The 277,741-nt window shown below is 40.5% G+C and overlaps 5 protein-coding genes and 1 long non-coding RNA gene across 13 annotated transcripts; 3 read left to right on the top strand and 3 right to left on the bottom strand.

Annotated features, from left to right (window-relative positions):
* The first annotated feature begins 2,935 nt into the window (after positions 1 to 2,935).
* Positions 2,936 to 39,195, top strand: LOC148049565 (interferon regulatory factor 3-like). Its single transcript, XM_087704079.1, has 8 exons — positions 2,936 to 2,984; positions 7,185 to 7,296; positions 9,576 to 9,741; positions 12,125 to 12,320; positions 29,063 to 29,226; positions 30,365 to 30,659; positions 32,393 to 32,511; positions 34,393 to 39,195. Exons 2-8 carry the CDS (start codon positions 7,274 to 7,276, stop codon positions 34,549 to 34,551), a joined length of 1,122 nt encoding a protein of 373 aa, XP_087560205.1. The 5' UTR covers positions 2,936 to 2,984; positions 7,185 to 7,273; the 3' UTR covers positions 34,552 to 39,195.
* A 3,295-nt stretch (positions 39,196 to 42,490) lies between these two features.
* Positions 42,491 to 80,126, top strand: LOC148049564 (uncharacterized). The gene is made up of 12 exons (XM_087704069.1): positions 42,491 to 42,562; positions 45,688 to 45,799; positions 47,998 to 48,163; positions 50,592 to 50,787; positions 52,610 to 53,934; positions 58,163 to 59,251; positions 61,125 to 61,216; positions 70,674 to 70,695; positions 70,954 to 71,178; positions 71,322 to 71,616; positions 73,350 to 73,468; positions 75,350 to 80,126. The coding sequence occupies exons 2-12, from the start codon at positions 45,777 to 45,779 to the stop codon at positions 75,506 to 75,508; spliced, it is 3,711 nt and encodes a 1,236-aa protein (XP_087560195.1). The 5' UTR covers positions 42,491 to 42,562; positions 45,688 to 45,776; the 3' UTR covers positions 75,509 to 80,126.
* A 2-nt stretch (positions 80,127 to 80,128) lies between these two features.
* Positions 80,129 to 95,243, bottom strand: LOC106546426 (malignant fibrous histiocytoma-amplified sequence 1 homolog). Its single transcript, XM_087704055.1, has 10 exons — positions 94,345 to 95,243; positions 91,892 to 92,183; positions 91,360 to 91,549; positions 90,132 to 90,313; positions 87,913 to 88,397; positions 86,691 to 86,848; positions 84,131 to 84,290; positions 82,789 to 82,859; positions 81,406 to 81,506; positions 80,129 to 80,238 (listed from the first exon to the last, which is right to left on the bottom strand). The coding sequence occupies exons 1-10, from the start codon at positions 95,241 to 95,243 to the stop codon at positions 80,221 to 80,223; spliced, it is 2,556 nt and encodes an 851-aa protein (XP_087560181.1). The 3' UTR covers positions 80,129 to 80,220.
* Positions 95,244 to 99,536: 4,293 nt separating this feature from the next.
* On the bottom strand, positions 99,537 to 137,901 carry PHRF1 (PHD and ring finger domains 1). Its single transcript, XM_087716120.1, is given in 19 exon segments — positions 99,537 to 99,708; positions 99,710 to 99,802; positions 100,039 to 100,167; positions 102,827 to 103,090; positions 103,587 to 103,663; positions 108,803 to 111,484; positions 113,435 to 113,589; positions 120,439 to 120,561; positions 122,393 to 122,580; positions 122,773 to 122,900; positions 124,148 to 124,277; positions 126,300 to 126,472; positions 126,837 to 126,937; positions 128,875 to 128,996; positions 129,950 to 130,033; positions 130,511 to 130,734; positions 131,336 to 131,449; positions 135,055 to 135,169; positions 137,832 to 137,901. Coding segments are annotated over 18 exon segments (4,926 nt in total). The 5' UTR covers positions 135,146 to 135,169; positions 137,832 to 137,901; the 3' UTR covers positions 99,537 to 99,660.
* A 12,967-nt stretch (positions 137,902 to 150,868) lies between these two features.
* Positions 150,869 to 164,504, top strand: LOC148049563 (uncharacterized). Of its 4 annotated transcripts, none has more exons than XR_015696741.1 (4): positions 150,869 to 153,498; positions 154,507 to 154,600; positions 155,621 to 155,682; positions 159,970 to 164,504. It is a non-coding gene; the product is annotated as an uncharacterized LOC148049563 (long non-coding RNA). The 4 variants fall into 4 exon arrangements; XR_015696740.1 differs by having other exon boundaries at positions 155,618 to 155,682; XR_015696739.1 differs by having other exon boundaries at positions 154,507 to 155,682; positions 159,970 to 160,074; positions 163,349 to 164,504.
* A 16,812-nt stretch (positions 164,505 to 181,316) lies between these two features.
* On the bottom strand, positions 181,317 to 272,336 carry RASSF7 (Ras association domain family member 7). 5 transcript variants are annotated; one of them, XM_087716094.1, is made up of 6 exons: positions 272,318 to 272,336; positions 191,365 to 191,519; positions 188,372 to 189,279; positions 186,086 to 186,254; positions 184,023 to 184,130; positions 181,317 to 182,000 (listed from the first exon to the last, which is right to left on the bottom strand). In XM_087716094.1, exons 2-6 carry the CDS (start codon positions 191,465 to 191,467, stop codon positions 181,969 to 181,971), a joined length of 1,320 nt encoding a protein of 439 aa, XP_087572220.1. In that variant the 5' UTR covers positions 191,468 to 191,519; positions 272,318 to 272,336; the 3' UTR covers positions 181,317 to 181,968. The 5 variants fall into 5 exon arrangements, with proteins under 5 accessions (XP_087572220.1, XP_013918825.2, XP_087572207.1 ...); XM_014063350.2 differs by lacking the exon at positions 272,318 to 272,336 and adding an exon at positions 237,983 to 238,312; XM_087716081.1 differs by lacking the exon at positions 272,318 to 272,336 and adding an exon at positions 201,582 to 201,698.
* Between the last annotated feature and the right edge of the window lie 5,405 nt (positions 272,337 to 277,741).

Genomic DNA, 277,741 nt, shown 5'->3' with positions numbered 1-277,741 from the left:
CTGCACTCTAACCACTGCGCCACCTTGGCTCTTCTAGAATGATAGAATAAAGTTCTCTATTGCTTTTGAGGAAATAAGAAGCCCCAATGTGGAACCTCTTAACAAGAACGGTTTACAAATCTTTTGCAACTTTTTAAAGTAGCGCAAAGAGTTATATGCGCTCATGCATCGTCCAAAGCAGCTTTTGGAGATCCAGTCTCAAATCCTGCAGAATTCTAGTTTTTACAGCGCATCCACACATCCATTTTACCATACATTGTTTCTACCCTGGGTGGTAGGAGAAAATCATGTTGGCAAAAATCATAATGTGTCCACATCTTGCTATTAATGTATCACTGGAATAGGGCCATGCCCGGCTGCTACGTATACAACTTCACATGTCCCTGTAAGAACAATAATTGGCAATTTTCCCTGGTTCAACATCATCAGCCAGGGTTAAGCCATCACCAATTGCCATGTGGAATGTGCGCCAGGATGATGGTTTAAGATCTCAGCACATTGCATATATGATCTTGGAGCAAGAGTTCAAGGAACAGGATTCACTAATGTTCAGCTATGGGGGTGTACATAATAGATACACATAATTTCTCCCAAAATCTTACGGACTGGTCAATTAACCACTGTCATCTCCCTATCAGATGAGAGGTTCTCTTCTGTTTTCCCAGAGAAATCTTTATGTACCTTATTTTTCAGAGTAGAAGACACACTGGAGTAGAAGATGCACAAAGGTTTTGAAGAGGAAATTTTTAAAAAAAAGTTTTTGCACTCTGCAAACTTCCCAAAAATGGCCCGTTTTTCACGAAAATGGGCCTGTTTTTTTTCTCAAAAGAGGGGCATGAATAGCCCTTAGGAGGCTTGTAGAGTGCTCCTGTGGGGTGGGGGATAAAAATGAGCAAAAAACGGCCCGTTTTACATCAAAAAAGGCATGGATAGCCTTTATTTAGGAAGCTTATAGAGTGCTGCTGGGGGCTGGGGGGGCAAAAAGCGGGCTGTTTTTCGCTCATTTCTGTCCTTCCCAGCCCACAGGTGCTCTTTGAAAGCCTTCTAAAAGCTATGCAAGGCCATTTTGTTGAAGGAGCGGAGTTTTAGGAGGCAAAAAAATACTGTGTTCAGTGTATAAGACGCACCCAGATTTTCTTTTCTTTTTTTTTTTTAGGTAAAAAGGTGTGTCTTATAGTCTAAAAAATATGGTAGTTCCAGGCTGTTACTCCTTGAACCTTCCCCTTACTTGATGTCCCTCCAGGTATGTTGGGCTAGAATTCATAATTCCAGACTAGTTTAAGAAAGGCTGCTTTAGACTGCCACTTTAACAAACCTGTCTTTCCACATGGACAGTGCTGGTTCCAAAGGTAGCATTCCCATAGCTGGTGATATAATATTGGCTAGGAACCTCGGTTCTGCTTGGTTTGTTTGGAACTGTGAAAAAAATGAAATGCTTAGTAATATTAGGCCTTTGCAATAATGTTGTGGCATGCTAGGGCAGTCACATGTGGCAGGCTGCCCCCCTATCATCCAAGTTTATGGTGAACTCAAGAGAAGTATCAAGTCACTAGGCTATGCATAGAAAATAAAAGGCAGCGACTCTCTTTCCCATTATCCAGTTCAGATAACCTTACCTTGGCAAGATCATTAGCTCGGTCTCCTAAGAGTTTTTAGTGTGAAGTACAATCTCCAACATTGGAATAATGCAAGATTATTCTGTTTTAACCCCCCAAATCCAATGGGCTATAGCCCAGTGGTGGGCTGCTGCAAGTTCGGACCAGTTGGAGCGAACCAGTAGTTCTGGTGAGTAGTTGGCCCCGCCCACTTGCCCCTGCCCTATCCTGTCCTATATTTCTGTGTTTTTCAGTTCAGCTGATTCGCGCGGCACAGCGGATCGCTGCACCACAGCTGTTTTACTCACCAGCACTGCAGTCAAAGGTACGTTTTAGGGCTTAAAATGGGCAGTTTTTGAATGCTAAGCGTGCATTAGGCAAGCAAGTGCCTGAAGTGTGAGTGCGCATAGCCCATGCCTTTTATATGAAAACACAAAAAAGAGATTAAAATGTAAATACAAAAGATAGCTCTCCATTCAATAAAAAGTCAGGTCCCACAATGTGTGTGGGGGATGCATGTGCAGGGGACACTCACATTGCATTTTGGGGGTTTGTGCAGATGCATGCACGCCCCCTCAACTCCTGGGCCTGGAAAGCCGCCTGCACCAACCTGGAAGCCAAAAATGGGTGAGGGGGGAGGCGGGGTGCATATACAGTGTGTGTGTGCATGGATGGGGAGGGGCGCTCACATTGCAATTTGGGGTTGGGTACTCAGCACCAAAAAAGTTAGCCATCACTGCTGTAAAGGATACTTGTGTGAAAAACGATCACGTCACTTTTTTTTAGTGCCGTCACTTCGAACGGTCACTAAACGAACTGTTGTAAGTGGAAAGACCAAGTTTAATCTAACACAGTTGCAGGGCACTCGTTTGGGGAAGGTCAGACAGCTGGAAAGCCTCGAACTTTCTCTTCTCACGCAAACTGCTTTAAACAAAGCAATTCTAACTGCAGTTTCGCTTCCCGGAAAAAAAAATTGTAGCTACTTCTTCTCCAGAGGAAACCCAGCTGGCGAATGAAAGCTTAGCTTCTTGGAAAGCCAGGCCGTGTAACGGGATCGCTCTCGACTGCGCAGGACCGCTCAGACGGGAAAAGAAACTTAAACTTTCACGAGGGTCACGTGGTTTACAGGAAGAGCGCAGACCAGAGCCAAAGGCAGCCCGAGGTCCTGCTCGCGACTGTGCAGTGCCTCTTGGAACCGATGGAGGCGAGCGAGAGCCCCGAGCATGCCTCCCCCCCCCCCGAAAGTGCCAATGAGAAAGATGGTTCTCGCTGATTGGCTGTCATTGGCCAATCAACTTGCCCTCCGATTCGTAATATAAACATCATGCAGAGGACCGAAGTTCGTTGTTGTTTCTTCTGTCGTAAGAGATCTCTGCTAGTGAAAAAAAGGTAAGGATTTGTCATTTTCATGCAGTGGCTTTACGTGGTAGCTGAGCCGTAGTTGAAGAAGAAGAAGAAAAACACCACTTCTTCTAGGCGGGTATTTTCCCTTTTTCTGTGTCTTGCTGGAACAAGAGGTTTTTGCAGATGCTTTTCTGATACAGCGTCCAATTGTGAGAATTTGTTCATTCAACTAAATTCAAACTACCAAATTAAATTATTTTTTAAAAGTTTCTTGAAAATGCATTTGCAAATATGAGCCGAAAAGAGTGCAACACCGAGGCGACATCTTAATTCACCTGACCCACCACGCCCCCCCCCATCCCAGATCGCAGGTGTAGAGATTTGACCTGTCTGCGATCAGGAAATACTGGGTGCGATTTGCTCGTCGGTGGCTCCCGGCAATAGTTACTCAATAGATTTATGCAGGATTTTCCCCTGTTGCAGTTCCCTCAGTCCAGGAGAAGAATTTAAGATGCAAGTGGTGATAGCAAACGACTATATGGTGCAGAGAGAATCCTGCAGTATATCGCTTTATATAGTTCTGCAGATTGCATGCAACAAAAATTCTTGCATGCTGGTAGGAGACCTACTTAATGTTATCTCTTAATGTGTTCTCTGGTAATGTGCATATGGATGGGGTATTAAGCAAGTTGGCAACCAATATAGGAGGGGACACAGAATTTTGGAGCCTTTGCTTGCTAAGTTTATTTTCACCAGCATTTGAGCTGATGGAAAGCTATTTCTGTGCTACTAAAACACTTGAGTCTGTTTTGTAGCCTTCAATTGGTTGTTTCAATTGTTGCCATATGATGCACTGAAATGATGCAACAGTTTTTGAATTGACATACTTCAGATGGGCTAACTGCAGAGGGACTAACTTACAGAATGCATCCAAAATCCAGAACCTATGATTATTGTGGGGTTAAAATTTGGCAGTTGTGGCCACTTCATTGCTGCTGCAGCAGCCAGCTGTCATCATATAATCATTATTTCCAATACTCTGTCAGCTTCTTACAAGGAAAATCAGTGAGTAAGTTACTCCTGCTGACACTACTCTTTTGCCTGCCAGTAATCCAGGGACCTGCCTCAGGTCCTGCCCCCGCCCTGTTTAATGAAGAGGGAAAATGTCCCCATACGTCACATGATGACGTAAGTTTGACATCCCATTCTGTTTCTCTAAGTATGGAAATACCTTTGAAACACAAGGTGAAATTTCCTGCTTTCATTGTCAACCTTTGTTTTCTTTCTGTAATTTCTGATGTTGAGTGAGGGAGATGATGAAATATGATGACAACATGCAAATGAAGTTATGTATGATAGTTATTTTTCCTGAAACAATGACTCTGTATTGGGGGTTGGGCTGAGGGAGAATGTGACTGGCCCAAAGTCACCCAACCAGTTTGTATATCCAGGGCTGGACTAGGACTCTCAGTTTCCTGGTTTCAAGCACTGTGTGTGTTTTGGCACTATTATAATATGCTGGAGATGATGTCTGCGTTCACAGTTTGAATAAGTGTAGCAAGGTGTTTTTTTTTTTGCTGGATTCCTAATTTTATTTTTTTTCCCTTTCCCCTAAACATCAGCAGTTGGAGGTGATTAATCTCCTTAGCAGATAATAGCATAGGAAGGGAGAGAAGAATAAGCAGATTGTGACAAATGGGTAGACCTTTAGCTGCAAAACCTGTTCCCAACTTTATGAAATATTTTGTATGGCTAAGTTCAAAGGAGCTCAACTAGCTGCTGACCTCTTCTTTGGGGTACACAGTGCAAACCTTTGCCTACCTCCTGGTCAGCTTAGCTTTTTGATCCCGACCAAGTCACAGGTGATTGATACTAACAACAACTCTGATCTGGACCAGAAGGGGTGGCAGGTGAAGTAGAACTGTTTGTTCTTCAAAAGACTTTTGGGATTTTTGTAACATAGTTTTTTTTCAAAATGTACCCCTTGCATATCACACCTTGTGATGGTGAAGTTTCCTTAACTGACTGTGACCACTCTTAAGTGCCACACAGTTGTTTTAGGGCAAAAGACCTGTTGTCATTTTCAAGTGCACAATATAATCAGCTGAACATTGGTGCACAAATTTGTTGTGGAATACAGTAAAATGATAAAGTATGTGTGGGTAATGATTTAGAAATGTTGTAAGGAGTTGCAAAATCTTTTAAAAACTCTTGTGGGTCTGTTACATAGAGACTACAATATCTTTTCACTATGGGTTTCTATCATATCAAATAGGAATTTTCATCTATTTGAGGCAAGTTTTGTACATTTATTGCTTTAAATATTTATATTCTTCCCTCCTGCAGTTCCTTCGAGATTTGAGAAAATCAAACTTGCAATATAGTCAGAACAGTCAAAATCTAAAAATAGTGTGAAATTGTCCTAATTAACATTTCACCATTTAAAAAGCAGGGATTTTTTTAAACAAAAATCTTTACAACATATTACTATGTCATCAAAGTAAGTTTCAAGCAAGTCTACCCCACAAAATGAGATGTTTGAATCCTTATCACCTGCTATCTCCACCCCTGAAAATCTGAAAGAGAACACACAGCAGTGATTATTTTGGTGGTCAGGCAGATCTATTTAGCTAAAGGGAGACATGTTTTGACTGATGCGCCCTTAAGTACATCTCAGTTTTTGCAAAGCACTTGAAGCATGTATTCATGTACGTTGTGTGAGGTCCCTCTTTGAAACACCCCAATTTAGTACCTATCATTTGAAAACTCTGTTTCATGATATAGGCTGGCTTAGAAATCTGGGAATTGGGGGCTCAATGGGTGAATGGTTGGAGAAGGTAGGAATTGTCACCACTACTGGCAAGGACAGCAAGTTTAATTTCCCTACTCCATCTGGAGGTGGTGCATAATTGCTTTTCTTCAGGAAGTGTGGCCAAGCTATGGTGTGCTTCTTGAAATTGTGATAGAGCACTTTCTGGGAGGAATGTGATAACTGAATGAGTTCAATCTGCCATATTGATTAGTTCACTGAGCTAACTATTACAGTATGATGTATCCCAGGTTTTATTTATCTGTCTAATGAATATGGCTGCCATATCTCCATTCTGGGCGTGCCAGGTTTTATTTATCTGTCCAATGAATATGGCTGCCATATCTCCATTCTGGGCATCCCAGGTTTTATTTATCTGTCCAATGAATATGGCTGCCATATCTCCATTCTGGGCGTGCCAGGTTTTATTTATCTGTCCAATGAATATGTCTGCCATATCTCCATTCTGGGCACTGCGGACAGTAAACAAAATGAAAACAGAAATTCATTAAAAGCCAAAACCCAATTAAAGGCCTGCATCAAGGCTCAATAAACACACAAAACCACCACAGGAAGATTATTATATAGTAGCATCAGGAACTATTTCATGACAATTTATTTCACATAAGTAAAGGTTCCCCTCACACATATGTGCTAGTCGTTCCCGACTCTAGGGGGTGGTGCTCATCTACGTTTCAAAGCCGAAGAGCCAGCGATGTCCAAATACGTCTCTGTGGTCATGTGTCTGGCATGACTAAATGCTGAAGGTGGTGCATGGAACGTTGTTACCTTCCCACCAAAGGTGGTTCCTATTTTTTCTACTTGCATTTTTACATGCTTTCAAACTGCTAGGTTGGCAGAAGCTGGGACAAGCAACGAGAACTCACTCCATTACATGGTGCTAAGGATTCAAATCGCTGATCGACAAGCTCAGCGTCTTAGGCCATGAGCCATCGCATCCCCTTTTATTTCACATACATGTGCACCAATGGGGAGAATGCTTAAGAGTGCTCTACCTAAATGAGATTAGAGGTATGCAAACCCACAGACAATCTTTCTCTGGGGAAAGCCCAAGTTTTGTAGCATCCTGCATTTATAGCTAAATATTGCAATCTCTTCTTGGTATTTCATATTGCTTAGTTATTAATTAATCATGATTGATAATTAATCAATTGATATTGCAGTTTTTGTGGGCTTATTTTGAATGGACTACCATGATAGTATGACAAACATTTATTGCTGAATTCTGGTCTGAAATAATTGACTTCTCTATTTCTAAAACTGCCCAGGGTATTATAAAAGTTGAGAACATGATATGGGAGCTGAATTTGAAGCCTACTTGGCTATGAAGTAATGAAGTAATATTATGATGCAATAAAAGTTCATAAACCTGAAATTAATATGGGTTACATCATCTGGTTGTTGTTTTGGAACAGGTTCTCCTCGGAGGGTTCTTCCATTAATCCATAAGTTACTCAGTGTAAGAAATAGAAACTTCTTTCATATTTCACCTGACAGCTACACAATGGCAACATCAGCAAATAAGGGGTGAGTGCTCCTGAGGTAGAATTGTAAAACAAACAATAATAAAAATGTATGTTTGTGCAGAGGAAAAGTAGGTTTGGGTATCCTTACTTTTATTCATACATTCTGCTTTTCAGCTAGTGAATAGTATGATAAATCTGTCAGTGAAGCCGAGCACTTTTCTTTTCTGCAAATAAGAGCTTTTGACCTAAATTACATTGAGAGGGATGGAAAAAAGCACCAAAGCAAGAAGAAATTGGGACTTCTTTATTCAAGCATTTGGAAGTAAATTCAATAGCATTTTCTTCCCTGTACATCTGCTTAGAATTTCAACTTTACACATCAAACCCTATAAATAAAATAACAAAAACCAAAATAATAGTTTTTACAATTCCATGCTGACCTTAAGATGCTGGCAGAAAGTGAACACAATATATCATAAACTTGTGAGCCAGCTTAATATTTCAGCATAGCATCTAACACATTCTGACATTTTGCATTTACACTCCTGGGTTGGTGGCAAGTCACATCACTTGTACTGGGATGTATTTTTAATATTTTGCCCTCCCTCTACAGATACAGTTGATTGTGTCTGTTCTATTTTAGATGAATCAGAGAGTCATACACATTATTACAACCTTGGTTAACCCAGTACTTTCCATGTATCTTGGACTAGAGCTCCCACAATGGTATTACTTTCCTGTCAGGTTAGTGGGTGTTGTAATCTAGTAATATCACTAGATAAACTTACACCTTGTGCTTCTATGTAGCAGCTGGAAATGTTGGGTTTCAGAACAAAAAGAAGAGTAAACAATGAGCATTACACTGTAAAGGGTGGGGGATTTACAACAGCCATAATTCTGCACTGATGTAATAGTGTAGTATAGGTACTTATTAGCCATTAAGAAAACTCTTGAGTTACTACCTCATCATACTCTTTCAAATTCTTTAAACTTAGAGAGAAAACTCTTATATTTATTTTAAAACTAAATGTTTTTTAAGAAAGTTTATCTGTATAACTAAAACAATTTTAATGGATCTTTTTAAACTTTTTTTTAAGATACATATCTTCAATAATATTTTGTAAACTTAGGAATTATTCAAGCATTATGTAGAAGAAAAATGACAGATTAAAAACTTCCTTTTCTGTCCCTCTTCCTCTTAAACATAAAAGGTTTCCAAGTTTAATTTCAATAAGATTGTACAAATTTAAGAGTAACCCATTCATCCCAGTTTCAAATCCACTTTATAAGCACAAAGCAGTGCATTGGAATTTGCTTTTAATTATATATATCAAATCAATAGAAAATCCATTTCTACTAATAAGCTTAACTAAATAGTGTAGTATAGGTTACTTATTAGTCATTAAGAAAACTCTTGAGTTACTACCTGTGTTATTTCTGGAGGAGTTACTCATATAAAAAATATTTTCCATCTATCTAAATATGATAACATTGCTGGGTATGTACTATAGCTCTATAGCTATTTGGCTTTGAAGGGGAGAAAAGGATTGTACACAACAGGTAGTAGAGTATCAGACAGATTAGGTTAGGAAAAAACACAGTTCCTTCCGAATTGTTGGCAGTTGCTTAGGGAACATCCCTCTCACAATTGTACAACTCTAATGTGTCAAATTAATGATTTGTTCTTCTTTTGTCTGCAAATTCACACTCTCACTGCCGTCAAGCAATAGATAAATGTTGCAGAACAGGCAAATTAACATCCACAAGGTAAACAAGTTCAAGTACAAGTTCAAAATAAGCACATCTAACAGCTATTGTCTGCCATGTTTGCCTGTTGACATTTTTCAACTTTGGAATAAGGATCAAGTGAGAAAACCAGGAAAGTCCAGACTAGATAAGAAAGTTGAAAAACATTCCAGAGTGGTGACAAACCATATTTGTATTGTTACCAAGAGAAGAATGGATGTTGTCTGTTGCATCATCACGTATTAAGCTTGGTTTGAGGGAGAAAAAGTACTAAGTTACACAAGGTTGCTATACTGTATATTGTGATGCTCAGATTCACCTGAAATGGAAAGGAATGATCCAAATCAAGCTATACCATGAAAAAAATGCATTTTTGTGAGGTTCAGGGGGAAAGGATTTGATTCTGGCTTCTTTATTTGAAAACTCTATTATGAAAACTGCACTTCTTTTTCTTAATTAGAGGTTTTATTGTTTTGTATAAGGTCTGTAATGAGATTTTGGAGATCATCCTGCATGTGGACTTAAGTCATTTTACTTGTGGGGAATCTGGGCTATAATTTTCAAGAAGTAACGTTCTTCTCTTTGTTCACTCAGGGATCCTAAAAAAGTTGGGTTTTTTGACTGGTTGATTGAACAGATCGACAGTGGAAGATACAAGGGTTTTTTGGACTGGACAGACGAGAACCACACAACCTTTCGTATCGGATGGAAGCATTTTGCAAAGAAGTCTCTTGTGGCAGATGATTGTCAGATTTTCATGGTATGAACATCATCTGCTCAAAATGATTATATGTATGTGTTTGTCCTGCCAAACTGAGTACTATCTTCTGTAACTGTTGCAAGCTTCTAATATTTTGAATAGATCATGATGTAAGCTTTCACAGGCCTACTCATTGATGCTGAAAGAAACTAACATAGCATTTTTCTGAAAGCTTGAAGAATTCATAAGGGATCCTAAAGTGACACTTCCATTGTAGGTTGGTCTTCCAGACTTTCGATTGTGGCTGCATATTTCTTCCTTTTTATTTTTGATAAAGGAGAAAGGGTGGCGGTAATAATATCTGATAGTTTAATGAAAACCATCTCTGAATTAAAAAGTATTTTAATCTTTGTTCTCATTGTAGTTGCATTCAGAAACTGCCCGTAAGCAAACACCTATTATTTATAATGGGTGGAGATTGACATCAGTTCTCCCATTCTGAGTAGCAGATGCCTCTCTCAGTATATGTGATTACTTTTATTTAAATAAAGTTTTATTAAGGTTTATTAGAAGATAAAATACAATGCAAATCAAGATTAAAAACTAGGGAGTGCGGGATAAAAAAGGAGAAAAATAAAAGATTCTGATTTCCATTTCTTTTCAACACAGTAAAATATTAATACATTTATGACCTCAACTTTTTACATTACCTATAATTATTACAAGCCAGTTCCATAACTATAATTATTAAATGTTCAAACCAAATCCTAGATTTCAGGCTTTTCTGTTTCAACCCCCCCCCCCCAAAGTAATAGTCCAATACAAACAAACCAAATCTCCTTGTTTAAAACAGTTTACATCACCATCTAACCAAATCCATTTTCCCCGTTGTAAGAAATGATATATATCTGTTTACATTTACTAATCTTTCTAAACTATGATCATCTGTATTAACAAAAATCATCATACTCTTTCAAATTCTTTAAACTTAGAGAGAAAACTCTTATATTTATTTTAAAACTAAATGTTTCTTAAGAAAGTTCATCTGTATAACTAAAACAATTCTAATGCATCTTTTTAAACTTTCTTTTAAGATACATATGTTCAATAGTATTTTGTAAACTTAGGAATTATTCAAGCATTATGTAGAAAAAAAATGACAGACTTCCTTTTCTGTCCCTCTTCCTCTTAAACATAAAAGGTTTCCAAGTTTAATTTCAATAAGATTGTACAAACTTAACAGTAACCTATTCATCCCATTTTCAAATCTACTTTATAAGCACAAAGCAGTGCATTGGAATTTTCTTTTAATTATATATCAAACCAACAGAAAATCCATCTTGACTAATAAGCTTAGCTAAATTTAAGTCATTCCCTCCAACTTGTCAACATAAAATAAAATATTTTGCTTCTTTGGAATATATATCAAATAAATAGAAACTTCCCTTTTTCTCAAGAGAGTCTCAAATATGATTTTTAAAACAAATGCGTTAATGTTTTCAATTTCCAATTCAATTTTGAAGTGGAGATCCCAAACTTGTACCTTTGTGGATTGTAGATTTACTTGCAGTTCTTTCAACTGCACTGGGAGGCTTGTAATTTAACCCATCATTTTGTGGGAACTGGTAATGTCAGATTTACGTTACAAAACTATTGTTGTCGTTTGTATTGGCAAACACTTGTGCTGTAGCCTCAATAGTTTGATAACTTTCTGCTTTTGGTTGCATCTCTGGATTACCTTTCTTCTTTGAGTAATTTGTGTATCTTGCTTCTCATTTGTGACATCTTTTGAATATGGTTCTATAAAGTGAATTATTTTGTTTAAATAATCCTCCAAAATAATTTTTGCAACCTCTTAAGTGGCTTCGATGTTGCATCATCTTCTGTTTTTTAACTGCCTCTTGTTGTAAAGAATAACTTTTTTTAAACAAAAAACTTTTTGTAATCAGTATCTCCTGACCAATCAGAATCCATTAAGTTGGAAGATTTCAGCCTCCCACAACAAGCTATCCAAAATTGCAAATTATAACTACCAATGTTAAATAAAGGTCACAAATTCATGTAAATGACAAAATAAAAACCTTTTATTAAGAGTAACAGGTTGTGACTAAAAAGAACCTCTTTTAGCTTAGCAAAGGTAATAAGAGTAGACTTCCCCATGTGGCATTCTCCAGATGCTGGATACTTGCATTTTTGAAAACTTGCATCTCTAACACACATTAGAAAGGGCACAAAATTTGAAGAAGCTCTACATGAAAAACTACACAATGAAATAACATCTCTAGTTACCTGTTCAGTACATCTTTACCTTTCATAAAGTTTTGGACTATTTGCTTTTTTATTAGGTTCTGATTACCCTATTCCTGATTAGTTGAATCAGGAATTAGACAAGCTATCTTTTGTGTTTACATTTTAATCTCTTTTTTGTGTTTTCATATAAAAGGCATGGGCTATATATAGCAACAAATATTTTGAAGATATAACAACTCTCAGTAAATGGAAACGCAACTTCCACTATGCCCTGAACAAAACAAAGAGATTTAAAGTACTGGTGTCAAATGAACCTGACTTTCGCGAATACAGAATCATCCCCCTGAAACCAAAAACTGATTCAACAGCTAATACCTCTTCTGGTACAAGTAAGAGTTCTTATGTTATATTTTTAGCGTAGAGATAGAGAGGGATGCATTTCCTGTGTATAGGAAATGATGAGAAAAGTTAAAAGTCTGAGGTTTTGAAAGGATATCATTTAAAAATAAATGGTGGATATCCATACAGGTAATCCTTAAACTTATGACAGTTATTGAGCCTATCCATTTTAATTGTAAAGCGAGAGGAAGTTAATTGAAACTCTTAAATGAATGAGTCCCCATCCTGGATCAGCCCAATGTATACATTAAACAATGTAGGAGTGAATGCAGGAGTGGTTAAATGTGTATGGAGTGCCTCAGGGATGCTTGCCTTGGGTCTTCCAGGGCCTCCACTACCCCCTGAGATACCCCCATGCTCTGCTTCATTTCCTTGGGGTTCCCACAGCCATCTCCATCCCTCACAATCCCTTGCTTACACTTTCAGAGATCTGGAGAACTCTTACTGGCCCCATAGAGTCTTACTGGCCCCATGGAGCAGACATTTGCAAACTGACCTCAGCAAAGCAGCATTTTTTCTGCCTTTCTGCATGGCCTCTTTAACTCAAAACAGGATAATGAGCCAGAGTTTTTGCTTCACAGTTTCTGTATTTCCTGGTGAAAAAGTTTTAAAAGGAAGGGGGCAATGAAAGGTTAAGTGTTAGAAGGAGGGGGAAGAGCAGCTTTGCCTTCAAGGTCAGGTTGCAAAGAAGGCAAAGCAGCTCCCTCTGTATTGCGCTTTAACAATTAACTCTTCACTGTCTGCCTCTGTCTCACTGCACCATGCTCCTGTTCCCCCCCCTTTCCTTTTAAAACTTTTTTCACCAGGAAATATACAAACTGCAAAACACAAACTGTAGCTCATAATTCTGTTTTGAATTAAAGAGGCCATGCAGAAAGGCAAAAGGCAGGGGAAATGCTGCTTTGCTTAGGTTAGTTTGCCATAACACTGAATTCTGCAGATCTCCAGAAGGTGAGGCATTGTTAGGGGTTTAATGGGGAGAAAGCAGTCCTGGCAGGGCAAGGATGGGTGGGGAAGATAGGTGTGCATGCTGCCGCATCTCTACAAAATTAGAAGCCACCCAGTCGTTCATAAGTGCTAAAGATGAGATAACTTGTAAAATTCTTGTCTTCAAATCATGGTCATAGGTGGCTTTTGGGAAGTCTGTTTTAACTTTGAACAGGCACTAAATGATCTGCCATATCTTGAGGATTACCTGTATTATTCCAAGCTAACTTTGCCAAGCCTTATTTTAGGGAATTTAATTGCAATAGCAACATCTGCATACATCATAGACCAGCAACTGCATCTTAAAGTACTTCACATTTCTAGAATCATTTCATATATGAAAAAATTGCAGTGGTACAGCATTGGATTTTTGAACAAGGATTACCAATTATTAGGCAATGTGCAATAAGTACATTTCAGTTTAGTAAGTGTTAATTAAGATAGTATGTTTCGGGCTGGAATGAACTAAGAGAGTGAACCAACTGGATCTGGATACTTGAGAGACCGCCTTCTGCCGATTACCTCCCTCCGACCGATTAGATCACACAGGCTGGGCCTCCTCCGGATTCCATCCGCCAGTCAATGTCGACTGGCGACTACACGGAGGAGAGCCTTTTCTGTTGCAGCTCCGACCCTGTGGAACGATCTCCCCGTTGAGATTCGTACCCTCACCACCATCCAGACCTTCCGCACAGCCCTCAAGACCTGGCTCTCCCAGCAGGCCTGGGGATAGGTTTCCAATTTACCCGCCCGAGTGTTGACTGTTGAATGCATGTTGTGGTTTTACTATTTTATTTTTGGTCACTTATTGTTTGTCCCTTGTTGCTGCACACCCTTCCCTTATGATTGTAAGCCGCCCTGAGTCCCCTCAGGGAGAAGGGCGGCCTATAAGTCTTAATAAAATGACTAAAAAAAAATGACTGAAAAAAAAAATGACTAAAAACTTCATAGCTTGCTTGTCTTTGTCACACTGTCAGCCTCTGCTTTGCTGTTGCTTCGGCTGCCATGAAACGGGGAGGGAGGGCATGGTATTTGGGAGGGGTTACTCATTGTGCTGGAGGAAGGTTCTGGAGTTCAGCTGCTGATCGGACTACGCATGCGTGAGAGTTTCCCGCCAGGACTAATGGCACCGACATTCCATCTTCGTGATTCCTTTTGAAGTTATCTCGCACCTGACACTTGGGAGAATTATGATTGGACTGTAACTGTGATGCCAAGGGGAGGGGAATGGGCTATTCTATATATCAATTGCTTTCGTGCCTAAATATTCAGATTTCGCTGCGCTATGCCTTTAATCATTTATAATTAGTAAAAGTACACTTGCTTTCCACACATGGAGACTTGTGGTCTTTCTTTCCTAATTATCTAATGGAGAGGTGCTGACAGTAAGCGAAATCTCACTTGCACCCCACCAGGAGATTTCAAACTTTCAGGGGAGGTGCCCTTTCAAGAAGAAACGAAGACAACGTCTTTGCACGCAAGCGATGAAGACATTGAAAAGGAAACCGCTGATTCATCATTAACTGAGGGAATGGCTGAGTTGAAAATAGCGGCCCCTGCGATCCCCCCCCGTTCGTCCTTGTCTGTGGGACAAAAGGAGGACAGCGCAAGTTGGGATGCTGGAGATCTTGCCCGAACGAAGGCCCCGAGAAAGAGTTCAAACGGAGGACTTTGAACAAAGGTACTCTATGCAAAGATTCGGGGAGGGTGAAGAGGCCGTGGGGGGATGGGAGCAAACTAACCCAGAAACCGCTTCTCCCCCCCCCCCCAGCCAGAGCAGTTGCCAGAGCTGGGGGCCCCCCTAGAAGACGGAGAATGGCAAAAATCCCTCCCTTAACTGTGAAATTTGACGGGAATCCGAAAAAACTGGGCCTCTTCATTATGCAAGTTTATAACTTTATGGAAATTTATGGCCCCGAATTAGAATCGGATGACCTAAAAGTCCAAATGGTGTTGCTTGCATTGGAAGAGGAGGCGGCCGAATGGTGCTTAAGTCTACACCAAAGCAACTCCCCCCTCCTGAGAGATTTTGATGCGTTTATGACTGCGTTTAAGAGAAGATTTGATGACCCCCTGAAGTTTATGACCCTCAGACAGGGGGATAGACCGGTCTCTCAGTATATTCAGGAGTTTCAACACCTGTCTGCTTATATGAAAGGGTGGTCTCAAGAGTGATTTTAGTGATATTTTTTTTTAGTGATTTTATTAATATTTATAGGCCGCCCTTTTCCCTGAGGGGACTCAGGGCGGCTTACATAAAATGGGGAAGGGAGGGTACAGACAATAAACACAAAACAATACATAGAAGTAAAATAGTAAACAACATTCATTCATCATTCGGGTGGGGACAGATTATCTTTATCCCCAGAAAAGGAGCTTCTAGACAAATTCGCATTAGGATTGAATGAAGACATTTATCAACAATGTGTGAATCGACACCTCCCCAAGCGCGTTACCGCTTGGTATGAAACTGCAGCAGACATTGAGCTTGATTTGATTAGACTGCAACGTGCAAAAGAGGAGAGAGAGAGAGAGGGAGAGAGAGCAGAAAAATCACCCCGCCAACTCAAAGGGCCCCTCCCCGCATCAGGGGTGAAAGAAAGGGAAGCTCCGCAGGCACATCCAAACCGCTCACTTGTTTCCGTTATGGAAGGGGGGGGCCACCGCACTCCGGAGTGCCGCACTAAACTCCCCGCAACCGCCCCACCCCCTGCCAAGAGGGAAGGGAAGACAAGCAAGGCCCCGGACAAGAAAAAGAAAGAAGCTGCTTTCGCTGCGGACGCCATCTCCCCCCCACGGTTCATGCAAAACGTGGAGGGAGAAGCTGAAGCTTCCACCAGCTCCTCTGATGACTCCGAGGACGACGCCTTGTCTCGCTGGGTGAGTTCAAACAAAGGCCCCATGCTGATCCCGATAGAATTAAGGGTTCCACCCGATGGGGTGTCAGAGCAGCTTCCCGTCCTCCTTGACTCGGGTTGTTCCCGATGTATGATCAATCCTGCAATGGTGGAGAAACTAGGCCTCAAGTTAAAAACTTTGAAAACCCCTATTGTCTTTTGCCAAATAGATGGGTCCATAGCAGGGGGTGGCCCAGCCCACTTCTATACTGAACCTCTTGAGATGAAAATGGGCACCCACATAGAATTAATTTCTTTTATTGTGGCTCCTGGAATGGACAGGCCCCTCATTTTAGGCCTCCCCTGGCTTCGAAAATGGAACCCTCACATAAATTGGAGGGAGGGATGGTTGCGCATTCGCACAAGCACGCCTCCAGAAGGGGAGGGCGTTTCCCCGGAGCCTGTTAGCTGCAGCTCCGCTTTGGCCGCCAGAGGGCAGGAGAGAATTGAAGGAGAGGAAAAGATTCCTAAAGTGTATTGGGACCTGAGAGGAGTTTTTAGTGAAGAATCTTCCGATAAACTTCCGCCCCACAGACCTACTGATTGCTCCATCGACATTTTGCCCGGTGTCAAGCTTCCAAAGCCCCAAATATATTCCATGTCCCCTAGAGAGATGGAGGAAATGAGAAAATTCATTGATAAAAATTTGGAAAGGGGTTTCATCGAGCCAGCACGACCCAAAGTAGCTGCACCCGTATTATTCAGGGAAAAGAAGGATGGCTCCCTGAGACTGTGTGTTAATTTCAAGAATCTGAATGGGATCTCGGCCCAAAACCTCTACCCGTTGCCGTTAATGAAGGACATGTTAGCCCAATTGGGGAAGGGTCGCATTTTCACTAAACTGGACCTCAGAGAAGCATACTATAGAGTCCGCATAAAGGAGGGGGATGAGTGGAAGACTGCTTTCAACTGCCCCCTCGGCTGCTTCCAGTTCCGAGTGATGCCCTTTGGCCTGCAGGGGGCGCCTGCAGTTTTCATGCAATTAATTAATGAGATCTTGCATGACCACCTTTACAAAAGCGTTATCGTATATTTGGACGATATCCTTATTTACACTCAGACTTATGACGAACACGTCGCTTTGGTCTGCACTGTCTTGAAAAAACTCAGGGCCACTGAACTGTATGCCAAACTGTCCAAGTGTGAATTTCATCAGGCGAAGATTGACTACTTAGGGTATCGTATCTCCCCCGCTGGCATTGAGATGGACCCTGGAAAGGTGAAGGCGGTCACTGAGTGGGAGGCACCCCGGACACGCAGGCAACTGCAAAACTGGGTTTTGCTAATTTTACCATCAGTTCATTCCTTCTTTTGCTAAAATTGCGCTTCCTATCACTAATTTGTTGAAGTCCAAGGGTGGGCCTAAACCTAAGCCTAGCAAGCCACTGGATTGGACTATGGAGTGTCAAACTGCTTTCGAGAAGTTGAAGCGCCTCTTTGCTGCGGAACTGGTTCTGAAGCATCCCGACATGGACAAGCCTTTCGTCGTCCAAGCTGATGCCAATGACGTGGCTGTTGGGGCCGTCTTGCTTCAATCCAACGACCAAGGTAATTTGCAACCTTGCGCTTACACCTCCCGCAAGCTCACAGACACTGAAAGATGTTGGGCCGTTTGGGAAAAGGAAGCATTTGCAGTGCGCTGGGCCCTGGCCACGTGGCGCCACTTTCTAGAGGGCGCTAAACACCCTTTTGAGGTGTGGACTGACCACAAAAATTTGGAAGCTTTGAGGACTCCACGCCGCCTGTCCCCTAAGCAGATGCGCTGGGCCCAACATTTCAACCGTTTCAACTTCACACTCAAGTACATCCCTGGGGGGAAGAATTTCATGGCTGATGCTTTGTCCAGACTCCCTCAATACAACCGCTCTAAACTGAGTATTGTTCAGCCTGTCGTTCCCACATCCAGTGGTCACTTGCCAGCAGGCACGCTCGAAAGTGGAGGTGCCTCAGGATTTTCTTTCTGATCTCAAACGGGCCCTTCCCCAGGATGACTGGTTCCAGCAGCATCAGGATGAGTGCACCATGAGGGACGATTTACCGTGGATTGGAGCCAAGTTTTACGTCCCAGCCTCTCTTCGTCTCGTCGTCCTCCAACGAGCTCACGATTCTAAGTTAGCGGGTCACTTTGGATTCGTAAAAACATTACACCTGGTGAAGAGACAGTTTTGGTGGCCCTCTTTGAAAAAGGACATTGAACTTTATGTTGCCAGTTGTTCGGTCTGTGCAGCCGCTAAACGGCCACCTGGAAAGCCACAAGGCCTACTTCAATCCGTGGCCCGCCCTGTCACCCCTTGGAAGGAGATTTCGATGGACTTCATTGTCGAACTTCCTGAGAGCCAGGGGCACACCGTCATTTGGGTGGTTACGGACTTATTTTCAAAACAAGTTCATTTTATTCCACAAGATTCCTTCTGCAAAGGCACTGGCTAAACTTTTCATTTCCCACATTTACCGTTTGCATGGGGTGCCTGATCGCATCATTTCCGATAGGGGTGTCCAGTTCATTTCTGCTTTCTGGAAGGAATTTCTTAAACGCATTGGCTCCGCCCAGGGACTAAGCTCCGCCCACCATCCTCAGACTAATGGGGCTTGTGAGAGGACTAATTCTGTTTTGGAACAATATTGACGTTGTTTCATCAATTATCAGCAAGATGATTGGGTGGACTTGCTACCGTACGCTGAGGTGGCCTACAATAATTCTGTCCATAGCAGCACTGGTTTCACTCCTTTTCATGTTGTTTTTGGTCAGGATTTTGTTCCTATTCCTGAACTTCCTCGTGAACAACCACAAGTTTCTTCCGTCGCTGATTGGAGCGAACGTCTGAGCCATGTTTGGCCTTTGACTCTTGCTACTTTGGATGCTGCACATCGTGCTCATAAGAAACAAGCAGATAAGAGGCCTGCACAACCTTATCAGTACAGGGAGGGTGACCTGGTTTATTTGTCCACAAAGTTCCTTCAAACTACGCAAAAGTCGAAGAAATTGGGACCTAAGTACGTGGGTCCGTTTCCCATCATCAAGATCATCAATCCTGTTTCGGTTCGTTTGCAGCTGCCCAAGCATCTCAACCGTGTTCATCCCGTGTTCCACATTAACCTCATTAACCCTGTTCATGTTTCTGCTTTACGTCCGCCTGTCGACCCTCCGCCTGCCCCCCTGTTGGTTGACGGTGAACGTCATTTTGAAGTTCGTGAGATACTGGACTCTCGACGGCGGCGTAATCGAATCCAGTACTTAGTGGCTTGGAAGCATTTTCCTCCATCTCATACTGAATGGGTTGACAAGTCCCATGTTCATGCCCCCCGGCTGCTTCGGCAGTTTTATTCTGCTTATCCTGACAAGCCTTGACTTTTTCTCCCCCCCCCCCTTCTTTTCTCTTCTGTGTTTTGTTCTTTGTCTGTTTGTGTTTTCTCGTTCTCCAGGCCTGACTGCCTTTTTCCGGGGGACAGCCGGATGTCAGCCTCTGCTTTGCTGTTGCTTCGCCTGCCATGAAACGGGGAGGGAGGGCATGGTATTTGGGAGGGGTTACTCATTGTGCTGGAGGAAGGTTCTGGAGTTCAGCTGCTGATCAGACTACGCATGCGTGGGAGTTTCCCGCCAGGATTAACGGCACCGACATTCCATCTTCGTGATGCCTTTTGAAGTTATCTCACACCTGACACTTGGGAGAATTATGATTGGACTGTAACTGTGATGCCAAGGGGAGGGGAATGGGCTATTCTATATATCAATCGCTTTCGCGCCTAAATATTCAGATTTCGCTGCGCTATGCCTTTAATCATTTATAATTAGTAAAAGTACACTTGCTTTCCACACATGGAGACTCGTGGTCTTTCTTTCCTTATTATCTAATGGAGAGGTTCTGACACACACAAAGATTCTTCTTGATGGGATAGGGACTGTGATGTGTCAAGATTGTGGAATCCAAATAAATGAGCTTGGAGATGATCCTCCTGAGGGGGAGTATGGTATTTTCAAATACACATAGTAATGTGCAATTTGGGTATCAGCTTCTAAAACCATCTTAAACACTACAGAGTGAGGCTAACAATCAACATATTGGGAAAATAGTTCTGCTGATGTGAATCCAACTGCAAGACAGAAATTAGAATTGTACAACATGCTTTCTTGACTCAAAAAACAGTAACAAATTACCCAAACTGAATAAAAGTTGTACATAGACTACAAAGTGGTATTACTTGTGACTCAGTATATGTAGCTTATGCTGGACAACCAAGTATTTGAATTTAATTCTTAACAAGGAAAACATAACATTCTCAATATCTCAATAACCATAGATCTGCATTGGGCTGCCTCGTGCCAGAAACCGGGCCATGCAAACAAACAAAGCCCCATCCACGGGATGCATGGGAAACCACGCTCATGCCAATTCACAGAAAAGCCTCTGTTCATGGATCTGGTCCCTAGTGCCCAAAAGGTTGGAGGGCCCTGATCTAGACAATCGGCTTATTTATAAATAAAGTATTTTGCATTAGCTGCAAATCTACTTCTGATTCAGAGGTTATTTTGTAAATTGTATTTAAAATGGAATGCAACAAAAGAATACAGGAAACAGGTGAAATCGTGAAGTCATACCAGTTCCTGATTTATCTTTCTGTTTAACCTATGGATCTAGTATTTTTCAGCACTCCACCATATAAAGTTTTAGCAGGGCCAATCATGCATAGCTTTTTAAGATCATTCAAATTTAGAGAGATGCTTCTGTCTGTTTTATCATATACGTGAGGCCTATTTCAAGGGAAATAAAGCAGGTGCAACTTCTCCCAGAACCATTCAAGGCCTTGTGAAGTGCTCTTCCTTTGCCTTCTCTTGCTGCCATTGTTTGATAGGTTAAAATATGAATGTCTGAAGAATTTTTTCTTCATTGTAAAACACTAGCAAAGTATATTAGTATCTTGTTATTGGAAGGCTTTACGTAACTCGCTAAATATGAACATCTAAGTACCTTTTTAGGCATATCGTTTGGAAGCATCCTTCATTCTATGGTGTTTAGGAAACTTTTATCCAAGAATTTTCCAGTTGACTCCCATCTACTGGTGCTTAGACTATGATAATTTTCAGATGTGAGACCAAAAGTTCTTGTTTTGATCAAGTTTGTACTAAGAATGTAGGTCCTAAGTTGCCCAGAAGCATTCTTTTCTATGGAAGATATACTATATTTTGGTACTAGAATATGCTACTGAAGACACATAATACAACCATTTTGTTGATTTGGATTATCTGTTTTAATGTGCTGAAAGTTTGCTAGAATAGCTGCCAATCCATTTTAATTAACTAATCTCGAGATGTTCAATGCCTAGGTAGAAAGAATTTCTAGAAACCTGGTAATCTAGAAGTTGCCTTATGCTAAGCCAATAATCCTTTGGATCAAGTATTGACATGGCTTGTCACCATCTATGTAGTAATTTAGACTGGAATCTTTGCTCACTCTTCCTGGACATTGTAAGGGTAAAATTTGAGACTCTCTACTTGCCAAGTGTACGTTTACTATTGAGTTGTCATATCAGGATCTGTCGTCTTAAATTCATAACTGACTAAACATTTTAAAGGAGGGCCTATATTGCTTTTGCTGTCCCTTTTACTTGTTCATGGGGGGGGAAATACATACTGTATTTTTCGGAGTATAAGATGCACCTTTTTCCCTCTAAAAAGAGGGTGAAAATCTGGGTGTGTCTTATACACTGAATACAGCATTTTTGGCCTACCGAAACCCCACCCCCTTTGCAAAAATAGACATGCAGAGAGTTTGGGAGGCTTGCAAAGTGCTCCTGGGGGCTGGGTAAAAATGAGCAAAAAATGGGCCGTTTTTGCTCGTTTCTGCCCCCCTTAGCCCCTAGGAGTACTCTACAAGCCTCCCAAAGCCTCTGCATGCCCCCCTTTTTTTTTGCAAAGAAAGGGCTGTTTTTGAAAAAAACGGACCACTTTTTGCCTGCTTTTGCCCCCCAGTCCCAGGAACACACTACAAGCCTCCCAAAGCTCTGAATGCCCTTTTCTTTTTGCAAAAAACAAGGCGTGCAGAGGGTTTGAGAGGCCTGCAGAGTGGAAAAACTTTTTTTTTTAATTTACCTCTTCAAAATCATGGTACGTCTTATACTCCAGTGCATCTTATAGTCTGAAAAATACGGTAGCTGTTTACTGCCTAGTAGAAGTGAACAATCTGATTCATATAGATTTAAATGGGAGACATGAACTACAAACCTTTAAGTCTGTGGCTTTGACAGCAATGACTCTTGCATAATATGCATGTAACTTAATTTGGAAGGCCTGAGGTAGCTTTTGTGCTACTTTAAGTTGTGCGTGAATGGATTACTGAACAATGCGGCAGTGTCTTGAGGTAAGCTTTAAATGTACTATCAAGAAAGGTTGATCATGTTGTACATGGTATAAGGAACATTTTCACATTGTATTTCTCAGTATTTGCAACAAAGCGCTTCGTCTGGTTCACAGCTGGAAATTGATGCTGCTTTTCAAACTTTGACACTGGAAAATGGAATGGCAGGTAAAGTTGTGGGTGCGCATTTATTTCTCTAAGAGTTGGCTGGGATTGAGGCTTCAGTTGTCTTACTTGGCCGGGATGAAACATGCTTCATAATGACAAGTATAAATGTGTCCATTTTCACTACCATGCTTCAACTGGAACCACAGCTGCAGGCAACTTTATGCCTATGAAATAGTAAAACCATATTCCATTTTTTTTAATTATTAAAACTTACACTGTTTTTTTTTTAATTAGGATTTTGGGCTGCCACTTATGTCTCATAATGCCTATTGCTGCATGACAGAATTACTGCTGTGTCAATGAAAGGGAGTGGGGACTTTATAATTTGTAGTATACTTCTTAGGTTTAATCCACTGTCCTACTGATGAGCACTGTTTGGCCAAGATGAGAACCTGATCAATGTACTTTATTGATAACTCCTGAAGCGGCTATATTGGTCCGGCTCCGTTGGATCACTTGTTAGCAAATGTTTTTGAGAAAGGGTTTAGATGCAGCTGCAAAGTAATCTTGGACGAGCAAATTTAGATAAAATCCCCTTTTTAGTCAGAGTTCAGATTTGGGGTTGTCGGACTGAAACTGCCCTGATCACTCTGGTGAATGATTTTCATTTGGACCTGGATGGCCTGAGTGAATCCCTCCTAGTCCTATTTATTTTCTTAGAAGCACTCATTACCATGAATTATGGTGTTTGTTCTTTTGCAACCCTTGCAATGTGTGGAAATTGAAGACATTATTCTGCACCATTGTTACTTTTCCTGTGCACTGCTTGTAAAGTCCAAGCGACGGGTTAAATCAGTCTGGTTGCCCTGGGACTGAGGAATCTTTTTCCTTGGCCATACCTCCTGGTGATACTTGGTGCCAGAATTTTTCCTCAGTCTCCCCATTCATGACTTATATTTGTGAGCTAAGGGTAATTTATCTAGGCTTGGACTCTCCTTCTAGTTTTTTTCCCTTTCTTTTCCCGTAATTTGTTCTTTCCCATAACTAACAGTTTAATTGTCTCCCCTTTTTGCTTCACGTCGTTTGAATTCTCCTAGAGACTCAGAGGTAGGCGTGGTGGGTGGGGTATTCCGCTTACTGCGCCGCCTTTGGATGGCAGCGAAGAGCTGCCGCATTTGCTTTAAAGCACGGCAGTAGCGGCTGACAGCGTTCCCCTTTTAGCTTGAATTTGTTATTTTTGCGATTTTCTCGTTCTTCAGAAGGCGCAGCCTGCCGCGGAGGGGTGTGCAACCGTTTTAAATCGTGCGGCCACCATCTTTACCTCCTCCTTTCTCGCACTAGAGCGGCGGCCTATTGGGAGGGCCTAAATTCGCGCCTTTTTCTCCCATTGGTGTTCCCGCTCAGCCATGCTTGTGCAGATAGCCGCAGGGTGGTTAGCTGGCCTTGGTCGGGTCTCTGGCTGGGTCACTTCCACCCACAGCATTTCCCCAAGCGGTGCTGGCGTTTTGGCCACCTGGTGGTCATACACCGGCACAGGGAGGATTTTTAAGTGGGGTTTTTTTTGTTTTTTTTTTGCCTTTTATCCACTGATTCTCCCTGATCTATCTGCCTGATGTTGCAGCCTCGGCTGCTTTTCCACCTTCTCACCTTCTGTCGAGTGGCTGGATTCATTGGACTCATTGCAGAGCCCCAGTTTTACTCCTCTGGATTTTTTTCCCCACAACTGTTCCTGCTTCCACAATACTTGCATGTCATCTGATCCAGCACCAGCCACCAGAGTCTTCTTCATCTCCTGACCTCCACCTGTATTGGCCTCTTGTCTAAAGTCTGTGCCATCAGGCCATGGAGCATCCTGGCCCATCTGACTCCCCTGATGGTAGACCAGGCCCCTTTCAAGCCCCAACAAGGGAACCTCTGCAGGCAGGGGCAAGGGGGTAAGGAAGGGCAGGGTGGCCAGTCAGGATAGCCACCCCTATAAGGTGCCTTCTGCGGCGGCGAATAGAGATGCAGAGAGGTGGCAGTGAGCTCTCGACAAACAATTAGAGAAGGCCCAATGCCAGGCTGTGAGGGAGTACCCTCAGCCTACTCCTCCTGTTGGGACAGTCATTCCACAGCTCCCAAGGGGGGATCACCTGTCTGTAATTGATGAGGAAGTGGACTCCCAGGACCTCTCCCCGGATAGCTCTCTGGCTGAACCGGGCTCTCCTGCCTTTTTGTGTGTTTCTGAGTCAGGGCCTGCCCCCGAAGGCCCTAACCCCGGGAGCCTCACTGATCCCATCCTTGCCTGGCATGTTCCTCCTCCTTCCAGGGACCTCGTTGGTTCGGACTCTGCCATAGCTCAGGAACCTGAGTTATCCGCCCACAGGCAGGTGGTGGTCGCCCATGCCATCTCTCAGGACATTGCCCAGGGGATGCAGAGGTGTGACCAAACACCCATCACTACCAGCTCCTCTCAGCCCAGGCAGGAGGCTCTCTCCACCACCAGGCGGGTCCGTCACCCATCTCTGGAGTCCTCGGCGCTAAGTGAGGCTTCCATTTTGGAGGACCCGGATCAGGAGGAGCAGGAGCTCTCGGAGGACGAGGACCTTCCTCCGGATGCTCCTGCCTTCTCGGGGCTTTTTAAGCCTAGCCTATTTAAGTCCATCTTGCACAAGGCTAAGAACACCACCCAAGTGGGTACTAAACCTAAGACCATGCAGGGAACCTCGGATTCCGCTCCGGTTAACCCCAATGCTAGCATGTTTAATGTTCAGGCACCTCAGCAAGAGCTGGTGCCGGTCCCTGATCTCTTTATGGATGTCATTCAAAGTCAATGGGCCCAGCCTGGCTCCCAGGCTGCACCCAGTGGCAGGACAAGAAACTACTCAGTTGACCCCACATTGGAAAACATCCTGGTCCTGCCATCTGTAGACCCTCCTATAGCGGCTCTCACTTCTAATTTGGTCCTTCTGGCTCACTTGTTGGAGGGCGTCAAGGAAGAGGACAAAAAAGCGGAGAAGGCCTTCCACAAGACTCATCAAGCGGCGGCCTGGGCCATTAAGGCTTCTTCATCTGGGTCATTCTTTAACAGAGCCTCTGTCATTTGGCTGCGTGAGCTTCAAGCTAAACTGCCGGCAGGAGACACTCGTCTTCGCCAGGACATAACAAAGATTATTGGAGCATCCCATTATTCAGCTGATGCCTCCCTTAATGCAGCAAAATTAGCCTCTAGGGCATTAGCGTCTAACGTGACCACCCATTGTCTCGTCTGGCTCTGTCACTGGCAGGCAGACCCAAAAGAACAAGTGGAAATTGGTGTCTGCCCCGTTTAAGGGGTCCAAATTATTTGGGGAGGTCTTAGACCCCTTCTTGATTGAATCCAAAGATAAACGAAAAATCCTGCCCACCCTGAACAAGAAACAGGATCGTAAATCCTCTCCCTATTTCAAGAGGCAGTCCTTTCATTCCAGTGAGTTCACAGGATCCTCTTCCGCTCCCTCGAACAGACCAACTGATCAGTCGGGAGATAGGTTCCAGGACAGGCAGTCCTTTCGGGACACGGGTAGGCAGCAGTTCAACTACCGCAGGTACAACTGCAGCGGGGCCTCCAACAGGCCCTTCCGCAAGTCCAAATGACCATCAACGCTCCCCTTCCATTGGGAGGTGGCTCCAGCTGTTCGTTCCCCAATGGACACTGACCATGGAGGACGCCTGGGTCCTCCAGACAGTCAGGAGGGGACTTTCCTTGGAGTTTCTCTCCCAACCCCCTCAGAACTTCATCCGGTGTCCAACCCCCTCTTGCCCTCTCAAGAGGGAACTCATGACCCAGGAAATTCACCGTCTCCTGGAGATCAATGCTGTGGAACAAGTTCCACCCAACCAGGAAGGGAGGGAATGTTATTCCATTCTCTTCTTGGTGCCCAAGAACTCAGGGGGGTGGAAAGCCATCTTGGATCTCAAGAACCTCAATCGTCATATTGCATACAGGAGGTTCAAGATGCAATCCCTGCAGACTATCCTAGTGGGGATTTGCCAGGGGGACCTCCTCACATCCATCGACTTGAAGGAGGCTTATCTACACATTCCCTTCCATTCGGCCTGTCATCAGCACCCAGAACCTTCACAAAAGTTCTCTCAGTGGTTGCAGCGCAAGTCAGGCGCAGGCCCGTAAGGCTTCAATGTTACCTGGACGACCTTCTCATCCAATCGTCGTCCAGGAAACAGGCCTTGCGGGACCTCCACATTACAATGAGGTCCCTCGGGAGTCACGGGTTCTCCCTGAACCTGGAAAAGAGTCATCTCATGCCAACCACCAAACTCATCCATCTGGGGGGGGGGGTGATAGATACCTCAGCTTGCAGGGTTCCTTTCCCAGGACAGGATAGACAGTTTAGTATCCCTGACCCGCAAAGTTCTGGGGTTGAGGCAGGTCTCCGTGCTACTCCTATCACAACTGTTGGGGAAGATGATCTCCTGCATCTCGGTCGTTCCCTGGGCATGACTTCACTCCAGAGAGTTGCAGTGGCTTCTCCTGCCCCATCAAAGAGCTAACAGGAGCAACTCATCCATGAGGATGTGGATTCCCCCGACCGTGAAGCGGTCTCTCAAATGGTGGCAATCGGCGGCTCTACTGAAGGGACACCTGTACAAGGAGCCCACGAGAATAGTCATCACAACAGACGTCAGCCTTGCCAGTTGGGGGGCGCACATGGGACATCACATAACTCAAGGCAAGTGGTCTCTAGCTGAGGCAGCCTGCAACATCAACTTCTTAGAGCTGTGAGTGGCCAGCCTCGCCCTGCAACATTTTCATCGGAACATTCTTCATCAATACGTCCTTCTGATGACGGACAATGTGACCACCAAGGCCCATATAAATTGCCAGGGCGGCACCAGGTCCAGGAAGCTCATGGCGGAGGCGGAGGCCCTGGGAAGGTGGGTGGAGCATCACGTAACATCCATTCGCTCCAACCACATCTCGGGAGTGGACAATACGCAGGCGGACTAGTTGAGCAGGACCACCATAGACAGTGCAGAGTAGCGTCTGGATCCGACCCTGTTCAACCAGTTGTCTCACAGATTCGGCACCCCAGTGATCGACACGCAGCTCCAGTGCTTCTTCTCCCGCTTCCACTTGCCAGGGGCGGAGGGGACAGACGCCCTTCGATGCAGATGGCCTCAGGGTCTTCTGTACGCTTTCCCACTGCTTCCGCTTCTACCACAGGTAATCTGCAAGATCATCGTAGCCCCCCACTGGCCTCGCTGGTCATGGTATGCTGACCTCGTCAGCCTGTCAATGTCATCCCCATGGCGGATTCCTCGGGACCAGGTCTCCCTCAGCCAGGGGGCCATAATACACCCGGACCCCCAGTGGCTCCAGCTGACCGTCTGGTACTTGAGGGGGATCTCCTGAGGAGCGAAGACCTGTCAGAGGAGGTTGTGCGTACCATCCAGGCGTCAAGACGACCATCAACGACCAGGATATATGATTCCAACTGGTCCACTTTCGCCAAGTGGTGTGACAACTACCGTCTCGATCCAGTCACTGCACCTGTTTCCTGCGTACTGGACTTTCTACAATCTACATGAAACACCTGGCTGTGGTCCTTCTATTTGGAGTAAGCAAATATTATGCTGATGATATCCAGTAATGTATCTCTACCAGTGACATGCGGTGAGGTTTATGGCTGGTGAGGCAGTCTTCTCCCCCGACATCCCACTGTCTAAAGTGCTTTCTTTCTTTCGCCCGCCTGAATTCTGACAGGCGGGCGAAAGAAATCACCAGCCCGCCAGCTCGCTTTCTTTTGCCCGCCTCTATGTCCGCCGCAAATGATTATGATTGATACTAAAACTGTATAAGGAGATATTGAAAAATGGAAGAATGAAGGATGGAACTTTAACTTAACTATGGAAATATGAACAACAAAATAGATGGAAAATACGTCTTTGAATATTATAGCAATATGAAAGGGGGGGAGTTAAAATAGTGATAGAAAATAGTGGGGGGGAATAATAATTATATATTAATATGTTAAGAGATACAAAAGGACAGAAAGATGGTTCAGAAAGGAAAGGTGTTAATAAAAGAGATGTATAAATAATATGAAACAATGGAAATGAAATGTAATATTTAGGAATAATAAGTCTATGTATGTGTAATGAAATGTATGTTACCCTACCACACCATTCATGCATTGATATGTATAAAGAATATAAAAAATTAAAAAATGATTGGAAAAAACAACAACCATTGCAATCCAATGGTGTAGATTGCAGAGATTCCCCAAGTATTTGTGCATAATTGATGCTGAGTTTTACATTTAATGTTGATAAAGTGAGTTTATCCCATACATGCCATTGCAAAAATCTTGTTAATGATGGATATTAATGTGTGTGTAGGTTCTGCAGTGCCAAATGAGAATGCAGCAGACAATTTTTACCAAACCAATGATGACACACTCCATTGGATTATTCAGCAGTCCCAACTAAATCTGACTGAAATGCAACATTTCTCATGGGCCCCAACAGTAATTACAGGTTCCAATAATCTTATAGGTAAGTCTAAACATGGGCTTTAAACAATGAATCACAAAATTATGGAAATGGAAGGGATCTTGGAATTTATTTAGTCCATCTCCCTTCTTAGTACCGGATGCAGTAGAGTATCTCTGACAGGTGTCTCTCCAGCCTCTGGATGAAGACCTATCATGAAGGAGAACTCATCCAGTCATGTAGCAACCTATTCTAGTGGCTGATAGTTCAATTAGGAAATTCCTCCTAATAGTCTAGCTTTAACCATGTTTCTTCTAATTTTACTTGTTAGTTCTAGTCAAAACTTCTAGTCAGTCTAGTACTCTGGAATAACAGAAAATAAATCCTGCCTCTTCCAGATGTTAATCTTCAGATGTCGAAGACTTGTATCATATTAAGTATTTTTTCTTGAGTTGTAAACTCTCCCATGTTCTTTAATAATTTCTGTTTGCTCACTCACTGAAATGTTTCTCGGGCCTATCTTTTAAACTCTTGATTTCTGGGCTGTCTTTTTGACTCCATTAAATTAGGCATGTAATGCCTTTATGCCAGGTTTGTATCCAAAAGAAACAAAGGGAGTCCTATGGAGAAGACCAATGGCTGGAGAATATATATTAAGAGGGGCTACCTACAAAACTTTTTTTAATCATCTTTTTTCCTATCTTATAAAGGCTGTAGGTTCTTTCTGCTAATTACCTTGTTTTATTTTTCTAAATACAGAAGGAAATGCTATTACGTATGAGCAAAGAAGTTCCCGTGAAGCCCCTCAGGTCACCCAAAATGGCTGCTCACCCATAGGGAATGGAGTAGCAGTTGAACCTGTGGCAAGTAACTGTTACCAAGAAGGACCCCACTGGCCACCTGCAAATCCAACAAAAGAGATTTCCCAGTCAACCATTGCTTTTTCACATGTGCAACAAAATTACATTTAACATAAAAGTCTCTATCTACTATCACAACAAGATAGTGTGTGACGAAGCAGAAGTAAATAGCTGCCTGCTCACCTACAACCAGGAGAACTGCCACCAATCACACATTTAGACTTTTTTTTTTTTAGACATTTTATTAGGATTTATAGGCCGCCCTTTTCCCTGAGGGGACTCAGGGCGGCTAACAATCGTAGGGAAGGGGGTGCAATACAAAAACAAACAATATGTGAACAAAATAAAATGATAAGACACAACTTGCATTCAACAGTCAACACTCGGGCGGGTAAATTGGGAACCTATCCCACACAATGCACAGGTCATACAGTTTCCAAATCCAGACATGCTGACGGATCAGAAGCGAGTTCAAAAGACCTTGTCTGTCTTAGAGCCTGCATGTTTATTATTATATCAGAGAAACGGGAGGATCTGGGCCAAGCGACTTGGAATGTGTCAGGTCTTCCATGCATTCTCCAAGGACCCTCCATGTAAATTATTGCCAAGAAATGTTGAAACTGAAATCTTCAACTATGAACAGTTCTATCAAGGTGAGGATCTAGAAATGAGGCAAAGAGTCTTATTCATTGAAAGGACTGTGTGCAGTCTTGAGTGTTCAGATCAGGTGCTGTGACATCCGGGTTGAAATAATTAAAAGGAAGCTAATTGCAGGCAGTCCCCTCTTACAGCCATTTGTTTAATGACTGTTGGAAGTTACAGTGGCACTGAAAAAATTACCTTACAGCTGGTCCTTGAATTTATGACTGCAGCATCCCCATGTCCCATGATCAAAATTTGGGCGCTTGGCAACTGACAGTTGCAGCATCCTGGGGTCAGGTGATTGCTATTGGTGACTTTCCCTGGGGGGTTCCAAATTAAAGGGGGATGTTACATTTGCCTAGTGATTGCAGCAAAAAAGATTGCAAAATCACTCAGTTAACAATCGCGTTGCTTAGTGACAGAAATTCCAGCCCCGTTTGTGCTTCTAAATCGAGGACTAATTGTAAAATCTTTCCCTGCCATCTTTTGTTTAATACTGTTACAGCTATGCTATCACTGTTTTATCTCTTTAAAAACTGTTGTCTTGGAAGACTCAGTGAAGACCTCTAAGGATAGAAGCCAAGGTGCCAAACAGCTTCTTCTCAAAGACTGCACTGGCTGGCATTTTCATGGGGTTCCACCACAAAACCGCGCTCAACTAAACCGCGTCCGACTAAACCATGTAGCTGATGTCATCAACAGGGTGACAACAGCGTGCAGACAGAACCCTAAACCTAAAATTAACCCCTAAACCTAACCCCCCTAAACCTAATCCTAAACCTAACCCTAAACCTAACCCTTAACCTAACCCTAAACCTAATCCTAACCCTAACCCTTAACCTAACCCTAAACCAAACCCTTACCTTAAGTTGAATCAGCTTGCTTTCAAAGCGCTATATAAAGCGCTCTTCTTTCTCCGCGCTGGCTGTTGTCGCCCTGTTGATGACGTCAGCGACGCGGTTTAATCGGGCGCGGCTTAGTCGAGCGCGGTTTTGACAGGTCACGTTTTCAGGCAAGGTCCGTAGCAGTTATAATAGCAGCAGGAGAGATGGTTGGAAGAAGCTTTACTCCAGTGATCATGATGCAGCTGAACTCAGGCAGGGGCAGCAAATGTGCAGCTATGCAAGTCTACTCAACGTAGTTTGACAAAAGCTCTCCAGGATTTCGTTCAGGCATTTTTTTCACGCCTAATTTGTAGATGACAGCAATTGAATGCAACATTTTATATGAAATGTACTTGATCTGGCCCTAGTTACCATCTTATAGTTCAAGAAAAATGGAACGTCTTTTAGGCTTTGTAAATAAATAGAATCTGGCATCGTACAACATGCTAAACTATAATGAATTGGCTGGTTTTGGCTTAAATGATGCCAGATTGAAATATTAAATTGATATTTGCATAGCTATTATCCTTTGGTATAGAGGTGTTATATGGGGAAATTGTTTCCTTGCATTCTTTCCTGCTCTGCTAAAATATGTTTGTATCTGGGAGAAATGCTTGAAATATGGATTGGGCCAGAAGATTTTATAGTGGCATCTTGAGAGATCAGAAGGTCCCAATAACCTGTTATCACATTCTGGAAGTCTTGGTTAATGGGTTATTGATGATCAATCGATTCGAGGTTTCTTCTTACTGACGCAAAATAACCTTAGATTTTATTGTATTTATTTGCCCTGTTTTTCTGTTTATCAATCCATATATTGGTTTAAATAGCTATGAATCCTGGATTTTTCTCTTTAATAGAACTGGTTGAGTTCCGTGATGGTCAAAGACGCTCGTCTCCTGACTATACCATTTATCTGTGCTTTGGACAGCGGTTTACTGCTTCCAAACCCAAGGAGTCCAAGCTGATCTTGGTGAAGGTAAGGATATCGGTGTCAGGAAACTTACTGAAGATTGTTCAAGGTGATTTCAAAGGGATCACAGTAGTGGACTTCAGTCTGTTGCCACCCCAGCATGATTTCCTCTTGATGTCTGGATGGAAGGAAAGCTTAGCCAAGTGGTTGTGTGGATGAGCCCTAAGAACTAAAACTTTGCAGTGTTTGAGACTCTGTCTCCAAAAGCTGCTTTGGAGGGTGCAAGATCACAAATACAATCCCCTCCAGACCAGATTTCTTCAGCCAGAAAGTCCAGCTTCATTCAGATCTGAGCTTGCTACAGCTGCATGTCTGGATTTTGAACATCAAGATTGCTCCGGGGGCAGAAGGTATACCAGGTAAAGAAGGGAAATCTTGCCATGAGGGATTCAGTTCAGAAACCCAACATATTAAAATGTGAGGTTGTCTATATTTTCAGGTTTCAGGAGACACTCAATTTACCTACATCAAACCTCACTCTTTCTTCTTTCCTGTTCCTGTTTTTTTTTCCTAAAAATCTTGGGGTGCCACCCTTTTGACCCTTCCATTCAGTGCATACCAGATTGTTCTCTGGGGGGAAGAGGGGGCTTTCTATAATATTGATCACAGGCAGGTTTATTTAATAGGGAAATATTCATTAAGCGCCCTGTAAATATTTCATATCTCTGTCAATATTTTGTACAGGTTGTTTATCTTTATTACAATCTTTGACCAGCCTTTACCATAAAAGAGTGCCATCCAAAGAGAAATTGCTTAATACAGCAATGAGTTATTGGGGAAGAGAAAAAATAGTAATAGGGCAATAAACAGCATATCTACTTAAAAAGTTTTGCACAGCTGTATAACATGGTGAAAATATTTTGCCGCCCGATCAGTGAGTGTAGGGTTAGCATCCTTTAAACGATAATAAATATAAAATGTATTTGTGTAGCCCTAGTATTTGGAAATGATTAGAGCAATTAAAGAGTGTCTTGGGGCATCATAGGGCACCTTATGAGATGGGTGCGAGTTTTCTTCCTCCCTGGATCCACAGGAGCAAAGTCTCTCTGAATAGGAAGCCCTTTGAAATCTTCCCTCTAGTAGTGTATGTTTCGTTGTTACAGCAATACCAGTTACATATAACCTGGCTTTCCCTAAAGCCACCGGATTCTGCTTAGGAAAATAAGGCTAGTCTCTTTTAATCCCTTTATTCCCTTTCCACAAAGTTCTGCCCTCTGCAAGGTCTCAATCACTAGGTGGATGCCTGCTTGTTTAGCCCATGCTGGAAGGTCGCAGCTGCTGCTACCCTGTGGATATTTCTGCCCCTTCACAGCAATAAGCCACCGTGAGCATCTTCATCAATATTGTGGCATTTGCAGAGCAGGAATATGGTCCTTGGTCTCTTTCTTAATTCCCACCACCTTACAGGACTAGCTAAGAACATTTAGGTCTGGCTGCCGGAGTGAGTGGGAGAGACAACCCAAGTAAGGCTACCTTCCCTGTTCTTCCAATCACACTTGCTGATGAGCATTTTTTTGTTTAGTTGTGCATCACTCATTTCTGTATTTGTCCTTTGTGGAAGTAGAGATTATTCAACTATATTTATGTAGTCATTCATTCTGGAGCATGTAAGCTGTTGTCTTGCATTCTTGGACTCTCCACTCTTTCGCCTTAATCCCAGAATATCTAACGTTAATCTGTTGCTAATTGGGAAAACTGATCTTTTTTTTCCTGAGCTCTCCCATTTCTAAGCAAGAAAGCCACAGTCAGTGTGAAACCATTTGTTTGCTTTTTGCAATTCTCCTAAATTAGAGAGTCAGTCTCATCCCTAATCACCTTTTTTGTTTTTTAGTGAAATGTATCTTTGCACAAGCTAATAATGTTTATTGTCTTCTGTGTATCTTACAGCTGGTTCCAAATTTTTGTAAAAATTCGCATGAATTCGTGCAGAGGGAAGGCTGCTCATCCCTGAACAGCGAAAGTCTGAGCCTCCAAATCTCCAACAGCCTTTTTGATATGATAGAACAGCTTTCTACTATATTCATGCAGACTGAGACAGCGTATTGAGTGTTTTGTTTTGTGTGCCAATTAATAGGTTTTGCAGAGGGTGAGGCTGGTTCTCTCCATTTGTTTCACAGGCCAAAGTACTACAATCTCTAGATTGCATCTCAGCCTTGTTATTAGGGCAGATGATCTTCTAATTGGACTATTATTTATTGAGATAATCACACCCTGGGGATACAGATACTCTGCCCTGTGAAATTCTTTCCAAGAACTTATTGGAATATATATCTTGCTATGGGGCATTATGACAAGGATTCTTCTTTGCAGTAATAATCGTGGTACAAAGTTGAGGAAATTCTTTTCAAGAACATATTTTTATGTGATAAGAATTTCCAGATGCTACGGGAATGAATTTAGTTTCTGGAATGCACTTTTTACCTCCTATGTTTTGTAAGTGAAAGGACATTAAATATACATTCTAACCTGAAACTCAGCAGAAACTTCCATGTTTCTCCAAACAAGACTATTCTCAAATGCTATGGGACAGTGTTAGAAGCAAGGTTTTGTATTTTCGGTCCTAAAAAGAAAGGGACAAACTTACAAAGGACTTCTGTTCCTCTGTAAAAATTGAGTTTATTGTCCACACAGATGTTGCAGTTTGTAAATATTTGAAAAAGAAAAAAGAAAACGTCCCTAGTCGGCTGGAAAGGAGATGGGAGAGAGATTTAATTTCAGACTTGCAAGATTGAAGTCAGCCTTTCAAGATAGATCAGATAGGAAAGATGAGCTGTATGTCTATGGAAATTCTCAGTCATCCAGGTCATGGTTGCCCAAGAGGTGCTTTTTCAAGAGGCAACTGGACTTTCTGTTTTTTCTTTGAAGATGTTTTGCTTCTCAAAGTTGGATGAGAATTGAAACATCTTCAAAGAAAAACCAGAAAATCCAGTTGCCTCTTAAAAAAAAGCACCTCTAGAGTGACCCAGTGAACTTATTCTACTTCATTGCAAAGCTACATTAATAGAATTTTGCAACTCTGAAATTACATTTCTTTCCTATCTTTTTTAGAGCCCAAGAAACGGGCTCTCTTCTGAGGCTGCCCTGTGACATTCCTAGGTGGATTCTGATCGTTCCCTTGGGATGTGTCTCTGTGCGTTATCTCCCAAGATAATTCCCAAAATCACTCCCAAGATCATTCCCATCCGTACAGGACCCTGTTCTCTAGCCTAATTCATGTTCAACACCCCCACAAAAAACGTAGAGGAGAAAAATTGCATTTTGATTGCAGAGTTTTGGAGGGGACGGGACAATCAGACTAGTGGATTATATCTAGCTAGTAGGCTGCCTATCCCCAGTTCAGAGGTGGTATTCAGCCGGTTCGGACTGGTTCTGGTGAAATGGTGGTGGAGTGTTTCACCAAGGGATACTTGCCCCCTGGTGCTTCACTGCATGGGACAATTAAATGTGCCTTGAATAATTTCAAAGCAACTTCTCTGTGTGAAATCAAGTACCATATATGCACCCCATTAATAGAAATGAACTTGGTGGGTAAGGGTGACCACGTTTGCCTTCACCTGCAGCTGGAGTAGAACAAGATAAACAATTATTAACGTAACAAGTAGTTACAGGCATACTATCCACAAAATTCCAAGAAACATTTAGCAAAAACCTATGAAGATAATAAGAGTATGAAATATTAAGATTTCTTATTTTGTACCACTGCTGAATTACTTTATACGTATTAGAATTTGTTAATGCTATTTAGTATTTACTATGTGTAGAATTGAAACCATGGTGCATTTTTGTAATATATATATATATATATGATGCGGTTCTGGAAGAATTCCCAGTGCATAAGAAATTGGAGTTTTTGTTTGTTTTATAGTGATGCAATGGTGAATGAATACCAAAATACATCCTCTGTTGCACACTGCACCCATCTCTTTTCTCTTCTCTTTCAACAGCTCCATGCATGTCACCCAAATCTGTTCAGGCAGGTAGGCAGGCAGGCATGGAGGAAGGCTGCAGAGGAGAATTGAAATCCATTTGCCAACAGTCTCTGTTCCTCAGGCAGATGGATGGTTGGACATCCCAGGACCAAATCCCACCTGGTTTCATTGCTCAGATGATAACCCAATGCCTTTCTTTCTCTGCTTAGCATGATTGGCTACAAATTGGGTAATTTAAGAGGAGGGGATCTAATACAGGTAGTCCTCGACTTACAACCATTTGTTTAGTGACCGTTTTAAGTTACAATGGCACTGAAAAAAGTGACCTTATGACCGTTTTTCACACTTGCAACTATTGCAGCATCCCCATGACCATGCAATCAAAATTCAGGCGCTTGGCAACTGGTATGTATTTATGACAGTCTCACTGTCCCAGAGTAACATGATCCCCATTTGTAACCTTCCTAGATGGCTTCCGACAAGCAAAGTCAATGGGGGAAGCCAGATTCTCATAAGGACCACACAATTCGCTTAATAACTGGCAAAAAAAGATCGTAAAATGGGGCGCACTTAACTCCCTTGCTTAGCAGTAGAAATGTTGGGTTTGATTGTCATAAGTCAAGGACTACCTGTATTTAAACCATCAGAAGCAGCATCATGTCCATATGCAAGCAGGTCAGAGGAAATGAAGAAACTTGTAAATATCTCTTATCCTTCCAAGATCCAAGGCTGGAAAGAGCCAGGATGGGGTTAATGGTAGTGGATGGTCAGTTAAGTAAGGGTAGTCTGTCTCAAAAGCAAAACCTGCCCTTTTTAGTAAGAGACCTACAAGTCAGATTGCATTCAGCTTTGGTACAGTTTTCCTTGTTTAAGAAAACAGAAGCTTAAATGTTCGTTTTTTTTTTTTTTTAAATCAGTGCTTTCAGGCCACGAACAGCTATAAGCATAGAGTACATTTTCCAGTTGCTGAATGATTGGGAGGGGGGCGAGGGGCAGCAGCAGCAGCAGGGGACACAGGACAGGGGGTCGCAGTGGTGGAAGCAGCCCTCCACCACAGTCCCAGGTTCTTATGTGGCCCCTTGGGAAAATTAATTGCCCAGCCCTGCATTGCAGGAAGATGAACTCTAGTCCCCAGTATTGTCTGTTGCATCTAAAGTCCATTTTAAGTGGAGGCTTGTTAAACTGATATTGTAAAACCCATGGGCCACACGGCCCACTATTGTGCCATGTGCCAATTGGAACCAGGCCACGGAAGCAGCACGAGCAATGAGCGAGGGTGTGCACACGCGCTCCATTTGCATAAATGGCATGCAAGCACTTGCACAAATGAAGCTGCAAATGCACACTTGCCAGCCTCTCCGGTGCCTCCCACCCAAAGGCCCACAGAGCCAGAAAATTTGGGGAACTCTGGTGTACGAGTATTGGAAGTTTATTTTCTACTGTTTGCTAGATAATAATACTTTAAAGCAGGGTAGTGGGGACCTGGGTCTGGTTATAGCTGAAGTTTAGCTCCCGTTATCCCTCATTCCGCCAAGGTGTCTAGGGCTGTGTTTATAACACCTCTTGTAATAAAATATCCAGGAACTACTCATATCTTCTATGTACAACTACTATTATCAAAGCCTTATGAAGTAGCTTCTCTGTGGCCAAATTGTGTTACGCTGTATGCAAAATTAGGCAGACTTTAACTTGCCCACTCATAATCCACCTCCAATCGTAATATATTATTTTGTCTGCCATTTATATTTATTTATTATTGTTGTTTTTAATGCCAGTCTGTGACCATAATCAAAATTGATTGTCTTAAGACTCCTGGGAACGCTTGCAATAGTTGCAGGGCTCCCAAAGGCTAATCTTCAGCAAACCTGACCTAGCCTTGCTCCATTAACTCCAACTGATTATCTATAAAAGAAGATTGGCTCACTCAGACAAAATACCTACATTGTGATACACTGATCGGACTTCTAGGGAAGCTGCTTTGAATCCTTTATTGGTTTCACAGTTTGACTTTTGTAATGGCTGTGAGTTTTATTGTACATTTCCCCCCCCCCCCAATTTTTTTTTTCTTCTGTTAGTCACTATTTCTAGACATGAAGCCACTTACTGTGCTTTTGGATCTCAAGAATATGTTTGGACTATGAATGCCTGAAAATCTTACTTGTACTGAACTGAATTAAAGGTAGTTCTCGACTTACTGCATTTCGTTTAATGCCCATTCAAAGTTACAACGGCACTGAAAAAAGTAACGTGACCATCTTTCACACTTACAACTGTTGAAGCATCCCTGTGGTCATGTGATCAAAATTCAGATGCTTGGCAACCGGTTCAGATTTATGACGGTTGCAGTGTCCTGGGGTCATGTGATCCCCGTTTGCAACTTTCTGACGAGCAAAGTCAACAGGGATGTCAGATTCGCTGAACAACCATGTTACAAATTTAACAACTGCAATGATTCGCTTAAGGACTGTAGCTAGAAAGATCGTAAATTGGAGCAAAATTCACTTAACGAACGAACGACAAAAATTTTGGGTTCGATTGTGGTCGTAAGTAGAGGACTACCTGCATGTTGTAACGTTGAAATTTAATATTAAGTCTTAATATGTTTTGTTTGGGTTTCCCACAGAAATATTTATTTCATAAAATGTGAAAAGTAATGAGAACTTGTAATGAGAAATCAAGTCTTTCTGTAACTTGTGTAAGCTCGTTAAAGTACAACTTCTGTCAATAATACCGTACGGAAATAAATTGACATTGCATTAAATCTAAGAAGTATGTCTTTTTTTTATTTAAAATGATCCATGAAATAACATTGACAGAAATGATGTTGCCTAGTGATTTATCCTTTGTGGTTGTTGTCATTTATCCAAGATGTTCTACAACAAAAAATACCAGGAAATGAATTATAGATTTTGTTTAACAGATTAAACAGATTTAAAGCCAAGTATTACAATAGCAATAGCAGTTAGATTTATATACCGCTTCATAGGGCTTTCAGCCCTCTCTAAGCGGTTTACAGAGTCAGCATATCGCCCCCACAGTCTGGGTCCTCATTTCACCCACCTCGGAAGGATGGAAGGCTGAGTCAACCTTGAGCCGGTGAGATTTGAACCGCTGAACTGCAGATAACAGTCAGCTGAAGTGGCCTGCAGTACTGCACTCTAACCACTGCGCCACCTTGGCTCTTCTAGAATGATAGAATAAAGTTCTCTATTGCTTTTGAGGAAATAAGAAGCCCCAATGTGGAACCTCTTAACAAGAACGGTTTACAAATCTTTTGCAACTTTTTAAAGTAGCGCAAAGAGTTATATGCGCTCATGCATCGTCCAAAGCAGCTTTTGGAGATCCAGTCTCAAATCCTGCAGAATTCTAGTTTTTACAGCGCATCCACACATCCATTTTACCATACATTGTTTCTACCCTGGGTGGTAGGAGAAAATCATGTTGGCAAAAATCATAATGTGTCCACATCTTGCTATTAATGTATCACTGGAATAGGGCCATGCCCGGCTGCTACGTATACAACTTCACATGTCCCTGTAAGAACAATAATTGGCAATTTTCCCTGGTTCAACATCATCAGCCAGGGTGAAGCCATCACCAATTGCCATGTGGAATGTGCGCCGGGATGATGGTTTAAGATCTCAGCACATTGCATATATGATCTTGGAGCAAGAGTTCAAGGAACAGGATTCACTAATGTTCAGCTATGGGGGTGTACATAATAGATACACATAATTTCTCCCAAAATCTTACGGACTGGTCAATTAACCACTGTCATCTCCCTATCAGATGAGAGGTTCTCTTCTGTTTTCCCAGAGAAATCTTTATGTATCTTATTTTTCAGAGTAGAAGACACACCGGAGTAGAAGATGCACAAAGGTTTTGAAGAGGAAATTTTTTTAAAAAAGTTTTTGCACTCTGCAAACTTCCCAAAAATGGCCCGTTTTTCACGAAAATGGGCCTGTTTTTTTTCTCAAAAGAGGGGCATGAATAGCCCCATAGGAGGCTTGTAGAGTGCTCCTGTGGGGTGGGGGGTAAAAATGAGCAAAAAACGGCCCGTTTTACATCAAAAAAGGCATGGATAGCCTTTATTTAGGAAGCTTATAGAGTGCTGCTGGGGGCTGGGGGGGCAAAAAGCGGGCTGTTTTTCGCTCATTTCTGTCCTTCCCAGCCCACAGGTGCTCTTTGAAAGCCTTCTAAAAGCTATGCAAGGCCATTTTGTTGAAGGAGCGGAGTTTTAGGAGGCAAAAAAATGCTGTGTTCAGTGTATAAGACGCACCCAGATTTTCTTTTCTTTTTTTTTTTAGGTAAAAAGGTGTGTCTTATAGTCTAAAAAATATGGTAGTTCCAGGCTGTTACTCCTTGAACCTTCCCCTTACTTGATGTCCCTCCAGGTATGTTGGGCTAGAATTCATAATTCCAGACTAGTTTAAGAAAGGCTGCTTTAGACTGCCACTTTAACAAACCTGTCTTTCCACATGGACAGTGCTGGTTCCAAAGGTAGCATTCCCATAGCTGGTGATATAATATTGGCTAGGAACCTCGGTTCTGCTTGGTTTGTTTGGAACTGTGAAAAAAATGAAATGCTTAGTAATATTAGGCCTTTGCAATAATGCTGTGGCATGCTAGGGCAGTCACATGTGGCAGGCTGCCCCCCTATCATCCAAGTTTATGGTGAACTCAAGAGAAGTATCAAGTCACTAGGCTATGCATAGAAAATAAAAGGCAGCGACTCTCTTTCCCATTATCCAGTTCAGATAACCTTACCTTGGCAAGATCATTAGCTCGGTCTCCTAAGAGTTTTTAGTGTGAAGTGCAATCTCCAACATTGGAATAATGCAAGATTATTCTGTTTTAACCCCCCAAATCCAATGGGCTATAGCCCAGTGGTGGGCTGCTGCAAGTTCGGACCAGTTCCAGCGAACCAGTAGTTCTGGTGAGTAGTTGGCCCCGCCCACTTGCCCCTGCCCTATCCTGTCCTATATTTCTGTGTTTTTCAGTTCAGCTGATTCGCGCGGCACAGCGGATCGCTGCACCACAGCTGTTTTACTCACCAGCACTGCAGTCAAAGGTACGTTTTAGGGCTTAAAATGGGCAGTTTTTGAATGCTAAGCGTGCATTAGGCAAGCAAGTGCCTGAAGTGTGAGTGCGCATAGCCCATGCCTTTTATATGAAAACACAAAAAAGAGATTAAAATGTAAATACAAAAGATAGCTCTCCATTCAATAAAAAGTCAGGTCCCACAATGTGTGTGGGGGGTGCATGTGCAGGGGACACTCACATTGCATTTTGGGGGTTTGTGCAGATGCATGCACGCCCCCTCAACTCCTGGGCCTGGAAAGCCGCCTGCACCAACCTGGAAGCCAAAAATGGGTGGGGGGGAGGCGGGGTGCATATACAGTGTGTGTGTGCATGGATGGGGAGGGGCGCTCACATTGCAATTTGGGGTTGGGTACTCAGCACCAAAAAAGTTAGCCATCACTGCTGTAAAGGATACTTGTGTGAAAAACGATCACGTCACTTTTTTTTAGTGCCGTCACTTCGAACGGTCACTAAACGAACTGTTGTAAGTGGAAAGACCAAGTTTAATCTAACACAGTTGCAGGGCACTCGTTTGGGGAAGGTCAGACAGCTGGAAAGCCTCGAACTTTCTCTTCTCACGCAAACTGCTTTAAACAAAGCAATTCTAACTGCAGTTTCGCTTCCCGGAAAAAAAAATTGTAGCTACTTCTTCTCCAGAGGAAACCCAGCTGGCGAATGAAAGCTTAGCTTCTTGGAAAGCCAGATAACGGGATCGCTCTCGACTGCGCAGGACCGCTCAGACGGGAAAAGAAACTTAAACTTTCACGAGAGTCACGTGGTTTACAGGAAAAGCGCAGACGAGAGCCAAAGGCAGCCCGAGGTCGTGCTCGCGACTGTGCAGTGCCTCTTGGAACCGATGGAGGCGAGCGAGAGCCCCGAGCATGCCTCCCCCCCCCCGAAAGTGCCAATGCGAAAGATGGTTCTCGCTGATTGGCTGTCATTGGCCAATCAACTTGCCCTCCGATTCGTAATATAAACATCATGCAGAGGACCGAAGTTCGTTGTTGTTTCTTCTGTCGTAGGAGATCTCTGCTAGTGAAAAAAAGGTAAGGATTTGTCATTTTCATGCAGTGGCTTTACGTGGTAGCTGAGCCGTAGTTGAAGAAGAAGAAGAAAAACACCACTTCTTCTAGGCGGGTATTTTCCCTTTTTCTGTGTCTTGCTGGAACAAGAGGTTTTTGCAGATGCTTTTCTGATACAGCGTCCAATTGTGACAATTTGTTCATTCAACTAAATTCAAACTACCAAATTAAATTATTTTTTAAAAGTTTCTTGAAAATGCATTTGCAAATATGAGCCGAAAAGAGTGCAACACCGAGGCGACATCTTAATTCACCTGACCCACCACGCCCCCTCCCCCCATCCCAGATCGCAGGTGTAGAGATTTGACCTGTCTGCGATCAGGAAATACTGGGTGCGATTTGCTCGTCGGTGGCTCCCGGCAATAGTTACTCAATAGATTTATGCAGGATTTTCCCCTGTTGCAGTTACCTCAGTCCAGGAGAAGAATTTAGATGCACGTTGTGATAGCAAACGACTATATGGTGCAGAGAGAATCCTGCAGTATATCGCTTTATATAGTTCTGCAGATTGCATGCAACAAAAATTCTTGCATGCTGGTAGGAGACCTACTTAATGTTATCTCTTAATGTGTTCTCTGGTAATGTGCATATGGATGGGGTATTAAGCAAGTTGGCAACCAATATAGGAGGGGACACAGAATTTTGGAACCTTTGCTTGCTAAGTTTATTTTCACCAGCATTTGAGCTGATGGAAAGCTATTTCTGTGCTACTAAAACACTTGAGTCTGTTTTGTAGCCTTCAATTGGTTGTTTCAATTGTTGCCATATGATGCACAAATTTGTTGTGGAATACAGTAAAATGATACAGTACGTGTGGGTAATGATTTAGAAATGTTGTAAGGAGTTGCAAAATCTTTTAAAAACTCTTGTGGGTCTGTTACATAGAGACTACAAATATCTTTTCACTATGGGTTTCTATCATATCAAATAGGAATTTTCATCTATTTGAGGCAAGTTTTGTACATTTATTGCTTTAAATATTTATATTCTTCCCTCCTGCAGTTCCTTCGAGATAAACTTTCAGTTTGAGAAAATCAAACTTGCAATATAGTTAGAACAGTCAAAATCTAAAAATAGTGTGAAATTGTCCTAATTAACATTTCACCATTTAAAAAGCAGGGATTTTTTTAAACAAAAATCTTTACAACATATTACTATGTCATCAAAGTAAGTTTCAAGCAAGTCTACCCCACAAAATGAGATGTTTGAATCCTTATCACCTGCTATCCCCACCCCTGAAAATCTGAAAGAGAACACACAGCAGTGATTATTTTGGTGGTCAGGCAGATCTATTTAGCTAAAGGGAGACATGTTTTGACTGATGCGCCCTTAAGTACATCTCAGTTTTTGCAAAGCACTTGAAGCATGTATTCATGTACGTTGTGTGAGGTGGGAATATTTGGCCTCAGGGCTAATCACATGTTAGATGAAGACTGCATAGATCTGATCAATAGTGTTGGACCCTTATCTGATGCCAAGCCCAATTACCTCAATGTAATTTGGAGACTCCCTAATTTGATTTTTGGTCCCTCTTTGAAACACCCCAATTTAGTACCCATCATTTGAAAACTCTGTTTCATGATATAGGCTGGCTTAGAAATCTGGGAATTGGGGGCTCAATGGGTGAATGGTTGGAGAAGGTAGGAATTTTCACCACTACTGGCAAGGACAGCAAGTTTAATTTCCCTACTCCATCTGGAGGCGGTGCATAATTGCTTTTCTTCAGGAAGTGTGGCCAAGCTATGGTGTGCTTCTTGAAATTGTGATAGAGCACTTTCTGGGAGGAATGTGATAACTGAATGAGTTCAATCTGCCATATTGATTAGTTCACTGAGCTAACTATTACAGTATGATGCGTGCCAGGTTTTATTTATCTGTCCAATGAATATGGCTGCCATATCTCCATTCTGGGCGTGCCAGGTTTTATTTATCTGTCCAATGAATATGGCTGCCATATCTCCATTCTGGGCGTGCCAGGTTTTATTTATCTGTCCAATGAATATGGCTGCCATATCTCCATTCTGGGCGTGCCAGGTTTTATTTATCTGTCCAATGAATATGGCTGCCATATCTCCATTCTGGGCACTGCGGACAGTAAACAAAATGAAAACAGAAATTCATTAAAAGCCAAAACCCAAATAAGGCCTGCATCAAGGCTCAATAAACACACAAAACCACCACAGGAAGATTATTATATAGTAGCATCAGGAACTATTTCATGACAATTTATTTCACATAAGTAAAGGTTCCCCTCACACATATGTGCTAGTCGTTCCCGACTCTAGGGGGCGGTGCTCATCTATATTTCAAAGCCGAAGAGCCAGCGATGTCCAAGTACGTCTCTGTGGTCATGTGTCTGGCATGACTAAATGCTGAAGGTGGTGCATGGAACGTTGTTACTTTCCCACCAAAGGTGGTTCCTATTTTTTCTACTTGCATTTTTACATGCTTTCAAACTGCTAGGTTGGCAGAAGCTGGGACAAGCAACGAGAACTCACTCCATTACATGGTGCTAGGGATTCAAATCGCTGATCGACAAGCTCAGCGTCTTAGGCCATGAGCCATCGCATCCCCTTTTATTTCACATACATGTGCACCAATGGGGAGAATGCTTAAGAGTGCTCTACCTACATGTGCACCAATGGGGAGAATGCTTAAGAGTGCTCTACCTAAATGAGATTAGAGGTATGCAAACCCACAGACAATCTTTCTCTGGGGAAAGCCCAAGTTTTGTAGCATCCTGCATTTATAGCTAAATATTGCAATCTCTTCTTGGTATTTCATATTGCTTAGTTATTAATTAATCATGATTGATAATTAATCAATTGATATTGCAGTTTTTGTGGGCTTATTTTGAATGGACTACCATGATAGTATGACAAACATTTATTGCTGAATTCTGGTCTGAAATGATTGACTTCTCTATTTCTAAAACTGCCCAGGGTATTATAAAAGTTGAGAACATGATATGGGAGCTGAATTTGAAGCCTACTTGGCTATGAAGTAATGAAGTAATACTATGATGCAATAAAAGTTCATAAACCTGAAATTAACATGGGTTACATCATCTGGTTGTTGTTTTGGAACAGGTTCTCCTCGGAGGGTTCTTCCATTAATCCATAAGTTACTCAGTGTAAGAAATAGAAAATTCTTTCATATTTCACCTGACAGCTACACAATGGCAACATCAGCAAATAAGGGGTGAGTGCTCCTGAGGTAGAATTGTAAAACAAACAATAATAAAAATGTATGTTTATGCAGAGGAAAAGTAGGTTTGGGTATCCTTACTTTTATTCATACACTGCTTTTCAGCTAGTGAATAGTATGATAAATCTGTCAGTGAAGCCGAGCACTTTTCTTTTCTGCAAATAAGAGCTTTTGACCTAAATTACATTGAAAGGGATGGAAAAAAGCACCAAAGCAAGAAGAAATTGAGACTTCTTTATTCAAGCATTTGGAAGTAAATTCAATAGCATTTTCTTCCCTGTACATCTGCTTAGAATTTCAACTTTACACATCAAACCCTATAAATAAAATAACAAAAAACAAAATAATAGTTTTTACAATTCCATGCTGACCTTAAGATGCTGGCAGAAAGTGAACACAATATATCATAAACTTGTGAGCCAGCTTAATATTTCAGCATAGCATCTAACACATTCTGACATTTTGCATTTACACTCCTGGGTTGGTGGTAAGTCACATCACTTGTACTCGGATGTATTTTTAATATTTTGCCCTCCCTCTACAGATACAGTTGATTGTGTCTGTTCTATTTTAGATGAATCAGAGAGTCATACACATTATTACAACCTTGGTTAACCCAGTACTTTCCATGTATCTTGGACTAGAGCTCCCACAATGGTATTACTTTCCTGTCAGGTTAGTGGGTGTTGTAATCTAGTAATATCACTAGATAAACTTACACCTTGTGCTTCTATGTAGCAGCTGGAAATGTTGGGTTTCAGAACAAAAAGAAGAGTAAACAATGAACATTACACTGTAAAGGGTGGGGGATTTACAACAGCCATAATTCTGCACTGATGTAATAGTGTAGTATAGGTTACTTATTAGCCATTAAGAAAACTCTTGAGTTACTACCTCATCATACTCTTTCAAATTTTTTAAACTTAGAGAGAAAACTCTTATATTTATTTTAAAACTAAATGTTTTTTAAGAAAGTTTATCTGTATAACTAAAACAATTTTAATGGATCTTTTAAAACTTTTTTTTAAGATACATATGTTCAATAATATTTTGTAAACTTAGGAATTATTCAAGCATTATGTAGAAGAAAAATGACAGATTAAAAACTTCCTTTTCTGTCCCTCTTCCTCTTAAACATAAAAGGTTTCTAAGCACAAAGCAGTGCATTGGAATTTTCTTTTAATTATATATCTCAAATCAATAGAAAATCCATTTTTACTAATAAGCTTAACTAAATAGTGTAGCATAGGTTACTTATTAGTCATTAAGAAAACTCTTGAGTTACTACCTGTGTTATTTCTGGAGGAGTTACTCATATAAAAAACATTTTCCATCTATCTAAATATGATAACATTGCTGGGTATGTACTATAGCTATTTGGCTTTGAAGGGGAGAAAAGGATGTACACAACAGGTAGCAGAGTATCAGACAGATTAGGTTAGGAAAAAACACAGTTCCTTCCTAATTGTTGGCAGTTGCTCAGGGAACATCCCTCTCACAATTGCACAACTCTAATGTGTCAAATTAATGATTTGTTCTTCTTTTGTCTGCAAATTCACACTCTCACTGCCGTCAAGCAATAGATAAATGTTGCAGAACAGGCAAATTAACATCCACAAGGTAAACAAGTTCAAGTACAAGTTCAAAATAAGCACATCTAACAGCTATTGTCTGCCATGTTTGCCTGTTGACATTTTTCAACTTTGGAATAAGGATCAAGTGAGAAAACCAGGAAAGTCCAGACTAGATAAGAAAGTTAAAAAACATTCCAGAGTGGTGACAAACTATATTTGTATTGTTACCAAGAGAAGAATGGATGTTGTCTGTTGCATCATCACGTATTAAGCTTGGTTTGAGGGAGAAAAAGTACTAAGTTACACAAGGTTGCTATACGGTATATTGTGATGCTCAGATTCACCTGAAATGGAAAGGAATGATCCAATCAAGCTATACCATGAAAAAATTGCATTTTTGTGAAGTTCAGGGGGAAAGGATTTGATTCTGGCTTCTTTATTTGAAAACTCTATTATGAAAACTGCACTTCTTTTTCTTAATTAGAGGTTTTATTGTTTTGTATAAGGTCTGTAATGAGATTTTGGAGATCATCCTGCATGTGGACTTAAGTCATTTTACTTGTGGGGAATCTGGGCTATAATTTTCAAGAAGTAACGTTCTTCTCTTTGTTCACTCAGGGATCCTAAAAAAGTTGGGTTTTTTGACTGGTTGATTGAACAGATCAACAGTGGAAGATACAAGGGTTTTTTGGACTGGACAGACAAGAACCACACAACCTTTCGTATCGGATGGAAGCATTTTTCAAAGAAGTCTCTTGTGGCAGATGATTATGAGATTTTCAGGGTATGAACATCATCTGCTCAAAATGATTATATGTATGTGTTTGTCCTGCCAAACGGAGTACTATCTTCTGTAACTGTTGCAAGCTTCTAATATTTTGAATAGATCATGATGTAAGCTTTCACAGGCCTACTCATTGATGCTGAAAGAAACTAACATAGCATTTTTCTGAAAGCTTGAAGAATTCATAAGGGATCCTAAAGTGACACTTCCATTGTAGGTTGGTCTTCCAGACTTTCGATTGTGGCTGCATATTTCTTCCTTTTTATTTTTGATAAAGGAGAAAGGGTGGCGGTAATAATATCTGATAGTTTAATGAAAACCATCTCTGAATTAAAAAGTATTTTAATCTTTGTTCTCATTGTAGTTGCATTCAGAAACTGCCCGTAAGCAAACACCTGTTATTTATAATGGGTGGAGATTGACATCAGTTCTCCCATTCTGAGTAGCAGATGCCTCTCTCAGTATATGTGATTACTTTTATTTAAATAAAGTTTTATTAAGGTTTATTAGAAGATAAAATACAATGCAAATCAAGATTAAAAACTAGGGAGTGCGGGATAAAAAAGGAGAAAAATAAAAGATTCTGATTTCCATTTCTTTTCAACACAGTAAAATATTAATACATTTATGACCTCAACTTTTTACATTACCTATAATTATTACAAGCCAGTTCCATAACTATAATTATTAAATGTTCAAACCAAATCCTAGATTTCAGGCTTTTCTGTTTCAACCCCCCCCCCCCAGAAGTAATAGTCCAATACAAACAAACCAAATCTCCTTGTTTAAAACAGTTTACATCACCATCTAACCAAATCCAATTTCCCCCTGTTGTAAGAAATGATATATATCTGTTTACATTTACTAATCTTTCTAAACTATGATCATCTGTATTAACAAAAATCATCATACTCTTTCAAATTCTTTAAATTTAGAGAGAAAACTCTTATATTTATTTTAAAACTAAATGTTTCTTAAGAAAGTTTATCTGTATAACTAAAACAATTCTAATGCATCTTTTTAAACTTTCTTTTAACATACATATGTTCAATAATATTTTGTAAACTTAGGAATTATTCAAGCATTATGTAGAAGAAAAATGACAGATTAAAAACTTCCTTTTCTGTCCCTCTTCCTCTTAAACATAAAAGGTTTCCAAGTTTAATTTCAATAAGATTGTACAAACTTAACAGTAACCTATTCATCCCATTTTCAAATATACTTTATAAGCACAAAGCAGTGCATTGGAATTTTCTTTTAATTATATATCAAACCAATAGAAAATCCATCTTGACTAATAAGCTTAGCTAAATTTAAGTCATTCCCTCCATCTTGTCAACATAAAATAAAATATTTTGCTTCTTTGGAATATATATCAAATAAATAGAAACTTTCCTTTTTCTCAAGAGAGTCTCAAATATGATTTTTAAAACAAATGCGTTAAAGTTTTCAATTTCCAATTCAATTTTGAAGTGGATATCCCAAACTTGTACCTTTGTGGATTGTAGATTTACTTGCAGTTCTTTCAACTGCACTGGGAGGCTTGTAGTTTAACCCATCATTTTGTGGGAACTGTTAATGTCAGATTTACGTTACAAAACTATTGTTGTCGTTTGTATTGGCAAACACTTGTGCAGTAGCCTCAGTAGTTTGATAACTTTCTGCTCTTGGTTGCATCTCTGGATTACTCACCTTTCTTCTTTGAGTAACTTGTTTATCTTGCTTCTCATTTGTGACATCTTTTGAATATGGTTCTATAAAGTGAATTATTTTGTTTAAATAATCCTCCAAAATAATTTTTGCAACCTCTTAAGTGGCTTCAATGTTGCATCATCTTCTGTTTTTTAACTGCCTCTTGTTGTAAAGAATAACTTTTTTTAAACAAAAAACTTTTTGTAATCAGTATCTCCTGACCAATCAGAATCCATTAAGTTGGAAGATTTCAGCCTCCCACAACAAGCTATCCAAAATTGCAAATTATAACTCCCAATGTTAAATAAAGGTCACAAATTCATGTAAATGACAAAATAAAAACCTTTTATTAAGAGTAACAGGTTGTGACTAAAAAGAACCTCTTTTAGCTTAGCAAAGGTAATAAGAGTAGACTTCCCCAATGTGGCATTCTCCAGATGCTGGATACTTGCATTTTTGAAAACTTGCATCTCTAACACACATTAGAAAGGGCACAAAATTTGAAGAAGCTATACATGAAAAACTACACAATGAAATAACATCTCTAGTTACCTGTTCAGTACATCTTTACCTTTCATAAAGTTTTGGACTATTTGCTTTTTTATTAGATTCTGATTACCCTATTCCTGATTAGTTGAATCAGGAATTAGACAAGGTGGGACCTGACTTTTTATTGAATGGAGAGCTATCTTTTGTGTTTACATTTTAATCTCTTTTTTGTGTTTTCATATAAAAGGCATGGGCTATGTATAGCAACAAATATAGTGAATGTAAAGGAATTCCAAGTAAATGGAAAGACAAGTTCCGCCGTGCCCTGAACAGTACAAAAAGATTTGAAGAACTGGTGTCAAATGAACCTGACTTTCGCGAATACAGAATCATCCCCCTGAAACCAAAAACTGATTCAACAGCTAATACCTCTTCTGGTACAAGTAAGAGTTCTTATGTTATATTTTTAGCGTAGAGATAGAGAGGGATGCATTTCCTGTGTATAGGAAATGATGAGAAAAGTTAAAAGTCTGAGGTTTTGAAAGGATATCATTTAAAAATAAATGGTGGATATCCATACAGGTAATCCTTAAACGTATGACAGTTATTGAGCCTATCCATTTTAAGAGACCGCCTGCTGCCAATTACCTCCCAAAGACCCGTCAGATCTCACAGGGTTGGCCTCCTCCGTGTTCCGTCCACCAGCCAATGCCATCTGGCTACTACCCGGGAGAGGGCCTTCTCTGTAGCAGCTCCGGCCCTTTGGAATGAACTCCCCGCGGAGATCCAGACCCTCACCTCTCTCCAGGCCTTCCGGAAAGCCGTCAAAACCTGGCTGTGCCGGCAGGCCTGGGGTTGATGAGTTCCCCTCCCCTCTCGACTGGTATGGCTGTGTGATTTTTGTGTATTTTAATTATGTGTACTGTTGTTTATGTTCCCTTTCCCCCCTGAGTTGTTCGCCGCCCTGAGTCCCTCCTGGAGAAGGGCGGCATACAAATAAACCAAATACTAAATACTAAATGCTAATTGTAAAGCGAGAGGAAGTTAATTGAAACTCTTAAATGAATGAGTCCCCATCCTGGATCAGCCCAATGTATACATTAAACAATGTAGGGGTGAACGCAGGGGTGGTTAAATGTGCATGGGGTGCCTCAGGGATGCTTGCCTTGGGTCTTCCAGGGCCTCCACTACCCCCTGAGATACCCCCATGCTCTGCTTCATTTCCTTGGGGTTCCCACAGGCATCTCCATCCCTCACAATCCCTTGCTTACACTTTCAGAGATCTGGAGAACTCTTACTGGCCCCGTAGAGTCTTACTGGCCCCATGGAGCAGACATTTGCAAATTGACCTCAGCAAAGCAGCATTTTTTCTGCCTTTCTGCATGGCCTCTTTAACTCAAAACAGGATAATGAGCCAGAGTTTTTGCTTCACAGTTTCTGTGAAGCCAAGGTGGCGCAGTGGTTAAAAGCAGCACTGCAGGCTACTGCTAGATCAGCAGGTCAGCGGTTCAAATCTCACCGGCTCAGGGTTGACTCAGCCTTCCATCCTTCCGAGGTGGGTAAAATGAGGACCCAGATTGTTGGGGGCAATATGCTGACTCTCTGTAAACCGCTTAGAGAGGCCTGAAAGGCCTATGAAGCGGTATATAAGTCTACTGCTATTGCTATTGCTATATTGTATTTCCTGGTGAAAAAGTTTTAAAAGGAAGGGGGCAATGAAGGGTTAAGTGTTAAAAGGGCAATGCAAAGGGAGGGGGAAGAGCAGCTTTGCCTTCAAGGTCAGGTTGCAAAGAAGGCAAAGCAGCTCCCTCTGTCTTTGTCACACTGTCAGCCTCTGCTTTGCTGTTGCTTCGGCTGCCATGAAACGGGGAGGGAGGGCATGGTATTTGGGAGGGGTTACTCATTGTGCTGGAGGAAGGTTCTGGAGTTCAGCTGCTGATCGGACTAGGCATGCGTGGGAGTTTCCCGCCAGGACTAACGGCACCGACATTCCATCTTCGTGATGCCTTTTGAAGTTATCTCGCACCTGACACTTGGGAGAATTATGATTGGACTGTAACTGTGATGCCAAGGGGAGGGGAATGGGCTATTCTATATATCAATCGCTTTCGCGCCTAAATATTCAGATTTCGCTGCGCTATGCCTTTAATCATAATTAGTAAAAGTACACTTGCTTTCCACACATGGAGACTCGTGGTCTTTCTTTCCTAATTATCTAATGGAGAGGTGCTGACAGTAAGCGAAATCTCACTTGCACCCCACCAGGAGATTTCAAACTTCCGCGGCGGGTGCACTTTCAAGAAGAAACGAAGACAATGTCTTTGCACGCAAGCGATGAAGACATTGAAAAGGAAACCGCTGATCCATCATTAACTGAGAGAATGGCTGAGTTGGAAATAGCGAGCCCTGCGATCCCCCCCCATTCGTCCTTGTCTGTGGGACAAAAGGAGGACAGCGCAAGTTGGGATGCTGGAGTTACCAGGAGAAAACCTCAGGCGAAGCCACTTGAAATGGGGCAGATCTTGCCCGAACGAAGGCCCCGAGAAAGAGTTCAAACGGAGGACTTTGAACAAAGGTACTCTATGCAAAGATTCGGGGAGGGTGAAGAGGCCGTGGGGGGATGGGAGCAAACTAACCCAGAAACCGCTTCTCCCCCCCCAGCCAGAGCAGTTGCCAGAGCTGGGGGCCCCCCTAGAAGACGGAGAATGGCAAAAATCCCTCCCTTAACTGTGAAATTTGACGGGAATCCGAAAAAACTGGGCCTCTTCATTATGCAAGTTTATAACTTTATGGAAATTTATGGCCCCGAATTAGAATCGGATGACCTAAAAGTCCGAATGGTTTTGCTTGTGTTGGAAGAGGAGGCGGCCGAATGGTGCTTAAGTCTACACCAAAGCAACTCCCCCCTCCTGAGAGATTTTGATGCGTTTATGACTGCGTTTAAGAGAAGATTTGATGACCCCCTGACTGAGAAGCGGGGAAAGCTGAAGTTTATGACCTCCAGACAGGGGGATAGACCGGTCTCTCAGTATATTCAGGAGTTTCAACACCTGTCTGCTTATATGAAAGGGTGGTCTCAAGAGGAGCTTCTAGACCAATTCGCATTAGGATTGAATGAAGACATTTATCAACAATGTGTGAATCGACACCTCCCCAAGCACATTACCGCTTGGTATGAAAATGCAGCAGACATTGAGCTTGATTTGATTAGACTGCAACGTGCAAGAGAGGAGACAGAGAGAGAGGGGGAGAGAGCAGAAAAATCACCCCCCCAACTCAAAGGGCCCCTCCCCGCATCAGGGGTGAAAGAAAGGGAAGCTCCGCAGGCACATCCAAACCGCTCACTTGTTTCCGTTATGGAAGGGGGAGGCCACCGCACTCCGGAGTGCCGCACTAAACTCCCCGCAACCGCCCCACCCCCTGCCAGTAGGGAAGGGAAGACAAGCAAGGCCCCGGACAAGAAAAAGAAAGAAGCTGCTTTCGCTGCGGACGCCATCCCCCCCCCGCGGTTCATGCAAAACGTGGAGGGAGAAGCTGAAGCTTCCACCAGCTCCTCTGATGACTCCGAGGACGACGCCTCGCCTTGCTGGGTGAGTTTAAACAAAGGCCCCATGCTGATCCCGATAGAACTAAGGGTTCCACCCGATGGGGTGTCAGAGCAGCTTCCCGCCCTCCTTGACTCGGGTTGTTCCCGATGTATGATCAATCCTGCAATGGTGGAGAAACTAGGCCTCAAGTTAAAAACTTTGAAAACCCCTATTGTCTTTTGCCAAATAGATGGGTCCATAGCAGGGGGTGGCCCAGCCCACTTCTATACTGAACCTCTTGAGATGAAAATGGGCACCCACATAGAATTAATTTCTTTTATTGTGGCTCCTGGAATGGACAGGCCCCTCATTTTAGGCCTCCCCTGGCTTCGAAAATGGAACCCTCACATAAATTGGAGGGAGGGATGGTTGCGCATTCGCACAAGCACGCCTCCAGAAGGGGAGGGCGTTTCCCCGGAGCCTGTTAGCTGCAGCTCCGCTTTGGCCGCCAGAGGGCAGGAGAGAATTGAAGGAGAGGAAAAGATTCCTAAAGTGTATTGGGACCTGAGAGGAGTTTTTAGTGAAGAATCTTCCGATAAACTTCCGCCCCACAGACCTACTGATTGCTCCATCGACATTTTGCCCGGTGTCAAGCTTCCAAAGCCCCAAATATATTCCATGTCCCCTAGAGAGATGGAGGAAATGAGAAAATTCATTGATAAAAATTTGGAAAGGGGTTTCATCGAGCCAGCACGACCCAAAGTAGCTGCACCCGTATTATTCAGGGAAAAGAAGGATGGCTCCCTGAGACTGTGTGTTAATTTCAAGAATCTGAATGGGATCTCGGCCCAAAACCTCTACCCGTTGCCGTTAATGAAGGACATGTTAGCCCAATTGGGGAAGGGTCGCATTTTCACTAAACTGGACCTCAGAGAAGCCGAGAGTCCGCATAAAGGAGGGGGGTGAGTGGAAGACTGCTTTCAACTGCCCCCTCGGCTGCTTCCAGTTCCGAGTGATGCCCTTTGGCCTGCAGGGGGCGCCTGCAGTTTTCATGCAATTAATTAATGAGATCTTGCATGACCACCTTTACAAAGGCGTTATCATATATTTGGACGATATCTTTATTTACACTCAGACTTATGACGAACATGTCGCTTTGGTCTACACTGTCTTGAAAAAACTCAGGGCCGCTGAACTGTATGCCAAACTGTCCAAGTGTGAATTTCATCAGGCGAAGATTGACTACCTAGGGTATCGTATCTCCCCCGCTCGCTACGTCACAGAGATCCCTCCTTCCGGCCCTATGAGTTCCACTCCAAGGCCAGATTGCGCGAGTAATCAGGACCCTGGTCTCAGGCTGTTGTTGCTAAATGCCAGGTCTGTTGTTCACAAGGCTCCCCTCGTCCGGGACTTAATTTTAGACGAGAGGGCAGACCTGGCATGTATTACTGAAACCTGGCTGGGCCCGGAGGGAGGAGTCCCCCTCGTAGAGATGTGCCCAGAAGGATTTCAGGTGCTTCACCAGCCGAGAGCCCAGGGAAGGGGTGGGGGTGTGGCTATTGTTATCCGGGAGTCACTAGCACCTCGTAGGATCCCTGCTCCGGAGCTTGTCGGGTGTGAGTCCCTACTGGTGAAGTTGGACCTCAAGGGTCAAGTGGGTTTGCTGTTAACATACCTGCCTCCCAACAGCGTTGCAGCAGCCCTCCCCTCACTCCTCGAGTCGGTAGCCGAGCTAGCAATTGAGTTCCCCAGGCTTATGGTCCTGGGGGATTTCAATTTGCCTTCGCTCGGTGAACACTCTGATGGGGAGCGGGAGTTCATGGCTTCCATGACAGCCATGGGCTTGACCCAGGTAATTCAGGGCCCAACCCACAAAGTGGGTCACATGCTCGACCTCGTATTCCTCTCGGAGCAGTGGACTTGTGATCTTGGTCTGAGGGGTAATGAGATCATACCCCTGTCGTGGTCAGACCACCGCCTACTGAGGCTTGACTTCCGGAGACCAAACCCCCACTGTAGGGAGGAGAAACTGACCAAGTGGTTCCGCCCAGGCGACTTATGGACCCCTTGAGCACTTATGGAGGTCCGATAGATCCGAATCGAACCGAGCACTCTTAACAACTTGCACCAAGGAGTACATCAGGGCACTTAGGGCAGCGAAAAGATCGTATATTGTCACCTTGGTTGCGTCTGCTGAGTCTCGCCCAGCCGCCCTGTTTAGGATAACCCGTTCCCTCCTGAATAGGAGGGATACGGGGGAACCCTTGCAGGGTAGGGCTGAAGACTATGCCCAGTTCTTAGCAGACAAAGTTCCTCGGTTTCGGTCGGATCTGGACTCCACCTTTGCAGATCCAGCCGAGGCACAGGAGGATAATCTGGCAGACCATCGCTGGGTTGAGTTTCAGGATGTTGCCCCCGGGGACGTGGACAAGGCCATGAGAGCTGTGAGTGCCTCCACCTGTGTACTGGACCCGTGTCCCTCCTGGCTGGTTGCCAACAGCGGAGAGGTGACACGGGGCTGGATCCAGGCGGTTGTTACCGCCTCCCTTCGGGAGGGACTCTTCCCCTCCGCACTTAAAGCGGCGGAGACCCCTCCTGAAGAAACCATCCTTGGATCCAGCCGTTCTTAACAATTACCGTCCAGTCTCCAACCTCCCATTTGTTGGGAAGATTGTTGAGAAGGTGGTGGCCTCCCAGCTTCAGCGGTCCTTGAAGGAAGCCAGCTACCTTGACCCATTCCAGTCCGGCTTCAGGCCCGGTTACAGCACAGAAACCGCTTTGGTCGCATTGACCGATGATCTCTGGAGAGCCAGGGATGGAGGCCATGCCTCCATCTTGGTTCTCCTTGACCTCTCGGCAGCTTTCGATACCATCGACCATGGTATCCTTCTGCGACGACTGCGGGAGGTGGGGGTGGAAGGCACTGTTTTGCGGTGGTTCTCCTCCTACCTCTTGGACAGGGCGCAGTCGGTGTTGGTTGGGGGGCAGAGATCGACGCCTAGGCCCCTAACATATGGGGTGCCGCAGGGGTCGGTCTTATCCCCCCTACTATTTAACATCTACATGAAACCGCTGGGCGAGATCATTCGGAGGCACGGGATAAGATACCACCAATACGCGGACGATACACAATTGTATCTGTCCGCCCCGTGCCAACTCAATGAAGTGGTGGACGTGATGAACCGGGATCTCGAAGCCGTTAGGGACTGGATGAGGGCTAACAAGCTTGTACTCAACCCGGAAAAGACCGAGTGGCTGTTGTGTTTCCCTCCCAATAATTTGGCTAGTGTTCCATCACTCAGGCTGGGGGGTCAAACATTATACCCCTCAGACAGGGTTCGCAACTTGGGAGTCCTCCTGGATCCACAGCTGACCTTTGATCACCACCTGTCAGCTGTGACCAGGGGGGCATTTGCCCAGGTTCGCCTGGTGCGCCAGTTGCGACCCTACCTGAACCGGGAGGCTCTCACAACAGTCACTCGTGCCCTTGTGACCTCTAGGCTGGAATACTGCAACGTGCTCTACATGGGGCTGCCCTTGAAGAGCATCCGGCGACTTCAGCTAGTCCAGAATGCGGCCGCGCGAGTGATTGTGGGTGCACCTCAGTTTGCCCACATAACACCTATCCTCTGCGAGCTGCGCTGGCTACCTGTTGATCTCCGGGTGCGCTTCAAGGTGCTACTTACCACCTATAAAGCCCTCCATGGTAGTGGATCTGGATACTTGAGAGACCGCCTCCTGCCAATTACCTCCCTGCGACCTATTAGATCCCACAGATTAGGCCTCCTCCGAGTTCCATCTGCCAGTCAGTGCCGACTGGCAACTACGCGGAGGAGAGCCTTTTCAGTAGTAGCTCCGACCCTTTGGAACGATCTCCCCGTGGAGATTCGTACCCTCACCACCCTCCAGACCTTCCGCACAGCCCTCAAGATCTGGCTATCCCGTCAGGCCTGGGGTTAAAGATCATAATCTGTCCCCACCCGAATGATGAATGAATGTTGCTTTTTATTTTTAACTATGCGTTGTTCTCTTTTAACTGTCATTGTCTGTACTCCCTCCCTATATGTTGTAAGCCGCCCTGAGTCCCCCTAGGGAAAAGGGCGGCCTATAAATAAATCTAAAAATCTAAATCTAAATTGAGATGGACCCTGGAAAGGTGAAGGCGGTCACTGAGTGGGAGGCACCCCGGACACGCAGGCAACTGCAAAAGTTTTTGGGTTTTGCTAATTTCTACCGTCAGTTCATTCCTTCTTTTGCTAAAATTGCGCTTCCTATCACTAATTTGTTGAAGTCCAAGGGTGGGCCTAAACCTAAGCCTAGCAAGCCACTGGATTGGACCATGGAGTGTCAAGCTGCTTTCGAGAAGTTGAAGCGCCTCTTTGCTGCGGAACCGGTTCTGAAGCATCCCGACATGGACAAGCCTTTCGTCGTCCAAGCTGATGCCAGTGACGTGGCTGTTGAGGCCGTCTTGCTTCAAGCCAACGACCAAGGTAATTTGCAATCTTGCGCTTACACCTCCCGCAAGCTCACAGACACTGAAAGACGTTGGGCCGTTTGGGAAAAGGAAGCATTTGCAGTGCGCTGGGCCCTGGCCACGTGGCGCCACTTTCTAGAGGGCGCTAAACACCCTTTTGAGGTGTGGACTGACCACAAAAATTTGGAAGCTTTGAGGACTCCACGCCGCCTGTCCCCTAAGCAGATGCGCTGGGCCCAACATTTCAACCGTTTCAACTTCACACTCAAGTACATCCCTGGGGGGAAGAATTTCATGGCTGATGCTTTGTCCAGACTCCCTCAATACAACTGCTCTAAACTGAGTATTGTTCAGCCTGTCGTTCCCACATCCAGCCTTGCGGCTCCAGTGGTCACTCGCCAGCAGGCACGCTCGAAAGTGGAGGTGCCTCAGGATTTTCTTTCTGATCTCAAACGGGCCCTTCCCCAGGATGACTGGTTCCAGCAGCATCAGGATGAGTGCACCATGAGGGACGATTTACCGTGGATCGGAGCCAAGCTTTACGTCCCAGCCTCTCTTCGTCTCGTCGTCCTCCAACGAGCTCACGATTCTAAGTTAGCGGGTCATTTTGGATTCGTAAAAACATTACACCTGGTGAAGAGACAGTTTTGGTGGCCCTCTTTGGAAAAGGACATTGAACTTTATGTTGCCAGTTGTCCGGTCTGTGCAGCCGCTAAATGGCCACCTGGAAAGCCACAAGGCCTACTTCAATCCGTGGCCCGCCCTGTCACCCCTTGGAAGGAGATTTCGATGGACTTCATTGTCGAACTTCCTGAGAGCCAGGGGCACACCGTCATTTGGGTGGTTATGGACTTATTTTCAAAACAAGTTCATTTTATTCCACAAGATTCCTTCTGCAAAGGCACTGGCTAAACTCTTCATTTCCCACATTTACCGTTTGCATGGGGTGCCTGATCGCATCATTTCCGATAGGGGTGTCCAGTTCACTTCTGCTTTCTGGAAGGAATTTCTTAAACGCATTGGCTCCGCCCAGGGACTAAGCTCCGCCCACCATCCTCAGACTAATGGGGCTTGTGAGAGGACTAATTCTGTTTTGGAACAATATTTACGTTGTTTCATCAATTATCAGCAAGATGATTGGGTGGACTTGCTACCACGCGCTGAGGTGGCCTACAATAATTCTGTCCATAGCAGCACTGGTTTCACTCCTTTTCGTGTTGTTTTTGGTCAGGATTTTGTTCCCATTCCTGAAATTCCTCGTGAACAACCACAAGTTTCTTCCGTCGCTGATTGGAGCGAACGTCTGAGCCATGTTTGGCTTTTGACTCTTGCTACTTTGGATGCTGCGCATCGTGCTCATAAGAAACAAGCAGATAAGAGGCGTGCACAACCTTATCAGTACAGGGAGGGTGACCTGGTTTATTTGTCCACAAAGTTCCTTCAAACTACGCAAAAGTCGAAGAAATTGGGACCTAAGTACGTGGGTCCGTTTCCCATCATCAAGATCATCAATCCTGTTTCAGTTCGTTTGCAGCTGCCCAAGCATCTCAACTGTGTTCATCCCGTGTTCCACATTAACCTCATTAAGCCTGTTCATGTTTCTGCTTTACGTCCGCCTGTCGACCCTCCGCCTGCCCCATTTTGAAGTTCGTGAGATACTGGACTCTTGATGGCGGCGTAATCGAATCCAGTACTTAGTGGCTTGGAAGCATTTTCCTCCATCTCATACTGAATGGGTTGACAAGTCCCATGTTCATGCCCCCCGGCTGCTTCGGCAGTTTTATTCTGCTTATCCTGACAAGCCTTGACTTTTTCTCCCCCCCCCACTTTTCTCTTCTGTGTTTTGTTGTTTGTCTGTTTGTGTTTTCTCGTTCTCCAGGCCTGACTGCCTTTTTCCGGGGGACGGCCGGATGTCAGCCTCTGCTTTGCTGTTGCTTCGGCTGCCATGAAACGGGGAGGGAGGGCATGGTATTTGGGAGGGGTTACTCATTGTGCTGGAGGAAGGTTCTGGAGTTCAGCTGCTGATCGGACTACGCATGCGTGGGAGTTTCCCGCCAGGACTAACGGCACCGACATTCCATCTTCGTGATGCCTTTAAAGTTATCTCGCACCTGACACTTGGGAGAATTATGATTGGACTGTAACTGTGATGCCAAGGGGAGGGGAATGGGCTATTCTATATATCAATCGCTTTCGCGCCTAAATATTCAGATTTCGCTACGCTATGCCTTTAATCATTTATAATTAGTAAAAGTATACTTGCTTTCCACACATGGAGACTCGTGGTCTTTCTTTCCTAATTATCTAATGGAGAGGTGCTGACACACACAAAGATTCTTCTTGATGGGATAGGGACTGTGATGTGTCAAGATTGTGGAATCCAAATAAATGAGCTTGGAGGTGATCCTCCTGAGGGGGAGTATGGTATTTTCAAATACACATAGTAATGTGCAATTTGGGTATCAGCTTTTAAAAACATCTTAAACACTACGGAGTGAGGCTAACAATCAACATATTGGGAAAATAGTTCTGCTGATGTGAATCCAACTGCAAGACAGAAATTAGAATTGTACAACATGCTTTCTTGACTCAAAAAACAGTAACAAATTACCCAAACTGAATAAAAGTTGTACATAGACTACAAAGTGGTATTACTTGTGACTCAGTATATGTAGCTTATGCTGGACAAGCAAGTATTTGAATTTAATTCTTAACAAGGAAAACATAACATTCTCAATATCTCAATAACAGTATTTTTGCTGTTAATCCCCTTTTTAAGGTAATGGGAGTGACAATGAAGCTGAAGCATTGCATTTCAATCCATACAGTGAAGAATGCCCGGCTCTGCACCAATCTACTCCGCTATACCAGGTACAGATCTGTAGCACTTGCTGCAATAACTAAATTTGAAAAGGCAGAGGAGTCACATGAAGTTTTGGAATTAGTCAACACTGATAGGAAATTGTATGGAAAAATCACTGGAGGAATTCATAACAAATAATCTCAGCTGACAAAATTGAAAGGCATATGGCTACAGAGGTTATGGAGATCTTTACAGGACTGCAAAAACCCCTATCTCTAAAGAAACAGCATGTAGACCAGGGGTTCCCAACACACACACACACCCCGGACCATAGATCTGCATTGGGCTGCCTCGTGCCAGAAACCGGGCCATGCAAACAAACAAAGCCCCATCCACGGGATGCATGGGAAACCACGCTCATGCCAATTCGCAGAAAAGCCTCTGTTCATGGATCTGGTCCCTAGTGCCCAAAAGGTTGGAGGGCCCTGATCTAGACAATCGGCTTATTTATAAATAAAGTATTTTGCATTAGCTGCAAATCTACTTCTGATTCAGAGGTTATTTTGTAAATTGTATTTAAAATGGAATGCAACAAAAGAATACAGGAAACAGGTGAAATCGTGAAGTCATACCAGTTCCTGATTTATCTTTCTGTTTAACCTATGGATCTAGTATTTTTCAGCACTCCACCATATAAAGTTTTAGCAGGGCCAATCATGCATAGCTTTTTAAGATCATTCAAATTTAGAGAGATGCTTCTGTCTGTTTTATCATATACGTGAGGCCTATTTCAAGGGAAATAAAGCAGGTGCAACTTCTCCCAGAACCATTCAAGGCCTTGTGAAGTGCTCTTCCTTTGCCTTCTCTTGCTGCCATTGTTTGATAGGTTAAAATATGAATGTCTGAAGAATTTTTTCTTCATTGTAAAACACTAGCAAAGTATATTAGTATCTTGTTATTGGAAGGCTTTACGTAACTCGCTAAATATGAACATCTAAGTACCTTTTTAGGCATATCGTTTGGAAGCATCCTTCATTCTATGGTGTTTAGGAAACTTTTATCCAAGAATTTTCCAGTTGACTCCCATCTACTGGTGCTTAGACTATGATAATTTTCAGATGTGAGACCAAAAGTTCTTGTTTTGATCAAGTTTGTACTAAGAATGTAGGTCCTAAGTTGCCCAGAAGCATTTTTTTCTATGGAAGATATACTATATTTTGGTACTAGAATATGCTACTGAAGACACATAATACAACCATTTTGTTGATTTGGATTATCTGTTTTAATGTGCTGAAAGTTTGCTAGAATAGCTGCCAATCCATTTTAATTAACTAATTAATCTCGAGATGTTCAATGCCTAGGTAGAAAGAATTTCTAGAAACCTGGTAATCTAGAAGTTGCCTTATGCTAAGCCAATAATCCTTTGGATCAAGTATTGACATGGCTTGTCACCATCTATGTAGTAATTTAGACTGGAATCTTTGCTCACTCTTCCTGGACATTGTAAGGGTAAAATTTGAGACTCTCTACTTGCCAAGTGTACGTTTACTATTGAGTTGTCATATCAGGATCTGTCGTCTTAAATTCATAACTGACTAAACATTTTAAAGGAGGGCCTATATTGCTTTTGCTGTCCCTTTTACTTGTTCATGGGGGGAAAAATACATACTGTATTTTTCGGAGTATAAGATGCACCTTTTTCCCTCTAAAAAGAGGGTGAAAATCTGGGTGTGTCTTATACACTGAATACAGCATTTTTGGCCTACCGAAACCCCACCCCCTTTGCAAAAATAGACATGCAGAGAGTTTGGGAGGCTTGCAAAGTGCTCTTGGGGGCTGGGTAAAAATGAGCAAAAAATGGGCCGTTTTTGCTCGTTTCTGCCCCCCTTAGCCCCTAGGAGTACTCTACAAGCCTCCCAAAGCCTCTGCATGCCCCCCTTTTTTTTGCAAAGAAAGGGCTGTTTTTGAAAAAAAAACGGACCACTTTTTGCCTGCTTTTGCCCCCCAGTCCCAGGAACACTCTACAAGCCTCCCAAAGCTCTGAATGCCCTTTTCTTTTTGCAAAAAACAAGGCGTGCAGAGGGTTTGAGAGGCCTGCAGAGTGGAAAAACTTTTTTTTTAAATTTACCTCTTCAAAATCATGGTACGTCTTATACTCCAGTGCATCTTATAGTCTGAAAAATACGGTAGCTGTTTACTGCCTAGTAGAAGTGAACAATCTGATTCATATAGATTTAAATGGGAGACATGAACTACAAACCTTTAAGTCTGTGGCTTTGACAGCAATGACTCTTGCATAATATGCATGTAACTTAATTTGGAAGGCCTGAGGTAGCTTTTGTGCGTGAATGGATTACTGAACAATGTGGCAGTGTCTTGAGGTAAGCTTTAAATGTACTATCAAGAAAGGTTGATCATGTTGTACATGGTATAAGGAACATTTTCACATTGTATTTCTCAGTATTTGCAATAAAGCGCTTCATCTGGTTCACAGCTAGAAATTGATGCTGCTTTTCAAACTTTGACACTGGAAAATGGAATGGCAGGTAAAGTTGTGGGTGCGCATTTATTTCTCTAAGAGTTGGCTGGGATTGAGGCTTCAGTTGTCTTACTAGGCCGGGATGAAACATGCTTCATAATGACAAGTATAAATGTGTCCATTTTCACTACCATGCTTCAACTGGAACCACAGCTGCAGGCAACTTTATGCCTATGAAATAGTAAAACCATATTCCATTTTTTTAATTATTAAAACTTACACTGTTTTTTTTTAAATTAGGATTTTGGGCTGCCACTTATGTCTCATAATGCCTATTGCTGCATGACAGAATTACTGCTGTGTAAATGAAAGGGAGTGGGGACTTTATAATTTGTAGTATACTTCTTAGGTTTAATCCACTGTCCTACTGATGAGCAATGTTTGGCCAAGATGAGATCCTGATCAATGTACTTTATTGATAACTCCTGAAGCGGCTATATTGGTCCGGCTCCGTTGGATCACTTGTTAGCAAATGTTTTTGAGAAAGGGTTTAGATGCAGCTGCAAAGTAATCTTGGACGAGCAAATTTAGATAAAATCCCCTTTTTAGTCAGAGTTCAGATTTGGGGTTGTTGGACTGAAACTGCCCTGATCACTCTGGTGGATGATTTTTATTTGGACCTGGATGGCCTGAGTGAATCCCTCCTAGTCCTATTTATTTTCTTAGAAGCACTCATTACCATGAATTATGGTGTTTGTTCTTTTGCAACCCTTGCAATGTGTGGGAATTGAAGACATTATTCTGCACCATTGTTACTTTTCCTGTGCACTGCTTGGAGAGTCCAAGCGACGGGTTAAATCAGTCTGGTTGCCCTAGGACTGAGGAATCTTTTTCCTTGGCCATACCTCCTGGTGATACTTGGCGCCAGAATTTTTCCTCAGTCTCCCCATTCAGGACTTATATTTGTGAGCTAAGGGTAATTTATCTAGGCTTGGACTCTCCTTCTAGTTTTTTTCCCTTTCTTTTCCCGTAATTTGTTCTTTCCCATAACTAACAGTTTAATTGTCTCCCCTTTTTGCTTCACGTCGTTTGAATTCTCCTAGAGACTCAGAGGTAGGCGTGGTGGGTGGGGTATTCTGCTTACTGCGCCGCCTTTGGATGGCAGCGAAGAGCTGCCGCATTTGCTTTAAAGCACGGCAGTAGCGGCTGACAGCGTTCCCCTTTTAGCTTGAATTTGTTATTTTTGCGATTTTCTCGTTCTTCGGAAGGCGCAGCCTGCCGCGGAGGGGTGTGCAACCGTTTTAAATCGTGCGGCCACCATCTTTACCTCCTCCTTTCTCGCACTAGAGCGGCGGCCTATTGGGAGGGCCTAAATTCGCGCCTTTTTCTCCCATTGGTGTTCCCGCTCAGCCATGCTTGTGCAGATAGCCGCAGGGTGGTTAGCTGGCCTTGGTCGGGTCTCTGGCTGGGTCACTTCCACCCACAGCATTTCCCCAAGCGGTGCTGGCGTTTTGGCCACCTGGTGGTCATACACCGGCACAGGGAGGATTTTTAAGTGGGGTTTTTTTTGTTTTGTTTTTGCCTTTTATCCACTGATTCTCCCTGATCTATCTGCCTGATGTTGCAGCCTCGGCTGCTTTTCCACCTTCTCACCTTCTGTCGAGTGGCTGGATTCATTGGACTCATTGCAGAGCCCCAGTTTTACTCCTCTGGATTTTTTTCCCCACAACTGTTCCTGCTTCCACAATACTTGCATGTCATCTGATCCAGCACCAGCCACCAGAGTCTTCTTCATCTCCTGACCTCCACCTGTATTGGCCTCTTGTCTAAAGTCTGTGCCATCAGGCCATGGAGCATCCTGGCCCATCTGACTCCCCTGATGGTAGACCAGGCCCCTTTCAAGCCCCAACAAGGGAACCTCTGCAGGCAGGGGCAAGGGGGTAAGGAAGGGCAGGGTGGCCAGTCAGGATAGCCACCCCTATAAGGTGCCTTCTGCGGCGGCGAATAGAGATGCAGAGAGGTGGCAGTGAGCTCTCGACAAACAATTAGAGAAGGCCCAATGCCAGGCTGTGAGGGAGTACCCTCAGCCTACTCCTCCTGTTGGGACAGTCATTCCACAGCTCCCAAGGGGGGATCACCTGTCTGTAATTGATGAGGAAGTGGACTCCCAGGACCTCTCCCCGGATAGCTCTCTGGCTGAACCGGGCTCTCCTGCCTTTTTGTGTGTTTCTGAGTCAGGGCCTGCCCCCGAAGGCCCTAACCCCGGGAGCCTCACTGATCCCATCCTTGCCTGGCATGTTCCTCCTCCTTCCAGGGACCTCGTTGGTTCGGACTCTGCCATAGCTCAGGAACCTGAGTTATCCGCCCACAGGCAGGTGGTGGTCGCCCATGCCATCTCTCAGGACATTGCCCAGGGGATGCAGAGGTGTGACCAAACACCCATCACTACCAGCTCCTCTCAGCCCAGGCAGGAGGCTCTCTCCACCACCAGGCGGGTCCGTCACCCATCTCTGGAGTCCTCGGCGCTAAGTGAGGCTTCCATTTTGGAGGACCCGGATCAGGAGGAGCAGGAGCTCTCGGAGGACGAGGACCTTCCTCCGGATGCTCCTGCCTTCTCGGGGCTTTTTAAGCCTAGCCTATTTAAGTCCATCTTGCACAAGGCTAAGAACACCACCCAAGTGGGTACTAAACCTAAGACCATGCAGGGAACCTCGGATTCCGCTCCGGTTAACCCCAATGCTAGCATGTTTAATGTTCAGGCACCTCAGCAAGAGCTGGTGCCGGTCCCTGATCTCTTTATGGATGTCATTCAAAGTCAATGGGCCCAGCCTGGCTCCCAGGCTGCACCCAGTGGCAGGACAAGAAACTACTCAGTTGACCCCACATTGGAAAACATCCTGGTCCTGCCATCTGTAGACCCTCCTATAGCGGCTCTCACTTCTAATTTGGTCCTTCTGGCTCACTTGTTGGAGGGCGTCAAGGAAGAGGACAAAAAAGCGGAGAAGGCCTTCCACAAGACTCATCAAGCGGCGGCCTGGGCCATTAAGGCTTCTTCATCTGGGTCATTCTTTAACAGAGCCTCTGTCATTTGGCTGCGTGAGCTTCAAGCTAAACTGCCGGCAGGAGACACTCGTCTTCGCCAGGACATAACAAAGATTATTGGAGCATCCCATTATTCAGCTGATGCCTCCCTTAATGCAGCAAAATTAGCCTCTAGGGCATTAGCGTCTAACGTGACCACCCATTGTCTCGTCTGGCTCTGTCACTGGCAGGCAGACCCAAAAGAACAAGTGGAAATTGGTGTCTGCCCCGTTTAAGGGGTCCAAATTATTTGGGGAGGTCTTAGACCCCTTCTTGATTGAATCCAAAGATAAACGAAAAATCCTGCCCACCCTGAACAAGAAACAGGATCGTAAATCCTCTCCCTATTTCAAGAGGCAGTCCTTTCATTCCAGTGAGTTCACAGGATCCTCTTCCGCTCCCTCGAACAGACCAACTGATCAGTCGGGAGATAGGTTCCAGGACAGGCAGTCCTTTCGGGACACGGGTAGGCAGCAGTTCAACTACCGCAGGTACAACTGCAGCGGGGCCTCCAACAGGCCCTTCCGCAAGTCCAAATGACCATCAACGCTCCCCTTCCATTGGGAGGTGGCTCCAGCTGTTCGTTCCCCAATGGACACTGACCATGGAGGACGCCTGGGTCCTCCAGACAGTCAGGAGGGGACTTTCCTTGGAGTTTCTCTCCCAACCCCCTCAGAACTTCATCCGGTGTCCAACCCCCTCTTGCCCTCTCAAGAGGGAACTCATGACCCAGGAAATTCACCGTCTCCTGGAGATCAATGCTGTGGAACAAGTTCCACCCAACCAGGAAGGGAGGGAATGTTATTCCATTCTCTTCTTGGTGCCCAAGAACTCAGGGGGGTGGAAAGCCATCTTGGATCTCAAGAACCTCAATCGTCATATTGCATACAGGAGGTTCAAGATGCAATCCCTGCAGACTATCCTAGTGGGGATTTGCCAGGGGGACCTCCTCACATCCATCGACTTGAAGGAGGCTTATCTACACATTCCCTTCCATTCGGCCTGTCATCAGCACCCAGAACCTTCACAAAAGTTCTCTCAGTGGTTGCAGCGCAAGTCAGGCGCAGGCCCGTAAGGCTTCAATGTTACCTGGACGACCTTCTCATCCAATCGTCGTCCAGGAAACAGGCCTTGCGGGACCTCCACATTACAATGAGGTCCCTCGGGAGTCACGGGTTCTCCCTGAACCTGGAAAAGAGTCATCTCATGCCAACCACCAAACTCATCCATCTGGGGGGGGGGGTGATAGATACCTCAGCTTGCAGGGTTCCTTTCCCAGGACAGGATAGACAGTTTAGTATCCCTGACCCGCAAAGTTCTGGGGTTGAGGCAGGTCTCCGTGCTACTCCTATCACAACTGTTGGGGAAGATGATCTCCTGCATCTCGGTCGTTCCCTGGGCATGACTTCACTCCAGAGAGTTGCAGTGGCTTCTCCTGCCCCATCAAAGAGCTAACAGGAGCAACTCATCCATGAGGATGTGGATTCCCCCGACCGTGAAGCGGTCTCTCAAATGGTGGCAATCGGCGGCTCTACTGAAGGGACACCTGTACAAGGAGCCCACGAGAATAGTCATCACAACAGACGTCAGCCTTGCCAGTTGGGGGGCGCACATGGGACATCACATAACTCAAGGCAAGTGGTCTCTAGCTGAGGCAGCCTGCAACATCAACTTCTTAGAGCTGTGAGTGGCCAGCCTCGCCCTGCAACATTTTCATCGGAACATTCTTCATCAATACGTCCTTCTGATGACGGACAATGTGACCACCAAGGCCCATATAAATTGCCAGGGCGGCACCAGGTCCAGGAAGCTCATGGCGGAGGCGGAGGCCCTGGGAAGGTGGGTGGAGCATCACGTAACATCCATTCGCTCCAACCACATCTCGGGAGTGGACAATACGCAGGCGGACTAGTTGAGCAGGACCACCATAGACAGTGCAGAGTAGCGTCTGGATCCGACCCTGTTCAACCAGTTGTCTCACAGATTCGGCACCCCAGTGATCGACACGCAGCTCCAGTGCTTCTTCTCCCGCTTCCACTTGCCAGGGGCGGAGGGGACAGACGCCCTTCGATGCAGATGGCCTCAGGGTCTTCTGTACGCTTTCCCACTGCTTCCGCTTCTACCACAGGTAATCTGCAAGATCATCGTAGCCCCCCACTGGCCTCGCTGGTCATGGTATGCTGACCTCGTCAGCCTGTCAATGTCATCCCCATGGCGGATTCCTCGGGACCAGGTCTCCCTCAGCCAGGGGGCCATAGTACACCCGGACCCCCAGTGGCTCCAGCTGACCGTCTGGTACTTGAGGGGGATCTCCTGAGGAGCGAAGACCTGTCAGAGGAGGTTGTGCGTACCATCCAGGCGTCAAGACGACCATCAACGACCAGGATATATGATTCCAACTGGTCCACTTTCGCCAAGTGGTGTGACAACTACCGTCTCGATCCAGTCACTGCACCTGTTTCCTGCGTACTGGACTTTCTACAATCTACATGAAACACCTGGCTGTGGTCCTTCTATTTGGAGTAAGCAAATATTATGCTGATGATATCCAGTAATGTATCTCTACCAGTGACATGCGGTGAGGTTTATGGCTGGTGAGGCAGTCTTCTCCCCCGACATCCCACTGTCTAAAGTGCTTTCTTTCTTTCGCCCGCCTGAATTCTGACAGGCGGGCGAAAGAAATCACCAGCCCGCCAGCTCGCTTTCTTTTGCCCGCCTCTATGTCCGCCGCAAATGATTATGATTGATACTAAAACTGTATAAGGAGATATTGAAAAATGGAAGAATGAAGGATGGAACTTTAACTTAACTATGGAAATATGAACAACAAAATAGATGGAAAATACGTCTTTGAATATTATAGCAATATGAAAGGGGGGGAGTTAAAATAGTGATAGAAAATAGTGGGGGGGAATAATAATTATATATTAATATGTTAAGAGATACAAAAGGACAGAAAGATGGTTCAGAAAGGAAAGGTGTTAATAAAAGAGATGTATAAATAATATGAAACAATGGAAATGAAATGTAATATTTAGGAATAATAAGTCTATGTATGTGTAATGAAATGTATGTTACCCTACCACACCATTCATGCATTGATATGTATAAAGAATATAAAAAATTAAAAAATGATTGGAAAAAACAACAACCATTGCAATCCAATGGTGTAGATTGCAGAGATTCCCCAAGTATTTGTGCATAATTGATGCTGAGTTTTACATTTAATGTTGATAAAGTGAGTTTATCCCATACATGCCATTGCAAAAATCTTGTTAATGATGGATATTAATGTGTGTGTAGGTTCTGCAGTGCCAAATGAGAATGCAGCAGACAATTTTTACCAAACCAATGATGACACACTCCATTGGATTATTCAGCAGTCCCAACTAAATCTGACTGAAATGCAACATTTCTCATGGGCCCCAACAGTAATTACAGGTTCCAATAATCTTATAGGTAAGTCTAAACATGGGCTTTAAACAATGAATCACAAAATTATGGAAATGGAAGGGATCTTGGAATTTATTTAGTCCATCTCCCTTCTTAGTACCGGATGCAGTAGAGTATCTCTGACAGGTGTCTCTCCAGCCTCTGGATGAAGACCTATCATGAAGGAGAACTCATCCAGTCATGTAGCAACCTATTCTAGTGGCTGATAGTTCAATTAGGAAATTCCTCCTAATAGTCTAGCTTTAACCATGTTTCTTCTAATTTTACTTGTTAGTTCTAGTCAAAACTTCTAGTCAGTCTAGTACTCTGGAATAACAGAAAATAAATCCTGCCTCTTCCAGATGTTAATCTTCAGATGTCGAAGACTTGTATCATATTAAGTATTTTTTCTTGAGTTGTAAACTCTCCCATGTTCTTTAATAATTTCTGTTTGCTCACTCACTGAAATGTTTCTCGGGCCTATCTTTTAAACTCTTGATTTCTGGGCTGTCTTTTTGACTCCATTAAATTAGGCATGTAATGCCTTTATGCCAGGTTTGTATCCAAAAGAAACAAAGGGAGTCCTATGGAGAAGACCAATGGCTGGAGAATATATATTAAGAGGGGCTACCTACAAAACTTTTTTTAATCATCTTTTTTCCTATCTTATAAAGGCTGTAGGTTCTTTCTGCTAATTACCTTGTTTTATTTTTCTAAATACAGAAGGAAATGCTATTACGTATGAGCAAAGAAGTTCCCGTGAAGCCCCTCAGGTCACCCAAAATGGCTGCTCACCCATAGGGAATGGAGTAGCAGTTGAACCTGTGGCAAGTAACTGTTACCAAGAAGGACCCCACTGGCCACCTGCAAATCCAACAAAAGAGATTTCCCAGTCAACCATTGCTTTTTCACATGTGCAACAAAATTACATTTAACATAAAAGTCTCTATCTACTATCACAACAAGATAGTGTGTGACGAAGCAGAAGTAAATAGCTGCCTGCTCACCTACAACCAGGAGAACTGCCACCAATCACACATTTAGACTTTTTTTTTTTAGACATTTTATTAGGATTTATAGGCCGCCCTTTTCCCTGAGGGGACTCAGGGCGGCTAACAATCGTAGGGAAGGGGGTGCAATACAAAAACAAACAATATGTGAACAAAATAAAATGATAAGACACAACTTGCATTCAACAGTCAACACTCGGGCGGGTAAATTGGGAACCTATCCCACACAATGCACAGGTCATACAGTTTCCAAATCCAGACATGCTGACGGATCAGAAGCGAGTTCAAAAGACCTTGTCTGTCTTAGAGCCTGCATGTTTATTATTATATCAGAGAAACGGGAGGATCTGGGCCAAGCGACTTGGAATGTGTCAGGTCTTCCATGCATTCTCCAAGGACCCTCCATGTAAATTATTGCCAAGAAATGTTGAAACTGAAATCTTCAACTATGAACAGTTCTATCAAGGTGAGGATCTAGAAATGAGGCAAAGAGTCTTATTCATTGAAAGGACTGTGTGCAGTCTTGAGTGTTCAGATCAGGTGCTGTGACATCCGGGTTGAAATAATTAAAAGGAAGCTAATTGCAGGCAGTCCCCTCTTACAGCCATTTGTTTAATGACTGTTGGAAGTTACAGTGGCACTGAAAAAATTACCTTACAGCTGGTCCTTGAATTTATGACTGCAGCATCCCCATGTCCCATGATCAAAATTTGGGCGCTTGGCAACTGACAGTTGCAGCATCCTGGGGTCAGGTGATTGCTATTGGTGACTTTCCCTGGGGGGTTCCAAATTAAAGGGGGATGTTACATTTGCCTAGTGATTGCAGCAAAAAAGATTGCAAAATCACTCAGTTAACAATCGCGTTGCTTAGTGACAGAAATTCCAGCCCCGTTTGTGCTTCTAAATCGAGGACTAATTGTAAAATCTTTCCCTGCCATCTTTTGTTTAATACTGTTACAGCTATGCTATCACTGTTTTATCTCTTTAAAAACTGTTGTCTTGGAAGACTCAGTGAAGACCTCTAAGGATAGAAGCCAAGGTGCCAAACAGCTTCTTCTCAAAGACTGCACTGGCTGGCATTTTCATGGGGTTCCACCACAAAACCGCGCTCAACTAAACCGCGTCCGACTAAACCATGTAGCTGATGTCATCAACAGGGTGACAACAGCGTGCAGACAGAACCCTAAACCTAAAATTAACCCCTAAACCTAACCCCCCTAAACCTAATCCTAAACCTAACCCTAAACCTAACCCTTAACCTAACCCTAAACCTAATCCTAACCCTAACCCTTAACCTAACCCTAAACCAAACCCTTACCTTAAGTTGAATCAGCTTGCTTTCAAAGCGCTATATAAAGCGCTCTTCTTTCTCCGCGCTGGCTGTTGTCGCCCTGTTGATGACGTCAGCGACGCGGTTTAATCGGGCGCGGCTTAGTCGAGCGCGGTTTTGACAGGTCACGTTTTCAGGCAAGGTCCGTAGCAGTTATAATAGCAGCAGGAGAGATGGTTGGAAGAAGCTTTACTCCAGTGATCATGATGCAGCTGAACTCAGGCAGGGGCAGCAAATGTGCAGCTATGCAAGTCTACTCAACGTAGTTTGACAAAAGCTCTCCAGGATTTCGTTCAGGCATTTTTTTCACGCCTAATTTGTAGATGACAGCAATTGAATGCAACATTTTATATGAAATGTACTTGATCTGGCCCTAGTTACCATCTTATAGTTCAAGAAAAATGGAACGTCTTTTAGGCTTTGTAAATAAATAGAATCTGGCATCGTACAACATGCTAAACTATAATGAATTGGCTGGTTTTGGCTTAAATGATGCCAGATTGAAATATTAAATTGATATTTGCATAGCTATTATCCTTTGGTATAGAGGTGTTATATGGGGAAATTGTTTCCTTGCATTCTTTCCTGCTCTGCTAAAATATGTTTGTATCTGGGAGAAATGCTTGAAATATGGATTGGGCCAGAAGATTTTATAGTGGCATCTTGAGAGATCAGAAGGTCCCAATAACCTGTTATCACATTCTGGAAGTCTTGGTTAATGGGTTATTGATGATCAATCGATTCGAGGTTTCTTCTTACTGACGCAAAATAACCTTAGATTTTATTGTATTTATTTGCCCTGTTTTTCTGTTTATCAATCCATATATTGGTTTAAATAGCTATGAATCCTGGATTTTTCTCTTTAATAGAACTGGTTGAGTTCCGTGATGGTCAAAGACGCTCGTCTCCTGACTATACCATTTATCTGTGCTTTGGACAGCGGTTTACTGCTTCCAAACCCAAGGAGTCCAAGCTGATCTTGGTGAAGGTAAGGATATCGGTGTCAGGAAACTTACTGAAGATTGTTCAAGGTGATTTCAAAGGGATCACAGTAGTGGACTTCAGTCTGTTGCCACCCCAGCATGATTTCCTCTTGATGTCTGGATGGAAGGAAAGCTTAGCCAAGTGGTTGTGTGGATGAGCCCTAAGAACTAAAACTTTGCAGTGTTTGAGACTCTGTCTCCAAAAGCTGCTTTGGAGGGTGCAAGATCACAAATACAATCCCCTCCAGACCAGATTTCTTCAGCCAGAAAGTCCAGCTTCATTCAGATCTGAGCTTGCTACAGCTGCATGTCTGGATTTTGAACATCAAGATTGCTCCGGGGGCAGAAGGTATACCAGGTAAAGAAGGGAAATCTTGCCATGAGGGATTCAGTTCAGAAACCCAACATATTAAAATGTGAGGTTGTCTATATTTTCAGGTTTCAGGAGACACTCAATTTACCTACATCAAACCTCACTCTTTCTTCTTTCCTGTTCCTGTTTTTTTTTCCTAAAAATCTTGGGGTGCCACCCTTTTGACCCTTCCATTCAGTGCATACCAGATTGTTCTCTGGGGGGAAGAGGGGGCTTTCTATAATATTGATCACAGGCAGGTTTATTTAATAGGGAAATATTCATTAAGCGCCCTGTAAATATTTCATATCTCTGTCAATATTTTGTACAGGTTGTTTATCTTTATTACAATCTTTGACCAGCCTTTACCATAAAAGAGTGCCATCCAAAGAGAAATTGCTTAATACAGCAATGAGTTATTGGGGAAGAGAAAAAATAGTAATAGGGCAATAAACAGCATATCTACTTAAAAAGTTTTGCACAGCTGTATAACATGGTGAAAATATTTTGCCGCCCGATCAGTGAGTGTAGGGTTAGCATCCTTTAAACGATAATAAATATAAAATGTATTTGTGTAGCCCTAGTATTTGGAAATGATTAGAGCAATTAAAGAGTGTCTTGGGGCATCATAGGGCACCTTATGAGATGGGTGCGAGTTTTCTTCCTCCCTGGATCCACAGGAGCAAAGTCTCTCTGAATAGGAAGCCCTTTGAAATCTTCCCTCTAGTAGTGTATGTTTCGTTGTTACAGCAATACCAGTTACATATAACCTGGCTTTCCCTAAAGCCACCGGATTCTGCTTAGGAAAATAAGGCTAGTCTCTTTTAATCCCTTTATTCCCTTTCCACAAAGTTCTGCCCTCTGCAAGGTCTCAATCACTAGGTGGATGCCTGCTTGTTTAGCCCATGCTGGAAGGTCGCAGCTGCTGCTACCCTGTGGATATTTCTGCCCCTTCACAGCAATAAGCCACCGTGAGCATCTTCATCAATATTGTGGCATTTGCAGAGCAGGAATATGGTCCTTGGTCTCTTTCTTAATTCCCACCACCTTACAGGACTAGCTAAGAACATTTAGGTCTGGCTGCCGGAGTGAGTGGGAGAGACAACCCAAGTAAGGCTACCTTCCCTGTTCTTCCAATCACACTTGCTGATGAGCATTTTTTTGTTTAGTTGTGCATCACTCATTTCTGTATTTGTCCTTTGTGGAAGTAGAGATTATTCAACTATATTTATGTAGTCATTCATTCTGGAGCATGTAAGCTGTTGTCTTGCATTCTTGGACTCTCCACTCTTTCGCCTTAATCCCAGAATATCTAACGTTAATCTGTTGCTAATTGGGAAAACTGATCTTTTTTTTCCTGAGCTCTCCCATTTCTAAGCAAGAAAGCCACAGTCAGTGTGAAACCATTTGTTTGCTTTTTGCAATTCTCCTAAATTAGAGAGTCAGTCTCATCCCTAATCACCTTTTTTGTTTTTTAGTGAAATGTATCTTTGCACAAGCTAATAATGTTTATTGTCTTCTGTGTATCTTACAGCTGGTTCCAAATTTTTGTAAAAATTCGCATGAATTCGTGCAGAGGGAAGGCTGCTCATCCCTGAACAGCGAAAGTCTGAGCCTCCAAATCTCCAACAGCCTTTTTGATATGATAGAACAGCTTTCTACTATATTCATGCAGACTGAGACAGCGTATTGAGTGTTTTGTTTTGTGTGCCAATTAATAGGTTTTGCAGAGGGTGAGGCTGGTTCTCTCCATTTGTTTCACAGGCCAAAGTACTACAATCTCTAGATTGCATCTCAGCCTTGTTATTAGGGCAGATGATCTTCTAATTGGACTATTATTTATTGAGATAATCACACCCCGGGGACACAGATACTCTGCCCTGTGAAATTCTTTCCAAGAACTTATTGGAATATATATCTTGCTATGGGGCATTATGACAAGGATTCTTCTTTGCAGTAATAATCGTGGTACAAAGTTGAGGAAATTCTTTTCAAGAACATATTTTTATGTGATAAGAATTTCCAGATGCTACGGGAATGAATTTAGTTTCTGGAATGCACTTTTTACCTCCTATGTTTTGTAAGTGAAAGGACATTAAATATACATTCTAACCTGAAACTCAGCAGAAACTTCCATGTTTCTCCAAACAAGACTATTCTCAAATGCTATGGGACAGTGTTAGAAGCAAGGTTTTGTATTTTCGGTCCTAAAAAGAAAGGGACAAACTTACAAAGGACTTCTGTTCCTCTGTAAGAATTGAGTTTATTGTCCACACAGATGTTGCAGTTTGTAAATATTTGAAAAAGAAAAAAGAAAACGTCCCTAGTCGGCTGGAAAGGAGATGGGAGAGAGATTTAATTTCAGACTTGCAAGATTGAAGTCAGCCTTTCAAGATAGATCAGATAGGAAAGATGAGCTGTATGTCTATGGAAATTCTCAGTCATCCAGGTCATGGTTGCCCAAGAGGTGCTTTTTCAAAAGGCAACTGGACTTTCTGTTTTTTCTTTTGCTTCTCAAAGTTGGATGAGAATTGAAACATCTTCAAAGAAAAATCAGAAAATCCAGTTGCCTCTTGAAAAAAAGCACCTCTAGGGTGACCCAGTGAACTTATTCTACTTCATTGCAAAGCTACATTAATAGAATTCCGCAACTCTGAAATTACATTTCTTTCCTATCTTTTTTAGAGCCCAAGAAACGGGCTCTCTTCTGAGGCTGCCCTGCGACATTCCTAGGTGGATTCTGATCGTTCCCTTGGGATGTGTCTCTGTGCCTTATCTCCCAAGATAATTCCCAAAATCACTCCCAAGATCATTCCCATCCCTACAGGACCCTGTTCTCTAGCCTAATTCATGTTCAACACCCCCACAAAAAAGGTAGAGGAGAAAAATTGCATTTTGATTGCAGAGTTTTGGAGGGGACGGGGGACAATCAGACTAGTGGATTATATCTAGCTAGTAGGCTGCCTATCCCCAGTTCAGAGGTGGTATTCAGCCGGTTCGGACTGGTTCTGGCGAAATGGTGGTGGAGTGATTCACCGAGGGATACTTGCCCCCTGGTGCTTCACTGCATGGGACAATTAAATGTGCCTTGAATAATTTCAAAGCAACTTCTCTTTGTGAAATCAAGTACCATATATGCACCCCATTAATAGAAATGAACTTGGTGGGTAAGGGTGACTACGTTTGCCTTCACCTGCAGCTGGAGTAGAACAAGATAAACAATTATTAAGGTAACAAGTAGTTACAGGCATACTATCCACAAAATTCCAAGAAACATTTAGCAAAAACCTATGAAGATAATAAGAGTATGAAATATTAAGATTTCTTATTTTGTACCACTGCTGAATTACTTTATACGTATTAGAATTTGTTAATGCTATTTAGTATTTACTATGTGTAGAATTTAAACCATGGTGCATTTTTGTAATATATATATATATATGATGCGGTTCTGGAAGAATTCCCAGTGCATAAGAAATTGGAGTTTTTGTTTGTTTTATAGTGATGCAATGGTGACTGAATACCAAAATACATCCTCTGTTGCACACTGCACCCATCTCTTTTCTCTTCTCTTTCAACAGCTCCATGCATGTCACCCAAATCTGTTCAGGCAGGTAGGCAGGCAGGCATGGAGGAAGGCTGCAGAGGAGAATTGAAATCCATTTGCCAACAGTCTCTGTTCCTCAGGCAGATGGATGGTTGGACATCCCAGGACCAAATCCCACCTGGTTTCATTGCTCAGATGATAACCCAATGCCTTTCTTTCTCTGCTTAGCATGATTGGCTACAAATTGGGTAATTTAAGAGGAGGGGATCTAATACAGGTAGTCTTCGACTTACAACCATTTGTTTAGTGACCGTTTTAAGTTACAATGGCACTGAAAAAAGTGACCGTTTTTCACACTTGCAACTATTGCAGCATCCCCATGACCATGCAATCAAAATTCAGGCGCTTGGCAACTGGTATGTATTTATGACAGTCTCACTGTCCCAGAGTAACATGATCCCCATTTGTAACCTTCCTAGATGGCTTCCGACAAGCAAAGTCAATGGGGGAAGCCAGATTCTCATAAGGACCACACAATTCGCTTAATAACTGGCAAAAAAAGATCGTAAAATGGGGCGCACTTAACTCCCTTGCTTAGCAGTAGAAATGTTGGGTTTGATTGTCATAAGTCAAGGACTACCTGTATTTAAACCATCAGAAGCAGCATCATGTCCATATGCAAGCAGGTCAGAGGAAATGAAGAAACTTGTAAATATCTCTTATCCTTCCAAGATCCAAGGCTGGAAAGAGCCAGGATGGGGTTGATGGTAGTGGATGGTCAGTTAAGTAAGGGTAGTCTGTCTCAAAAGCAAAACCTGCCCTTTTTAGTAAGAGACCTACAAGTCAGATTGCATTCAGCTTTGGTACAGTTTTCCTTGTTTAAGAAAACAGAAGTTTAAATGTTCGGGTTTTTTTTTTTAAATCAGTGCTTTCAGGCCACGAAGAGCTATAAGCATAGAGTATATTTTCCAGTTGCTGAATGATTGGCGGGGGGGCGAGGGGCAGCAGCAGCAGGGGACACAGGACAGGGGGTTGCAGTGGTGGAAGCAGCCCTCCACCACAGTCCCAGGTTCTTATGTGGCCCCTTGGGAAAATTAATTGCCCAGCCCTGCATTACAGGAAGATGAACTCTAGTCCCCAGTATTGTCTGTCGCATCTAAAGTCCATTTTAAGTGGAGGCTTGTTAAACTGATATTGTAAAACCCGTGGGCCACACGGCCCACTATTGTGCCATATGCCAATTGGAACCAGGCCACGGAAGCAGCACAAGCAATGAGCGAGGGTGTGCACACGCACTCCATTTGCATAAACGGCATGCAAGCGCTTGCACAAATGAAGCTGCAAATGCACACTTGCCAGCCTCTCAGGTGCCTCCCACCCAAAGGCCCACAGAGCCAGAAAATTTGGGAAACTCTGGTGTACGAGATTGGGAGTTTATTTTCTACTGTTTGCTAGATAATAATACTTTAAAGCAGGGTAGTGGGGACCTGGGCCTGGTTATAGCTGAAGTTTAGCTCCCGTTATCCCTCATTCCGCCAAGGTGTCTAGGGCTGTGTTTATAACACCTCTTGTAATAAAATATCCAGGAACTACTCATATCTTCTATGTACAACTACTATTATCAAAGCCTTATGAAGTAGCTTCTCTGTGGCCAAATTGTGTTATGCTGTATGCAAAATTAGGCAGACTTTAACTTGCCCACTCATAATCCACCTCCAATCGTAATATATTATTTTGTCTGCCATTTATATTTATTTATTATTGTTGTTGCTTTTTTTAATGCCAGTCTGTGACCATAATCAAAATTGATTGTCTTAAGACTCCTGGGAACGCTTGCAATAGTTGCAGGTCTCCCAAAGGCTAATCTTCAGCAAACCTGACCTAGCCTTGCTCCATTAACTCCAACTGATTATCTATAAAAGAAGATTGGCTCACTCAGACAAAATACCTACATTGTAATACACTGATCTGACTTCTAGGGAAGCTGCTTTGAATCCTTTATTGGTTTCACAGTTTGACTTTTGTAATGGCTGTGAGTTTTATTGTACATTTCCCCCCCAATTTTTTTTTTCTGTTAGTCACTATTTCCAGACATGAAGCCACTTACTGTGCTTTTGGATCTCAAGAATATGTTTGGACTATGAATGCCTGAAAATCTTACTTGTACTGAACTGAATTAAAGGTAGTTCTCGACTTACTGCATTTCGTTTAGTGCCCATTCAAAGTTACAACGGCATTGAAAAAAGTGACGTGACCATCTTTCACACTTACAACTGTTGAAGCATCCCTGTGGTCATGTGATCAAAATTCAGATGCTTGGCAACCGGTTCAGATTTATGATGGTTGCAGTGTCCTGGGGTCATGTGATCCCCATTTGCAACTTTGTGACGAGCAAAGTCAACAGGGATGTCAGATTCGCTGAACAACCATGTTACAAATTTAACAACTGCAATGATTCGCTTAAGGACTGTAGCTAGAAAGATCGTAAATTAGAGCAAAATTCACTTAACAAACTAACGAAAAAATTTTTGGGTTCAATTGTGATCGTAAGTAGAGGACTACCTGCATGTTGTAACGTTGAAATTTAATATTAAGTCTTCATATTATTTGTTTGGGTTTCCCACAGAAATATTTATTTCATAAAATGTGAAAAGTAATGAGAACTTGTAATGAGAAATCAAGTCTTTCTGTAACTTGTGTAAGCTCGTTAAAGTACAACTTCTGTCAATAATACCGTACGGAAATAAATTGACATTGCATTAAATCTAAGAAGTATGTCTTTTTTTTATTTGAAATGATCCATGAAATAACATTGACAGAAATGATGTTGCCTAGTGATTTATCCTTTGTGGTTGTTGTCATTTATCCAAGATGTTCTACAACAAAAAATACCAGGAAATGAATTATAGATTTTGTTTAACAGATTAAACAGATTTAAAGCCAAGTATTACAATAGCAATAGCAGTTAGACTTATATACCGCTTCATAGGGCTTTCAGCCCTCTCTAAGCGGTTTACAGAGTCAGCATATCGCCCCCACAGTCTGGGTCCTCATTTCACCCACCTCAGAAGGATGGAAGGCTGAGTCAACCTTGAGCCGGTGAGATTTGAACCGCTGAACTGCAGATAACAGTCAGCTGAAGTGGCCTGCAGTACTGCACTCTAACCACTGCGCCACCTCAGCTCTTCTAGAATGATAGAATAAAGTTCTCTATTCCTTTTGAGGAAATAAGAAGCCCCAATGTGGAACCTCTTAACAAGAACGGTTTACAAATCTTTTGCAACTTTTTAAAGTAGTGCAAAGAGTTATTTGCACTCACGCATCGTCCAAAGCAGCTTTTGGAGATCCAGTCTCAAATCCTGCAGAATTTTAGTTTTTACAGCGCATCCACACATCCATTTTACCATACATTGTTTCTACCCTGGGTAGTAGGAGAAAATCATGTTGGCAAAAATCATAATGTGTCCACATCTTGCTATTAATGTATCACTGGAATAGGGCCATGCCCGGCTGCTACGTATACAACTTCACATGTCCCTGTAAGAACAATAATTGGCAATTTTCCCTGGTTCAACATCATCAGCCAGGGTGAAGCCATCACCAATTGCCATGTGGAATGTGTGCCGGGATGATGGTTTAAGATCTCAGCACATTGCATATATGATCTTGGAGCAAGAGTTCAAGGAACAGGATTCACTAATGTTCAGCTATGGGGGTGTACATAATAGATACACATAATTTCTCCCAAAACCTTATGGACTGGTCAATTAACCACTGTCATCTCTCTATCAGATGAGAGGTTCTCTTCTGTTTTCCCAGAGAAATCTTTATGTACCTTATTTTTCAGAGTAGAAGACACACCGGAGTAGAAGACGCACAAAGGTTTTGAAGAGAAAAAAATTTTTAAAAACGTTTTTGCACTCTGCAAACTTCCCAAAAATGGCCCGTTTTTCACGAAAATGGGCCTGTTTTTTTTTCTCAAAAAAGGGGCATGAATAGCCCTTAGGAGGCTTGTAGAGCTTTAGACTGACACTTTAACAAACCTGTCTTTCCACATGGACAGTGCTGGTTCCAAAGGTAGCATTCCCATAGCTGGTGATATAATATTGGCTAGGAACCTCGGTTCTGCTTGGTTTGTTTGGAACTGTGAAAAAAATGAAATGCTTAGTAATATTAGGCCTTTGCAATAATGTTGTGGCATCCTAGGGCAGTCACATGTGGCAGGCTGCCCCCCTATCATCCAGGTTTATGGTGAACTCAAGAGAAGTATCAAGTCACTAGGCTATGCATAGAAAATAAAAGGCAGCGACTCTCTTTCCCATTATCCAGTTCAGATAACCTTACCTTGGCAAGATCATTAGCTCGGTCTCCTAAGAGTTTTTAGTGTGAAGTGCAATCTCCAACATTGGAATAATGCAAGATTATTCTGTTTTAACCCCCCAAATCCAATGGGCTATAGCCCAGTGGTGGGCTGCTGCAAGTTCGGACCAGTTGGAGCGAACCAGTAGTTCTGGTGAGTAGTTGGCCCCGCCCACTTGCCCCTGCCCTATCCTGTCCTATATTTCTGTGTTTTTCAGCTCAGCTGATTCGCGCGGCACAGCGGATCGCTGCACCACAGCTGTTTTACTCACCGGCACTGCAGTCAAAGGTGCGTTTTAGGGCTTAAAATGGGCAGTTTTTGAATGCTAAGCATGCATTAGGCAAGCAAGTGCCTGAAGTGTGAGTGCACATGTAAAACGCGCGATCACCGAACTGGTTGTTAAAACGGTTGCAGCCCAACCCTGCTATAGCCATTATACCTGAATTGCAATAAAATACTACAAACAATGTAAACGCAGAAAAGCACCATGGGATTTTGTATCTACAAGCTTTTTGAAGAAAACGTGCCGTACTACACCTATATTTTTCTGGACATTTACCGTAAGGCTGTGATGGTGAACTTATGGCATGCGTACCAGTTGCCCCAGGTCAGATCTCCATGGCATTTCTTTCATGGGCTTCTATTTCTCTGCAAATGACGAAACAGAAGCTCATGAAAGAAAAAGATCTTACCTCTTGCCGCGCTGCTGGTGTTAGGCTGCCCCGTCTCCTGCCTTCGGGTCTCCTGTGCATGCACGCCTGTCTACGCATATGTCCCATGCATATCAGCACGTATGTCCCACACATGCATGTACATATGTCCTGCACATGCGTGCTAGCATGTCTACACATGCATGCATTCATACACATGCACCTTTCAGTTTGGGCATGCACATGGGCGCATTTTGGGCACTCACTGTCTAAAAAGCTTCGCCATCACTGCCTTAAGGGCAACTCAAAATTTCATCATGCAGCATTCATCATGTTATTGAAATAACAAGATTAACTTTGGTATTTAAATAATTAAGCCAGAACACTGACATTATTGGCAAATATTCCAACCTCACCTTTGGGTAACAGGAGCTCTGTTTCAAATCGATGGGCACAAATTCCACAAGTTTTAATGTCTTCTTTGAACCTGGAAGGAGGTTGGAGGAGAAACAGGACCAAGCATCACTAAACAGATTGGCCTCTAGTGTGGTAGGTACTACTAAGGTATCAGACTAAGGACAAGATCTAAGTTCAAATCATTATACAAGCATGGAATTTACTGATTGACTTATGCCAGTTACACCAGGTATTTCACTAAGATAAAGGATGGGATAAAATGAGAGACCCTGATGTACCTCACCTTGAACTTTAAAAAAAGGCATTAAAATAATTCTTAAAATGTGGATAGGTTTGTTTGGGGTCAAGTTTGCTTCGGTTACCAACAGTGATTTTTGCTAATGCCTTAAAGATGAACGTTTGAAAAACTATAGAAGTACAAAGGGATATTTAAAATCCCCCTGCTGTAATTGGGGGGGGGGAATGCAAAAATGCATGGAAAGGAATTGCCTTTTGAGCAATGATCCACTATTCTTTCCTATTGCTATTCCAGGATAAGTAGAAAGCCCTCAGAAATAATGTCCATTAGTCTTAATTGTAGACACCAATTTTGTGGTATGGTGATGGACAGAACAGGAAATATTTAGTTTAAATCCCCAGTGCAGCTTGAGGCTCCTGTGGACTCCTTGAGAAAGGCACAGATTTCAGGCTGACTTCTCAAGAAGATTGCTTTGGAGACCTTGTGTTAGTAATATAACATCTCCAAATTTCATTTGAATAAGAATATGAAAACATTAAGCTCTTAGCTTGACTATAAATATATTCTCTAGTTTAGGTTTAATGAGGTTAAAAAAAAGAATGATGAATCCCTCTCTATAAGCTGAAGAAAAAAACCTTACATAATAGACATCCTGCAGAACAGCTTTTTCTAATCTAGTGCCATCCACATTCCCTAATCTCCAGTCTAGTTTGGGCTGTGTTGGCTGGGAACCATGGGAGAGGAAACCTAAAACATTTCAAAGGAAGCAGATTCAGGGAGATTGATACATACACCAAATGACTATAAAAGTGGTAAAAGTGAAACCCTCAGTAACCTTATCAGAAGAAATGCTTAAATAAAAACAAGCGCCTTATTTGAAATATTTAGAGGGTACAGAGCCATCCCTCAGTTAAACTTAAGAAACAAGGATTCATAGCCAAGGATCTCAGCTAAGGATCTGCTTTGGAAAGAGAAATGTTATAGTCAGTGTATATTTTCTGGATAAAGGCCAATATAGAGGAAACAAAGTAATTTAAACTGCAAACTCTGAAAAAAAAACTTTACAGTCTTGATTTTGCTGGGGCACAGCATGAAATACGTACACAGGCATCTTATCTTCCAGATCTGGCCAGACAAATTCAGCAGGACATCCAACTGTCCGACAAGGAGCCTTTATGCAAAGATGGAGCCCAGGCCATTCCTCCAGCAGTTTTTGGTTGATGGAGATGATCGCTATAATAAAGTCCCAGGCTAACTGGAATCCTGTAAAAGGCAACAGGGAGAGTGGTCTTAAGAAACATTAGGAGCAGCCAGTCTTCTCCGACTTAGTGAATCCCAAATGGGTCTAATTTCAACTCCCATAGGCATCATCTAGTCCAGCCAAAGGCTGTGAGTTTGGGAGCGGGAGCTGATATTTCATGCTGTTGGAGAGCCCCAAACTGCAAAAGGCTATAGCAATAGCAGTTAGACTTATATACCGCTTCATAGGACTTTCATCCCTCTCTAAATGGTTTACAGAGTCAGCATATTGCCCCCAACAATCCAGGTCCTCATTTTACCCACCTCGGAAGGATGGAAGGCTGAGTCAACCCTGAGCCGGTGAGATTTGAACCGCTGAACTGCAGTCAGCTGAAATAGCCTGCAGTGCTGCATTTAACCACTGCGCCACCTCGGCTCAATAGGCTGGCCTGAACTTTAAAGGATGCTTTAAAGCAGATGCGATTTTGCTGATTAAACAACTGATGTGCACAAAGATGCTTTACAAAAGGCAAATGGACTTACTTGGGTTTTTTTTTTCCTTGAAAACATTTCTGAAGAACTGAGGAAGCTTCTTGGATGAGAAGTGAAACGTTTTCCAGGAGAAAAAAAAAACAAAACAAGAAAGTCCAGTTGCCTTTTGAAACCTTTGGGACATGACTTGGATGACTGAGAATCTCCATAGACACACTGCACATAGACTTTATCTTGGTCCCTTGTGTGGCAACAGGAGCTCTTGTTTCATCGCTGTTGAGAAGAATGACTGAAAGAAAACAATAAATCCGTTCTCTAAAGTTGGTTCTTCATTTGCACTGTTTGGTTTAGGAGAGGGATGAAGCAGGTCTCTAATCTACCACTATTTGCCAGTGGGTCCTTCTCCCATATTCAGCATCAGTGGGATTTGCCTGTATGAGAAACAGCCTTTTTTTAGGTGGCATCCAGAGGTGGGGCTGATCATTCGTCATATGCCAAGCCACTCCAAGAGTCAAGACTGTCAAACGGCTTCCTTCAACTGAGACCCCAGGAGCAATTTTATTAACAACTAGCTGATAACCTGGCGCTTTATTTATCCCAACCCTCCTTCCATGAATGTCATCGCAATTTCGAATGTTGGATTTTCTCCCTGACCAGAGAGAGCCCCCTTGTGGAGTTCTGTGAAGCCGTTACCATGGCAACTCCACAGCGCTGTACAGTAAAATCCATTTTACAGTAGTACGGTAGAAGTCATTTAAAGGCACAGCAGGCTATATCTTAACAGAACACACATCCTGAGGGATGTTAGGGCTGTCTTACCTCCACAGTATTTGTTTCCAGAGAGTAAGTCATCTGTGTACAAAGTTTGGTTGAAATTGCTAAGACGCACCTTTTTCCCTCAAAAAAGGGTGAAAATCTGGGTGCATCTTATACACTGAATACAGCATTTTTGGCCTCCCGAAACCCCGCCCTCTTCACAGAAATGGCTGTGCATAGCCTTTAGGAGGTTTCCAGAGTGCTCCTGAAGACTGGAGGGCAAAAATGAGCAGAAAAATGGGTCTTTTTTGCTCATTTTTGCCCCCCAGCCCCCAGGAGCACTCTATAAGCCTCCAGTCGCTATGCATGCCCTTTTTTGACAAACAATGGGCCCATTTTCACAAAAAAAGGACTGTTTTTGCTCATTTTTGCCCCCAGCGCCCAGGATCACCCTACAAGCCTCCTAAGGGCTTATCATGCCCTTTTTCTGACAAAAATCGGGCTGGTTTTGCCAAAAACAGGCCGGTTTTGCCCAAAATGGGCCGGTTTTGCTAAAAACAGGCCAGTTTTGGGAGGTCTGCAGAATGTAAAACCTTTTTTAAAAAATTTGCCTCTTCAAAACCTTGGTGCATCTTAGACTCTGGTGCATCTTATATTCCAAAAAATACGGTATATATAAATTACATAGATTCCAGTCTTAGATACAGGTAGTCCTTGACTTACAATATAGTTCATTTAGTGACCATTTAGTGCTGTTGAAGTTACAATAGCATGGAAAAAGTGACTTATGACTGTTTTTTACATTTACAACCATTTCAACATCCCCATGGTCATGTGACCAAAATCCAGACACCCAGCAACTGACTCATAGTTATGACATTTAGTGTCCTGGGGTCATGTTATCCCCTTTTGCAACCTTCTGACAAGCAAAGTCAACGAGGAAGCCAGATTCATTTATCAACCACGTTACTAACTTAACATCTGCAGTGATTCACTTAACAACCGTGGCAAGAAAAATCGCAAAATGGAGTAAAACTCACTTAACAAATGTTTCACTTCCCAACTTAAATTTTGGATTATTGTGGTAGTAAGTTGAGGACTACCTGTATACTGTTTTGTTCTATATCATTCACATGACATTTGAACCAAAAAAGCAATCAACGCCTCTGTACATACCAGTCCTCTCTCCTGGCTTTCTACACCTGAGCTCAATGTAGCTATAACCCTTTTGGTTATTTGCTTTGATCAGTAAAGGTGTGCCACTACATATGAGCAGGCAGATGGCTTTAGCAACCCAGTGAGTTGAAAAGAAGGAACAAGCTTTCACCATGAGTCTGGGAAGAAAGGCAGGAAGGGGGGGGAGAAACAGTCAATAATTTCAGATCCTACTTGAAGATGTTTTCTTTTTCCCCAGCATTATTTGTGCTGCAAATTGGGCCTAGGTAGTTGCAACAATAATAAATTCAAAAATGGATTAAACAGCCCATATTCTAGAGAGTCCCTAATGCTTAAAACTGGTGGGGTGCAGTTATTAATGATGGCTTAGGACTTGAGAGGTCAGATTCAAGCTCACACTCAGCATGGAAGCTCCTGGAAGAATTCTGGTGTGGTCACTAATGCCTAGTGTTGAGAAGAAAACCTAGGTAGAAATGTTCCGTAGGTGGCTTTGAGTTCTGGAAACGAAGGAGGGTTACTGTGTGATGAAGGCTATTATATCTTTCAGAAACATGCTGCAATCAATTCCCAGACTTGAGGCTTCTTACCTGCAATTGGGTTGCCGAATTAAGTAGCTTGATTACAACCATTGGTGGGATTCAGCCAATTCACACTATTTCAGGAGAATCGGTTGTTAACTTTCTGAGCAGTTTGGTGAACTGGTTGTTGGAAGAAATCATTAGGACAGAGAACCAGTCGTTAAATTATTTGCATTCCACCACTGGTTAACTGCATGCTCCACTGTTGTATTTGCAAAATCATCATAAATTTAAAGATCGGCAGTTCAGTGGTTCGAATCCCTAGTATAGGTCTCCTGTGTGAGCTGGATGGACTAGATGATCTCTAAGGTCCCTTCCAACTCTGTTACTTTTCTGCAGATTAGAGCGGCTCTCCATTTGACAGCCTGCAGAAAAATACTCTAACAGAGGATTAGGACAGATTACTTTAAAGACAACAGAGTATCAGTCAAACTATCAACCCCCAGCAAAACCCTCACAGTTTTGTAAGATAAAAGTGGCAAATTATCAAAAATTGTCCAGTAAATAGTGGTGGCCTCATCCTTATATTTGACCCCTGCTTGTGCAAATCAACTGGCCCCCATTCAAAGAGGCCCTCAGTTGTAGATATTGGCCACATGATGGCTTGTTATTATCTATGACACTTAGTAAATACTATTCAATACCTTTGGAAGAAGCCCTCTGGGATCTCAGGAGAAAAGTACAAGCGAATATGCAAGTCCTCTTTTTGATCTTCTCCCCACCTTGCTGAAACCTCCTGGCTTTGATTGAGATAGTTGGGAAATAAGTAGTGTGTGTCCTTCTCCAGGTTTGGCAGCGTTTCCCATGGCTCCCCAGGTATAAATGTTCTGGCTCTGGGATTAAGTCCTTCTACATTTCTGATCTCCAGGCAGATCTCAAAGTGCTCAAGTAGGCTGAAGAGTTTCCCCTTCTGGAATCTGCTTCCCACCATTTCCTCAAAGATGTCTACCATGTTGTCTAAAGAAAGCTGCTGTTTAAGCAAAGCTCGCATGGCTTTCTGGCATAGGATGGCTTTGGATTTAAACGTCAATGCCCAATTGGCCCGGTCTCGGATGGTGGCACGTTCTCCTATCAAGATGTCCACAGAAATGCTCTCCAGCTGTTGCATTAGACCATACCTCACAAGAGTCTACAAAAACATAAAAACATTTGCCTAAGTAGGCTCACAATTTTGCTAGTGGAGTTGACTGAAGATAAATCAAGACTCTTGATAAACCTCTTGGTGTCTTGTAGTAGATTGTTTTCTGATTCCTAAAATGTTTAATCATTCCAACAATAAAACCATTCAACTCCTGTCCTACCTCCTTTTTAAACAAGTTTATAAATTGAAATCTCAACTCAGAAACAAAAATAATTGGGCTACTCTTCCATTCTCCCTGTACTCCCACCCTCAGACCACGCTTTTGTATCTGACCCTTGGGGTTGGAACAGGACACGAACCTGTCCCACAGGTCTAACTCATGCCCTAAAATAGTCCATTGCCTTTTAATACTTGTTGGAAGTGGAAAGTAAAGGAAACATGGTGTCTAACTAAGTTAAGCTGAAACACATAAAGAATGTTCAAAAGTTCTCAGTAAGTGGTAAGGGCATATAGTTAAATTAATACATATGCTCAGCTATTCATTCTTGCAACATAATCTGGAATCATATTTTGAATTCCTGAACTGGATGGCTGCACCATTTAGCTGATGCTTCTGGATAGAATATCCACTTCTATTCTGACCAGCTGATTATTACAAACCATTGATTTTCTGCAGCAAGATACAGTCAGAATGCCAAGGGACTATCCATATTTCAAAATTATGAACCCCAAGCACTGATCTTGTTTAGATAAAGATACTGGGTAGGAACTTAATACATTGCACTTATACAACTTGACTTCCATCTGCCGCTACTACTTCACATTATATTTTATTCTGTTCTGGGAGGGGGGGTCTCTCAACCTCAGATAGCTTGTCAGAAAGCCAAGGAAGAAGAGTAGAGCAGGAAAAATAGGATCCCCCGCCTCCCGACCCCCAAATGGAAGCATTTTTCTATGTGAAAGTCACCTCATGGGCATTTTGGTTTTAATGCAGTTCTCACTTATTTTCCTTGTAAAATAATTACAGGAAAATAGGATAAAAGCATTTACCAATATACCATTGGTTTAAATACAGAAAAAAAAATGTAGAGGCTGTTCATGAATGACCCCGCCTCTTTCCCAAAATCCAGCAATTTTCATTCATATCAATAATAATCTTTGCTGAATAGGACTTGGGAGACAACATAAGGGGAAGTTTGGCCAGCTACTGTTGAGTCTATGGAAGATTGTTTATGCCATTATTTTAATGGTTTAAATTTGTTTTTGGGTTTTGTTTTGACTTTGTAAAGGTAAAGTAAATGTAAAGGTTCCCCCTCGCGCATATATGCTAGCTGTTCCCAACTCTAGGGGGCAGAGCTCATCTCCGTTTCAAAGCCAAAGACCCAGCGCTGTTCGAAGACATCTCCGTGGTCATGTGGCTGGCATGACTAAATGCCAAAGGTGCATGGAACACTGTTACCTTCCCACCAAAGGTGGTTCCTATTTTTCTACTGGCATTTTTACATGCTTTTAGACTGCTAGATTGGCAGAAGCTGGGACAAATAATGGGAGCTCACTCTGTTACCTGGCGCTAGGGATTCAAACCACCAAACTGCCGACCTTTCTGATCAACAAGCTCAGCGTCTTAGCCACTGAGCCACCGCATCCAATTGACTTTGTAGCACCCCCGCACACGGGAGAACCATTTTTAAAAAACCTACGGTCTCTAGAAATTTGGCTTCTAGCGAACTTCAGAGAAGCAATGCCCCCCTGATGCTAAGGTGGAATCAAGGAGGTACTCACTTTGAAGAGAGTGATCAGAATAGTTGGACGTAAGAACACTGTGTCCTTCAGCTGCTTGATCTTTTCATACCATACAATTAATCCAATGCGATGAAGGTATCTCAAAATATCCCGCAGAAGCTCTCTATCCAAATGATACTGCCGGAAGAGCTTGCTGTGTAAAAGATTGAAATTCACCATCCCTAAAATATGAGAAGAGCACTTGTTGAGGGCTGCTGCGAGAATGAAAAGTCTCCGGCAGTCAACCAATAGTATGTTCTATGCTTCAAGCTACATGTATTCTTCAAAGTACGACCATAATTGAGCCCAAAATGTGTGTTGTTAAGTGAGACCGTTGTTAAATGAATTATGTCCCATTTTATGAGTTTTCTTGCCCCAGTTCTTAAGTGAATCACCGGTGTTGTTAAGTTAGTAACATGGTTCTTAAGTGAATCTGGCTTCCCCATTGACTTTGCTTGTCAGAAGGACGGAAAAGGTGGTTGCAAGATCCCAATCAATTAAAACATTGATTTGTGTGGATTTTTATGTTTTTAAATAAATACTTGCCCATAAATAATCAGGAAACATAGCACCCAAATAAACTTAGCTTGCACAAAGAGGAGGCATACCTGAGAGACTGCCTCTTGCCATTTACCTCCCAACGACCAATAAGATCACACAGGTTGGGCCTCCTCCGGGTGACGTCGACCGGACAATGCCGGTTGGCGGCTCCCCGAGGGACGGCCTTCTCTGTAGCTGCACCGGCCTTGTGGAACGAGCTACCTGCTGAGATCCGGACCCTCACCACGCTCCCGGCCTTCCGTAAAGCAACCAAGACCTGGCTGTTTTGGCAGACCTGGGGCTGTTGATTATTCCAGCCCCATTTGATGAAACGGATGTTGTGTTGATTTTAATTCTGTAATTTTAAATGTTTTAAATGTTTTTACTTGTTGTGAGCTGCCCAGAGTCCCTAGGGAGTGGGTGGCATACAAATTCCATTAAAGTAAAGTAAAGCATCCATCAATGGCTCTAGATACCCAAATGAACTCAGAGTTTTAATTTAGGCCCAAACAAACAGTTTAGGAACTATGCCCCAAATGATTGTTCTGAAGTAGTTGTGGGTATACAGCTATGGCAAAATACGCATGTTCCATTGCATGTGTTTGCAAAGGGATTGCCCCACTTAACAACAACACAGTAGAGAAAAGAAAGAGGACATTATAAAATGCCACTAATAATATTTACTTGCCATGTTCGGTGAGCTCTTCGTTAATTTGCATCATATCCACAATTGCTGCTTCTACTTGTTTATAGATAGGGGGGAGCACTTGGATGACATTGGGGAAGAACTCTTCGTTCTTGACGTGCTCCAAAATGATTTCTTCCAGTTTTTTAATATCCAGGTAATCCATGCAGTTGACAGGAACAAGATCTAGAATCTAGAACAGAAAATGCAGAGACAAAGAGAACTTCAAACAAGCAAGCAGAGCAGAGGGGAATTACTAACATACTGCTTGAGGTCTAGCTTTTGTGGAAGTTGAATGGAGAACGGAGTGGAATAGGAGATGTCGTACATGTTTATGTATAGCATTGACCAAATTAGAGCAACTGTAAAATGTCTCCCTCTCTCCTAAAAGTAGGAGTCATCTGATTGGCTAGAGATTTGAACCAAAAACAAGGAACCATGCTATCGCTGCTTTAGATTGCTTCCTAAGATGTTTGGATAATTGCATGCCTGCACTTTCAGGGTCGAGATCATTGTATATGACAGCATTCCTTACTGTAAGGGTGCAATTTTCCATTTCTTTCACTCGAGTCCACTGGTCTTCATAGAACTCGGATTCCTCATTGTCTTCCAGGTTAGCAATAAGGTGAGTTAGGTTGGTCTGTCTCTCCTCCAGCATGGCCTGTATCTTGGACATGATATCCTTTTTCTTTTCTTCAACCTCCTCTTCTGAACAAGCATCCACGTGGGTCCCCACAGGAAGGACTACAGAATTTGGCACTCGCATAAAGAGGTTGCTAATCCAAAATCCAACAAGATCCTTGAAGGAGTCGTTGGTACGCTGATACCTATGAAAAGAAAAGGGACGGATCACTGAGCCAACTGACGTGCCAATGTATTCATAAACTAGCTCATTTAAATGCAAATATTTTCAATACAGATAGTCCTCCATTTACGACCACAATTGAACCTAAACATCTGTTGCTAAATAAGACATTGGTTAAGTGATTTGTGCCCCAGTTTACCACCTTTCTTGCCACCGTTGTTAAATGAATCGCTTCAGGTGTTAAGTTAGGAACACGGCTGTTAAGTGAACCTGGCTCCCCCATTGATTTTGTTTGGCAGAAGGTCACAAAAGGGGATCACATGATCCCAGGCCAATGCAACCGTCATAAATATGAGACAGTTGCCAACCATTTGAATTTTGATTACCTGACCATGCAGATTCTGCAACAGTCATAAGTGTGGGAAAATGTCATAACTCACTTTTGTTCAGTGCCGTTGTAATTTTGAATGGTTACTAAGCAAACTGTTATAAATCGAGGACTACCTGTAATCCCAATCATCATGTAATACTGGCAGCTCACCTGGAGTTTCTTTTTCTTCCTCAACTTCCTCATTAAATTATATACTATTATTTGTAAAATAGTGCAGAGCTCCTTAAGTAAAAATCCAAAGCAAGGAATACACTAGCTTAAACAGCCATCTGCCAGGCTTTGCCCATCAGTGACACTACAAGCAGTTCATTTCTCCTGAAATAAAAAAGGCTGAACCAGAGTAGCAAACATATGATCTCGGCATACTGCAAAATGAATTGAAGTGTAACATTATTTTATATAGCCATCGTTGGAGGCAAAAGACAAACCAACAAAAACGAACCCTTTAAAAAAGATGTGCAAGAAAGTATCAAGTATCCGTAACTAAATATGAGAAATACATTCTATGTATGTTCAATTGCTTTTCAACTTTAGACAGAAACAATAGGGAATCGATCTTTCAATTGCTATATTTGGCTTGCTGAGAATTCAGCTCAGATATCTGTTCGGACCCCCCTTGTCCTAAACCAAAGCACGCTGAGGCAAAGATACATCAAGGATTTATTAACACACAGACTAGACCTTGGCAGCAATCCAGCACAGACTAACCTTGGCAGCAATCCAGCCTGCCAAGCTAGCCACGAGAGTTCTCCAGCTCTAGTAAATATGTTGACTCCTGCGACGAGCGTGTGGAAAGTCATTCCTTTTATAGTCTTGAGAGGAGCCTAATTACCACCAGCTGAGTTCAATTATCTCCTGTAACTGCGTAACTGTTCTTTACGCCTATTAGCCCTTCGTTGCCGGGCATCCAGGACCAACTCCCTTGTCTCCTCCCCACTGCTCCAATGCATGATGTCAGGATCACACTCTCTTGTCTCCTCCCCACTGCTCCAAGGCTCAGGCGCCTCCTGGTGGCCAACCAGCCTCTCTGAGCCCTGCTCAGAGTCAGAACCCTATGCAGGGTCCTCCACATCCTCAAGAGCCAACTCATAGGGCCCCTCGCTGTCAGAGTCTGGTGGCAGTTCCAACGGCTCCTGCTGGGCCACAACACATATCCATTGTTGAAAATTCAAAACTCTGGGCAGGACTGATTAAAAGGATACTTTTTGGGGGGGGTGGTAAAGTTCCTTCTGGGTCAAAAAACCTTACAAGAATTAATTTTAGTACAGAAAGTGTCTATTTTCTTCAGAAACCATGCAGTGCAACCTTATGCTGGTTTATTGGAAGTGATTTCAGTTGGACTGGAATAACATTTAGCCTGAGATGCCCCACTAATCAGATAGCAATGAAGTAGGAGAATAACAGTGATTGTTGCCTCTATAATATCACCCCCAAGAGTCAAAGTTTTAAGCATTTAAATGTGACTCATTTAGAACTAGGTATGAGTATTTAGATCTGTCTGTTCCACTTAAAATAAAGGGAACTGTCACTGAAAAACATTTCACACTTCTTGGCATTAGGGCCAGGATGTGGATGAGCCTGCTTGAAGGTGTCAAGAATATAAATATGGTTGCTGTTCAGCCTTGATTATATTGCATCCTATCTTTGTGTTTTAAAAAACGTATTGTTTATTTTTTGTTGTGCGTCCTAAAACCCACACTAGCTATCCTGAATTACAACTTGGGTGACCATTTAAATCTCATCCATAAATAAGTACAACACATGTTCGCAAAGAAAGCCAGAGAACACTTACTGGTGAAGGTTAATGACCAAGATGACAAGGGCTTGTGAAGTAATGAACATATGGTGGGTCACATAGTATTCCAGCTGGCCAGCAAAATCCCAAAAGAGAAAGGTGAAGCCTTGGATATGGAACTCGCTTATCTCAATCCCAATGGTGCGTTCTTCCATGGATAGATGAACAACTTGTCTCTGCTTTAAGCTTTTGCACACTGTAGACTTTCCTGCTAAGGATGTCCCCAAAAACATTGTCTTGACACGCTTGTCTTCCTCAGCTTGGCCGTTCTGTAGCTGGTTGAAGTAACTGATGATCTGCTTGATACCCCCTGCGCATACTTCATCTGGGGGTTCCCTCAGTGAGTTCCCACTTACTTTGAACATCTTCAGGGACAGCTCTGTGAACATCTCTTTGGGGAGCTGATGCAAAAAATTGTTTTGCACGTAGAATTCTTGCAAGTTTTTCAACTCCAAGACTACTTGAGGGATGGCTTGAAATGCATTTGTAGACAAGTTCAGATACTGGAGAGAGTCCCGGCAGGAACGTAAATCCTTAGGAAGGCTGTCTAAATGGTTGTTGTTAAGTCGAAGATGTTTTAACTTAGGGAGAGAACAGAAGACCCCCTCTGGGATACCTCGGATTTGATTTTGATTGAGCTCGAGCTTCTCCAGATGGATCAGGTTCTGGATTTCCACTGGGAAATCTGTCAGAGCATTTTTCGACAAAATCAATTTTTTCAGGTTGTAAAGGCTTGAAATCCCAGTGACATGTTTCAGTTTGTTCCGGTCCAAATTCAGGATCTCTATACTGTTATTTTGTAGCACTTCAAGCGGAAGAACTCGGAGTCTTAATCTGGAAAGGATAACTTCGTTGACTTCTTGACCTGGGGAACGAAGAACACAAGATGATGTCATTAAGGGAGAAAAAAGATTGAAGGGTCCTTGGTGCTTTCCAAACTTGGTTCTTTTCTTGCAAACGTTTCATAACCCAAACTAGGTAACTTCATCAGTGTTGGTGGCAGAAAAAAGACTGAAACATGCTTATTATTAAAAAAAGCTCTGTATTAGAGAAGCCCGTTTAGATGATGTAGTGGCAGTGGAGGAGTGGGAAAGTGGTTAAATTTTCAAGTTTTCTAAAATACGTGATTAAGCCAAATGTTACACAGAGCAAGCAAGCAAAAGGAAGGGGAAAGCAGAAATAGTAGGAAGAAGAGCAAGAGGACAGTGCAGTATTGGAAAAATGTATTATATAAGCTTCAAACAGAATGAGGGGAAAGCTGCAGATAGATATAATTTCATATTACTCAGGACTGTCCCCAAAATTGGAGGGATAACATTAATAAAAATGGCTGATGCTACCCAGTTTAAAAATAGAACATCTACCTTCAATGCAAGCCATTTTCTCAACAAAACACATTCTTTCTAAAAAATAAATAAAAAAATAATAACAATTTAGATTATTTCTGTATAACAACACTGAAAATAATTTATTCTGTGCTATAGACATAGAAATAATATCCCAGTTCTGACAGTGCAATCCAAAATAGTATATTAAGGAATAAATTCTATGTGGTTATTTGGCCATCTCACAATTGCATAAAATGTGAGGCAAAGGATTGACTTTGCTGAGATTCATACAATCTTGTACCATAATTTGGCAGCCTGATTTCAAGAATGCAGGTCAATGATAAGTAAGTTATGAGTGGGTCCAATTGTTGAACAGCTAATTAAAGTTCATGATTCATGGCTTAGCAACTTGCATGAATCCAACTGAAAAAAAATCAATTAAAAAAAAAGTTGCCAAAAAGTTGCTACAGCCCAGCCTGTAAAAAGAAGGGATGGGCAACCCCTGGATCACATGTGTGCCCTAGTGGAAGTATCCAGGTAGTATAAAGCTGCAGACACCTAGACCTCTGACCTAATCTTCTCAACTATACATAGCAATTAATAGGAATTAAAGATTGATACTTACGAGATCTGTGCTCAGACATATTTTGGCCTCTGCTCTCTATTTGTCAAGCAGCAGCTGCGTGCTTGCCTTCTATTTTCATTTCCTGAAATCTTTTCATTTTGAAGAGACTTGCACTCCACCTTCTCCTCCCCGTTCCCATATTTCTAAATGCTGTATAGCCCCTCCCTTCATTTTCTGCAACCCAAGGGAAATGAAAGAGGAAGAACTGGATTCCCCAAAGGGCAGACTGATGGCTCTCTGATAATAAAATGCTTCCACCACTTCCAGAAAAATGATGCCTACAATTTTTTTTTTAAAGCACCGTTTCATATGTTCAGTTGTAACATTGTTCTTTCTTAGAGCTTTGGTGTCCTTTTAAATGTCTAATCTTACCAATTTCCGCTAATGCCATGAAAACCTAGGCCTTTCAGAGATCATCTGACCTAAGGCGAGAATCTGTTGATATTCTTAGAATTTGGTTTTACTTTTAACTTAGTCGTTGGTTTGAGAACACATCCCAGATTGCTTGTGTATGCAGGGTGTATGAGTATTTGGGGAGGGATGATAATTGTTTGAAAGGTGGATTCTTTTAGTGATGTGACAGATGATATTACATGCAACTCTTATGTTTGGTATTCTCCACTTGCATTGTGTCCATTGACTGTGGTATCAAAATTCTGAAATTTGTCGATCAGAAGAGAATGAATCTCTTATGTGCAGAGGGGAGAAACGACAACAGAAATAACATGTTAAAAGTAAGCTTATCGTGTCAACTCCATTTTTTAGAACAAATGTCTACATGGGACCTGTTATTTCTGCTTTAGAGGCATCATTTTAACATGAACAGTTTAAAGAATGTTCCTATGAGCATTTGCCAAGAATACTATCAAATGTGTTTCCAAGTAGGAATGGATAAAATGGCCAAACTAGATTTTAATTTTGATTAGCAGAAGCAACAAAAAATATTTGGGTTCCAAATCTCAGCTAGGCAAGATGAGAACTTTCTGTAGGTGTCCATGGTGTTTAGCAAATAGCTCATTTAGCTTCACTGAAATTGAGTAAATTGAGAAATGTCTAAAAGCCTATTTGCAGATCAAAATTTAATAGTGTGTTTTAATTTAATACATGGTTTAGGATCTTATCTTACATATTTGTGAGTGTTTTGGTATATTTAATTAGTTGGAGATCTGGGGGGGGGGAGGAGGATGAGAATGAGAGCTCCAAAGTAATAGGGCAATCAAACAATGAAGTAATGATTTAAATGCTACAAGTTGGGGTTTCATTTCTGGTGACTGTAGCTTGCCACTTCAAACTTAATTCTAGCAGTCACTAGAAGACATTACAATATGATCTTTGACCGCTTTCCCTTCACCTTATCTATTGTCTATATCATCTTTCTCTACTTGCAATCTTGCTAAGCACAAGCATCTTTTTAAAACTTCATTATCTGCTTATATGGTGCAATGACCAGATTTGGGTATAGGCAACCTAACCAGTCAGCTAAGGTGCCAAATTTTGGGGAACACCAAAATTGAAAAGGCTTCTAACAAACTGCAATAAACCCATTAAAAAGCAAAAAGCAGTAAACAATACACTCAGTATCAGTGGATTTGCTCAAGTGGTAAACATCATTTCAAAGAAAATTGTAAACTCAAAAAAGCAAGTTCTGGAGAACTGGTAGCAGAAATTTTGAGTAGTTGGGAGAACTGGCAAATACCACCTCTGGCTCGCCCCAGAGTGGGATGGGAATGGAGATTTCACAGTATCTTTCCCCTGCCATGTCCACAGAACTGGTAGTAAAAAAAATTGAATTTCACCACTGTGGAAAATGCATTTTTCAAATTCCTAACAAAATCAGAAGATGAGTTAAACCACTGGGGAGACAAGAATAGGTCTTTGCCTAGTGCACCAAAATGTCTACAGCCAAGCCTGATCATGTTCCTGCAAAGAACATCTAGAGATGGTTTTCTCCACTTTTGGTAAGGTACTGTACAGAAGATGTGGAAAGCTCTTCCCCCAATTTTTGAAACATCCCCCGTGTAGTATTTCAGGTAGCCACTATCCTGCTTACCTTTTGAAAACTAAACTCAACAGTGTCCCAACATGTTCAGGCCATCAGATTATGGATGACCGTCATCGGTATTATTAATGATACCAATGATTTTTGGTTTCTATTGTCTTTATTGCACATTTTTAATTTGATGCCTTGTCTGCCCAAAGTCCTTTTGGATTGGAGTGGATTATATATTAATCCGATTTAAAGTTTAAGGCTTAATGGTGATTTTTTACTTTTTTAAAAAGTCATATATTTCATAATTTATAAAAAGTAGCTAAGAATATATTATAAAACTGTAACCTCTGTGACATTTTAGATTCTATTTTACTTATTTGTACTTTACAACTATATAGTGTTTTTTTCTTTTTGCATGACTTCTACCTTTTCTTGTCTATAGCTTTTTATTTAAATTAAAATATTTTAAAGAAAGCGAAGGTCTTGAAAACTGTGCCCACTTGACCTTGATTAACACTAGAAATCAGGAATAAGACCAGAATCAACAAATAAACCAATATGAATAAGAAACAATTCAAAATAATTTTATAAATTGTAAGATTTCTGCTGTATACATGGTCTGGTTACATTCCTTGTGTTTGCTTTCCAAACTCTGGTCTTCTCTTGTTCAAAGACAGCTTGTTGAATGCAAGATGGACTTAAAACCAGCCTTCAGTACATTATTCACAGGAAGCATGACACAATTCAGTTCACGGCCACGCTGTCCCAGAGACCCCAAATAAAGTTCCTCATCGCGACATTGCTAACAGGATGTAAACAATCACCATCTCCATAGCAGGATTTTCGGGGGGAAATTTATAAAGGTTAACATACGTTTGCGTGTCCCATTTGACTGAACAAGTTCAATATTTCTTTCACAGGACAGGCAAAAAAATACATCAGTTCAAGTATGAAACCAATTTGTGAGAATCACAAAAGAACCTGCATTTTTCATAAATAAGAACGACAATGGGAGGAGCACACGCTGTCGTATGTCGGATACAAAAGTGTCTGTTTTAAATTCTGGTGAGTGGTGCAGAAATTTAAAAAATAACCCAAAACCATGACAAACAATTAGGCCATCCCCACGCACGCACACACGCATCCTTTCCCCAGCGTTTCCTCAAAGGTTAAGGAGCCCAAGAAGAACAGGCTCCTATGTGAAAATGTGTCCAGCTGCAGGAAGGTCTTCTGCATCCAGTTTCCAGGGTGGGGTGGGTGGGGAGGGTGAGAAGGGATTGCAACATGCAATGGTGTATTTCTGCCTCCCTCGAAGGGAAGGAAAACATTGTCATCCGGAGAAGCTTTTCTACTTCTCCCACGGTTGTTTCTCATTTCCTGGTTGAGTCATGAGGCTCTTCTTCAGCATCAGTCTTTTTTGTGTTTCCTGATGTGTTTGTATTTCTCCACGTATGCCTTCACAAGATTAGCCACCTTCATGGGATTGATTTCACCGCTTTTGCTGTGACAGATCTGTAAAGAGAGCCAAAGGGTAGGTCAGTTCCAGGAGTGGAAAGTGCAAGCAGCACTTTCTGTATTTCTTAAGATTGACTTAGCAGGCTATTGCTGTGTCAGCTGCTAAAAACTAATCACCAAGACAACCACACTCAGACTTGTTTACTTACCTTTTTTTTCTGCCTTCTCTTTCACTCACACATGCTAAAACAGCCACCCTAAAGAAGAAAATATAACAATGCCACAATTCCAACCTTTTGCACAGCTTTCCGAAGAATATCCTTGTATTCCTCCTTTGTGATCTCCCTCTTCTGGTAAAAGGGTTTAATTGCAAGTTTCACTTCTTCCACCGCCCTCTCTTGCATGTGAAGCTTCTTCATGTACTGCAAGGACAGACAGGAGGCTAATTCAGTAATCTCTGTGCTATGAGCATCTCACAATATTCAGTCAAAACCTCCTCTGTTACATACATTTTGCCACGTTCATTTTTTTTGCTGCTGTACAATAAGAACATTTTTTTCAGGATTAATAGCATAAACTGTTCTTCCTTTAAATTCTTTGGAAAAGATAAGTGGTTGGATTTCATGAGAAAGCATTTTGTGTGATCTGAATAGAAGCTCAGAACCAATTTCTTCATTAATTTAGATTTGTTGTACAAGTAGTCTTTTCTTACTGTCCACTCATTTAGTGACCGTTCAAAGTTATGATAGCACTGAAAAAGGAGACTTATGACCAGACTTTGAAGTTGCAATTGTTGCAATGTCCCCATGATCACGTGATCGTGATTTGGGCACCAGGCAACCAGCATGCTTTTGCAATGACCGCAGTACCCCACAATCCTGTGATCACCATTTATGACCTTCCCTGCCAGATTCTGACAAGCTCAATGGAGAAACTCGCAAGAAGTCATAAGTCAGGAACATGTGATGTCATGCTTAATGACCCATGATGATATGATGACCAGAGGTGACATTGTAAGTCAGTGCAGTCAAGTGATGTTTCACTTAAGAACTGCACCACTTAAGTGTTGAGTTGGCAGTCCTAATTGTAGTCATTAAGTCAGGACTATCTATACTAGGTAAGAGTCATATTGAATCAGACCCCAAACCTGTATAGTCTTAGGATTTTTTTCCCCATAGACACTTCTAAATGGCCTTGGATGTACAGAATATAAGCACAATACTGTCTTCTCTAATTTTTCCTATAATTAGTATACTGCCATCAAATCAGTAACCATTGATACACTGCATGCATTTGTCTTAAAATATAGAACTTGAGAGCCATCCCTGTTTTTGCAATAGCAAATGCTATATTTTTACCATAGTTGGCCATTCACCTAAAAGCAGCCGCATAAGATTCAGCTGTAATAGTGGAGTTTGCAGAAACATTTGATAGATAAGTACATTTAGACAGTAAGAAGTCTTCCAGAGTCACCTTGTAGGGGAGACGGGTGGCATAGAAATAGAAAGAAAGAAAGAAAGAAAGAAAGAAAGAAAGAAAGAAAGAAAGAAAGAAAGAAAGAAAGAAAGAAAGAAGGAAGGAAGGAAAGAAAAGCAAGCATAAAGTTAAAACTTTGGCAGGATTTCCTATTCCAACAAGGGCTTTAGTGTGAACACTGCACACTTTCCTACCTAAACAAAACATCCTAGCAATATACAGTTTAGAATATTAGATTGGGGAGACCTGAGTCCCCAGCTGACTTTGAGAGTGACTGAACCAGGGACGTGCAGTCAGGGGAGGCAGGGCCTCACCACTGTCATCATGAAAAGAAAAAACATGTAAAAGGAAAAAGGCTGAGGTAGTTGCTGCCAGAGTCACAATGGATGACTCTGCTTAGTGCTTAACTGCAGGAGGAGGCGAGAGAACCACGTCCCTCCTTTACTCTATCTTTATGATCACTTGAGCAGTTAAGCAAGTGTTAAAAGGTGAAAAATTCCTTATGCAAAGGAGGCACATGATTCTCTCGCCTCCTGCAGAGGGCATTTTTAAGAGGCTTTTTAGAGTTCTCTGGGAGCAACTAGCTCAGTCTGACCTCAGAGCTCTTGCCTTTCTCCTTTTACATTTTTTTTCTTTTCATGATGGCAGGCAAGAGCAGAGTTGAAATCCTCTCTGAAACAGCTGGAAAAGGTGCGTGTGTGGGGAGGGGGGGAAGAATTCAAAAAGTTTGATTGCAAACACACACACACACACACACACACACAGCTGGATAAAAGTATATAAGCCCAGCTTCAGTGATTACAAGTTTGAAAAGGTAACATGGCTCCACCTGCAATCAAAGGCTCGGATCGGAAGGCAGCAGGGGAAGGGTGTGGGGTATGGCAGAGGAGCTGCTTTCAAGCCATTGGAAAATATATCCAATCCAACCTCTATGTTTGTGTTTGTTTGAGAGTGAGGGAGGGAGGGAGGGATCCAACTTCTCTGTGTGCGTATATCTGTTTGAGAAGGGGGAGAGGGAGAGAGGGAGGAAGGAGGGGGAGGGAGAAGAAAAAGAATGAAGGAAAACTTATTTTGCAAGGGGGGGGGGAAATACTGTCGCTTTAAATCGGAACTGAGCATGCCTGGCTGTGGAATTCTGGGAGTTGAAGTCCAAAAGTCTAAAAAAATTTGAAACCCCTGTGTCAGTGCCTCACCAGCTATAAACCACACCGCACGTCACTGCTCTGAACTCAGTATTTTTTTTTCTTAGAAAGAGATGATGCAGATGAAATACTGAATGGACAGAAGCTAGAATAGAGATCATCCAATGAAACTGATCAGCAATATTTTACAAGAAATATTATGAACTGCAACATTAATGTATGCAGCTCCTGGCCACAACCATGGGTTATAGCAACTAACATAGATTCCTTAAAGTAGGTGGCACTTTCACAGAAGACGCCTTGAACAATTGTTTCCCCAATGAAGAAGTGTCAGCTGTCTGGAACCAAATAACAGATAAAACCATCAACAAAGACATTCAAGACCAGCAGGCCAATTTTCAGATTTTATATCCTTAAAAATGGATCAGCTGGACTTAATGACATCATCTAGCTAGCCACCTACCTCTTCATTTTTTGTTTTATCCACTGGAGACTTAGATGCTTTGACTTTTTCTTCTGCATCTCCTGTGGAAGCCTCCTGAATACTTGGTTCTGAAGCTGTGGTCAAATTGCCCCCAGATTCTGGAATTAACTCCTGCTCTGCCATGCAGGTGAGCAGAGGAAGATTCCCTTGTACAATGAACTGAACAGTGGGCTGACTGACCGGCGCATAAGGGGGGACAGCTGAAGGAAGTGGTACGGTCAACGCCAGGTTCTGATTGTAAACCTGAAGAAGAGAAACAGTAGTTAGTCACCATTTATGTTTAAACACCGAGTCTGCAGAACCCTCTCCCAACACTTCAAGAAGGGCTGTCTTCACCAGAACTTTGCATGACCAGCTGCCAATTCAAAAGGGCTTCGTTCCTATTGCTGATGAACAATGAATGGTCCTTGACTTTTTTTTACAAAAAGTGTTTTTATGGAACTTAAAACCTTGTTCTGAAATCTCATCCAATGAATTAGGGGAAGAAAGAGATCATAAATAGAACAGGTTGTAATCCAAAGGTTGCTGAGTAGTCTGGGCAATATGTAACGTACTGCAGGTAAGGGAGGAAGAGTATTCTGCAATGAAATCGGGTGGGACACAAGTTCACAGATGGGAGTGGAATGGCCTTCCATCATGCTCAACTTCTGGAGTGGGAACCAACCTGAGAGGAATCTAGATCGGGAAACATAGGCTCAGGAATCATATAATTGGTTGGAGGAGGTTCAGTTAACTGCACCTGATTTAACGACTGGGTCAAATCCTCAGCTTTCCAGACCCCTTCCTTCGGTTTCTGCTGTTTACAAAATGGCGTCCCTAAAAATTCCCCAAAAGAAGAAAACAATTTCAGCATAGCAATATATCCAGATGATCACAGCAGATAACACATCTCATCTAATCCACATTAGAACTGTTTAAGAATATATTTGAAGCAAATCTTATACAATACAATAGCAGAGTTGGAAGAGACCTTGGAGGTCTTCTAGTCCAACCCCTTGCCTAGGCAGGAAACCCTATACCGTTTCAGACAAATGGCTATCCAACATCTTAAAGACTTCCAGTGTTGGGGCATTTACAACTTCTGGAGGCAAGCTGTTCCACTGATTAATTGTTCTAACTGTCAGGAAATTTATCCTCAGTTCTAAGTTGCTTCTCTCCTTGATTAGTTTCCACCCATTGTTTCTTGTTCTACCCTCAGGTGCCTTGAAGAATAGTTTGACTCCCTCTTCTTTGTGGCAACCCCTGAGATATTGGAACACTGCTATCATGTCTCCCCTAGTCCTTCTTTTCATTAAACTAGACATACCCAGTTCCTGCAACCATATGTTTTAGCCTCCAGTCCCCTAATCATCTTTGTTGCTCTTCTCTACACTGTTTCTAGAGTTTCTAGAGTCTCAACATCTTTTCTACATCGTGGCGACCAAAACTGAATGCAGTATTCCAAGTGTGGCCTTACCAAGGCATTATAAAGTGGTATTAACACTTCACATGATCTTGATTCTATCTCTCTGTTTATGTAGCCTAGAACTTTGTTGGCTTTTTTGGCAGCTGATGCACATTGCTGGCTCATATTTAAATGGTTGTCCACTAGGACTCCAAGATCCATCTCACACTTACTACTATTGAGCAAGGTACCTCCTATACTGTGCATTTCATTTTTCTTGCCTAAATGTAGAACCTTACTCTTCACCATTGAATTTCATTTTATTAGATAGTGCTCAATGTTCAAGTTTGTCAGGATCCTTCTATATCTTAAGCCTATCTTCTGGAGTGTTGGGTATTCCTGCCAGCTTGGTGTCATATGCAAATTTGATGAGTTCCCCATCAAATGAGTTAAATAGTCCTGCTTTCTCCCTGTTGCTTGTCACTTTTTTGCCATTTTCTCCCAGAAATGGACCAATTGATTCCTTAACTTTTTTCTTGTTTTTAACATGTTGGAAGAAGCTTTTTTTGTTATTTTTTACTTTTGTGGCAAGCCTTTCTTCATTGTGAGCCTTAGCTTTACTTACTTCATCTTTACAGGCTCAGGCTATTTGCTGATATTCTGCCTTAGTTATGTCCCGCTCCTTTCCACTTTTTATACTTATCTTTTTGTCTTTCAATTTGTCACAGAGCTCTTTATGCAGCCATGCTGGTTTCTTTTGGGAGCTGTTATTTTTCTTCTTCATTGGTATTGTGCTAGACTGGGCTTTTGTAATCTCATTTTTCAAAATTTCCAAAGCTTCTTGAGTTGTTTTCCCCTTGAGGATTCTCATCCATGGGATTCGTCCCAAGCTCTCTCTAAGTTTATTGAAATTAGCTCTCAAAGTCCAAGACTCTAGTTTGACTTTGTTATACTACTTGTGTTTGCATAATGTTCAATTCCAATATTGCATGGTCACTTGCCCCCAGGGTTCCTATGGCTTCAACACCTTCTATCATTTCCTCTCTATTACTGAGAATTAAGTCCAATATGTCTGATCCCCTTGTTCCCTTCTCTACTTTTGGGGAAACAAAGTTGTCTGCTAGGTTCATTAGGAACCTGTTGGATCTTTCACTTGGTGCAGAGTTTGTTTCCCAGTTGATGTCAGGGTAGTTAAAATCTCCCATTACTATTGTGGTGTGCTTCCCACATACCTTAGTTAGCTGACTAGCAAAAAGTTCATCTGCTTCCTCTGCTTGGTTGGGTGGCCTGTAGTATAGACCTATGGCAATGTTGTTTCCCCGCAACCTTTAATATTGACCCAAGTGCATTCAAGATAGTTCTCATCACTGTTGTGCTCTATTTCTGTAGAAATGTAGTTATTTCTTATATATAGTGCAACTCCACCTCCTTTTTTATTTGATCTATTTCTTTTAAATAATTTAAATCCTTCTAGCTGTATGTTCCATTTGTGGGTTTCATCCCAGCAAGTTTCTGTAATGGCAAGAATATCGTATCTGCCCTCATTTACTTGAATTTCTAATTCACCCTGTTTATTCCTCATACGCTGTGCATTGGTGTATAGACATTTGAGTCCATTTTGATTGACCCTGTGTTTACTGTCTACATAACCTGTGTTATGCCTGACAGCCCCTATTCTCTTACACTTGTATGGTTCATGCACATGGTATGGCACTCACTATTAAATGCTTGGTTTTGCTTGACAGCAGGAGTGATAATCTTACCCGCACAAACATCTATGTTATATGCACTGATAACCCTATGAGTTTTAGATTGCTGGGGACAGAAATGTTCTGTATCAATTAATTTTCTGTCCCCTCTGTTCAGTTTAAATGTTTATCCAGAAAATCTGTGAATGTAATGCCAAGTAACTCAGTCCCTTTCTTGGGTGCAAACCATCTCTTTTGTACAGTTTTCATTGGACCAGCTGCAGGCATCATGACTAATAAAACCAAAGCCTTCTCTTTTGTATCACTCCTTTAGCCACACATTAAACTCTGCTACACGCTGGCCCTTCCCTTTTTGTTCCTTATATACTGGTAAAACCTCTGAAAAGATAAGCCTACAACCTACACTACTAAGTTCATACCCCAAGCTCTGGAAATCATTCTTCACAGAAAGTACATCTTTTTGGGACAGATCATTTGTGCCAAGATGTATAGTAGCATCAACGTCACAGTCCTTACTTGCATTCTTGACTATCTTAAGAATATGCCTCTTGTCTCTGCTGGCAGTAGCACCTGGCAGACACCTGACCTCCATATCCTTTCCTAAATTTACATCCCTTACGATTGAATCACCAACCAGAAGGTGATTTCTCTTCTTGTTCGACTGATGTGTGATACCTGGTTCCCCATTTTGCCTTTCCGAATAAATTTCTTCATTTTGGACCACGATCCCCTGCTTATTTGAGTCATCATTATCACAACTACCTTGACCTGTCTCTTTAGTGTCCCCATTAAGGTCAGCATGGGCACTATATCTGTTATGCTGGGTCACAGCAAAAGCGTTGTGCTTATGGTTCACAGCTCTCACCCTGCCAGATGCCACGGTTGTCCAGACTGCTTTTCTCCTGCAGGATTTTTGTGGTAGAGGTGGCTGATAGTGTGGCATCTCCATAGAGTGGAATGGCCGAATTGGGCACCTTATTTCTGCTCGGAGATCACAGATTAGAGATTCTAGATAGGCAATCTCTTTATGTAGATTAGTAATTTGTTTACAAAGGGGACAGTATCCAAATTTGAAAAGAGTACTGCGAAAGACAGGTGCAAAACAGCTATTACATTGAACTAAGCCGGCCATTTTGAAATAAAATAAAATCACAATCTCAAGCACATTAATCCAGAAAATATTATTGGACTACTGCAACGTGCTCTACATGGGGCAGCCCTTGAAGAATATTCGGAGACTTCAGCTTGTCCAGAATGCAGCCGCGCGAGCGATCATGGGTGTACCTCGGTTCACCCACGTAACATCTATCCTCCGTGAGCTGCACTGGCTGCCTATTGGTCTCCGGATACGCTTCAAGGCGCTAGTCGTCACTTATAAAGCCCTTCATGGTATTGGACCTGGGTACTTGAGAGACCGCCTGCTGCCAATTACCTCCACTAGACCGATTAGATCCCACAGATTAGGCCTCCTCCGAATTCCATCTGCTGGCCAGTGTCGACTGGCAACTACCCGGAGGAGAGCCTTCTCTGTGGCTGCTCCGACCCTCTGGAATGAACTCCCCGTGGAGATTCGAACCCTCACCACCCTCCAGGCCTTCCGCAAAGCCCTCAAAACCTGGCTGTTCCGACAGGCCTAGGGCTAAAGAGCTGTTGCCCCCATCTCGAATGGTATGACTGTTGTGAGTTTTAAATTATATATTGTTATGTTTGTTTTTAAATTTTTGTCTGTATCCCCCTTCCCCGGTTCGAGTTGTGAGCCGCCCCGAGTCCCCCTTCGGGGGAAAAGGGCAGCATACAAATACAATAAACTGAACTGAACTGAACTATTGCTATTTTGGTTTATAGATATATGATTCTAAACCTAGTCCTCTTTGTCTCTCTGACTCCCCCCTTATAGCCAGCAGCTCTAACCACCAGCCTCAGGAAAGTTCAAATGAAATGGAGTTAAAGGGCCACTACCTTTGTCTCTGACTCACACACACACCCCTTGTAGAAAACAGCTCCAATCACCAGCCTCAGGAAGGTTCAAAAGGTTTATTTTAGCACAAAGGCTATTCTCAGTTTTTAGAAAGACCTCCACATTCAAACTGACTAGCATCTTACATCCTAGGTTGAGTGATACTTAGCACACCTGTTGTGATTCCAGAATAAGGGTGAAGGTAACTGAATCCTCAAGCTATATAACATTCCTACGGATTACTAACATACCACGTATACATTATGTACAGGAAACATGGGTCAGTTAACACTATGCCTGGCATTTCCTTTGATCCTTGCATCTGAACTAGAAAGTTATGATTTGCAATTGCCTCCAAATTACAGTCAAGCTTTGGTTTACAATACTGGCTAGGAGGTCAACTGTCAGTTCATAAAACACAAAAGAATGAAGGAGACGAAAGGAGGGGGGAAAAACCCACTAAAAATTAAAAATCCATCATATGACAGTACAATGCAAAGGACATGATAAATAGAGCCAAGAGGGATTATTACTCAGGAAATGTTCTCAGAGATCTGTAATTACCCTCCTAAATGTAACATATACCTGATTTGTACCTGTCTATCACAATAATCCTTAACCTTCTCCTTTACAGACTACGTATCTCAAAACTTTTCAGAACAATCATATGAGACAACAATCAACAATGCTGCATCCATGGAACTGGGGCACATATGTCTCCCCCTATTTCCCAATATGTCTCTGCACAGTTCCCACTTACACATTGTAAATGTGTATCAGAAATCACATCAACAGTGAATCTCACAAGATGTTGTTTGAATCAAGATCAACATAATTTTTAAAATGGGAAAATTGGATTTTATTCTAAATTGTGCTTCATTTTTTTAAAAAATCATCTTACTTACTTGCTGTTTTATCTACGGCCACCGTATCACTTTCTTCTTCTTGAAGATTCCACGTAACTCTTTTCACTAATGATTTAGATTTCAACACAGGACTCTGAACTACTGCTTCCAGTTCAGTCTTATTTTTATCAACTGTACTTTCAACTAATACAGGCTCTGTATCTTTTGACAGAACTGGCATTTTGCTTTCAGGCAAAGTATGAGATAGACTTGCTTCATCACAGCTTGGTGTATATGCCTGCTTTTCGGGAAGAGAATCTATTAAGAAAGGACATACATCATCATCATCTTCTTTAATTTCAATTTCCTCCTGTTTCTCACTGCTTTGGTTATCAAATATTGATGAATCATAGTCTATTGTCAGTTCAGTGGAGGAATCTATATTATCAGGTAACACTTCAAAATCTGTGAAATCCAGTTGGGAAGGAAGTACCTCATTATCTAACTTATCATCACCCACTCTAGTAGTCTCATCAAATACAACTTTAATTATGTTATCTTTTGAAGAAATCTCTTGTACGGGTGTTAGATCACAATAAATATTTGTTGCTTCTTGCTCTGTGTTGTCCAACTCCTGTTCCCAAGAAAGAGAATGCTCAGAATTTTTGATTTGGTCATCCAAAGATCTGAGCTCTTTTTCTTGAAGAGGTTGTAGAGACACCTTTTTTGGTTTGTGTTTCTTTTCTTTGGAGCAGGATTGAGACTGTACTGGCTTTTCCTTAGATTTAGATCCTTTTGATTCATGGGGTTTTAATTCGGGAGGTGATCTTGAACGCCTTTTATGTTTCTCCCGAGATCTAGATCCTTTTGTATCTCTTGAGCTTGAGGTCCTCTCCTTCTCATACCTATCATAGCTCCTCTCTCTTTTGTGTTTCTTTTTTTTAGCTCTCTCAGCACTATTTGATTGGGAACATTCTGGATCTCTTGCTCTAGAATGCTTTTTCTTTTTCTTGGTGCCATATATTTCAAAAGAAGAATTGCCAGGACTACCAGATTGTGACCGAGATCTCTTATGCTCTTTGGGCCAGCCACTTGTTTTTTTGTCTTTAGTTTTAGTTTTTGCTTTCTTTTTTTTCGATCGCTCGTGGCTACTGGAACAATCACTAGATGACCGACGGGTTTTCGCTTTAACTCCATGGCTTTTGCTATATTTCTTTTCAACGGAGTGGGACACTGATCTGGAACTTCTTTCCCTTGAATGTGTCCTTGATCTAGATCTTGATTTACTACGTTTGCCTTCTTTGATGTCTATCTTTTTAATTTTAACTTCTCTTTGACCCTGAGAACTGGAATTTGATGGGGATCTCGAAAAAGACCGTTTTCTTGCTTGCACACTTTTAACATTTTGCTGCTGTTTTCCTATTGAGGGGCTAACTAATTCCTTTTTTACCCTAACTGTATCCCAATCATCTTCAAAATCAACGCCAGGGCTATCTTTATCCTCGTCATTTATCTGCTCTGCATCAGTAACTTGCTTAATAGCTGAGGAGCTACAGGGTGTACCTGAGTCTTCATTATCATCAATTTTATCTTGTTCTTCATCAGAAACCTGTTCTACAAATCTCTCCTTTATTACCATATCATCATGAGATTCTGCGTTACTTGAAGGGGCCTCCAACGAATCAACCTCAGATTCAAAGATATTTTCCAGCGGGTAAGGAGTAATGCGGCGCACGGTTTGGAAGGTCTGAACTTTTGAACTTCCTATGGATATTGTTCTGGTAATATTAGTGAGGGGGAGCCTTTCAGGGCTACTGTGTGTTGAGCTTGAGTCAGAGCCTGTGGGATCAAAAGGATCGTATATTTCACTTTTGACAGGTTTCGCTTTTTTCAATGAGAAAAGGGGTGAAGGATTCTCCTTCTGTTGCACTTTATTGTCCACCGGTCGAAACGTATTGCAAAATCCGGGATTACACAGTCTGTTAGAATGAGCCACGTTTCCAGGGATGTTGATTTTAAAGCTCTCAAAGGAGGAACTTCCAACTTTCCCTCTTGCTGAAGAAAACGAGGAACTGCCATGAGCAGAACTTGCAGAAGTTGAATGCGTTTGTTGCTGAGTAGCTTGTGGCTTGCTGGTTTCCATTCTGTTGCTTTTGATTGGCTGGCTTGTGTTTCCTTTGCCAGTCAACTGTGTTATACAGGAGCTGGGAATGTTATTAGTTTGGTCAGTGGCAGGTTGTAGTCCCAGGTGTCCACTGTTTGCTTCCTTCTTAATCTTTGGTATTCTTGGAAGTTCAGAGATATCAGGCCTTTTAGGAGAAGATTTCAAAGGCTGTTTGCCATAAACTGCTTTTGAAATGGAACTGGGGTTGTTGTTTGGTTTAGGAGGTGCAGAAAGAGGGCCCAACGGTAGTTTAGAGCCTCCATTAAATTTGAATGAGTCACCCAGTTTGCTCCCGATTCTATTCAGATTGGTTAAATTATGAGTCTGAACAGATCTTGGAGTCATGGAGTAATCAAATCGAATTGGCGCCCTTCCAATTGTAGCATGTGGCGAGGTCACTGTTCTGTTTGTTACGCTTAGTGACAATGGCGATGACGAGCAAGGCTTTGAGACAGGAGTTTTAGAGTTGAAAGAATCAGTGCCAGAGTTTGTAATTAAGGTCTCCAAAATTGGTGTCCTTGACTGGGAATTGTCCTCCAAAGCTTCGTCTGCTTGTGAACTGCCACGCAGTAATGGGACTGAAAACAATTAAGAGAAAAATGAGTTTTCATACATGTGCTCATATTAATACAAAAAAACATTGCAATGTTAAAATGAAAGAAAAACATTTTGAGCAGTGGTTATCCTTATGAAATGAGCTATCACTGAAATGTTTTTAGAAAATTATTTCATTGCAAGTATTTTTATATTAGATGAAACTATAAAAATTCTGGCCTGCTACAAAACCCCCAAGAACTACAAACAAAAATAAAAAAACAGAATACAATTAATAAAAAGGGAAAAATTATAGACTATTTAGAAAAGTCACATGTAAATTAATTATTAAACAATGTATAAAAATTTCAAATTAAAAATATTTTTTCTTGTGAAATATGCAATCTGTAACAAAGAAGAACATATTGCATTATTTTTGATTAATGAGAAATGATTTCTCAAATACTTCTCTTGGCAATTGCTTCGTGATATAATCAAAGTTAATTAACACATATTGAAATACTACATTCAATCTTAGGGGCTTTTAACACAGCAGTAAGTGATCTGCTCATGCTCAAATCAATGCTCTGTTTCTAAAATTAATCTTAATTTTAGAAAACCCCTCTTATATGATAAGCTATTTCAAAACAATTCCATAAACATCTATTTGTATTGCTTCCAGATTTAAAAGTTGTCTCCTTTTACAAAATCTAGATATTCCATATATTGAGTTCCTTTTTTGAAACAAATAAGCATAAACATTCTCTAATTGCTTCCAACCCAAGATTTAATGTTAGCAGAATGTGAATGTAGTAATTATCTTAGTCTTTAACCAAATATTACAAAAATTAAAATATTCTTCTAAGGGGAAAAAAAAACCCAGAACACATGTATAGATTTAGACTCAGTCCACCTATGCTTTGCATTGACAATACTCAGTCCTCGTGAGACCAAATGGCTCTGGGAATTTGAACACTTCATCCCCGCCTGGCTCTGGGCACATTTCAGCTTTGGTTTTGAACAGGATGGCAGTACTTCAGACAAAAACCACTGTGCAATCTGGAGTTCTTTCTAGACTCAAAGCTCTTGCTTCAAGAGCTCCTGGTCCTTTGTCTGTTGCATCCTTTCCTGGATCGGGAGATTCTGTTCAATCACTCATGCCCTAGTAAACCTCTTGATGAGACTACTGTAAAACACTGTACATGAACTGCCCTTAAAAGAGTAATCAGAAGCTTTACCCTGGTACAGAATGTGACATGTGACACCTCTGCTCCAAGAGCTGCGTTGGCTACCAATATGCTTCTGGGTGTAATTCAAGATGCTGGTGTCACCTCTGAAACCCTCCATGGCTTGAAGGAAGGCCACCTGCAGAACCATCTCTCCATGAATATTTCTACCCATTCCCATCAGGTTCCGCAGGAGGGGCATGCTTCAGGTCTGTCCATTTCAGAGTGTTGTTTGGTAGCACTCAGGAAGAAAAGCCTTTTCTTCCATGGCATATATGACTCTGGGAGGGCGAAAAACAGGCCTCCCAGAAGTTCCGGAAGACCAGAAATGGGCCTGTTTCTGGCCTCCGGAGGGTCTCTGGAGCGCAGGGGAGGCCATTTTCGCCCTCCTGGAGGTTCGAGGAAAGCCTCTGGAGCTTGGGGAGGGAACCCCCCCCCCTCCATGTGTGCATGTGATATAGCTTGTTTTCTGATTGTTTGGATTGTGCGATTTTGTTTTTCCCTATGTACATTTTGTTAGCCACTTAGAGCAGGGGTGTGAAACTCGCAATGACACATTGTTGTCCTGTAACATATCCCTTCGCTAAAATGGGGGTGGGGGGGGCAGCATGTGTCACACCCGGCCCGAAGGCAGCGAGTTTGACACTCCTGACCTAGAGCCACATTTTTGAAATGGGTGGCTATATGAATCAAAATAAATAAAATAAGATAAAACTAAATAGTAAAACTAAAATAAAAACTAAGGCTGTTAAAAGCTTTAGATCTCACCAGTTTTCTTTGCTGTTAAGGATCCATCTCTATTAATAACAACATCAGAACCACTCATCATAAGGAGGCTCTGTCCAGTCAGGATGCTCCCCAACAAGTCGGGCACAGGGGCTGGTTCAGCTTCTGGCTCAGTTATCAAGGCAGGAACACCCCTCCTATAAATCAGAGAGTTTTTGTATTGCACAGAGGTACGCCAATTGCATCAACTTAGTAAATTAGCTTTCCTTAGAAGTTCAGAAGTACAGTTCATGAACTCAGCACAATGATATGGTTTTACACAGGCAACACTTATTTTAAAAGACTGCTGCCCGTTCTTTCTTTTAAAAAAAAGGCAGCACAAAAAATAAAACAATTATGATAAGGAAACAAAAGCTCAGGTACAGTTTTTTTCTCTAGAGACTACAGAAGGAAAAGCATTGGAAAAAATGCAATATTGTATCCCATACGTCCATGCAAGGTTATCCAAGGTGTGGTAGAAGCCCCAAAAAATGAAAATCCTGAAAGGGCTGAAGATGGGTAGTATGTGTTTATGGGAACTGGGGAGAACTCAGACTCTGAATGGGTTGGCAATGATCCAGAAGGACCAAGTGCAAAGCAGACCAGTGTTCTCTTCTCTCTCATCAGCACCCAAATGGCCTCAGTTACCTGGAATGCATTTGAGCAATTGGACTATGAAGTGCAATCTTTTCTGGGCAATAATGCCAAGTCAAAGTAGTCTATCTTCTACAACAGGGGTGTCAAACTCAAGGCTTGTGGGCCAGATTCAGTCAGCGGGGTGCTCAAATCTGGCTCGCAGGGCCGGCCTGGAAATAGCAAAGGACCAGCCCGTGGTGCCTCTGGCAGTCAAAACAGGGCGCAGGGGGGCTGTGCACGGTGCCTCTGGCAGCCAAAATGGGGTGCAAAGGGGCTGCACACAGCCCCCATGCCCAGTTTTGGCCGGCAAAGTGCTGCAGGTGGTGTCCATTCTGTCTCAACCAGCAGCCGGCCCATGGAGAACTACAATGCTGATCCGGCCCAAAAAAAATCCAGTCTGACACCTGTTCTACTAGGTTCATGGTTAAGCTACCTCAGTGCTTGTTACACAGTGCCATCCTTGAAGACAAACTGAAAATGCAGCTGGTGGAAAATATAGAAAAGGCTTGTTTGAAACATTTTCCAGAAAACCTGTAACACAGGTTTTAAAGGAACACATACTTAAATCCTCTTCTTCTCAGTAACAACTATCTTCAAATTTTAAATTAAGAATCTAAGATTAGTATGTTATATGTGGATGCAGAAGTGGGCCTTCTTTGCTGCAGATTTTGTACAGGTAGTCCTCGATTTACAGCAGTTTGTTTAGTAACCATTCAAAGTTAAAAAGTACTGAAAAAAGTAACTTATGACTGTTTTTTTCACTCCTGAAGTTAAGCTATCACCTATACTGTTTATTTTTCAGTGTCAGCTGAAGTCTTACTTTTTATCCATGCATTTGGGTTTTAACTAGTGAATTATATGCCCAAATAAATACAATGGTTAAAAACAACCAAATGTAAAAAGAAAAAGCCACAATTCTTTAATCCCATTGAATTAAATGTGTTGCAAGTTTAAGAATTCAATGTAAGTATCAGATGCAACAGTTCAGTTTCTTAAAAAAAATAGTTGCGAAGTGGGCTTTTAAATTATAACATAGCACACTACAATCTAAGGCACATCCCATTCCGCATGAAGAGTATAGAAAAGGAATTGCAAAAAAGCAATATGTAGAAAGGAAGAAAAAACAAAGGAGAAATAAATCTTAGAATGATTGAAGTTTTTTTCTCTTTCAAAATGAGCATTTGCTTGGAATTGGCAAATGAAATATATATCTTCAATTTTATACCCTAAGTTTCGATTAACAAGTGATCCTAAAATCTATAACAGAGCACCTTAAATCCTCTTCTATCTATACAAATGTGTCTCAATCTTAAGATCATACGCAAGAGGCCCTGCTTTGTGTTCTCAACTAGAAATACGATGAATTCAGAATTCATAGATTTTTTTTTTTTGCAGTACCACCTACATTATGGTAAGCCATGTCCAAATAATTTGCTCTGCCTACAGGAACTACTTTTTTTCAGCAAATAATTATAACCTGCTTTTTTAATAGGATTATTTGAATATTATTTTGACTGAGCGGTTTTAGGTAAACTTATTGAAATTTATGTCAACTTCATGGGATCATCTCAAAACATGTCAACTGGCAAAATGGGAAGAGGTGATATTAGTCCACTCTTCTTCCCATTCTCTCTTCCCCAGCAGCAACACTCTCACTGATCTGTGATCCACACCACACAGCAAGATGGAGAAACCTCAGAGCATAACTCCTATTCAGCAAAGAGCAAAACTGCACCAGATCGAAAGCTTCCCGGTAACTGAAGGCATCGTTCCAGCCAAGGGAGACTTTTGCTCTATGCAACTCATTGCTTTGAGTTTTGTCACTACGAATATTTCTTGCAAATGCCGAAATAATGAAAGATAGCTATGTAAATACATCACGAGTTAATGCTAGATAGGCAATCACTTTGAACAAGTGACATCTAAAACTATCCAGGTAGGCCTTGCTTACTGACTACGTTTAGCAACCATTCAAAGCTGTAACAGTACTGAAAATTTAATTCTATGATCAATTCTATGATCATTTATGGCCATCACAGCATCCCAGAGATCGTATGATTGACAACTGAATCCTTCGTAGGTGCATGTTTATGACCACAGTCATGTGATCACTATTTGTGTGATTAACAACTGGGTGGCAACAAGCAAAGTCAACGGAAAAAGCAAGACTGCAAGTCACTGCCATGTGATGTCTTGCTTAACAACTGCAGGTGATTTATTTAACAACCCCAATGGAAGTGAGTTCAAGAGTCCACCATGGTCATGTGATGTTTTGCTTAGCAGCCCTGGTGCTTAGCAAGAATTACTAGTTCCAATTGTGATTACCAATTGAGGACTACCTGTATTTCTTTTCTTTAAAAAAAAATACTCTGCATCCAAGAACTTAATTCCAAAGGACAGTTTACAAATGTATAACTAAACTGATAAACCCTTATGTTCAACTAAAATTCAATACATATTTTGAAGAAGAAAAAAGAAACCCCAATGAATTGCTCCCATGTTGGAATGTCATTCTGGCATTCCTACTGGTGCCATTTTGGTTTCACCTTACCTGTAGAAACTCACCTTCAACTTGCCTTCCTTGGAGGTTAACATTTGGCTGCATTCCTGCTCTTTAGTAGATTCTCCCCTAAATCTCAATGAGCTTTGGCCCTCTGGCTCTAGAGGGGACATCTCAGTGTATTCAGCTTACAGTTTGGCTCCTAATAAAAAGGAAGCAGAAAGCTCCCTAAACTTTAAAGCATATGTATTAATAGTAATAGTATTTTACAGGCATGGATCCACATGACAGAAACTTCATTTTTTTATTATAATTCTTGGGGAGAGGAGCAGGAATCCAGCCAAATGACCCTCTTCAAATCCTAAACTTGGAAACTATTTCTTGTATGCAAATTCACTAGACAAAACTCTAGGATCCTTTCTCTCTTTCTCACCCTCTACTACCTATTTCACAGCATACCTAGGATAGAAATATGTGGGGGAAGAGGAGACTGAAAAGAAAGCCAGGTAAAATAAATAATACCAAGTATTTTTTTAAAAAATAATCTGGCACATTCAGTATCACGGAGCAATTGTGAATTAGCTACTTTTACAGAAATGTTGAAGGAAAAGAGAGCCAAATGCATTCACAAAGTGAATGCATCCTTAAATATATCTTCTAGTACTCCTGATATGGAAAACTGACTTCATTGACTCCTATATTGACTGTGGACAGGAAAGAATAATAAACATGGTTTCTTCTAATTATGTGTAGTTTGCTTATATCTGAATTCCCTTAAATATCATCATACTATCCAAAGGTGGTTGGCAAAAAAGCAGCCTTTGACAACATGGCGTTTTCAACTGCAACTGTACTGGCTTGGATTTTGGATACAAATGTTATTAGGTTGAAAAAAAGCTTCCCAGAACAGCTTGGAACCACAAATTCTAGCACTGCTGGATGACTTACAACGTCCCCTTTTATTCTTCCTAACCAACAGTGAAAGATTTCACATAGTGTAGCAAAGATCCAGAAACAGTTATTTGCTCTGAGCCTGCAAGACCTATGATGCCACTTCTCTTATTGCTGTGTTCTCAAGTTCTTCCTTAAAACCCACTTTTCCACAAAGCGTTGGTCAGTTTCCACTGTAGCTAAGTTTAAGCAATTCAAAAATTGCTTTAAGATGATATTGATACATTTCACATTTTAAAAAAAATGACCACAGTCACTTCAGCTACTTCCTCTGATTAGCTCATGACTTTTATCTCCCTATATTTCAGTTGTCAGCTCTTTTAAAGCAGGGGCCTGTTTTCTCTTCCTGTAAGAAGAACCAAAGAGGTAGCTGGTGCCATATCTAATTAAATAAATAAGAATTTTAGGCCAATGATATAAAGCTGTCTCACTCATTCCTCCAAAACTTGAAGTAAGCCCCCCTTTGCCCTTTCCTCTCATACCCACAAGTAATCGTCCTGCCTGGCCAAATCCCCAATCCCTGACTTAAGTCTCCAACTGCAAAAGAATACCCCCAGACCCAACATTCCTTCTCATACGCCTGTTAAAGGAACATGGTCACTATTTAACAGGAAGTAAACGAGTTGCATCTTACAAACTCATCACTAGAAATGGTTACTCTAAAGATCTCAGGAGTTTGTGACTGGCTGGGCTACCAGCTTTTTTATAGATTGCTGAATATCTGGAACACTGCATCCTTTAAGTTTTGAATTTTGTATAAAATGCTTGGTATCTAATCCTTGCCTAAATAAGCAAACATAAAAAAGAGAAATATTAATAAATATAAGTAGTTGTAGACTTACAACTATTCCTTCAGTGTCCATTCAAAGTTCCAACAGTATTGGAAAAAAGTGAATTGTGACCATTTTTAATATTTACAACCACTGCCAGCATCCCTATGGTCAGACACTTGGCAACTGGCATGTATTTATGATGGCTGCTGGTGTCAAGTTATCACCTTTTGCAACCTTCTGACAAACAAAATCAATGGGGAAGCTGGATTCCCTTAACCAACTGCAGTGATTCACTTAACAACTGTGGCAAGAAAGGTCACAGAATGGAGCAAAACTCACTTAACAAGTGCCTTGCTTAGCAATGGAAATTTTGGAGTCAATTGTGGTTATAAGTTGAGGACTGCCTACATGAAGAAGTATGCTTACACAACAACAAAAACATTTCCTTTACATTTTCTATTACAAATTAAGAAACAAAAATGTTTATAGTGAAATGCGGAGTATGTTTAAAATAGAATGAGAGAAAGAAACGTATATACTAACCATGGCTTGTTTGAAGATGGTTGTTAAACAACCCAGGTTGTGTTTTCTCAGTATATAGAGCCAAAAACTATGGCTTATAAACAAAGATTCACACACCACATAAAGCTACCTTTTGGCTTAGTTGATTTCTCTAAAACAGAAATCAACTTTCTGCGGTCTATAAATCTGTAACATTTCCTCTATCCCCATTCCTCCTCCCCTCTCCCACACACCAAAAAAAGGCAGAACTGGGTATCAAAGAAAGGAATAGGGCTTTGGCCTTTCTCTTCTTCAGCTTTCTCCATCAAAATAGAGGATACTGATTACAATGTCATTCAGAAATATACACTCCGTACTTTATGTACATCAGAAAAATATTTCCTGCATCCTTTAGGATGCATCCCCAGGCTGCAAACAGAACTGCCTCATTCTGACCATCAATTGTTTAGAGTACCTATAAGATTTTCTATAGAAGAATGCAATTTCTTAAACTACATTTATTTCAACTACCATACTTTCCACATATTGAGAAAACTATTAAATGTTTTCATATACCTACAAAAACAGAATCAACTAGTATGAAGTTAGTATATATGCACATATTCATGTAAACATTAACCATATATTAATATTGATGATTATCACCAAGGCACACATTGAACATTTTCATTTTGCTAAACTCCATTTTAGTACAGACACGTTAAGCTTTTTTAAAAGAGAAAGCTAGACAGAATTGTAAAATTCTGTATTTCTCAAGTAATTCTAAAGCTATACATGCATGTACAAAATAACAGCAAAAAGATCCCCTTTTGCTACTCTGTCAGGAAATTCACTTTTTAATTCAATGTTCTTTTCAGTATTTTTAAAAATATTCTAAGTTAAATATTCTGAGCTTACCACACGAATCTTTCATTCACTTTATATCCCATCTTTAATTCAGGGGCTCAAAGTAGTACTTATAGTCCTTTCTCCTATTCCACCCCCACCCCCCCAAATCCAACACAATTCTGTGTGATCAGTTGGGTTGAGGGAGAATGACTGGCCCATAATTACTCAATGAGCTTCTGTAGCTGAGGGTGGGCTAGATTCTGGGTTTTCTTTCTCCTATTCAACACTTCAATTGTTACATCATGCTGGCTTTTCCCAATATTCTTGGAAGTATATGTTTTTTAACTGAACAAAAAGTTTATAACAGGATCCTATACATTATGTCAAATAGGCTTTATACTGGAACACAAATTGTTAGCAAGCAGCACAATAAATGCAACTCTTGAATCATTATTATTGCACTACTTCCTCATTAACTTTCCTTTGTTTCAGAATTCATGAAAATGTTCCTTTTGTAATATTAGCTAGGTATACTAATTCTATTCTATACTAATATGTTAGCTGTGATCTTTTCAGCAGAAGAAAAATGGAAAGAAACCATGCATATCTTATCCAAAGACAATTAGCCATCAAGACTGTCAAGGTATATGTTCTGTTTATATTACTTGCACTGGAGGAAACGATAGCTTTTCGATGTGGCATGCAAAGAAATCATAAGAGATCACCAGGCAGAAGAAAACTTTGTTAGAAAGCTCAAGCAAGTACTTTATATAAGCATCTTCTCTGATTAGTCTTACCCTGGGAGCCCAACAGCCACCGGCCTAGCAACAGGGCGATGTGATCTAAGTGCTGACTGGGAAAGACATCTTCTTTTGGTGCTCATTGGTGAAGCTGAGTTAGCAACAGGAAGTTCTTCATTGCTAAAGAGAGAAAAACTCAAAAATCACTGAAAATGTCCAATCATAGCTCATTTTTATTACTTATATTATTATTATTATTATTATGGTGGGTCCCACAGTCAACCAGATGTTTAGACTGGATTTGACAATTTTGATCCACCTATGGAGTCCTTCCCAAGGACCTGGATAGGCAGACATTATCGTTTGATGCTGTTCAAGGAATTGTTGCAGGATGTCAACTATTCTAAGTAGAGCTGCCTTCTGCAATTGACTGATGGGGATTGTCAATGCTGAAGGTGTTCAAGTGGTGCTATTGTTGTTGTTGTTGTTGTTGTTGTGATGATGATGATGATGATGATGATGATTGAAATTGAAGGAAAGCACAAGTGCAACATATTAATTTCTCTTGAGTAAATTTCAGGATGTACTTTGACACTAGAGCCACTTTTTTTTTCCTGGCAAGTTTAATGCAACATGCAATCAGTGCTGTATTAGCAGTAAGTATTCAAAAAGACACAAATATTTCTTTCTGAGAACTGTCGAAATTGCCATAAGGAACACATTAAACTTTTTTTAAGAGCCCCAAATAGGAAAGTACACAATTTAACATTTAGAGAGTGAAACATTCTGGAAAACTCTAGAACATAACTTTTTCCCTCTGGCATACTGATTGAGCTATTTGTGAGTTTTATCATTTTTCTAGAAGTTAATTTTATGAACAAAATATAGCTTATGGTGTTCCAGATGGTGTATTTTGATAAACAAGTCTGCTTCAATGAGCCATGTTCAAAACATCAAACTGTTTCCAGTTGGAGAATTAATTTCTGGAAAATCATCAGATCACCCCTAGAGTGGTCATACTGGCAAAGCCCAGGCAGGAAATGGAACATTCTACAGGTTTTCCGTTTCAAGCAAAACAAAACGAGAAAACCCATTACATTGGAAGTATTGATATGAAACATTTAACAAACTGTTGTGTTAAGAGGAAGAAAAAAAAATCAAGAGGAAGAAAGTGCCAAGTAAAATGTTCAATATGAGGAAAGCATCAATATGAGCTTCTCAAAACAAGACAAGTAATATACTCAGACTTGAAATATGTACCACTGAAAATATCAAAATACACAAAAGAAGAGATACAGAGCCGTGCTGGTGCAGTGGTTGGAATGCAGCACTGCAGGCTAACTCGCTGCTCATTCCAGTTCAATTCTGAATGGCTCAAGGTTGACTCAGCCTTCATCCTTCTGAGATTGGTAATATGAGGACCCAGATTGTTGGGAGCAATATGCCAACTCTGTAAACCACTTAGAGAGGACTGTAAAGCACCATGAAGCACTACATAAGTCTAAATGCTACTGTTATTGCTACACTCAGATTTCATGCTAGAATTTGGGCAACCTTGACAGTTCTTTACAGAGAGATTCCATTAATTGAAACATTAATCTTCAAGATGAGTAACTTATGAGCCACAGTGGCGCAGTGGTCAGAGTGCAGCACTGCAGGCTACTTCTGTTGATCATCAGCTGCCAGCAGTTCGGCAGATCGAATCTCACCAGGCTCAAGGTTGACTCAGACTTCCATCCTTCCGAGGTGGGTAAAATGAGGACCCAGATTGTTAAGAGTAATATGCTGACTCTGTAAACTGCTTAGAGTAGGCTGTAAAAGCACTATCAGTGCAGTACGATATATAAGTGTTATTGTTATTGCTATTAGTAATGCACTGAAATTTTTTAAAGAAAAGTGAGCATCAGATAATAGCCTTGATCTGTTCAAAGCCATTCCAAACATGACATCACTTGGAGTCTTACTCTGGTTTCTTTAAACATTATCTTCTTCCCACTTATCTTATGCTTACCTGTTGTATGGATCTAGTTCAAAGGGATCCCCAAAGACAGAGAGGGAGGCAGCTCCAATATCAGCTCTCATAAACCCAAGTGACGGTTCTATTGGTTTGCAGATGGAAGGGATTGAAGTACCACGTATAGGCTTGCCAAGATGAAGAGTTTTTGCTATTCGAGAACGAGCTGTCACCTCAGCCCTCACCTGGATAGAACATTAAGTTAGCTAAGCTAAAAATGTCCAGTTAACTTAAGAGGCAAAAGAGAAAATACACAACAGCAGCCACCAACATTCTCTTAAAAATTATCACTGATTTTTTTTTAAAATCCCAATAAAACATGCTACTTGATTAATCAACTATATTTCTGCACTCCTGAAAACAGTGTGGGAGAATACCTGGGTTTTTTTCCCCTTTCTCCTCTTTGTCCGATGCTTGCGTCTCTTATTCCACGTTCCAGCGCCTTTTTTCCCAGCAGATGATGATTTGGTGCGCCATTTTTTACTGGTGGTTTTTCTTCTCCTGCCTGAATTAAATGGAAATTGCAACAAAGAGATGATGCTCTGTTGGGACTCTTATTACACTGCACCACCCCAGTTGGCAATTTCGGACAGACTTTCTGGAATATCTGCATGAGCGACAAAACTTCAACGTCCCCAACAGGCTGTTGTGCTCACCACCACCCTCTCAATCTCTTCTTTACCCACTAATTACCTTATGATGCAAAACAAAGAACTCAACACCAGCATTCATTTTATTTTCAGGAATGCTTCGCAGTCTCTTTTAGAAAAGAAAAACGGGGGTGGCTGCTGTGCACCTTTTAGTTTAAAAATGTGCCAGTTTCCTCAGAGAGAAGAGAAATACAATTTGGAGCTAGAGGGAATGGTAGGGACTAATACCCCCATCAGCTACACAGTGTTCTAACAAGCATATGCATTGTGATCAGCCATGTCTCTATGCCATCCTCGCAGAAACAGGACGTGTTCTTAAAATTCCCACAGGGAACATCTATTTGCCCAAACCTATTAGGAGGATTGAGATATCTGATCGTCTGAGTGCATTGACAATTTCATTGACTGCATAATGCAAAGTATTAACTCATGCCACATTTCTCATGTTTACCAAGCAGCACGAGTTTCACACTCTTTATACATCTCTGACCTGCGTTAATTGCCAATTGAATGGTTTTTCTCATCAAAAGCAATTCTATGCATTAATATAGGGATGCACAGATTTCATTAGATCTATGGCCATGTATATATATGCTTATCAAAGCTTATCACCATTAATTAATAAGCTTCTGTATACAGGAATTGCATTGCTCTGTACTGAAAGCTACGGTCACCACACAGAAAGTCCTCCACTCACTTGTATTTTTCAGCTGTAAATTTTTGAAAGAAAAATTTTCTACCTATTCTGCCATCCTGAGCCCTTTGCTATCCCCCCTCCGCCCCAAAAAAGAATGTTTCATAAGAATGTTCCTTTTTGTCTTGTTTGTTCAACCTCTGCATTATTAAATAGAAGTTATTTAACTTACACTGGGGAAACACATTGTGGAATGGAAACATTACATAAATAATGAAGTCTATGGGGGTGGGGGCACTTGAATTTAAAGGCAAAGAGATCTGAGTTCAATCAGAACTGTACGGGCACAATGGGTGGACAAGTCAGGCACGTTCCTCCAATTCTACTTTCCACGAAGGCAGGGGAAGGGAAATACATGACAAGCTTCCCTAGAAAATGCAACTAAGTGCATTATTGTGATTGAATTACCTCCTTTTCGTTTTTTCCTGGTTGTGGTCCGAGGAGTTAATGGTCTCTGGTACACAGCTGTACTCAGACCCGCTGCAACTGCCTCAATTGCTTCGTCAAGAAAGGAAGACATAATGTACCTTGGTACATGCTAAAATCAAGACAAATGTTTATGATTACTGGCTGAAGCTAACTAATGCTAAATTCGCAAATCTCACTTGAAAAGAGAAAATCTTTCCCCTCTAACCTTTCTCCCAAATTATGTCCTCTCTTTGTTATCAGCAGATGTTTCCCTCTCAATCATTTCAAAGTCCTTCCGCCCAGGAAGTCATAAATTTGTCTCTACTATAAATTATTGGTAGAGCAAATAAATGGTGAATCGGGTTCAATGTATCCATCATTCCATTAGGAAACACAAGTGAACATAACGTCCTGCCCACAGAACGCTTGTGTGAAAACTATCTATTTTAAGCATTTCTTGACCTTCTGCATTGATCTGCAGGAAGCGGATATAAGCCCAAGGCAAATAGTCTCTCTTTCTGCAATTTAACCAAAGTTACCTTTAGACCATGGATGTAATTTTGCCAATGTCAACATTTTAAAGCATTGTGAATTTGACTGCATCATTCATTCTAGAAGTGGAGTAGCTCTGGGTGCTTATGTAGTACTTCAGAGATGTCATTACACACACACACACACACACACACACACACACAGAGTTCTCAACGTACAAACTATTCACATAGAATTCAAAATTATAATGTGATCACAATTTGGGCACTCAACAACTTCCCCACATTTATAGCTGTTTGTATTATTCTGCAATCATTAGACCACAATTTATGGGTTGTTTTTTTAACTGGTAACTGGCTTCCAGAAAAAGATGCTGCAGATAACATTCACTTAATGAATCAGATTTATTTCACAATCATCGCAAAAAAGGTCATAAAATCAGACACAATTATGTGGTGACCCGCATGACACACACAACAGGCTCAATTTAAGCTGTTTGTTGAGTGTACATGCCTACATACCTTTAAATGAAATTATATATTTAGAACTATATTTATATATTGCATGTCTGCAGTGACACAAAGTACAGGTAGTCTTCAACTTAGGACAGTTCACTTAGTGACCATTCAAAGTTGCAATGGCACTGAAAAAAGTGACTTGTGACCATTTTTCACACTTATGACCATTGCAGCATCACAATGGTCAGGTGATTTATATAGCAAAATCAGTGGGAAACCAGATTCACTTAACAACAGTGTTACTAACTTAACTGCAGTGATTCACTTAACAAATGTGGCAAGAAAAGTCGTAAAATGGGATCAAACTCACTTAGCATATGTTTCACTTAGCAACATACATTTTGGGCTCAATTGGGGTCGAAACTCAAGGACTACCTCTACATATTACCTTAGTCCTGCAAAGTTATAGCCAGCCTAGGAGCTTCAAGATTCTTGTAAAATCTATTCCATTCTAAAAGTACTTTAGAATATAAGGACAGAAAAGTTCAAAAAAAAAAAAAATCAGTGGAAGGGTTTTCTATATTTTCTATACAAATCTACAGAACCAAATGAGTAATGAATACCAACAGTATGTGTGTGTATGATTTTTTGTTGTTGTTAAACATGTACTTAAATCACTGGGCCCAAGAACTGTTACCAGAAATCGTCACACTTTTGATTTACATGCCAGAAATGATTGCAAGTATGTACCTCATTCCTTTCCTACGGGCAAACAATGCTATGCTGTCTACCCTTGGTCATTTACGGCAGTGGTCCCCAACCCCCGGTCCGCGGACCGGTGCCGGGCCGTGGAGTACCTGGCACCGGGCCACGCAGCGGCCGGGGGCCATGATCGCTGCAGCGGCCGGGGGCCATGATCGCTGCAGCGGCCGGGGGACATGATCGCTGCAGCGCAAAGGCTCCTGGGCCGTGCGCAAAAGCTCCTGGGCCGTGCGCAAAGGCTCCAGGGAAGAGAGCCCCGCGCAGGTACGCAATCAATGTGTTGTCGTGAACAACGCCCCACCCCCACCCCTGCGCGCGCTCAGCGGGCCACGGTAAAATTATCAAAGGCTGACTGGTCCGCGGCGATAAAAAGGTTGGGGACCACTGATTTACGGGATAGCTGTCCGTAGACTATATCATTCCATCAGATTAAACTGTACCTGAATTCTCTGCGCAGTTGTTATCCTATTTCGGTTCACGGTGGCTCGCACGCGCTCACTTTGGCGTGTTCTAGCAATAGCTCGTGTCCGGGCACTGGGACGCAGTCGACTAGTGGTAGGGATTACATCAGCGATGAGTGAAGCAACTTCCTCTTCGCTCACCTGATCTGTTTCTTAAAAGAAGATATGTGTCAGTTTTCAGCTATATTTCAACCATCACTTGAGCACCTTTCTAGAGACCAAGTGCTACATAGTTCACAAATGAATGAGTTCATCTATAGATATTTAGATTAACAACTTAAGTATGCAAGACATTCAACCATTCTGAAACCTTTGTCTACATCTAAGCAACAAGATTTGGTTACTGAATTTTGCTGCCATGTAATAGCACTATGTAGAATAAATCTTTTCACAAGATTTTTCATTGCAACTATGCTTCTATAAGATAACAGTAATGTTAAAATTAAATTCCAGTATGTTTTGTAAAACTAATTTCTGTCATTCAAACTAAAAATATGTTATAAAGAAAATACTTGCCAGCCTCAGCAGGCATAGCATTTGCAGGTGCACATGGCGGACAGAACCATTCATCTACAGGTACCTCGCTTAAAGGTGGATTAAGGCATTCCATATGGTAACTAAAGAAAGAGTATACAAGGGATTCTTACAAAACTGTAAAGGTAGAAGAGAACACCAGGCCCTTTTGCCTATTATGTAGACTAATCCTTTATACAGAGAGTGATGTACATGCACAATTTCCTATTCTAATCAGACCAAGACATTTGTTGATATGGAATCAATATTCCAAGAGCTAACAAAATACCAAAATATTATTTCTGTATTGAATTTATATTTACTGCCAAAAAAATAAAGAGAGACTAGTACAGATCTATTTCAAGCTATTTAGCTCTCAACAGCTAGCCATGCCTATCTGGGATTTGAACCCGGGCTACTAAGAGCCAAGGTGGCGCAGTGGTTAAAATGCAGCACTGCAGGCTACTGCTAGATCAGCAGGTCAGCGGTTCAAATCTCACCGGCTCAGGGTTGACTCAGCCTTCCATCCTTCCGAGGTGGGTAAAATGAGGACCCAGATTGTTGGGGGCAATATGCTGACTCTCTGTAAACCGCTTAGAGAGGCCTGGAAGGCCTATGAAGCGGTATATAAGTCTACTGCTATTGCTATTGCTATTACTTACATATTAGGTAGATGTATTAACCTCTAAACCATGGGCTCTTCTTGGTTTGTCAGCTACACCAGGGGAGACATTAAGTGTTTTTCATGGTGAGACCAGTCTATCAGGGCAACCTGGTCTACCCCAATATGGGCAGAGCATACTGCTTCTGCTTTTGCCTTTCAGCCCCAATACAGGGGCCTTTGCAGGAAGTTGCTTTCGCGACAAGCTATTTTTGAGGATGTCGCAAAAGCAACTGCCTGCAAGGGTTCCTGGATTGGGGCTGAAAGGTGAAAGCAGTATGCTCCATTCTATATTTGGGTAGACCAGGTTGTCTGATAGACCGGTCTCACCAGAAAAAACATTTACCAAAAATCTAAGAAACCAGAAAAGGTTGCATGTTCCAATGGTTCCACCACAAAACCGCGGAGGACAAAATCGCGCTCGACGAAAGCACGCATTTGACGTCATCACAGCGTGACGAAAACATCGCGCTGTGATCAAAAAATGTAAAAATAAAGCGAAAACCTTACCCTAACCCCCCCAAACCTAACCCTAAACCTAACCCTAAACCTAACCCTTAACCTAACCCTAAACGTAACCCTTAACCTAACGCTAAACCTAATGCTAACCCTTAACCTAACCCTAAACGTAACCCTAACGCTCTAAACCTAACCCTAACCCTTAACCTAACCCTAACCCTAAACCTAACCCTTACCTTTATGTGAATCGGCTTGCTTTAATTTTAATTTTATTTCAATTTTTAATTTTTTTCGTCGCGCTGTGATGACGTCAAATGTGCGCTTTCGTCAAGCGCGATTTTGTCCTCCGCGGTTTTGACGGGTCACGATTCCAATTATCACTTACTTAAAATATAACACATTTATAATGTATGTTAACTAAGAGCGGTGCTAAGGAGAGAGATAATATATATTTTGAAATTCTCTGTATGAGGATATCTCTTTAGATATTCATAACCTGTAACTGCAGAGTAAAACAAAAAACTCACTGTGGCCACACCCTGTCCATCTTTGAGCAACCCATCTTTGTCAATAGATCTAATAGAAAAATTATAACTGTAGGCAAGTAAGTACAAAGTGCCCTATGGTCAGAGATCACAGTGAAAGTGTGAAGCTTTATAACCAGATTCACCTGAAGCAATTATATTCCTGCCAAAGATTTCCAGTTACCATGTGATACAGCAAAGTATCCTTGTCACTCTTCAAACATACAACTTATGAATGATTGGAAAGGTTTAAAGGACACATCTGGTCAGGTATGTCAACAAAAATGTGGCATCGTCTATATTAAAAGCAAACTAACACCCTCAAGGGAAATCCTAATCTCAAGAAGCATTTGACAAATGTTACAATCAAGAAAGATTTTTAAGATTTTTTCTTTACCCTGCATCACATCCGTCACAAAGCAGTAAGCGATCTTCTCTGTCGCTTCGACCACATACTTCACAAAAGGTGGGATCTTCCTCCAGACTATCTTCCTGAGATTTTGTATTCTCAACAGGTATCTAAAGAAAACATTTTAAGGAGATTTTGCATTGTTCACAGTAAAACAAGCAACGTTCCTGTACAAACAAGTACCACAACTCAGCTTTGTCTAATTGTGTCTAAACATGAGCTTTTTGTGTGTTTTTTTTTTCATCATGATGTCAGATTTAAGGAGAGGTGTCACCATATTATAAAGTTAATTTCTTTCCATTTTATATAGATTTTTTTTTCTTCAAGAGTGCTTAAAGGGTAACATTAAAAAAACTTAAACCAAAAGCATTTTCAGTTTAAATATCAGAGTTACCAAATGTTACTTTGTGTTCTTTCTATGTATTCTTACTTGTTCCTTGTTTCAATTTCGTGACTGGATCAATGAAAGTAAATTAAACAAGGAGCAGTAAGATATTTATTGTGTGTGTGTGTGTGTGTGTGTTTGTGTAGATAGAGAGATAGATAGATATAAATAGATATAGATATGTATGAAAACATATATCTCTATCTCTATCTCTTATTTCTATCTATCTATCTCTATCTATCTATCATCTATCTATCATCTATCTATCTATCTATCTATCTATCTATCTATCTATCTATCTATCTATCTATCTATCTATCTATCTATCTATCTAGGTCTTGGCATATTCAGGTCTTTTCCCGTGTAAGATTGACAGTATCTTGGCGACATTTCGACGAGGTCACACTCGTTATCTTCAGGCTGGTGCCTTTGGCTTCGCGCTTGTGCGAGCAAAGCGTAAAAGACTCGAATACGCCAAGATCTGCATACCTACATACCTCATTATAAACTGGTGAATACTACCAACTGTGTTATTTCAGAAAGATTAAATCCAGAAAAAGCACACAACAGTGAATTACGAGTAGATTAGAAATGAGAAAGCAGATACAGAAAATGCTGTTTATGTTTTGCAAAACATACTCTTGATTTTTGCTATTTTAAAGAAAACAAAATACCTACTTTCTTCAAAATTTCTCCATCAAAGCGCACACGAACACAAATAGATTTAAAAATGATCCGATCCACGGGACAAGAGTTGGCATTCTGTTAAAAAAAACAACGGAGGGGGAGATGAGACAATTTACCAATTTCAAAAGCATCTCCATTTTTAAATAAATTTAAAATTCATATGTAGCTGAGGACCTGCCTTAAAAACTTGATATGTTTCTATTTTCAGAGCTTAGTAAGTCTGAACTGAAATAATTGTATGTACATTGTCAGCATTTGTTTCATTTATTATAACATCTGGATTTATATTTCTCAATTCTAACCAGAGAACACTAAACTATTTTAAGAGCAGACAGCAATTATTAACCATAAGAATTGAAAAAGAATAATAATTAAAATAATCCGAGGACACGTATATACAAATTAACTTTCTGGGGGAACTTTAGAGGATCTTTAATGATTATTTGCTACCAACCAAATATGACCTGTAAAAAGACACATTATGAAAGAGTCACAAAGCTCACAAAATAGCATCAACTCTAGCATAATTTTATCAATTAAATGAGTTCTTACTTTAGACCATTCAACTATACAATCCAAGCAGAAATAATGGGCACAATTCTCAGGTGTTCCAACTGCTTGATCTCTGAATGTATTGAGACATATTGGGCAGTTTTCAGCATCTTCATCGGTAGAAGAATTAATTTCTCCATTAAGTTCAGGCTTCGTTTTAATAGAATATTCTGGTTGCTCAGAAGTCATTTCCATGTCATCTTCTGCCTCCTCCTCTTCAGTATCTTACGAAGAAAAAAAACCCAATAGTCTCATGCATACATATCACCAAACCTGTTCTGGAAGGCTGGAAAATTATTTTACTTGGAACATGAGACAGTAGAAAAGAGTAAGGCAGCTTAGGCAAGAGTTGAAAACTATCTGTATAATACTAGATACATATTTATTAGGTATCTCTATTGTCATTGGTGACCCAGACTTATTAACAAGAAATGCACAAATTAAGTATAATTGAATCAGGTGTAACATTTATATGTCCTCCTAAATCCTGATTGCCAACAAAGATGAGGGCCAGGGTATCAGACTCATATTGTATGTGACAAAGAGTAACCCCCCCCCCCCGTGTCTGTGTTTGTATGCGCGCACATGAATGGGTGTATACCATGCCTGGATGACAGCCTTTAATACTATGTTTAATACTATGAATGACTAGCAAGCAACCAAAACAGTTATAAGAGGAATGTGCTTGTCTACAGTTCAATTATTATAGTGATTTGATGCAAATTAGGCAAGTTAGCAACTACTCTCATCTAAAGTAGCTGTAAAAATAGCTCATTAATGTAAAACGTCTTTAATTAATATTACTGAAAGAGTTGTTATAATCACCTTCTAGATCTTCATCTTCACTTTCTTCATTCTCTTCATCTCCATCTTCATCAGTATCACCTTCATCCTCACTTCCTGTGTCATCAGAGTCTCCGCTATTTCCATCACTGCTTTCTTTTGAAAAACACAGTAAAGAAAATCAAGAAAGGGCATTATCAACTAGAATGTAAAGTAGTAAATAAGTCTTTGACTGAATTCTACCTGGAGAAGGGTGTTAGCAACCAAATGGAGAATCTGGAGTAAGGATCTCAGAAATTAACATTGTATAGTTTCTAAGGCCCCACCGATGTCCTTGAAAATGCAACATTGTGTGCCATATAACAAAACACTTAGCACTCTGGTTTCAAAAAGTTTAATTGCTGAGGGCACATAGTTGTTACCCTTGTGGGTTGAATATCTAAGGATTGCATTAGTGCTGTTTGAGATTGCAAAGAAAGGTTTGAAGAGGAAAGCTTCCTGGGAAAATGACTGGAAATAGATGGCAAGACATTTGAAAGCTTTGATCTCAGTTTTTATCATTATTGATCCTCCAGGTAGTTTGGTGAATAGAAGGACCTTAATTTTCACATGGTTGATTTCTAGCATTTCAGATTGGCAGTAGGATGCTAGGGCCCAAAAGCTATGTTGCAGCTTTATTTGGGAAACAGACAAGATTGCAGCAGCATAGACATATAGCAGAATGGAGTTTGGTTTACTGGTCCGAGCAGAGGGGTGAAATTTGGTTTTAGTAAGGGCTTGAACAAAATAAATAATGCATAAATTAAATAATAGAGGGGCCAGGACACATCCCTGTTTACTCTCTTAGAAGTTCGAATAGAGTCAGTCAGTTCTCCTGCACTGCAATCTATTCATGCAAGATCATAATTGATTGCAGGAGCCACTGGTCAATGGAGATTATGCTGCTACTTTTTGCCACAACCTCTCACATGAATGAATATAAAGAATGAAAAAAATGCCTCTTTCAGACCAATGAAAGTAATTTGGAAAGAACCTCCAGGAAGGTTAATATACTTTGCAGAGCAACACATTGAACCGCAATAGAAAAACCTTATCTAAAACTGACTTGCTGTACTGAGAAGATTCTTTTTTGGACCAGTAAATCAGCAAGCTTATAAAAAAGTTTAGAATATAATTTGCTAATTATACATAGTAAGCTGACAGGATGATAATTAGATTGGCTTTGTTGTCCTTTTTGTAAGGTATTATAATTAATTAAGAGATACTTTGGTGTAATGGTTATGGCACAAGGCTAGGAAAGGAAGGGCTGTGAGTTCTAGCCATGCCTTCGGCACAAAGCCAACTGGGTGACCTTGGGCTTCTCACTTTAAGCCCTTGGAAGGAAGCAATGGCAAACCACTTCTGAAAATCAGGCCAAGAACTGCAGGGACTTATCCACGCAGTCTCTGAAAATTAGATATGAGTGAATGGGCAAAAATAAAACATCTGTTCATTCTTTGGAGATCTGCAGAGAAATGTTGATATTAGTGAATAGAGGGGGTCAAAACAGCAGCCCACCAATTAGGGTTTTCTTTCAGCACTTGTGGGAAGGTGAAGTCCCTTCCAGTAATTTTACCACTTTTAAAATGGTTTGGAGATTGGATGCCAAGTTAGGAGAGTGCTAGTGATTACTGGATGTATATCATAATTCCTGGTTGTGGAACTGCACATAATAGCGAGCATCCCATGTCTTATATGTTATTAGATTATGCATTCTAGTTTTGGACCTGGATAGAAACAAGGAAGCAGAACAGGATATCATTTTTAAGATTGAGTGAATTGGTCTGTCCCACTTTGTCAGTTGACATACTTGTTTCTTCTTACAGAGAACCTTATATTTCTGTTTCTGTGAATATTTTTTTGGGGGGGAGTGGGATCATTACTATCCATAGCAGCTAACCATCAAATTTAATTTTTCAATTTTAAAGATTCAGCTTCTGGACACTCAAAGGGACAGCTCACTTTCTGGGAAGAGAAAGGAGCCAGGATGGCTTGATATGTTAATCATTAGCAGTCTGATCACTTGTCACATAAACTTTGCAACCACCAGCTACAGGTTTTTTTTAAATCTTTTCTTTAAAAGCTAAAAACGTTGACCCTAAATGACTCAGAAATTACAAACTGAGATATTATTCAGATCCAAGGGGGGTCACATAAGCTACAAAATTAAGGCCCGTACTGACTTTATGCATTCATTCAGATATTTTGAGCTGAAACAGGTTATAATTGAACTAAGTGTAACACAGACCATTTTTGATAAATTTCCAAGATATTATTAGATCAATGCAGAAATGCATAATGTCCACTTTTGAACCAACGCAAAGGAGCCACACTAAATTCCTCAGGCTCTGATCTGACCAAGAATGTGTTTATGTCAATACTTAAGAGACTTAACCCATAAAGCTGCTCGGGCCTAGAGCAGTGATGCCAAAAGCAGGGGGAGCACAGGAGGGTCAGGCACGGGAATGGCACACCTCTAATGCTATGTGCATGAACCAGTGCACATGCACGCGCTTCCCCCCTGTGCACATGCGCACATAACCAGCGCTCCCCCCTGCTTTTGCCACACTTTTTTGCCCTCCCCAGAGGCTTTCTAGGAGCCTGGGGAGGGCGAAAACAGCCTCCCCTGCCTCCCCCCACCAGGCCCTCTGGAGGCTTCATAAGCTTCCCTGAAGCATCCGGAGTGCAAAAAAATAGCCCTATGGGCAAACTGGAAGTTTGGGAACGGACTTCCAGTTTGCTCGTAGAGCCATTTTTCGCCCTCTGAAGCCTTTAGGAGGCTTCCCTGAAGACTCTGGAGGGCGAAAAACACCCCTACGGCCAAACCGGAACTTCCGGTTTGGCTATAAGTCTACTTTTTGCCCTCCGGAGCCTTCAGGGAAGCCTCCTGAAGGCAAAAAATGGCACTATGGCCAAACCGGAAGTGACTTTCCCGAACGTCCAGTTTGCTCGTAGGGCTGGTTTTTCACCCAGAGGGCGAAAAACAGCCTCAAAAGAAGGCCAAAATCAGCTGGCCAGCACGCACATGCACACTGGAGCTGACAGGGCAACGCCTCACATGCCCTAACAATTGGCTCTTAGTGCCACCTGTGGCACTCGTGCCATAGGTTCACCATCATGGGCCTAGAATATAGGCAGGAGTCCTACAGTATGAATTTCATACTGCAAATTTCTCCTTGACCTCTTAAACTTTTAACAGACCCCATATAAAAAAACTTCCCAGAAAAGGTAAGTCCGGTGTAAAGGAATGGATAAGGTCTTTTTTTTAATGTTGCATTCCTTTACGGGCAATCTCTGGGAACTAAATGATCTTGACAGGTAAGTTCAAAAATATGGGTGGGTGGAACCATTTAAGCTTGAGCAGAACTACAACTTTCTCTCACCTAGCAATATACTAGAAAAGAGAGAACTTGCTCTCGCCATGGATCTGAATTGATCACTTAACAAAGGGCTTTGAAAACTGAAGCAAGGGCATCAGGCTCCTCATCCTAATGTGAAAAGAAAGCAAAAGAATTCATGGAATATTTTTATCCTGTAGGAATTCTTAGCTCATTAATGCCAGCAAAGCATTAAACTGAATAGGAGTTAAAACTATGTCTGTGTTTGAATGTTTACAACTATGGAGCCAAGAAATTATCAAAACCACTAGGAGATATTTTATTATAAATACTAGTTGATTAAAAACCAGAAAGTTGGAATGCACACTGAGTAATTTCATTTACCTGCATCACTAAAGAGCAGCGCATTTGTTCTTTTAACTTTGCCTACTGCAGCATTCTTGTTTATGAGTTCATCCTGGCTGTCTTCATCCATTGTGGGGCATTTGGAACTGGCTTCCTACAAGTGTAAAGCAGAATGAAATTTTTTGTTAAAAAAAAACCCGCACAACCCTGATGTGGCCCTCAATAACATTGAGTTTGACACCCCTGTGGTTGGAAACTGAAATCAGGGAGACCCATATTCTAGTCCAGGGTTCCCCAATCTTTTTGTTCCATGGTCTACTACTGGGCCATAATGAACTGGGCTGCGTGACGGGTGGCCGGTGCATGTGTGTGCACCTTGACTTGCACAAGTACTGGATCGGCATTGCATTCTCACATGCGCACACCAGCCCACCACTTGCACAGACTGGTTCCCCTCTCCCCCCTTCCAGCCAGGCCACCAAGCCACAAAGGTTGGGGACTGCTACTTTAGTCTGTCCTCAGAAGCTCATTTGGTGCCTTTGGACAATTGTGAAGAAAAACACAAAGCATGAATAATATGCCTGCTACCTTAAATGAAAGGCCGAATATAAATCTAGCAAATGTTATACGCAGTATTTCTCCTTCTTTTTAATCTATTTATCAGCAATTATAGCAATAAATACAAAAATTTAAATGCATAGCTGCTGCAGAAATATTTCAGCCAACAATACTCATATAGCCAGGATTTGGGTCCCTTCAAACATTTGAGGCCCATGGCCTAGACACATTCTTTTCTATTGAAAAAGAATCCGTTCAAAAGCAACAAAGAACATACATCAAGCATTACAATTATATACATCAGGCATAGTTCTTCTAGTCCTATCTGTATCCTATGGATATGCATAACAGTCTAAGGTTATATAAGTGTCCTTAACAAACGGAAATAATCAAGGTTATGTTAACAATTTTATGGATTCTAGTCCAAAATATAGTGAAGAGGAAAATGAACCCAACAATAAGATTTTCTGCTTCAGTTCTACAGTTACATTGCCAGATATGTTGAATGAAAATTAAAAAATGAATCCTCCTCATTTCTAATACACAACACTATTTCAGGATTTCCTTGTAAATGCAGGTTTTGCATCACTTTGTTGAACAAAAGTGAGACATACATACATACATACATACATACATACAAACACACACACACAAACACACACACACACAGTATATACAAAGTAGTTTCTAACTGCTGCTTTGAAAAGCATACATTCATATGTCCATATTAGATTCTTACGAACATTAATGAAATGTTGTCCGAAAAGATATGCCTTCAAATACAATACTAATACACTAAAATGCTGTAAAGATTTTATATGAAAACTTCAGGTGATTAAATTGTTTGTATACAGTATGTGCAAGGCAGTTAAAAATTAATAAAGTGTATGCTAAGAAACAGCATGCAGCAATCAATTCATCTAAACCCATATTAATCAGGGCATATTTGTTGCTTATCTGTCTCATGTTCTCACTTATCTGGAAGTCCTATTGAACATAATGGGGATTATACCTGTACACACACACATGTAAAAACTACCCATAATGTACTTCCAGATAATTATATACATTAGGATTTTGCTTCTGAATTTAGACTATGCAATATTATTTTAAAAATGGTATGTCCTTGCTGATTAAATAATATTTTAACATCTTCTGACATACTCCCTGCTACACTGGAAGTCTTAGTCATTTCTGGTTTTGTCCTGACCTACACAAACACAAATCAATCTTCATATTTAAATCTTTATTAAAGAATCTCAGTCCAAAATTATATGTAATTATACTGAATCTGTTTGGTATATGGAGCAGAAACATTTCCTCTATTATCAGTGTTGTTGCTGATCATTAAAGCCCCAATGACCATTCAAGGGACATCTTCCCCAACATGGGCTTGCCTAGGCTCTACAACCATCCTCAGAAACCTTCACCCAATTGTCCTTTCCAAGCGAAGCTAGAAGACCTTTTCCAGGAATAGAAGCTTCCAGACCTTCCCAGTTCACATTGCCCTTCCCATTTAACATATTTTCCTGCCCCAAACTGAGACATTTGGTATTTTCCAAGGCATTTTTTTAATTAACCGCTGCTGTGATTCTTGTATCTCTGTCGCTTCTTCTTTTTTTCCCCTACCGTTTTTTGTAAGCGGTCTTTTGAGGGTATCTAAGATAAATAATACAAACGCGCACTTTTTACACACTCGACTAAGGGCAAACCATCCGCTCCAACGTTTCAAGCTCGGTCTTAGTAGAGTTCCGTGGCCGATACACCCAGGGGAAAAACAGGCAGAGCACAACAAGCATTGCAGCCACGTCATTAAGTGAGAGACGAAAACATTGCCCAAGAGAGGGAAACGCGAAGGGGAAAGGGAGGGGGGGCGGTCGCCCAGGTTCCAGACCACACCGGGCTCAGAAACACGAGTGGAAATAACACAACGACACGGAAAGGGATATCCTCGCAGATACAACGCTCCCCGCCTCTCCGACCCTCAGATCTTTCTGGGACAGCAGCCGCAGACTGCAACGTCGCAAGGCTCCAAGCCCGTCGCCGGTTGGAGATCAAAAGCTCCTCTGCCCGCAGCTTTAATTTCGGGCCGCCTGGCTGCTTCCCCTCCCGGGCAGCTGGAGGGTCGCATCCGGAGGGGAGAGGGTGGCACTAATGCAGCACAGTTGACTTCCACTCACCTGCCAGGAGGCGAGCCCGCGGGATAATGTCGAAAAACGGACAGAGGGTGCGCACGGGCGCCCGTGACCGTTACTAACCGTCTGTAAATAGAGATCCCGGAAGGAACCGAAGCGACGTGAAACTGGGCCTCCTTGAAGGCCGAAAGCGCCTCCAATGGCTGCGCTGACCCGGAAGAGGATGGAATCTCTTCCGGGCTACATTACTTAATCCACCAGATGCGAGGAACAGAAAGTATGGAACCATTTGTTTCGGGGAAAGAGTGGATCGTGATTAAAACATGGAACATTGTTTCGGCTGCACCAATTCCGAAGGAAGATTCGCGTTAAAACTGCACTTTTGAATCTGCTCCCGCCACAGGTGGCTCTGGATACGATATCGGCCTGAAGTTGGCCAAAGAAGGGCACCCATAGGATTGCTGCCGTGGCTTTTGCCAAATTGCTTTATTCACAATCTTCCTTGGTTATTTAAATTTTATTAACATTTTACTGTAATTGGCAGCTGCTGCCAAGCAGGTCTTTAGCGATCTTTTTAACTAGAGCCATCACCTTTACCTTCTGATAGGGATAGCTGTGTTTAAATATACTCTTAAAACGAAGAGCGATTTCTTCCCATGAACTCTGCACATTATTCGGGGGTGCTTTATTTTTGTGCAACTGCAAAAGCGAACGCACATTATGATCCTTCGGACAACCCGGTCTTGTGTGTACTTACTCAAGAAATAAGTCAATGTGATGCATACACATCGTTTTAATTTGAGCAATACAATCGTTCACGCAAATGTCGAGAATCCCTCTTAAAAGTTACCAGAAAATAACATAAAACCTCCTAATGATTTCGATAGAAAGTTAAAACGTGCATATTTTCAAATGAGTATTAGGATTCTAGGTAATGTATTCTTGTATTTAACCGTGATTTAACCAAGGTTTGTGAAATAAAATACAATTAGTTGATTTAAATACCACTACCGTATGCTCTTAAATCGGCTTGTGTGAACCCAGTTCTTACAAAGCATGATTAATAAACTACGGTAATAGTCGAGTTCACACAACAAACTCAATAAAAAGCAAGCAAGCTGCAATGATGGTTTAGACAGGTTCATATCTGGATGTATTATTCGGGAAAAAGGAAGACCTAAATCAGCCCAAACGCACCGAGTTCAGGACAAGTTCAGGTGTTTCTTGGGATTCTTTAAAGCAGTTAAAGTGAAGGATTAATTGTTCTGTTAAACGTTAAAATACAAACGTTTGTCTTCCTTAATTAACATTACTAGCTAATTAATAGCACTGAGTCCAATAAAGTTGCCAAGTAAGATGCCACTGGACCTTCTCTTAGTTTAAGGGCTCCCTCGCATCGGGTTCTGTGAACGTCTGAACGTTTTCCTCCAGAAGAAACGCGCAAGCCTTCCACCACAAGAGGTCTCTGCAATATCCCTCCCGTGACCCCACACGCTGCAGTCTGACAAGAGCGAGCCGTGCGTGTTAAACCCCGCGGAACCGGGGTGGGGGTGGGGGATGAGGGAGACGACAGGGCTGCATGCCAGCGTTATTCTCCCGCTAGGGCGTTCGGGATTATAAGGATTACGTCGCTAACCCAAAGAGGAACCTACCGGGGTGTAACTAAAGCTCCAAATAGCTCAGCGAGATCAAAACGTCGCTTTCTGCCTCTGTGTTGTACCGTACACACCACGGTTGTAGAAGAGTAGGAAACGAATCAAGCTGCTATCGGATGATGCCAGGAGTACAGTATATCAATTTGGCTTAATCCGGTTTTATGGCTCCGATCGTAAACTAAGCAGCCCTCCGTGCATATGCTGGCAGTGAATCCATCCATTTACTTGGGGGTGTTAGAGGAAATGCTTGCTTGCTTTCCTGCTAAGGTGTGGTTTTATAATTACGAGGAAAAGCTTGCTCCCTTTTATCCTAACAGGCATCATTTTATAACCCTTTATCATCTTTCCTGCCAGTTATTTTACAGCACAGTTATATACATTTGCTTCTATTCAGAGTTTATTTTCAGGTAGAAGTTACCTTGCAGTTCTAATCGTTCCTCTTTTGTTGAAAGGCACAATATTTCTATCCCTCTAAGTTTCTCCTTTTTGAAGCACCCTGAGGAAAGGAGAAGCAAACCTCACCAATTATTCTATAGTGATTTAGTTTTCTGAGCCCTTAGAAGGAATGACTAAAAACTCCAAGTATACAGTATCCATTTATTGTACAATAACTTTTTTGGCTGGATGATTGTTTAGATGATCAAACAGTTCCCCAAGAAATGGCATCACAATACATTTCTGATTCCAAACAAAATGACAGTCTTCATTAATAACCTGCTCCATATCAAGCTGGTGACCTACCATTGCCAGAAAAATTGATAAATACTTTAGGGCAGGGGTCCCCAACCCCTGGTCTGTGGACTGGCATCAGCCCACCGCATTCCAGACACTGGGCTGCGCAAACAAGCAAAGGCCCATCTGTGGGGTGTAGATAGCATGCAGGTAGCATTCAAAACCATATTCCGGTCCAAGGAAAAATCTCTCTCCACAAAACCGGACCCTGGTGCCCAAAAGGTGGCCCTGCTTTAAGGTTATTCTGGATCTTAAAAGGAAAGGATGCTTAACTGAAAGATTGAGGAGATCCTAGATGTAGGATTGCCAATTGATGAAGTACTTCTGCAGGCAGGGAAGGATAAGTTTCCCATTTGCTGTGTATTGGTTGATATTAGTGCCCTCCCAGGTTAAACAAAAAAAAAAAGCAATCACTACTCCTCAGAACTCTTTCCTCTTCACCCACTCTCAAAGATAAGAGCTGCCAAGCTGATCCCCCCTCAATCAGGCTGGGATAGCAGTGCTGGGTAAGAAAGAAAGTCTGTCCTTCACATCAGTTTCCTAATTATTTATCTAAGCTGCTATTTGCCTTGAGGGGTGTGAGTATGTTCTTCTATTCAATCATGTCCATTTTGTGGAACAAGTCCCTGCAGTTTTCTGGGCAAGGGTTTTCAAAAGTGGTTTGCCATTACTTCCTTCCCAGGACTGAGGGAAAGAGATTTGGAGATTCTAGTCCCCTTTAGGCATAAAGGCAGCTGGGTAATCTTCGGCCAGTCACATTCTCCCAGCACTGGGTATGAGGCAATGGTGAAAAAGTCTGAAAAACCTTGTCTAAGAAATCCAGTGTATTTAGAAGTCCTCAGATTAGGGGAAAAGATTGGATTTCTCAAATAGTTAAAGAGGAATGGGAAATGATGGATTTGTTAATATCTGTTGAAAAAGTTGGAGCTCTTGTTTTCTTTTTTCCCCATTTGCATTGTACTATCTTTTTCCTTTCTTTTCTCTTTTTTTTTTCTTTATTAGATTTGTACTTTCCTTCTACAACAAAATCTTTTAAAGAATTTTTAAAGGTTTAGGGAAGAATCGAATTAATTGAAAGAAAGACAACAATTTCAATATGGAATACTGGAGCATAATAAAGTTATTACTAAAATGTATTATGATACATTTTCTCTGATATTGTTATTGGAGTGCTTCCAGTCTGTTGTAATAGCTGCCCACCCTATAAGATTAAACAGTAAATGGGAGAGGGAAAGAGAAAGAAAAATATAATGTTTTGGCACCTAATCATGAATGAAACTGTGTTCTGTTTCTGGATGCTGTTAGCAACACAGTGAATAGGCCAGGTGTGCCGTCCTCATGTTTGTTTCTCAAAGGAGAGGCCGGCAATTACCCTTTTTATTTGCAGAAGTATTCTAATACAGTTTTTATCCTATGGGATTTAGAGGAACCAGAGCAAAAGAGAGAATTGTAGTTTCTGTGGTCCAGATTAAAATCTAATTTGGTGTAAACATTCTCAGCAATTCATTAATTCAACTGGTTCAAACATAGGTTCGGCTTCATAGAAGAATCTGCAATATAATAAATCTGACCATTTATTCTATCATCGTCTTGTCAAGATTTTCAGCACTACTTGGAACTGAACCTAGGTTTTTCTACATACAAAGTCAGATTATCTGAATAGCATTGAATACAGTTGTTTGCTAGGAAACCTAGTTAGGGTGATATGGGTGAAAAAAACAACACAGGAAAATTGGAACGTGTATAGAACAAGCTGTCTCTTTCCTTTCTATACAGGCAGCACAAATCATGCTTCTTCCTTTTCAAAACCTTTACAAAAACAGAGTGCTAAATGCAGCTAAGCATGATGTACATGTCAGCTGTCCCTTTCCAACATCTTCAACAGTGAGCTGAAGCAAGAAGAGTGAGGAAACAGACATACTGAATATTCTGGAGAAAATAAAAACATCGCACTATAAAAAAGTGGCTACCCAGATGTCATTTTAAGTACTGCAATGTTACAAAAAAGGAGGTTGTTGATTTTCTTGCTGGAAAAACAACAGTTCATCAGAAACTGCTGGAAAAGGCAGCCCTGTGATTTGCAGAATCAGCCCACAGCTTGAGAAGTCCCAAATCAATTTGCTTCATCAATTGCAATTCTCTTCCTCCAATTAGTGCCCTTCTGATTCTAAGAATGCCCATGACCCATTCTAGGACCCCCTTTATTTTTTTTAAATGTCATTTTTAATATAGCACTTTGAAAATTGTAATTGTAGCACATGTTCCTTGCATTGAAATAAGACAGCTATCCCTATGAAATATAGTGTGAAAAATTGAAGAACCATTTCTGACCAAAATGTTTGAGAGAGATAACAAAAAAAAGTATGTGCACCTTTCTATTTCTCCTCAGACTGGATTTAGGAGACTCGGGGGTATCAGGTAGTTCATTCTGATCGGTAGCTGTTTATTATAAAGATCTTTTATGGAGAGTCTTTGGAAGAGAGTCTTTGCCAATGAGGGACTCCCCGTTATCATCCCTCCCAGTTTTTGATCCAGAAATGCTAAGCAAGCCTCCACAGGAGACCCTTCCATAGATGGGGCACCTTTGCTGAAAGGTTCTTTGCTGTGCCTTTTCTTAAAACTGGCAGAGTCACTGCAGATAGCAACAGCTATCTCACTTTGGATCGCCTTGAAAAAAAAACATGCAACGTTGGGCATGATTAGTCTTTGATAGGAGACCACCAAGATATCCCAGGGCTGAAACTAAAGTGGAAATATCCATAATAAGACAATGGCAAACACTTCCATATGGTTAGCAGAGTTGAGGACCACTGGAGAGAATCTTAGAGGCTGAGTCCAAGTAATGATATGTGCGAGATTATAAACTGTAAAGTTATATAGTATTAGGCTGTTCAGAAATGCAAAAGTAATGCAAATACTTTGAAGGGAAGTCAAGAAACAGGCAGAGGACTGACCGACAGCCCAAATTAAGCTGTGCTCAATATTTTGGAATTGACAACACACCTCCCTTAGCAACTCATTTGAATAAAACTTTTCAAAATCTCAGTCACATACGATCTTAAAAAATAGTCAACCCTGGAATCATATGGAGGATTTGATTGCTTTTTCTTGTTTATATAGAATGCTAAACTAGTTAGCAAATGTAGTTTTTAGCTTATTCTTTTCCCGATGCTTTAAATAATTCATAGGAAATTATACAACTAAGATACATGAAAGGCAAGGCAACAACTGTTAATAGCTAATGTCATTCTCAGCAATATAAAATATTACTCATAGGCCTTGGTGAGTCTCTAAAAATGGACATGCACATCAGCATAGCACGTACATGTCTGGTTTGGACAAATGCATTATCTAGAATAAAGGATTATAATATTTAACTTCCTAAAAATATATAAAGCTCAGAGCTACATTGCCAGAAACACATATTATTAAAAAGAGAAAGAAAGCATTGGTCAAAATCCAGGATAGTTGCCCCCTTGTGGGCCCCAACTCTCTTTTTTAAGTCTACTGAATCTTCCAAAACCTTTAAACAAGAGTATAATTATTTTCTGCTGATGTTTAAAGGTTAATGGAGTAAATTAGATGGAGTAAGATTCAACAACTCTTAAAGAATATATATACACTTTAAAAGAAAAACTTTTAATCAACCCCAAAAAGTGAAATTGGAGGGAGGGAAATCATACCTCAGCTTCTCATGTATCTTTATCATGTAAATGTCTTTTCTGCTGTTCTTCTTGGAAGTGAAGAAGTAAGTATAAGTATCCCTGCAATTCTCTAACTTTACAACATAGATAGGAAAAAAAGTAGTTCAATTACTCTAAGAAAAAGCTCATATACCTTGACAAATATGGATCATTTTTCCATAGGGATCCTCCAAAGAGTCAAAGTATTTGTTTTCTAAATAAAATCAATGATGGAAACCCTTTGCTCAATCTATTTAATAATGTGATTAAAATAATCTATCCTGTAGTTCGGGTCACATTCCTTCTAGTGGGAATCATGACTATTTCTTGATTGTAATATCTGTAATCCCTGACTTTGACCGGGATGATCACACCCTTTGTCTTCACAGAATGGATTTGAATCTACTCCAAACTCTAGTGTCCTCTTCTCTGTATGTCACGCACAGCTAAACACTGGGATAATTAGAACTACAGACACATTTTCCACGTAAACACCATCATGAAGTGCTCTGTTTTATTGCCTGGCTGTAAAGTTTTTCTCTCTGAGCCACATAAGTGAGTCACATGAAGGCAAATAAAGGTTTAATTATTGATTTTTAAAAGGGATCTCAACATTGGATCTGATTGAAATTCAGAGAATGCCAAATTGCAAACATATCAGTGTTCTGATAGGGTTTTATTCACATAAATATTAGTCAGGAAAGCAGTTAAATTTTCTTCATGCATGCAAGCTCCTCCAAAGTTAAGTTTTGTCAAGAGAAGGAGAAATAAATATCTATATTATATACCATATTAAAAAAGTCTATAAACATCATACAGGTAATAACAATGATGTCCCAGAGGGAGCAAAGCTAAATTTTCCCCCAGTTTGAGGGAGGGTGGGAAGACTGAATAGTAGTAATATTGAATATGTAATGTAAAATATGTAAGTATAGTAGATCAGTTGGGTCTAATGGTTAAAGCACCAGGCTAGAAATTAGGAGACCTTGAGTTCTAATCCTACTTTAGGCATGAAAGCTGGCTGAGTGACTTTGGGCAATCACTCACTCTAAACCCAACACACCTCACAGGTTTGTTGCTGTAGGGAAAAATAGGAGGAGGAAGGAGTATTAGGTATGTTTGCTACCTTGAGCTATTTATAAAAAAATAAGTGGGATAAAATAAAACAAAAACAAAACAAAATTGATGCTAGCCCAGCAGAGGTGTACTATGGATATTTTGGGCTGGATTTAAGATAATTGGAGTATTCTGGTGACTGCCAACATGGAGTTGGTAGCTTATGTATCTCATAAACTACAGTTGCCTAATTTAGCCCAGCTTAGGAAGAATGTCAGTGAGAGAGAAACTCCCATGCACTTGTGGTTTATTCTAGTATTTACATGAAAGGCATACTCAGTTTGTGCTTATTTTCCTGTTGCATCTTCTGTATAGTGTCTGAATACTTACAGTGACTTTTTTGCAAGATTGGTGAGTTGGAGCTTTTCCTCACTAGGAATTTTAACATAATTCAGCCCTTCTTGTATTGATTTGCTAGTAAGATGCAGACCTGATTTTGCTAAACTAAGCTAAACTCCTTCCAGGAAATGTACCAGTCTGACCAAAGATGGCCTGGTTACATGATCATATCTCTCTAAAGGGACATAAAGCTCTATAAAGTTTAAAACTTATGGCTCAATGTCAAATAAAGCAGAAATAACCAGTTATTTTCCTGAATATTAAGAATCTGTGTAAGGCTGTTTAAAACATGGGTGTGGAACAGTGGTGGGTTTCAAATTTTTTTAGAACTTCTTCTGTAGGTGCGGCCTGCTTTGTGGGAGTGGCTTGCCAGCCATGTGACTGGGTGGAGCGGCTTGCCAACCATGTGACTGGGTGGGTGTGCCTAACTTATAAAATGTGGTGAAACTCACTTAACAATGCTCTTGCTTAGCAACCAAAATGTTGGCTCAGAAACTCTGGCATTTGAAGCATGCAAGTCTTGCCAAGTTACAAGATCCTTGCACCCCTAACCTTTAAAAAAAAACACCAGGGGGGTTCAAACTTGACAGCTTTAAGACTTGTGGACTTCAACTCCCAGAATTCCTCCTCCAGTCTTGTTGGCTCAGGAACTCTGGCATTGAAGTGTGCAAGTCTTAAAGCTGTCAAGTTACAAGGCCCTGGCACCCCTAATCCTTTAGAAAAAAAACCCCAGGGGTGTTCAAACGTGACAGCTTTAAGACTTGTGGACTTCAGCTCCCAGAATTCCTCCTCTCACTCTTCATCTTGATGATTTGCAGATGGACGGGGTGAGGGAGCTGGAACCGGTTCTAAACGGCATTGTAGATTTGTGGAACCTCTTTTATAGAAGAGGTTAGAACTGGCAGGAACCCACCCCTGGTGTAGAATGAGATAATAAACCAATGTCATGTGTTCAGAAAGGAATACTGGTGTTGCCAGAACACTCATATGCTAATGTGAACTGCAAGGAAGGAAAGGCCCAGAATGCATTTTGTTATCATTCAGCAATGAAGGAAGGGGTCAGAGCAACAAAGATTTTCACAGCCCCCCATGCTAGTATATGTGTATCTTAATCGCTTCAGCATAATTCAGATTTGGGCCCCAATGGTTTCTGCATGCAATAGGCCTACAGGAAGGCAGCACCTACCCTGTTCCCCCAAAATAAGATCCAACCAGAAAATAAGCCCTAGCATGATTCCATTCCAGTTTAGACATGTTTTTAATAGATGCTGAGGTGGTCTCTCTCTCTCTCTCTCTCTCCCTCCCTCCCTCCCTCCCTCCCAAACTTAGTTCCCTCTCAGGAATGTGGAAGTTTCATTTTTTATTTGTTGAGACTGTTGAAAGAAATGATTAAATAATAAAATACACAAAAAAGTTTAATAAAAGGAATTAAAGTGCTAGAAACCATGGCAATTTTGGTTGAGACACACAGTGAATTGGAATATAAAGTTTCTATAACCTAAAAGAAAACTCTTATATAAGAAATAAATATTTTCATCGCACTATATTATTTCCAATGAACTAAATAAATCCATTCACACATCTCAGGGGTGGGTTTCTCGCCCCGTTCCAACCGGTTCGGTTGGAACGAGGCCGGTGGTGTCCTCGCGCATGCGTGCAGTGCGCGCGTGCACACGCGCAGTGCGTGCATGCGTACTAGCGTCTGTGCGATGCTCCAGCTGCTCCTGGAGGATCACGCAGGCGCTGTATGTGTCCTGCGTATGCGTGGAAGCGCAGAATTCGGCAAAACCGGGTAAGGAGCGCGTGCGGGGGCGCGCGGGCGCGCAGGCACAGGGGGGGGGCCTTCGCCATTCCCGGAAGTTACTTACTTCCGGGTTCGGCGACCAACCGGATCGCGGGGACCGCCGCGAACTGGTTGAAACCCACCCCTGACACATCTAATGTAAATCCTTTTTCAAACCTAAGTGCAAAATTTGATGTAATTAACATTAAAATACCAATTATAACTTATGAATCTTCTCTCCAATATATGTTCCATATTAGTAAGTTATGCTCCCCATCCCAGTGGTGGGTTTCAAAAAATTTTAGAACCTCTTCAGGTGTGGCCTGGATATATTAGTCCTATTCCTCCTAAGGACTTTACATTTATTTATTTGCATATTTATTTAAAAACTATGCATTATTTCTGCATGAGCAAAGCAACAGAATGCTGGTGCGGTGTTCCCATTCTGAAAACTACATTATAAAATGACAAATCATACACATTATTTAAGAACTGCTAAAGCATATGGTCATTTTTGTTCCTTTGTGTAAATAGTTGATTTCATGTGATGAATCACATGAGACACATAGTCAGTCAGTTTTGTGTGTGTGTGTGTGTGTGTGTGTGTGTGTATACAACTATGTTTAACTGAATTTGCACATACAAATTTTCAATGCTCTTCTACTATGCTACAGAATAAATCCTGGAATATAATAAAATTAATAGTGGTTTGGTAGATTAAACCAACATTATAATGCTTTTCCCACCAAATTAATACTGTGACACACAGACATCCCTACTATATTCATTATCCATCTTTTTATGTTATTTTGAAAATCTCCGTAACCAATGGAATAAAATGAGCTTAAAACATTCCCTCCTGACAACCTTGGGCTGTTCTTAAAAGCACCAGGGGGCAGGGGGGGGGGGAGGACACACAGACAAACTAGGGTGAAGGTATTTATTTTTTTATGGTTTATTTTAGCATTTTTTCCTAACAGAATTGTAAATTCTTGTCTTTAGGGATTAGAGACATTTAACCATTACATTTACCTTACGGACAACAAAGATTTGACACACATACACACACAAAGACAACAGAAAGAGAAAAGAAAGGGAAAACAACTCTCAGGTTTATACATCCTGGTCATTCTCACCATAAATCTTAGTTAATCTAAATTAGGAAAGACAAAAATCTAGGAGGGAAGAAGGATCAATGTTACTATATTTTTCTTTTCTTTTAACTATCTTTATTTAGCCAAATTGGTTTTCCAGCGTCCCTGAACAAAGTCCATCTCTTGCATAATTTTTTTGCTTGTATCTTCCTCATACCAGCCAGGACAGGTCATTGCCTCTCATCCCAAGCATCGAGCAAGTCTCCTGGTGGGGATCCTGGCAAGATCCTCAAGCAGAAACTTCTCCTGTTTCTTTATATCCACTGTAGAGATTCAATTGGCTCTGCAGGGTCTCCCTTGCAGTCAAACTTCTATACAAACTTCCTGTCCTACTTGTGTTGGTTTTCAGACCAAAACAACAACAAAGGGTCTCGGACGACTCTGGTTCCCTTCTCGGAGTACGGCACCTCTTTCCTAGGGGAAACAGCTCGCCAGCAGTTTTCAGACCAAAAAAGGTTCTGAGACAACCTCTGCTCCCCTGCAGTAGTATGTGCACCTCCTTTCGCAGCCTGCTTTTTCGGTTTTCAGACCCAGAAGAGTCTGGAAAGACCTCTGCTCCTTTCAGCAGTAGTACGAGCACCTCCTTGGATAGGACTTTGTTCAGTGACTTCCCAGCTACTTGTTCAGGTTCGATTCCAATTTCCACTCTCTCACTCGCTTTTCTGTTCCATTTTCACACAGCCCTGTACCTTATGTTAGGAAAACTTCCTTGCTTTCCAGACTCTGTCAGTCATGGTCCTTTGGGACTAGTGAACAGCCTGTTGGAGGCTAGGAAAGGCAAGGACGGCATGGAAGGAGCAGGATCTAGCTGTGGCTGAGAGAAGGGTCCTTTTGATCACACATAGGCATACACACAGTTCCATCACTCTCCTGGGCTTTAAAAGTTAAAATTTAGATGTACTCACCTGCTTTCCAAGCAGCCCTTTATACACTTGCTCCAAATGGGCAAGGTTTGGGGAACCCACCCACAGACACAAGGAGTCTGCTGCCATCAAGGTGAAGGTTTACCTGGGCCAGATCTGTTGGTTAGGTTAGCTTGGAGTCCCATCTGGTGTGCCAAAGTGTTGGAAGAAAAATCCAGTCCAGTTCCAAGCCAGGAGAACGATGCTGGAAATAAAATGGAGGCAAGCTGCAGGAAAGGAAGTCTCTGTTTATTTGGTAGCCAGAAACTAGTTGACAGCAGCATGATTCTGGGGGTGGCTGACAAAATGGGAGTTGAGAGTAGGTAGGTTTGTATACATTCTTTGGGGCTTTGTGATTGAGATGCCTGTTCTTGAGTATTTTAATGACTGTTGCCAGATTCCTAGGGTGTCCTGTAGGGGTCATGGCTGGTTTTACAGGCAAAAGGGGAAATGCACATCCCAGGTGTTTGTCTGAGCTAATCTTGTCAGTTTTGGCTTGCCTAATTGTGTTGCTTATTTGGAATCTCTTTGCTTATGAATAGATTAACCAAGTCTTTCTGCATGGATACAAAATCTCCTAAAGACCAGCTTCTTATGCTTCTGCTTGAGGCTGTTTTCCTATGGAAGAAAGATTGGGGCCACTTTCTGCCTTCGTTAAAAATTTTCTTCTCTTCTCCTTTAGGAGAAATATTCCATCCTGCCTCTTTTTAATATTAAGAATAAAGAATATTTTAATCTGTGGCTTCCTACATAAGTAAAAGCGTTCCTGAAGGATTTGCTTGGTGGATCACTTTTCTTCAGTGTTCTTAAATGCATCTTCTCTGCGTTATTTGCTTATAAAGGCCAGCTAAGAAGAATTTGTTTGGAGCAAACAAGGGACGCCAACGTGTAAAGCAGGGGACTCAGGTGGGGTGCCCATGAAGTAAGCGGACCATCCCAGGCAGCATGCAAGATTTGCAGCGTCTTGAATGTCCTGTTCCAGTACTAAAGATAACTAGGTCCCTTGAGCTTTTTGCACGCACACACGCTCGCGCACGCGCATCCTTACAAAAAAAAAAAAGAAAGCAAATGAGGTAAAAAAAAAAGCGGGGCGGGATTCCTTTTACTTCTTCTTCCCCTTCCTTAGAACGGGGCCAAGGAAGGTTCGGGCGCCGGAGCTCAAAAGAGCCTTTGAGGACAGCGCGCGCCAGCTGCAAACAGCAGCTGCCTCGGCGGCCGTCCGGGGAACATCCAGGGGCGCGCGCGCGCCCGCCCCGTCGGCACCGCGCGTCGCTTGGGACCCGTCCTTCTGCTGCTTCTGCGCTTGCTACGTGCACACTGACACTGTCCTCATGGCAAAGCCCAAGCCGGGCTGTACCATTTAGCATCCTCCCCCCCCACCCGCCGAAAAAGGGGAGAGAAGGCGGCGAGCCGAAGCACGCGCGTCAAAAACAACGCACGGAGTCCTGAGACTCACCCTGGCGTGAAAGCTTGTCCCCCCTCCCCAGTGAAAAAAAAGGAGGTTGGCTGGCGGCAATCATTGCGGGGAAGGGAGGTGTGGGAGCGCGGTACTGAAGCTCGGGCAAGTACAGTTGGTTCCTCCCTAAAGTAAGGACGTGCAGAAACGAACGCGCCGCACCCCGCGCTGTAACTCACAGGGAAGGGAGGGAGGGAGTTGCCCGGCCCTCGGGCACGGAGAGCATCCCTCGGATTGGCCAGGCCGACGGAGGGCGCGACTGCCGGGTTGCCGGACGCAGCTCCCATTGGACCATCGCGGCATTACGTCACGAGCTCGATTTGCATGGAGTTAGGGCGGGGCGGGGGAGCCAAAGGGAAAGCAGGTTGCACGGCTGCAGTGGGTCGGCATGGGTTGGTGTGTGCGAGCCGCGCCGGGCTGGGCTGACTGTTTTAGGGAGCGCAAAGAGAACAAGAGGCTTTGCCACCGCCCTCTTCCTCTCCGGCTGAAAAGGGAAAACAGTCCCTGAAGGCTCGAAATCCCGGAAGCTGGCGCCGTGGAATGAGAGCGCGAGGCTGTACCAGGCAGTGCCTGGCAAGCGCTCTCGAAGTTCAGGCACTTCGGAGAACTCCGCGGAGAGTGGAAGGGAGGCATGGGGACTCCGGCTGCGGTCCCCCTAGCCAATGGGAGCTGGTTAGAGGAAAGCCCCTTCTTTCCAAAGCGGCAAAAGGAATTGCGTTGCAGACAACTAAAAAAAAAAAAAAGCAAGGCGGTGGGACCTTCGCCCGAGTATCCGGAGTCGGTGGGGTTCGAACGAGGTCACGGACAGACCTGACTTCGCCCGGCAGGTAAAAAAAAAAAAAGAGCGCTTGGACTTTCGGTGTGGCGATTTGCTTTTAGCCCCTTTGCCCGCTGAGTATTGAAATTGCAAATTGGGAGGGATGCTTTGACGAGGAACCAGCCCTGCCTGGTCGCTGGAAAAGTTTATCCTGTCTGCCTCGACGCCCTCTGAACTAAGGATCGCAGGGAGAGAGAGAGAGGATCGCTGTTTGCTCCTGGAGGATGTTGGCGAACTGCTTGTTGAACTGCGGGTTTGAAAAGTAATAAAACACCAAGTTGGCTTGGAGGAGGACGAATACCGTGGAAGTATGTACTGTGTCCCCGAAGAAAATCGCTGCAGGACCAAAGATCCGATTCATTCCGCTAAAAATCAATGGGAATTTGTTACTACTCTGACAAGTGGGGGAATTGTTCTCCAGAGGGAGACGGGACTTATTGCAACAGTGTAAACCTCCCCTCGTAGCATCTCTTGCCTTTCTGAAACACTTGGGGTAGTGTAGTATTTTCCTAAATATTTTTCCAAGCAATTTTGTCTTAGGTATGAGTGGTGATGGAAAGGTCCCCTAAATTTATTTAAAGAGTGGGTTTATATTTTACAGAGCTGAGGATGAATATAAAACAGACTTTTGCTCTCCTGTTATGTTAGACTACAATTCCATGCTCCCCAACTCAAATCCAATGGCTATGCTGAGGAATGGGGGCAATTGCAGATCTGGGGGCATAGGAGAAAGTAAGACTGTGCCCAAAAGTTCTGTTGTTTTGTTATTGTGTTACAGAAGTTGGAAAGGACAAGGAGACTGAAAAGGAAGCTGCCTTGAGATTATTTAGAATTGGGTCTAAATGTCTGAAATAATGCAGACAAACAGTTAATAAGGACAGTGATCCTGCTGATATATGTTTTTATTTCAGGTGCTCAGTTAGAGGGTGAGGTGGGGTGAGATAGGGTGATTGCCTGTCATTGGTACCCTAGAAGCGGATGCCTGTTTGGTTAATTCTCCAGAAGCAGGTGAGCCACTGACTAACGCACATTGTGCTGCTATGTCCCCACTGTGCGTGTGACAGCGGCTAACCTGCTTCTCGGACATCACTGTGTCTTCTTCTGTAACTCACCTGCCCTCTAGAAGCGGCTACATCTTGGAGCCTGATGACTGCCCTTCCAACCTAAAGACCATAAGGAGAAAGGTTTCTCTGAAAGAGTTGAATGTCCAACCTTTTAACAGCTTGCACAACCATATCTACTGTAAGAAAGCAGACTTGCACTGTGAATGCTTTTTCCCATTGAGTGTATTAGACAGACTCAGAATGAAATGCATTTGTTATCATTTTAAGCAGTCTGGGTTTTTTTTTTTTTTTTGTCCAAGGAACTTTAGACTAAAAAAGGTCTGGATTTAGTTGGAATTACTCAGATTCTTCCAGTAAAATGGTTATGTGATGAGATCTAAATCTGCCTAGAAAGATTATAAAATAAGTAAGGAATTGAACATCCCCTCCCTTAAACATGCACGTACAACAGATAGCATCTCAGTCAATCAGACAGACATCATTTTCTTGAAAACTTCCATAAAGGAGATTTTATTGAATTTAAGATCTGTCACAGCGCACAGTAATGAAGAAATGTATTCTTCAAACAGGTAAGGAGACTTTAATCTTTGGAGCATTAATTTCCATTACCTATTTTTATATGTAAGATATCTCTGGAGTCCCCCTCCTTCCTAAATTTATCGTCCTCCCACAATGAATGCTTGTTCCTTCATTTGAGGCAGATTTTGGCTGGTGCTATTGAAGGCACTGTGGAATCTATCCTCAAATTTTGATGAAAACAACAATGCAGTTTTAAATCATTTATTAGATATTTCAAAATTATGCAGAGAACTAGCTTTACATTTGCTGTTTAATTTTTCTTCCGTTCACTGTCATCTGCCATAAAATGTGTCGGCTCACATGTGCAATTTTTAGTCATCTTTCCTTTTTTCCATACAGTTTTTGCACATTGCAAAATGGCTTATTTTCACACATTTTCTATTTTATACCAGAATGTAAAGAGGAATGGTTTATGGTCGGTTTCATCCAACACTGGGAAAATCCACCTTTCCCTGGGCCTCATTTTGCAGCTGCTCTTCAACCAATGGAAAAGGACTTTATTCTGAACTGGTTAGTTTTGCTGGTAACATAAATGAATCAGAAGAGAAAAGTAGCTGAAGAATGACATCGGGAAAAGCTATAGGCTGGTTGGCATCTGAGTTAGGCCAGTTGAGGGTAGGCCGATTTCCCTCATGTAAACTGCAATAGATTTAATGGAATTTAAGTGGAAATAGCATAATTTAGAAAGCCAGTCAGTGTAGTAGACTTGCATGCTTCAAATGCCAGAGTTTCTGAGCCAACATTTTGGTTGCTAAGGAAAAGCGTTGTTAAGTGAGTTTCACCACATTTTACAGGTTGGCCACGCCCACCCAGTCACATGACTGGCAAGCCATGCCCACCCAGTCACATGGCCAGCAAGCCACTCCTACAAAGCAGGCCACACCTGAGGAGGTTCTAAAAAATTTTGAAACCCACCACTGGGGGGGGGAGCATAACTTACTAATATGCAACATATATTGGAGAGAAGATTCATAAGTTATAATTGGTATTTTAATGTTAATTATATCAAATTTTGCACTTAGGTTTGAAAAAGGATTTACGTTAGATGTGTGAATGGATTTATTTAGTTCATTGGAAATAATATAGTGCGATGAAAATATTTATTTCTTATATAAGAGTTTTCTTTTAGGTTATAGAAACTTTATATTCCAATTCACTGTGTGTCTCAACCAAAATTGCCATGGTTTCTAACACTTAACAGTTTCCTTTTATTAAACTTTTTTGTGTATTTTATTATTTAATCATTTCTTTCAACAGTCTCAACAAATAAAAAATGAAACTTCCACATTACTAGAGAGAACTATGTTTGGAAGGGTAGGGGGAGAGAGGGGGGGAGGGAGGGAGGGAGGGAGAGAGAGAGAGAGAGAGAGAGAGACCACCTCAGCATCTATTAAAAACATGGCTAAACTGGAATGGAATGTTCATGCTAAATTCCCAACATAATTGTCTTCCAAAGTTCCTAATACAGCAGACTGTAGTGATTCATTATTAAAATAATTCTATTTTACTTTCTTAGAGTTTATTTATTCACAGTCTTGGGACATTCAGGAACATGATATTGAAAATGTTAAGAAAGGAATGTGCAGATGCAAACACAGATTACTCTAAACAAGTAATAATTTTTCTGGTTTCCTTGGTTAAATAAGAATCTAGTTAAAACCTGTGCTGGTTTGTTTTTGGACATTCCCATATGTATCCGAAGAGCAATGGAAATTTGATCCCTTGGTAATTGATGATTTGCAGGTTGTAGAAAGTCTATCCTACAGAAAGTCTGATTGTAAAAAGCAGGTGCACAAAATGTACCTTACACTAACTCAGATATTTTGCAACCTATTCGTGTACATTTATTAAAAAGTGTTTTTGTGAGTTGTAGTGGATCATAATCCTCAGATTAGTGAAGCCTCTATAGTTTTATATTTGCCGCATAGTCAGCTTTGACTGACCTAGAACACTAAGCAAAGTCAGCCCTTGATATATTTATTATATTGATTTATATAGCTAACAATTTTATAATTGTAGCTCTGGGTGTTGAACAACCAGAATAAACAGAAGTAACAGAACACTCAAAACCAACAGAATAAAAATAATAACAATAGACAACATTGACACAATAATGTCAAATACTTTTTAATATTCGGTGCTATCCTGACTCTCACATGCTTATGCTCAAAAAAGGTTAAATGACTTTCTATACTTTTTTTAAAAAAGTTCATAATTTTAAGAGAAGGATGTTTCAAACCCCTTGCTTATATTGGTACTAGGCAGCAATATTTATTTAACAAAGTGATTTATGTCACATTTTTCCTTCAGGAGCTCAATGTAGCAATTGTAGTATCAGTGGTAAATGCCTACTAATCTATTGTGTGATTAATTATCAGCATGTTAAGAACTGAGATAATCAATAACTTTGTATTGTAAATGTGAAAATTCTGGTGACAGGAGTCAAGCCCACAGCAAACCCTTTCAGTATTGAACTGTAAGCAAAAGAGAAAAGCAAAATTATGCAATCTGAGAAGCAGATAGGAAAAATGCTTTCAGTCTGTAAGGAATCTGCATTGAAGGATGTTCAATTTCTTAATGTGTTTTTCATTAAGATGCTCTTGTTTTCCTTCTTTTTATTTATCTGGAGAAGGCAGCTGGAGAATGAAGCAAAGATGAATGAAATGTTCTGGTTTCTAATGTATTATGGAGTCTGTAAGTATACCAGCATGATCCCAAGAGACTATAAATAGCATTTTGGGCCAAGAGCACCAGAACGGCACATGTTCCTTACATAAAAGTGTAAGCACAGTCTTATGTAATGCTTCTTAAAACTACTTGGCAGGAAATTCCACCAGGAGATAGTTCTCAGTCATCCAGAAACAGCCAGAATCTTCTGATCCAGATCAACCAAGATTGGCTGATGCTGCTAAAATCATCTGAGTAGAGTACCCTCCAAGCAAGTTGGCTGAAAAGAATCCTGTGGCCTAGTTGATATAAACTGCCCTGGCAGAGTGAGGCCTTTGCCCCAGGAACCAGGCCTGGGTTGTTGTTGTTTTTCCTTTTTTGCCTCTCCCATCCATAGTCTAGAATTTATCGGCTTTCCCGCTTACCAAGGGATCAGCTTAGTGAAAAAGCATATTCCTGGCCAGCATATGATTCTGCATTTAATCTTAGCTGTCTTTTTGGAAAAGAAGGGTTATACCTGAGAGCAACAAGGTAGCCAGTCATTGTGATTGAATCCTGCCCTAACTTTACTTGAATAACTTTTTCCAGGGGGCTATTAAAATGCTGCATAAAAAGAAGAGTGAAGTGTAGTCCTGTATACAGTGTACTATATAATAAAACTATGATGCTTCAAGATGCCACATGACTCAAATTGTAATAGTTTGACGCACCGTAGTAAGCCAAACGATGGTTTGTTTGTTGCTTAATGTGATACATGAATACAACCAGTATGGTTTGTAAATCATCTTGGATGCTTTACTGTGTTACAGGAACCCAGCTAATTATGCTTTATTCTGTAAACTATGATTAAACAAAAAAGTGGCTTAGCATTGGCTATATACAAAATATGTTGTTAGGGACCTCCAAAATACTACTTTCTTTCTTCCAAGTTGTGCCAATTCCACCATTTAAAGGATCTAGCATTTGGAGTGGGGAAGTTAATCTCTGAACCAATAATAATTCAGTGTGTTCAGGATGAAACAGGCCATTCCTGGAAAAACAGAATTTGCCCACCTCTGTCATGTTGAGTGAAGATTGCCTTTGTTTTTTTTCCACCTCTGATCTACTGAATCCAGGGTGTCTTCCATTTTGCCTTTCATCTCAGCATGAGGGAACCCAATTTTACACTGCTTCTGTCTGTTTCCAGGAACTGCCTAGATTCTGTTTTCCAGGGAAAGTATCACTTTGTCCTCTAGATACATAGATATTTTTGGGGTGGTCATTTTATTAAACATTACAAATATAAAGATGAAAACTAATGCAATCTTTTTAAAAAGACAAAAATAGCAAAATATAAAGTGCAGAAAGGAAAAAAATGGAAAGAAAATATATAGCAAAGAAAAAGAAAAGAAATATTGCTTATAAAGTAATTATTTAGCCCTTCATCACAAATAATTTCAGTAAGTTAATCACTTTCTCCTAAAATGCTACAAATGATCTTCCCATATCTCACACATAGATGTTTTCTAGGAAGCCATAATTAAGGGGGAAATATTTTAGTCCATAAGCTGGTGAAACATCACCTTGACGTTGCAGTAAAAAGCTACAGAATTAAATTGCTGCAAATATTGTTGCTATTCCTTCTGCCCTAGAATAGCAGAATTCTGTAACTTGGTTTTCTTACGCACCTGTGCATTTACTGAGATTCCAAAGTTGGTTAAAATCCTGTGTTGTGAAGCTGGAGGGGTGGTAATTTACTAATGGATTATTATTTGCATGCTTAACTTGCATCACTAGTAAAGAAGCAATTCCAGCAGTTGTCACCTCATTTTTTTATAGCCCTATTCCTACTCAAATGTTACTGCTTGTGGAATTTTACTAATATTAGAGTAAGGACTTCACTAAAGCCAAGGGTTTTTTTTTAGTGTCTTTCTGAACTCTCCCCCCCACCCTGTGTGTGTGTGTGTTTGTGTTTGTGCATGGGTGCCCATGTGCATATATAGGAAAATTCGGACAGGATAAACAGTAAAACCTTTCAAACCTGGCTTGCCTCTTAGTGTCTCAGTAGACTTGCTATTAACTTCTTCTAAGATGTTTGTTGAAGTTCCTAATGTATCTGGCATTTCTGAAGGCATTCAATCCAGGTGTACGAATTAACTAGATCCAATTCCGTGTGGCTTCTTGAGGGCAGCCAAGACTGGCTAAATTCCAATAAAGGATAATATTTGTATCTTAGAGTTGAAATGAGGGGTCCTTGGTGCTCTGCACTTGGTTGTTTTCTTGCAGATGTTTCATTACCTAAATTAGGTAACATCATGAGTGCACTGGCTAAATTCTGCCACCTAGCTGGGTGTGATAAGAATTGGTTCACAATTATTATTACTCAGATGGCATACCTCATACTTGGGATAGTTCTTTAAATTCTGGAAGTTTTGTGTTGTGTTTCAGACAATCTGTTTTTAAAATATTTCTGTTGACCTCTGTAATATAAACTATAAATTTGTACTTCATAAATCAAATTGTTCTATTCAATTTTCATCTACTTCATATAGTGATATATTAATTTCTCATGCTGCTTTTTCCCCTTCCAATCTTAATCCAATTTGTTAGTCTACTGATTAGATTTTACAGTGTTCACTGGAATGAATAGTCCTTTTCTTTCATTTTTACTATGCCTTGTCTAAGTACTTTCATTTTCCATTTTATTCCAGCTTCTTTTTTTCATTAAATTTTGTGATATCTTCGATGACATTTTTTGAGATTTCATAAAAGTGAATTGAAGCCATTAATCCTTTCGGGGATAGATAACTTCCTTGCCTACATGTGTTTTAGAATTTAGTTATCACTGTCATTATCTATGCTGATTGGGACAGATCAGAATTGAAATCCACAACATTGAGAAGGTGCAATACAATCTATCTCTGTTCCCTCTTCTGTTTCTTTCCCATATTATTTTTAATTGCCTGGAGAAAATGTCTGATTTTACAATTGGCTTTTCTATGCTATATATTCTTTAGACATTTCTATAAACTGCCTTCTTTAATTAAAATTATAAAATTGATTCCCTGGACCTGATTTCCTAAATTATAATGTAGAATTTCATCATATGATAGCAACTATCCAAAATAGTATTGTTTTTTTGCATTACAGTTAAAAGGGCTACTGTTATTGATCTTATTAAATCCTAATAACAGGTAGCACTAAGGGTTTGATTTCTTTAAAAAAAAGCTTGGCAGTGAGCTGGTGTTCTTGAGCCATATCCAATGGCATTTAATAAAACTAAGTATATAAGCATGATCTCGGGAAAAGACACTCTAGCTGTACATTCAATAAAATCTCTTCTATTTAATATTGATAGTTTAAATCAGTTAAATTAAACCAGTTGGTCAGAAAACAATTTCTATTACCACCTCGTCCTTGTATCAGCCCTGCAGATCCTCTGAATGGAACTCCACTTTCTAAGAGATGATTATTGTCAATTCTTGCTGCAGCCTTTCGTACCCTGAAAATCTGTTTCAAACAACTGAGGGCCACCTAGTATAGCAAGAATGGTAGAACAACTGCAAAAATGGGTTAAAAATTAAGGACCTTTCCTTTTTCCCAAGCAGCAGCTTCAACTGGATTAGTGGGCTTTTAAAAATTTACTTGCTTAGATTTGTATGCCACTCCAGTCAGGAAATAGCTCTGAGCATCTGACATTACTCATTACAGCAGTCATATTAAAGTACAGTTAGGACTATTAGCCTCGATGCCAGTATAACTGTCTCCGCAGGACATTTGTTGAGAGACTAATGGGCTTCCTTGTGCTGTTGGTTAGCCAGTGTGAAAACAGACTGCTGTGGGCTAAAAGGGCCAGAAGTTTGATCCAACAGGGCACTGTTTATATTTGTGCATGGCAATATAAGTCATCATCTACAACCATAAAATCATTTTTGTGGAACTGCTTCTCTAAACCTAGGCCATTATCTGCTGAAAGGATTCAGCTTCAAACTGACACTAGCTGATTCATTATTAACCCTTTATCAGTAAATAATTATATCAGTCCCATAAAAATAAGTTTACAACTGAAATAGGTGGGTTCCTTGGGATAACATTGAATTGCAAAAGGCATTTTTAGAAGCTAAAAAGCAAACTGGGGAAGAATGGCCTTTAATAAGAGCCATCTGATAACCTTTTGAAAAACTGAGGCTTGTGGTTTTCCTTAGTTTGGAGTACTGCACAATAGTGAATTAGAACTAGCTTTTTTTCTCATCAGAAAGAGCTAAGAATGCTTCCCCTTGGCCAGGAGAAATAAAAGCAATAGATTCAGACTCTCTCTTCCTTCGGATCCCCTAGCACTACTTGATGGATTTCCAAACTCTCCGGAAGAGATTTTGAAGAAGCACGGAAGACAACAGGAGGAGGGGGATATGTTGCCAGAAGAAGGACTCTATATTGCCGGTAATATTTCTTGACTGACTCAGATTAAAGCTCTCCTGCTTTATTAGATACTCCCCTGCCCACTGAACAGTGTATTTGGGAGTGCCTGCCAGTTGCTAATACTATCAGCGTGGCTTAAACCTCCCAGATTTACTGTTCTTTCAAAATTCCACACCTGGGGAAGCCTGCTAGTCAGTTGGCTTGCAGGTACAAGTTTGCGCCGATGGCTAAATCCAGCCATCTGTCCAAACCTTCTGCTAACTATACCAATGCTGTGCTTGGCAGATGGTTTCTTCCTGGCTGGGGACATTCAAAAGGGGGAGGGTGTCAAAGCCAGAGGGTGGAACTCCTGACATTGTTTAACACACCCTGTGCACCCAAAATCAGGACTTCCATCTTGCACACCTAGCTAGAATTGAGGCAGCAGGGATAGAATAATCAGCAGCAGAGATGGCAAATTTTATGTCCATATGTTATTATGTTGGCTAAAGACTGGGTAGGTAGGTCTTCCTCATTTTCCATCCAGTCCTTAGGAGCCATTTACAGTAGCCAAAAATGCCTCCTATTATTGCTTTAATTGTTGAGAGGCAGAATAGCAAACTCTCCCCTGAAGTGAGCAGTTTTCTCTCATGACATAAAATTTTAATTAGAAACAACCCGGCAGCCTTGAAATGGGAACAGCAAGCAGCAGAAGTCAAATTAATAAAATATTCAATGACAGGAATGTATTATTGATACAGCCTATGTGCCTGGTCCTAAAAATTCTGTCAAAGCGCATGAAGCCGTAAACTGGAAGGCCTTCATCTCTTCACTTGTAGAACCAAAACGCTGCTCAAAGAGAGCTGGTACTTAATATTCAGTGAGCTTCCCAACTGGATCATAATCATCTGATCCAACCCATAGTGGCAATCATAGTGAGAGGTCTTGGGGGCATCAGTTAAGGATAGGCATTTCAATCATAGATTGGAATGTGCTCTTGCTGAATCTCATCATTTCTACATAAACAGAATTGCTAGGCAATCTCAAATTGCTTGAGTTGAAAATGATTGTTATTCTCTAAGAAGCTGGTCAACTTCTCTTGACCAAATGAAGATACAATGTTTAAAGATGCTGTCTGACAAAAACAAGATGTTATACTTGGTTCTTTAAAGATCTTGAAAGTATCATCAGTCTTGAGTTTCCATTACATGCTAATCTATGCTTGATTTAAGTAAGCTTGATGGCTTACTGAATAATCTACAACAGTGATTCTCAACCTTTTCTTCACCATAGACCCCCTTTAAATTCCTCTTGTGACCACGGTCCCCCAAGACTTAACTGAAGATTTAAATAGTAACATTTCATCAAGCTCTCATTAACCCCCCATTATGACATTGCTGACCTCCTGGCGTTCCTGGATCACAGGTTAAAAAACACTGATCTATACTACACTAGCTGGGCTTGCATGACATACTAAATCATGAGCCATTTTTTGCAAACTTCAGAGCTGGCTTTATAAAGCCAAATTGCTTATTTAGTATACAGTGTGGTCCCTGGTTAAGAATGAGTTCTGTACCCTAACTCTGTCTTTAATCCAAATTTGTATTTAAGTCAGAACTCGCCAATTGCTAAAATGACAGATGTTCGTCTTCAAACTTGACAAAGTACTTAAATTGAGCAATGCTTTCAGGAACCACGGAAAGCTGGTTGCATTAATGCACGTCTTTACTTCATTGGCTGGAAGGAGAACACTGTCTGCCAAATAGACAGCCCATTCATATCTAGGGTTTGCCCTTCTATTGGATGTTGTTAACCCAAGGATTGCTTGTACTTTGTGAACCTATTGGTGTGTTCTTCATGGAAAAAGAGGAGGGAGTATAAAGGCAACAGCTGCAAGGCAGATATGAAGAGTGTATCTTTATGCAGGGAACTTTTCTGCAGCATCAGTCTTTGGACATTTAGCCTAAGAGTGGTGCTATGACTGGTGGCAGTTTTAGAGAGGGGTTCTCCTAGCTTTTTCTGATGTTGAATTTGGAATTTTTTGCATGCCAAGCATGAATTCCATCACCAAGTACGAATAAACGAAAAATGTGTTATACTGCCAAACAGTATGTGAAATACAGGTAGTCCTCATTTACCGGCTGTTTCATTTAGCAACTGTTTGAAGTTACAACAGTATTTTAAAAAAAACAGTTTTGTGACCAATCCTCAGATTTACAACTGTTATAATGTCTTGCAAGTCATATGATTGCTATTTGTGTGCTTCACAACTGGCTTGTAGCAAACTGTCTTAATGGAGAACACCGAAGTAAAATCAAAATTCACAATCCTGTGATGTCTCACTGAACAATCAGATGGGAAGTAATGTAAGCCTGTCAGGGACAGGTCATGTAATTTGCTATTTAGCAATTGCTATGCACATGTTCACATTTTCAGTTCTGCTCCAGGCGAACCGGTTGTTAAATTATGTGAAGCCCATCTCTGTTCACAATGGCATATTTTACATAAAGGCCAAAGTTAAATGTTGGACTTTAATGCCCAGAACATATCCCATCTCCTCCTGCATCTGTCAAAAAGCATGAGACCTATGGAGCATTGGAATGTATTTCTAGCCAGATTGTAGCAAGGAAGAGAAAATGTCTGAATTTCACTGGAGGAGGTAGGAGCTTATGCAGTTTTTCTGCCTCCCTGAAGCTCAGTAAAATGTACCATGCTTTGTAAGCCACCATAAGTCAGGAGGATCAAGAGAATATAATGGAGCAGCTAGAATAATATGCTAGGATAATTTGATTCAATACAACATAAGCCACTGCTAGGAGTTGGAAAGTATTTATGGAGTATACTTGTCTTCTGCTTGTATAAATGTTGGATTTCATCCAATCCATATTTTTTACTAAAGTGGACTTAATAAAATGTAATATTTCCTCCTTGCTAGCTTCTTCCTGTCTTATATAGATGTTTCATTAACTAATATAGTGATTACTTCATAATTTAATGAAGGAGCTATAATTCTGCTTTTATTGTGTATTTTAGTATTTTTATTTATTATGTTTTTTGTTTGATTTGATTCGGTCTAAAAATAACTTTTTTTAAATTTGTAAGGCTTTTTTCATGATTGATTGATACAGCTCTCAAGAGAAGGGAAGTTTTGTAGAAAAAGTTACCAAATAATACGTATTTATTGAGATATGGTTTCATTGTTTGGAATACCAGACATTCTGCGCCTCTAAGAATTGTGCACCCTGCTCCTTAATAGTCACCGCAGATGACAAATAACAAAAATGCTGTGATTCATGAAAATATTTCTTCTACTCAGACTACTCAGAGAAGGTCAGTGCGAATGAAGGCAGTATCCAATCCTTCCAGCAATATATTTGGTATGGCTGGAAGAAAACAAGAGAAGAGGAAATTGCTTCTTGAAAGATGACATGATTTCAAGGCCATCCCGAGGACAAAGTGTGAATTTTATGCTCTTCTCCAGTTTCAGAAGTCTTGTCTTGCCCTTTCGTTAGCTGTAGATTAGAACTGAAGTCACACCCCAATATGAGTTCAGTAATTTTTCCACAGAAAGGTCTGTGTTATGTCTCATGCTAAACTGAAATAATGTGGCAACGAGTTGTCTGAAAATTAAGTCTAATAGCTTACTAATATGCCAGGCATGTTTATACATGTAGCAGAAATATAAATATTAACCAGAAACAGGCTGCTGAGCAACTATAGAAATAATCAATGAGAAGGAATAGTAAATCTATTTGACCAATAGGAAAGCAACTTGCAAAAAATGTTTAATTATGGTCATTTTTTGGTTCATATTGATGCAGCCTGATTCTTGGAATCTGGAAAAACATGCAAAGCCTTTTTCTGAAAATAAAGAAAATAGATCTTAGAACTAGCCATAAATTGAAATATATAATGGAAATTGGCAACAAAAGTCATGACTTGACTACTTGTCATAACTTGTTGGAAAGATAAGATAGAAATGTATATTCAAATATTTATACATTACAACCACACCTTGTTTATGACTACCTTGGTTAATGGCATTGGCAAATATGACAGAAATTTTAAAAAATAATTTTCCAAACTGTGTGTGAGGTTATAAGCAAATTTCATGGGCCTGACAACAAAATCATTCACTATGAAACTGATTAAGGTCTAGTCAGTTTCAAGAAGCAGCAGGATCTAGTCTAGATTCTAATAAACTAATTAAGCTCACAAAACTGCTTGTTAACTTGTGGTTAGCATTTTTTGAGGGAAGTGTTATGTTGATCTGTTTGAATGAGGTAGACTGGATTCCAGAGCAATCAGAGGGAGCTCAGTCCACAGTATTTTGTGTGAGAGAAAGAGGGAGAAGACAGCCCTTCCCTAATAGTTCTCAGAGTTTATGTTTGATGTAAATAGTAATGTACTTTGGTTTGGCAGAATTCTACTTATAGGCGCAGGATAATAAAGAACCCAGCTTGGAACAATCACCATGTGTCTTTCTTGGTTTTGGAGCCTAGCAGTTGCAGAGAAAAGAACTTCTGGAAGAAATAGTTTCTATAGAGGGACATTGTGTGGGAGAGCGAATCAGGCATAGGACACTGTAAAAGAGAATTTTATCTGGTTGAAATGGCAGCAACCAGCCAACTCTTTTTACACACACACGCATGCACGCATGTTTATGAATAACTTAAGGCAAAAAACCTAATATTCGTTCCACCTATTTTTCCTACAACGACCCTAAAAGGTTGGTTGGGCACAGGAACAGTGACTGGCCCAAAATTATCCAGCCTGAACTAGAATTCATACTCTCCTGGTTTCTAGTATGGTATATTAAGCACCAGACCAAACTGGATCTATATATACTCCCCAAAGCCATAAAACTAGGGCATTTTAGAAGAATTGAGAAATACTCAGTTTGAGAAACGTAAGTATGAATGCAGAGACCGCTGCTTTTACCATTATCAAGTCTTTGTGTAACATCTGTTTTTTAGTTTGTTTTTGATATCTGACTCCTGGTTATTTTTAAACTGCTCTTTTATTGAAATAATACAACTTCAAGGATGATAAAACTACAAAACAGAAAAAAGTAAAGCCTGAAGCAAATGAAACGATTAACTGTAGTCAGTATTTGTACGCAGAAAATATGTCATGTAAACTTAATAAAAACATTAGCGTAGGTAAGAAATGGTACGGATTTTAATATAGCGGTCACTAACTACAATGTCTTAAAGAATCTTTGCAACTGTTAATTTTTCAACTTACACGCTGGTCCCCAAAACTCAAAACACCCAAGTTGGCATGGCGCTGGGAAAAAGCCAGTTCCTGAATTTGAGAAAGAAACACCCCAATATCCTTGGCTTTTTTTGCCTCCCCCATCCCCTTCCCATAAACCACAAGTACTGTAGGCAAAGGGAAAAGCATTTTATTAAGACTTTATATAGGGCAGAGAGACAAAGGATACATTGGATATATATGTAATGTATCAGAAGACAACAAATCAAATAATAAAAGATATTGATTAGATGGGAGAAAATACAGATGCCCTTAAGATACGTTGCACCTTCTCATTCAATGACTGCAGCCCCATTGTTTGACTGATGTCCCTGAAAGGGCTAGTTTTTGCACATCAAAAGAAATGGTTTTGGCTCAAAGGAAAAACATGGTTTCCTAAACTTCAAAGGAGGCACAGGTGCCATGCTCAAATGCTAATATTGCCATTTATTAAAATGGCCATGATGATGCTTAAAATTCCATTTAACACATCGCCCATTTGGTTCTCAAATGAATAACAGTGTGCTGACCCATGGTAGTGTTTAGTATGCAAGTGAGCAATTAACATCTGAAATTGCATGGGGTTCATAGCTGGAGCATTTCTGTAGGGCAGGACCCAGAGAACAATAGCAACAATGGGTAGCACATATTGAAGGGAGCGCACCAAAGAAGATAATATCTCAAGCAGAGCCAGGGCAATCACAATTATTACCACAAACAATAAATACTTCATTCACCCCAATGTGTAATCCATGTTCCAAGTGAGGTTGTTTTTTTAAAAAATATTTCCCTGGGTGGGGTTTTTTTTTTTGTGAGGATAGGAACTATCTTAGCTAACTTATGTTGCTGGGTAATTAAGCTTTCATGAAACGTATGTCAACATTGATTAATATACATGTGGACACCCCCCTCCATGTTGCCCCCAGTAGCTGCTCTAAGACCTGCCTGTTTTGCAATACATTTTCCAGAGAAATTTCCATCCTGAAGTAGCTTACAGTTCTTTGAAGTGTCATGAACAAAAACTTCAAATGTAATAGATAAATTTGCAACAAGTTTATATAGTAAAAACCCTGTCTACCAAAGAAGAGGATTAAGCAAAATTGTATGATGTACCCACCAATTAGTACTAAAGAACACAAGAAAAAAATAGGAAGAGGGGTTGACTCAGCGCAGTTCCAACAAGTTTGATTTTGCAGGTCAGCATTTGTGATTGCATGAAGTTTGAGTTGGCAAGAGAGTTGCTCTCCCAGCTTATCCCACCCCACTTGCTGCATTAAAAAAAATTGCAAATAGAGCAAAAGTGCAACAGAAATCATGGTTGCTTAAAAGAAGTCCACAAAGTTTCATCAAGTTCCAAGAGTTGTGCAAAATCAGCAACAGTCCATTCCTAAGCCTGTGAATCCGGAACCTTTTTCCTTCCACACGTACAATATTTTGGAGTAGCCAACAATTTCTGGGTGATCCTCCCAGGTTGGATTGAGAGTCTTGTTATGGAACTTTTTAAGGCACAGGCAATCTCCCAGCTGGAATAGATGGATCTGGCACTCAGAGGAACTGATGCAGGAGAATATTTGTAGTGCAGAGTTGAAATGAAGGGTCCTTGGTGTTCTCTAAGCTTGGTTGTTTTCTTCTTGCAGACATTTCATTATCCAACCTAGGCAGTGGTGGGATTCAGCCAGTTTGCACCTATTTGGGAGAACTGGTTGTTAACTTTCTAAGCAGTTTGGAGAACCGGTTGTTGGAAGAAACTTCCTTTTGTTTTTGTTTTTCATTTTGCAGGGCTAATCCTGTAAGGAACGCAGGGAGGAAACATTCTGGTACTGTTTCTAGCCTAATCTTTATTGCCCTGCTTTACAGAAACTATTTCTCTGGTTAACCCTTATTACATTGCAATAGCTAAGGCGAAGTGCCCATTGATGTGAGTGACATTGAGTTGGCCACTCCCACCCAGTCACATGACCACCGAGCCCCGCCTACACAGCTGGTCATTAGGGCAGAGAACTGGTTGTTAAATTATTTGAATCCCACGACTGAAGCTACGTAACCTCATCAGTGCTGAGAGAGCACCAAGGACCCCTCAGGGGAATTGTGACCCCTACCGCAATTGCCTTCCAAAGCTCTCTGCTACTGCTGCTTCTGCAAGGATAGAAACTTTGGCATCCTCCTCACCCATAGACGTACTGAGAGGGCAGAGAGTCACCTCTCCTCTTTCTGAGTCCTTCTTACCCTAGAAAAAATTCTTGGGATTTTCCACATAAGCTCTAGAGTTGTGATGGCAAACCTATGGCACACGTGCCACAGGTGGCACGCGGAGCCATATCTGCTGGCACTTGAGCTGTTAGCTCCAGGGCACAGGCGCATGCCAGCCAGCTGATTTTTGGCCTTCCAGAGTGCTGGGGGAGGCCATTTTTGTCCTCCCCAGGCTTCAGGAAAGCTTCTGGAGCCTAGGGAGGGAAAAACATGGGCCCAATGGGCCTATCAGAAGTCTGGAAACAATCTGTTTCCAACTTCCAGAGGGCCTCCAGGGGGCTGGGGGAGGCTGTTTTTGCCCTCCCCAGGCTCTGGAGGTTTCCCTGAAGCCTAGGGAGGGCGAAAATGGCCTCTTCCGCCACCCCCGAAGAAATACCAAGCTGAGCTTGGAGGCGAGCAGTGCAGCACACATGGGGGAAATGGGGTGTGTATGTGTGCGCACATGCGCATGTGGGAGCGCACTATGCATTATGGGTGCTGGCATGCATGCATGCTATCGCTTGTGCACGCTCACATTTTTGGCACCCAACAACAAAAAGGATAGCCATCACTGCTCTAGAGGCAAGCCAGACTAGAATAGCTTGGGTATCACAATATGTTTCACATGTAGCTGCTGAGCCAAAAGACCAAAAAAAAAAAAAAAAAAAAAAAATGGCCACCCATTAGGAACCATTCAAATAAACACCAGAGAGACATTGCAAGTAGCAGTCCCAGAGTCTGAAAGAAACTTCTGATAAGCAGCAGAGAGGGAATTTGAAACAAGTGCAAAGACTGAAACACAAAGTTGTTGAGCAAGCCTGACCAGCAAAGTGATTGCCTTTAATGATATAAGGTAAAATGACCAGATTCTGACCCAGTTCTGGTGAACCGGTAGCGTAAATTTTGAGTAGTTCAGAGAACCGGAAACAGAGGTGGGTTCCTACCAGTTCGCACCTATTCAGTAGAACCGGTTCGTCAAATCTACCGAACCAGTTAGAAGAGGTTCCACCAGTGGACCCGGAAAGCAGGCCACACCTACAGAAGAGGTTCCAAAAATTTTTGAAACCCACCACTGACTGGCAAATACCATCTCTGGCTGGCTCTGCCCCCATCTATTCTCTGCCTCCCAAATCCCAGATGATTGGAGTCCCAGCTGATAGTCTGGGTCTTCTTCTGTTGTCCTGCACAGGAGAACAGAGCAGGAAAACAGGTTAATGGGGTGGGAAGGGAATGGGGATTTTATAGTATCCTTTCCCTGCCATGCCCACCAAGCCACACCACGCCACACCGCAGAACCGGTAGTAAAAATGTTTGAATCCCACTACTGGCTCCCAAGGAAGGTAACAAGGGTTCTTCCTAGCAGATTAAAAAAAAAACGCAGTCCCTCTTAAACAGACTCCCTCAACCACAAAAGACTTATCAGGAAAGAGTTCAAAGTCAGGAGTTTGTAAGGCCCCATAAGTTACGGTTTGAGATCAGAGGTTTTCTCTACCAGGTTTATGATCTGCAAAGAATTGTAGGTAAATTGTCTGTAGTCTTGGGAAGCAGTGGTGGCTTGGTGGTGCAGTGGTTAGAATGCAGTATTTCAGGCTAATTCTTCTGACTGCCACCAGGTTGATCCTGTTCAGCTCAAGATTGACTCAGCCTTCCATCCTTCCAAAGTCAGTAAAATGAGGACCCAGATTGTTGGGGGAAATATGCTGACTCTATGAACAGCGTAGAGAGGGCTGTAAATCACTGTGAAGTGGTATATAATCTAAGTGCTATTGCTATTGTGGGATTCAAAATTGTACATTGCTACAAAGTTAAGTTTGGAGCAGCTAGAAGCTCTTCTTCATAAGTGGCTAAACACTGATCCTTAAAGGCTGGAATTGGTCATTCCAGGGGAATGGCAGAAGCCTCACGTGGAACAAAATAGTCAATGTCTCAAGGGTGCTTTTTCTAAAAGGCAACTAGACTTCCTTGGGTTTTTTTCCTTTTGAAAACAATTTACTTCTCTTGAATATGCTTCTTGGCTAAGAAGTAAAATGTTTTCAAAGCAAAAAAAATCCAGTTCCTTTTTTGGAAAAAAGTACCTTTGGGAGAACTATGACCTGGATGATTGGGAATCTCCATAGACAAAACACTGTCTATGGAGACCAAATCTTTAGATATTTTGAACAAGGACAGTAGCAACCAAGGATCTCAAGCAACCTATTGACAATGAATGATAGGGTCTGTGGGTGTCTAGTGGGCCACAGGTCACTTTTTGCATATAAAGATTTTAGTAGGTTGCCAAAGGCTGGTATCCAAGGCTTACAGAAGCCTCAACTTCCAAGTAGGTCTCTCACTGGGTGCTTGGTAGAAGATAGTGGCAATTGAAAAATAGCATTTATCTTGGCAGGGAAAAGAGTGCACAGTAAGGCCCAGTGACTTAGGCTATGAAATGAAGGAGTCACGTCTTTGGAGTTCATCAGGTTTTAAAAATGAAAAAGTAAAGGACTGACCTCAGATTGATTCATGAACATCAATAATTTTTTAAAAATCTAGCTAATAGATGAGCCTTACGGTAAGCAAAGGTTTATGTTTAGGGGTTAGGGTTAGGGTTAGTGATGGTGAACCTATGGTGAACCAGCGCCCCAGCACGCATGTGCCCCGTTTCCTGCCAACCAGCCGGTTTTCAGGTCTCTGCTGCACATCCGTGGGGGGCGGGGTGCATGTGGGAGATGCACGTGCATGCGCAGGGGGTGGGGGTGCACATATGCATGAGGTCGTGCATGCATGGGTGGGGGCAGGATTCCTGCGGGGAGGTTGTGTACACATACACAAGGGAGTATGGGGAGCAGGGAGAACGTGCATATGCGTGGGGAGCATGGGAGTCACACGCGCATGCATGGGGCATGCAGGGGGGGCAAGCACACATTGCATTATGGGTGCAAATGCGCTTTCGGCACACAACAACAAAAAGGATAGCCATCACTGATTTGGGCTATCTAGGGTTCTGTAGATACTCGATTCCATCAACACCCTTCTTCCCCATTGAAATTATTTTTTTTAATCTTTATAATTTAAAATCAGTTTCCTCTGGGTGCACAGCCAGTAAGGAACAAGATGCTCTGTTATCAAGCACTTACCTGTAATCTTTATGCACAGATTGTGCTGAGATAAGGCTGATCTCTATCAAGAATGTTCAATAGGCAAGTTTACAGCTTTTAAAACAACTTCATAAGCTGTTCCTTCCCTTCCCACATACTCATCTGGCACAGTGTTGTGTGGTTCTTGCTGGCAGCTGCTGTATTACAGCCATAATTAGATGGAATTGGTCCCTGGCCTTAAACTCTGCTAGCCTTTTTTTTTTTTTTAAGAAAAAAAAAAACATGGCCTGGAAACAAAGTCATAGTTCTGTATGATGGTAATTCAACAGAAATCAATGTTTTGGTCTCAAAAATGCAAGGATAAGGCAATTGAAATCTGTAAAAATACTCAGTGAAATCTTTGCATAAACTCAAAGAATTAAATTGGTTGAGCATGAGACCTGAAAACAACTAGGAAATCTTGGGAAGTTATAAAACACAGTGTGTAAAGTATTGCAAAAGTCCTGAAAAAAAGGGGGAAGTGTGTCAGCCCCCCTAAATTTTGGGTGAAGGCATCTGCCCCCCTCTGTCTTTCCCCTCCTCCTCCATTTGCTCTGATCTTCAACCACGTAACAAGCAGGCAAGAAGATAGACATGGTGAGAGTATGAAGAGGGAGCTTGAGCCAACGTGAAGCTGAGGCAAATGGGAGAAAGACTTCAAAAAACGAAGACTAGATGGCAGAGAATCTGAACAACAGAAACCTCTTAACTTTCTTCTAACACGCATTCAACTTACACAAGTCACAATGTACAAAATATACACAAGACTCTCACACACCAGAATGAATGGTGGATGCAGATGTGGCCAGATCCTGCATTCACTTTCCAAACACTATTTTATTACTAGAGAGATTCAGCTTTTAATGAGACAGACTTGCATAAAGTTTAAACTTCCTCTCTGCACAGATCTACACTGTCAAATGCTTACCAAGAAAAAATACTGATACCTTCTTTCTATCACCATTAACACTGACAATGTAGCATCTCCCACCCATCCAGAAAACTCCGTACTGCCCTGCTTGTTCTTGCATACAGTCTGTCAATCTGTCCTCAGCAGGGAGGAAGAGATGCTTAATCCTGGTGTACAGGTGGGAAGGTTCATGTGAAGTTCAATCAAACCATTCAACAGGGAGACAGGCAAACAAAAACTAAAAAATATTGTTCTATTATTTATATATTAAGTAAACTAAAGGCTGATTATGCTGATTGTAATGGCACTGTGGTAGTATTTGTCTAGGTAATTCACACATACACAAACACACACACACACACTCACAAACCCCTGCTATGGCTTTAAGATTTTTATTTTATTTTTAGCACTAAGCTGTGCATGCTTAAAAGCCTTTCACATTTTGCATCATGAGTTTCAATAGTGTTCTAAACAGTGTTGTGAGGGTTTTTTTGTTCCTTGTTTGATTTTCTGGTATTTCTATGAATACCCAAATAGAGTTAACTTTGTTCTTGGCTAAATTACAGGGAGGAGCCTTGAGACAGTGTTATAATCGATTTCTGGATTGCAGGGATAAATGTCATCTGAAAGTTGGGTCCACCAGCCCATTTTCATTTCTTTTTTTAATTCTTCTCATCAAAAAAAAAAAAAAAAAAAAAAACTTTCAGAAGTTTCATTGTCAAGTTAAAAGTTCCCCTTTTTGACCAATTTTGTTTACCGTATTTATCTATAAATCTCTGCCAGTTTCTGTATGGCTTTTTTTCTTATTCCAATTTGAACCAGGAGCTTTCCACCGTCTCAAACTTGCAAGACTTTTTCTAAATCAGGTTGTTGTATGATTCTCCTAGGTAAACAGTCCAGCTGCTCCTGTGGCAGTGCTGTCCGCTTTCAATTGTGCTAGCTTTCCATGTTGTTTTTGTGATCTCAGAGTTGTAGTCTAGTTGATTTTCTCCCAAAGCAGGGAGACCCTGAGGCTTACCCCCACCTCACCATGTCCATAACGCTATTCCTTGAACCTTTGATCTGTCCAACTAGAACTGATCACAACTCCTTCTCCAATGGGAGAGGTGTCTGCAGGTGAGAGCATCTGCATGACAAAAGTCTTGAAGGCTACAGGACATCCACATCCTTTGGGAAGTAGGTAGGCATGGCAGAGCAAGGGAAAAGGCAATAGGCATCATATTTTGAACCATCATCTGGGCAATTTGTCACTCAATCATATCTACCCACTGAACTCAAAAGTCCAAATGACATATGTTACTTTACTGTGCACATAGCATTATGGTTTGGTTTTATGGTTTTATTATTTATAGGCCGCCCTTTTCCCTGAGGGGACTCAGGGCGGCTTACAATATATAGGGAGGGGAGTACAAGACAGTAAGACATAACAATACATAAGTAAAAATAGTACACAACATTCATCATTCGGGTGGGGACGGATTACGATCTTTATCCCCAGGCCTGACGCGATAGCCAGGTCTTGAGGGCTGTGCGGAAGGTCTGGACGGTGGTGAGGGTACGAATCTCCATGGGGAGATTGTTCCAAAGCATGATTATGTAATGGGGCCATAGCATGTGAAACAAATACACAATGGAATTTGAGTGATGTCATGCATGTGCTATAGATTAAGGCCCATTCTCCCAAATTATCATGATTTATATCATTCTTCATATGTGAATTGCTGCAAGTTTGATAAAATCTGTTAAGTGTAGGATTAATTTTTTAAAAAATTAAGACCATTTGTTTTGAAAAATATAGACAGTAGAAATACATTAATCTTGAACTTTATAGATTTTTTAATTTTTCTATTCCTCATTTAAGACAAAGACTTTAAATACATTATTAATTTCTCGGGACCAGAAAGAAATAGTAATTGTCCTGAGAACTAAAGAATCTAATGCATGTTCAGTTAGTATCAATTGAGCTTTGAATTCCTACTATTATCACTTGTTTTAACCCAAAAAATATATCAAAATAATGTGCTTTAATTGGTCCAGGGAAGCAAAAGATGCCCTTCTAACATTATTAGGGTTAGATGGGAAAATCGGCATAATTATTTTAAGGAGACATGTCTTTATTTTTTTCACCTGTTTGCGCAATTAAAGGAATTACATTGAAATTCAATTAAGTTTTAGTTGGCCTCACCCTGTTTTCTTAATGGTTACACCTCACAACAGCAATTTTGTGGAAGTGCTGCTGACAGTGCAAATACACCCACATGCACCAACAGCTTTCTTGCTTTTGTGGTACCTTATGACTGTTTGCCACGATGTAGAAAAGTCGCCACAATGTAGAAAAGATGTGGAGACTCTAGAAAGAGTGCAGAGAAGAGCAACAAAGATGATTAGGGGACTGGAGGCTAAAACATATGAAGAACGGTTGCAGGAACTGGATATGTCTAGTTTAATGAAAAGAAAGACCAGGGGAGACATGATAGCAGTGTTCCAATATCTCAGGGGTTGCCACAAAGAAAAGGGAGTCAAACTATTCTCCAAGGCACTTGAGGGTAGAACAAGAAGCAAGAAACTAATCAAGGAGAGAAGCAACTTAGAACCGAGGAGAAATTTCCTGACAGTTAGAACAATTAATCAGAGGAACAACTTGGCTTCAGAAATTGTGAATGCCGCAACACTGGAAGTCTTTAAGAAGATGTTGGATAGCCATTTGTCTGAAATGGTATAGGGTTTCCTGCCTAGGCAGAGGGTTGGACTAGAAGACCTCCAAGATCCCTTCCAACTCTGCTATTTATTGTATTGTATTGGTATCCGTGGAGGACCCCCAAGGGTTACCTCTTAACATGGTAAAATAATTCAGTAATTTCAGGGGTAAATGGGCAGCATAGATAGTTCTTGATGCCACCATTCATTTGAGGAACATTCAAAGTTATAAGCACTGAAAAAAGTGACTTTTGATCATTTATCACGCTTACAGTATGGTGTTGCAGCATCCCCATGGTCACATGATTTATATTTGGATGCTTGATAACACACATTTATGACAGTTGCAGTATCCCAGAATCATATGATCCCCTTTTGTGATCTTCTGACAAGCAAAGTCAATGGGGAATCCAGATTCACTTAACAACCATGTTATTAATTTAATAACTGCAGTGATCCACTTAACTATTGTGGCAAGAAAGGTTGTAAAATTCACTTAACTGTCTTGCTTATTAACAGAAACTTTGGAACAATTGTGGTCGTAAGTCAAGGACTACCTGTAATATTTTCTGTATCCTCCCCCCCCCTTTTTTTTTTAAAGTGTATAAGTCATTCAGTAAAGATTTGCCTGGAAGCAATGCTAGAGAAAAATTTACTCGCTTTCTAAACTATTTTTAATTTTGTGTACCTCCGTCAGGTGTCTCTTTATTTGCCCTCAATGCAATGCTATAACATCTGAGCATTGTCTTTTCTCATAAAAGAGTTGCTCTAGCTTTTGATTAATGATGAACTTACTAAGCTATCAACTAATAATCCAGTTTACCCCCACTCCACACAATGGGCTGGTAAATACCGGCTGAATCACTCTGCGTAAGGGGCAGTGTGACTGAGCGCTTTTGTTTGCCTGCTCAAGCAACATGCAATTATTAGAGCTTCCTTGTTGGCAAAAATCCAGTTGATACATGCAGCTCCAATGTTTCAGGGTTCAGTGGAATGTGTGCTTAACTGTTGCAAATATTGTGTGGGAAGTTAATAAAAAATAAGGCAAGGTTTGCTAAAACAGTTCTTAAAAATATGCAAGTTGGTAAATTTTCTGTTATAATGATCTACTGTTAAATAAACACTCTTGCTGTTCTTCAATTTTTTTCACATTTTGGGGTTTTTTGATGGAGGACACCTGCCTTCTTCATCTGCAAATATGCTAAACCAAATATGAACCTACATATTGTGATTGGTTAATTTATAAGTGGTAAATGAAGTGGCTGAATCAACATACCCGATTAATAAAATGAAAATTTAGTGTAGCATTGATATAGTGCCATGGACTATTTTGTCCTCTTCTGTTCATAAGCATCAAGTCCCAGTTGGCATTTTTAAGAAATACAGTATTAGCCCAAGCTGATGTTCACCAGTAAGTTGTGACAAGATATTTTGAGATCTTTTCGCCTTCTCCATCTTTCACATTTTTTAGATTTAGATTTTTAAAAACAAAATGGAAACTAGCATGTTGCAAAGTAAAGCACCAAGCTGGACTCAGAACTATTGCTAAATGGACTCGCAGATGCTGTAAGCAGCCAGCCCTTCATCGACTTCATCTGGTGCAGTTAACAGACCTTCTGGAAGCATCCAATATGTTCACCTCAGGAGAACTCTTTGGTTGTATCTCAAAGGTGCTTTTTCAAGAGGCAACTAACTGGACTTTCTTGTTTTTCTTTGAAAATGTTTTGCTTCTCATCCAAGAAGCTTCTTCAACTCTTGGTTGTATTTCACTACTAGAAAGGGAGGGAAGTCAAGGCCAAACAATGCTGCTGCTTCATCATCATTGTGGATTTGTGGTACTTGCTGCCTTTTAGAATTAAGACTTGCCCCATCTGTTACAACCTTCTGGGGCAGGGGTGAAATGCTACCGGTTCGGACCGGTTCACCTGAACCGGTAGCAAAAAATGCTACTGGTTCGGGCGAACCGGTATTTCCAAAGATCAGCTGGGTGACGATCAGCTGTGACACACAATTTATATTAGCTAGAATTATCAGATTTCTTGGTTTCTAGCTAATCTAAATTGTGTGGCATAGCGAATTTCCCCCCACCTCGCTGGCTTCGGAAGGATTCAAAATGTTCCTTTTTAGCACTGTGCGGGTACACCTCAGGCACTCATGCGCGCAAAGCACACACTTGGTAGTAGACTCACCGAACCCGTAGCAGACTTCACAGGATTTCACCATTGTTCTGGGGGCTCTTTGAAGAGCACTGCTGGCTAATGAGCTCTCACCATCTTTAATTTTTACCAATTGTATCAATCTGTACTGTGGGTGTTTTACCTGCTGATTGCTAGAGCCTCTAATCCAGTGTTTCTCAACCTTGGCAACTTGAAGATGTCTGGACTTCAACTCCCAGAATCCCCCAGCCAACGAATGCTGGGGGATTCTGGGAGTTGAAGTCCGGATATCTTCAAGTTGCCAAGGTTGAGAAACACTGCTCCAATCAATAACATAAATAACTTTCTTTCAATGTCTCAGAGTCTCATCTGGACTCCAAAAACAAAAGTGCTGGACGGCTGCACCCTAATACTTACACTTCTAACATAGAAGAATTTTGTGACTGGACATCCCTATTGTGGCAAAAGTTGTGTCCATAATACTCCTGTGGTGGTTTTAGGAAAATGCTAACATTTGGTTTTCAGGTCCCGTTAAGCATCATAAAAATCTGTAATTTTCCTGCAGTATGTCTTTTTATGCACTTTTTAAAGGTTAGGAACAAGTGTCATTAACTCAAATTGAGTTTGCATTTTCTTCAGTATTTACAAGGCAGAGGATATTTATTGGTTATCTGGAAGTGACCAGTGTGGGTTAATTGCTGTGTGTGTTTTGTTACTCATGAACCCTGGATTGTTTGTCCCATGCCTAGTTTCTAATGGTGGCAGGCAGGCAGGATATAAGAGAAGATAAAAACTTGCTTCATTCTACAAAGGGTGATTGATCTTGTTGCAGAAACAGGCAGACATGATTAGATTACTTTTAAAAGGAGCCTGCAGAGATGATTAACTTTGCTTGTGAAAAAAGACACGTATGTGCTCCACAGAGAAGAGATGGCTACTGTCACACAGGACTGTATAACTGTTTACTGGGAATACAATGAAAAACAGTCTGTTTTACTAGACTGAGCCCACGATTCCTCAGTCTCTCTTAACATTATAAAGGAAGTGCAACTAGCCTTTCTCATTCTGTTTTCCCAGTAGAAATAGCAGTAGACTTAGCAGTAGACTTATATACCGCTTCATAGGCCTCTCAGGCCTCTCTAAGCGGTTTACAGAGAGTCAGCATATTGCCCCCAACAATCTGGGTCCTCATTTTACCCACCTCGGAAGGATGGAAGGCTGAGTCAACCCTGAGCCGGTGAGATTTGAACCGCTGACCTGCTGATCTAGCAGTAGCCTGCAGTGCTGCTTTTAACCACTGTGCCACAAATCACATGGATCTGATAGGTAGTTCCCAAAAAGGGATATTCAGCCAGGAATCGAAGAAGCAAGAGGGCCTTTGAGAGTGTGCAGCCTGCATGCCCTCACTCTGAGCAGGCGCAACTGTTCCCATCAATCATACCAGAAAGTTTTTCACAGAAAGGAATCTATGGATGACCATTTGAAGGAATATAACTGCTCCAAAAAAGACAGAAGATGTCTTTATGAGACTACTACTGGATAAAAGAAGGTATGTGTGTTTGTGTGTGTGTGTCAGAGAGAGAGAGGGGGAGGAAAGAGGGAGGGAGAGATATTTTATAGTATCCAATACCACTAGGTGGCACCCACTGGCAATTTTTTAAGGTTTAGCTAAATTGTCAGGATTTTGGCCATTTAAGTACTGTATATATTTTTGAATTTTTTTCTCCTTGCTTGCAAATTTTGCTGACCTCTCTTATAAAGAACCATACGTTTGGTTTATGATGAAGTCAATGATTATTTCTTGTATTGTAATCTAATCCAATTTCCCAAGTTTTTAAATGCAACTCCAATATATTCTTTTTTAAAAGCGGAGAGGAGAGCCATTCTGCACAACACAATATGTCGACAGGCAACTATTCGTATTCTTGATCCCATCTTCCTAAAAGATTGGCTGAATGATGTATGCAACCTATAGGTAACTACCAATATACTTTGGCGAAGACTGCTAGCTTTGTGGGCTAAATGGGTTTGGTGCATGCTTAAAAGCTTCTTATTCCTGCTGCTTGAATGCAATGAATACAGGTGGTCCTTGACTTAAAACAGTTTATTTAATGACTGTTACAATGGTGCTGAAAAAAGTGACTTATGACCGTTTTTCACCTTTGCAGCATCCCCATGGTCATGTGATCAAAATTCAGATGCTCGGCAACTGATTCATACTTGTGACTGTTGCTGGGTCCCAAGATCAAGTGCTCACCTTTTGCAACCGTTTGACAAGCAAAGTCAATGAGGAAATCCAGATTCACTGAACAACCATTTTACTAACTTAAGAACTGCCGTGAGTCACTTAACAACTGCAGCAAGAAATGTTGTAAAATGGAGCAAAATTCATTTAACAACTTAACAACAGAAATTTTGGGCTCAATTGTGGTTGTAAGTTGAGAACTTCCTACATTACATACTTCATATGTGTTATCTGAAACAGGGCAATGCTACAAATGAGAGTTCTCCAAGTTCACTGCAATCCCTACCTTGGCCTGATGCAACTTGAATCTATTATCTAAAAGGAGATTCTTGTTGGGAAATATCCCAGGCCTCCAGCAGTCGTCTGTATGACTAGAGAGAATCTCTCTAGAACCATCTGCAAGCACAGAATGTAGAAACCTTTCCACTGCAGCAAATGTACAACAAGAGGATGGCAGTCGTGTTCTTCACAATCCTTGCTACAAATTACAAGAGACACCTTTGCAAACATTTTCCAATATTTTATTACAATCTCAATCCAGAAAATATCATTAGTTCATGAGATATATATACATTCTTACATGGAACGCCCTCCCCCCACTTTTTAAGCAGGTAAATCATATTTCATATACATGATATACTGTACATCAAACATTAAAAAATAAATTCAAGGATTCCAAGGCTATTTGTGTTCCCCCAGACAGTCCCCCAGGCTTTCATGCATACATTTATTTTTCTTGGTCATACATCAGCCGTCAGCAACAAAATACATACAAACCCTCCAAAATGTACTGGCCTAGTAACAGAGATTGGCAAGAAATGCTACCAGGAATTACTTTCTTAGTTCAGTAATCTGCAGTTATTAAGAGTGTGGGCTGCCATTTCAAAACATGGCACTATCTTTGTCTATTGTCAGTGAGACATGATTAGGTTACACAGAACACCGCTCAGTAATATGCATGGGTTTTTAGTTGGTTCCATTAATGCAACTCCCCTGTGCTACTGTCATAATGCTGTTTAGTATTTAGAAGTAAATTGAGTTTGCAAGTTAAGATGATAGTAAAATGTTAATTACTGAGTTAAGTGCAATAATGTCACCACCCCCCATGCTAATCTGTGTTGCAGTCTTCATTTAGAAGTGGTAACATGAACACCACTTGCCTTTAAAAATGTAAGCACTTAAAAGAAAAAGGAAAGTCCAGAAGGTTTTTTTTCTTTTTTAAAAAAATTGTTGAAAGTGTCTCAACTTGAAAAAAAATTAGCTCATTTTTACGGAAATACAATCGGTTTATAGAAAGTATTAAATGCTAAGTTCTGAATTGTACAAAAATGGCACACAAGTTCAGAAACAAATAATGATTTGATTCTCTGTCCAAAACTGATTGTTAGCCTACTTGGGAAGAGCACTTTAAAAAAATATTAAGGATTTTCCTGCCTGGATAACGACCTCAAAAATGGTTGTACTGGCATGGGTGGTATATCTGGAGAATAATCTGGCTCATTGAGTGTTCCACTAAAGATCACTTTAGCTATTCCACAAATTAATCGAAGTTCAACATATCCACATCAGTATTTATATAACTTCTCAGTCTATTCTTAGAGTGGTCAAAACCAACCAACAAAGGAAGAAGCTATTGAAAGCAGCCAGAAAGTAATAATCATAGAACAACATATGTAATTTTGGGCAGTGGCCATCTCACAGATTTGTCTGAGCATGCACATGGCCTCTTTTCTTTCCTTACACCATGTCCAAATTGTATTATAAAGCTAAGTTGCTCCTGGGAATGAAAGGGAAGAGTATATTTTCCTTGCTTTTGTTGCTTCTTTCAGATTTCCCCTTCCTTGTGTGCTTTAAAATCCTCAAATCAGGTTCCAATGCATAATGAATTAAGTCCATTAGAAGACCAAATAAGCTGCAGCTAGTCAGAGGAACAGAGGTAGCAATATTGGTTCTCTATCATTAGACCAAAGCAAGTGTCTTATTAATAAGAAATACCTTTCAAATGCTATCCAGGCTTTTGCCAAAAGACTGATCAGGGATAGACAAGCTTCACATTTCAGGATGGATTGCAATTCCCATCCATTTCCTATTTTTTGTCATGGTAGCAGTTGGAGGAGACTTATAGTCCAAAACATCTGAAAAGCTTCGAATTGTTCATCCCCTGTGGAGACCATAAGGTATTGCGGTTCTGTTGCACCATCTCTGCATTGGCCATTCTCTTGTGCAACTCAGAAGCTGCTTTGAAAAGAAGAAAGACCCACAGACGAATCTAAGGGTCAGTTGCTCTTAATTAGAACAATTAGACAGTCGTTCTTGTGACTGGCTTCCGTTGGAACACATTTATTTCCCACTGTATGAAAGTACCAAAAATTTGTTCACTTGGAAAATTTTATTTTTACACCTTGGATTTTAAGAATAGTCTAGATTCCAGAATTATTGTGTGAGAAGAAAATACATATTTCTATGCTGAAGCAATTCATATGCAAAATTACATCATATAACACTGGATGACAAAATACTTGGCATGAGACACAAATGGCAAGACAGGACTAGCACCTCAATCCCATTTTTCATCAGATCTGAAGGATTATATATATATATATATATATATATATATATATATATATATATATATATATATATATATATATATATATATATATATATATATATATATATGTATGTATGTATGTCTGATTTAGGATCAACCACACCATAAAAGGCATCTGTGGATGGTCACAAAAACTTCTGTCCCACAGCAGTATTTCTTGTTTTTATATTCTTATCAGGAATGGAATAATTTCTCTCTCATCAAATTTAAAACAAAAAAATAAAAAACCACTTAGTTTACGAAATATAATCATTATCCAACAAAAAAAAAATTATCATCCAATAAACAATAAGAAATGCTCCAGTGCATTGATAGAGTTCAGTAAAGAAGTCTGCTTGGTAATACACACCTCCTTTGTTGGGCAGCTGAATGGATCTAGAGATTTGCTATTCTCTGCCTTGAGCAGTTCTCCAGCACAGCTGATAGCCGTCCAAGGCAATTGCTATTCAGTCCAGAGCATTGTCTATAGAATGGAGTCTTATATACATTTTCAACAAAACCGTTCGAGTTTTTTCATTTGAAATTATAACAGGCACGTTTAAAATAAAAATACGACCAGTTTACTTCCTCTGAAGATCTTTTTTACTTAAAAAAAAGCCTGTAAAAATATTCTGCTCAACCATCTATATCCATCTAAGAAGGAGAATATACATATGTAAGAGTTTTATCTGTATGTCTGTTGTATTCGCAAAACTATCAGTCCTCCTTGGCTGGCCTTTTTACCTCCAGATGCTCTGCTTTGCCGATACAACTGCAAGACACATAAAAATAAACAAAGTGATCCCATTATTAAAGTTGAATGTCTGAGAAACAAAAGGATGGTATGTCATTCTATGCAACTACAAATTTAATGAAAAATAGTGATTGTCTTTATGATGATTACTTCAGAAATAAACTCCAGATTTGGAAGTTGTTACATATTTTAAATAATCTGATATGCAGTATGTAACTCCTTTTTTAGTAAACATAACACTTTCTATCTACTGCAAGCCAAAATTGGGATTTCATCATTATGGGCTCCTGGACTTAAAAACAACCTCGACATTCAACATTCTCCAGCAAAAGAAAAACAGTTTGAAGAAACTAATTTGCTTTAACAAAGTAGAATCAAAAGAAAGAAAGAAATACTGAAGATCTGTCTTCTTTAGCCTCTTCTTTCTAGGATCATGGTTCAGGAATATACTCAAAGCATTCTAATGAAGGTTCCTGGGATTAAGAATATGATAGCAGAATAATTATTGTAGATTTAAATAAAAGGGACTTGCCCAGGAGAAATACACAGTACAGTATCAGTTTACAGTAATATATTCTCAAAGCATCAGAGACAATTTCACCAATTAAGATCAATTAGGTTTTCCAAGATTAAAATCTGGAGTTTGAGCCTGAACCCTGCTCTGAGTTTATCTAACTCAAGATCATGGAGTAGGAGGTTTTTATGACAAGTTATCTTTTCATTTGGAACAATTATTCATTATGAATTAGATTGTTTATAATTACAGTACATGTCCTCCCAAGTACATTTTTAATATCAGTGGAATATAGTTCCTCAGATGTTTAAACTGTTTTTAAGGACTTTGATTTAACTCCCTTTCATTTCCTATTCTTTCATTACTTTTTTTTAAAAAAGCACCTCAAAACATATACAGGTAGTTCTTGACTTACAATCATTTGTTTAATGACCATTTGAAGTTATGATGGTACTGAAAAAAATGGCTGCTTTTCACACAACCATTGCGGCATCCCCATGGTCATATGATCAAAAGTTGGATGCTTGGAAACTGATTCATATTTATGATGGTTGCAGTGCCCTGGGGTCATGTGATTATCTTTTCTGACCTTCTGACAAGCAAAGTCAGTGGGGAAGCCAGATTCACTTAACAATTGTGTTACTAATTTAACAACTGCAGCAAGTAAGGTCTTAAATGGGGCAAAACTCAGTTAACAATGTCTCACTTAACAACATACATAGTGGTTCAATTGTGGCCATAAGTCAGGGACCAACTGTACTACTCTAGTATATTTTCAAAAAAATCAGGACTTATGTTCTTAACCCATATATTAAAGTACTTCTGAAAGAAAACTATGGAAGTGGAATAAAAAGGAAAGGCTATGATAAATTTACAAGATATAACCAATACTGTAAAACAAAAAATACACAAACACTCTTTTGACATCCATTTTTTAAAGTGCAAACACATAAACCAAATCTGGCACACTGAAGGAATTTCATAGGAAGATCCCAGATGACCAATAAGCACATGTAGGGCAATGACCTTGTTAGTGAAGTTGTAAAGCATTCTGAACTAGTGATTGCACAATCCCACCTCCCAAATCAGCTGAACGGACAATGCTAAAGTGGCAACTGCTCAAGCAACTGCCTCAAAAATGGTGCAGTTTGAATAACCATAAGCAGGATGTTACATCCGTCACTCTCCAAGTCATCTCCCAAGGATGCTAGCAGTAGACCGTATCAAGTCTTCAGCCCTTGGCTGTCAATTGAAACAACAGGAGCCGTTTTTGAAACTCTACTTACTCCTGCGGTCAGCTTCCCCCCTCCCCCACTTGCCAGGTGTGATTGTTGGCTTTGATCACCATGGAAAGACAAAACCATTCAAGCTCTAAAGAGGAAAGAAAGGTGAGAGGCTAAGGCATTTGTAATTTTCTTGTAGCCGGAAGCTACCCTACCACTGGAAAAATATTATGTCTGGAGACCTGCTTGACAAGACCAGGCATTAAGCACAAAAGAGACCTAGGTCCCTTCAAACATACACACCCTCAGGGTTCAAGCTGGACACCAGGGGATTCTGGAGGTTCCGTGGATTGCCGAGGAAATGCTTGGCTGTAGGTCTGGGAGGTGAGTTTCGGTCGAGTTCCAACCAATCTAAAGAAAATGATAGTTTAATATAGCTTCTTTGAACCAAAGGTGCATTTCTTTGATCAGATTCACTTAGCAATCATATGATTCACTTAAGAACTACAAGGATTCACTTATCACATCTGTGGCACAAAAGATCCTAAAATGGGGTAAAACTCACTTTACAACTACCTTGTTTAACAATAGAAATTTTGGGCTCAATTGTGGTCGAAAGTCAAGGACTACCTGTAATTTACTTCTGAGCCTGAATTTGAAGCCTGCAATTAGGAAGGCAAATATAATTTACAATATCTTTTCAACTTGATGGGTTAGGCCAAGACAGAGCCAGGGAAATCAGTAGATCAGCAGGTTTCACAACAGCTTTGACTCAGATAGGCGATACCAATTTTTCAGAGAGTTTAACTCAGGTTAAGTGACAGCTAGTCAAATGCTTCACTTTCCAAAAAGGATATTGTCTTTATAGTGATTGTTTACTTAAAATGAGATTTTTGAAGGTTACACATCAGGGTTATTATCACAATACTCTTCGGTGTTTCTTCTAAAGCAGAGATGGGAAGTTAACACAGATTAAACCTCTATAATATTTACTCTAAATTCTAGTGTCCAAATGGGCACACCCTAGGCAGTTTTCTTGGAAGGCAAAGTGTGGATTTTTAAAAATGTTCCTAGTCTAACCTGCAGTCTTCGAATTCCTGACAGTCTCCTATTCAAGACCTAAGTACATTTAGCCTTGCATAACTTCCAAGCCTACATAAATAACAGTAGTCAAGTCCTGACACCTGCTGAGACCAATCTGAAAAGTAAAAAAGTACTGTAGAGGTAAGAAAGGATTCATATTTCAAATATCACTACCAAGACTTCAATGTTCCACACTTATGTCTGTCTGCTGCAGAGAAAAATTAAAATCTGTATAAATATCATGCCTATTCCCCCAAAAGCATAACACATCTGAAAAGGGACTAGATTGGATGCAGTGGTGAGTTGCTACCGGTTCGGCTGAACCAGTAGTAGTTTGGTGGCCTGGGTCGCTGGAATTGGCAGCGACCAAAGCCTGCCATGCCCCCGAACTGTTACTCCGGGCAGTGCCATAGGCACCGCCATCTTGTTTTTTGCTTCTGCGCATGCGCAGAACAATTTTTATTGTAATGTACATGCGCGCATGCAGCACATCCATGAGCAAACTAGCAGTAGTGCCTGCCGAAACCCATCCCTCATTGGATGTAAGGTAACTAGGATTGAATTTCTCCTTCTTGAATTACTATGTTTAACTCAAAACCTCCACGATGCACTATCTTGTTTCAATTTTCTGCAGTTTTAGTCCAGTCAACAGTGCACTAAATACTCAATAGGGCTAAGCCTCCACATCTATCCAGAAGTTAAAAAAAAAGATGGCCAATGAATTATTCTTTCACATGCTCTGTGTACACAGTGTGGAGCTCAATCACAATAAGTTTTATTGGTTTTAAAAAATCTGCAGAGAAAATGTTACTGTACTTCAAAGATTATGCATTAAATGGTCAAAGGTCATGGATTTAACAATTAAGAAAGTAATTAGAAGAAAATAGCAGCCAATTTGAGCATTTAATGAAATTTATAGTTGGTATATCTTATTTTATACAAAAAGGGTTTGTTTTTGCTAGTTACTTACTTCTCTGAAAGATGCTTTCACCTCAGGTTTAAATAGAAGTCACTCTCATTCCACTATTTAAACTACCTTTTCTATGGATTCTATTTACAGCTATCAAAAATGGTTTGATGGAAACACTAATGATAATACTCTTTTTTTCTCACATCCTAGTGCTTTCTAGATATGTTGGCTAATGTTTCTCATAATGCCTAACGACATGGCCACTATCTGTATAATCTATAAAGCACCTCTGAAGGGGTTACCAGATAGGGAAAACCTTAAAACAATTCTCCTGTCTCCCTCCTTTTTCCTGCCCACTGAATTATATTCTGACCTCCGTTTCTCTGGTGAGTTGGCAACTCTTGGCTAATTTGATCCAGCTGCGATTCTGCCTCTGATCTGGCCTGTGGAGTAGTCACCATGGCTCCTGTCTGCTGGATGAATTGTTGTAAATTACATTGCCTGAGTTCCTTATTCAAATCCTCCAGCTCTTGGTTCTGGGCCTGAAAGACAGAGGAGGAACAGGCAGAGTAAATTCCAAATCTCGTCTTTATTTGAAATAATAATCTGGAATTGCAGGGAATAAAAGTTTTCTTTTCATCTAACCTTCATCCAAAGTTTAACTCCTTTCTCTTTGTTCCTCAAATAGGTAGTAGAAATCAATCAAAGTTTTCAAGGCAAATGGTAAATGCTAACCAGACACACCCATCTGATCCTTCAAAAGTGGAGGAGACAATGTCTCCTTTGTTACAGAGACAATTAAATTGGCAGCCCATTGTCTGGTATTACCTGTGATGGTGTTTATTGAGGGTGCTGGATAGAAGTAGAAATCCATCCAATACTTCAAGGCAATTTATTGTAATATGTAAGATATCAAAATGCATATCTTAAGATCAGCTCTCCTCCAGTCAAATACCCTTTGGCAAAGGCAGCAGAGATAGTCTTGCCCATCTCACATTACATCACCCTGGTGGGTCTTTGGGTGCTTTCCTCATTTCAGGGATTTGATTAATATCAACTGCTATAAATCTATCTCTATTTACAAAGTGGAAAAGAGAGCGCCTATATTCAATTTTATCATGGACATGGAGAATTCGGTGGACAATGCTAATATTCTACCATAAAGAAGGAAAAATGCTGTGAGGGCGTTTCAGTGCATATAAAGACATGTTTTACAGACAGACACTGTTTCTAATGTAGTCCCTATGTTAAAAGAGAGACAGAGAAAATCTAGGAATCTGATAACCAGTAACATTTCAGTAGGAGTAGGCAACAGATTAAGAAAGTATTTGGACACAAATATCTTTCTCTCATAACTGTGCATCCAGTGGAATTAAGCACCCAGAACTTGAATAATACTCTAAATAATGTTAAATATATTACAGACTTATTATATAGCTGAGCAGAGAATGAAATATGATGCAGGATTGCAGAGAATTGCAGTTTAGAAAGTACCATCTTTTGCTTTTCTCATCCATTCGTAAGTAGTGAAGATCTTTACTACTTTACTTTAGATAGAGGTCATAATCAATTAATACAGATGCCACACTGGATGAATCTTGGAAGAAGTGAGGAAGTAGACAATAGCTGAACATCATGTGTGCGTTCTTATGGGATTTTCATTAGTTAGCCTCCAATCAAAAAAAGGCCAATAAGATAACATATTTATGTTAGTCATATTTTGAGGAGTGAATATAAATTGTATGGCGCAAGAAGTAAAAAAAATATTTATACTGGGAGCAAAGAACTGTCTTAAATCTCCCAATGACCTAGTACAATATGTAGTTAGATTTTCCTTTCAGCAAGAATGAAAATTCTCAGATAGCAAACAAAACCTATATCAAAGAAAACATATTATGGAGTGCTGCAGATTTATAATACATCCAATGCTTTAATCCTTATACTTAACTGGAAAAATAAATTCATTTATTTTAACTTACTGGCTTACTACTGGTATATTTCTGGTAATATATTCTTATATGTTCATTATACCATAAAATGAAAAGCAACTTGATCTTTCAAAACAAAGAACCGTGAGGATAAGAAGTTTATATAATTTATAGAATTTCTAGTCAGCATAAAAAATGAATGTGCTGATTGGACATATTGGGCACTGTAGTGCCTCCATATCAGAACCGTAGGAAAGGCAAAATTAGCTTACCACATGCAATTAATGAAAACTACCATCCCCCCTCTGCTCAAATCTCATAGGACATGAAAGTAGCTAGAACTGTTTTAACATCATCTAACTTTTAATTATAAGATAGCTTCATGATGCCATGGAGCATATGTATAAGGTGGAGAGAGGGGAAATTAATATCCAGCTTAAATTAAAAATGCAGTTTAGTTATTATGTTGATTTGCAACATGTTTGTTTAGGTCAGATTATCTCATACTTGAACATAATTTGAAGGTGGTTCACAAAGAGATCTATTATAGGCATCCAATTCTACTTCTCAGCACTTATCATGGAGAAAACACATGTACGTAGCAAAGAGGCAGTGTGGAATATCTCTTGCCATTAGAAGCAAGCAAAATCATGAACACACATGGTGAAGAACAATCCTTTGGACTCACACATGGCTTGCTAAGAAAAGGATCCTTAGCTCTAAGCACAAACCTGCAGATTGTACTCTGTTTCCTCCAAGGCCTTCCCCACAGTATCCAGGCTGCTTTGAAGCTGGGCGCTTTGCTTGGCCTTGGTGTCCAGGTCTCTCTTTATTTTAGCTGCTATCCCCTCTAGCTCAGAAGGATTCTGGGTAGGAGTTTCCTTGGTCTTCTTGGATCTCTCAGCAATTTCCCACTGGATTTCTCTTTCCAAGGTCTCTGTTTTTACCATAAGCTCATGGATTTTTTTGGTGTACTCCTCCATTGTGGCCCTCAAGCTGTGCACTTTCTCCCGCCGCTCCCTTTCATGCTCCTTTTCTGATTGCAGCTCATGCTGCCAAAATTCTTCCTCACTCATCTGGCTCTCATTCTGGTGGATCAGCTGTTCCAGCTGCAAAATCTCATCCTCCTGATAAGAGCCTTGGCTGCATTCCCAATGCCTGATGTCCATTTCCAAGGCATCACCTTGCATTTCCAGGGTGCAGAGATGCTCCTGTTGGTGTAGGACAGCCTTGAATAGCTCCTCTTTGGAAAGTACCCCCCCTCTGGCTCCATCTCTCACACACATCGGGTCCTTTCTGGGCTGTCTCAGCTTGTTTTTGGCAGAGGCGTCACTTGAACTCACGGGACCCAAGTTGAAGGTTAAAGATTTTTTGGGCTGCCTGGTTCTAGGTACTTCTGTACTGAGTGGTCTAGGTTTAATAGGCAAGCTAGCTCTGACAAACGTCCTCTCAGGTATCTGGGCGGCATTGTCTGAAGAAGGCCTCTCTATGAGGCTGGGGCCGGTACGTTGCAATATAAATTGCACATCCTGAGCATACTGGCCGCATTTGGATAGGGTCTCTATAGGACATTCATGTGGGAGAAGCTGTCTCTCCTTCTCACGTAGTCTTTGGATGAGAACATAGCGGCCTGTTTGACCTGAGAAAACAAGACAGATATTATGATAAGATTCCCTCCCTACAAAAACACCAGTAAACTTCCTTTCTCCTATCCAGCTATATCAGGCTCACATTCCACAGTAATTTTCCTTGCCAGCCCACACCCATTGCCACCTGAAGGTAAAAAGCTTTGGAGAATGGGGCAGCTGATTCCCAAAGAGACATAGTTAAGCCTGTGAATACTTAAGTAATAAGCAGAATTGCCAATGGTCTTTTTTCTTCTTCTTTAATTGTATCTACATACCTAATAAGATGCCTCCACAGAGAACTAAGATTTAGCCTTAGAAAAACAGTTTTTTAATTGGAAGTACCAATTGCTTTATTAAAAGCAGTTGTGATTTGGGAAGTGAGAATTTGAGAAGTGGCTTATGCATTCATACAGCAACATTTCTTCAATTTAGACATGACTTTCACCAAGACCTATGTATCTATGTTGATACCTTCATATACTAATATTACACAAACACTTGGGAAAAACGTCACACTAAATGCATTACTTTTATATGTGCTCTTCATGGTCACTATAACAAAATGGGTATGCTCTTTTGTGCAGCATTTTTGCTCATTTAACAAATATTCCTCACAACACAACACATATTATCCAAAATGTTTCTATCATACTTTGAAGTCTTACTTTTTCCATATGTAACAAATATCCTGCCAAGTAACAAATTTGGATACCTGCTCTATTTTTCATCATTCATGTATCACTTCCAACTGTTCAGTCCAATTGTGAAAAATAATTAACTTGGTCTTTGTTACATTAATTTTCAGATATATGTTCCTTGTTCCATCATATAGTTTTCTGATATTTGTTGCAAATCAGTTGGATTCCCAGTTCATTCCATAGTATACAAGAATACATGCTTTTTCACATTCAATTTTTCTCAACAAACTCCATTTTTTTCTTTCTGGAGTCCTTTTATAGCAGTATTTGCACTCAAGTTTCCTTCCTTTTATGCCCTTTCCCTGCCCCCTGTCTTCATTTGACTGTATGAATAGCCGTCTGTCCCAAATTCAACAGTCTCTCATCAACTTCTCTCAACATTTCATTATAATCAATCAATTCCATCTTGCTTCAAGATTCTTTCCTTTACCATATGAATACATGAAAGGACATAAGTTTAAGCCATGTATTTAAAAGAAACAGCTTTTAAAACAAACAGCCCTTCTTCCAACCAGTTATTCATAATCATTCCCATTCATTCATGGTCATTCTCTCCACCCCTCCTGTACTCTTTTATTTCCAGACTTCCATTCATGTCATTTAACAAAAATCTATCCCACCCTACCTCAACTGCACTCATACAAAATGTTACACTCCCAAACTTCAACCGTAACATAACTTAAAACTATTACCAACCCCTGAATTCCTACCTGTATATTTACCCAAACCAATCTAGATAAGTCATATGCTGTACTTTCTGATACTGAATTTTGCCCTTTCATTCATAATTAAATTACATCCTTACTTCCATGCATCTATTCATGAATTCCATTCTACAAGATCAGAAAACTACAAGATTAGAAAATATCTTCATGCAGATCTATTCCGTCCTTTCTTAATTTATTTTTTTAAAATTATTTGTGAATTCAAGGTTTTTTTATCTTAAATTTCTTTTACATTCCAAATAGTAAGCATCTGCATATCACAGTCATTACATACTGACCTCTGATATGGTTTTCTTGGTTTTGAATAGCACTTTTTAGTAAGATAAAGGAGCTGTAGTCGACCAGCTTTTGTTATAGCCATACCACATGCTGTGTTCCATGCTTGTATTATGAACAGTATCAGTCAGTTCTGTCATATTTTGGCTGTTGTATTAATGCAACAATTTGCATAAATTTACAATTTCCTCTTCCCTAAGACATGGTTATTACATGAATAAAGCACTATTTTTCTAATCATTTTTTAAAAAGAATTTTGGATAGGAGATTATTCTGCAATTCTATATACATTTATCTTGGAAGTAAACCTCCTCAGTGGTAGATGTTTCGAAGTAAACATGCTTAGGACTGGACTGCATAAATTCTTTTAGACATCATGAATATAAAAACTACTTACCAATGGCCCGTGCCAGTGCTATGACAACTTCCTGACACGTTGTCTGATCTGAAACACCACATACAACTCGCTGGACTCCATCTACCCAGACTTTCAACTCCATCACAACAAGGTAGAGAGGATTAAACTTTCTGGATCATTTCTGTGATTTGTTCCTGCAACAACAATTAAAACACAAACAGAAATGTAAGCACATTATGTTCTTTGATTTTGTTTACATGTAAGCAGTATGAGCAAGGAAATATAGAAGCAATGCTTTGGAATGCTTGAACATGTCTTCTTTCCACACTTCACATTTCTAGCTCTCTTGCTCTTAATAGTTTTAGGTAGGGCACTAGTAGAAGTTCAGATGAAAGGATAAGCAAACAAAACTTTTCAGTTTCAATGCTTCATAGATATTTGATCCACTACTCCAAAATGTTACATAATATAAATATGAATGTTCAATACTCTAAATAAGCCAATATTAATTACAATTGTGCTACTTTTGCTTGTGTATGATTTCTCAAATACAAAAAAGTATTGGGCCCTTAAATCAATGAAAAGTAACAGAACTGGACAATGTAGGTCTCTTTTTTTAGCCATTAGCTCATTGCAATAATGAGCAACACATGTTGCCTGCATGCCACCTGTAAGCATAAAAGTGCTGAAATGAATTAAATTGCTCAGTTTAAGAGTCAGCCGGTAAGCTGTGGAGTTGTAATCAACTAAACATATATGGATATATAGTGGATTTAACTTCTATTTATTATTGATTAGCATACATGATTGTCAATTTTTCATTTTGGCAATGAAAGCAATTCAAAAGCTCTCTGACTTATCATCTGATCTATTATATTGTGGTTTGTTTTGCGTTTCAGGTCATGTAAATACAGCTATGGCAAAAAAAAATCTTAATGTTTAAAGATATAAATGTCATGCTTCAAAAATACATACTTTACCACTTCATGCTGCTGTGTATAGTTTGGCTATCAAACAGGAGTACTGTATTATTATTGCTTTACTGGCTATTGTCCTGATTGTTTTATCTTTGAAATTTTATTTTATTTTGGTTTTACTTGTTTATAAACTGCCATGAATCTATATGATTTAGAAGCATATGTCTATTGCAAATCGATAAATAAGAGTTGAAGATCTATTCTGAGGTCATATTGTTTTCTTAAGCTTTGAGTCCTTTCTGTTTTGGCTGCCATACAAGTCAAATAAAGAAAGAAATGTTTGCCCGTAGCCAAGTCAGATGACTCCAATGGAATATTTTCACAGGGGTGTTTTGTTCTGGGTGTAAAGTGAAACATATTTCTTATTTCTGCACACTTATATTCGCATTGCCATTTCCAAAATCATCCTATTCAGGGACGTATCTTTAGATATCATGTGTATGGGACAGTCCCTCAAACAGAGGAACATTTTACCAGAATACATCACATTATACTGTTATCTAATGGATGAGAAGATTCATTTCAATTTCAGGATGCTGATGTGTGGGATTGAGCAAAGTCCAAAGGCACAGCCTAATAGGAAACAATCAGGCTTGGTCAACATACTTTGAACTCAAATGAATCATAAACAAGAAGAAGCAAATATAGAAGCATTTCCAATGACAACAAACTAAAACAAAAGTTATGTAATAAGCATGCATAAAATATATTTTTAGAGAGCATCAATATCGTTTTAGAACAAAACAAATGTTACTTAATCAGTAGCAGAAAATCCTTAAACTATTAACAAAAGAACAATGAATGTTTTTTTCCCCCTCAACTTTCCCTTGAACCTGAATTTAATGAACAGGGTATATTACATAATAAAAAAGTATTAAAATCATAGCAATTCACTTTAGAATTACCAGTGGTGGGTTACAGGCTGTATGCCCCGGTACAGGTGTACCAGATCCTGCCGAAGTACCGGGTACCACCCGCCCGCCCGAGATCCTTACCTGTGCTTTAAGCCTTTGGCGCTTCCGCGCACGGCGCATACAGCACCTGTGTGACGCTCCGCCAAGCACCTGGAGTGTCACGGATTCTTGCGGAAGCGTCGCAGGCAAGTACGACACATGCGCGTGCCGCACGAGTCCATGAGGGTGACGCCGGGGCCATCCGGAACCCACTACTGAGAATTACATACTATTTTTCACTACAAGCTATTGGCTATGAACTATCACAGGCATTCTTTTCCTATCCACTTAATAATCCACCCAGCTATTCCTCATAAAAAATACCCATTCCCAGTTGAGCTGCCTCTATAAGCTGTTGTAAAGAACTTCTTGACTTTTGACTTATATTCTTATTATATAATATATTTTTATTTATGTTGCCAAATACAATTTCTCTCTACCCACTCATGAAGGCATTGTGCAGAAAGCTGAGCCAACCTCTTCTGAATAATAAATGGAAAGATACTGTAAATAGATACCTCTATTAACATCAAGTTGTTAATGAAGCCACTTTTGGACTTATAAACTAAGAGATATATAATTTTGATTTTGGGATTTGATGATTAGAATTGTATGAGATTATAGGAACAATATAGACTACTGATAATTTTAGAGTAAAATCTGGATGCATTCTTTATCTGTACCAAAAAAAGTTGAAAGGCATCCTTCCTTTACTCTCTCCTTTTTTTTGCATTTTTATGTTCTTTTTGGTCTATTTTTTTCTTATTTATTTCTTTTTATTCATGTTTTTGATACTTAATAAATTATACCTGAAAAGCTTTTAATAAACACAGAGATATGTTCCTAGATAATTACTTTGAATTAAGTTTTCTACTGCCACTTTTAAAAAATGTTAATTTTATCTGTACCATGCCACAAAACATTATAACATTGCATCTTCCAAAATTAAATAATTTATCAGAGCTCTAAACTGGATCTCTAGTACATTCCTCCGGTGTAGGAAAAATATTAATTCACAAATTTGTGATCATTTTTCCAATCATGCTCTGTGTTAACAGTACAGCCCAATGGAATCGACAATGTAATTGTAATGTTGGAAGAAATGTCCTTCTGGGTTCGGCTCCAAGTGGGGAAAAAGACACTGGAGACATGAAGGCTGCTTGGAAAGATGGTTTATTGGTGGACAGGATCACATGGCTTGAGTCCTGAACAGAAAAGATGATCACATGCTTCAATGTTGGTGGGGAAAAAGAGAAGGGAAGCCTGAGATGCTGAGTCCCTGGTTTTATGCCCTCTCTGGCCTTTGATCTTGAGCTTGTATTCTGATTGGTTGTCAGACTCCCAGGGGCAACTCTCCAAGCTGCGTTTTGAATCCAGGTTTGGTTGAGTTCTCAGATGCCATGTGGTGAGTTGGGTAAAGGGCCAATATTATCATGCCTTAATCCCATCCCCCTGGAGCTGAAGGGGAGAACTCTTTATTATGTAAAGTGGACTAGCTCAGGCTTTAATGGCTCATTGACAAAGGGGGATGGGCAGGAAGCTGCAGGAAGCTATTCTGTCTTTTAAAACATGTTTCTTCCTTTTCACATCCAGAGAAATATTCTGCCTTTTCAATATTTCCTAGGATATTTCATTTTTCTGGGAGAGGGCTGGGCGATACCTTCCTACAGTAAAAACTACTGTTTTTAATATAATAAAAGAAAAATGATTTAAGATTTTCAAGAGATTTGCATAAATGTCAAGGGATCAAGTAAATTAGGAGAGCAGCCACATAACCTTCACCTGTAAACCTTTCTAGGAAATGTACACTTTTACAATTGTTGAAAGACAGAAAGCTTAGCAAATTGCTCATCCTAACCTTATTTCTAGCAGCACATGGTGGGAAAGCTAACCTGAAAACATTTTTTATTTATTATGAGCTGAAATTGTCCTGGAGCTGAATGTTATAAATGCTGTCTACAGCTGCAACAGGGATTGACATCAATGGTGCCCAGAGCATAGCACCTGTGAAGAAATTGACATTAAATTAAAAAATGGCTCTCTGGGGCTGGAGATTAGAAGAATCTCAGCAGATGGTAGTACTTGGCTACTCTGTCTGAGATTGGAAATGAAGAGGATTGAGACTACTGTATGTTTAGACGGAACACTATCAGGGAATACATGACTGTAGGCAAGACTGGAAACTTGAAAAACATCCCAGTAGCTAGTTATGGAAGATGACTCCAGACAGTTGAGGAGTCATACATATATTTAAGCTCAACTTAAGTGATCTGGATATAATCGTAACAGATCTGACTTGATCAGTCTTTTATTTTCATTTACAAGATGAAATGTACATATTCACTTCTTGAGAGAGATAAAGACACAATTGGGGGAGGTGGAAGAAGAGAAGTACTGAGTACATAAATAGCATGAATATGCAGGTGTTTTTAGCATCCAATCCAACACACAGACACACACAAATACACAAAACACACACTCTAGTAACTGTAATTGCCTGTATATATATACCACTATGCAATTAAGGCCTTTTGTGCTTCTAAATAGTCCCCTCTTCTAAAATGAATTACAATCACTGAAAAGGGTGGAGTTTTATTGCTTCGCTTTATGAATGTTCCATAGCATCAGAAGCGTTTGTCTCTAATTTGCTTATTTACAGCCTGTAAGATTATCTGCACATTATCTGCTCTAAGTTGAACTCAGCTACCAAAGTTTAGCTAGTCAGAGAGTATCTTTTGCTGAAGACATATTTAGAAACTCATATTTTAGGTGAGGTAAGACCATTGGCTTACCTGAATGGTCGTTCTCGAGGTAAAGGTTATTTTCCAGTTGCAAAATAGCTTTACCATTCCTCAAAAATATTTTGATTCCACAAATGTTTCAGTAAGAATCTCCAAGCATCATCACTCCCTCCCATCCATCCATATAAAACAGTTGCGTAGTTACACATTATATTGCAGAATTAATATTCACAAAAGCAACTAAGCAGAGAAGGCATAAGCAATTTATCGGCCCTGTTCCAAAAGGACCATACATTTCTCTGTCACCAGAGACTATACAAAAATCTTTCACTTTTCCTTAAATCAGGGATAGGACCATCAAGATTTGTACCAGATACAACTATTAGCATCTTTTCCCACTCTGCATTCTCAAGCAGACTCAAAAGGCTTAAAGAGGTTGTCTCTCCCCACTGCCCCAATAATCATTCCTTCTTTCTTCCATGTTCAGGAGTATAGAATGTTCATTTCTTCCAGCCAAGTACAGATATCAGGAGGGAAGGAAATTTCCATTTCTTTCTTGACTGGATCTGAAGGGGATTATACCCTCATGGTCTTTTCTAACCCTTTCCCCTGGCAGCGGGGTCGTGTAATGCCACCTTCCCACTCCCCAAACAGATTCATATTCCCTCTGTTAAGAGATGCCAAGGCCAGAATATGCAGCTTGTCAGGAGATATAAGGTGTGAGGATACTGCACCTGCAATTACTGAAAGAGGAATAGACAGGTACATCCTATTACTTCCCAGGATTTTTCTTAGTTCTGGGTAACTTTCCAAGTGAATGAAATATTTGCCTCTTCTGCGCTGGGTCAACAATATACACAACTTTGAATTCTTTCTTCCTCCATCAAAACAGGGAGTGATACAATAGAAGTATTTCAGATACCAAGATGACATTCCAACATTAGGAAGATAGAGGAAAACAGGATGTATCTTCAGTGTCAGCAGAAGCAACACATAAAACAGGATCAGAGCAGTGTGTAAATATAAGAAACTGTTGAGTACATTTGGCATCCAAGGTATGTCCAGGGGAGAAGTTCTGTAGAAAGCCATGTATGGATTTCAACAGCAATGGGAGGGCCTTCCAGAAATGCCAGTTCCTAAAAACCTAAGTGTGAGGCCTAGCATGATCTACATGATCTTTGAAATGGTGCTAAATGGTGTGAAGTTCTAGGGAAAATGGGAAGATTCTGGGATGGGAAGGAACTGGGAAGCATTAAGTAGCAGGTTCAGGCAGTGACTGTAGGTGTGCTGAAATGATGACATTTGATTAAAGATATGAACTGAATTATTCAGTGAACTCGGCCTCAGTAAACGATTAGGTCAATTGATAGTTAACCTAGCAATACATGTAGAATTTGTCCTCTCTGTTTACCATCCCACTGTGTATGATGGGCACAGAATAGGTACATCTAATGATATAGAGATTTCCAACAATGTTCTGCAAAGTGTGTGAGCCTCTATTAGAAATCAGATGATTGAGCAAGCTATCTTTCTGGAAAACATGTCAAACAAATAGACAAGCTATCTCAGAAGTAAAAGGGAAGTTACAATAAAGAAACAAATACGCCAGTGTAGAGCCAGATCAGACACTGCTAAATGATCCAGGGCCGAGACACGGGATAGGCCAGTAATAAAAGGTTAAAGAAAATGTGTCCCAAGGTCCCTGATAAGATGAATTTGAGATAGATGGAGTCACCTAAGGTGCCTCAAATACCAACTTCAGGGGAAGGGCCCAGAGTTATCTTGTGGTAAGATGGGCAGCCAATAAATTTGATAAAAATAAACCAACCAACTAACCTAGCAATCAGGCACCTCAGACTTACATGCATCTGGAGGCAGCATGAGCATCTGGATCTAGGATCTCCTCCCAGCCCTCTTCAATTAATATTAAATAAACTTCAATGAAGTGAAATAATGCAATTTATCAAGATTTATAACAACCCAATAAAGAAAAAGAAATAAAAAACAAACACCCCCCCCCCTATTCCTTAGAATCTGGACCAGTTGATGACCTATGTAGATTTCTGGACTAGGATATGACTTCCCACTTTGGACTCTGGCTCTTTAAAACTCAACAGTGGGTAACCTCCCCAAAGATTTGGGAATTTGCTCTTATATATGCGTACAAATGCCTTGTTACTGCTGCCTGTTTTTGCTAATAATGCTCCTTTCAAACTACTATTTGGTGTTTCTGCACACGTGGCCTGGGAGAGGATATTGAGGAGAGGAGAGTCAACAACACTCCAGTTAGTTTGTGGGTAAGTGGCATGGTGTAGTAGAAAAAAGGAATCAATATCACTTTAATGTGAGACCACAGTAAGACATGGAAAAAAGATGGTTCATTTTAAATTTCCAAAGTGTCCAGTTGGCTAGCTGTCAAGGAAGAGATAACAGGTTTTTCCCATCAGAGGAGGGATATATATTGTTTGTTTTGATGCAGTTCTCTTTGTTCCCAACAGAAGAGAAGGGGGAAGATGCAGGACTCCTAAATATCATTTATTTGAGCTGGCACAAATGGCCTCATGGATGCTGAGCATAGATTAGAGATGTTAAGAGAAGAAATGTCATCTCCAGCTTCAAGCATTTCACATGGGCAGACACTCAAAAATGGAAGAGGGAGGGGGAGAGAAGTGGGGGAAAGGTTTGGGGAAGTTTATAGAAGAAAAAATATGATCTTATGTGACAAAATATTAATCTGTTCTGGAACTAGAAATGTAAAATATATAAAGGGTGGGGGGGGGGAGGATAAAAGAATTGTGCTTGCTGAACAAGCCAATTAACTGGTCCATCTTGAGCACACCAATAAGGCATTGGTGACTTGATTCATGAACAATAGGTTTGCAATGGCATCTATTAATAGTTGCTTAATCTCTGGCTATTCTATTGTAGTAATGGGAGCAGTGGTCTGACAACCTCTCTTCATTTCACCAACAACAGACATTCTCAGTTTGCAAACTAAAAAAGTTTAGATAAATTTAGGGCCGCTGTGCAATCGATTCTCAGCTCCTCGCTGTCTCCGGAGCCTGGTGACAGTGCAGAGCGCACTGACAGCTGCGTGGCGGCTGAAGCAGGCCTCCTAAGTTCGCCGAGAATATTGACAGCCACCAATTGTCAGATGAGTCTATTTTGGCTATTCAAGGTTTAGCAAGGCTGCTGCTGGAGATTTCCCCCCCAGATTGAGTCCAATTTCTCTTTCTCTGCTCAGAGACTCTCAGAGAGAGTCAAAGTCACAGCTAATGGGCTTGACAGAGTTGAAAAATCTGAGGCAGTCAAGCCTAGGAGGCATGGCTAAAAACTCTAAACCAACTCAGTCACTGGGCAGGCAAACTGAAGTTAAACCCATGCTTGGATTCTCCAAGTAGTGCACAGGAGAATCAGAAACTTTCACCTTACTAGCTTCTACAGAAATCATGTATAGATTATAATTACTGAAAATGTGGGTAGCAGCTGGTTGATCACTGACATTTTATCTGGAAACCTCAAGCTAGTAAGCAAGAGGTAAAACAGAGAGGGACGTGATGGCTCAGTAGCTAAGACTAAGGGTCTAAGACAGTGGCTAAGCTTGTTGATCAGAAAGGTTGGTAGTTCAGTGGTTCGAATCCCTAGTGCTGTGTAATGGAGTGAGCTCCCATTACTTGTCCCAGCTTCTGCCAACCTAGCAGTTTGAAAGCATGTAAAAATGCAAGTAGAAAAATAGGAACCACCTTTCATGGAAAGGTAACAGCGTTCCATGCGCCTTCAACGTTCAGTCATGCCGGCCACATGACCACAGAGAGGTTTTCGGACAGCGTTGACTCTTTGGCTTTGAAACAGAGATGAGCACCACCCCCTAGAGTCGGGACAAACTAGCACCTATGTGCTTTACGTTTACCTTAGAACAGAAAAATAGAAGCTCACTTTTCTTTGCTCCACTCTGTAAGCACAGCAATGGATGTCTAATAAAGGTGATATTGTTTTCATCACAGTGAATGCTAACCTATAATCTATAAACCAGGCCTCCATTACATCTACCCACAGGTATTATAATTAAGGTAACCCATGCAAATGATTCACTTCACTTTAAGAGAAGATAACATTGTAAGGGAGAAAAACCCAGCCTTCTACAAATCAGCACTAATGGGAGATAAGAAGCTCTCTTTGTGTATGTACCTATCTAGTGTTTACCGTTGTTTCTTATGGTAATTATGCCTTCTAGGTCCTTTCACAATGTGAAATCTCAATCTAATTTCATTATGTGATTTATAAACATGAAGAAAATTGTGCACGTAATGAGTTACCAACAACAAATAGTGGCTTGGGAAAGATAAGGAAGGAAGGAAGAAGACAGCAAGGCAAGGCAAGACAATGTTTAATCATGTGCACAACTAGGAATCTATACAAATTCAGATTGGACTACCACACAAACCACAATGCCCTCCAAAGAGAGTGAAAATATTGGCATTTCTTAGATGGGAAAGTCAACATGAGAAGTCAATGACAAACCACCTCTGTATTATTTCCAAGAAACAATGTCTAGGTAGTTGAGATCAAGTTGAAGGGATCTTCACTAATCAGCTTCTGCAACTCAGGCCAGAGAGCTCATTAATCTACTAGCCAAGCATTTATAGAACTTGTATATAGCAGCTCAGGGAGTGCACCAAAAGAGGCATTGTGGTATAGAGGTTAAAGTGTTGGAATAGGAGCAGAGAGCACCAAATACTACCCTACTATCAGCCATGGAAGTTTACTAGGCAATTCTGGGCTAGTTACTCATTTTTAGCACAAGCCATCTCACAGGTTACCATGGGGAGAAATAGATGAGGAACTCATCTATCATTTGAATGAAAGACACGAGATATACATTGACTAAATAAACACTCAAAGATAAGATTAATTGGCATATAAAATTCTATGTAATTTTAGAACTTTTGAAATCTCTGCTACGTAGCAAAGCTCAGCAAGCTTGCTATACAAACAACATAAAATCTTGGTAATTTAAAAACTACATTATACGATTATTTTGTTTGGTGAATAGAGTTTTCAACAATACTAAATTTTCTAATTCCTTATCGAGTCAGATGCAACATGCACTTTTCTAATTTAGTAAATAATAAAAGAAAACAAAAGACTGTATTTTGAGGAAGTTAATTATTCTAATAACAAACTGGCAGAGAATATTTCAATTATAAACCTTTTTCTTTTCCCTAGCCTGCCACTAACTAATCCAGCACTTAAATCAGTTATTTTTTGGTCCACTTCATAGTCCTAAGCATTATGTGGCACGTCCTAATAAACAATGCTACATTTCCTGAAAGCAAAACAGCAAATAAAAAAGCCATGCAGTTATTACGAACCATTCAATGCTTCTCTCTTTCTAAAGGAGGAGGAAAGTCAGAAATAAATGGTGGAGTGGGGGCAGGGGAGGAAGCACCATTAAAGAACACAAGCTGCTGCTAACTGCAGCTGTGTTCAATCTATTCAGGCAGAAAGAACCAGCTATTTTTACATACTTACATTATCAAATTTGTTTCAAACATTTCAAACAGGAAAAAATTATCTCGACTTACTGCTTCATTGCTGTCCTGCCCTAGTCACTTATTTACCCATGGCAATCATTAACCAGCCTTCTTTTGCAGTACTACTTCCATCCAAAATGTAAGAAAAACAAGAGTGAACTGCATTTACTTTTAACATACAATTGTTTTCACTAAAAATGAAAAGTGGGGGGGGGGGAAACCATTCCAAACAACCTGTGTGATCAAAATTGCTCTTTCCTTGTAGGTAATATCACAATGCTCCTTTATTCCCTGCTCTGCTTCCTGTTGGCTCTGCCCATGTGCGTATACACAGAAAAACTATTTCAAGAATTTTATTTTTTATCTGGGGTTTTGGTGGAAAATTCCACTCACCAGGTCCATAATTGGCCAGGGTTCCAATCTTCCAACTTGGTTCAAGCTACCAACTGAGTGGTCCTTAAAAATAAAGAGGCACAACAGCACTTGGAAAGTAGGCAGTTGTTATGACTGAACAGATGAATTTGTTCGAAATGAGTTCTGCAGACAATGTTATTCCCATATGAACAATATTTATTCTCTCTACAGATTTAAGGAGTGAAGAAGGAAGCTTTTAAGACAGCAGCCAAGGAAAGATAACAAAACAGGCAACAGGGACCTACCTCAATTGCAATGATTGTTTGATAAATAACACATCTCTGCTATAAGACCAACTACTACTGTAGACTGTCCTTCAGAGAAATAAAAAAGGAAGACAGTGGTCCCAACAGAGTACTGATATGAATGGGATCGATATGCCATTAGGTGTTGGAACAGTTACATTAATAGCAATAGAATAGAACTGTTGCATTGACAGCAATATAATCATACTACTAATGTGACCAACATGGGGAGAGAGAGGAGGATAGGAATGGGAGAAACTCAAATTGCCTTCAGAGGATTTGAGCTAATTTGGTCTAGTGATTAAGGCTAGAAAATGGGAGAGTGTGAGTTCAAGTTCCATCTTAACTATGAAATCCAGCTGTGTGACTTTGGGACAGTCCAGGGGTGGGTTTCAACTGGTATGTACAGGGATAACAGTTGGTGAAATTTACCATGCCTTCCTGTACCTGATCTTCTGGATGCCCTGTACTGGAACGCTTGCTCCACTGGCCTGCCCCCGCTTGCTCCCCCCACCCGCCCGGTCACCCATTGCTCACCCTGCCCATCCATACCATGCTTGTCCCGCCCACCCTCTTCCTTTGCTCACCCACTCTGAAGCTGCAGATGGCCGGGAAGATTGGGGGGGGGAATGCTGCCTGTCTGCCTGCCCCCTCCAGAAGCAACTGGGCGGCCCTGGGATGGTCAGCAGCCCATGTGCCACTGACATGTGACCACTCTGGAGGTGAAGCATCTGCCCGGAAGCGGCTGCAGCCAGCGACAGGACGTGAAGGACAGGCCATCCAGCAGAGTGTTCTGAGGTCAGTGGGTTGGCGGGGAGGTTGTGTGGGGCTGGAGTTGGCAGGGAGGTGGGACATCAAGGCCACCCTGGGTACCTGCAACGGGACACTGCGGCTGCTGGGCAGCTGCTCCTTTGTGCCCTGTTGCCAGCAGCAGTTGGCTTTCTCCTGCTGATCCTTCCTCTCTGGGCATCCGGGCGGGCCCTGTGTCGGTCAGCAGCCCACATGCCACTGCCATGTGACTGCTCTGGGGGCGCAGTCAGGAAGGATCACTAGGAGAATGTCAATTGCAGCAGGGAGTGTCCCCAGGTCAGTGGGGTGGCGGGGAGATTGCTGGACTGGAGGCGGCAGGAAGGCAGGGGTCGAGGCTACTTCCCATACCGGCGGAAAAAAAATATTCCACTGTCCCGGAATTGGGCCCGAGGTACGGGAAGCAGGTCTTGGGAAAGACCTTCCCTCCCCATTCAGAGAGCCCGTGTGGCGAGAGAGGAGGGGCGGGCAGATGGCAGTGCCTCCTTCACTTGTTCGGGCGGGCAGAGAAAGAAAGGAGGTGCGCGATATCCGGCGCAGTGACGATGGCAAGAAGCAGCTGCCAGCGCTCCAGCAACAACGGATCATGTTTGTGGAAGGCTGAGCCAGAACTGAGTGTCCGGGATTGTGCTTCAGCCGCCACTGTGAAAATGTGTTTTTTGCCAACTTGGAGGTTGGCAAAGAAGTCTCCATTTCCCCGTCGCTGCCGAACAGTCTGTGCCCTCCCCCTACGGATTGATACCACAGGAGGGAAGGAAAGAAGCCAGTCTTGGAAAAAACCTTCCCTCCCGCTCCAAAGAGCCCATGTTGGGCGAGCTTTGAATGTGGGCGAGCTGATGGTTTGGGGTTGGCACTTCCTTCGCTCGTTCGGGCAGGCAGCGAAAGAAAGGAGGCATGAGAGGAAAGCATCTCTGCCACCAAGGGCAAAGGAAAGCTCCTTCGCCCTTGGCTATCGCACGCCTCCTTTCTTTCGCCACCTGCCCGAACGAGTGAAGAAGGCACTCACTGGCCACTAAACCGCCCGATCGCCCACATTCAAACCAGCCTGCTTTCTCTCTCCTGGCATGGGTTCTCTAGAGGGGGAGGGAAGGTCCCTCCCAAAACCTCACTTTTCCTGGCGGCACCCCAGTGATAGCAGTATGAGAGAAAACATCTCTGCCACCAAGGGCAAAGGAGAGCTCCTTCGCCCTTGGCTATTGCACGCCTCACCTCAGTGATAGCAGCTGAGCGAGGGAAGGATGAATTCTGGGAGTTGAAGTCCACAAATGTTAAAGCTGTCAAGTTTGAACACCCCTGGGTTTTTTTTGTAAAGGGTTAGGCTTACAAGGGTCTTGTAACTTGAAAGCTTTAAGACTTGCATGCTTCAAATGCCAGAGTTCCTGAGCCAACATTTTGGTTGCTAAGCAAGAGCGCTGTTAAGTGAGTTTCACCACATTTTACAAGTTGGTCACGTGCACCCTGTCACATGACTTCCCAGCCATGCCCACCCAATCACCAAACCACTCTCACCCGGTCACATAACTGCCAAACCACTCCCACCCAGTCACATGACCACGAAGCCACTCCCACAATATAGGCCACACCTACAGAATAGGTTCTAAAAAAAATTGAAACCCACCACTGGGACAGTCACTCTCTCTTAGCCCAACCCACCACACATGGTTGCTGTGGGGAAAATAAGTGGAAGGTATGCATGTTCACTGCTTTGAGTTTTTTTTTAAATAGTGGGATATCAATAAATAAATTAGCACTGAGAAGTGTTCTAGCAACACTGCATACCTATAGCAGTTACCGTAAGAAAAATCTCCTGAAATTGCATTTTTTATTTCCAACACTACCCTGACTCCCATTAATTAGTCAGTTTCCAATAAATGAACTACTTCCACAGGTGAGATATTAAGAATGTAATAACAATGTCACTATTGAGCATATCGGAGAAGGAAACACCTCTAAAATAACAGCTGTTGATTAACAGCTGATCAAGTTTATGTTCTGTCAGCTCCAGTACCTGACTTAGTCCCAAATTTACTGAGATATATGACCACTGAACTCAATTTTATCTTCTTAAAAACCAATACTTAGAAGAAGACAAATTTAGATTAACATTGAGTAGAAACAGAACAGTGAAAGAACTGACTTTTCCCCAGCCTTATTTTAAGATATATGATCGCAAAATTTCTGGAGTCAAAGTTCAAATGGCTGTAATCAGGCACTACACCCTTCCCTCAACCATCTGATCCACTAACAAGTCAACTGAAGTTGTAAGATAGTACTAGATTTTGGTTTTTTGTAGGTCTGAGTCTGCAACCTCAAATCCTTCTGTAAAAAGCCCTGAAGAAAGATACAGGTAGTCCTCGAGTTACGAATGTAAAGGAGCCTGCCCATTCCATTCGTAACCTGAGGATTAGTGGGAGTGAATCTCGTACCTTGAATGGCATCACTCCCTCCTTTTGCCCACATATTCACTAACTGAATGTGAGGTTTGTTAGATGCACATGAGGTATTTCAGGGTGGGGAAGGCCATGGAGGTGAGTCTAGTGATGGAACAGGCCACCTGCCTAAGACCACCCAAGGCCTCCCCGACCCCCCTGAAATACCTCATGCTGCCCACAATTGCTTCCCCCCCCCCCTGCCATGCTGGGTCACTTGCCTTGTCTGCTCTCTAGCTACTGTCTGCTCTCTAGCTACTCAGATGTGTGCGGCCCTCAGGAGCTCCGTTTAGGCCTGCGAAGGCCTCGTCCAGCACTTTGCACACCAAAATGGAGGTTTGGAAAGGTGGAAACTCTGTTTTGGCTGGCAAAGTGCAGGACAAATGTTGCAGAGCCTCTGTGGATGTTCATAAGGGCAAACAATTGTCGTGGTACTGCAAGATTGGTAGTTTTGGGACTTGTCGTAAATAGGGGGCGCTTGATGCTTCAAACGTTTGCTAAGGGAATGCTGATAACCCGAGGATTACCTGTACCTTCCTTACCTAGGACAAAATGGTACTCTTCAAATGATTGTGACTAGATCTTCCATTATCCAGATAGTTGGGGCATACTAAAATCTAGCTGCAAACTACTGATTTTCATGAATCAGCAAAGTGAGTTTTGGGATGGATTTCTAGTTTACACATGAACATTCCTCTGAGCTTCTCTAGAGGAAAACAACTTTTTGTGCCATAGACAGTGAATGTACTAAAGATACTCTCGACCAGAAGTACCAGAAAAAGATCCAAAAGGAAATGACATGCTAGAACAGGGGTGTCAAACTCGATTTGATTTAGGGTTGCATCAATGTTGTGTTTGACCTCGGAGAGCTGGGGTATGTGTGTGTGGCCAGGGTAGGCATGGCCAAGGTGGGTGTTTGACATAGGCTCAAGATGCATTTTTTCCCTTCTTTCCTTCCACAGTTCTTTACTATGACCATTTACAAATAGAAATTATAGATTGTTGATTGTAGATTTAAAGGGACCTACAGTATGTAAAATCTGGCATTAAACTGTAGTATTAACATAGGGTGTTGCTTGTTTTCTATCCAGATTTGGCACTTACTTGAGGCCACAATTGTAATCCAGTCAAATCCAGTTCTCCTGCAGCACTCTGCTGGCTGTAAATGGGCCGCGCAGAGGCCCCACATGGCCCATTTGTGGCCACCCTGGCCTCCAGCAGCATTCTGCTGGCTGAAAACATTTTTGGCCAGCAGAGTACTATTGGAGGCTGGGGAGGCCAAAAACGGGCCATGCGGGACTGTGTGGGACCTCTGCGTGGCCCGATTTTGGCCAGCAGACTGCTGGTGGAGGACAGGGAGGCCAAAAACGGACCTTGCGGGAGCCTCACAGGGCCCATTTTCAGCCAGCAGAGTGCTGCTGGAGGTTGGGGGGGCTGAAAGCAGACTGCAGGGGGGTCAGGGACCCAGGGAGCTGGTATTGTGAGACTTCCAGGCTGGCCCCATAGGCCAGATTTAAGCACCCAGAGTCCAGATCTGGCCGGGGGCCTTAAGTTTGACATCCCTGCACTAGAGTGTTTATGGAGCTTCTCAATCATCCAGGTCATGGTTGTCCCAAACATGCGTTTCAAAAGGTAACTGGACTTCCTTGGTTCTCCCCTTGAAAAAAATCAGTTGCCTTTTGAAAAGCACTTTTGGGACACCCAGGGCATTAAAAAATGAATATTGTCAATAAAAAGAAGATTCAAAACTTTCTGATATATTTTGCAAATCATTATAGGGTGACATGTTCTATTGATAAAGGAGAATGTTTGTAGCTCAGGGTTGAAATCAGGGGTCCTTGGTGTTCTCTGAGGTTGGTGTATTGTTTTGTTTTTGCAAATATTTCATTACCAAAACTGATGATGTTACCTAGTTTGGATAATAAAATGTCTGCAAGAAAACAACCAGGTTCAGAGAGCACCAAGAACACCCCCATGTAGTATTGTTCTGAATGCTACCATGGTATTATAGGATGAAAAAGTTCATATACCATAGTGGTCACCCACCTCATCCCTTGACATCCAAATGTTCTATCAAGATGGCTACTGAGGAAGAAAAATCTTTCCTGTTAAATGTAATAAACTAAAGAAGCAAAGGCAAGCAAATATTTTTTCCAGTTTGACAACTTTGTTCTAAATTATGCTGAGAAATGGAAGAAGTTGTAATCTTAGATTTCCCACTTTTTTCTGGACATTGGACACACAATTGAGAAATCCTTCCCAGCAGGGAATTACATTAAGAGAAAGCATTACCTGTGGATTCTTTGCCCCATAATCACAATTGTGTAGTCTAACTGCAGAAAACTGGCCCAAGCTAAAAATAAATAAATAAAGGGCACAACAATGCTAGGTTTATAACCAGGGCCTCCTTCTGCGGAAGTAATTTTCACACAGAGAGGGGTGTGTGTGTCTGTGACAAAACAAACAAAAAAATCAAGGAGAATTTAGGCAATATGTTTTACTTTAAATTTAAAACATAATCTGAAGGGATCCAATTGTTTTCAGTTTGGCACACAAATTGGTGTAAAAGAATTTTAAAAATATGACTGAAAGGAGAGCAGGAAACAATTTGCTGCTTATAAACCAATGGGAGACTAATAACTTACTCTGCCTTCTCACCACATGGCACAAAATAATACTCCCCCCCCCCCCCATATATAAATGGTTGGCTTCGTCCAAACATCTAACAGGCTATTTTTTTTTCTTTTCTCTCTTCTTTGCAATCAAAATCAGCAGAACAATTAGAATACTAAGCCTATTAATCCTTGTGAAAGAGAGTGCAGGGATTATGTTCAATGTTTATATCATTCACGGGGGTTTAATTAAGTGACTCCCAAGTGGTAGGAAGAGCCATGCCAACATTCCCCACATGTACATTATGTTGTGATTTTTAGCAGCAGGTCACATCAGCACTTCCATGATACCAGGAAGTATAACTCAAACCAGATGAGCAAGTGTATTTACATTTAAACAAGTTCTTATAAAGATAAAAGCCTGCAACACTGCTTCAAAGAACAGGTATTTCCAGTTGCTGGAAAACATCAAGTCATCTCAGACTGGGGTTACAATACTTTTTTTTTTACAATAACCAGATCACAGGTAACAAAAACCTCTTTATCTCTCCAACTGTGAGGCTTTCTTTATTTTTATCCCTAATTCCAGAGAGACTTACTCATTATACAGGATACTCACTCCAGCCCCCACTCCTTTTAAAAGCCTTGTTTCAAGTAAACTGAATCTGCTCATTTGACTCCTCAGAATGATAAATTCCTCGTCTATTCTTGTTTCATTCTTCATGCCACTTCCAGTTAGCGGTTCATTTAAAATATATTCTCAAGGGTTCCTTTAACATGGTCAGATTTAGAAGAAAATAATGGAATAACTTGCTCTTTGAAACCCAGAAATAAAAAGAGAGGATACGTGATACAAGCCAGAATGACAGTTATCAATAGTATGAAATAGCTTTTCTGAATACTGCAGTTCTCTTCTAACACTTATCCCATAACTTATCAAGAGACTCTTTTCAGCAAAACAGGTAATGGAAAGGGAAGGGAAAGAGAAGTAATGTTTAATAACAATTCTTTAATAATCTAACAAATTTATGCTGCCTGCAAAATCTGGGAGAAAACAATCTCTAAAATAGATATTTAAATTATAATGCTTAGTAACTAAATAAAACCGAAAACAAGATAAAGCTTTCAGGAGATCTGGTTTAGAACCCATGTAAGGATGTTAAGGAAATGCTGGCAGATATGGCCTCTATGATAGATACCAAAAAACATGGACTCATTCTACAGAAAGAAACAACATGAGTTTAGAAATAAAACATAGATTATGTCTTCAAAGGCTAAAGAGTAAACAATATTATCTTTCCAGAACTTTCAAGCGATCTGGATCTTGAAGGGAGGTATAATCGTTTGAACATGGGCACTATTCTAATAATGGCGTTCATTTCTTCCAGAAGCCCCTTCATCAGATAAAAAATCTGGAAAACACTTCGTTCATGAAGAAGTTGATGGGAAACTGAAATGCCAGACTTTTTCTGGGAGTATCAGGGCACACTGTGACATTGATAAAAAACAAATAAAGTACTACTGGGGATTTCCCTTTCATCTTACTGTTTTACAGAACAAAGTTTACACTGCTTAAAAGATAGAATTATGCAACTTGCTGATCTTAGTACTGATATTCCAAAACATTTGGCACAAGAAGATGTTAATGTTGATCAGCAAAGAACTCTTGTTAATGAATGAAAATTTTAATACTGCTCCATAATATTTGCAATATTTCCTCATGTCCTAAAATACTTAACAGATTCCCATTTCATTAGATATTTATATATGTTTCTTATTTTTGACAGCAGAAACTGAAATTGAGGGAAGATCAAAAATATCTTAGTTATAATGTCTTTTTAAAACTTTTTTGGTACTTTGATATAAATACTACATAGCACCTTTCTGCTGGACCAGAATGGACAAAATGTTTCAATTTATTTTCACAAACTCCAATGCATTGAGTATTCAGTGAAAAGATCTAAGATCAACAAGTTGTTTAAAAATGTTAAGATAATATCATTGTCCAAGAGTGCACATTAAAAAAATTCCCAATCTTAAATTCACCAATTTTATCAAACAATTTTCATTAGCAGATCTTTCCAAAAGATAGAACATTTTTGTCCTGTCATTCAATGTTTGATTTAATGACTTGTTTTAATGGAAATGTCTCTTCATAAGTAGTTAGCAAGGCCTCTAATAAAGACCCAGGAAATAAAATTCAATACTTACCAAAGAAGGGTAGCAATTTAAAAAAACAAGATTGCCTTCAGAAAAAATATTTGTTTTTGCTTTTTGCCAAGAGAGGTTGTGTTAAATAAAACATACACACATTTCATATATCAGCAATGTGAAACTTGTTATAATCATCTTCGTATCAGCATCCACTGCTCTTCTACAGCAGATGGTATATTTTGGCCCAATCTACAAGCATTCTCTCTATACACACACACACACATTACATCTTTATACTTAAAATGTTGATCTAATGATAATTCTAGAACAAAAACAACAACAAATGTATTAGCAAAATACATTTGCTAAGTACTATATAACTAATAGGGCTGCTCATAGCTTCAACAGAAAGTGTAAATTTTTACTCACTTCCCAGGCCAGCAGCATTGCAAATTGCTGGTATATGAGATAAGTGGAAGAAGGAAGGTTTAGTTATTTGATTTTATTTTGCAAAAGTAAAGGGTCTAATACAGGTGTCAGCCATCGTGCTGACATTTGCAGGGTAGCTATCAGTGGCTTTTCCATGGCGCTGCTACCTCCCAACCTCGACAAGGGCTTCCACGCCACCATCACCACTGCCAGCAGCGGCGTACCTGCCCGGCCGCTGCCAATGCCACACCCGCTCGACCATGCTTACACACCCCTGCTAATGCCACTAGGGCCGCCGCCGAAGCCCTTCCCCTCTGCTCTTTGCCGCCACCAGAGCTCATGCCACTAATGCCGCCAAAGCCCTTCCCCTCCTCTCTCTGATGTCGGCAGAGCCTGTGGCTGCATGCAGGTAGCGCGGCCCCTGGGCTGTCTTCTCTGGAGTGGACTCTTTGCGGCCATGTGGCAATGCTTCAGGGCCGCATGGCTTCCCTCACAACTCTGCAGGCGCACTGCACCACCCACGTCTTCGGCAGCACACCTCCTGGACAGCAGCTGCACTTCAGAGCCTACTCTGAAGTAACTCTTCTATTCGGTTACAGCCGCCTACTCTGAAGTGACTCTTCTACTCAGGTGCAGACGAAAAGGAAGGAGGCAATGATGACACTGAGCGGGAGGGTGGCTGAGGGTCATGGTGATTGGTGCTGGTGATTACGGGTATCAACTGGGTAACTGTGTGGATTTGTGGGTGGAACTGGGTGGGGTATATATACGGTGATGGGGTTAACTTTGTTAGAATTGACTTGGATTTGCTTACCTTTGTATCATAGTCATTTAGTGCTGGTTATCACATAGTTTCTTAGAGATAAAGTTTTTCACCAAACAAACTGATTCTCTGTTTATTTTCAATGTGAACGCCGGAACATGACAACAGGTAGTCCTTGACTTACAATAGTTCATTTAATGACCGTTCAATATTACAACATCACTGAAAAAAATGTCAGTCATATGACTTATTATGACTCATAATTACGACCTTTGCAGCATCCCCATGATCGTGTGATCAAAAGTCAGATGCTTGGCAACTGGTTCATGCTGATGACAGTTACAGTGTCCCAAGGTCATGTAATCCCCTTCTAACAAGCAAAGCCAATGGGGAAGTCAGATTCACTTAACAACCAAGTTACTAACTTATCAACTGTAGTGATTCACTTGACAACAGTGCCAAGAAAGGTCGTAAAATGGAGCAAAACTCACTTAACAAATGTCTCATTTAAAAACAGAAATTTTGGGCTCAACTGTGGTCATAAATCAAGGACTATCAGTGGAAGAAAATGTCAGCATTGGAAAAAACAAGATGAAGTCAATTTCATTCCATTTTTGCAACTCATTTTTAAACTGAATACTGTTCAGATTATTATGATGCTGTAAAACATTTTATATGTTATAAAAGCTATTTGTATCTGATAGGATTTAAAACTTTATTTTAAAGTTCCAAGCAAACTCACATGTAAGTCAAAAGACTAGTGCTTGGAATCCCAATCTGGAGATTCAAAACAAAAAGTGCCACTTTCACATCAGTAGTATATGATTTAATCCAAAAGCTTTTTGTTTATTAACTTGGAGAAAACTCCATCTATGTGGTCACTAAGAGTAGACACTAACTTGATGGTACACAATTATCTTTTTTTTTTGTTGCTTAAAAACGTTGCCAGGTACAGACACTTCAGATAGGAACATCTGAGGCATGTAGGCCAGATGGACTAATGAGATCACATTGTTTGGCTTAAGTTTACATTTGGCTTATAATCAAGTGGAAAAACAAGGAAGTGTATGCCTGAGCAAAACATATGCAAAGTATGTGAGAGAGAGACATTTAAAGACAGACAAAGAGCATAGCTAGAACTTGATGCTGAAGGTCGGAAGCCCCCATTCTCAAATTAGAAGAGCACTGAAACTGACATGAGCATGCTGAGGGAAACCTGGATGCTGCCATTTTTTTAAAAATTGAAAACAAACCCAACTGTACCCAGATACAGTACACATTACAGATATGACCTCATTGCTGGGGTCCAGCCCCAATCAGATTGGGTGCATGTGTGATGTTTTTAAATTGTTTTTCCTTTATTTTTTTATTAATTTCTCTTCTTTTTGCTTTGTAAGCCGCCCGGAGTCCTTCGGGATTGGGCGGCCTATAAATGTACTAAATAAATAAATAAATAAAATTAAATAAAATAAATAAATAAATATGATAGCAAGTTAGATTCCAATTAATTGCCTTTAAATCCTACTGAAATCAACAATGTTTATATTCCCCACGCTTTTAAGATCAATTTGAAATGGACTAAGGAGAAATAGCTTGAATAGTTTGAACTGGATTCAATCTATAGTTTTTAAATATATATATATATTAAGGAGGTTCCAGATTTCAGTTCTACATTAATGGTATTAAGTAGCATGCTATTCTAAAAAGTAATATAGAGGGATAACCAAATCAGAAAATGAATGGCTGGCACATTCAAAGGTGTGTCTTTTGGAGACAAAAGCATCTTCTTGCACTAATTGTCAGAATTTTCACACTACACAATCAATTCCAGGTCTTTTCCAAATGTTTGGGGAAATTAAATAATTTATTTGATACCTGCTTCCAGACAGTTGTATACACTGTAACTAAACCATGCATACCTTCCCCAAATATTTACTTGCATGTAAACCTACATATGACTCAGGTGTATTTGTTATTGTAATTAAAATTGTACTTAAGAAAAATGAATTTGCAATACATAGAAACTATGCAAGTTGAGTAGTAACCCAACATTTATTTTGCATTTTTAGTTTTCATTTCTAAAGTACATCATGAATAATATGCATTTTGACTAAAACAGTCTGAATTTCATAAAGGAAGGATACAAATCACTCTGCCAATTTCATTCAAGGAGTGAAATGTGTTAGAAAATATGTTAGGAAATCTTTATTACAGTTGGTGGTTAGTAGGAGTACAGCATCTTTTTCTAGTTTCTTAAAAATATAAATGGCAATTATGTAGCCACACAGAGGGAGCTCTAGCTTGATTATTTTAAATGCGCTTCTCGAAAGAGCCTGGGAGAAACCTGTAATTTTCATGCTGTAAATGATTAACTGCTAAATTGACTTTCAGGGCATCCACCACATGTACTCCTCAATCCACCTATTCTGTCTTTGTAATATTTAATGAACAACTTCAAATGATTTTGCTCTGTTACTTACATTCTCTTTTCAAGAAAAGAGGAACCCTGCAAAAATCTAGGGTTCCTTCAACAGTTTTGAATAAAGAATCAATGAAAGTTGATTCTTGGCTATTTCTATCAAGATTGTCCAATAATATCACACTAAAATGCTGTTGTGAAGTGCTTTAAAACTTTAAAGAGAAAGCTCAGGCATGATGGTGGAGAGGATACAAGTACCTGGTTCTAATAATTAATCTATTACCACAAAATAAAAAGTTAAGATGAAAATCTGAATATACTTACTGTATTTTTCGGAGTATAAGATGCGCTGGAGTACAAAGCGCACCAAGATTTTGAAGAAGCAAATTTTAAAAAAAAGTTTTTGCACTATGCAGACCTCTCAAAAACAGCCTGTTTTTTGCAAAAATGGGCCCATTTTTTTACAAAAAGGGCATGAATAGACTTTAGGAGGCTTGTAGAGTGCTCCTGTGGGGGGGGGAGGAAAAAAGGGCATGAATAGCCTTTAGGAGGCTTATAGAATGCTCCTGGGGGCTGGGGGGCAAAATAGAGCAAAAAATGACCCATTTATCGCTCATTTCTGCCTTCCCCAGCCCCCAGGAGCACTTTGAAAGCCTTCTAAAGGCTATGCACAGCCATTTTGGTGAAGGGGGCGGGGTTTCAGGAGACAAAAAATCCTGTATTCAGTTTATAAGACGCATCCAGATTTTCAGCCTCTTTTTTGAGGGAAAATGGTGTGTCTTATACTCTGAAAAATACGGTATATAACATTTTGCTTTGCCAATATTCAAGTTGCAGAAGCGGTTTGGTGTACTACAGGTAGTCCTTATGATCACACTTGAACTCAAAATTTCTGTTGTTAAATGAGTTTTGGTTAAGTGAGTTTTGCCCCATTTTATGACCTTTCTTACATCAGTTGTTAAGTGAATGGCAGCAATTGATAAGTTAGTAACTCGGTTAAATGAATCTGGCTTCCCCATTGACTTTGCTTGTCAGACGGTTGCAAAAGGTGTTCATATGACCTTGGTACACAGCAGGGGTCATAAATATAAACCAGCTGCCAAGCATCTGAATTTTGATCATGGGGATGTTGCAAAAGTTGTAACTGAAAAAAGTCCTGTCATAAGTCACTTTTTTCAGTGCCGTTGTAACTTTGAATGGTCACTAAACAAACTGTTGTAAATTGAGGACTACCTATAGTAAAAAAAAACAACCAGTGCATCTTAAGATCCAGTCCTGCCTTAGGCATGCAGGCGACTTTGAGCCAGCCAATCTCACCAGTAGGAAGAAGACATTGGCAAACAACATCTGAAAAGGTGTCAAGAAAACTGCTAGGAGCCAAGATTCCCTTGGAGAAACAAAAATCACATCAAATCTTATTATCTTGTAATGTTGGCTAAAGTTGACCACAAACAGATTAGAAAAATCAAACCTTCACAAGAACATCCTTGTTCAGTTAAGCTAGGTTTTTGAGGCGAGAAATAGATCTGTGTTTTTTATGCACCACATGCTGAAATATTACTGGTACCAGAGATTTTTGTAAGTGGAAAGAGAAGGATGAAGCATCCTAATAATAACCCCTAAGAGACAGCTACATTGCAACAAGGTGTTGTGACCTTCAAAAAAGTAACAAATGCAACACAGCTGGCAGGCATATAATAACAGTGCTAGGTGTCTATTCCATATGATTAAATGCTATCCATCATAACATTTCCAGATATACATTCTCTAGGACTGTGATAGGCAGTGTGACTGAAGGAATTAAAAATAATAAAACTAAATGTACAATAATTTTATTGTATAAATTATTGTTGTATGAAAGTGAAAGGGGCCAGGTTCTAAAATAATGATGTTTGGGCCTTGAACAAAAACCCATTCACATCTGTAGCAGTAAAAATAGACGTTCTTATGCAGATATGAATAGGTTTTGTAAAAAAATAAATGTAAAGTATATTTACAAAATGGGTTTTGTAAACATTAAAAATAAATGAATAGCCAGTTGGAATTTAAGCACACAAAAATAGGAGGAATATTTTTTTTCTAGATAGGAGGACGCTTATTCGACAGTATGTAACTCTAATTGTAACATTAACATGATCATAAGCCACTTAGCTGATGACAACCTGCTGGATCTGTCTAAAATTAAATTCAGAAGAAAAATGTAAGATAATGAAATGGAGACAAAAGTGGACAAAAATTATCTGATACAAAGACTCATTCCCATAATGAGTTTAAGAAGAAGTACTGGCAGAATAATATACACAGAACATCTTTGAAATATGTTTTCCATCCTCCTGATTTATTCTATGTTTCTCATCTTTTCAGAGCAGCTATAGCTTTTATTAACTCAAAATAAAGTGTTAGAATATGAGTTGTTATATAGGTCCTCAATTTACAACAGTTCATTTAATGACCATTCAAAGTTACAACATCATTGAAAAAAGCAGCTTATGACCATTTTTCACTTACAACCATTGTAGCAGCATCCCCATGGTCACGTAATTTATATTCAGATGCTTGACAACAACTAACTCACATTTATGACAGTTGCAGTGTCTCAGAATCATATGATCCCCTTTTGTGACCTTCTGACAAGCAAAATCAATGGGGAATCCAGATTCACGTAACAACCATGTTATTAATTTAACAACTGCAGTGATTCACTTAACAACAGTGGCAAGAAAAGTTGTAAACTGAGGCAAAACTCTCTTAACAAATTTCTCACTTAACAGAAGAAATTTGGAGCTCATTTGTGATCGTAAATTGAGGACTACCTGTACTGTATTTTACAGAACTCTTCTTTGGTAATAAGTATAAAAGCCAAATTAAAACAGCTATTCTACCCACCCACCCACCCACCCACCCACCCACCCACCCACACAGCAGCAATGTAATGAAAGAAAGTGAATGAAGGATCTAAGTAATGACATATGAATTCAATTTGTATATTCACTCTCTCTCTGGGTGTAAACATTTTAGATTTAAAACATCTTGTCTTTTAAAATTCAGGCTATAGATGCTGTAATGTTACATTCTAATTAGAAACAGCATAGACTAAATGGACAAATATTCACATTCAAATTTGTTTAGGCTGTATTACATGGCACACTTAACCTGATAATATATGGTATGCTTTAAGACAAAAGACAGATAGTAAATGTAATAGGCCTATATTAAGCAGATCAAATGAACTGCAGATTTGCTGCAGCAATGTTACAGATACCAGAAAGCCCTCAATCAAAAAAAATCCAACATGCTCTTTATGAGAGTGTATATATTATACACAGCATTGTTCATAGTATAAGGAGATCAACATATTCCCCTTCCTGGTACAATATGCTCATTCTTCCAGCTCTGCTCACTCTCTACCTAACTTATTCATGCTGAAAATTACTCTACATGCCCATCATCTTTCCCATACAATGATTTCATCTCTGTAAACAAAAGAGCTCCTCAACAAGATTCCAGGAAAGTTCAAAGCTGGTGAAGTTATTGTGCCAGGTTTCTAATCAGTTTTGACTTTTTTTAAAGTGAAGTATGGGTTTCTGTTCATTTATTGAAAATGTCTTCTTCTTAATTATTAAACAGCTCATTCCTTGCCAAATCAATGAGCCAATTTATCCATAGGCTTCTAAGACAGCCAAAGTGATTGCTAACAATTTACAGTGACACAATTGTTTCTCCAATTACATGAGTTCTTAAATTCTTAAAACAAGGATGGAAAATCATGTTAAGCTTAATTAATTACTATTGGTGCGGAATAGGCTTAGAAGGCACTGGTGAAACTGGGATAAAACATGTTAGACCAAAAAAATACGGGTACACAACATGCTAATCTTTTTCTTTCATGATTTATTGGATAAGCTATAATAGGCTTAGTTCATTAAATACTCTACAGTAACCTTTAACATGTCAGAACAGCCATTACATGAAATAATCTTGTAACATTATGTGCTCAGATGGGTTTTAGTTCCCAATTACCACTTTTAACACATGGTTTCCAAATTCAACTGAAAAATCGAGCTCTTCCCTCCTTCATCATCACTGTTTTAGCTTATTCAGAATGGAAACGTGGCAAAAAGTGTAAGAAATTTTTATGCAACCACCACTACAAGAAGCATGGAGCATAATGCTAATGCTTTTCTAATATTATTGCCATTATTGCAGTCTCCAACGAGATGGTCTTAGAAGAATCCTATGGTGTAGCCCCATTATGTTGGTAAAAGCATAAAATAATCCTACACCTTTCTTTTTCCCCTAGGAATCACTGATTTATTTTGTTACATTTATATACCATCTTTCCTTCAAGAACTCAAGGTGATATATATAATACTCCTTCCTCCAATTTTTCCCCAGAACAAACTTGGGAGATATGATAAATTAAATCAAGGGACTATGATTAGTCCAAAGTCAATTAATGAGTTCAGTATCAGAGCTGAATGTTCACCGTGGGTCTTTCTGGTGCTAGCCCAATACTGTATGTATATAATTATAATATGAAATAATTTCTAATATATTTAAATATCTAAGAAAAGAGATACTGTAAGATCCTAAGATATGTTAGCAAGCACTTCACAGAAGCATCTACAATGGTTATACTGCAGTAAAAAGCATGTATTTCCTTATGGACTCAAATCTAAGCAATAGAATACTCTACTTTTGAATTGTTTTTGTCAGCACCTAAAGTATGGGAAAAAAGATCAATACATCACAAATAGAGAGACACAAATCAATAATGTCAATATCAGTAATTCAGTTTCAATTCAGTAATTCATTCAACAACTCTCAATAGGCATCATGATTTAAACAAGACATAAAACATCTTCAATGAGACAACTGGTAAAAATTCATTCTCACTGTTCACTCAGTAATCAGCTGAGAAGTATTCTACTTTATGTCATTTATCTTTTTTTAAAAATATGAAAAATATGAAATTTTAATCAATCCAGAATAATTTATTTTATTTAACTTCAAATCAGAAGACTAATTCTTCAAATAGCACAAATCCTAAATCAGATAAGTTTTAATTTATCTAAAATATATGTTTATTATTTATTTGACTACACTTATTTGTTCCTTCACTGATTATTTAATTGGCTACAATTATTTGTTCTTTTCCTTACCAGGAAAAATAACAGCAACCCTCTGTAGAATGAATAAATGTATGGACACAATTTTTAAGTTCTATATGGATAATATGGTAAATAAAATATAGAAATCATTTTAAAACATTAGTTAAAAATAGCCTTTTTTACTCTGCTTTATTTCTATCAACAGAAGTGCAATTATTATATGGCAGTGATGGTTCCACCACAAAACCGCGATGCCCTTATCCGCGCCGACATAAGTGCGGAGGCAAATCCGCGGCGTCCGAAGCGCTAAGAAAAAAACGACCCTACCGCCGCGACAACAGCGCGGTGACAGAAGGGCGTTCTACATGCTTCGTTCTTTGCCTCCAAAGGTAGCCCTCCTCCTCCAGCTGACAGCGGCAGCGGGCACGGGGCAAAGCGGGCTGCCCAGCAGCAGCAGCCCGTGGGAAGGGTCCAGCTCAGCCGCGGGGGGCAGCAGGAAGCGGAGGAGGATGCGGCAGCGGCGGCAGCTGAGGCTCTCCCGGGCCGGCGAAGCGGGCTTGCCCGGCGGAGGCAGGTTGCCCTCTTCTTCCTCAACAACATCTCCTTGGACGGGCGGCCTCCGCCGCCGGCGCCTCCCCCGGAGGAAGAGGCAGGGCGGGCGGCGGCGGTGGCTGAGGCTCTCCCGGTGCCGGCGAAGCGGGCTTGCCCGGTGGCGGCGGCCGCCCATCCAAGGAGATGTTGTTGAGGAAGAAGAGGGCGGCCTGCCTCTGCCGGGCAAGCCCGCTTCGCCGGCCCCGGGAGAGCCTCAGCCCCGCCGCTGCTGCGTCCTCCTCCGCCGCCAGCGTCGGCGGCCCTGCTTGGGCCCCCCGCGGGCTTCCTGCTGTCCCCCGTGGCTGTGCTGGACCCTTCCCACAGGCTGCTGCTGCTGGCCAGCCTGCTTTGCCCCGTGCCCGCTGCCGCTGTCAGCTGGAGGAGGAGGGCTACCTTTGGAGGGAAAGAACGAAGTATGTAGAACGCCCTTCTGTCGCCGCGCTGTTGTCCCCACGGTGATGACGCGCGGTGATGACGTCGCGACTTTAGTGACGCGATTTAATCTCCGCTATTTTGCGTAGCGCGGTTTTGTCATGCCACGGTGGCGGATAGGGGCTCAATGATGTCCTAAACACTGACAAATCTTGGTGCCCCCCTCCTGTACAAATCTTCATTGTTTTTTTTTTCTTTCTCAACTTTGTGGTGCCGCTTTGGGCCTGGTGCCCTAAGCACGTGCTTAGTCTGCTTAATGGTTAATACATCACTGTTACTATGAGAAATCTAGCAGGGAAGTTTGCAAATATTGATCATCTGACCATGAGACGCTGTTATAAGTACAAGCCAATTGCCAAAAGCCTGATCATAATCACATGGACATAGGAGTACTGGGATGGCCAGAACTTTAAGGACAGGACATAAATATCGCTCGTTCATTGCCAGCCTAACTTTGAATGGTTGTTAACTAAGGACTATCTGTATGCAGAGAATGAGGGCAATGTTGAAAGAAGTTTTAATGTTGGTCTTTTTTTCTTTCCTTTCCTTTTTGATCTTTAGATCCATGAAGGATCAGGATTATCTTGTAGTTCCAGCATTATTTGCTAGCCAGTGATAACCTTTCAAGAACAGAGATAAAATCCTAAACAGTATACGGCTTTAACTGCTCTTAACTTTAGGTGGGTAGGGAATGGCCCTGTTTGTCTAAACGGCAAGGACATCATGATTGCTAGAATTGCTGCAGGAATTAGTCATACATAAGAGCACAAAACTAGTTTCTTAGTTTCTCTATTGTGCCAAAAAAGTCTTGATTCATAATATTCACTTGTTACTTCCTCCAATATGTGATTGTGCAGTTGTCTTCCACAATACACATTTATTTGATGGTGATTACATGCCACCAAATAGTGGTCACTCCTAGAAACTACAGATTTTCACCATGATGATGTATGATTTTTTTTAGCTTTTTCAACAGTATACTCATTGCTGATGTAACTGAGATTTGTTTGATAACAGAATATATTATTTTACAATCCAAATTAAAAATTTTGGGAGAGCAATGCACAGTCTTTCCTCTGGGGAAAGGCATTCTTTCTTAGAGGACACTACTGCTGATAGTGGTATCACACGTTTCACGTTCTTCTGTATATCAAACCCTTTTCCAATTTGTTTTCAACTTATTTTATTTCTTGTCTTTCAAATAATTATATCTCTGTAAGGTCAGGGAACAGAAATGTAATGGAAACAGAAGGGCTTCTTTACCTTACCAGGAAAAATAATAGCAACCTTCTGTAGAAAGAATAAATGTACGGAAGTCAACTATCTGCTGCCCACTGTAGTGGGAACTATCAAACCTAAAGTAGTTTCTCTTCAAGTTGGTGAGAAATGGAGAATATGCCTGTGACATGATGTATAAATGAGCAATGAAGATTGTCTTTGACCTTCAAGTTAGACATGGACTCAACTTAGACTCACTGTAAAAAAGAACTATCTTTTGTTTCTACCTCACTGGTTTCAAGTATAAGAATATCCTTTTATCATTAAAAAAATAACTGGATCCCATATAACCATGATGGTGATCCTACGGTACACATACCATAGGTGGCACACACAGAACCATATTTGCTGGCATGCCAGCCATCAGCTCCGGTGCCGGTGAGCTGATTTTCGGCCTTTTGAAGGCCGGGGGAGGCTGTTTTCGCCCTCCCCAGGTTTCAGAAAAGCCTCCAGAGGGACACACACAATTGTGGCACGCCATAAGAAAAAGGTTCTGCTGCCCCCCGCGGCTGAGCTGGACCTTTCCCGCGAGCTGCTGCTGCTGGGCAGCCCGCTTTGCCCCGTGCCCGCTGCCGCTGTCAGCTGGAGGAGGAGGGCTACCTTTGGAGGCAAAGAACGAAGCATGTAGAACGCCCTTCTGTCACCGCGCTGTTGTCGCGGCGGTAGGGTCGTTTTTTTCTTAGCGCTTCGGACGCCGCGGATTTGCCTCCGCACTTATGTCGGCGCGGATAAGGGCATCGCGGTTTTGTGGTGGAACCATCCGCCACTGCATAGTAAACTCCAGGGAGAAGCCAGCAGGGAAGGTCACAAGTCACTCCTGCAAGCTGCTACCATTCCTGCCATTTTTTGTCTCAAGTAGCCCAGTCACAGACTATGAGATTTCTTACTCTGTTACATGTGCCTCACTTGCAGCACCCAACCCACACACACTTGTCTGCACTTGTGTGGCATCACAGCACCTCTTTCCCTTCTCAGCCATGTTTGTGATATACCACAACATCCATCAATGTTCCATCTTGCGCTCTGCAGGAGCCCTCCTAATCTATGCACCCTCCTGCACTCCGCAGCAGCCCTCTCCTGCCTAGCCATAGTCATGCTGCACCCAGACACCTGGGCACTCCAGACTAGCCTTCCCCCATCCATTCATGCTTGCAGTGTCACACACACACCCAGGTGCACTCACCCACATGCCAGCCTGCTTGGGACCCATCCAGGATTTCTTGCCAGCTTTCCTTGTTGGAAGTCAGAAGATGCAAGTTGCTATTATCCTCATTTAATAACCAATAGTCCTTGCTGAACAGTGGCAATGGGACTGCCGGATTGTTATAGCTAAGTAATGTGGTCACATGATGTTAGACTTTACAGCATGCATTGTTTAGTGATGGAAATTCTGGTTCCAATTGCTAAAGTTAAGCAAAGTCTACCTGTACGCATATAGGAAATTTGTCATTAAATATAAATAGATACTAGAGGGAGTAAGTCTGCCCATTCATATATTACAGCACAACCAGACAACATACTCTGCTATCTCCAAAACAGCAGCTTTATTACATCTAATCTAAATGGCTAAATTACAATAATAGCATCTTGAAAGTTCCTATAATTTTAAACAACATTCTAAGTAAAATCAAGAACCTTATTTTCATAAAATCTGAGGAGGGATTATACATTTTGAAGGATACATAAAGCCCTCCCAGCCATTAGGCTATTATGAACAGTTTGTCTTGATTTTTTTAAAAACTATTAAAGCATCCAAAGTTACAAAGTAACTTTTTCTGATATAATGTTACAATTGTTCCTATTTTCTGCCAGGCAATGAGTCTGTAAGCTATTTCATTCATTCATTCTTTCAATTCATGTAGTCACCCATCTCACATAGGTGACTGTAGACAGCTTATAACAAAGCACTGTATATAAAATACACAAGATATAATAGGAATAGGAATGGGAATGGGAAGGAATAGAATAGAATTCTTTATTGGCCAAATGTGAATGAACACAAAGGAATTTGTCTTTGATGCATATGCTCTCAGTGTACATAAAGAAAAATAAAATACATTAATCAAGAATCATAAGATACAACATTTAGTGATAGCTATAGGTTACTAATAAGTAATCAATTCATACTAGGAAACAAATAATATAAATTGTAAAGATACAAGCAACATGGTTTTTTATTTTAATTTAATTTAAATAAAAATTAAAATCCATCGTAGCCAAACATCATGAAAAACAACCACCAACAAAGCCAAACGTGGGGCTCCAGCACATACCCAAAGCCCCAGGCCATGTTCTGAGAGCCCAATGAAAGGCCAACAGAGTCGAGGCCAGCCTTATCTCGGGTGGAATGATATTCATAGGTGGGTGCCATGGCAAAAAAGGCTTTCCTTCCAGTTCCCACAGGTAACCTGGTTCCAAACCATAAAAGGATGAGATAAAGGAATGGATCCAGTGCATTCCAAAGAGAGGAACACCATAATTTTCTGCCTGAAAATCCTTGCCCAGAAAAGCAATGTGGCAAACATCAGTTAATACCCCACCACTATAGACTTGAAGATCTAGGAAGGAAATTCAAGACTTTAGGGACTCAGGTAGTGTTTTCATTTATTTTCTCAATCCATGGAAAAGAACTAAAAGGGAAAATATTGCAAATGGATGGCTGCAGAAATGGCAACAGTGAATAATAGTTGACTTCTAAAACTATGGTCTGAATTACTTCAATAATCATCTGTTGGTACATGATAGCTGAGCCTTCACAAGTAAAATTATATTTGGTCAATGCACTGAGTTTGATCAGGAAAAGTCTGCACTAAATTCTGTGATGGTTAGTAATAAAAGCTGTGAAATAAAAGCTTATGCACTGTAGAAGAATGTGGAAGTATTATCTTTTCATCAAGTTAAACTACTTGATGACAACTATAAAAGTTTATGACGTTCACACCCTTTGCTATATATACAATATGGGAAATAAATGACAGTAAATATCTAGTGGCAATTTAATTAAAAAGTATAATGGAGACAAGCCTCAAAGTTTTTATGTGGTCACCGTATCATTAGGTTTTTTTTTGTAAAGAAACTTAAACGTCCAATATTTTATAATATGATCAAGTTTATTCTCTTTAACGTGTGTACTTTCTGTTAGTTTTACAGAATTTACATCCAGAAGCAATCGTACTTCATTCATGTTTCCATTCTACCAGATTTCTGCCATACCCAGTATTTGTTTGCATTCACAATTAAACATTCTAAGTGTCTCCTTTTGGCTCGCAGATTTCTGTCATTTAATAAATGGTCATATATCACATGTCCTTTTTCTAAGTATAGCTGAAACGAGCCCTTTCCATATCCTTTTTGTCTCCCAGTAATCCACATTTAACATTGGCTTTGCCTTGAAACATCTACACCCTTCTGAACCTGTTACGGCCCAAGTACCTGTTGGCTTTCTCCCCAGGGATCAGTGCCAACTGATCTGGTTCAATCTGGCTCTGAGGCTGTTAAGTGAACCTTGACATGAACAAATGTCTTCCTCCCTTTCTATTCAGTTTAACAGTGGAAAAATATCAAACATGTTCTGCTATTACTGGTATATATAGGCAGCGACGTCTTGTTGAAAAATGAAGGAATAAGATCTCTGTTTGAAGGTATGAAATGCAAGGATAACAATGAATATAAGTATACTTTCTGGGGAAAAATAATGCTAATGTTAACTGAATATATATTGTAGAATGAAAATGAGGCCTTTAGTTATATTAGATTAAACATTTGAGATGGTAAATATTATTTGAAGATGTAGATGTTAAAACACTTGTAACCAAACGACATGCTGCATGTGATGATGGTTTTTTTTTTCTTTTTTGTGTTTTTTCCTTTCCTTTTTTTTCCTTTTTTTTTTAACCCTAGGTTATTGTGGTGTCTATTAAATATATAACAGAGAGACACGGGGTGTGTGTATGAGGGAAATGTAGTAGGGATGGATTGCTACAGGCAGGGGAGTAAGAAACTATACGAAATCAAAATCTATTAAATGAAACAACGAATGTATAAGAATGATAAAGGTTAAAACACCTGTAATCAAATGACATACTGTATGGGATGATGGGCTTTGTTTTCTTTTTTTGTGTGTGTGTGGTTTTTTTTTTCTCCCTCTGCCTTTCTTTTTCTATTGTTATGTGATTATGTTGTCTATGTAACAAAAATAAAAAAATTTCCTATAAAAAAACATGTTCTGCTATTCTACAGTATCTCCAATGCATGTGTAGTATCTCCAAAGCATGTATCTTCAAGCATGTGCAAATGAGTGTTTAACAGCTCATTCTCTGGAAAATAGAAAGATCCTCACCAAGTATAAAATACCATTAATAGTTAGGATTAGAGAACCTACTAAAATACAATGGTGAGAAGATTGATGCAGAGATCAAATGTTACCTAGCTTCTAAAATGAAAAGAAATATACACCAATATGTCCTCCGCTGCAGCTCAAGGTCTCTCCACATCACCTTCAGAGCCAGTAATGTGTGTACAGTATTTATTTCAAATCAGGTCCAATTACTTCCAACTATTGCCACTACCTTAATATGCTGTATGTATATTTACTATCACAAGCTGTTTGCCATGGACATTCAGTCACAACATTCAGTCACAACAAAAGGCAGGGATGATAATGTTAGCAGCTGCAGTCTGCAATTAGGTGATAAAAAGCAATCCAGTTTTTATTAGCATATGATAGCCAGCACTAGCACATGAAGATCTGTTGAATTTGTAGGATGGGGAAAAAGTGTAAAGCTACAGTCATGAACACAGAACACAAAATAACAAGGTTGGAAGGGACTTGGGGGCTTTCAAATCCAACCCTCTGTTCAAGCAGGAGACCGTATACCACTCCGGACAAATAGTTGTCTAATCTCTTCATGAAAATGTCCAGTGACGAAGCACCCATAATTTCTGCAGGCAAGCAGTCCCACTGATTAATTGCTTTTGAAATCAGTAAGTTTCTTAGTTCTAGGCAAGATCTGTCTTATAATGATTGTCCATCATTACTTCTTGTCCCACCCTCAAATGCTTTGGAGAATAGGTCAGCCACCGCTTTTTCTGATACTCCCTCAAATATTGAAAAACGGCTATCATGTCACCCCTAGTCCTTCTCTTTGTTAGACTCTAGACATACCTTGTTTTCATCAGTTCATTGTACAATTTAGCCTCTAAATCCCTTATCAACTTTGTTGCTCTTCTCTGTATTCTTTCTAGGGTCCCAGCATCTTTTTTTTGTATCCTGGTGACCGGAAGTGGATGTAGTATTCCAAGTGAGGTCTCACCAGTGTAGTATAAAGCAGCACTATTGTATCATGTGATCTTGATACTATCCCTCTGTAGGTGCAACCTAAAACTACATTATCTACATTATTATGCAGCACCTTGCTGGTTCATACTTATCGTAAATGGGGTGAATAGAAAAATTGATACTGCATCATGTATATCCAGATATTAAAATTCTAAGGAGATTTGCCGATTGTTTTCACAATATATTATTACCTAGCAGTTCAATGTTAATAAATATTCAATTGACTTTGAGCTGAAATACAATTTATATAAATACAAAGCGGGAGATTATGAATTCTAGTCCTACTTTAGGCATGAAAGCCAGCTGCACAACTTTGGGCCAATCACTCTCTCCAACTCACCTCACACAGTTGTTCTTTCTTTGAAAGAAAGAGTGTTAGGTATGTTTGCGATTTGAGTTATGTATGAAAATAATTAAGACGGGAAAAACGTAAAACAAAAAAAAATATTTTTTAATTTTTAATTTATTAAGCAAGTGGCACTAGGATTTTAAGTGATGAAAGTTGTAGGTAGTCCTCAATGTATGACAGTTGAGCCCAACATTTCTATTGCTAAGCAAGACCGTTGTTAAATGAAGTGTGCCTCATTCTACAACCTTTTTTTAACCACAGTTAAGTGAATCACTGCAGCTGCTAAGTGAATCATGCGATCATTAAGCAAATTTGCCTTGCCCCATTGACTTTGCTTGTACAAAGCCAGCTGGGAAGCTTACAAATGGTGATCACATGACTGAAGAACAGTGCAATTGTCATAAATACATACCAACTGCCAAGCACACAAATTTTGACCCATGTAACCATGGGGCTGATGTAATGGTTGTAAATGTGAAAACCAGCTGTAAGTCACTTCTTTCACTACCGTTCTAACTTCAAATGATCAAAAACAAATGGTTGTAAGTCAAGTACTATCTGTAGTTAGAGACAACAAAAAGATGCCAGAAGGTGGAAAAGACAAACCACTTCTGTTTTGCTACTGAGAAAAATGTATATCACACAATGAACAAGACTCTAGTTTAACTTAAATAAGTCTTTATCTTTATATTGGAAGTCATGTGTTTGACAAGGCTTTGCAATAAATTCCTATCCCACTCATAATAGTTAATAATAAATGAAACAAATTTAAATGCCTCAGTGTTTTCTAGCTGTGCATAAAAGCAACTTTCCTTTAGCTCAGTTATTTCCTGAGAAAAATATTGAGGACAGAACCACTTTTTAATGACCTAGTGACAAATTATTATTGGTCACCTGAAAAATACTTTCTCATTGTGTATTCAGTATAATACGGCTAGTAACACTCGTGGCAGGACATAACCGCGAACGTCAAAAGCGCGCCGACAACACCGCGGCGCTAAAACCGCGATGTCAAAAGCGCGCCGACAACAGCGCGCCGACAGAAGTGCGATTTACCTTAAGGTAAGGTTTAGGGTTAGGTTTAGGGTTAGGTTTAGGGTAGGTTTAGCGTTAGGTTTAGGGTTATGTTACAGCGTGCTTCTGTCGGCGCGCTGTTGTCGGGCGCTTTTGACGGTGCGGTTTTGTCACCGCGCTTTAGTCACACGCGCTTTAGTCTACCGCGGTTTTGTGGTGGAACCAGTAACACTTATTAAAACGATTTAGGTTTTTTTTCCTATGCTGTATTTATGTTTTAGAATGAAACTGAAATGATCTGACTATAGCAGCATTGACGTTTTGGAGAAGCAGATCACTATCAACAAGGCCACTGTTAATTTTATTTCCCAACCAGGGTTCTACCTAGACTTGCCGTTAATTAAATAATATTATATTGTCCTTAAACATTTTACAGATGAGCTTTTGTGAGTCTCTACACAGCACATAAACAGAAAGGGAAAGGAGGACAATCACATTTTTTTCCTCACACCCCCACAATTCACAGATGTTTTTCAGTGCAGCAATATCAGCAAGTCAAGACAACTGTGTAAGATACAGATTAGTAAACTAATACTTGCTAAGCTGTAAACATGTGAGATTGAAAATACAAAATACTTTCTGGCAAATGCAAATCATGGGAAAATGTGTATATTTACATCATACTCAATTCTAAAACTAATTAGTCACTGTGGATAAGTAAGTACCATGTTGTCCCGAAAATAAGACAGGGTCTTATTTTCTTTCCCCCCCCCCAAATTTTTTTTGCTTGGGCCTTATTATTGAGAGGGGGAGCTTATTGGTTTGGGGTTGCTGGGTGGCTGCTCTCTTGTGAGCGGGCGCCCAAAGAGCCGGGCACAGCCTCAGGGGCAAACGGCAGAAAGAGTCTTCCAACAGCCAGTCCACAACCATAGAGCGTTGTCCCAGAGCAGCCGCTGCTGGAAGACTCGGCAGCAAATCTCCGGAATTTGGAAGCCGGTTATGCTTGGAGTATGGTGGCAGCGGCGGCAGCAGGGCAGCGCCAGCACCCTGGCCCAGCCCTGCAGGGAGAGTTGGGCATGGTGAGCAGGGAGGGATGTGAGCTAGAGGCAGAACAAGTCCTCATGCAACCTCTCTTTCCAGCCAGGCAGAGTGCCATGCAGCTTAGCACCTTTGGGGTATTATTGGGTCGGTGAGTGGCGCCCTGCCCAGCTGGGCACAGCACCACCCACCAATCTAGCAGTATCCCAAAGGTGTCAAGCAATGTGAGCGCCTTCCCCCCCCCCCCCGCTCCTGCAGCTTTGGGATATCGCTAGGTTGGTGAGTGGTGCTCTGCCTCACTGGAGGAGAGCGTTGTCTAGAGGGCTTATTATTGGGGGAGGGCGTATATTTTTGCCCACAGGAAAAATATGGCATGGTCTTATTATCAGGACATGTTGTAATTTTGGGGAAACACGGTATATGTAAAGTGCAAATGGCTGGGTGGCAACACAAAATCTAAAATGACTTTTTAAAAAACATACTAGCCATCAACCAACAACAGTGGCCTCAACTTTTGGGCACCAGGAACTAATTCTGTGGAGAGGTGTTTTTCTGCAGACCAGAGGGTGTGGTTTCGTGTGCTGCCTGCATCCCGTGGATAGGGCTTCACTGGTTTGCATGGCCTGGTTTCTTGCATGCCACAGACTGGAGCCGTTCCATGGACTGGGGGTTGGGGACCCCACCTTACAAGTGCATAATTTCAAATAGCAAGCCAGCACAACAGAGCAGAATTCCATCAAGTAAAAGAGTTTTGATATGTGAAATGCAAAGATGGTTTTATTCTCTTAAATATCTCATGGGATAACAGGGGTGGGCTTCAAAAATTTTAGCAAGGGGTTCTCTGCCTGGTTGCTGGGTGGGCGTGGCCCTGGTGGGCATGGCCTAGTCAGCCTTCTGCACCACAACGGGGGCGTTGTTTTTGCCTTCCCCAGGCTCCAGAGGTTTTTCTCGAGCCTCCGGGAGGGCAAAAACGGCCTCCTCAGGCTCCGGAAGCCAGAAATGAGCCTGTTTCTGGCCTTCCCGAACTTCTGGTAGGCCCATTTTTCACCCTACCCAAGCCTTCACAAGCACCCTGCACTTATCTGCATCCAAAACCGGCCACGTGAGGACTCCTGGGAGGGGAGGAGTGGGCAGGGCTAGCCAGGAGTGGGATTTGGGGGTTTTCCAAACTGCACAGAATATTAGCTAAAGGTTCTCCTGAACCCCTGCAAACCTCCAGCAGCCCACCCCTGTGATAGCCACACATTTTTCAGCCAACTTGGAAGAAAAAAATCGCCATGATAGTAAGGAAGAAACTGTATATTGTACTATCAGAATCCTTTTCTGTATTCTCTATTGCAAATTTGCATTGCTTTTGTGCAAACTTTTTATTCCTTTTTTTTTCCCCATTTGACCCAAACTTACGTTTTTGAAGGAAGACTTTGGTCGGTATCTTCCTTGACATAAATTAGTTAATTTTAATGGCAATGTAACTGACTTGCAGTATGTGTCCTAGCTAATCTTCCATTATTGAACAGTGTAACTAAAACTGAAATTCGGCATCCTTTCCAAGAAGTGTACAAAAGTTCTGGGATAGTTTTCTGTATGTTTGTACTAAGTATGTTTTATACTGCCACCCATTGGCGTGCATGATCTTGGAGTGTTAAGATTCTGTACTGTGGCTTAAACATTCTTTGGGATAAATATAATATTCACAATTTGTGTCACAAAACAGCATAAAACACAAGTTTTTGAATGATTTTAATAGTTAAAGGATTATATTTAATAGAACCATATTACTATGATAGTGAACGATATCTAACATCCCTTATACTCTTACTTTTTAACTAGGCATCACAGTTTAGATCTAATCAGGCTGGATTTCTGGTCAATTTTCCTCTTAAACATGAACTAAATTGAATAACATTATAGTAGTTTGTGTGCAATGTATTTTTATAAAACCTAAAAAATCTTAGCTGATTGTTAGGAGGTCCAAGGACTGTAGAACAGATTGAGAAGTTGAAGAAGCATCCCAGTAGAAGGTTAACAACAAAACCTTGTCCACATTATTGCCAAATAAATTATGTGTCATGTGCCACATAGTCAAAAGCAATAGCAGTAGACTTATATACCGCTTCATAGGCCTTTCAGGCCTCTCTAAGCGGTTTACAGAGAGTCAGCATATTGCCCCCAACAATCTGGGTCCTCATTTTACCCACCTCGGAAGGATGGAAGGCTGAGTCAACCCTGAGCCGGTGAGATTTGAACCGCTGACCTGCTGATCTAGCAGTAGCCTGCAGTGCTGCATTTAACCACTGCGCCACCTTGGCTCTTAGGGAAAGAAATTGAGGGAAAGAAATTGAGCTTGACAGAAAGAAATATTTATCTTTATGGTAATATTTTCAATAACATCAGCAACACTGATATAATTATCCTGAATCAGTACAAACACATTATAACCACTAACACAATCATTTAGAAAATGTAGAAAACTAATCTCCATTATCACTGGGTTAATTTTTATCCTGTTTGTTTTACTTCCTAATTAAACTTACTTCCTGCTACCACCTTTTCTACTTTGGATGTCTTATTTCTTTTATTCTTCATCCCCATATCACCCTGAGCATCTGCCTTAGGGTGGATTATAGCTCCCAGCATATGGAGCTAACTCTAGTTTGCTTTTTTGAGTTTCTCAGTTTGGCATCATTAACTGGGCTCACATATTGCACTACATTATGCTGAATTATATAAATTATGCTTTATGATTTAGTAGTATATATGAACATCAATTTATACTTTCAATAAAACAATAGCTAAAATATAAACTTAGCAAGCTGTTAAGTAATGCATGTAATGTCTACAAGTGATGATCTGTTCTAAATATCTTTAGCAGATACATTTTTCCACATAGCCAATCAGACTGCATATGTCTTTTTTCTGTATCCTTTCTATCTGGGCAATCAAAACAATTTCCAATTCAATCCTTAGGGATAGCTCTTTTTGCACCAGGTATTTCCCATTGTCTACTGATATTCTCCTAGGAATTTTTTAAAGCAGCTTTGTTACTTTCTCTCTCTGTGTTAAGACAAAATAAAATGTTATTAGTAGTTGATTAATTGTAGCTGAAGCCTATTACTCCTAGTTTGTTCTGAGTTGTACCTCAATCTTGCTTATAAACACCTAGAATTGCTGGGATATTACTATTATTAGCCTTTCAGCAGAATCTTATGAATGCACTTAACTTTCTTGCTGCAAGTAACATTTTATTATTTCTTTATATAATTTTTACTGTGACTTCTAAATAAAAAACCCTAACACAAAGTAATATAAAGTAGGGAAAAGAAAGAAACAGAAAATCAAGGAAGAAACAAAAACTGCAGGGAAAAAAACTTGAAGAAAAATAGAAAAAGAAAAGAAAAAAGATATAAAGAAGTGGATTCTGATATTCTTCACAGCAGTGATAAGTACAATTTTAACCTTATATATTCCGGTTCTAAGAATAATCTATTCTATCTAATCATCAAAACCATTAAATCACAACTTCATTTTCCCCCATTTTTACACAAGACCATAAGAGGCTTTCAGTCATCAGCCAATATATCTTTTCTCTAAACAAGGAAGTTAAAATTGTCTTCTTCACCAACAAATGATGTTTTAAAGGGAATTATGTCTGAAAGAGGTTTATCCTGGCTTTCAATCTTTAACCTAGCAATTGGAATTTGGTTTCCAGGACAGAGATAGGTTTCTCCTTTAATGCCAACATTTGCAAACTTTGTACCAGGCAAATAAGCCTTTATGGCATCTGACTGCTCTTCCATTACAAGCTGAAGTGTATCAGTCTTTAATAGGCAACACCCAGTACTATCACCCATTCCCAGAGGCAAGTTCTGGTAAATAAGTTGTCTGTTTATTCCCCAAAGATCAATCTTCAAGATTATTTTGATGAAGACAGAAATTATCTTGAAGATTGACCTTCCTTCCTCCCCCCACCCCCAAAAACATCCTTTATTAAGACAATAGAGGAGCTATCACTGGGAAAAGATCTTTACTGCCACTCACTGACACAAACATATACACAAAAACATTGAATATTTTATCTTATCTTTCAATTCTGGCTTGGTGTCATTTGTAAGTTTGAAGAAGAAATGTTTTATTTTCTGCAGTGTTTTTTTTTTAATTACACAAAGTTGTCTGGAGATAAAAACCTGTGGTAAATCATATCTTTCCAGGTAGTAAGAAAATACTGAAAATATCTTTTGGACATGTGTATCAACATCTAGCTGTCATTTAAACAGCTTTTTGACAAAAATGTGCTGAAAAGTCACATTTAAAAAAATTTGCTGCAATAAACTTTCCCAACCTGAGGATTTCTAGACTTATGGATTTTAAATCCCCAAATTCTGTAACAAGCATGGTTATTGCTTAATATTTTCATGTCTCATATACACACAGATTGGGGAAGATTGCAAGACATTTTCATAGCCTTAACTACAAAATTATTGGGGTTTTTTGAATTTTTATTTTATTTTAATTGAACAAAAACACAAAAAAGAATCACCCTTCATTACATCTTGTAGAAAGCGTGTCGATTGGTTACAGATAGCTTTCGTGCATTTCTTCCACAGTCATTACTTATACTTCATATTAGATTATACACTTTAAATCAAAAATCTTTGTATATCTTACTATTAATGTACCACAATTCTCATTTGACTACAATTATTTGAACATGCTTTTTCCTCAAATCATTCATACTTAAAGACACAACCACATAATGGCATTCATTAGCTATTTCAAAAAATCCTCCAATAACATTATACCTTTATAACATCTTTTAAATAAAAGTCAATTAATAAAGTTTCTAAACCTTTCCCCCCCTACAACTACAAAATTATTGTTTAAATTAGGTGAAAAGATTAATTTAACAAATATAGCTTTTTAGAAAAGCTAGAAAAAGTGGGTTTTTTTGTAATTGCAGCATTCTAAATGCTTACATTTGAAATTGACAATCAATACATTCAGCTAAGTTATATTGCAGTTTGTTAGATACTGGCTTTATGTCCTTTGTGAACCAACTGCCTAATGATAAGCTTAACTTTAATTTATGTTCAAATGATATGCGGGTTGAGGTCACATATTACAGTAAACTACTTGTTTTACTTGTTTATTAAATAAATCACAACTGGGTTACACACAGCACATAAACCAAAGCTAAATACTCTGAACCTCAGTATGATTTATAAATCTGACTGTCAGGATAATCCTAACAACATGTAAATGAAGCGGGTCATTTTCAATTAAAATCAAGTCAGACCAAACTTGTCCTCTCCTGTGGTTGTCATTTGTATAGATTTCCACAAGAAATGCAAATTTTGAACAATTTAAATTTTCTTCTGCAGGGGCAAATTACTCTAAATATGACTGTTCAAACTCAAAATCTGATGCAAATTGTCCTTTTTTCCCTTGCTTGCTGTGAGAAAGCCCTAGTCTATGCTTGTGATTCACATATAGTAGAATCCTGGGAAAAGATTATGTATGATTCACTGCATGTAAATAACAAGCATAGAACAGGGCTTTCTCACAGAAATAGAAAATGAAAAAATATATGAGAACAGTCAATATTTCTGGATGGAATTTCAATCTATTAGCATCAACACAGTCATTCACAAAATATGATATGTCAGATGATACACTGGACTAACAATTTGAGAAGTGTAAGATAACTATTTGATCAGATAAGAAAATTGGTCAATGATCAGAGAAGTTTAAAAAAAATCCACCCAAGTAAATTTAAAGAACTCATTTATATTCATTTATTTTGTAATGAGTGGGCATATGCTTTTATAAACTTTACAAATCATACTCCCAATCAACAAAATTAGCTGTCTCTTTATCTACTTTAAGATGCATAATTAGCCATTATACAGAATCTGATATTTAAAACCAGAAAAATTAAATGTAAATTATCTGTGTAAGATTGTTATCCTTTGTTTTCAGATACAACACAAGATGGCAAATACTCCTTTCCTCCTTCTACTTTCCCTACAGAAACGACAACCCTGTGAGGTGGATTGGGCTGAGACAGAGTGACTGACTCAAAATTACCAGCTGGTTTTTCATGCCTAAATGGGATTGGAATTCACATTCTCCTACTATAGTTTCTAAGATAGCCCTTAACCATTACACCAAACTGGCCAACACCTTCACCACACATTAGGATAAAGCAGTTTATGACATCATACAAAGTGTCATAAAACATTTCCTGTGTTGTTTGACTGTGCTAAACCATTCAACATGGGATATATTCAAGATCTCTGAATATATACCAACTTTTCCAATGAAGACAGTACATTAGAAGTTGTGTCATTGTTGAAGGCACTGAGGAATCTAGTAAGTAAATATCTCTGAAAGGATGATGCAATGGGTCAGAGGTTGTCTAGTTCCTACTTAAATGATAAGGAGTTAGCGATAAGCCATCTGATCATGCTGTAAAAGCAAAAAGCAGTCTGATATTACTTGATAAAATTAACTTCTTTACTAATTCTAGCTTTTACCAAAATGTTGTCTTTAAAGAAGAAAACGAAACCTACTCCTCCAGCTTATTTTTGGTTATAAAATATATTTTAATTACTTTTGTTTTATAATAATATTATCCCAAAGACAGTGATGCTTTGGATATCAATACAGTACTCCCTCTGGATGTATATAACAATAAAGTGATAGTGTGAAAGTAATCTTAAGAATGTGCTTATTTCTATACTATGCTAAGCAATAGTTGGTTTTAGCTTAGTATTTCTGCAAATCCATCTACTGTAGTTCATACAGTGGGAAAGTTGCTTTACAGCAACAAACCACTGCGGCTTAGAGTATGATTTAGACAGAACAGGGCCAACAACATGAACCACATCCCTTTGCACTACAATATCTTGTCTTTGTACCAAAAAATGAATCACAGAATTGTATTTGTATTTAATATCCACTGCTACATCTTGCACTGTCTTTCACTGACCAAAAATATTCCTTAGCAACAGTAACATTGCTTCTGTCAGGCTGATTATAATTAGAACCCAGTAAATCTGAGCAATTTAGAGTAATCCTGATGATGTTCATTATTAGTTTAACTTTTCTTTAAAAGAGGACGATCAACTTGAATAAGATTACAATTAATGTCAGTAACAGGAATTTGGAAACAAGAGTTTAGATAATTTCAGTCCTCAGGCACATGATTCAAGTGTTACCTAATATGGAATATCACTATAGAAAATAAGAAAACAGGCAAATATAGACAAATCCTAAGTGAACAGCCAGATCTGCATAACATACAGCAAAATGACTTAGGCCTCCAATACTTAGGATAGTTTTCTGACATGGAAAATCTTAAAAGAAGATACACACAGTAATTTCTAAAATGTAGCATATATCCTACAAAAAGTTGAAAAGGGTATAGTGCTACATTAGGAAAAATGCAGACAGAAATAAGAAGCAGATCAACTCCAAACTGAAATGACAGATACTATAGAATTTGCCAGCACCTAAAAGATACATTGTTTGCATTGACAGGCAATTTTTCATGTCTACAAATCAGAGCAAGTAGAAAGCAACTGGCATTTCTGCACTGGTTGCAAAGAGATTCGGTTAATGCTAAGAACTGTATAAAGTTACATAATAAAAAGCTTATTTTCTTCATCTCCTTAACTTCTAGATGGAGCCATGGGAAGACTGAAATCATGTTGCCAGGGTGAGAGCAAATATATTAGCACCATGAAAGCTAAGTTTGCTGCACTGCTGGTGCCACCTGGGCCCACTCATTTCATCATTTACCAATCTCTTGCCGAGTACTGAAAGATAACAATAAAATATTTCTAATTTAGAGAAATTTGAGCCAAAACAAACAAGTAATTGTATCTCTAAAACCTGGCACTTTCAAAGGCAGAGGGGGTAAAAAAAATGCTACTATCAGTATAACTATTTTACTTGGGGGGAAAGTACATAGAATTGTAATTTTAGACCCTGGTGCTATGCATGTTTGTGTTTATTAAAAATTTCAATTCACATGCTTCTACATACTAGGTTACAATAGCTGTTGATACATGCTCTTAAGCCTTTAGGGATAGGCTGGGCCAAATATCTAAATGGAAGAGTTCAAGGAAGAGGCCACATGCTTACAAATCAAGGGTAGCAAGGTGTATGTATGTACAATGTGTGTTTGTGTGTGTACACACACACAATTTGAACCTCAGCTGGTTGTGTATGAGGTTAAAATTTTCATTGCTACACTCATCCTTTAATTTCAATAATTTACTTTCAATAATTTAGTTTTTCCCCCTCAAGATTTTGATTGAGAGAAAACCTCACACTATTGTCAAATAATGCAAGAGGAACGCCAGATAACCTGATGTCATATGTTGCTATATAATAATCTAAAATGCCAACAAACAATAATGACAGAAAAGCGACTCTGCCCTCCAAAAATATTCGCTAAAATTACCAGGATCTGCAACTCTTGACAAGGGGGAGAGGGGGGGAGAGAATGAAGCAGGAAGAACAGGCTAAGCCACTCATAGAGGACTTAGGAGAGAGGCAGATTGCCAAGTGGCCCCACCCTCCCTCAGAAAGGGACGACAAAATAATAATAATAATAACAATAAAAATTAAAAAGCTTTAATTTGTTAACTAGCTGAACCCTAACTTGTGGAAGGGCAAGCCTATCCCGGAAGTCAGGTCTGTTAAACTGCAAGGAGTCCGACCCTGTATTGAAAGGCATGGGAAGGAGAAAGGTTATCGGGCTAAGAAAAGGCGAGTCCAAATTCTACTTCGCGGGTCCCTTGAGAAGACCTTGGAGATAAAGCGCAGTCCCCTGCTATCCTACTTAGATGGAAGTCCGCATTGACTTCCAAGGATTTTAATTCACAGGTGCGTGTTCCGGATTACAAACCCAGGAGTTTGGGACTACAAAAGTAAGGACAAAATATATATATGCAGACCTGGCGAAATAAAAAGGGAAAACGAGACTTCGCGATCTATTTGTTCGTAGCACTTCAGGTCCTCACCTGGACGAATCCTTCAGCAAAGCAGATCCTCTTCCTTGCGCGGCTTCTTTCCTCGCCTCCTCCTCGCTCTCTCGGAACGTCCACTCTCCTCCACTACGCAAGGTCACAGGCTCCGCTGTACTAGGCGAGAGATACTTGGCGTTTCTTTCCTGCTTCTTTTCCGCCGAGAGGGAGTCCCCCCGCCAGTTGCAAGTTGGTTGCGCGCCTCCTTCAAGGCGGAGTAGCGACTCGGCACCGGAGCGATCGGCTTTTCCTCCTCTGCCCCGCAACCTGCAGCCTCGGCTCGCCACAACCGGTCCGGGCAAGAAGAGTTCTTCTCTTCGTCTGCTCGGTGAGCCCCGCCTTCCGTCCCGGACTAAGCTCCGCCCCGAATGCTGCTCTCCGCCAGCAGGTATGGGCAGAGCTACAATGGAACAGGGAAGCCAGAAGGACAGCCCGGCGGACCAACCACCGTTTGCTTCCACTGTCCGGCCGGCCAGGACCTGGGCGAAGTTTGGAGAGGCGGGGGATCGGGGTCATAAATGGAATTTATGTTAAAGGCTCTCGGTTTAATCCCATCCTTTACCTGCCTGTTAACCGTTGTAAAAGCGAGCATGGCATGGTTTTCAGGACCCGCTTCCTTTCAAGGGCCAATTACACAGTTCTAATAGTACCATTTAAAACACGTTAAGACAACTCCACCAGCGCAGTGGTGTATTAATCATTAAGCAGACTAAGCATGTTCTTAGGGCACCAGGCCCAAGGGGCCACCACAAAGTTGAGAAAGAAAAAAAAACCAATTAAGATTTGCACAGTATGTACAAAGGAGGAGGGCACCAAGATTTGTCAGCGCTTAGGACACCAGTGAGCCTTAATCCGCCACTGCACAAGCTCATGTATAGGTAGGATTCCTGGCACAATTCAGTCTAATCCCAAAAGGGTGCCTTTGAAATTGTTTGAGAATCCAGCAACACAAGGCAATAATAACTTCCCAGACATTTAACATTTAATAATATTGCCCTTTCTCTTTTCACTCAGCATTTGCAGTACAAAAAGTACTGCCTGTATAACCTTGTAAGTCCCATGCAGGGATTTGAGTTGCTTGGCAAAAAAATATAACATGGGAGATCAAGAGTGACATTTAACACAAAAATGCAGACTCTAATGTTGGTGGCATCTCTGCCACCAAAGTCTGAGGTTTCAAAATGATTTCCACGATTCTAAATTTTAGCTGTCTGATCCTTAATGACAAAATGATTGGCTGGTTCACATATTGCTTACTGAATCATGATTTATTAATTGATCCAATCTCCTAGTTTGTATGATCCAGTGAAGTATTCATTATGAAGGCTGGATTAATGTAATATGCTAGGCTCAAATATGGCTAGTTACGGCTCAGTATGCCATAAAACCAGTTCCCAAATGTGGATTTTCTGTGAAGTGCCATTTTGGGCAGCATAAATGAACCTGACAGGAAAGAATTAATTCCATCTTATATTGTGTTAATTGGGATTTAAAAGACTCATAGAATTGCAGACAGTGACTGATACAAAACATATAGAACCGAATACAATACAATACAATACAATACAATACAATACAATACAATACAATACAATACAATACAATACCGAGGAGCCGAGGTGGTGCAGTGGTTAAATGCAGCACTGCAGGCTACTTTAGCTGACTGCAGTTCTGCAGTTCGGCTGTTCAAATCTCACTGGCTCAGGGTTGACTCAGCCTTCCATCCTTTCGAGGTGGGTAAAATGAGGACCCGGATTGTTGGGGGCAATATGCTGACTCTGTAAACCGCTTAGAGAGGGCTGAAAGCCCTATGAAGCGGTATATAAGTCTTACTGCTATTGCTAATACAATACAATACAATACAATACAATGCAATACAATAGCAGAGTTGGAAGGGACCTTGGAAGTCTTCTAGCCCAACCCCCTGCCTAGGCAGGAAACCCTATGCTGTGTCAGACAAATGGCTATCCAACATCTTAAAGGCTTCCAATGTTAGGGCATTCACAACTTCTGGAGTCAAGCTGGTCCACAGTGGCCCTGACTCAGAAAGTTTGAACGCAGGAAAAAATGCAATTCTTCCGCTACTAAACTAAAGCTGAGAACCAAGACTTCCAAGGTCAGAAAAAAAATGATTAAGTTCATTTGTGCTCCAAGCATCTTTGTGAATTATTTTCTCAAGGCAGAAACAGACAGTAATCTCTCTGGCCAAAGAGCAACAAGGCATCAATCCTGTTTACTTCATCAACCTAAAACAAGAAAAGAACCAACTAATTTTCTGCTGCAGCAAACAAATTCATAACCTGCAGCTTTTTGGAAGAGCTAAGGATGGAGCCCTAGTTGGCCTTAGAAAAGCTCTGTTGTCCACTTCCTTAACAGATGCCACCCCACTCTGAAGTCCCTTTGATTTGTATTCGCCTGGATGTTAGTGTAAAGATTTTAGAAATCTTGCCCATCCAAAATAATATGCCTCAATTGTGTGAGCCAGAATTTTGAACATCAAATGCACTAATCCCAACTTCCAATTCATGGGGTTCATAGTAGGATCAATGCTCCTGAGTTGAGTGGTTCATCAAATGAGTTACCCAATCAGTTAAGCTGGCATTTGTCACAATGTGGTCCTTGACCATCTGCCCGCAGTACAGAGTCCTATGCCACAATTATCATTTCCTGTAGTTTTGCAAGGACCATGAGCAATTTCCTCCTGGATGCCAGGGCTTCCACAATGTGTTCTTGAGTCTTAAGCAAAACAAAATTCTCTTCTGCTTAGTGTTTATTAGAACCCCTAGTTACAAAATTTGTTCTAAGGAAGGTAAGAAATGTTCTCAAGCTCCAGAATCCCTTCCTCATTTGTACAAGGGATGAACAGTCTGACTAATGTACAATAATGAACAAATTGTCAAGGTATCCATAAATATGGACCCCCCTGGGTGTTCAGGTGCCGAAATACTGCCATTAATTTTGTGAACTTTATGGATACCAATGTAGGATGAAATGGAAGGGGCCTGGATTTAAACTGTTACTCTCTGTAAGGAAACATGAAGCTGCAGTGCTTTAATCTGATGAAAAAACAAAGGTGCACCTTGGATAGTTCTATTGATGTAAGAAAATTGTTCAAAATGGTAGCTTTATTTGTAGTCCAATGTAATTGTCCAGTGCCTTTAGGTTCAAAATGGTTCTTCAAGTCCCTCTCCTTTTTGGAACTATGAACAAATTGAAAAATAGGCAATCTAGCCTCTTGAAAACTATAATTTGCTCTACAGTATTGTTTATTCTTAAAGATGGCGTTTTCCTTTAACATTTTGTAAAGCTTCTCTGCCTTCTTCAAATGGGCTACAAAAGAAACTGACTCATGAGAATATGGTCCTCCATATTCCCTGTCCTTGTTCAATTTTTGGTTTGTTTTCTTCCAAAAGCAGGATCTGAAATATTCTGAAGTTGATTGTGTAGGATTTTTTGGTCTTCTCCATAACCTTGCTTGCTATTGGACAATGCTCCTTCATCTAGATCTAGCCCCAAAGCTAGACAAGTTGTCATGCCATGTTGTGATAAAATGCTATCCATAGTTATATCTGAAGTCAACCAAACTCTCTGGAATTTGATGAATTGAACCAAAATCCCTATTTTTTTCTCCCACAGGCTCATGCTCACAGAATCCAGGGGTGAAATGCTACTGGTTCGGGCTGGTTTGCCTGAACTGGTAGTAAAAAATGTACACAAAGCGAACTGGTAGCGAAGCGAACCAGTAGCAGACTTCAGAACATTTCACCCCTGACATAATCACACCATTCTTATTACTCTACAAATATTTCACTACCAGTAGTGTGAATATAATCATTCTGTCTGAAATTATTTATGTAATTATACTATTAAAATGAATTTATTCAGATGAGATTAAAGCCTCATAATATATAAGATTTTTCTCTCTCTTTGTACTGAACCATTTTTACATAAGAACTGTAATGTGAATATTAAAATTCCCAAATAAAAATAGAATCTCTTAACTCTCCTCCCCTTTAGTGCAACTTCTGCCTACTCCTTTTATGGCACAAATATTTGCATACTTACAATTTTGTTTAATATAGTTTATCAGCCTTTTAAAAGCCTAACCAAAAAATGCAAGAGAATGGATCAGACACTACTAGGAAAACAGTGTTATTTCTTTGGAAACTCCCTAGGGGAAAAATCTACTGTATATTAAATGTCAAGTATAACACAATATTTTGAAGCATTTTGAATGTAGGTGTAGCATCTATTTCTTTCCTGAAAGACGTTTATTGAGCTTTAGCAATTGATTGCAGAGAAAAAGGTAAATAAAATTTTGCACCTACCTTCATTTTATTTGGGAAAAGTAAAAGAATATAATAAGAAATTAGCATCCCATTCATGAACAGATGGAAAATGCTCACTTTCTTAAGTTTATATTAAACACAGCAACTATAGATCAATGACTAGTGTCAAATAACTAAGATAAAGAATCCTGCTGGAAACCACATGGAATTGTAATTAGAGCTGATATGACCAGAGACAGATAGCAAAGGTTACGTAACTCTACAAATATCTAGAAGGAAACAACCTATTATACCATATGATCAGCTGACGTATTTATTTTTGGTTGAGTCAAATGTATTAATTGATCCATAATTTATTAAAGTCATTAACAAAACAGAAGAAATAAATTAGTGGAACTAATGAAATCATTATCTGTTCAATTACTATACTGATATTATATGTGTCACAGTCTATTTTGGGAATCATTGTCACTTTTAAAATAAGATATGGTAGTGTAGGGAATCAGTGACTGGTAAACTTTAAAGCTACAGCTGCAATATGTGTCCATAGAAAGTCATAACAACAAAACAAATGACAACATGGATCTGGAGATGCCACAAACCCTAGTCTTGTCTACTTGCATGTTAACATCTAGCCAAAATTCATAAGTTAGGGTTTGCATCATGACATATGTTTTGTCACTTGGCTCCCCTTGCTACCCTCCCTCCCAGATTCTTACTCTTGTTTATGCTATTTATGTTACTTCAATAATGCTCTTCCTACTAAAGAAATTCAAAATGTTATATAAAAATAACAAGCAATAAAAACCATTTATCATAAAGCAAGACAATGAACCAAGAACACAAACTATTAAAACATTAGCATCTTAATTTTAATGTTTGGAAAAATGGCCTTTCATTACATTCACAGTATTGTTGACTTGTTTAGCCCTTTAATTTTACAAATTGAGTTTTATATTCCTCCCTCAAATCTGTTATTTAAAATACAGAGGAAATAAAAAGTTAATTGAATGCATGTTTTCCCATACAAGTCAAATACATGTTTTGGGGAAGAGTGAGTGTGGTAAAATGAGAGATTAACCAAAAAAATGACTATTATTTCATTTTGATATTCATTACTCAACAGACATAAATATTTCACCATAAAAATAGTATCATTTTTATATCGAATAGTATCACATTTTTGTTAAATAAAATCTTGTTCTTAAAATATTAAAACCACCTCTTCAGTTTCAATAGGTTTTGCCCATCCTTCCCAGAAATCTTTGATCGTGAAGAGCAGAAGTTAATATTATGCCTTTGGGCACCTCTTCTTGTAGACACCTCCTTTGGCACTTCTCAGGATCATTGCCCCATCTGACTTTAATTTCCTTTTGTAGAAACATTTTATTAATAAAAGAAATAGGAAACTGGTATACAGAAAAGCAAACAGAAGCATCTACAAATTTGTGTTTGCTTTTACGAGGATAATTTTAAGCTCCACGAGCATATTTAGAAATCATTTAGCACAAATGATTGGCAACAGTTGTTCAGTGTTTTGTTTGGGTATGTGCCAGCTGTGAGATAAAAGTTAAGCAAGCAAGGTACACAGCATCAGAGATACTAGAGGGCGTGGCGGCGGCAGCGTCCTCAGTTGCCTTTCTGAAATATGCATGTTTGTGAACTTTGACTATACTTTGTGTATAGGCAACTCCCATTTGTAATATAGGTAATCAGTTTATGAGGGCAAGCCAATGACATCCTCTTGACATTTCAAAAATACTTACCAACACAAATAGGTTGCCTTTATCGGATGTAAAATAAATGGAAGAATCAGTAGGAGATGCTGATGATAGATTTCTTGCATTATAAACTAGAAAAAACTGAAAGTTTATAAATTTATGAATTTCTGGTCCAATGCCCTGTCACCTGAATGCTGAGTTGAAATTTATAATTTTGTAATGCTGAGCACATACCTTCAAAGGAAATTAAGATTTAGGTAATATCTGACAACCTATTCCCTGTTAGGTCACCATTTCAGAGATATTTAATTAAATAGAGGAACAGAATGACCACAGGTGGGCAAAAAAATCAGTGGGAATAGGAACAACTTCTGAATTCCTGCTGGCTTCCTCATTGAGTTTCTTTTTAAGAAAGAAAATCTTCCTCTCTCCTCCCTCCTTTCAGCCTTCCTTCCCTCTCTTCTTCTTCCCTTTCCTGCTTCCTTCCCTCTCTCCCTCCCTTTTCCATCCTTTCATTATCTTCCTCCCTTCCTCCTTTCACCCTTCTTTCCTTCCCTTCTTCCTTCCTTCCTTCCCTGCCTCTTTCCCTTCCCCTTCCTTCCTCCTCCCTTTCATTATCTTCCTTTCTTCTTTCCTTCTTTCCTCCCTCCCGCAAATTACTGCAGGCTTCTCCATTTACTTTGCTTGTGGAAAGCTTACAATGAGAAAGTCAGTGGGGAAGGCAGCAGGAAGTTGCCGGTTTAAGGCCAGCAGGCAGGTAATAGCTGCTGCTGGGTGGGGGAGGCAACAAGCAGATATTGTGGAAGTGTGGATCAGGAATTGTCCATGGAGCAGTGGTGGGATTCAGCCAGTTCGCACCACTTCAGGAGAACTAGTTGTTAAGTTTCTCAGCAGTTTGGTGAACTGGTTGTTTGAGGACATCATTAGGGCAGACAACTGGTTGTTAAATTATTTGAATCCCACCACTGCCAGAGGTGTATGAGAGAAGCTGTGTGGTTTGAGAAGAGACTGTGGGTCTGCACCAGAGATGCTGCACAGGAAGATATAGGTTGTGAAGAATGCCTGTGTGTGAGAGAGAGTTGCTGCATGAGTTGGGTGAAGCATGCAGGGAGTGGCAGAAGTCAAGAAGAGTGCGTGGGGGCATGAGAGGTGCTGGTCTAGTAGGACTCATGGAGGTAGTTTGGGTTAGGAGGATGTAATTGCAGCTACAGCTCAGCAGAACAGCAGGAGCCATTAGCACTGAAGCAGCCACAACTTCCCCAAATGTCATTTCCTCAAGAGTTATGGGTCTTGGATTTTGGATACATGCTGTAAGTTAGCCCATTTGAAGTACTTGGTTCAAAAATTGTACTGTGATGCACTGTTTTATCCAGTTAAAGATCACAACCACAAGAGTTTTACTAAACAAATAAAGAAATAAATATATTCTTAACTCATTACTTTTTGTTCTTTAAATGACAATGTCTTATTTTCTTGGAAGTAACATACAAAGATGTTTTAGCAATAGGGCTTGAAGAGCCATTTCAATGAAAAATGTCAACATGTCAAAATAATTAAATCATACCATCTTATAAGAACTAGATTTTTTAATTATAAGCCATAACTGCTGTATTTTTAAAGAAGAAATCCCTGTTGCACATTGATTTTGATGATAAACTAAAATAAAATATAACAAGGAGCTTCTGTTGAGAACGAGTTAAACATGCTTCATAAAAATAATTAAAAGCCTGTGTTTTTCTGACAGTAAGGCCACATCATCAAACTCACTTTTCTTGGCAGTAATCAACATGGGGGCTTGAAAAAACAATCTCTGTTTGGAGACCTGCCAAGAATGAAATATGTCTGCTTAATGTTTTCTAAACTCCAGTCATTTGCTAAAGCCTTTGCAGAAACTAAGAAGCTGGGCACTGAATCAAAAGCTTTTCAATTGGCCCTAATTTTCAGGTACTCTAGAATCCAAATTTTACAGATTATATAAAGGCAGAACCACTAGAAGGGGGGCAAAATGAACAGGAAAATATTAGATTATCCCATTAGAGCAAAGGACTGAATTATTTCCAAGACATGGGCACTACGGTAGATAAGTAGGCCCCCTGCCAGAAAACTCTTTATCTCTCAATTTTTCAGAAAGCTGGTGTAGAAGGAGCCTTCAGATCACAAAGACTGCATGTTGAGAAAATTCCATTATCATTCGCATTCCAAAAGCAAGCACCAGTGGTTGACAGCAGAGCTAAGTGTTTGATTTAAAACATAGTGATATCTGAGACTGCAGTTCCAAATGTATTTATGTGGTAAACCCAATAATAAATTAAATAAATGTAGTATGTACTACCCTTTAATGCTGCAGGCAGATTTGCCATCTGGGGTATGCAATTGTGGAGCTGATCCTGTTAGTTTCTATATATGCCAACTTTGTCACAAGGAACTGAATGGTATTATTAAGTACAAACTACAATGCCTAATACTGTGAAAAGTTGTCCCATACAGAATATAAATCTGTAAGACCAGGCAATAAACAATTTTATCTATTAGGTCTTCACATAGCATGCCAAAATATATCTGGGAGGCCATAAGAAGATTAAAGGCAGTAAAGAATGGAAGCTTGACCTACTGATCTCCAGCACAGATAACACTGGAGGGAACTTCTATTGCAGTAAAAGGCATTGTGCTATTGAGCATGATACAAAGAGAGGAACTCTTACTTTCCCTGGAAACAATCCTAAAATAAGTCCATCAGTCAGTCAGAAAACAACTTCTCTGAGGCATATTATTAGCCTCACACCAAACAAGTTTGGACTTGGCCATTAGTAGTTGGAGAAAATACTAGACAAGACATACAAAAAGCAGCACTTAACTCCTCGAGGGAAGAGCATAATGTGATTTAGGAAATAAAAGGATAGCAGGAAGGCAAGGTAACTTTCTATTGACTATACTTAGAATTTCTCTAGTTGTTGTAATCTGAAAAGAGCAGAAGGTAGTAACTTTTTAAAGATATTTCTAATGGTTTAGTACTCTGCATATTTCATTTGATTGGTTAAGCAAGTTTTTCTGGAAACTTTGCACATGATGCAAATGCAATAAGGCATTTCCTTGCTATATGAGAATTATCAAATGCATATATTATCTTTCAGGATTCATTTCATTAATTGAAATAAAATCTTAATTGCAAAAATTGGATATGATGTGTCATTCAACAACTTTAATTGCTTCATTATTTTTATTTGTTTTTTATAACAATCAAGTATAAACAGTACTGTAAAGACAGTATAATTTTTGAAGCACTTATATTCTAAAATGCAGTAAAAGCAAATCCAAACATGCTGTTAGAATATACAATTGAGATTCAGCAAGACAATTGTGTATGATTTCTCAGTTCATAGAACCACAGGGATGGAAGGGATCTTAGAGATCTTCTACTTCAACCCATGATCAAAGCAGGAGACTTATACCATCCCAATCAAAGTTTGCACCAGGCTACACTTTTAACATTTTATCAGAGTATCATAGTAAACTTTAAGATCATCTATGTCATACAGCAATGACATTTTTCTGTTAAAACTGATTATGCAATTATGTCCATCCCTTGAGAGTAACATTGCTGGAAGATATCTTCAGGAAAGCATATTCAGCCAGATATCATTCAATATTTGGGGGAAAATCATACTCTATTGGGGTCATTGCCAGCAGAAATCAAAAGCTAACAAGAGCTCTCAGACGGTCTGCAAAACAAGTAAGGAACTGCCAGTGAAAAAAAGCACAGTTAACTCCCTTGAATTGCCAAGAAATCTGATTATGAGATTATGTGTGTGTGTATTTTGATCATCAATCTGGCTATTTTCCATCACTATATAACTACAAGAATTAGAAAAAAATATGCCTTGTACTCCAATAACAGGGAGGCCACAAACCCTAATTCCCTAGCAGTTTTTTTCCCATTTACCTTATGAGTTAGATAGGCACATTTGAAGATTTTTCTAAGAATACACTGTGTTTGTCTACCTGAGCCATATCACTTTTCAACTTATCTTGTGTAAATCTAAACCATGCTGTCAGTTATGGGTTAAACTTAAACCCAGAGAAAATCCTGAAAATTGGTCTAATTCAATGAACCAAGATTCAGTTAATCAGGAAAAAGTGTGTCATGTGAAGACAGTGTGATAGCCAATTAAGATTGCTACAGATTTCTGTCTGCTTGAATAAAAGATAAATTTAAGTTTGGTAGTTTTTTAATTTATGATAAGGATGAACATTCCACTGTGTGGTAAGCGCTTACCTAAGATGAAAGATATACAGAAACAGACCTGTTGTCAGGAATCAGCATGTTGGAAGCATTTTGAAAAAGGCCTATTAATTTCCACTAGTCCTTTCCTTCCCTTGTTATTGTGTTAAGTAGCAGCAGTATTATTTTTTATTTACAGCACAAATTCCAGTTGGGCCTGCCTGCTATCTATTTCTCCTACAATGTCTCATAATTTCTTTGGTGAACAGTTTTGCACAGCAACAATCCTTCAAGTCTATGGATACATCATCAGCTGTTATAATCTGTGCAGTAATAACACATGCTCTCTTCCCAAGTGCCTTTTTTTGCTAGACATGCTTTAACAATATAATGGGATGGTGATAAGGGCTATTATACCAACTTGTTTTTTTCTGCCACTTTCAAGAGCTCTTGTATTTTTTCCATTCCCAGGCGAAGAAGAGGGATATTGTCACTCTGACATTTCTGGTACCTGTGGAAGTTTCCACCGTGATCAAGGAAATTTTCTTTGGTCTAAACTACTGAGATGATGAAATATATGTAACCTTTCCCTATGATATACCATATTGGCACCTAGCATGAATGAAAAAGATGGAATGAGAACAAGCTAAGAGGAATTCATGCATCCATTTGTGCATTTGTAAGCTTCCACTCGAATAGGAATTAACTAACTGTGCTCAAACAGTATCTACTCTTGTACTAATCACCCTATGCATAGGATTTCAGGAGAAAGAAAGATGGAGACGAGTGGGAGACTTACTGTCTTCACCTCCAGTCTATAGGGCTATAACTGTCACCAAATGGTTTGTTGTATGATGAATTGCTTACTGGGATTTTTAAGAATGTGTTCCTCTCTTACTTAGAAACTGCTTTGAAAAGTTTTGCATCCTAAAATAAGTACTACTTGTTACTATTATTTTTACTGTTAATAACAATAATTCAGTTAATCAGTCTCTTACACACAGATACAATGCACACATTATTATAGCACTATTCTACATCTGTAAACACTCAGTTGAAAAGTTCAAACAGGTTGTGTCCTGGTTTAAATAAAATTCTGCTGACCTGTGAGAGTAAGTCTGCCTGAACAGTCCTGTGAATGGTTACCTGATTTGATGTCTATAGCTTCAAAGCCTTGTGACCTTTTAGACTGCATGTGACCCCCCACCCCCACCCAAGCTGCTTTTATCCTGTGACCTTCACAACCTGATGAACTATACCAGTTAGCCATCCTTTTTCACCTCCCTTGTCTAATAACTGAGTAAACAAACAAATCTCTTGGAAAAGGACTTCATATCTCCTGCTACATTTAAACTAGTTGAGTGTGACTGAAAGCACCATAGTTATTTTCAGTTGGAAATATTTGCTCAGCACCTGCAATCAAACAATCTTATCTATACATAGATTCTGTGGTGCATTTTCATGTACCCAATGAAGGATTGAGGGGAAAAAAGATATAGGACAAATATCTCTTTGGCATAGCACTATTATTGGAACATGTTAATAATATGATATACTAATTGCTGAAAGTATATTTTTGCAAAGGTATAAATTAAATTAAATAATGAAACATACAACAACAGTTTTGAATATCTACTTGCTATCGTGTTGAATATCTACACTTTTAAAAGCTGTGAGACAGTAGCCAGATCCTCTTTGGATGCAGTAATACATTTAATTACAAGTTGAAAAATGGATCGGCAAATAGGTGTGTTCTGGACAGGTCTGTGTCATCAGTGGGTAAATCATAAAAAGTTATGTCAGGTATTATTGTTAACATTTTTCTACTAATGGAGTCCCATTGGTATTGTATACGTAATGCTAAAATAAGGAATACTGGCTTTTTGTTTCACAATTACTGTTCTGCGTACTAGGCATTTCACTGTACAATAAGTGCATAGTTAAAATATAGGCATTAAAATAATTAAGTCTCCCACTTTTTATCTTTATCCCAATCACATATTCTTTGGTTGCAATTGTGTAAAGCCCCATTCAAATGATATACAGTGCACTATATAAAACTATGTTCTAGACCTACACTTTAATTATTGTACTCCACTGGGTCTCAATATACCTCAACTGTGACACTCAGGATTAAGATTCAGAGATCTGGTTCAATAGTTCTCTTAAGGGGCTGTAAGGACAAGGTTTCCTGTAACATTTCTACATCTGTTTTGTAGAGTGATTTAATGAGTACCTAAAGAAACATACAATAGAAATAAGAAACAGAATATCACATTACTGCTTTTTTTTTACTTCTGCCTATGTATTAGAATTAAAAAGGAATACAGTAAATTGAGCATTTCGAAGCCCAGTTCATAGGAGTTACCATCTGAGGACAACACATTAACTGGATTCACATATTGTGCTAGCCACTAATTTGCTTGATCATATTTTACTAAATAAAAGCAATTGTTTGGTTTACATCACAAATTAAATAAAATCAAAGAGATCGTGTGTGTGTGTGTATGTGTGTGCATGCACATGCCCACATCCATAATTCTATGTGCCCTCCCCCTGTGAATGCACGCACGACAACCCCGTGCTTTCCCCGCTTTTGCCATGCGATAGCATGGTGGACCTGTTTTTCGCCCTCTCCAGGCTCCAGAGCCTTTCTAGGAGTTTTGGGAGGGTAAAAATGGCCTCCCCCCACCGGAGGTCATCCAGAGGCCGAAAACAGCTTGTTTCCCAACTTCTGGTGGGTCCAGAAAGCCCGAAAATCAGCTGGCTGGTGCCCACATGTGTGCCGGAGTTGAGCTCGCGTGATTACCGATATGGTTCCGTGTTCCACCTGTGGCATGTGTGCCATAGGCTTGCCATCACGGGTCTAGGCCTTGAAAAATTTTAATTTACCAATATTTAATATGTAGGGCTGCACTTTAGGTTAATGGTTTGCTTCATGCATCATGCTAAGCCAAAACCAACAGTTTAAAATTGCAAGAGTTATGTTCTTATAGCATGCTACATTAGAGTCAAACAAAAACCACTGAGACTTAGCAGAATGTGTGAATCAGATTTATAAGTAATGAATGTAAAGCTCACAATGTTCAATGAAGCTTGCTTCCACTTAGATGAATTAACCATTGCAATCTATATAGTAGTCTAAAATCAATTGGTGAAGGAAAATAAAGCTGAAGCAACTCAGCTGATTAACACTTATGGTTCATCTGTAGCCCACCGGTGTTTGTTCTTCACAAATACTAACATCAAGCCTCTTTCGCTCTGTGATATAGCAGTGTTTATTATACTACTCAGTATGGGAATAAAAACAACTTTTAGGGCCTCTGCTTGCAAGGAAGTTGATGACTTGGCCATCTGGCTTTCTCAAGCAGTTAGCAATACAGTCATACTACTTTTAACTAATATTTTTTAAGAGAAGCTTCTCCCTTCCCATGGATATTCGGAATAGTAACCCACTAATCTTAATAACTAGATTCAAAAGCAAACACATTGGCTGTTGACAATTATTCTTCCATGTCTAGTGCCAGTATTTGAAGAAAATTAAGGGTTTTGTAAAATAACTAGTTATCTTTTTCAAAAATGAAGATAAGATTTTATAAGTCTGTTTTGTTCCTCCACCAAACACTTTTTCTGATAGCCAAACAGTTGGCTGCTGTCGAGTTCCAAAATCCTCAAGGCATCTAGTAGGCAACAGGGATGACTAAACAAACAACTGTGATCCACATCTTGACTTTACTCAGAGCTTACTAGATTATGTTTCGGAAACCATTTTTCTGATGTTCAATGGCCTAACTAATCTTATTTCCAGAATTGTGATAAACTGCTGAGGGATAAACCACCCAGCTGACATGGCCATCAAGGTCATGCCACCTACAATGCTACATTTGTAAAGTGCCACTTTCAGGCAGTGTGAAATCTTAAAAGAGTAGATGTTTTTCCTATCATCACATAAACCTGGAGTAGCAGTAGAAACTGGGGAACACAGCAGGCATCTTTACGGGAAGCCCTTCACATTTGACTGACTCAGTTAAATCTGTTAAGGTTTATGTCTAAAGTGCTTTGAATGGACTAAACATATGCAAAGTATTATTTATTTATTTATTTGTTTGTTTAATTTATATGCTGCCCATCCTACTATCTTAAGTGACTCTGGGAAGCTGTTTAGGTTTGAAGGTTTATTGGGATTTATATGCCGCCCTTTTCCCTGAGGGGACTCAGGGCGGCTTACAACCACAGGGGAGGGGGGGTGCAAGGTCAAAACAAAACAATATGTGAACAAAAGAAAAAGTAATAGAACACAACTTTCATTCAGCAATCAAACACTCGGGCGGGTAATTGGAAGCCTATCCTCAGGCCTGCTGGGAGAGCCAGATCTTGAGGGCTGCGCGGAAGGTCTGGATAGTGGTGAGGGTACGGATCTCCATGGGGAGCTCGTTCCACAGGGTCGGGGCAGCAACAGAAAAGGCCCTCCCCCGTGTGACCCAAAGCTTCATTTAGCCAAAGTATTTAGCTATGAAATGAACTTAAAAGAGGATCAATTAATTGGCTAATTCCAAGTAGTTTTTCATGAAATGTAGATTAAACCACTGTGCCGCGGCACACTAGTGTGCCGTGACATAGTGTAAGGTGTGCTGTGGGAAAATGACTTTAGATATAGTCAATATAGGCACAGAGTTAAAATTTTTTAACATTTTCTAATGGTGGTGTGCCTCGTGATTTTTTTCATGAGAAAAGTGTGCCTTTGCACAAAAAAGGTTGAAAAACACTGGATTAAAGTACAGGTAGTCCTCAACTTATAACCACAATCAAACCCAACATTTCTGTTGCTAAGCAAGACAGTTATTAAGTGAATTTTGCTCCATTTCTTGCCATAAGTGAATCATTACAATTAAGTTAGTAACACAGTTGTTAAGTGAATCTGGTTTCCCCATTGACTTTGGTCATCAAAAATTCATAAAAGGTGATCACATGACCCAGCACTGCAACCATCATAAATACCTGCTAGCTACCAAGTGTCTGAATTTTTATCATGTAACCATATCGATGCTGCCATGGTTCCAAGTGTGAAAAATGGTCATAAGTCACTTTTTCAGTGCTGTTATAACTTGGAACGGTCACTAAACAAACTGTTGTAGTTGAGAACTACATATCCTGTATAGGTCCTGTTGGTCCTATACATCAAAGCTATTCCCTTCCTCAGGTGAGTATAAAATATCACAGAATTCTTAAGAAATAATAATTCTTCTATAAGCAGATAAGAATATTTACACAAGAAGACAAATCAGATCCAAGATACTAAAGGAACAAGTTATAAAGAGAAATAAAGTGGGTTATAAAGTTTGGAGTGATATTTTGAGTCACTTCACAAAAATTATCAGGCAAATTAAAATCACATTTTTTATAAGTAGCATTTCCTCTAGACATATTGCCTTCTATCTTAAAAAAATATGCAAGTATAATAATATGGAACAGAGATACTGGAAGTTCTTCTATAAAAGAACCACAAAAGACCACTTCATTTCAGATTTAACAAATAAATATTATTTAGTGCAAGGTCAATTTATTTCCATACAATTAATATGATAGTTATCTCATTCAATAGATTTTGTTTTGAGGACCGTTATTTCTTATATAGTTCAATATTATTTTAATGAACAATGTAATGTAAGCCTAAAGAGGTTATAAAATAAGAAAAAAAATGTTATTACAGTATTATACTGTAAAGCAGGCTAGTAATTATTTTAATTTATTTTAATTTTGTTAAATATATGCAACATCTTTCAGCTCCTTCTCTAAAAGAGAAAAACATTCTGGATCGATGGCTTTTTACATTTTTGTTTTATAGTCACATCCTTTGAAAAGAATATTAATAGTCAATGGAAAGAGAAATGAATTGCTGAACACCCAGACAGAAGAAGACATATAAATGACATCACAAAAAAGGTTCCAGGCTTTGAACTATCATGTCAACAATGGACAATCCTGAATAGAATTCGCACCTCACATGACATCTGCCGGGACTCTCTGTATAAATGGGGGAAATGATCCTCCCTTCAGTGTGACTGTGGGGTCCCATGTCAAATTGTAGATTATATCAAGACTGGCAGTAAGTTGAGGGTATATATTGGTCCAGTATCTGATTTTTTAAAATGTAAACAATGCTGCGTCTCAATGGTTATTAGATAGCCTAGATATTGGTATTTGAATATAGACTTTTTAACATTTATGTTTTATTTACAATAAAATAGATGAAATGTTAATATATATTGCTAGAAAAAGGTAGATTTGTTACTGAAGTTCAATTGAGAGTAAAAAGACAGATTAGAGAGAAAGAAGACAGGGGAAGACTGAAGGAGAGGACGAGATTGCTGGTTGCTCTTTCCAGAGCGCTGCCCCTTGTGATTCCGGTGATTTCCTTCTTTGCGTAATTGGGGTATGGTTTTCTGCCCACCTGGACAGCTTCAAGGGCCATGTATGGAAATCAGCTCTCCACAGAATTAGTAAATAGGAATTTGACAAGCTAGCTAGGCCAAAGAAAAGACCCTTTGTTTTTTTAAATGCTTAATTACCATTTAACAGACAGACATATTTTAATCTAAGGAAACTGGTGGAAGCCAACCCTCAGCCACGGAAACCCACTGAATCATTTGGAGTAAGCCATACCGATAGTTTCATCCATACAAAACCTACAGAACTGATTGTCATTAGGAAAAAAAAAGTGAGGAGACACTAAGTATGATACTTTGAACTCCTAGAAAAAAGATGGAATAAAAATTTAATATACAAAACACACACTTCTTGTGGCAGCCATGTACATAGGTTAATTTTGCACTGAATGAACCATTTCATTTATCTTCTCAATTACATTTTAAAATTTTTCTTTGCAAAATTTTTCCTAACTTCGTACATCTCTACCATATTTTCCAAAAATCATTATTTTCTAAGTTAAGAAGCCCTAACAATGTAAAGTGTCCTAAATATGGCTGTACCGCAGATTTATATAACGATTATCTCTGACATAACGGTTAAACTGGCACGGTATACAGAGCTAAGTCCTTTTAGACAGATTCCCTACTCCCAATTTGCTCATCAAGAAGTCTAGCTGATTTGCAACAAAGGAGAGACCGTGATTTTAATTTCTTTTATAAAAAATATGGATTTGATACTCTTAATTGAGAGGATTAATTTCCTGTGAATATGGATGCCATATCTATTGGATGAATCCACAGTTAACTCAAATAGCACTAATTGTTTTTTCTCAGACTGAGGTAGATAGTGGGGTGCCACTGAGTTTAGCTCTGTGGCTGATTCTTCATTTCATTAATTGCTTGAATAAAGAAGTGCAAAGAAGGCTTACTAAATTTGCAAATGATACAATATTGAGTGGATAGATAATATTTTTGAACACAGGAAAAAAACACATGGATTGTTTAGAGAAGTGGGCTGAGAATAGCATTTAATTTGAATCAAGATAAATGCAAAATTCTTCATTAAAGAAAAAGGAGTCAAATAGAGGAGATTGGTAACAGCATATGTGAAAAACTCATGGAACTATAAAGATAACACACTGAATATGAGCAGTGTAAAATGGCTGTTAAAAAGGCAAAGGCATTAGAAGATCAATTTTCAAATCATAGGATTTTATATTCAACTGCAATGTGTATAGGTCAGACTTCAGTTAAAGACAAGGCACAATTCTGTACAACCAATTTTAAGAAGGATTCAGAGCACTAGACCAATAATGAAGATAACCAGTAGGCTGGAAATTAGTTCTTAAAAGGAGTGGCAATATTTCTTGAGAAAAGACAAAGAGGATATAGGTGATAGTATTTTTTTAGCACTTGAAATACCGATTCATAGAAAGTCAATACCTGCTCTTTATCATTCCAGTGTTAGGATAGGAAATAATGTCTGTGAGTTACACAAGATATATTTCAATTGAATATTAGGAAAACGCTGTAAATAATAAGTAGTTCAATAGGGTATCTAATTATCAAGGTTGGTGATAAGTTGCCCTTTGCTGGATGGATTCAATCAGAAGCGAGACACTAATCTATCTGGGATGCTTGTGTTTGGATTTCTGCACAGAACAGGGTATTAATATTCAGTAACCTAAATTGCTCCTTCAAATTATATGACTCTGTGATATTTATGGAGCCAGCTCTTTGCTGGTTGTTCAAAATATTTGATGGAAAAAAGGAATATATTAATATAATATATTAATATATCCTATATTTTGGGAGAGTTGTTCTATAAACAGGAGGGAGGTGGGAAAAATTAGCAGAATTTTGAAAAGGGAATTAAAACAAAACAGTATGAGTTCAGACAGAAATCAGACTGTATAGTGTCATAGAAACAAGAACCTTAGAACTCATCAAGACATTTGTAATATAAACAAGAATGGCACATTTAGAATTTCAATTATTATCTTGGAATAAGATCAGTGTTATTCACAACCTTATGCACAACACGGGTCTATTTTGAACTTACAACATTCAAGACAGAAATCTAAATTGATAAATAAATTAAAATAATAGCAGAATGTAAATATTCTAAAATTGAACCCCAACATTAAATTCACAAATTGTGAAAATAAATCAATAAGGATGTGTTTACAAGACTTCTGGATTGCTACATTCACATCAAATTGTCAGAGCTGTGTGTGTTTATGACAATTAACAACTACCCCCCCCAGGAATTTGAGATCTTATATTAAGCAAAATCAACACTATACTCTCCTGAATTCAAGTGACTTCTGCTTACAGATACAGGGATATTCCAAGCAATTTTTTTAAGGGACAGAGTTTTTTTCAGTACATTGGGGGAGGGGGATCCTTTGAGGTATAGATCACAGGACCTTCAAACAATACACAACTGGTGCTGGGGAAGACAAATATGTTGCCACCTGAAAAAGTAAAAACTAATTGATCAATAGGGTAAGAAGAAATAAAAAATAATAATAAAGAAATTTCAAGATGGGGGAGGACTGATATGAAGCGTAGTTGTTTGTAATCCACTGAGCAGCATTTTCATCTGAAAAATCATTCCATCATTGATTTAAGGATCTCACTGAAGGAAGACAATTATTTTCCTTCATCCCAGTATGTATAATAAGAAAGCAAAGATGCATTGAATTGGCAGTTGGTCTTACCTGAACTTCTATTTTCTGAGTTGAGACAGGAGGCTCCAGTAGAGGTATTAGCATGCCCAATTGGCAACGAGACTGGGATGAAGCTGAAGCCACGCCTCTGTGTTCCACTCTTGACTTCCAGTTTCATTGAAGCGAGCTTCCCCGAGACCTGAAAACAATTCACACAGGAGAACTCCCTCAACCCCTGCTAGACTAACTAACCTAGGGTGGGAACTGGAGCCTCCTGTCCCAACTCCAAAAATAGCAGTTTAGGAAGACCAACTGCCATTTTCCGGAGCGAGGGACAGCAGGCTCCAGTAGTGGGACCTATCAAAGCTAAGCCCCATGGGCGGGAAACTAACAATCTGCAATGACCTGCTGTAGCACCCTACGCCCGAACGCCGCATCAGTCGATGCAAACACATCCAACCTGTAATCCTGAATAAACGGTGATGGTGAAGCCCACATTGCCGCTCTGCAAATGTTGTCTATCAGGATCTGGGAGGCCCAAGCCACCGAGGTGGCAGCACTCCTCGTCAAATGTGCCGTAATACTGGCTAGCACAGGCAACTTCTGGGGCTCGTATGCCAGGGCAATAGCCAAGCGGATCCACCGGCTAATGGTGGAAGATGTATCCCGCTTACCCAGCGATGAAGGCCAGAAGGATAGGAATAGCGCCCCCGACCTCCGGAAGGAGGCTGTCCACTTCAAATATATACGCAGCGCCCGTTGGACATCCAACCGATGCCATTGCTGTTCCCCCGAAAGACTTGGGCACAAGAAACATGTTCGAATAGAACCCCCGACGCACCTGGTCCATCAGGACCGGTTCCACTGCAGTGATATCAAACAGATGTTTAATAGCCTGACGCATCAACCTGTGTTTCTCTATGCATTGGACCAGGGGAGATGAACGGAAGAAATTTGGGGGAATGGAAAGGAACTCTAAATGAAGCCCATGAGTGACCAGGTATCTGAGGAAATTTCCGCCCAGGCCTCGGAGAAGAGAGCCAGGTGACCACCAATGGGTATGGTCGGGCCTGACTTATTTGCCCCGGTGGTAAGGGCAAGCACCTCCCCTTCAAAAGGGATGCTTACTCTGTTGTTGGAAACGAGACCTGTCTCTATTGTAACTGCGCTCAGTCTGCCTCTCTGACCTGGGGGAAGAGTACCTGCTCTGCTGAGCTTCCTGTTCCTGATGTTGGTACGAGGGCTTGCAGTAGAACGGAGTAGACTCTTGCTCTGCCTTCTTCGTCAAGGTGGGCAGGAATTTTTTCTTATTCTTATCCTCCCCGAAGTGAGAGCCCCCCCGCCCGTGTAGTCAGCTGACGCCAGCTGCCACTTTGACTTGTTGTCCACTTGCCACCCCCGGAGCCAAAGAAGGCGACGCGAGGTAACAGATGACACCATAGCCCTGGAAACGAACTTCATGGCATTCAACATGGCATCAGCCGAGAACTGTGCCACCGCCACTAGCTTGTTCAAGTCCTGGTGCAGCCACACATCTTCAGGGGGGATGCATTCCTGGATTTTCTCCATCCACAAGATAGCCGTGCAATTGAAGAACGAAGCCGATGCTTCTGCCTTGATGGCCCAGGCCGCAAACTGGAACATGTTCTTCAACATCATCTCCACCTTCCTGTCATCCACTTTAAAGTTGTCATCTACATCCCTGGCCACCAGAGAAGCAGGAGACACCAAAGCAACCACAGGTGGGTCCATAGTGGGCAGCTCTAAGGCCTGAGAAAAATCTGGCTCAATATTATAAAAACGTCTAGCATTACTGCTAGGGTTTGGGAAAGCAGCAGCTTCTTCCATTGCTTCTTCACTACCTCCAGGAAGAGGTGAGGAGCAGGGATCTTCTCCTTAACAGCCTTGAGCTCACAGAAAACCAGGTCCCAAGGTTTATTCGCTGCAGCCTCCTCTGTAGCTCCATCCTTAGCCCCATCCTTCACTCCTTCCTTACTCCCCTCCCCCTCTTCTGCGTATGCAGTAGCACACGCCTTGCGCAGAAGAGGTTGGAATAAATCTGGGGGGTGGGGGGGAAGGCCAGTAAAGACTGGAGGCTCCGGCTTGGCATCCTCCTCATCCTCAGATAGGTCAGGATCTCTTTAGGCCTTATCCCCTGCTACCGAGCCTTCACTAAGCAGGGAAGGGGAGACGGGGCAGCTCACAGAAATGGAGGGAGGGCGTGCCTGGGAGGAGCTGGCCCTAGGTGTTCTGCCTTGATCCGATGCTAAGGACCAAGGGGCCTGTTGCTGCAAGCCAGCTGCAACTCCTGAGGAGATGGCCCTTTCAATAAGATTCTGCAACACCCTGGGGAGTTTGTCCATATCCAAAGAATCCCAGCCGGAATTCTCTGGAACTTGAGCTACCCCAGCCGGGAGAGCTAGGATAGGCCTAGGCAAGGCCTGATCCCCCATGGGATCCATGCGGACACAGGAATCTTCTAAGTCCATGTCCTGGTCTTCCAGGGAAAGAGGTGGAGAGGGGGAAACCTCCGCAAGAAACCTCCCTAGAGAATCTGGAGAACCTGGGGGGTATAGACTGAGACTTACCCCCCCAAAGGTGATCTAGACCAGGGGGGGAGAGGTACTGAGCCTACCCTGCAGGGCCCTCAATTTCTCAACCCTGGAAAAGGTTTTAGAGATTGCCTTAGGCCTCATAAGTTCATCCCTCTGGGTAGCATGAGAGGGACGAGAGGCAGCAGCAGCCTTTTGAGCCCTGGCAGAGGCAGTGGGGTGCGGCCTGGAAGATGGGTCCTCCCCAGGGGAACATGGAGGCGAAGGGGACCTTGCCACCTCCTCCGCCATATTTGCCACGTGGCAGTACTCACCCTCCTTGCAAAGCCTCTCAACTCCCTCTCTTCAGCTGCAATAGGCAAAGGAGAGATAAAGGCAGGAACAAATGCTGCTTTCTCCCCATCTAGGCAGCCCCTGCATCAATGCCAAGCATGGTGTGTCTGGGGGCTGCCGCCTCGGCTTCAGACATTCACATGCCTTCTTGTCGCTGCTCAGCCTCCAAAAGCTTCTTCGTGCTCTTGCCAGCGCTCTGGGATCGCCGCGGCGTGAATCCAGCCGCCAAAGTCCTCCACCAGTAAAACAGAGAGATGGGAAGCCGTGGGACTGGAAATCCTGAGCCTGCAAGCCTCCCGATTGCCCAGGTCCCGGGGACCGACACTACATGTTCAGCGGAGACAAAAATAGCCACCGCAACAGCAACCAAGCTCTCCAACCCCCAGCAGTTTAAAATAATCTCCCTGGTGGCCAGTAATAGGAACCACACAGAAATACTTATTGGCAGAAGAAGGGAGCTTTCTTTTCCAGAGGCTGCAGAGGCAAGGAGGTACCAGTAGAGGAATTAACAGGATAAAAAATATGTATGTCTCATTTCTTGGCCGGACTGAGATGAAGCTGGAGGTCAAGGGTGGATCACAGAGGCCTGGCTTCAGCTTCATCCCAGTCTCGTGACCAATTGGGCGCATTAATACAACTACTGGAGCCTCCTGTCCCTCGCTCCAGAAAATGACCATATTCATAAAGAGTTCCTCAAGGCACAGGACAGTGATCTATTAAGAAATGATAGTGTTTGCCTCTCGGTCTTTTTTGGATCAGCAATCAAAGAAGAACACCTAAAAAAATCCCATTTCTTCCTCTCTTTTAACCACATTTGTACAAATATAATCAGCAAAACAAAATAAAGTGGGTTGACTCACACAGAGGCTATAATCCAAAAGACATCCAAGGCCTTCCTGTCACGCAAGGTCTTCTACTAACTTGTCAAGGACAGAAATTACATTTTCTTATCTTTAGCACATCAAGGCTTGCTATTGTTGCTTTTTAAAAATAAAATTCTACATACAGAGACATTGATGAAGCATGGCTAGTAGTTCTGAATCGTAAATTATTATAACCCCAGCACAATTAGTAATGCAGGTTCTCCCACTTGGGTCCTACACATACAGCAAAAAATCAAAATCTTCAAAAAATATTATAATAAAAAGCATAATTATGCTGCAAAGCATCTGCCACAAAAAAAGCAAATAAGTTTTGGATGGAATTTTTCCATAGCAATTATCAGGAGCACACATATATACATAAGAAAGTTAAAATAACCTTTTAATCTAACAGTGAGAGTAAGTTTTACACAAATTGTCGGAGGTTGTGCTATGTTGTTTCAGTCTACAATTTCCTGACTCCTTATATCCCTGGAGGATAATATTGTATTTAAACGCAGCTCAGAAAAATACGTGCCAGAATTGCTAGTTTTCAAGGGACCATGACATATTGTTTTTCTTTTCTAAAAGTGTTTCAACCCTAACAAAAGTAATTGGTTGGCTCGTGCAAATACATAAAAATTCCCCAAAACTACACAATGGAATTATTATATTTTGCTTAGTTGAAATGTTACAACATGCCATTTTAACATCTAGAGGTGTTAAAGAAGAATTTGATCATCAGGAAACAGGATCTGTGAGTGGGAGGGAGCCAGAAAATAGATGATAGGATATTAAAGTGAAATCATGAAATCTGCACAGAGTCCAATGTGAAATTTAAAAAAAAACCATTCAAATTCAAATTGATCTAGTGATTTGGGATGTTTTGCCACATAAGACATAATGGAACAATAATTGAATAGAGAGATCTTGAATCTTCCCTTCTATATTGCCATACAAATTTATTATATTAAATTTATTATATTAAATATTATATTAAATGCTCTCACCATTTCTACCATTTTGCAGGTACCAAACAACAGAATTTGAGAGAAAGGATTATTGACGAGTAGAGTATGTTTACAAAACTTTAATAGAATTGAAGTTGCAAAACATCTGCAAATAATATTACAGTAGTAATAATAAAACTATTAAAAAAATCTTGTACAGTCAATATAATTTATATTTGTGAAAGGGAGGGCAATTTATGAAAAGGAGTGATATCCATGTCTTGGTTCCATCCTATATAGATTACTGCAACACAGAATTTTTTTATGCCTATCCTACAAAAACATCTTGCAGTTGTAACAAGCTTATCAAGCTGCTGGTTAGACTAGTTATCAGCTAACAAGTGCCGGATGTCATGATCACATTAAAGTTGGAATATATGCACTGGTTACCAAGTTTTCCAGTCCCACACAAGGTGCAAATATTTAATTTTATAACTTTATTTCATTGTGACATTATGAGACCACTATCTACCTGAAGTATCCTATTGATGTCACTTTCATTCACAGAATTCCTGTTTGTGAGGCATGAGGGGAGTTCCTCTTGTTTCACTTCTAAATTATAGAGTGTGAATGGGGAAAAAGGTCTCTGTTTTTCAGAAAGAGGTTAAGCTGTATCTACTTAAGGCTTTTTTTAAAGTGTTAGTAGTGTTTCAATATTAGGTTTTTCTTCTTTATTTTTATCATATCACAAAGAAAAAGAGAAATGTTATTTTTTATTAAGGCAAATAGCTACAAAAAACAAAATATGAAATTGGATACTATTTGTAATTATATGCTATATAACACTGGGAAATCCATGTTTCCATGTAGTAATGAAATGAAAAGTAGTATTTACATTATAATCTAGAAAAACACAAATTCTTTTTTTCAATGTAATGACTAAGATACATTATTTTTTTATTAGTTTGATTAATTTTAATTAATTTAAACAGTATTGCTTTTATTTGTAGATTATTATTAAAAAATGATACATTACAGCAGTGTTTTTCAACCACTGTGCTGCGGCACACTAGTGTGCCGTGACATTTGTGTAAGGTGTGCCGTGGTAGAATTACTTTATATATAGTCAATATAGGCACAGAGTTAAATTTTTTAAACATTTTCTAATGGTGGTGTGCCTCGTGATTTTTTTCATGAAAAAAGTGTGCCTTTGCACAAAAAAGGTTGAAAAACACTGCATTACAGGATGAAAAGAATACTTAGTAATAACAGAAAGCTTCTTACACTGCTCAGTTTAAAATAAAAAGGAAGGTAGAAGGAAAAGAAGTAAAAGACACATCAGCAAATGAAGTACAGGAAAAATTATATAAGATGCTGGGAATGCATGGGCAGTTCTCCTAGTGTATTTCTTTTTCCTCAAAAGCATAACAAGGAGATTAATTTGGATTAAAACTGTTCCTCTGGGGAAAGACAATTAGCACTCAGTTCCATGGCATTTTTCTAATATAAATCAATACCTCAAAATAAACAATATAAATTTACAATCTGATACATACAAGGATGCACATTCTAAAAATATTTAGCAGAAAAACTAATTCAAAAATTGCTAATTCTGTGTTTTGTTAAATCAACACATAGAACAGTCTACATAAGTGATGGCTAACCTTTTTGCCACTGTGTGTCAAAAGTGGGGGGAGCGCGGGTGTGTGTGTGTCATTCATGTGCGTGTCTTGAGGCCTGGGACTCAAGACAACCTACAAGGTTACCTCTGCATGGCCTCATGGGAGTCTGACAACCAATAAGAGCACATTTCTTACACAGGAACAGGAAATTCCAAGGCGGGAAATGAGAGGGTATAAATCTCTCTCCCTTTCTCACCCATGTGCTCTTTTTGGGGGGCAGGACCTCAAACCACATGGTCCTGTCCACCATTAAACCATCTTTCCAAGCAGTCTCCATGTTTCCGGTGTCTTTCTTCCCACTTGGAACTGAACTCAGATGGACATTTCCTGCACACCGGCCAGCTGGCCTTCAGGCGCATGGGACCACCAACATTTGGAAGAGCAGTGTTCCGGTGTGCATGCGCACACTGGCATTTGAACTTCTGGGTTTCCATTATGCACATGCGTGATGACCAGCCATTTATTGGGCCTATGGCCGCACCGGAAATGGAAATTTAGGTGCAGGTACGTGCATGAGCAATGGAACACTGCTCTTCCGGGTTTCGGTGCTCCCAGGTGTGTGAAGGCCAGCAAGGCCACATGTTCCTTGCGGGATGGTTTTGTGTGCCATTTCTGGCCCGCAGGTCAGCAGGCGGGTACAAAAAAGGTTAACCATCATTGATCTATAGGTACCGTTTCCCTCACCTTTACCTTCCTCCCAAGTTTTTTAGCCTAACATTACACATTTATTTTCTCTAAAGTATCTTCTTTTTTCAGAGCTTCAGGATCACCTTTTAAAAATTGCTGCAGAAGGTTTTAAAAAGGAACCTTCTATCTTAATAATAGTAATAGGAGGCTCCAGCAGAAAATGGAAAATCAAAATCATGGATCAATTACCACAAAGACAGGTTGTCAGTTCTAGCTGATTAGCTGCTACCTTGATTAAATGGTAACAATTTTTCAGCACTCTCACACTTTCATTATCCTAGTTCTATTAAGTGAGCACCGTATTTTTAAAGGGCATCTTTAAAAAAGGGTGAAGAATAAAATATGATTTAAGAGTCAGTTTAAAGAAGTAGAATTCAGCTAAGCTGATACATTATTAGAACTTCCAACCCTGAATTACAAACCATACCCAGACTCAAATTTGCACCAAAAAGATAGAAACAATAGCAATAGCAGTTAGACTTACATACCGCTTCATAGGGCTTTCAGCCCTCTCTAAGCGGTTTACAGAGTCAGCATATCGCCTCCACAGCCTGGGTCCTCATTTCACCCACCTCGGAAGGATAGAAGGCTGAGTCAACCTTGAGCCGGTGAGATTAGAACCGCTGAACTGCAGATAACAGTCAGCTGAAGTGGCCTGCAGTACTGCACCCTAACCACTGCGCCACCTCAGCTCTGGAATAGAAATGGGTTGCTGAAGGAAGGGGATGAGAAAATTCTGTATTGCAACTACAAGTAGTACCACAATTGAACCCACAATTTATATTGCTAAGTGAGAAATTTGTTAAGGGAGTTTTGCCCCATTTTACGACTTTTCTTGTCATATTTGTTAAGTGAATCACTGCAGTTCTTAAATTACTAATGCGGTTGTTACTAAATTAGTAACACTGGTTTCCCCATTGTCTTTGCTTGCCAGAAGGTCACAAAAGGAGATCACATGACCCTGGGGCATGGCAACCATCATAAATGTGAGTCAGTTGTCAGGCATCCGAATGTAAATCACATAACCATGGTGATGCTGCAACAGCCATTAAGTGTGAAAAATGGTCATGTCACTTTTTTCAGTGCCATTGTAACTTTGAACGGTCACTAAATGAACTGTTATAAGTCGAGGACTACCTGTATAGTATTTGAGAAGTTGAAAAGCTTATTGTTCTAAACACACAAGATGGAACACAAATAAAATTCTTATTTTTGCATCCTTTTCCAAAAATGAGCTTTTTTTTATTCCAAGCAGGAGTGCAAGAATAATTTTTTTTATACATTTGTGCTTTTCTTATAAGCCTCTGAAAATTGTGAGAATAGCTACCAATTAACTTATAAAACTTTAGGCACATTTGAGTGTAGGAGGAGAGAGGCTAAAGATGCCTGTGACAGCTTGAAACCCAATAGATTAAGAAATTTCAGAATGCAAAAGTTCTGTTTGCAACAGTTTTTGCAGATTGCGTACTCTGCTTTCCATGTTTATTGCTGATAAAAAAAATATTGAGCAAATGCATTTCCAATTACAACTATCAAATTAAGGACAAGAAAATGTAACTAGGTAGTGTGTACAATGTAAAATGTATCTAAAGAGGTATTTGCAAAGAAACCACTGCAAAAAATTCTTGCAAAAAGACATGCATGAACAAACACGTGAACAAGTGGATGACCTAGATTTGTATGAACACTTTTGCATTTGAAACAAAAGTTACTTCTCATGAAAATTTCATTTAACGTTATTTTTATTCCCTTAATTTTTTTTTTAAAAAAACTAAGTCTTTGGTTAAAGTACTTCATGCTGCTAAGTCAAGTTACAGTTGCCTCGGGATCTTTTAAATTAGGGGTTGTCACATTTCAAATTTGTCAGTTTTGTTTTTATTAGCACTCAAAATTTACCACTCTAATTCAAATACAGAAACACACTTAACCATTCCCACACCACTATTCCCATTCCATTCAGAAGGCATAAAAAAATAAACTCCTTGCACAGATACCATTCCATCCACATTCTCATGTCATGTTATGTTCATTTGGCGTATAAGGATATGCACTCCCCCCCCATTTCCATAAGATGAAGCTAAAAAGGCATCAATAATTACACAAAGCAGACAATTGAATTTGTTTAGCTGTAGCAACGAAATTTTGTCTGATGTAATATTTTCAAAAATATATAATACTGAAAAAACACTGAGAAATAAGTGAGTTCTGTTGATCTCATGGTATACAGTAGTTTCAAGACTGAACAAAAGATTATGATATGCTACACTAGTTAGTAATATTTTAATTCTAATTTATGTAATCTGTTGAAGAGAGAAGAATTTTTGTAATTAAGTTGCAATAGTGTTTTGCCATTTGGATTCCACAATTTTATACATTCTACATAGTTCTGAAATAATGAATTAAAAGGAAGCTAATGTTTAACTCTGAATCAATAAACACAACATTTGTATTGTGAGGCAAACCCCTCAAGTTGCGACATCTGTGGAACTATAACATTACTGTATGCCAGTAAAGATTACAGTTCGATCTCCTCCTCCTCCTCCTTCTTCCTTCTTCTCCTCCTCCTCCTTTCCCATCCCCATCCCTATCCCCATCCCCATCCTGCTTAATATCTTATGCATCCAGTTAATACTACTTTATTGTATTACACAGATTAAATGTTTTCTAACTTTTTTCACGTTTTTAGAACTGTTTCAGAACTTGAAAATTTACTGATTCTAAATGTACTGCAAGGAAGTTCTATAGCATTTAAGATACTATTTTGCAAAACAAAAACAAAAACTTGTGCATTCTTGAAGCAAGAATTGGCCGATATTAAAATATTGTTTCTTTCACTCAAACTCAGATACCATTTATAACGTATGCTTTTTTCCTGCTTCAACGATGTTTTAAAAAAGTTGCTTTTCAATTATACAAGCCTCCACCTACTCCATAGGCATCCTCTGACAATTATACCCTTATTTTATGCATTATTCTAACCTAATCAATTTTGCCACAAATTTAGAAGTTGTTGTTGGAAGATAAGTTTCTACCACCTGTACTATTATTGGAGCAATAACTTGTATGTGTCATATTAGGTAGAGTGAAAGATTGCAAATGACAATGCCATATTGATTTATGGCATTTCATATATATTACAGGGAAAGACAAAGGGCAAAACCTGGCGTGACACATTTTATTTAGAAGGGATTTTCTTCACATGTATCTAACTATGGCACAAATCTGGACCGGTAACTTTATTTACTGCTGCATCCTCACTCCATTGTTTTCATGTGGTCCTTGCTCATAACTGAGGTGGCCTTAAATTGTTTGTGTGCTTCCCAAATTAGTGTTTTCCTTCTAATACCACATAATTTTTGCTGGGAATATAATTTGACATGCTTCGCAGGCTATTCCAGTGGCGGTACTGTCAGATGGCTCCCCAGGGCATTATATCAAGCCGGCACTTATTGTAAAGGTACATGGGAAAAACCTTGGGAGAAGGGCGAAAGAGATGCTGCCTAGAAAATGGATAAATCATAGTCTGGAGCTGGATAAAGGGAAAAGCAAGAGGCTCAGAAGGGATCCTCCCTAGTTTCTTGAACTGTGAAAGAGAATTGTTGTTTCAAACTTGCAAGATTCTGTCAATGTAGCTTTACAATAAAGTAGAATTAGTTTATCATTTTTCTTGTCTGGTCCGCCCGTTAAGGCTGACACCCATCAATCACTTTAAGCTGTGGGGGCACTCTCCTTTCCTTCTTGGGCACTTTCTTTGTCCTATACCCGTAAATGTCATCAGCTATTGAGGAATGAATAACAGGCTCCTTATTCAAAGTTCTTTTGAATAGCAGCTGATGGACAGTGGTAATACAAAGAACTGTGTGGTGAAACAGCAAAGAGAGTTTTTTCTGGAATGGCCCAGAAGAATACACAGTCGGCCTGTAATAAAACTCATTTAAGAATCCACAATTTAATTGTGGTTAACTTTGTTTGCATCATTAAACTTCATTGGCCCAGAAGAAGGGATTCTTTTCCTGGAGATTTCATGTGTGAGATCAGTTGCAAACCCAGGCTCAGGATGGCAATTGTTAGCTGAGAATCTCTAGTGGCTTTTCAGGGGTGTTCCTCCTTGGATTGCCAGGTGTGAGATGTTGTTTGTGAAGTTAGGTTATAGAGGTTAGATGGGTTTATTGCTTGTGTACCACTTTGCCTGTGGCATAGCAATCTCCCTACCAGAATTAGTAGAGTTTGTGGTTGTGTTTGGCAGCTACATTGTGCAGGCCTATGGCCCTAATGGAATAAAATTTGCATGAATTGGGCAGTGGCTTGGGAGTTCATGACCATCATGGACCTGGCACAAGTTATCCCTGGCCTGATTTATATTAGAGGTTCCTCATTACACCTGTTTTCTTTTATATCAGAGCTATGCCAACCTGCTCTGCAATTGGGAGGTGTTAACCATCAGTTCCTTCTCATGGAAAGATCACTCCTTGTTGATTCTAGACTTATTTGGTGCCTCACCTCTTCATGCTTGTATCTTTTTTAGGGTAACTCAATCCCACCTGACTATGGGAATACAGATGACTTACAATCACAGCTGAGCCCAAAATTTATGTGGCTAAGTGAAAACTTTGCTAAGTGAGTTTTACCCCATTTTACTACTTCTCCTGCTACATTTGTTAAGTGAATCATTGCAGTTCTTAAATTAGTAACATAGTTGTTAAGTGAATCTGGCTTCCCCATTGACTTTACTTGTCAAAAGGTTGCAAAAAAGGGATCACATAACCCCAGGACACTGTAGCCATCATAAATATGAACCAGAATGTCAAGCATCCAAATGTAAATCACATGACCATGGGGATGGTGTAATGGTCATAAGTGTGAAAAATGGCCACACGTCGCTCTTTTATTGTAACTTCAATGGTCATTAAACGAACTGTTGTAAATCAAGGAATACCTATAGCTGCAGGGCTGTTGTAAGGATTATTTCAGTTATTTGTTTAGATTTGTTTGGAATTGGATTCCATTTGCACAGGTCCTATAGATTTGTCTGAAGTACACTTTTACCTGGTTATCTGAGAAGAATTTGAGCTCACAAAACTGCAGAAAATGTAACAATTGGCTCTCAATCTAGCTGCAGCATTGGCCTTTGACAGGTTTGTCTTCTGCATCATTGCACCTATTACTGAACCAGGAGGCCTTGCTCAGAGGGACTCATGACTTAATCATCTCCTCTTTGGATTACTGTAATATGCTGTATTTATACCCTTGAGGGGGACTCGGAAGCAATAGTTGGCAGGTTTTGTGCTTCTCATTATTCTCATGTAACACTGCTGTTTTGTAAGCTTCCAGGTATGATTCAAGGCCTATTCATCAAGCTGCCTTTCTATCACTGTCTCAGGTTGCTCCCTCAGATTTAGGTGTGAGGGCCTGCTCTGGATCCCTTCCATCAAACAATACCATTGTTGAGCCCTACAGGCATGCCTTCTCTATGGCTGCACCTACCCAGTGAAACAATGTCCTTCCAAGGTCCAGATGGCCCTATCCCTGTTAGCCTTTTATAAGGCATTGAAAACCTACCTGCTCTCCCAAGCATTTGGACTAGGAAATTAAATGAGTTCTGTTGGTGATGTGGCTTTTGGTTCTGAGGGCTATTATTTTAATCAAAGTATCATGTATTATATGTTTTTGTTATCATTTTAATTTTTGTACATTGCCCAGAGTTGCTGCTGTGAAATGTGAAATTTATAAATAATACAAATAAATAAAGATAAATTGAGGGTATATTTTTATATGGGACAAACCTGTGCCATATTTCAAAAATAATTACCATATTATTCAGAGAATAAGATGCACCTTTTTTCCTCAAAAAAGAGGCTGAAAATCTGGGTGTGTCTTATACATCGAATACAGCATTTTTTTGCCTCCTGAAGCCCCGCCCCTTCATCAAAATGGCTGTGCATACCCTTATGGAGGCTTTCAAAGAGCTCCTGGGGGCTGGGGAGAGCAGAAATGAGCAAAAAATGGGCTGTTCCCCCCCCCGCCCCCAGCAGCACTCTATAAGCCTCCATAAGGCTATGCATGCTTTTTTTTTTGAGAAAAAAGGGCCCATTTTCACAAAAAACGGGCCGTTTTTTGCTCTCCCCCCCCCGGAGCATTCTGCAAGCCCCTCCCCCAAAGCTATTCATGCCTTTTATTTGAAAAAAAAGGGGCCATTTTTGCAAAAAATGGGCCGTTTTGGGGAGGTTTGCAGAGTGCAAAAACTTTTTTTCCCCTTTCAGAAAGATCTTTAGTTAGAGTGATGGATGAGAATTACATTGATCAAGTGCTGTACCAGCAGAAACAAGTCTTAAATGCTGCAGGTTGTCAGATTTCCTTCTCCAGTAGATGGATAAATACACCTGGAAACATCTACCTACCTACCTACCTACCTATTCTCTCTCCTTACCTACCTACTGTATTTCTCTCTCTCTCTCTCTCTCTCTCTCTCTCTCTCTCTCCCTCTACCTACCTACCTACCTACTTACTCTCTCTCCTTACCTACCTACTGTATTTCTCTCTCTCTCCCTCTACCTACCTACCTACTTTTTAAAAAAAATTGCCTCTTCAAAACCTTGGTGCATCTTATACTCTGGTGCGTCTTATACTCCGGAAAATACGGTAAGATACTTCACAATATGTTGCAGCCCAAACATACAGTGGTATCCCACTGCAACTTTTTAAAAGAGCCACTTTTCCCAAAATCACTTAGCACCATCAACTCAATTTTAGAAAAAATGTGGTTGCATTAAGGATTTAAACTGATGCCTCTCCTGATTGGAGCACCCAACTGGAGGCACTGAATTTGAAATATTGCATATCATTAACTGATACAGAGTAAATTGAACATGTTTAAATGTTAGGAGATATAAGTTTAATATCTAGGTAAATAACCCTGCTGGGTGACCTTGAGCCAGTAGGTTTACCCACTTCATAGTATTTCCGTGAGGGACAAAACAAGGCTAGAAAAATATGTATGCTGTTTAACCGATGACAGGTGAAATATAATTTGATAAATGAACTAAAGTTGCCTGAAGTAAAATTTAGGTCACACTAATACAGCAGGATGCATGGTTATTGAATGAATATTCTGCTTAAGGAACCAATTTATTAATATGTATTTTTATTCATGTAAAACAAGGTAAGAGATGAGGAATCATCCTTGTTCCTTTGCCTCCAAGGCTTTTTATCATACATAGTCAAGCCCTCAGAGCCCATGTAATTAATTATAGGTTGTAATTGTATACAGGAACAGAAAGAAGGGAAGCATCTCCTCCTCTATGTGCTCCTCATCCATTACTTTAAAAACGGGAAATCATTCAACGTGGTCTACTTTGGCCTTAAAGGGTCCAGGTTTTTCTGAAAATGCGTTTCTCTTCCTGCATATCATTATAACCTATAATTAATTGCATACGCTCCTAGGGCTTTTCAGCAGCTTCCCACTTTCAGCATACTTTTGGAAAGCGAATTCGATGAGCACTCGTAGCATTACTTCCACAGTGGTTGCCCCTGCACACTCTGTGCTCCAAGATTATTCCCTAAATCAAGAGCTTTTAGTTCCTTCCTAACTCTGTTTTCAAAACCTCCAGCCTGCCCATTGAGAATCAAACTAAACAATTACGATGCCCGACTTGGGTGAGCCAACAGGCTACATTTTCTGAAAGCAAGGGGCGAGTCATTCTTCTCACATGCTTTGGAAATTACTTTACTTCTCACAGGCTGTGAGGATCAGGTGCAATTCCCAAGAGTGCTGCGTCCCATTCGAAAAAGAGAGCGAGGAAGTGCAACCTCACCCCCCGCATTAAACAGAAGGATTGTGGACCCCCACACACACCTCACACTGGGTCTTTATGCGCACGCGACACCTGTTATTTCCCACGCCGACGTTTGACTAGAAAGGAAGCCAACGGCTGATGCATACCTGGATGAAAACTTCTCCTGCTGCTGCTGTGCTGCCGTTGCTGCCCTGTGTGCGTTTCTGCTCTTTCCTCTGCCCGGGTGAGCCCTTCTTCGAAAGGCCAGGAAAGTATGGCCGAGCCGCCTCTGGTTGCCACGGCCACATAAAGCTTTCAAAAAAAGGAGCCGGGGACCAATCAGGCCTCAGGGCTAGAACCGCACAGCCCCGGGTCACGTGACACCGAGAGTGAAAAGCATGGCCAGAATCCCCAGGACCGAGCCGAGAGGTCTTTTGTACCACTTCGACCGTTTTCCCGCCCATTCCCCCCCCCTCCCCACCTCCGCCCCACCATCCCACCAGAGCCCTTCATTGCCGTCCTTTTCTGTAAAAGCGTGCGGGGGAAGGGGAGATTACAGAGCCCAGGGGAAGAGTCGAGTCAACAGACGGAACTGGCTTTGTGAAGCTTCCAAAAACTCCTTATTTTCAACTTTGGGACGGGTTAACTGCTGCCGCCCCAACAGCTGCTTTCATGCGGAAAGTTTACTGGCTAAGCCACCCTGACCCAGAGATGAAAGGCCTGTCACTCAAGCCCCCCCCTCTCCCACAGACAAATCCTAGATGCCATCGGTGCTATAGGTCAAAGCCTGCTCCAGCTGCGTTTCAACTTTTTATGAGCTCCCATTTCCAATGACAGCAGCACAATTTCGCAGCCTACCTAGGTTATTCATAGACTCTTACCCTTTCTGAAAATAATAGATGTACGGGCCAGCAAAAAAGGGAGGTGGGGAAGCAGATAATTTTCAAATGGTATAAATTTCAAAATGGCAAGGGACTATGAGGAAGAGAAAGAAGGTTGCAGTTGCCACAAGGATGATTAGGGCAACGAAATGACACTTAAGAACACAAATAGGTGCTCTTTCCTGATCTTTTTGCTGCTATGCCATCACAGTGTCATGTATTTTACTGCAATGGCCACATGTTCTTGTCAAAGACTATCATAAATGAATTATCTAGACAGCATGATTTCAGAGATTTGAGATTAAAAGTTCCTTCATTGAAGATTGTACTCGGAATGGTAATTTTCTCTTTATGCAAACTGTTGAACAAAAAATGGCTTAGAGCAAGATGTGAGCACCAGGAGATTAGAAGCAATTGAAACATAAAATATTCATACTCTGTATAAAAACTATCCTTTTTGTACTTTTAGCTGCAAAAAGATGGAAAGCATAATATTTATTGAGATGCTGCGTTTTGAATTCTGCAACAATATAGTATCTCCAAAGAGGGGGGGGGGAACCTCCAAGAAGAATTATGTGCTAGGTACACAAGAAATTATATGAAAATAATTTCTCCTAATGGGACCCAAGAAAAAGCACTGCTTCACATTGAACATGCCTACAATAGTTATTATTAACTATATTAACTAATTTACTTAACTCTATTGTATTTTCTTGAATAAATCAGAAGTGAATACATAAGCCATTGATTACGCACAGGACGTTAAGCCAAAACAAAACAACAGGCCAGCATAATAAGATATACAATGTCTTTACATTGAACAAAATTCAAAATTGCACAATACTGTACATTTCCACTCCTATATAAAGTTGTACTTACCTTGCTTTTCGAGTACTTTATTTATTTATCAATTCATTTATTTAAAAAAATCTTTTTAATTGCTCATCTCCCTCACGGATGCATAAATTTCATCACACATGACCTGGGAAAAGTAGATTTGAGGTTTTCTCCTACTATCATATTTGGGATATAATCCATCCACTGGAACTAGGTGTAAGGAGGTATCAGGTAATTGGAAGATCTTACTTATAGAATGCATAATTAACAGAAATGCCTTTCAACAGTCAGGCCATGACTTTCAATTTAGATGATTTTAAAAGGAGACTAAACAATGGCAGAAAGTTGATGGCTGCATACTATCTCTTGAATTAAAGGCAGCATGACTAAATATCAGTTGCTAAGGAACCAAAGTGAGGAAGGATCATTATCCTTAAATGTGAATTTGTTTGTGAATTTCTTGGATGCATATGTTTAGTTTCTACGTGAGAGAATGTAGGGATAAAATCTAATAAAATACTCAACTCCCCATAAGATTCAGTATGTACAGAGCACACTCAGTAGCTCTAGAATGAAAAATTAGCAGTGAAACATAATTGGGGATGGGGGAGAAAGTAGAAAGTCCTCCTTAGAGTAAAACAAGGAATAGAAATACCATAGACCTTTCTCTTGGGAGAATTCACTGCAATATTCTGCTAAAGGCATCCCTTTAATTTATTATAAATATCAGCATATTATAAATGCAGTTCATGTGCAGTTGCTGATGGTTAATGGTAATATTGTCAGATACAAAACCTTCTTAAGTGCTATTCAGTTCTTTGGGTTTACAGAAATCTATTCCAAAGTACATAATATAAATCATTCATTTATTTCCTGGGCTTACAGTGATTAGGTTTGGCTCATTTTTTGTTTCAATTCATGCTGTTGGCAAAGCAAAGCAAATCTTAGGTATGTTTTAGGGGGATTCTATCTTCATGAAATAAATTCACATAATCTGGTTTTCTCTGTCCTTACCAGGAACACACACACACACACACACACACACACACACACAGAGAGAGAGAGAGAGAGAGAGAGAGAGAGAGAGAGAATATATGCTCTTTTATTATATAACTAGAATTTTTTAGTGATTGTTCATGTACATCAACAAAATCCATAACTTAGTTATACTGGGACCACATTTTCATTCAATTTGTTTTGAAACTATACAAATATGTATTTATCCATTATATTACTATGCAACAAAAGATTTCAAGACCCCTGTCTTCATATTACAGTGGTATTCAACATATTATATTGTCATTATATATTTCAAAGATATGCAAAATAACTTGGATGTTGGATGTCAAGCTACATAGTTTGATTACATGCCATCAAATCAGTTTTAATTACCCATGCGAGTTTGGTTCAGCATGTTCTGTGGAAGTAGTATAGACCATGGCTCTCAGCTAAGCATGTTATATGAGACAAATGCTATATCATCAAACCACTATTTAAAACAAACTGTAGCTAAGGGCAATATCTGCATGGAATCTATGAGTAGGGGAAATGTCTAGAATGCTAGCTTCATTTATCCAGCTGGAGCAGAATGCCGTTGCATGGGGCCCCAGGGTGGCTCATGTAGCATTGCTCTTATGCAAGCTGTACTGGTTGCTGCTCTGCATCCAGGTCCAATTCAAAGAATTATGACCCTTAAAGCCTTATGGCATAGTTCCCAGGGAACCATCTCAGCCCAATGGGATTAGTCTGTCCCACCTCTTCCGGCAGAAGGGGCATGTTGTGGATCCCATCGATCAAGAAAGGCCACCATGATGAGATAACGGGAGATGAACCTTTTTTGCTGAGGTTCCCTCCCTCTGGATGATACCCCTTTTAGCCTTCCATAAGAGTCTCAAACATGGCTCTGCCAATTGGCCTGAGACTTTGCCTGGTCATTCCAGGGAGCTAGGAATAAGATTCCATCTCTACCCCATAGTATTCTGTTTTATTTTTAACTTATTTAATTTCTGTTTAATGTTTTGATGTTTTGTACTTTGTTTTCATGGTATTTATAAGCACCCAGAATCATTTAACAGTGAGATGGGTAGCATATAAATTGAATGAATAAACAAACAAACAAACAAGCTGATTAGCACTCAATAATAGGTTTTTCCCCGCAAACTTTGGCTGGCTGGCTGACATGAGTTTATATCCATACAAACCTCCCAGCATTTAAGCCCAACAAACAAGCAGTCCTCTAATCTTTTCCTGATAAGTGCTTTAACTGATAACCTTGCTGTATGCCATCAAGTCCAAGAACACTATGGAGAATGTCTATGCTGGGTTTCAATTAATATTCGGTTTCTTCAACATCTTTGCCCCATGTTTGGTCTAAGGCCATGATGGCAAACTATGGCACACGTGCCAGAAGTGGCATGCAGAGCCCTCACTGGGGGCACACACGCCATCACCAGTTCCTCTTCTGGTTTCTGGTGCGCCAGCCAGGTGCTGGAAAACAGTCTGAAAACAGCCGGAAAAACAGCCAAAAAACAGGCCATTTTTGGGTCAAAAATGCCCCCCAAACAGCCATAATCGGCCCAAACCCAGGCATCCGTGGGCCAGTCAGCTGGTCTTCGGGTTTTCGGCACTCCAGCGCAAGCAATCACATGCAGACATTTTCTGGTTTGGGCACTGGGTGCTGAAAAGTTTCGCCATCACTGGTCTAGGGGTTAAAATACCAGGCTAGTAAGAGGGAGAATTCAAGTCCCATCTGAGCCTTGAAAGCCAGGTAGGTGACCTTGGGCCAATCACTCTCTCTCTCTCTCTCTCACCTCAAAGGGTTGCTGTTGTAGGGAAAATTGGAGGAGGAAGGTGTGTTGGATATGTTCACTGCCTTGACTTACTTTAAAAAAAATAATAACGGCAGGATATAAATAAATAAAATAAAAATAATAAAAATAAATATTTAGTGTCAGGTACTTTCTTGAAATTATTTGGTGTTTTGATCAGATGAGATGTTTAAACAAAAGTTCTTTAATTACTTTACATTGACAATTGTGTAGTTGTTGTTGCTTTACATTTCTAAGCCATCAGGTTACCCTTGCATTCATAAACAGTCAACTGCCACATAAAACAACCAAGAAGCTATTATACATTCTCCTGACTTGACAAAATTCCACCCATCAGAAACTATGTCACGCTAATTTTTTCCTTGATTTGCCTGTATGTGCGGTCTGAGATGAAATAACAAAAGAATAAATTATCTCATATGAGTGAAGGTGTGGAACGTAAGAGATTCACACAATAAGCAAACATCAAGGGACAAGGGAGCATAGTTTTAGAAATGACTCAAAATCACTTAAAAACAAAACAGAATTTCTGTGTCAGTGTAAAGGCTAGAGAACCAGAAACTGGGTGAGGTTACACCAGCCCTCTAAAATGGCTCAAGGTTTAGTAATGAGGGAAAGAACAGCTACTGTACCTTAACCCTTGAGATCCTTTGCTGGGCAAATCCCTTTGATTTTGACACTTTGCTCAAATACCCAACTTTGTCATATTTAATGTTCTATCTCTCAGCATAATTACCTCAGAGAAAGATCCTGACAAAATTGAATGTATTACCAGAAGGTCTTCAGTCATCCCCATCACATTTATCTGGATATTGCTCCCTCCTACTCTCTTGGCATGCCCTGTATGCTGTGACCCTTTGTATCCATGTGGTCACTGAGAGTTGACAACAACTTGATGACACATAATCAATAGCACTGTTGAGCAATCAGTGAATACTGGATATGTGAAGAGGCAACATCATCAACCCTTGAATGACATCAGCTGGATCCATATCTTAAATGTCAATTCATGAAGGCACCCTTTAAATTGATACAAATTGCACAT

This window comes from Thamnophis sirtalis, unplaced genomic scaffold, assembly GCF_051295495.1.
Source record: "Thamnophis sirtalis isolate CommonGarterSnake01/CBP01778 unplaced genomic scaffold, rThaSir2_p1.2 scaffold_1, whole genome shotgun sequence".
In the NCBI taxonomy this organism is placed as follows: domain Eukaryota; kingdom Metazoa; phylum Chordata; class Lepidosauria; order Squamata; family Natricidae; genus Thamnophis; species Thamnophis sirtalis.
The sequence above is the reverse complement of the archived record's forward strand: the minus strand, read 5'-3'. Positions and strand labels throughout refer to the sequence as shown.

What these genes read in the sequence shown, in the direction of transcription:
- LOC148049565 (XM_087704079.1), top strand. Translation starts at nt 7,274, where the DNA reads ATGGCAACATCAGCAAATAAGGG. An exon ending in ATGATTGTCAGATTTTCATG is followed by an intron (nt 9,742 to 12,124) that starts GTATGAACATCA and finishes TTCATATAAAAG; the next exon opens with GCATGGGCTATATATAGCAA. An exon ending in CCAAGCTGATCTTGGTGAAG is followed by an intron (nt 32,512 to 34,392) that starts GTAAGGATATCG and finishes TGTATCTTACAG; the next exon opens with CTGGTTCCAAATTTTTGTAA.
- LOC148049564 (XM_087704069.1), top strand. Translation starts at nt 45,777, where the DNA reads ATGGCAACATCAGCAAATAAGGG. An exon ending in ACGACGCCTCGCCTTGCTGG is followed by an intron (nt 53,935 to 58,162) that starts GTGAGTTTAAAC and finishes AATTTGTTGAAG; the next exon opens with TCCAAGGGTGGGCCTAAACC. An exon ending in ATTCCTTCTGCAAAGGCACT is followed by an intron (nt 59,252 to 61,124) that starts GGCTAAACTCTT and finishes CCCCTTTTTAAG; the next exon opens with GTAATGGGAGTGACAATGAA.
- LOC106546426 (XM_087704055.1), bottom strand. Translation starts at nt 95,243, where the DNA reads ATGACATCATCTTGTGTTCTTCGTTCCCCAGGTCAAGAAGTCAACGAA. An exon ending in TTGGTCATTAACCTTCACCA is followed by an intron (nt 92,184 to 94,344) that starts GTAAGTGTTCTC and finishes TTCTTTTCATAG; the next exon opens with GTATCAGCGTACCAACGACT. An exon ending in CGAAGAGCTCACCGAACATG is followed by an intron (nt 90,314 to 91,359) that starts GCAAGTAAATAT and finishes CTCATATTTTAG; the next exon opens with GGATGGTGAATTTCAATCTT.
- RASSF7 (XM_087716094.1), bottom strand. Translation starts at nt 191,467, where the DNA reads ATGGAGTTGAAAGTCTGGGTAGATGGAGTCCAGCGAGTTGTATGTGGT. An exon ending in AAACAGAGTACAATCTGCAG is followed by an intron (nt 186,255 to 188,371) that starts GTTTGTGCTTAG and finishes TCTGTCTTTCAG; the next exon opens with GCCCAGAACCAAGAGCTGGA. An exon ending in GTCCAGCTTGAACCCTGAGG is followed by an intron (nt 182,001 to 184,022) that starts GTGTGTATGTTT and finishes TGTGTCTTGCAG; the next exon opens with TTGTATCGGCAAAGCAGAGC.